The 254,203-nt window shown below is 41.2% G+C and overlaps 3 protein-coding genes across 30 annotated transcripts; all 3 read left to right on the forward strand.

The window, feature by feature from the left end:
* The first annotated feature begins 25,164 nt into the window (after positions 1 to 25,164).
* On the forward strand, positions 25,165 to 169,097 carry EPB41L3 (erythrocyte membrane protein band 4.1 like 3). Of its 26 annotated transcripts, none has more exons than XM_069004498.1 (26): positions 30,448 to 32,297; positions 102,511 to 102,734; positions 107,478 to 107,675; positions 127,201 to 127,305; positions 129,575 to 129,617; positions 132,323 to 132,398; positions 133,940 to 134,158; positions 134,474 to 134,561; positions 138,066 to 138,218; positions 140,275 to 140,372; positions 141,712 to 141,887; positions 143,975 to 144,195; positions 152,238 to 152,291; positions 154,166 to 154,201; positions 154,369 to 154,434; positions 154,910 to 155,101; positions 158,366 to 158,440; positions 158,855 to 158,956; positions 159,698 to 160,426; positions 160,946 to 161,068; positions 161,592 to 161,984; positions 163,024 to 163,155; positions 163,594 to 163,692; positions 164,788 to 164,868; positions 165,133 to 165,249; positions 166,485 to 169,097. In XM_069004498.1, exons 2-25 carry the CDS (start codon positions 102,522 to 102,524, stop codon positions 165,241 to 165,243), a joined length of 3,783 nt encoding a protein of 1,260 aa, XP_068860599.1. In that variant the 5' UTR covers positions 30,448 to 32,297; positions 102,511 to 102,521; the 3' UTR covers positions 165,244 to 165,249; positions 166,485 to 169,097. The 26 variants fall into 26 exon arrangements, with proteins under 26 accessions (XP_068860598.1, XP_068860596.1, XP_068860593.1 ...); XM_069004501.1 differs by having other exon boundaries at positions 144,029 to 144,195; XM_069004497.1 differs by lacking the exons at positions 30,448 to 32,297; positions 152,238 to 152,291; positions 154,166 to 154,201 and adding exons at positions 25,165 to 25,343; positions 147,639 to 148,205 and having other exon boundaries at positions 102,532 to 102,734.
* A 25,333-nt stretch (positions 169,098 to 194,430) lies between these two features.
* Positions 194,431 to 200,579, forward strand: ZBTB14 (zinc finger and BTB domain containing 14). The gene is made up of 3 exons (XM_069004515.1): positions 194,431 to 194,530; positions 196,769 to 196,838; positions 197,253 to 200,579. The coding sequence occupies exons 2-3, from the start codon at positions 196,836 to 196,838 to the stop codon at positions 198,594 to 198,596; spliced, it is 1,347 nt and encodes a 448-aa protein (XP_068860616.1). The 5' UTR covers positions 194,431 to 194,530; positions 196,769 to 196,835; the 3' UTR covers positions 198,597 to 200,579.
* Positions 197,344 to 230,265, forward strand: AKAIN1 (A-kinase anchor inhibitor 1). 3 transcript variants are annotated; one of them, XM_069004516.1, is made up of 3 exons: positions 202,562 to 203,101; positions 203,653 to 203,893; positions 226,964 to 230,265. In XM_069004516.1, the coding sequence occupies exons 2-3, from the start codon at positions 203,866 to 203,868 to the stop codon at positions 227,152 to 227,154; spliced, it is 219 nt and encodes a 72-aa protein (XP_068860617.1). In that variant the 5' UTR covers positions 202,562 to 203,101; positions 203,653 to 203,865; the 3' UTR covers positions 227,155 to 230,265. The 3 variants fall into 3 exon arrangements, with proteins under 3 accessions (XP_068860618.1, XP_068860617.1, XP_068860619.1); XM_069004517.1 differs by lacking the exons at positions 202,562 to 203,101; positions 203,653 to 203,893 and adding an exon at positions 197,344 to 197,401; XM_069004518.1 differs by lacking the exons at positions 202,562 to 203,101; positions 203,653 to 203,893 and adding an exon at positions 211,372 to 211,520.
* The last annotated feature ends 23,938 nt before the right edge of the window (positions 230,266 to 254,203 follow it).

A 254,203-nucleotide genomic window follows, 5' to 3' on the forward strand; every position in this document is an offset into this window, starting at 1 on the left:
TTGTGCTGAGCACATTGATGCTTTGAAGTGTCAAAAGCTGCTCAAGATATTTTAGCAATATATAAGCCCATTTCCTTTGACAGAAGATTCAAGACAAGGCTGTGGGAGAGCGAAATTTCTTCTGGAAGATTACATCCATTTCTATATTAAGTGGCAGAAAATCTTCCAGTCACTCTAGCCTTGGAAAATTTTTTGAAAAATTATTATCTCAGTTCTGAATCTGCTTATATCCTTCCCCTGACTGGGTGGCCGAAACTCAGGAATTGTCTCCATTGAAACAAATTGACTGTGGATGTAGATGAGGAAATCTCTGGGCTTGAAAGAGCATAGAAGAGTAACCAAAATGGGGAAGGCAGGGGAATGTGGTACAGCATGGAGAACTCCGTGCAGTTTAATCATTTTTCTGCATACGTTTGTTCTGTTCCCTGTAATAGCTTATTGTAATCTAAAATTCAGTTCATTATGAACGTATTTTTTTTCATTCTGTTAATTTGAGAGACTTTTACAATTAGAATTCTTAAACCAAACTCATTTAATGTTCAAAAAGACAGAATTGTGGCTAATTAAAGATAACAGCAAATCAACCACATACAACAATCACGTTCTGTACTGAGTACGATTACAACAGCCAATGTATTGAGCACAGTGAGATATATCCTCTGCTGCTGACGGGGAAATATGCTGTGTCTTCTCTGATATTGCAATTTCCCCCCCTTGTTCAGGTAGCATTTATCCATTTTTCAAAATGCTGTCATCCTGCAGATTAGTTGCAGGCAACAAGGCTTTTCATAGTCTGGCTCTAATTCCCCATTATGATACAGCACTGTGCCTTAGGCATTGCACTGCAAGCAATAGCGAAGATTTACTTTTTACCAGTCAGTGCTACACAGGCACCAGAGCCAATCCTTCTATCAACACTGCCTACTTAAACAGCTGTGGATGGTTCATCAACCCCCCCCATGCTAACAGAGAACAGCATACAGCTCTCATCATTACTTTTCTTCCCAGTTTTCTTTATCCTTCAGTTTTGTTTTCCTTACTGAAGATTGTAGCAGGCCACAGTGGAGCATATCTGGTTAATAGGCAAGGCATTAGACAAGTTATTTATTTAAGTTTGGAAACATATTAATAAATTTGAGAGGAGTTTTTAGGTACTGAAATAACTGATTAACATCCAAACTTGTGCATAGGTGGAGACACACCTTACCAGCATCAAACTAGATGTCAATTTAAACCTGGTAGCTGAACTCAAGCCCCCCTTCAAGAAAATCTTGGGATGTACAAACAGGTGCTCAAAAATAAAAAGCCTTTGATTCTGTTGTTATAATAATGATGACACTGATGGTGTGTGGACTAAACTTAGTCCAGTCAAGATTTCACCATCAACCTTAAAGCCTGAGCTTAATCTCACTTTATATAAATTAAGTGAGAATCTGGAGAGTCGGATAGAAGTAGTCAAGAGGGTCTATGTCTCAAGAGTGACTCTCATTTATGAGGTTATGGGTATAGACTTGAACTGGCATAACGTGAAGAGTCACACTAAAGCGGGAACTTTTGGAGAGTCAGTGACCTTCGTATTTCAGACCACTGCTACTTGCACAAAAATAAAATAATAGAACAAGGATACAGCAACTCTCTTGGAGGACTTAGTAATGTTTTAGGGTACTTTGGCTGCTGGCAGGTACTAACTAAGCTAGAATAGTAAACATAGCCTTCAAGCGCTCCTCTTTGTAGACAGTGTTTATCTGTCCCCCTAAACCAGTGCAAAAGCCAAAACTTTGCTGAAGACATATAAGGCTCCTGTGCAAAGAATAGGCCTGTTCTCTTCCAAGAACCAAAGCTACCTTAATTCTCACTTATGATGGACTTGTTCTGAAATTATGGGAGCATGAAAAAGAATTGCAAAATCCTCTTGCCTGTTTTGCTCACTTTCAGGGTTTCTTGAGCTGTCAGAAGAGACAGAAACTGATTGTTCATGACCCACTGTATTTAACAGCGCAGAATAATATTTGAAAACTGTTCAAGAATGAATGAATATAGTAAAAAAAAAAAAAAAAAGGTAATCATTAATTATATTTGGAATATATCACACATCTCCCAGACCAAGGCGCTTTTAATTAAAAATGAGTATACAGATTTCAGTTTTCCCTGTATGAAAAAGTCATACACTCTATTTTTATCTACAATTGTTCTTGGCAATCCGTGCCCATCTGTAAATACTCTGGATTTTGGCACAAAACCCTCCCGTAAATGACCTCATTAAAAACATAGCAGTATAGAATAAATTGGCAGAAAATTACTGCAGCTTCCAAAAGGCTTAATCTTTTAATATGCACAATTACTTTAGTAACTGGGGACCAAATGCAGATATAGGTGGAGGATCTCTGCTACTTATGGACATAGAAATACTAGTATTTAAGATTTGTTTGTGTCTAGATTTAGTCAGGTTTACACTGTCAATTGACTTCAAAAGAGTACTGCTAAGGCAGTTTTTTCCAAAATGAATAAAATCTGTGAGGGTAATTTGGGAAACTTGTTATTTTGTAGACATAGCCTTATTTTTGTAGCTATTTTTAATCATCAGAATATGTCTGGACGTTTCCAAATCTCACAGATTCAGAATTATGCACAACACCATTTGTATCAGAGGTTCCAGGTCACTTCTCTTTACAGAAAACAACAACAAAACCAGAGTTTATTTCCTTCACATTTCTCAGCATAAGAACTCAGAAATAGAAATGTTACTATAAATAACAAGGAAAAAAGTAGATTTTTACTAAAAGCTAAGGACTAATTTTTCCTTAGACTAGGACCCCTATCATTCCAGTATTTCTGGTCTTCTGTTGCTCAGATATTACATCTTCAGTGCAAACTGCTCAGAAATTATGATGGGACAGCATTTAAAATATTTCATGTCAAGTACTTTCTGATATTTTTATAGGTATAAAGGATTTTTTTTAAAGACCATAATAAAACCTTCATTTGGAAAATGTATGTTTACACCTTCAAACAGAAATGCCTATAATTCTGATTATGTGAAGCCATTTTTTTCTGCAATATTTATTCACCATTCTTGACAGTTGCTTTGGCATAATCTCCTTCAGCATTCCCATTACAGCCAATTATTTTAGTATGTCAGAGTAATACCTTGGAATCCCTTTGACATGGAGGTCTCTCTGGGTTTGGGGACTGTTCTTGCTGCAAGGAAATTATTTCATTAGGCAGGATGGACTAAGGGCTCAGTCCTGAAAACCCAATGTAGTCTTGCTGATGCTTGCCATGGCAATCCTGAGGAAAGCCCCACAGAGCCCAGCTGCTAAAGCAGGACCACCTGGTTTTCTGCCAGGGAGTGCATGGCTTCCTCCCCACTCCAGCTTGGTGCTCTGGGTTGCAGCCTGAAGCGGTTGGAGTTGACAGCCCATGTCCATGTGACTGCCTGCTTGCTCTGGCACCTTGTGGAGGGCAGCCTGGACACTTCCATTCTTGTTATCCAACATTCATTATATCACTTTGGGTAGCGCTGGTCTTGGCATGCACAAGTCCCTTGGTCTCAAAGTGTAGTGGGTCAACTTTGGCTGGCTGCTGGCCACCTACAAAGCCAGACTCTTCCTCTCCTTCCTCAACAGTGCAGGGGGGAATGGATTAGTGCAAGGTGTGATGAAGCCAGTGCAGCAGCAGGTTTCCCCTTCAGTTGCATTTCTTTAATTTTCCCCTCAGACTCCAATCACTCCTCTCACTTTATTAAAATTAAATCTGTTTAAAAATGTTCTTACTGTTAGTTCAGCTGAAAACTGAGCTGAGGCCTCAGAGCGCTTCAATGAAGTTCACTCACAGTCATTTATCTTTCTTCATTTTGTTTTTTTTAAGGGGCTGTTGAGTAATACATTCACCTTTCCTCCACACAGAGCAATAATCCTCCATCACTCAAGGCAAGAACTACCCCCATAGGTGTTCTTTCTCCATGCAGTATGGACACGCTTTGAAAGTTTTAAGTGTCAGTACTCTTCCAGAATGCCCACTGATGATCAGGAATGGCAAGATGAGATCTTCATGAGTGCCAGACAGAAAGAGACAGCATATACATTTGGTGTTTCTAAAAAGAGAGAATATGACTGCACCACTCTGGCTATCTGTCCTGTGATCATTTGCATGCCTTCCTACCCTCCTTGCCTCCCTCCCTTATCTCCCTGGTTTTCCTAGTCCATGAAACAGCTGAATGAGCAACAAGCTTTTAGGGCAGAAAAGGCAGGGAAGAAAGACAGAAGACTTGGAGGGTGGTGGGACTGATGCTACCCCTTCAGCATGTGACTGCCAAAACTAATGGCCCACACAGCATAGCCCCATCCCTTAAGACTTCTTGGGTGAAAAAAACAGTCTTTCTACCTTGGTGAAGGAGGGTTTACCTTCATCTTCAGCATTGGTGTTGCTAATCCATGCTGATGGGCAGAGGGAGCTTTGGCTTAGAGACTCATGGTAAAGCGTGAACATTACGGGTGCAGGACAACAGGTGAGGGCAGAGCAAGGGAGGTGTAGGCTGTCCCTATCCAAGCACATAGTTTTTAGTAAAAAACCATGCCTTGTTTGTGTATTGACTTTTTCATGGCATGTCCCAGGGGAGGTGGAGCCACAGCTGCTGTGCTGGGTGAGTGCCTGTCTGGACTGCATTTGCTCCACCACCTGTTGCAAGTGGCAAATCATACTGTCTATTGTAAAACCAATGACAGACTTTAATAGCAAGCAAATAACCAAGGGCATGGCTGCAGATCTGCTGGCTCTATTTTGACCAGCTGCAGCTCCATGAAGGGAATGCCCAGGGGAGAAGAGAGGACCTAAGCCCCTGGTAAGAGACTTTTCAATAAAAGCAGAAGAGAAAATTCACTGTCTGCTCATACAGATGAAGGATAAGGAAGTAAGTCAATAAATAAATATAATCGCCCTCCTTTAATTATTTTCTTCTAGCAAAGAGATATATCTGAACTCCTGTTTTAGTTCAGAGGATTGCAGTTTATTTCTAGACACTGAAATTTATACAGAAACCAACAGGTTTTCCTGTCTAAATAAAGTATGGGAGAAAAAGCTGTAAGCATACGGTAGCCTTAGAAATCTTATATGCATGTTGCAGTGAGGATGGGAGAAAAACAGCTACTCTTGCTGAACACGTCACTGAATAATCCACTCCGTTACCATGATAGCCACACTGCTACCTTGAAAGAAATCGTGCTTGTGTTAATGTGGCATGATGGATGAAAAAAATAACCTTGGACCCACAAGGAGCTGGAGAAAGAACTAATCAATCATGTTCTGTTTCATTCTTTCTAAACAACTATTGTTGCTGATAACAGGTGGGTAAATAGAATTTATTATCCCAGTGGAGGAAAGCTGAATTAGTTGCCTGATGATAAGCTTCCATACTGTGAGCAAATTGTCTGTTTGCAGACACTCCAAGCTTGAGGGAATGTGTATGGTCAGAGGTATTCTTTCTGGTGAAACAGTGCACTTGGGTTTAAAGGCTGTGCAGCTGGTGATCCTCGCCCAGCAGGGATTCACAGGCTGCATTTTGGGGCCTCCCTCGCTTACAAACTTGGCTTGGCAGCACCAGTGGTCTTTAGGTGGCCAGGCATTCCCTGTCCAGGGATCCAGGATAAGTCCTTACAAATGCAGGACTCAAACCTTTCTGAGCAAATCTAATGTTGTATACACTGGAAAAAAAACTTCTGCAAGTGCTATGTGTGGAATGAGTCCATCTGGCCCAGAGAAGCAGGGCTTGGGTGCTCATGTGACTGATTGAGTAACTGTGAGTGTGAATGTGGGCTGGGGGAGTCTGTCACTCAGCTCACACACTTGCCACTGGCCAGATCTGACAGAAGGTCCAAAGTTATGCAAACTTCCCGGCCTGAAATTTTCATGAAAATAAACAGTAATACAGGTCCAAAGGCCATCTTAGTGCTTCCTCCAAGGGAAAGGCTGCTATGTAATTTTACCCCTTATATACATATATAGCAGACAAAGTAAATAATGCCTGAGTTGCTCACTAAAAAATAATAAAAAAACACACAGAGAAGATGAGGTAGTTCACAAATTCATAAATCCCTGTAGGAAATGTCACTACAAGAATTTTATGAGTGATTAGTTACTCATCAAGTCATTCCTCCCTTCTGCTTTTCCTCAGATATTTCCCCTGTTAACCTACTACATCTCAATAAATACATTTAATTACTGTGGAGCAAAATAAAATGTCTGATACAGAAATGTTCTTTACAGGAGCAGCAAAAAATTTGAAGACTCACTGCCCTGTGTGTGGGATCAGGCAAGGGTCATGTGGATGAGATATAATATGATTACCTAATTAAACACTGTCTTACAGTACACACATGGAGAGTGTTCTGAGTCTCTGTTAATTCTGAATGCTTTTCTTAAATTTTGAGTACTTTGCTCTGAAGCACTTTTTTTTTTTTTTCCCCTTAATAAAAAGGCTCATTTGGAATTGTTCTGGAGGGCTTAATGATATCTTCAAAAACCAGGCACCCATCATTTGAACTTTAGCAATAGCATTGTTTATACCCACAAGTACAGCATAAATCTTGGCTTCCTGATCACTTTTGCTACTGGGACAGTAGAGGGTTGTGCTAGACTTCAAGGCAGCCATTTGGAAATGAGGGAAGGTGAGATTCACACATTGTTATTGGATTTCTTAGATATTGACTGCAGAAGGATGGAGGTGCTCTTGGGATCAGCCCAGCTTCCTGGAAGGCAGAATACCCCAGTGGCTACAGACTGTCTGCCTCCATGACTTCTCTCTTCAGTTTGCTCTTACCCATATTTGGCCTTTTATCTCTATCCATCTCTGCCCCACACCCCAGTGTCCCAACATTTATCCCATGTGCACTTAATCTGCCCTTCCAGCCTTATTCTAGCCCTCTTTTCCCACCAATGGATCCTCCCTCAGCCTTGACACTTCCTCAGTTGTACCTCTTTTCAGGCTCCTTCTTATCTTCAGTCCCAGGCAGGGGTTTTTGCCCCTTCAGCTGGCAGGAGCCCCCACACCAAGGTGATGGGCTCCCTGATGCCGGGGCTACGTCTTGAACACAGCCACACCGGGCTGTGGAGTAAGCTGGCTGCAGGCAGCATTTCAGAAGACAAGCTGCCTCCCCCAAAGCTGTGACAGGGACATCTAAACTGAAAATCATTCATTTGTCATGTGGGCCAAAAGAACAGTTAAAGGTCAAGCCAGTCCCCTGCCCATAAGGGAAAAAGGAGAGAATGATCATAACATTTCTTAGAATGAACAGGAAAGTAGATTCTTTCCTCATCCCATCCACCAAAGTTGTTCTGTTGCAAAAACTCTGGAGGGGGAAAAGTCAGCCAGCAGAAGATGTTTTTTTACGGGTATTGCTGCCCCACAGTTACTGAGCAAGGCAGCAGAACTGGCTGTCAGATGGAGACTGTCAGTCTGTGTCATGGTGGGCACAGCTCTCCATTCTGCCTGGTGCAGCAAACCTCTGGCAGCAAGGGGACAAATCTCTTGGAGAGGAGGTGATGGCAAGCATTTACTCTGCTTCTCCCACAATCTTTTTGCAAAGAAAATGTTCTCTCTTCAAATGTCCAGTGTACCTTCTAAGACACCTAGATAACCTCCCTTCCCTTGAAAGGGAGGAGTCATGGCCATATTTGCAGACCAGTATTTGCAGAGGTAATGCCTTGTGCGGCTATCTCACTAGAGGAGCTCCAAGCTTGGCTGGAAGCAAGCCTTTTGTGATTCCCATCCTCACAGAGCCACATAATAGAAGAGGACTGTGATCCAAAAGCTAAGCTTTCATTAATGCCAAAATAAAACTCATATATAAATAGAATGTGAACCAGGTCATTCTTGCCAATCCAAGTTTGTAGACAGTCTGAATAATAGCTCTGAGCAGTATATAAACTGTTCCCATTCTTCTCAATGTGGTGCTAACTAGGAAATCTAATTATCACAATTTAAATGTCAGCATCATTAAATATTTTGCTACTGAATACTCTAACAGAAACACCCAGCTAATATGCTCTTATTACATTCCCAAACACCTCCCATATTTTTGCTGTGTGCCAGATGTACCACCTGTCCTCTGTTCAGTCACCAAAACCTCCAGATTCCTCCCTAAATTTCTTACTACAAAGTAATTTAGCATTGTCAATCTGACAGCCTGGGATACATCTTGAAAAGCTTGGGAGAAGGTAAATAAGATTTGGTGCTGAAATGAAGAGCACAAGAAATACTTTGCATGCAGTAATGCTAATTTAATTGAATATAATACTGTTTTTAATATTTTTTTATATTCAGTTTGACACAGTAAGATGTTCATGATTTCATTCATCTGGATCTAATGGCATTTCAGACAGTTTCATTCCAGTTGGTTGAAGAGCTGGTAACAAAGATGTTGGCTAGAAAGATGAGGCAACACGTAAGGGTAAATATTTGTCAGAGGAATAGTTGTTGCTGGTTCCTCAGTACAAGCATTTTTCACTGGTTGTTGCATATGCTGTGCCAGAGGCCATATTGAGCAAATGGCTGTTAAAGAGCTGCAAATAAACCCTTGATTTATTTCACTATTCACCCAAAGCCTTTTTTTTTCTTTGTTCTGTTGAAGATAAAAACCTTGGTTTGAAACACTTGAATCAAAACAAAACAATTTTTGTTTGAAACAAAAATTGAACTTTCAGACTTACTCATGGCAGAATTATAGAATTGTTAAGGTTGGAAAAGACCTTAAAGACCCTTGAGCCCAACTGTTAACACAGCACTGCCAAGCCTACCTATAAACCCAAGTGCTACATCTATTTACACACCTTCTAAATACCTCCAGAGAGGTGACCACCACTTCCCTGGGCAGCTGTTCCAATGCCTGACAACTTTTTTTGTGAAGAAATTTTTCTAAACCTCCCCTGGCACAACTTGAGGCCATTTCTTCTCCTTTTGATTGGTATTTGGGAAAAGAGGCTGACCACCACCTCATTCCAACCTCCTTTCAGTTAGTTGTAGAGAAAAATAAGGTCTCTCCTGAGGCTCCTTTCCTCCAGGCTAAACACCCCAAGCTCCCTCAGCCACTCATAAGACTTGTGCTCCAGACCCTTCACCAGCTTTTCTCTGGACACACTCCAGCACCTCAATGTCCTTCTTGTAGTGAGGGGCCCAAACTGGGTATAGGACTCGAGGTGTGAACTTAGCAGTGCCAAGTACAGGGGGACAATCACTGCCCTGGTCCTGCTGGCCACAGTATTCCTGATCCAGGCCAGGATGCTATTTGCCCTCTTGGCCACCTGGGCAAAGCTGGCTCATATTTGCCTGCTGTCAGCCAGCACCCCCAGGTCCTTTTTCCCCAGGCAGCTTTCCAGCCACTCTGCCCCAGCCTGTAGCACTGCCTGGGGTTGTTGTGACCCAAGTCCAGGACCCAGCACTTGGTCTTGTTAGAAGGGCAGTGAAGATGGTGAAGGTGGGAGCACTCATCTTCATACATGGAAAGTCGGTTTCTCCAGGAGAATGTTGTAGGAAACAGTGCCAAAGGCTTTAAAAAACCCTAGGTAGACAATATCCGCAACCTTCTCATTAATTGAGCTGGATATCTTTTCATAAAAGGAGATTCGATTAGACAAGCAGGACCTGTGCTTCACAAACACATACAGTCTGGGCCTGATCCCCTGGTTGTCCTGCATGTGTCATGGTACTCAAGATGGTCTGCTCCATGAACTTCCATAGCACTCAGGTTGGGCTGACAGACTGACAGGCCCCTAGTAACAAGCCTGTAATGACCTAAAGTGTGTATGCTCAAAGTGTGGACAAAAATTATTATCATGAAGTGCACATTCTATGCATGAAAAAATTGAGAGATGAAAAGATGGATTGACATAAAAGTGCCGTAGCATGGCTCTGAGCTGCTGAAGGGCTGGATTCCCCTTCAAACCCTGTGGTCAGAAGTGCACAATTCTGGGCTTTCTGTCTGCTGCCATGCTCAAAGGGTGCCCATGCATGACAGCTCATGTGCCAAAGCAAGTCCTGTGGCTGGAGCAGGCTGAGATCCCACACAGCTCCTGAACGTGTCTGTAGTCAGTGTGGTTCCACTCATGACACAAGCTGACCTCTGTCCCACGCAGCTCTGATCCCAAATATAACATTGGTCAATAGGTGAGACAAATCCAGAAGCAGCAGCCAAGGCTGTCTGAGGAAAGCCACGGACACCTGACTTTGGCTGCTGGCAGAGGAATGTGTCCAAATAAAGAATTGCAACCTGAAGGATCTGTGAACAGAGCACCCATCCCCATGGGTCCTCCACTGATCACCACAGGTATCTTGCATTGCAAGCCATTACTTCTCTGAGTGGTTGCCATTGCTTCTCTGAGTGATGGCAATGCCCTTAAAATAAAAAAATATTTTCTAGAATTTATCTCTTGAAACCATGGGTTTCAGGTAAGACTATGAGCTAGAGCTGCAATCCTGATGAGAAAGGCTGTATCTGAATTGCTGATGGCAAAACATATTTAATGTGCATGACACTGGACTGCAGAGATGGCAGCAGTTGATGGCACTTCAGACTGATTCTCCGGTGTCTCTTGCATCAGTAGATGTATAAACATCTGCCCCAGGAACTGTGCAAATGGAGCGAACTGAACAACGCATTCTCCGAATGATAGCTTTCTTTCCAGATGTTCAGGTGAGACACAGGTTACAAAAAATGTGTCCCTGATGATGTCATCTTGGATAGGAAGACAAAAGAGAGCTTTTTATGTCAAGGCAGTAGTACTTACCACAGTCTGTCTGTCCTTTAGATAATATCAATGCTGTCAAAATCAAATTGAATACTTTGTAGTTTCAGATCAGGAAACACAAACGTTTTCTCAGAATAATCGCTGGGTGAGATTCAAATTGCAGTTCCCTTTAAAATGTAGACCACTACAGTCTGTGTAGTTGTTCCAAAGTTTTTCTAGCTGCCAATTTGCTTGAAATAGGGAAGGCACAGTTTGCATTGATATCCACTGTGGACTTAAAATAGATGCTAGTTGTGATTTTGGAAATAACTAATCAATGAGCACATTAGTACAGGGACTTTGTCTCCCATCAGTGTCATCCCTCCATATAACTGGCATTGTACTTCAAAAATTCCCTCATTTGGTACTCCAAAGAGGCCCTTTATTCACTCAGGCTGATCAGCTCAATACCTCCTTTCCTGAACCTGGTGTCTCAACCAAACAGTATAGTGTGGGCTACTGCTTGTTTTGGACTACCTCCAAGAGTTAATTGATAGTTCTTTGGATGCAGATTTGCCATTACTTTTGGAATGATACACCAATGGAAAAAAAAAAAAAGGATTGATAGCCAGTCCACAGAGACCAAAGATCTCTGGTGAGGAACTTCGTGAGGAACCATAAGAGAACAATTCTGATGGAAACAGTGTTGGATTTCTAACAGTATTTTGTTCTTGTTGTGTCTTTTCATCTCTTTCCAGTCTGCTGGTGCTCAGAGCGGAGAGTGTGTGGTCTCATTGCAGCCATCCAGAAGGATAGAATTAGCGGTCTGCTCCCTGACATGATTAAAGAAAACAGACTTGTAAAATAAATAAAAAAAGTTTAGTGGGATATGAGCATTGTCAGTGGGAATGAAAACCAACCCAAATTTTAAAGTACTATTTGAAAAACTACCCATTCATAGAGGAAAAATTTAGAAAAATAACCAGATATTCAGTAGTGGGTCAGATCTTAATCCTCTCTAGGCAAAAATAGTCTCCAGAGGTGAGTGGAATGTTAGCTCCCAGAGCAAGTCTGCGGCAGGATCTGGAGCTCATCTGTGAGTCTCACAGGATGGTGCTGGCTGGGAGTGCAGTATTTCCAAGCCGGCAGTGCTTTATTGTGTGCCATACTGCAAATACTTTTGCTGTTCTGATCTTACCAGACTGTGAACTATTTTCTTTCCTGCTCCTGGGGGATCTCACAAAGGAGAATTATAAACAAACAAACAAAACCCTTCTCTTTGTTCTCATGTCCTCTGACTCTTCAGAGGAGTTCTCCTGTGAAGAAGAGACCTGAACTGGAGCCGAATGGGCAAGCTGAGCTGAATAAATACATTTTGATGAGTTGGGATCTCAGAAGTCCTCAGTGGTAGAAAGTGCATTGATATAGATCCATCAAAGCATTTTAAAACTGTCCAAGGCTCTTAGTATTGGTGATATTTGACCTATAATGAAAGTAATTTACTTGGCATCATCACTTCCAGAAAGAAAACACGCTAATGGCTTATTATTTGATAAGTGATTTCAATGGAAACATTTCTCATTCTTGAATAAGGTTTTCATCCATAAAGAGAGTATCAAATCAATGGTAGAGGTCTTTGCTAAAGTGAAAAAGTATTTGGAGACTCTTTGAAAAGTCCTTCCCTTGACTCAGATAGTTTGCGTAAAGCAACGTGATGAGGTTTGCACTTTGGAAACTATTTTCACTGAAAACAGGAGAAAATTTTAAGCAAGGAAGTATCTTTTACCTGATACAGCTTTCACTCTAATAAATTATTTCTTCCTGCAAATGGTCTACTAATCAAAATAAAAAATGAATGTGCTTTTTCTTCTGCCCATGTATGCTATTGTAATTTTACTTTGTTCAGCTACTACAAAAGGGACTCTTTTTTTTCTCACTTGTCTTTCTTTCCATTTAAATAAATATATAAATAAAATATATAATACAAAATACATACTGGAAAAAAATTGCTTCTATGTAGAAATTAGTGGAATTAATATGGTTACTGCATTATTTATTTTGCAAGGAGCAAAAAATGCTGGCCAGGAAGTAGCTGAGTCATATTAAGCTCTGTCAGCCTGAAAGCTGGAGACACTCAGAGGTGATTGTAGGCAGCTCTAAAGCTACCCCAGGTAACTGCAGTGCAGAACTGGTTGAGGCAGACTTTAGTAAAAGGAAAAGCATATAATGTCTGGACATATGAGGGATTTCAATGGTTCTTTGTTAGTGTCTGAAGAAAATTTTTTCCCAAAAACCTCATGTTTGTGTTTACCAGCAGTACTGAAGTTCACTGGTGGAATTTTTTTTTTAAAACATGTTTCTCAAATAAGTATTGCAATTTATTAAAAGAAAGCCATTTTGAAAAAATGAACAGTAGCATTTGTAATAGCTAAGGAACAGAAACCTCTTCAGCACCTCAAAGTATTCACCTAAACTGCTACTAAAGAAAATTCAGAGGTATTTTTTTTATTTTATTAATTCACTTTTCTTTCTTAACAAATGCTATTTTCTTATCATTTTAACATGGTGGAATTAATCAAGACTAGTGAGAATGGACCTATTTCTATTCAGAAAAAAAAAAAAAGAACCAACCACAAGAGTCATTATCATCCTGGTAAGACTTACTCAGATGTGCTGTTTGCTTTATAACTAGAGAAGATAAAGTTTTCCATTTTTCTAGAAGCAGGCACTGTGCTTGGGAACATTCCTTATCTCTCTATGTCCAAAATACCAATGTGGAAATTGAGAAATGTCCCCTCCTATTCCACCCATATGGGAGATGATTTGCAGCCTGCAGGATGCATTTGGTTGTGCCAAGCAGTTCCCACTACGCTTAAATCCTGAAGGATTATTGTTCAAAGGAAACTGGAGATGTCCAAACCCATGTCTCACATCCTGGAGGTTTTAGAGTTTTCCACATGAATAATTATTTACTGGGACATAGTTTGGGCCTGGAGTACAGTGAGGGAAATTGCATTTGAGTCTGACAGCACAATATTCACCTCTCTCAAGTCTGAACTCGGCCATCAGTGGCTGTATCAGCTGCATCAGCCAGTCACCAACAGGAACAAAATTTGAAATACTTTAGGAGCAGTTGCTGATGGTTTCCTGCCTGGAAGCAAGATAAAACAGATTATACCTACAATTCTGAGGCACTCTTTTAATTCTGAAATGGTAATGTTTTCTAGACCAAAATACAGTTAAACTGAGGGACAGATAAAAATGGATAATAAATTATCCTGCTTTATTTTATTGTCTTTTGATAGCATTTTATAGAGCTATGTTTGTAGGACTGAGGTTATAAATCTACAGTTTTAATTATAGAATTCTGAAGTTAAGAATATTGAGTCTATGCTGTCAAATCTTTAATTTTGAGATGTTTCTCCCCTGTTAATAGATGGAATGATTTTGCCGAGGAACGCCATTGATTTTTTATCCTATTGCATTTCATTCATGACTATTTTCATTTTTCAGCAAAAAAACCATTTATGCAACAACAAAATTTGTTGGAGAGTGGAACTTCTACTTACATTTACTGCAACATCCTTCTTACTTCATGGTAAAGTTATTCCATAGAATCTGCTCTCTGTATAGTGACTTACTTTTAAAAGGATAATCAACAGAAAAATCATGCAATTCTGACACTGATGTAAAATGTTTTAATGCAAAATAACTGGGAAGTTTCTGTGTAAGACTTTGGAAAAGTTATCCTGTTTGTTGCAACAGTCTATAGTACTACAAATTCATCTTCATTGTGATGAAAAGCCGCTCAGCAGCACATGCTGCTTGAACTCTCTCTTAGTCTGTATCTTACATCACAGTAACCTTTGGTAGTCAATATACATTAGCCATTTTCCTTCTGTTTATTATAAATCTGAATTAAAATCTCAAATCCTGTTCCAATAACCTGCTTTATTAGCTTTATTGTAGGCATGAAATCTAGTCCATAATGTTCTAATAGAGGGGAGCACTTAGTGGTTACATATAAAAGTAATTTCATTCTTTTAGATGCTTAACTGAGCAAGGTGTTTGAGGACTAAAATTGTCCATAATATTATCAAAAGAATATAAAACATATTAAAAAAGCTTCATAAACAACATAAAAGTGCACATTTCTGTTATCAAGCTAAAAGGTCACGGAGTAAATGTGAACTGACAAGTTTGACTGTAATATTAACTTTGAAGGGACAATACATCTTCTGAAGTGGCAGTCACAGGCTTATCAGAGAAATGGTGACACAAAAACCACGTGACTGATCTTCTTCCCAAACTGCTGATCACACTTTCTAGTGGCTTTCTAGTTTCCTGAACAGGTGTCAGGCTCTGCTCTCTGCCAGGGCAGATTATGGGGCCTCCACTAAAATCAGTGCCACACACCCCTATAGACTACCCATGGCTCTGGCATATGGCGTGTATGACATGGGATGGCAGGTGTGCTTGCAAGCAGTTTGGGAAGATTTTTAGAATAGAAATCAATTTGTGAATAACAGACTGACAAAACGAGTCCTAACCGCTGCAAGCAAGACAGCCTGCTAGATTACATGTGTAAGGTATTGTGTAGTGGGACTGAGTGCCATAAATAATTCAAAGAAAAAGTTACAGCTTTCAGTAAAATAATACATATATGGAAATGTATATTCATTTTTACTCTTTAAGGATTTTATATATTCTCTAGTCTGCATATAAGTAACACTCAGAGCTCAGAAAACATATGACCCTTCCTGCATTGCCAATATCCCAGAATACAATCCTTCTGCTCTTTATATGCTCTTTTCAGTTGTCCCCTGGAGTGATGACCACAAGAAATAACCATTCAGTCTCACTCATAAACCGTACACTATTTACAGGTAGGTTTTGGTGGTGTGGTTAAAATTTTTTTTTACCCCTAGTCTCTACATTAATATCCATGCTAGAAATCATAATTAAAGCTAATTGCTCTCTTCTGTTGGGCCAAGACTCCAAAGTGGACAAGCTGTGTCCTTTCCTTATGGCTGCATTGCCTTTCCAGCAACAGTTGAAAGATTAGGCCCTCAGTTATGAAAAGCTATTTTCCTCAACTCATACGATTAAGAAAGATGCTATGGGTGTTAAACAATTACTGAACTTAGACTTATCCATTCTGCTGCTTTTGCTGTTGTGTGCACTTGATTTTAGTGTGTGGAGTTAATAAATTGCATAAAAGCAATTAAATATGTCAACATATTTGTAGTTATTGAGTCTAATTGATGCTAATCTGTATTCCTTAATGCATTACCTATTGTTTGCAGGATCTATTTCATCTTTCAGCTCATTTGAAGTCTTTTGTTTTTTAAGTAGGGCCCTTATCAATGTTAATAATCTTTTTTTTACTGTAGTAAGTAAGAAGTCTATCTGAGGTTCTATTTTAATCATTAGTTTTGATCCTTTTAGTTAAAATTGAAAATGAGATTAAAACCAGATTTCATGTTGATACTAACCCGCGACAAATGTTATCTCACTAAGGAATTACCATCTTCTTTCTTTCAGTCACTACTGTGAAAGGGCTGGACTGATTTTCTGGATTTTTTTATGATATATGTACCACTTGTCTTGTGAAAACTTTTGCAGCTGTCAGGAGGTTTAACTCTTCCTCACTAGAGTTTGAAATCTGTGGTCTAATGAGAGATAATAATATGGTTTGAAAAGACATGTAAGTTCATTAGACAGTCCTGCTTCAAGCATTTTTTATTTTTGAATATAACATGCCCTGCAGATTATGAATCTTAAGTACACGCAATGATTCTTTTGCAATCAATCCATAATCCGTGTTGCTAAATCCCATGCAATAATCTAAATGGTTGTAATAGTAACTGTCACAGTAACTGTAAGTGTCATTGAGGAATGACATAGCCTCAATATAAAGGCTGTCAGGAAGCACCTTTACAAATTTCTGATCCTCAGAATATTTTCAGTTCACTTGTCATAAAAGCCAAAGCTTTAAAAGAAAATAGTGAAAAGGCAGCTATACAAGCATGCTCTGCTTAACGTCTTCCTAGGCTTCTGGCAGCTCACATCAAAACAAACCCAGCCTTACCTCCAGCTGGACCTGGCTCTCCACATCCATCCTAGCCCACCTATGTCAGTAGATGCAGTGCCTATCTGGCTGGAGGCTGTCCTCTGGGGTCCTCCCAGTGGGAAATGCGGCCAGGGACTGTGAGAGGGAGAGCACAGGCTCTGCAGAGCAGGGCAAGCCCCACAAATCACAGCACCTGCTTTGGAACAAGTTCTGATTCCCAGCTATAGCAAAGTACAATTATAAGCCCCTACTACTGCACATTGTCAAGCAAAAAAAAAAGGAAGAAAGAAAAGCAAGCAAGAAAAAAAACCCTAAGAGAATCTGCAGCTTGCAAATGTTTGCAAGATTTCAGTCTCTAGGTTCATCCCAAACTCCTGAACCCTTCTACCTCTTCTCACCTCTCCCTATATGTCAAAGCTTACCTCGCACTTCCAAGAGCTGTGTACCCTTCCCAACTCAGCCCTTGACACAAACCAGGTGCACAAGAAGACAAAACTGGGAGAGCTGCCATGCTGTGCTTTGGGTATGAGTCCTTAGCATTGCAATGGGGTGGTAAGAGGCAGAGACCTATAGGGGATATGCCAAATAATGTTCCAAATAAGTGTTCATCTGTCTTTAACTATGAGGCACCTGTTCGTTCAGAGGATTAAGGCATATGGTTGTATCCCCTCGCATTGCTAGACTTCTTCTGTGAATGTTGGCACAGAAATGCAGGCTAGAATTTTCACCTTCAGATTGGAGCTATTTTTGTTGTATCAGTGAAAAAGCCCAAATTGCAAACAACCAGCTAAGAGTACAGAATCACAATTTCCACTGTCAAATTAAAAAAGGTTTATTCAGACATGAAAAAAGGCACTTTATGTGAGCTTCATGAACATATTCAGAAGAAAGGATAGATTTTCAACAAACTGAAAAGGAAAGCATTAAAAGCAAACGTAATGAAGCTTTGCTGCTCTGGTACTGTACAGCATCCTGAAGGGATTTTTCATGTCACTGGGGTAGAGAGCAGTGCTTCTCTTGAAGCATTTCCCTAGACAGCCTCAGGAAATCAAGCTGTGACACACATCTGGATAGCTCTGTACACGAATGGCATCGCATTTAGAGATGGAGTTGGCAAGGAAAAAACCGTAGTCCATGCACCATTACGCATTTCTGCAAATTCTCAGTTCCACAAGAACCATGAGTAGACCAAACATCTTTGTCAGCAAGTGAATCTTTTTTTCCATGCCACAGACCATCAGACATAAAACCTTACCTGGAGAACCATCTACAGGACAGCTGGGTAATATTTCAGCATTTTGAAAAAGATGTCAAATCACAAATCTTCAAAAAAACATAGAAGGAAATGTGAAACACTAGTAGCATGGCATGATCCACTGCCTGCACTAAAATAACAGGTGTGGAAGATTAATACATTTAGAGAAATCAGAACAGCTTAAAAATTCGTCAGACTGGAAGTATTTAAGCAGCTGAAAGGGTTATTCATCCAAATTAGATGTTGCTTTACTGTTTATCCCTAAAGGAAGAAAGGTTTCATAACTTTGTGGGAGAAGCTGTATTGCTCCAAGGCTGCAATACACATCTTTTTCAGCCTGTTTTGTGAGAGGAGTTCTAATTGACAGCGGGATGGAACTCTAGCCTGCTTTATGGAAGACTGATTTAAGTGCTGTAGGTTATATGGTGTTGCAGTTAGATAAGGCTGCTCCTTGCAGGAAGCCAAAGTTCACAGAGTTCTAGGGTTGCTTCGAGTCGACATTGTTTTTACAAGTTGGGTAAAATCTGTTTGTTAAAATACAAATATTTTTTCCACTGAAACATGGAAGGATGAGACAGTTAGAAGCTGTCTTCTTGTTTGTGAGATCCTTTTCTGGGCTTTTCAGAGTTGGAAAGAAAAGAAAGTAATTTGTTCTTGGCTACCTTGTTCTTGGCCACACACACACTCTGCCTGTCCGGTTGCTTACTTGGTTTGTGCTTCTTTCCACCCACAAGCTAATGCAAAGCTTCAACCAAATCAATGCTCCATTTCCTGGTTTTGCAACCAATTTCCAGTGAAATCCCTCTAGCCACATGGCTGAGCTTCCAATCCAGCCTTCCTATATTGTGTTGCACCTTGGGCGGTGGCTTGTCTTGTTTCAATTAGCATGAAATAAATGAGGCTTTAATTCCTCTTTCAGTTCATCTGAAAGAAAGATGATCAGCTTGCCCTTCCACTTCAGTGTGGTCTGGGATTGTCCAGACTTCACACTCGCAGGCAGCTGCCAGTCCTGTCCAAAAACACAATATGCCTCCTGCATATTCACGTCAACCAGACCAAGGACAGATGTTTCTCTGGTTTTACTGCACTTTTGGCCTGGACTGATGAGCCATTATAAGGCAGAATGGCCAATCTGCAATACTGCCATCTCCTTCGCTTTGACATAGCTTTCTGATTGAAAATCACCCAATTTGTTTTAATTTGAAACATGGGAGTGTACATGTTCCATCCCAAACTTTGAACAGAAATATTTTAATTTCAAACTAAAGAATATACGTACTTGGCATCACTAACTGGGAGATCCATGTGGATTTATTTAATTTTTCAGATTAACTCAAATAAATTTGATGGCAATGGATGAAAAAAATGCTCTTTATTTTACAAGCATAATATGGTTTTAATATGCTGGCATGTTGTTAATGATGCGTAACACATTTCCGTTCATCAAAGTCAGAAAATGGAATTGCAGTGGAGTAATTTGCTGTTTTCTCATTGAGAAATAGGAAGAGTGTGCTCTGTGCAGTATCTGAATTACTCACAGAATGGCTGAGGTTGGAAAGGACCTCTGGAGGTCACTTTGTCCAACCCCCCTGCTCAAGCAGGGACACCTACAGCAGATTGCCCAAGGCCACGTCCAGATGGCTTTTAAATATTTTCAAGAAGGGAGACTCCAAAACCTCTCTGGTCAACCTGTGCCAGTGTTTGACTGCCATCACTGTAAAAGGTGCGGGGTATTTTGGGTTCAGATGGAATTCTCTGTGATTTAATTTGTGCCAGCTGCCTCTTGTCCTGGCACTTAGAACCACTGAAGAGAGCCTGGCTGTCTCCTCTTTGTTCCTTCCCATCAGGTATTGGCATTGGCATGTAAGATGCCCTTTCTCTTCACCAGACTGAGCAGTCCCAGCTCTCTGGGACTCCCACCTCTCTCTCCTCCCACCTCAGAAACTCAGATGCCTTAATGATCTTTTGGGCCATAAGCTGGACCTCTGTGCAGTGTGTCTGTATCTTTTCTGTACTGGGGAGACCAGAGCTGGACCCAGCATGCCAGCTGCAGCCTCACCAGTGCTGAGCAGAGGTGCAGGATCACCTCCCTTGACCTGCTGGCAACATTCCTCCTAATGACGCCCAAGGTGCCACTGACCATCTTTGCAGCAAAGGCCAGCTGCTGCAATGGTCACATTGCTGGTGATCAGCTACTCATACATGAGAACCTCCAGGTCTTTCTCTGCAAAGCTGATTTCCAGCTGATCAACCTGCAGCCTGTACTGGGGCTTCAGGTTGATCCTCTCCAGTTGCAACACTTTGCAATTTCTTTTTTGAAGTACACGAGATTCTTACCTGCCCATTTCTCCAGCCTGTCAAGGTCCCTCTGCATGGCCACACAAACCTCTGGTGTATCTACCACTCCTCCAAATATTGTCTCATCTGCAAAACTGTATTCTGCCCTGTCATCCCAATCATTAGTGAAGAGGTTAAAAGGTACTGGACCCAACACTTGTGTACACTGCTAGGGACCTACTTCCATTGACCACAACACTCTGGACCTGGTCATTCAGACAGTTTTCAGTCCACCTCACTGTCCTTTTACCTAATCTGTACATCATCAGCTTATTTATGAGGGTCTTACATGAAAAAATGTCAAATACCTTTCTCACCTTGAAATATTTCAGGGTAAACAAGGTTCACTGCTCTCCCTTCATCCACTGAACAGGTCACCTCATAGCAGAAGCCTGTCAATCCACTTAAAATATCAAATAATGTATTTCTTGCTATTCTTTTTAGGGGTCAAGCTATGGAGCCTGAAATAGGAGCATTTCACATGACAAGATCATAATTCACAATAGTTTATTTGAAGTCTTTTCTGTACAATTTGATAGATATGCACAAGAAATTGTTATTATAATAAAATTAATTGAAATTACTCACTAAATAACAAGAAAATCAATAAACAAAAGCTCTGGAGACATAGAAATGGCTTTTTCATTTGCAATTTTTAAATAAAAAATGACATTTTCTTATCAACAGTGAAAAATTGCTCTCCTGACATGGGCAAAGAGTGATGCTAAAGTAAATTCCTTTCAGCAAATGAAAATATGGAGTGGGTTGAATTTAAAATTTTAAACAGCATGATGTGGACATGCAATTACAGTCATAGCTAGCTATAAATGACCAGTGAGATCATCTGGTCAAGTCCCCTGCCAATGTTAAATTGAATTTTGCATGCATTTTTTATTTTTTTCAGGCAGTTTGGGCACCTTCAGTAAATGTGATAAATACGTTTTAAAATGAAAGTTATTTTGTGGTGTCTCAGAAGTCTGGAGAGAAAAAAAGAGAGAGAGAGAGAGAAACAGAAGTATCACTTCAAACTACTCACTGTTGATACATCAGGTTAGTCTCATTTCAGCTTTACAAGAAAAAGCTGACAGCTTTAAAGGAGGCCTCACTGCACAAAGAAATCGATGGTAAAGTGCACATTGATTTCAATAAATCTCTTTTAGTCACCAAACTGTATATTAGCCAGGGAAGGGATGCTGCCTCTTTCTGTCTTTTTTGTCTTTAAACATCATGTACACTGATGATTGTATAAAAATAAAGCTGGGCATGGCTCTAATCTCAGGTAATAATGGTCTCCAATTTGAAAGCGATCCTCAGGGACTGGCAAATTATAACAAACACTGCCCTGGTCCCTCTAACAAATGCTGACCAGGCAGGGACAAAGCTGCTTCTGTGGTGTAGTTTCCTTTACTGGAAAAGGAGCACTTAAACAAGTGCTCTTGGATTTTGCTGTAAGCAGGTAAGTTGTCACACCAAGCTACTTTTCAGGAACATACTGCCGTGGCACAGCAGTGAAGATTGGTGCCATGGTGGAAGGTCTGCAGGATGCCCTTGGGGACAGAGGATGCCAAGAGCCAGTGCTGCCAGCTGATGTGCCAGCGATGGCAGGGACACAGAGCCCATTCAGAGACATCTCTCTGCAAAGAAAATACCATCTGCATGGTATATTACTGTAGTATTCATTGCCCCTTTTATGTGAACCTAAACTTAATTGTAAAGCTGTACCTCTGGCCTCACCCTCAGAGCATAGAGCTCAGGAAAATATTGGACTTCTCCTTCAGAGTATGAAGTGCAGTGACCGCCAGTCCCTCCTCTCCCACCTCTTGATCTCCTGGAAGTGTGTTAAAAAGCCGTGGCAGATGAAGCATTATTAATTGGGTTCATTTAAAGTAAGAAACCCACCACTGCCACACAAATAATACAGAGGGCCCGTGAAAGTTTGGATATATGAGGCCAGCCTACACTAGGAACTGCTGAAATGTGTGGAAATAATGCTGCGCTCTGGTGTAAATGGCTCTTTAGAGTGATGCTGCAAATAATTCCCTTCATTCATCACCCTGTGCTCACAGGCTGTGCTCTCCTGAGCCAGCCCCCTGGGACATGCTGCGTTCATACCACGGTCAGAGATGAACATCCTCTCTGTTGCAAGGTTTCAACTTTTTATCACCTATTACCACAAGTTGTCATGTCAGGTTACTGTAAATCAGATTAACATTCTTCTAATGCAGACTTTGCAGGGAATACTTGGCAGGGGAGCTTCAGAAATGGGTGCTTAGGATGGTAATTTTAGTAAGAAAAGACTCCCATACAATGTGCGAAAAGCATTAACCACAATATAAGCAAAAAAAAAAAAAGCCCTAGATCTGTTACATCCCATTAAGTAACAAATGTATGTAAGCCACCTCCTGAAATGTGGCTTTGGAAATAGGAGCAGAAAGCACCAGAGGAGGGTCAGTGTGATTTATTTCTGTTTTACCTGCCCCAGAACACCCTCATTTCCTGATGAACACAATGACTTGGCACAACTTGAAGCCCAGCAAGTCAGATTTCTCTCAGCAGACATCCTGATCACTCTGATAGATATTTTAGGAACTCGCCATTAGTTCCTTTAATTAATGCCTCCCCAACAGGGACTGGCGCAGCCTTTTCCCACATCAGCAGAACAAAATACCCTTCAGCCATTTTGTCCCAGGGCTGGGCGATCACTTACGAATTACCTGAAGCCAGTTCCCCCAAAGCCCCAGGTACCTGCTGCCACCCTGGCAAAGCACCAGCTTCCCCCAGGAGCCTTCCCAAACCTAGCACTCACTTTGTAGCACTTGTTCTACACACGTGGTTCCTTCCTAGAGCCCACCTCGGCCTTAGCAGAGGCAAGAAACCCCTCATACTATGGGATGCACTGTCAGTCCATCCTGCAATAACCAGTGGAAATCTGCGCGGCATGATCAAAGCCACTTTCCTGCTCACAGCCTCACTGCTTGCCTCGCAGCCCTGCTCCTGCTGGGAAGCCTGGCCTCACCGTTCCCAGCTGGAGCCGTGTCTCCGCTGACATCACTGGATTCCTGCTGATGCATCGGCCAGGGTCGTGTCCCAGCTCCCTCACCTCATCCTGTGCACCTCTTGCATATCAATTTGCAAAGCTGTAAAAGTCAATAACTGTACATAGATGCACAGCGAAAAAAAAATTAAATAAATAAAAATGCAGGCGCCCAGGAAATTTGCTTGCCACACAACTCCCTTCAATAGCAGGATGTTCTCACTGAGCCGACCTAAGCATAACTTATCGCAGAAAACTATCTCAGTGCTGAACAAAAATTTCCCCATTGGAACTTCAACCTTTGCCACTGGCAGCTGGCACACCGTGCCCCGCCTCCCAAGGAGCTCTCCCCCACGGGTATCCTTTGAACTCTTAAGACTACGTGTGATGGATCTCAGCAATTATTTGCACTGTGGGCAAACTTCAGGCAGAGGTGCCAGCAGGGGCTGCTGGCCGAACGCCAAGGGACGCCGCAGCCCTTCCTACCGCCGCCTGCACCGTGGCCTTTGGGACACAGCCCTCCCTGCCCTGTCGCTTGCCTCCGGGAAGGGAGACGGCCTTCCCTGCTGACGAGCAGAGGGATTTGCTGGGCACTGCGTAGCCAACAGGCTTTCTAAATGCAGCAATTCTGGCTGCCTCCCACGGGGGATAAGTCAGCCTCGGCGTGACTTACAGACCTTGGCAGGGTCAGGTATAATCTTGGTGTTAATGACTTAGGCATGACACCCAAAGCGCCTGGTCTGGGAACACTCTTCCCTTTGTCCTCCCTACCATTTTGCCCAACACAAGTCAGCTGTGAGTGGTTCTGGTTCTTCCCCGCTGTGCTTTGGTCCAGGAAATTCTCACTTCCCATCACCTCCAAATGTGTTTGAAAATTTCCCATCCTGAGACAGCTGTGTTCCCAGAAACTGCGACCTCACTTCCCCAGAATTTCAGAGTGGTTGCTCCCAAATCTAAGAGGGAATTTCCACTATCTGGAAACTGCTTTTTCAAACCCCCACCAGTGCAGCTGGATTCTTGTTTCTGTCCCACGCCTCCCAAATGCTGTCCTTCTATGTGTCTAGAGCGCACTTGTGAAGGGGGCTACCAATAATTTAGATAGAAAAACAAAACAACACGAAAAAAGCCCGAAATTGCTGCGGGCTGTTGAGGAAAGCAGACTGAAAAGATGAGGTGCTCAGGTTTTTTGCGGTCAGCGTTTCTCAGGAAGTGCTCGGGAAGCCCAATCGGCCCTATCCTCTAGCTGTTGCACAGAAGTTTGTGGTTTCCCTGGATCTGTCACGGAGTACTCACCCTGTGACATCCTGCCTGAGCTGCCGCTGCCTGCTCGGGGCATTACTGACCATGTTCAGATGGTTCGGACCGGGTAGCAGTGCCTGCATCAAAGCCTCTCAGCGCCTGCTAAGGCAACAGGCTCCTCGTAAGCCTAACAACACGAAACAATGGCATAAAGTAACCTCACAGACTCGCTTTTAGAATTTTCCTTTTTCCCCCAGAAAAGGAAAAAAACACCAAAAAAAGCCCCACAAACCAAGGGCCGTGGCGGCGTGGCAAGAGGAGCTGCTGCCTCGCACGGCTCCTCACCTGCCCCGGCCGCCAGCTCCGCGGGCAAGAGGGTCCCGGAGCTCGCTGCCCACCGCCGCCCCCGCGGGCGCTCCGGGCGGGCGGGCGGGCGGAGGCGGGGCGGCGGCGGCTCCAATGGGGAGGAGGGGGGCGGGCCGAGCCGTGCGGTGCCGAGCCGAGCTGTGCCGAGCCGAGCCGTGCCGGCTGCCGGAGTCTGACGGGCGCTGCAGGTGGGAGCCCGGCTCCGCGACGGCACGTAACTTCGCCGGGCCGGGGCTGTCCGCGCCAGCCTTTTTTGTGGAGAGAGGCAGGAGCCGCGTCCCTCCCGCGGCGGCGGCAGAGAGCACCTCCCGGGACAGGCTCAGGTGAGGAGCCCCCGCTCCCCTCGCTTCCCCGGCCGCCCTTGCTGCCGCCCTGGCCTGGCTCCGTTCAGCGGGGCCCGCGGGTCGCGATGCGCAGCGGGACCGCCGAGCTGTCCTTGGCTTGAGGTCAGCGGGGAGGGCCGAGGGGCGTGCGCTGGCCCCGCGGGGCGCGCTGCCGCTGCGCATCGCTCCGCGCCGCTGCGCGGGGAGGGAGGGCTGGGGCGGCAGGGCTGCGGCGCGGGGGCGTCTCTTCGCCTCTTTCCATTCCCCTCTCCGCGTTCTTCCTTTTGGCTGTACGGGCTGTCCCGTGACCCCACTCGTCCCCGCCGTGGGTCGTTTCGGGGGTCCCCGGGCAGGGTTTGCCCCCGCTCCGGTGTCGGGGCGGACTTGCTGCCCGCGGTGCGGCGCGGGATGCGCGGCGCCAGGCGGTGCGGTGCGGGAGTGCCGCAGGCGGGGTACGGCTCTTGCCGGACCCTGTCCCTCAGCTGCCCTTCCCGCCTTTCTGCCCTCCGCGGAACGCAGCATCTCTCGCGGAAGATCCGCCTGGGCGCTGGGACGCGGCGGCGCCCGCAAAGTTACGGGCGGTGCGCGGCGGGGGTGGGTTGCGGGGGCGCGGAGGGGCCGCGCTGCGCAAGCTGGAGCGCGGCCGGGGGAGCATCCGCTGGTAAGCCCAGCCGCTGCTGATGGGGCGCTGAAGCTCCTTTTTGGGGCTTGGGGCCAGTCCTGATGAAGCCGCAAGGTTTTGCGGGCGGCGGAGTCGGTGTGGCTTTAGCGTTAAAAATGTTTAATAGTGGAAATTAATGAGGTGTTCCCCACCTCCCCTCCCCCTTTTCTCTACCTTTTCGGATGTTTAAAAAAAACCCCGAACTGCTCAGCTGGCGACATTTACATTTCTGTAGTAACAGCAATTCATTAGAAAAGTGATAGTAGCAGGAAAATTAAAAGTAGTAGTAATGGAGCCCTGGGGGTGGTTGCAGATAGCGCCGAGGGACTGTAGCCCCCCCGCTCCCCGGCAGTGGACAGCGCCATGGGGGAGCCGGGGGCGTTTGGGAGCCTGTGGGAATGCGGGGGGCTGGGAGCGCAGGGTGCAATGCAGAACTGGAAGCGCCGAAACTCTGCATTTTGTGCATAGTTCAGTGCTGGGTGGCCATTTTTCTAATTTTTTTCTTGTCAGGCTGTTGGACCCCCAAAATGCTCATTTGGGACTTGAAAAAACATCCTGTCAGGCTCCCCAGCCCTTTTGCTAGGGCTGTTTCGATGCCAAATACTTGCATTTTTGTATTCCAAACGGGTGATCCTTCGCCAAGCTTTAAACCACGTTAAGATGCAGCTAACCATTTGTGAGGAGGATCTTTTTCTCCCCTTCTCTCTGGAGTTTGCATGTTTGTTCCTCTGTTATTTCCAGGGAAGGATTTAGTCCCTAGTATGATGGCTGAAATGGTGGCACGCAATTCAGTATGCTGCCAGATGCTTACCTTCTTTCAGAGTTTGGGATAGGCTCAGGCAGTATTAAAAGCTTGCTAAGAGGATACTGTTATATGGTTTCCTCCATTTTTGGGATCTGTTAGAAGCAGTCTAAAAATACTGGATCATCATTCCTCACACTTGTAACTACAACATTTTCAAAGAACTGTTCTTAGATATGCACTTTTATTCCCCCTCCCTTTTCTAACCGTGCAAGTTATCAGTCCTGGTACTGAGAGCTACTCTTGTATCCTTGTTCTTGTAACTTGAAGGCATCACTATTGATTCTGAATTGAGCAGTTTTTAACATCAAATCTTCATTATTACATAGGGTTGAGTATTTTAACTTGCTGAAGAGATACCCCCTAATGTTCCTAGAAGCACCCAATGTTTGCCAAGTGCCACAAACGTGTGCAGTTCCTGCAAATTTGTCCAGAAAATGGCCTTTTCTTTGGCTTCTTTTTCAACTGGGAAACAAATTATCACTACCTCAGTACTACTCCTGTCCTTCCTGCAGCAGCATTTATTTCAGCATATGAAGTTTCTTGAAGTCCCTTGCTCAAATATTGGTTGCACATTACTGCCCAGAACTAGCTTAGGAAGGCACTTTACTATCTCATGCAACCTTATCTGCTATTCCACAACTTCATAACAAACCCATTGGAACATGAAATGACCTTGGAAAGGTATCTTTCAATCTGACACGAAGCATTCTCTTAACGGGGAGCAGCACTGCTCCACGAAGAGCTGATGTTTTCAAATTGATGCTTCTAAACTGATTTTATTTATTTTTTTTAAGAGGGAAGGGAGAGGGGTGGAATATTGAATGGAAAGGAAAATATTTTTTTAAAAACAAACCCACTCAGCTGAAGTTGAAGCACCACTCAGATGAAGAAGGAGGTGTATTAAGAATGTACGTGTGATGGTGACACTTAAGTCTTGGGTGAAAACAAGTCTTTAATTTTAATCAAAGGAAAACAGCATTTCCTCTGCCAGTTCTGATTTGCTCATTCATAAGATCTTCAAAAGCCCAAATTATTAGTAGGGCTAACTGAAATCTGGTTGGGTGTGTTAAATGGAGAAAAGAAGTGGTGAAGTCTGAAGGAAGCTTTACATTTAGTTGCATTGTTCTTGACATCATAATGTGATGCTTCTATATGGAAAATATTCCAGGACCCTTTCAGTCCCCAAAATGCTGCTCCTCTGGAAAGGCTGCAGGAGCACTTGAGAATCAGCAGCAGTCAAAGGGGAGTCTTGCAGCTGTTGAGGGAATTAATTGAGGGGGTGCCTGGCCAGTAAGATAAATGGGATTTTGGCCCGGATGCTGGACTTGACACATCAGGCCTTGCAAAAGGGTGGTGACTGTTTTTGTGCCCATGGTGTCCTTACCTCTCCAGGAAGATGGTGCCTCCTGTAGAGCAGTGCTTGGGAGCTCAGGATATGAGTGCCACCTGCTGGGTGATGAGCCACTTTATATCAATTATACATCATTTATACGTATGCATGTTGCATTTGTGTTTATATACATATGCAATGTTTATGTATGTGTTTATTTGCATACAGGTGTACAGCTTTTCCACAGACATGTTCTCGGGTGAACCTGGGAAACCTTGCTAAGACCTGAAGTTTCTCACCTTCTGAAGACTTACCACAGCTTGTGTTTGGTGACACTCAAATAGCACTTGTGCTTTGTATTTCAGGGGTAAAGGGGAAATTTTGATGCTGCTGACATTTAATGCTGCCTTTGCTTTACTGAAGGCAAGTGGGAATTTTCAGCTGTGTAGCTCATGGCTCGTGGTGTGGTAAACTTTCACAAGCACCTCAATGGTCAGATAGCAGGCTGGTGAGGTAGACCTGAAATGGAGGCCCAACAAACCAAACTCAACTTTGTCATGTATCACTTACTTAAATGTAAAATCTTCATAGCACTACTGATTCAATATTTTTTTCATCTTAACCCATGTATGTCCGAAAGTTTTATGAGCATCCCATCAGGATATGAAATATCACTTCTCATTTAAATTAACTGAAGATCTATAGAACTTGCAGAATATTGCTGGACTTGGGTTTTTTTCCATTTTAAAGAATATGTTTCTCATATCCACTGTCTAACGTTCGCATAGAAGAGTAAAATTTAAAAGTTTGATTCTGACCTAGAATTGCTACTGGAGGTGACACAATAAATCCAAATCTGGCATCATTCCCAGCAATGGCTTTCCAATTTCCACCAGTGTCCATCTTTCCTAGCCTGCTGGGGCATTGGCTGGAATGCCGTTTAAACACCAGTTTGATTCAGCTGGATACAGAATGATATCAGTTGCAGCACCAAGGCTTGTAGTTGTTCTGCATACTGTCAGAATTAGGGAAATATGCGTACCCCTGGTTTTTGGGGCTTTGTTGGACAGCTAACCTCATTAAGGCTTTACTGCTTACTTATTTTGTGGTGTGCCAGATGAGTCTTTTACCCTGTCTGTGGGTTAGGAATGAGTCCAAGCTGAACTATAAAAGTTTTCAGGAAACTGTCAAATGCTTTCAGCTGGAAAACCTATATTGATGTACTCTTGTGATAAATGGATAAAATGCTTCACATGGTTTTGAAAGTGTATTCCACCACTTGAGATCTGTACTCTCAAGAGTGCATAACAGTCAGGAATGACTTGATGGAGCAAAAAGAAAGTAGTGTAATTGCAGAGTTCATCTTAAAGTGTGATTCTAGCAAAAAAAAAAGACTCCTGCCATATCAAGAGGGATTACAAGACAGGCTTTTGAGGAAGGGGACTCAATAATAATGCATAACTCAAGTTCACTGTCCCCTAAAACATTCACAGTTAATTTGATGCTTGACAAATTGTGATTTCAGTGTCTGGTGAAGAAGCAATTGACCCTAAAATTGCTGCCTGAAGCTGAACCAACGTTTTCAGTTTCATAACCAGCGTCATGCAAAAATAGTATGTGAAGAGGAACAGGGGAAATGCAGAATGTCCCTGTGGTCTTGCTCTTATGTATCTCTTCTCACCCTAACCCAAGAAACTGGCATGTAGTGTAGGCAGTGGATGCTGCTGCAATGCTCAAGGCAATTTACATCTCATTGGTTCATCCATCCCATTACGGCATATCGTGATATTTTCTTTTCCCCCACAAACCTTCTGAGCTGATGATGGAAAGCTGCCCTTATAACGTGTCAAACTTCAACAACCACCTCTTGTTTTCACTCAGAAATGTATCTGCAGTATTGTCAATGGACATGCTGCTCTCCTGTCCCCTCCCCATTCTAAATAAACCAGTTCAGCAGCTCTCCTTCGTGAATTCTGCCAGTTCTGAGTCATCCATACATTTTTGTTTTGTTCCTTCCTTGCGTTTTTGCACACCACGTTTCCCGCCATTCCCGCCTACTCAACATCTGCTTTCATGTGACCTCTCATATCCTGATAACATTGTTAAGCTTGCTCCATGCCACCATCAAAATCTCACTTTCAGTAATATGAAGTCCCATGTTCAGTCAGGTGACTCATTGGCCTTTGCAGACCTTGGGAGTACCTTGAAGTCATATCTGCTCCAGTAAAAATGTTCTCCCAGGCATCTCAGCTTCCCTGGCAGAGGTAAAAGACAGGTAATATCTTGAGGGCAATCTGTAACTACAGTCACACTGACAGTAATGGTGCATGGTTGCAGCTCTGGGGAAGGACTGGGGTCCACAAGACTGACAAGAGAAATCAGAAATGAAGGCAAATCTTTTGCAATCTCTTTTCCCTTTCCTCTCCAATATTCCTCACATGAAGGTACTGGAAAGGCTCCTACTGTAAAAACACTCCTACAAAAACAGCAACAAAAAAAATTGTTTTTTAGCAAACTGGTAAATATGTGAGCAGTCATCTTCCTTTTTCTGCAGCCTTTCGTGCTGTCTTATTAATGGGCCGTGAAGGCTGAGGAGGAGCTAACTCATGAGCCATTATCTGTTGGGTGGGGGGGGAGCTGCAAATTAGTTGCTTGTGACAGTTTAGTTTTCTTTTTTGACTCTAACAGATAAATTTGCCTTCATATGGCATGATTTCTGCAGGGATCAAGTAGGAACCACACCAGGGGCTGTGCTGGTGGCTCACTGCCCTCCTGAGTTGCCTTGAGATTTCTGGAGGCGAAAATGCTGCTCTGGCCTCGGGCCCCTTTGCTGTGACCCAGCAGAAGAGCACTGAGTTGTGAGGATGACTGTTCCTGAGAACAGTTGGTTTGGAGAATTTGGATGGTTGAAACACGTGAACTGAGAAGATATATCCCAATTTGTTGGAAGCGACTTTGCAATGGCCTCTGGCCTTTTGGCATCTTGTCAGCCTTGGCCTGGTGATCAATCTGATGGTCACGGAGCTGCTGGGAGATGATGACAGCATTTCCTTCACTGCCTCCTTTCCTTCCGTCACAGGCTTCAGCACTCTCCTCGCCTGCTTGTCTGTGCTCAGGACCTTGTGCACTTCCTGAACTTGCACATGCAATTGATTTCTCTAGTCAAAAGAACAGCATTTATCTGCCCTTACATACACACATGCAGTTTGTTTAGGTTTAACCCACAGCAATTGGCATTTTTTACCGATCTCTTTGAAGCCTTTCCTCTCCAAAGGAATAATAATGAAAAAACCCCAACCAAACAGAAGAGCAAAAAAAACCAAACCCAAATGCTAAATTGGTCGACTGTTTGGAACAGTTGCCAAAAGAAATCAATGCTGAGCCTGGGAAAGCTGTAAAATTCTTTCTTGGGTTTTTATTAGTAAGAGAGAAGTGACACACACTGGGTTTGGTCACTCAGACACTGTTCAAAGTCCAAATTGAAAAGAACAGTTATTTCAGCTTGGGTGTTCTTGACGGTTTGCAGATGTGTAACAGAGTGTAGATATTCAGCTGTGGGGCAGGCTGCAGGCCCCCTTAATTGCAAAGAATAAATTACCAATCCCCCATCCTTGACTGAGGATTCTGAAGCTGAGCAGTTGCTGTGGTGGCTTTGCCTTACTTCCTTGCCAAATGTTACCTCTCCTCTTCAAGGATTTTGAAATGTCAGCAGAATAAGAGAAAATAATATACCTTTTCCTGTATGTGATATTGCACACCTGTTACTGCCTGATGGGGGAGGTACAGTAGGTTTGTTTTTTCTTAAATATACATGTTCCCCCCTCACAAAATGTTCCTTATGAAGTCAGCCTTGACAGATCTTTATTAGACTGTAATTATTATTCTTTTATTAACATTGATATTGTGGGGTTTTTTATTTCTTTTTACAGTAAATTGGAGGGTGGGGGGGTTGTTTCTGTTCAGTCCATTTAATGAGTTACCTGAAACTTTTGGGGTTTTTTGCTTTTACAGAAAGCAGTAGTGTTGTGTTTTGAATTTCAAGAGTTTTTTTTTTTCTTCTTTTTCCCTTCATTCTCCTACTGATGGCTATGACTGTGCTGAAACCATGGACTTCGCAAACTGGATGAATGGCTGCCTCCTGGAATATGGATAATCTTGGTGAGTCTGCAAAATGAGTTTCACTTACTTGGGAGTAAGTGAAAGCTTACTTGGGAGAAAGAAGATGAATGTTATGTATTGGAAGTTGTGCTTGATGAAAGCTAAGGCCATGTTTGCAGTGTTGGTTTTGTCAAAGCAACAGGCAAAGCTTGCTGAATTTCAACTTATTTTTGATGGAGTGGTATTTTTTTTTCTTATTCTGTTTTATCACTGGCAAAGGTGAAGGAATTAACATGCACTGGATTAATTTGAAATACTGTCTTGTTATGAGATTGAGTGTTATTGCCTTTGTAATAATTTTAAAATTACTTTTCTGTAAGACATACTGTGAAGCAACAGCTTAGAACATTTTAATTTTTCTTTTCTGGCTTATTCAGTTGTTTCTGCAAATAGTTCAGACAGAAGATGATTAATTCATTGGATGGCTTTTTAGAAAAGCACTGTGTCATTCTCCTTACTGCTCCTAATACTGATGTTGCCTGTGGTGTGAACTTTTAAGAGATGATGTGTTGATGGTGTGTTTGCATTAAATATTGTGGAAGAATTTTCCATGAAAAGGTCTTCCATCCCAAGTAGTCTCTGGTGAGGTTTCTTTTTTTAAAAATAAAGCACAAAGCTTTGTCAGGGTCATACTCTTTCCTTGTGTGCAGGCACCTAACCTGCAGAATATTCATCTGGGGGTATCTGCTGTTGCTCCCTGAGGAGGAGGTTTTGGCATTTTGGGCTTTATTGTCAATAAAGGTGACTGGACAGCTGCAGGGAAAACATTTGCTTTGAATTTATCAACCTGGAGATCTGCTCCAGGAGCATGGTTGGAGGTGGTAGTATTTACCCAGTGTTGTCTGGAGGAGTACAAAAGCTGCCTCTGAGCACTGATGGGAGGTGGTTGGCAGCTTAGGAGCCTGGGATTTATCTCTGAGCTATTTAGACCTAGCAGGAGTGACTCGTTACTACTAATAGGTTTAATTAGGGAAAACAACTTGTTTCACCTCTCACTTGTGTGGTGACAACCTCGTTTATGCACAGCCTTAAGTTTCGAGGGACAAGACAAATGTGATTTGGGAGCGGGGTTGGCTGTCTGTCCTCTCCCAGAATGATGCGAGTTCCTGGTGTGGTGATGGCCCTATCCTGGGTAAGGTGTGGGAGTGAGCGTAGGGCTGGCACTGGCTACTTGCTGACAGATTGTGGCTGGGTTTAGCTGTACACACCCCTTCAGGGGGGAGGGGGGAAGGTTGACACTGGCTCTCTTTCCCTCTCCTCCTCCTTTTTCAGTCTCTTGAGTGTGCACAGTTTGTGTCACCTGCGTTCTTGCACTGGTGTAAAGAGCTGGAGACCAAAAGATGCACCTCAAACTTAGGAGTTTCTTATCAGGGACAGATTTAGAGAAAATTTGAGATAAAACCTGGTATTTTGCTTTCGAGCATTTCTGAAGTATTGTTGCTTAATCCTTTTTATTGATCCATAGCTTATGCCGGAAAGCTGTTGCTCAGGGCAATTTCCAGAGTCCTGGAGGATAATGGCATTAATCACATATCATATGACCTTTCAGGCAGCATGAACATGTGTTGCACTGCTGCATTTACCTCCTCTCTTAGTTCCAGTTTTGTCTCTTACTCCTCAGCTGCATGGCTTAGGAGAGCAGTTAAGAAGCCTTCTGCATGGCTGGTACTGGGTGATTTGGTGACTGAGTCGCAGTAAGGTCTGTAAGGTGACTGCTGCTGTGGATTGCTGTCCTTTGATGTGCTAAGGAGCCTTGAGGAGCCTGAAAGAGCAATAGCTTCTGGGCCCAGGAAGCAATGCATATTTACTGTGATGGACACGGGGCTCAAAACTCTTTGAGTCTGAAAACTAGCAGAGTGCATTCCTCATAGCTTTGCTCCAGCATGTATCTTGCTTTTTTGGCCTATTTTGTAATCTACATGAATAATTGGCTGTCATGTTGCACCTATATAAAGAGATGCTTCTTCGATATCTGGAAATGCAGTAATGAGTGCTGAAGTGCTGCCATCACCATGGCACATCAGGGAAAGTTTGATGTGATCACATGGGTGAGCATTTCCACCCAAGTTTTATTCTTAGATTTGTTTTTCACTTTCACTCTGATTTGGTTATATTTGAATTTTTGGCAAATGCTGTTAGCAAAGTTAAAATCTGAAACAGCAATCTAAATCACAGAGCAAAGTGTACTTTGCATAAACAGATAAATAGCAGAGCTGAAAGTATAAGGAGTGATTTCTTTTCACTAAAAGAGTGACATCATTCCAAGCTCATCTCAGTTGTGGAAGGCCAAGAGACAGTGGATACCAGTTGAAATGAGAGAAGTTCACACTGGTTACAAGGGTAAAATGTTTTCTGTCTGAGGACAGACAGCTGGATAGGGGCACAGGTTGCCTGGGGAGGCTGTGCAGTCTCCATCCTTGGGAGATTTCAGAACCTGACTGAACAAAGCCCTGAGCTGGATCTCACCGCTGGCCCTACTTGGAGCAGAAGCCTGGACCAGAGACCTCGTGGGGTCCCTCCTAGCTGAATTATCTTGTGATCCATTAAAAACCACTTGAATTTAGAGGGATTTTTATGCTGGGAAAAAGAGTAGAGCTGGAAGCATTAAGTGGCATGGTCATGGAGGGTGTTGTGGTAACAGCAAGCTGGTGGTGGCTGCTATAAGATGAAAAGGGATGTAGCATCTGGGCAGGCTCATTCTGGAGGGCTGTCTGTGAGTGTTCATTGCTTTTGGTTTTTAATTGAGCAAAGCAATTAAAACCTGACACTTGCTGCTTCTGAAGAAGCCGTATGCGGTTTGTTTTATGCCAACGGTAGCTGTATAACTTGTCTCTAAAATTTTGGAAATAATCAGTTGACTTTTGTTTATATTGGTTAACACACCACTTACCTTGTGTGAGGAGACTTCAGGAGAAGTAAATTCTTCATGCAGAATATTTCCAGTCTTTCAGGGGTTTTTTGTTTAGTGGGTTTTGGGGTTTTTTTTAGTGATTGATATGTGGCTGTTTGCAGTCTTTCAAAAATTGTGTGGGAGTGCAAATAGGAGGTGGATGAAAATCTGTGGGATGATCAGACTGCACGTGAGCCAGCTCCCCGAGGTGATGTAGGTGCTCATGGGTGGTTATGTGAACCTAAACAGTGCTTCTGTAGAAGGGGAGAAGAGAGTTAGGTACTGACACAACCTTTCAGGATGAAATAGGTGAATCTGTAAAGAGGAGTGTGGATATGTCAGAGGACCAAAGCACTGCTAATGTTTTACATAACCCTCCAAGTGTGTTTGTCTCTGTGCTTTCAGGAAGATGGCTTGCAACATTGGAGTTAGTCTGGCAAACACTTGAAAGTAAACAGAAAATGTACAAAATGCACTGTAAGTGGGATATGCTTTGTGAATGTGCAATTGAATGAACTTAAGTGTTTACCCAATCTCAGTTCTTCTGTTATATTTCTGGTTTTGGTTTTTTGCTTGAGTTTTGTTTCTCCTGGAAGGGCATTAGCTTAACATGCAGATTGACTTTCCTCCTTTGTGTTTGGAGGCAATACAGGTGAATATGGAAAGCAACAGTTAGTAGCTCCAAATGGGATTTAAAAAGTTTTTGCTTATTTTTGCACTTTTTTAACCACTATTCCATCTGCTTCCACCCACATACTTAGTGAGCTGTCATTCTTGTCAGTCGTGCCCCAGCTGCAATGGCGTGTGGTTTAGTGGGTGAGCTCCCAGCAAGGCCAGAGTTTTGTCCCTTCCATGTTCTGAGGCTGAAAGCCATCAGGATTATTGCTGTGAGAAACTGGAAGCTTTATATTTTAGGCTTAACTTTACCTTGTTTGTAGGTATGCTGCTCCATGTGTCTGCACAGTGTCTATTTTCAGAGTTACATTTGTGTAACTGTAGTGGCTTTGTGTCCACTTTCCCTCCAGCATCAGATACCACACTGGGTAATTTGCCTTTTCTTTTAATTTCTTTTATACATATGCAAAGCCTTTATATTTGTTCTTCTCTGTTTTTTTTTCACGTAGCTGGTTATTTTCAGCTGTTGCATGGATAATAGTGCTGATGAACAACTATTTATTCTGACACATAAAAGCACAGCCGTAAAGAAAATGAAGCAGGGAAAATTACAGTGGCAAAGGTTCCTAAATTATAGTTGTATAGGAAGACTGTGATAAGGAAGTAGTTAAACATTACTATTTAGTCAAACCTACAACTTTAGCTGGTATTTCGATTGTCTTCTCCTTTTGCTGACACTCAGTTTGTGTGGTTGGTGAGATACACTTCCTGCTAATAAAGTCCCTGTTTTATTGAACCAGAAGCTCGTGGAAGTACATGGGTGTGTTCTCCCAGATGGTTTTAGATCAAGTGTCAAACAATTGCTTATTATTTTCAGATTTCGTTGTAAAGGAAATGTTAGGTGCTTGCTATTAGGTGCTTACCCACTGTCAAAAAAAAAAAAATAAACAAAACCATGACACCAATCAATCTTCCCATCTGGGAGCAGATACATGTCCAGTTTAGATAGGCAAACATAATGTAATAGGACTGAACCAGCATATTCACAGACTGAAGTATTAATGTTTGAGCTGGCTGTGTGCTTGCTACAGCTGCAAAGCCCATTGCTTTTATGGCTGCAGTATGTTTGCTCACAAGCCCCAGCTCTGACAAACAGATGTGATCATCGTCCTGTGCGTGCTCTTTGTGGGGTTGAGCGGTCGCTTGTCAGTGTGATGGTGAGCACAGCCACGATCTCCTAGCAGCAGGTCTCACGTTTGAAGAGCTTTGCTTGGTTTGAGAGCATCCCAACAGTAATCTGCAAGACCCCAAAGACCAGCTTTCATCCATGAGGATGTGGGACAAAGAAAATGTGCTATGTGGGCCTTTCTCAGAAATAAGGAATGAGTAGGGCCCTTTAGGGAAAAAGAAAACTTCCACTGATCATCACAGACACTGTATTTTCCCTTCTGGGAATAGCCATTAGGATCTGTGTTGGTGGTAGGTAATAACTTCCCTTTGTCTCTCCTCCCAGCCAGTTCATAAAATGCCCTAAGGTAAGCTGGGTTGCTGTGGTTAATTTTGTTTGAACAGGATGGATCACTGTTTGTGAGCAAAAGGTATTTTTCAGTGGTAAAGATAACTGCCTTTGTGCTTATCTTAACCTTGATGAAGCTATTACCGTGGGTTTGTTAGAAAAAGAGTGAGGTGAAGGCAGTGGCCTGGACTGAGCAAAGGTTAAAGCAATCAGTGATAGCCTGGCTGTCAGCAGAATTGCATTGCTGGGGAGTGGGTCTGAGGCTTTGCACAACTTTATTGTCTGCTTGGCTTCCAGCTGTTCCTGCAAGCATGTCCTTTCACAAGCTAAGGAAGGGCCAAGGGTTGTCTGCCTGCAATTTCTGCCTGCCCTTTGCATTGGGAGACCAGTCCAGAGTGGGGCCAAAATACTGCAGAACTGGCAGTTGTTTGTGGTGGAGCCTGTGATAAATGGAGTTATCCAGGATCCGTGAGGCTGCTCAGTTTGGATCTTGGCAACTTGGTTCTATATTTTTCTTTTCCTTTCTCACCAGAATAGTTGTACTGAGGTTTGGTGTTGTTGCATTCCTATTTTTAACACCAAAGCTCACTTATCTCTAGTTGAGTGTGTGGTATGTTTCATTTGAGAGAGGCGGCATTTTAGCAAACGTCACAAATGAGCCTTCTTGCTAGAGCTGATTCGAACCGACTGAAAAAGGATTCTTCCTATTTAATTTCAATTTATGTGTGCAAAATTTTCATATAGTTGGAATCAGTACAGTTTGTTGTCAAAATGAAGAGATGTCAGACCTGGCCATAGTTCTCTCAACCCAGCGTTACGTTTGTCATATGGTATTACAAAAGTCCACGTGTGCCTAATTTATTTCAAGTATTGTGGGTGTTGTACACCAAACTAATATATCTGTAGAGAAATAAAAATTCCTTTGCAGTTGCCTGGTATTAAAGACTGTCCCTTTATGCAGTGATATAATTGATGGACAGTATATATTTTTGCATTAAGGACAGTCTTTGCAGCTGTTTGAGTCCTGTCATGTTTATGCATGACCAGATATTGCAATAGGCTGTAGGAGTTTGCTGCAAGGAGAGCTTTCATTTTTCAGTCTTGGGAAGTGGGCTCCATCTAGTGTTTAATTTAAAGATTAGACTCCAGTTCCTTTTCTTAAACGCCCTTGCAGTGTGGATAAAGGACACAGAAGAGGAGTTGTGATAGGCACTGCTTTCTCTTGTGCTTATCTAGAGTGAGACTTTTTCCAGTACAGTCAGTATGGGAGTGGCAACATGAAACACTGCATCTGTTTTACACGTGCACATGAAACTAAAATAATTATTTTATAAAATAGCACATGGATAAAAAGAAATTAAACCAGCATGGCAATGATGTGATCCTGGAATATTTTGTGGTTAGTTCCTATATATACTCTCACAGTGTTTGATGTGGCATGTTGGAAACCAGCCTGTTCGTCTATAAAATCAAAATTAGAAAACTAATTGTGGGGTTCTTTTAAGAAGTAATGAATTTTGAGATGTGTATTGAATATTAATATCCAGTCAAAGGACTATCTTCCAATACGTAATGCTTCTCTAAAAAAGCGTGTTATATTCCAGTGTTTATTTTTATTGTTTTCTCAATATTTCAGTTTTTGTAATATTTAACCCTCTGTCAGATGCTACTTAATTATTTTTTTTATTAAAAAGGGTATCACATTCTGAACTATTTTTAACTTGAATGGAAAAGTATTTGATAGTTAATCTATCATGTCTCCAGTGCCCTGATAATAAGTGTTCTGAAACAGAGACAAGAAGCACCAATAAGAATTTTTTGGGGTTTTTTTTGAAACTGGAGCAGTTTGAGAAAGTTTTTAAATACTTAAGACTGAACACAGATTTACTTTCTACACTCCATACTGAAGAAGCAGGAACTCAGAATATTTAGTCAAGCGGGCACAACAGCAAACCTGCAGAGAGGAAAACCTGAAAACCTGAGCTGTCTGAGGACTGTTTCGTTATTACTACAATGGGGTTTTGTCTGGCTGTGATTTTTCCCTCTCCTTAAAGGGACATTTGAGGCCACTTAAACAGGCTTTTACCCTGAGCAGTGTGGCACTTTGCAGCACTTTGAGACTGATGAGGAAAGAGGCAGGTGGGGTGGGCATCATGGCTGGGCTGAGTGTGACTGCATGCCTGAGCCACCAGCCCCTCCCTCGCTGCCTGCATGGGAGTGTTGCAGACCTTTGCCATTACTCAAAGACACAGTGGGGTTGTGAGTGTTGCCCTCACGTTGCTTACACTGAGGGCTGCAGAGCTGCCTGCCCTTGCAAGGTGGAGGAGGTCCCCCACACAAATCCCCAGACAGCTCTCGGCTTATTTTCTGCCAGTTGCCAGAGAAGTGTGGAGCAGAGGCTGGGATCCACGCCTGAGTCATTGGCAAAGAGCCTGTTGTTGTTTCATCTGTAAAATATTTGGGGTCTGGGCTTTCCAGTTGACACTTGGGAGCTGAGTGCAGACAAAGTTAATGGGAAACATCTGGTGCCAGGAGGGAGGGGCGAGATGGTACCTTGGCCATGTGAAAATGGGGAGCTGTTGTGGTGGGGTGCTGGGCTGGCCATGTGTCTGCAGTGTTGGGGAAAGGACCAGGAGCAATGGCTGAAGAGGACAGCCATGGAAATGGGATATGGGTGATGAAACCCCCCTGAGTGTGGGGCTCCACTGCCAAGCCCTGGAGCCTCCCAGTGCTGGGTTGTGCTGATTTCACTTGGCTAAGGAAGGCAGCCAGCAGTTGTGTGGGGGGGCTTAAGTGTGTATACATACACACACTTTCTTGACAGCTCATAACTTCTCGTTGTTGCTTTTGTTGCCTTTTATTTTCTTCAGATTTTGAGATGCTGGTGTACTTGATAACCTCTAAACTTCCCATGTAGGTGTAAACTTGGTCTCTCAACCCCACAAGGGATGATGGCATTGGAGTAGACACCTGGATTTCTTTTACTATTAAATGCTGTTTTCTATAGGAAAAGAAAAAAACAAACCAACATTTCTTTATCTTTTGAATTAAAAAAAAATTAAAATACCACATTGTTAAATCCAGTTTCCTTTTCCATGTTACTTAATTTCACACTTCTAGAGTGGACAATGAAAGCAAACATGTTTGTATCACTTGAGGCTTCTGGGTCTTACAGTGATCCAGTAGATCACTACATATTTTATGTGTTTTGTGTTTAGTAGTTACCTATGTAGAAGCTGTGGCTACACTTCAATTTCTAAACAAAAGTTGGAAATATCTCTGTTTCCCTTAAATCATTTTGTCACTATAAAATAATGAAATTTGGACCAAATCTAAACTACTGCTGTACCATTAAAATGTATTTTTAAAATTGCAGACCAAAAGGGCAAGCAGTATTTTTTTTTTTGGGTCTGTCATCAACTCAAACATTGCACCACACACAAATGCCCTTTGCATGATAACCAACACCTCATTTTGAGCTGAGGCTAAAATTGACCACGAAGGTCCTACAGGTGGCTTTTGTTGTCAGCCTCCAGGTAACAGGATGGGACACTTCACTCACTGTTGCTTTGAATCTGTGAGAGGTGAGCTGTGAACCTATGCTTGTCATGCCCAACACTGCTGGGATTACAGTGGTGGTGTCTCATGGCCAAGGGAGATGGTTTGCTGCTGACAGGAGGGACAAGGTCCCAGAATAGTTGTCCTTGTCCCCCAACATGGCCTCATGGCACAGCTGCACCAGTACTTTCTGGCTGGGTCCAAGATAGTATATGGTGAAGCTCTATAGAGGAGGGAAAAACTTCAGAAAGGCTGGATTTAAGTCATGGTGCTGAACAGCAGGCAACGTGGTGGTGGCACCAGGGGGAGCTTGTAAGTACTGTGTTGCTGCATCTACCAGGTCCCTCTGCTGAGCATAGAAGAGACTGAAGGAGCAGAGCAAATGCCTGATAGTCCCTCTGCATTCCAGTGTGGCAAAATTGAGGATATTCTAGAAGAGAGGTGCTTTGCTGTACTTCGGAGAGCTGTTGCAGTGCTTGTGATAGGAATTGAAAAGGAAAGCAAAGTCTTGAGAACATGAGGTAGGAAAGGTTGTTCTGGTACAAGAAAATTGGATTTGGAGCTTCCTGATCATTCCTGATGCACTATTACAGAAGTAAAGTGCTAAAATAGAGATGGAGTGGAAAAGAGCAGAAATAATTCATGGTTTGACGTGGTGCAGGTCATGAAGATGATGTAATTATTCCTAACCTATTTAACCTGAAGGAAAAAGAAAGCTATAAATAAAAGGGCTGGGAGGAGGAGGAGGAAGCATTTGTCTATCTAGAAGACTTAGCTATTTTAGACTTGGTATCTCCAAGTAAAATTAAGGTATAAAATGCTTGATCATCTACCTGCTCTCTTTTAAGACAGAGGTAGCAAATACGCAGTGCACTGTGGAAGTAAATACTAAGGGCAGATACTTGGCATCAGCTGGTGTGTTGGGTAGTGTATTTTGAGAGAGAGAGAATACACTAATACATTAATTAACTAGATTAAGTGTGCTAAGATCCTTAGTTTAGATCAGACGTATTTTTAAGGTGTGTAGATGTGGCACTTAGGGATGTGGTTTAGCAGTGGCTTTGGCTGCAGTAGGTTCACAATTGGACTCTGTGGTCTTGGAGGCCTTTTCCAACATAAACCATTCTGCAGTCAGCGTTTCAGACCGTGGTGTGATCAGGTCCTGGCTGTTAATGTTCCTCAGCATGGTGGGCATAGCACCTGTGTCACAGTAGAAGTGTGGTCACCTCTCTCACACTTTTGTCCCTTTTTCCCACACAAACTTGAGCTGGACCCAGCTAGCATTTGCAGTTTTGCATTGGTTTTGGTTACCTGACTTGAACTCCTTTCTTGCTCTGCTGGGGATTGATGTCTTTGGTAGCTGCACAACCTCTTGGGTCTGTGCCATGGTAGCATGTGACATCAGAAATTTATAAGCCAGAAATGTGCTGCTAAAAGGACGTTCATTTAAACTGGAGGAAGAGAAATGGGGACGACAACTTTACTGTCCTGAGATTGAGAGGATTGGTTTCATGACCTAAACCATTGCTTTTATCATTAAATTTTCTTTTTAGTTTGGGAAGAGATGCTATCATCCTCCTTCATAATGTGCCCATAAGAAATAATAACAAACATCATTGTATTGTAGCTCTGTTCTCACAAGTTTGATGTTGTGATTGTATTTCGTTTCTTCTGTGCTGATAAAGACATAAATGGTTTCTGAAGGAAAGCTTGCTCTAATTTGCAGACATGAAATTGTACAAATTTGCCTGTTATTGCTGACATAATTTCTTCTTTGTTTGACCTCATTCACCTGGCATTAAATTCATATTACTGTATCTCAGTTTAAAAATTACTACAGCTAATAGGGAAAACCTTTGCTTTAAGTGTTTTGTTGGCTTGATCTAATCTATGTCCTTAATGTCAACTGTGGGACTGGATCCAGCTCTTCAGTGCTGGCAACTGCCTTTTAACGTCATTTATTTATTATGGGGAAAACAATTTAAAAGCTTAGTTATTAAAGCCACTTTTTATAGGGGAAAGTAATGAAATTGCCGGGTCTGAAGGCAGAAGTTACACAACTTAGTATATAGTCTTAAACAGCATTATTAAAACCAAATACACACCATTAAAATAATTCGAAGTTTATTTTGTTGTAAAACCCGGAGCAGAGTGCCTTCTGAAATGATACTTTGTAGTGCAATGGCCAAAAGTTGCTGCTCTGCCCGCCGTGCAGTTTGCAGGTTACACGTAATCCAGGTTTTATTAGTTTGCTATGCCAGACTGCCTGCCCTTGCATTAAGTCCCCTCTGCTTGAAGCCCAAGCATGTTTGCAGCTATTCTCTTTACAAAAGTAGGCACAAGGTTAATCAGAGTTATTTGGGAGCTGATTGCTGTGTAAATAGCAATATAAAACTAGACTGAACTGGAATATGCAATAGCATTTGTAATGGTTTTTTCCTTCTTCTCAAATTTCTGCTCTGCTCTGAAGTTATAAGGGTGCAACACATATCTGAAAGTTTTTGATCCTAGGAAAACTGAGCTGTGATCTAAATTTGTCAGTTAAAACATACATGTCCTTGCATACCAAAAAAAAAATTATAATTTTTTTTTTCTCAGGATGCACAATACAATGTTGAATTCATGAAGGTTTGTTTCTCTGGATAATTTTGGTTAAGGGAAAAGTAGACAATTAGTCAACTGGCGTATAAAAGACAGTGTTGAATTAATGTTCTAAAAGGAGAAGAAGAGTTTCATTAATTCCAGAGATGATTTTACTTTTTGTTTGATTTAATTGCTTTCTCGCATTGATTTTCATTAGCATGCAAATATGTCTTCCTTGCTGTGCTGAATGTTGAAAAAGATAAAATAAAACAAAATACAAAGAGAAGCGATGAAGACAAATCTTTTTCTTCCAATGGAAAATGTAAATGTTATCAGTACTAGGAGAAATAATAAAAAAAAAGTATGCTTCTCAGAAAAATGCAATAATCAGAATTTTGAATATTTCAAGAACAATTTTGTCATTCTGTCAAAATAGCTCAATCAGAGCAGGAAAAATGCAGTATTGATAAATGGTGATGCCACCAAGTGAGTTATTTCAGGTGGTATTGTGACCAAAGTGTATTTATAGAGCTCCCACGAGCTAATCAATACTAGACTGTGCAGGAGTGGTAACTTTCCTGGTTGGGCTTATTTTATCTGCTTACCTTATTTTAATAGAAAATAAACAATCACTTCTAGGATATTTGGAAATGAGAATTTGACACCTGTTATGAAATACACTGCTATTTCTCTTTTCTGGATGAAGGTGGGGGGGAAAAAAAAGCTTAAGAAAACTTTGATTGATTTAGAGCTTCTGATAGTGATCTGAAAAAAAAGGCTTCTTGTGTGAGGGAATCACTTCATTTCTTCCTGACTTGTATTGAGTCCTAATATCTGTCATTTTATTGTTGAGAGAAAATAGTCCTTTAGTTTTTCTACAAAGGAAATGTTCCTTGGAAAATCTGTGGCTGCACTACCTCTCAGATCAGCCTGTTTGATGACTTCATGCATATGTTGTAGTAGGAATTTGATGTATTTGCATATAAAATTTAGTGTTGCTGATGTTACACCGGTGCTACTCTGTATATTATTAAAATGGCTTGCTGCAAAATTTCCAGCTTAAAATAAGAAAAAATGGGAAAAACCCTGTTGCTTGAAGCCTGATGGCAAGAAGGTAGGTGAGAGAAGGGTGTGTGCATTATGAGAGGTTGCAGTCTGAAGGTAAATCAGAAGGTGCAGAGGCCAGCACAGAATTAAATTAGGCAGTGTTCATGCACATACTCCACATTTGCTTAAGATGTGGTATGTGGGTGGTCTCAATGTCAAAAGGCCCTCTTACATACTTGAGTTTAAGTGAATTTATGATTGTTGGATAATTAGGAAGAAATCCTTTACTGTGAAAATGTTGAGGCACTGGAACAGGCTGCCCAGAGAAGTTGTGGATGCCCCATCCCTGGAAGTGTTCAAGGCCAGGTTGGATAAAGTTTTGAGCAACCTAGTCTAGTGGAAGGTGTCCCTGCCCATGGCAGGGAGGGTTGGAACTGGGTGATCTTTAAAGGTCCCTTCCAACCCAAACCATTCTATGATTCTCTGATTATGTCCCAAACTGTCTTGGAAAAATATTGCTTCTAATAAATTCTTACTGCTTGAAATAGGAAAGAAAAATTTTAAACCCCCATTCTACTATTAGAAAAAGGAAATAAATGAGACAGAATCTGAGAGCTCTTTTATTGACAAATGCAGTCTCTCTTCCTGAAGTGCACCTGTAACTCTTTGGTGGGGTTTCCCCGTGAAGTCCTGCTCTGGTTCTGCCTGACCTGTTGTTTTGTTACAGCACTCAGATGCACTTTTCCCTCCCCACTGCATACGCATGTCGCCTTCGAATCTTCCCCTTGTTTCATGATTAAGTGCTCCTGGCCTCCTGACTGCTGTTCTGCTTGGTGCCTCCCCACTGTGTCCAGCTCTTGCTGTCCTTCCATGCCCTCCTGTCCTGCCTGCAGGAAGCCCAGGTGCCCCTCACGAAGCTCTCCTGGCTCTGGCAGGGCTCTGCCCATTGTCTCAGCCCTGTGCCACTTGGATCCCACCTCACTGCTGACTTCATCCCATTGTACCACCCCTTTGCTGGCCCTGGGCAGCTGCATGGGGTGCTGTGCTGCCGAGGCTGGTAACTGTCTTTGCACAGACTCAAAAGTGGCTGGATGGTTTCCCATTCTTCCCTTGTATCCCACTTTTCCTAATTTAAATGCTATGTTCGCGTAAACCAGCTCTTTTCGTTTCCTGCCTGCTCTGGTTTTTGTTGCTCTCCTAAAGTTGAGACAGAAGGCTGAAGACCCACTGGAACTTTCTGATTGGGATCAGAATGGAAACACAGGGCCCAGAACCCCAGGAGCAGCATTGGAACGCTTGTTTCTGTTTGGATCCCTTACCGGTACAAATCTTTTAAACTGCATTAAAGTTTTAAAAAATGAGCTTCCCTTTAAAAGCTTTGCATTTTCTTATGGTTATAGGCTGAGAACTGATTTGGAAGTGTCCCAGAAATGGAGTCATTTGGCTTGGTGTTGCTATCTAGAGTGGTCACCAAAGACAGCTTTTGCTTTTTAACCTCTACAAAATGTTCCCTGCCCGTAATGAATGTCTGATGCCAACCTTAGATATGTACACAGTGTCTCATGGGGAGAAGAAAAAATCATTGCAATAAAGTTAACATTTTAGCTACTGATGTGTACTTTCCAAATGTTCATATTTACTGGAATAAATTTTAATTATTTCATTTTGATGAAGTTAGATTTGTTCTTATGTCAGGCACAAATGAATCAGTAGTTTTCTGGCTCATCACATTTATTCTGTAAATATTTTTTAAAATTATTTCAAATTCTCTGAACTTTTGAATATGAATACACTGAATTCCAGTAGCTTAACTATTTTTATTTTCATTTTGCACATAAAACATGTTAGATAAAAGTTCCTTTCATCCATGATGGGGTACTATGTTTTGAACTAAGAATTGTGTTTTGGCCAGCAACATAAAGATCTACTGTGTATTGAATAAATATATCACAACTGCTGGTGAAAACATCCTCCACTTGCACTTACCCTTGATATGCTGCTGCTTGTTCCTATGCTAGTTCTGGAGATTTTTCTTCTAACCATGGTTAAATGGCAGCCTGGAGATAGCCCAGGTTTTGTTGTCACCGAGCAGAATAATGCTAAAGTGCTGCAGAATGTGTGTGGCAGATAGTGCACAAAAACTTTGACTCTTCAGGATAAATTAATTCTCTTCTCCTCTGGTTTTAGCTTGGAGCTCTGCCGGTCCAGAGCATCCTTCTCTTGACTCTTTCCTGCCATCACCATCTCATGTTCATGGGTTCCTTTTCTGCCCCTCTCTGCAGTACTTCAGCTTTCACTTGGACGTTTCTTCCAGGTTGACAGTTGATAAAATACAGAGTAGCCCTCTTATCTTCTATGTTTTAGTCTTCTTTTTACCTATTAAACAATTTCTCCTGCCTGCTGTCTTTCTCTAGGTTCTCCTTTTCCCCTGGTTCCTGTACAAAATGTAGCCAGAGAAGGACTTTTATTAGCTGTCAAGTTTTCAGACCAGTACCTCAAATTCATGAATGGCTCTTGGGAGCTTTTTATCTTTCTTAAAGTTGCCTTTTGTGGTGATGCTAAGAGAAAAGCAGTGACTGCTAATTATGGGCTTGCTGGGCATCCATGGGCTTCTGCCTGCCCTGCTGTGTCCCAGGAACCGGCTCTGGCTCCTATGCCTCAGTTACAATCTCTGCCTTGAAGCAGCATTTGGGAGGGATGCAACTTCTGTTCCTTCCTACAGTGACATACCTCCTCCTGATAATGAAAGTAATATACCATTAACAGACTCATGTAAAGGAGAGAAAAGCCTTTTGTAGTTATTAATCAAATCCAAACATCCTTACTTCCAACAGCAGGAGGTTGGGCTTTTATACTGAGAGATCTATTATCCTTTCTTTTATAAGGCAGAGAGAGATCTTTTCTGCACAGACTTGGCAGCTTCTTCCATATGCTTTCCCCATCTGGGATGGGCTTCTTCTTTGAGTCCAGTGATGATGATTACTATTACTTTAACATAATTATTTATTTTTGCTAGAGCTTTGTGAGAGGTAAATTTCTCTCCCTTTGTGGTAGGTTGTACTTGGTATGGAGCTGAGAGGCATCCTGTCTCTTTTTGTGAGCCTCTCAGAAGGTAACAGTTCAACACAACCCATTGGTCGGAGCAGCAGCAGTCGATGGAAAAACACTATAGTAGCACACATCATTAAAAACAAAACCTAAAATCCAACAACCAAAAAGTCCCCCCAAACTTACTCCTGGTGTTCCCAGTATCCCATCCTCAGAGATCCATAGGATCCAGGGTGATGTTTGTGGCCTCTTCCCCAGCAGAGAAATTGTCTCTCTTAATGACAATTGTCTGGGAGGACCATTGGAAGAGATTCCCCCTAGTTAACTATCTTCCTTCAGCATCTTCTCAGCCTTTTTCTGAGCTGAATATGGAATCAAAAGCATCTGTTCAAGTATTTTTAAAAAATATTATATGTGAGATGCTACTTTTGCCAAATAAACTGCATTATGCCTGTTGAAGCCATTTTTTTGGGTTGTTTGGTTTTTTTCTTCCCTTTAACTTTCATACTGTGTACTAGAATTAAGTAACTTCTGTTGAGATGGTTTGGAAGTTTCCATGTAAGACTAAATCTGTGTATACTAAATAATCAGCTTTAATAGGAATAGTTCTTCATTATACTATTTCACAAATAGTGCCTTTAGATTCATATGCTTGAAAATTATTAATAAACAATAAGTCATAAAATAAAAATAAGTAATTTTCTGATGTATCGATTTGTTCACTTACAAGGAGTTTCTGTAAGTCCATGTTTAAATGTGTTTTCCTGTGTAGCCTACATTGTAGCAAGATATGTATTAACATATACCAAGAGGAAATGTAAACAAACATCAGTTCATAGAGTAAAAGTTCACTGATATTTTAATTTTTAAAGTGTTCCTTCTTTCCGTTTTTTAGAAGCTTATATAAGTCAATGCATGGCAGAGAGATCAGGGTATCTTATTGCCTCCTGAATCCTCCCCCCTGCCCCAAATTTATAAAACACATGCACAGAGTTCACCAGACAATTTGGTAATTACATTAGCAGAGGTGCTGCTCAGGTTTCTGCATTGCATTTGGCAGTGTCAGCCGTGGTGGCTGCAGAGGAGAGGGTGAATAGGGTGGCTGGTGGTCAGTGGCCCTGGCTATCATTGCTAAGGGATGGAGGGAGGAATGCTTTAGGAATGCCAAGTGAGTCCCAGTCGTTGGTGGCTTTGCAGGGGAAGGAAGCTGCTTTTATTCAACTCTGCAAACACTGCAGAGAGTCGTCAAAGTCTCTGAAGCTCAGTAAGTTGTTCTAAAACTATTTAGCTCTTGAGTGTGAATATTTTGTATAAATATAGCTGTTCAGATGAAAGAAAAAAAAAAAAAAAAGGCAGTGATCTGTGTGCATTTTGTTCCTGAATTAGGTTTCCCACGATTAAGGGTTTTGTTCTCTTTCCTCATTTAGAAGTATTCTCCCACCCTTGTTGCAAGTGTAAATTGCTCTCCTGTAATGAAATCAATGGACCTTCACCGATTTACAGTAGTAGAGAATAATTTGGCTCATTATGCATCTGATGAGATATGATCTGTGGTTATCTTTGCATGGACAGATAGTAAAACATGAAGGACTAATAAAAAATGTCATATTCTCCAATACTGTGCTCTGGCTGTGTATACTTGGATATATTATTACAGACAAGTGGAGGAAAAGTATCCATGGGTCAACCCAGATGGAGACTTTTCTCTACTTCCTACTTCTGTTGTGAAATTCTGTTTTGTCAGTCAGCGTGGATAGAGGCTCTGGTTTAATCTTGGGTTCAGCATATATCCTGGCAAAGTGCAACTGCTCTTTACATGGGCGTAACTGGAGGGTTTGATTGGGTGTTTTTGTCTAATGGAAGCAGAAGTTTCTTATAGTGGTACCAGGATGATGTTAAGGGTGGTTGTTTTGAGTCACAACCAGGATTTAAAATCAAATCACCTCAAAATTGGTTGTTCCTGTAATTTGGCTGAGTAAGTAATCCATCACCCTTTGACAGCCAGCTGGCTACAGGAAGGGCTCTCACATTCCTGCAGATTTGGTGCAGATCCTCAAAAACCTTTACCCCTGTGACAGCTCTGGTGAGGGGTTTTTGCTGCCTAGCACTCTTGACCCTTTGGGAAAAAGTTAAACATGCTTTCTTAATTTTACTTTTTCTTAAAAGAAGGTGTGTTGCAATGGTATCTTCTGTGATGTTGATACATGTTCCATCCCTGGTGATGGGAATTTTGAAAAGGGAAGTGAGAGTGTAAGATAAAATTGATTGTGAAATGTGAGGAATGTACTTTAAAAGCACTGATGCACTAATGTGAATTGTGTGCAGGTCTCTTTCTGTAGTTTGTTTTAAGAGGTAAATAATTTTTATTTCTCAAGTTCTGCATGTCTCAAATTCACAATGTAGGAATGTGAATATTGCTGAAAACCTACTATTAAGACTTCTATTGAAGAGTAAACTTGAAAGAGCTCTGCTGCTGGCCAGCTGGTTACTGCATGTTTTTTCCCAAGTACTTTGTAAAAATATTTGGTTTTTTATATGCAAGTGTTTTCTCCCCTCTATATAATGCTCTAATGACTTAGATGATGAACTGATTTATTCACATCTTGCATGTAGCCTTTTCTGGACTGACTTTTTGCCCTATACAATACACATGGTGTTTTTACTAGAGACACTGAGAGGAATGGGCATAAAATATCTAAAGGGATCACCTTGAGCTTATAACCTTCATCCTTGTAGTGTAAAAATTCAGAGTGCTTTGAGTTTTTCACAATGTGGGTGCCACTGGTGAATAGGGTTGGGTTATCTCTGTTTTTAGTAGTGGCAGAGCTCTTTACTAGGTTAGGTTTAGGTTTGGTTTGGGGTTTTTTGGGAGGGGGGGAAAGGGTGGGCTGTGGTTTTGTTTTCAGTGGAGAGCGCTATCATGCTTATAATGCTAGAACATTTTACACACTTTGTGGATTAGGAGGCACTCAGGGAAACAAAGATGACTTTGGTGAGGTGAAATAGTTCTCCAGCCTCCTGGGCAATTTAACCCTGGTCAGGAAGCTTGGGTTAAATTTCTAGGCTATGCATCTTTAAAATTAGTCCTCTTCTCAGTTAGTGCTGATGACCAGACGGGAGTGTTTTGGTTGCTCAATGAGGCCTCTCTGCTGTGAATCAGAGACATTCTCTGGTGGCAGGAACCATGGATGGAATCCCTGTAAGGGCATGGCAGTCTGTGGGGCTGCACGCTCTGGATGCTCCGTTTTGTTTATCCAGCAGCTGCTCTGAGATGAGGCGTGGCAGCGCTGGGGTCTGTGCACAGAGCAGATGCCCTGGCTGTGGTGGGGGGATACTGTATGGACCTCCTGTGCTCCAAATCCAGCAGTGACGTCTCTGTAAACCACAAACGTTAACTTCCTTAAATGTACTGTATTTTCCTTGATTTCATTGCTTCATCTGATGGGGGATGCAAAAGATTCCTCTTGTCTGCTGTCTCTGAAACCTTCCTCTGGTGCTCAGTCATGATACTTGACAAAGTACAGCCCCTGTGTCCTCAGCATTGTGCTCCAGTAGTGCCCAAGCACAGCAATGATAGCAGTCTGAAGCAGGAAGGATTTGGGGTGCAGAAGGGATTTTGTGTGGCATGTTCTCTGAGTGGTGTTCACAGGGATGGAGCTTCAGTACCTTCTCTGATGCCATGTATGATTGCAGCATAAAAGAACTCTTGGATAAGGTTCCCTAAGCATGGTGCTTTTGAAACTTGAGCCTGTCTCTTTGAATTATTCTCTGAAGCTACCCAAAAGCTAATGCAAATCTTTTTAATCTTCGGTAATAAGCAATGTAATCCAAAATATCACATGTTAATTTGGTGGCTGCATTTCTTCTTGTTCCTGAAAACTTCCCAAGCCAAGGCTGTGCTCTGAGCATGGTCTTGAAGTTCACCAGCCAGTTTTGGTACCTGCAACTTTAAACTGTCATGGGGCTTATCTTCTCAAGTACAGCAGAAAACAAAACTGGATGATATATGAGAATATGCAGAATAGTATTAGGAAGTGAATAAACCATGTCAAAAATTTTTAATAACTTTTGTAGGACCATGGTCCTTATGATGCCTAAAGCTGTTATTTTCAAAATCTTTTACGAGAATCTGGTTTTTTTGTATTTTATTTTACATGTCTATCATTTCATGCTGTTTAAGATTTCACAAGTGAATATGCTCTGCTTCTGTGGAAAAAGTTAATAAGCTCCAGATGTGATTTCATTCTCTCCAGAGGTAAATTTAAACCTAGTAATTCCTTACAGGCTTTGAATCAGTCATTCTTCTTTTCCTTAATACCTAGCTGATGAATTACAAAAGTAATTCAAACTTTGTTTTCCAGTTCTTTTCCTTTTCTGCTGGCAGCTGGCAATTCTTTTGCTGTGGTGCATATCAAATCACAGCTCACTGAGGCTCCTCACAAACGGGAGTGCAAAGCTCTCACACTGCCATGCTCCTGGGGGTTTACACCTTTGGGTTGAGAATGTGAAGTCATTGAAAACTGTTGATCTGAGAAGCCTTAGAAAATTTTGATTTTGCTGTTTTAAAAAAAAATGGATTCCCACCACCCCTACGTAGAAAGTCATTACTCTATTGCTGCTCTTTATGGCATTTGCACAACCTTTCAGAATAATTTACTTTAGAAAATTGAGCAGTGAAAGAGTCTTGACAAAATCAGATTGAGGGCTCAAATAACAAAGGCTACAATTGTAATGTTCCTACAGCTAATGAAATGTAATTTAAAAAGTCAGTTCAATAATTTGCCTCTAAACTCCAGAGTAAAGTTTCATTCAGTGACTGTCATATTTAAGATACCCCAAGCCTTGCAGATAAAGCAAAGACCATGCTCATAGCCCATTTGCACTGCGAGCTACACTGCCGCTGTGGAGCCCTGCCAGCTTGGGATGGATGAGAAACTGTCTCCCTACAGAGAGCATCAGATCTGTGGTTTTTGCTTCTAGTTTTTGACCCTGACATCCAATCCAGTAACCACAAGTGAAGCTGAACTGCTAGCAAACAGCAACCTTTTTTTCTTTTTATTTTTGTTCCACAGTAGAAACATGTGTCAAGTACAAACAGTGAAGTTCATACGCTGTTGTATTAGCCCTCCTCACACCATTCTAGCAGAGGGTGACATATCAAATGCAATCACACCAAAACCCCATAGGAAAGTAGCAGAGGGTGCTTTAATAATCTGGGAAGGGGCAGAGGACAATGAGGAAGCAAAGCTGGCCAGAGCAGGGACACTGTTAAAGTATTTTGTCGGACAAGGAGCACAACTGCAATGCCCTTGGTGTGGGAGGTGATTACATCCCGGCTGAGATCACCATCAACTGTTTGGTGTGGGCCCACATGCTAGACCTTGGGAGAAGCCAGTCACATCACGTACTGGATCAATTAAATACTGTAGGAATTTAGCATCCTACACTCAGTGCATTTCTTCAGTTGCAGTGGATGGATAGGATGGATGGATTTACCTTCCATGAACTTTATACTTGAGAAACAATTGTGGGCAAAGTGTAATTGAACAAGAATCTCAGAGGGATGAATCAGCTAAACCTATTCAATTTTCCAGCTTCCTGCTTTTTCTTCAACTTTTGTGTCTATTATTAATTTGATTCTTTCAGAGACAGACATTTTAATTGATTAAGTAGACCCTGGAGATGGATAATACATTGCCAACGTTTTTAACAATATGTTCCTTAAAAAAATCATCCATCAGCTTCATGCTCTTCTCAGAGAGGGGAGAAAGAAACCTGTCAATTCTACATCCTTCAGCTTGTTCCCCAAAAGATCCATCATTTCTTCTTGCTGCACATCTGGTTTAGTACTTCCTAGCTTGCATTGATTTTTTGTGTGCCTTCAGATGAGGGGAGTTAATATTCCCAGAAGTCATGATGGAAGAAACATACCCTGTTCCTTCTATGGGAAGTGGTTTGGGGGACCTTTTCTGATGAAGTCTCTGTGAACAGTTTGCCCTGCATTAAGGGGGCTGCCTTTGAGAGCAGTGAGTACTGAGGGGTTCCCTGACTGAGCAGGAGTGTCTCAATCCTAGGCTTGGACATGAGCTGTTAAGAGGTGTGCTAGGATCCAGGTCTGGATGGGCAGTCCTGCCAGGTGACTTTATGCTCCAAAGACCTTTCCCTTGGTGAGTAGAAGTGATTCTCATTCACTGTTACAGTGCCATGCAAAAGACTGAAGTTTTTAGGACTTAGGGAGAACCACAGAAAACTGCAGTAGTGGACCAAGAGCAAAGAAACCTGCAGGGAACTGCACCTAGGAGGGAATAAGCACAGGCTGGGGGACAGCAGCCTCAGTAACAGGACTGCAGGAAATGACCTGCATGTCCTTTTGGTGGACAAGCTGAACATAAGTCAGCAGTGAAGGGCAACGACAGAATCACAGACCATAAAATCATGTAGGTTGGAAAAGACCCTTTAGATTATTAAGTCCAGCCATAAACATAACACTGCCAAGTCCTCCGCTAAAACATGTCCATGGCTAAAAAAGAGCACAGGTGGCATGACAAGAGAAGCCCCCCCTAGTCAGCAATAGACAGGTTGTGTCTGGAATCCTGTACCCAGTTTTGGGTCCTGCTCCTATGGAAGAAAGTCTTTCCATTTTAGACTGAAGGTTATCAAGATAGCAAGGAGGCTGAAGGATGGAATGAAGGATCAAGAGAGGTGGGAATTGTGACTTTATGTATCCCAGAGAAGAAATTCATTGAAGGGGAATCTTATGAATGGTTTATAAATAATGCCTCATCCTGAAAGTGTATGGCAGCAGAAGGATTTCTTCTTAGGTGTAAATAAACAAATTTCATGGTAAAGATGATCAAATATCAGCACAGGTTGCCCCCAGAGAGTATTCAGAGTCTTCATCCTTGAAGATATTCAGAACCTGACAGAACAAATGCTTGAGAAGTCTGATCTAACTTTGAAGTTGACCTTGCTTTCAGTAAGGAGGTAGGACTTGATGATTTTGAGGCCTCTTCCAGTCTTCATTATTCAATGATTCAATTAAAATCCTATGCTTTATGAACTCTTTTGATTTTTATCAGACTGCTAGTCAGGTGTTTCTCATGGAAAGTGTTTTTCAACCCATAATTACTCCTGATTTGAAACACTTCAGCTAACTCTTTTATCTGAAAAGAGTGTATGCCTCACCTGCAGGGGAAGAGAAGGGGTTCGGTTTTTTTTCCCCAAGCCAAAATTATCTTAACCTTCTTTTCAGGAACGAAAGGATTATATATTATTTTACCTGTATTAGGGTTTTTTTCTGTTCTTTCTCAGAAGTTCTGTTTTTCTTGTGCCTTCAGGCAAAGCCTGTTGGCTTGGCAGGATGCATGGCTTTTTGGCAAGGCCGTACTGAATGAAGTAATGCACAAAAAGTTTATGTTCAATGAGGATTTGAACAAGTTGGTAAGACTAGGGCTGGATGGAAGGGAAGCCTCAGAGTAGAGAGTGTGATGAAGATCAGAAAGTGGGGGAAAAGAAGGAAGCAGGACAGAAACAAGTCAGAGGAAGGGATGAAAGAGTGATATCTTTGTTTTGTCCTAGGTAGGACTTGTTCAGTGGTGTGCTCAGAAGCTGGCCAGCCTCCTGTTTATATTTTGCAGAAGGGCTGTGATAAATAGGGCAAGGCAATGCAGGTGATGAAGTAGCAGGCTGGACTGGACTGATCTATTCAGTCCTATCCATTACCCCTGAGTTCCCTAGTGAGGCTATGTCACCTATCTGAATTTTCCTTTTTCTGGGGTTTGAGCTGTGATTTGAGAATCTCAGTACAAAAAGGATGAGCTGCAGCTGAAAAGTATTGGGATTCTGCTAGAAGATACCACATGATGTAAGCGCTCTTGCGTGGGTGGCACAAGTTGGGCATCCCAAGTTGATGGATGCTTTTGACATTAATGTGTGTGGCTCAGTCCCCCGTGTAGAAAATGAGGCTGGAAAGATGGCGATTATCAGTATTGATGGCTCTTCTTGCAGTGCTCGTTTATCAGTGTTAAGCACCACAGGAAAGCGAGGAAATGGATAACTCTGTCTTCATGACTCAATTCCTTAAATACTGCTTACCTTTTGCACTGGATAAGGCAGCAGTTCCTTCCTGGCCAAAATAAAAAGAAGAAAGAGGAAGGTTGGACATAGCGCATCAGTAGAAGGAAATTTAATTCTGGCATTTCTAAGTATTGACTTCTATAATGTTAATGTATTCTGGTGGGTAATTTTACCTATAAAATTGTGTTCCTATTAGTTTTGTCAATTTTTTTGTTGTAAGCATTGGCCCTAATGATTCTCCTGAAGCTTCTCAGTCTGCTTGCATTACTCAGCATTACTGATGTAAAAGGAGAAGTCCAGCTTGTCCTGTCCAGTTCACTCAAAGAAAAGGTAAAATTGTCTTTTAGAGGCTGAGTGGACTGTTCTGCTGCACGGGTTTCCAACAGTTCTTTAACCTCACTGAAAGTGAATACATATTTCTTCTGAATTTTGGCTCCTGCTTGTGATACTGTTGGAGCCTTTATTTTTAGAGTTGCTATCTTTTCTCCTGCTGCCATATCTGTCTGCTGAGTGTTGCACTCCTGCCAAGTTACACTTGCTCTAGACACAACATAAACATAATTACATGTAAGAAATGTGAAATCACTATGAAAAGGGGGTTTAGTTTCAAAATAATTTCACTTTAGTACCGTTTCTAGTCTCAATCCTGGCTGTCTAAAGCAAGGGTTACCTATTGTTGATGTGTAAAGGGTATAGTGTGCTTTAACTCTTTTCGCTGCCTGGAGTTCTGAGATGTTTCAAGAGAAGAATTAATAATGGGTCTTTATGTGTATTAATGGAAAAAAAAATTGTTGTTTTTGTACTGACATCTGAGAGGGATCACTAAAGCTGTGAAATAAACTGTGTCTGTAGGGGAAGAAAAAAAGAAATATCGGAGAAAAAGATTTTATCTTTCTTTAAAAAAAGGTGGTCCTAGTAGTAGATGGTCAGGAAAGGTTTTATTCATTGTCCCCTGAGGTCTGTCTTCATCCCAAGTTCATTAGTTTTCTGATTATTAAGGCTATCATGTAAACCACAAGGAAAATTTGGGCATGTTTTGAGAAAATAAAATATTTGTGATTGAGGACTCATTACTTTGATGCTAAGAAAAGAAAAAAAGGAAAAAAAAAACCCAGCAAAACGAAAACCACAAACAACTTTGTTTGACTTGCCTTAGTTGAGAAAACGCCTCTTTTTAGTTAACTCTGAAGAATAAAACTTTGAGGTTAAGTAACATACATTACTTAAACATTGCCTTGATTAATTTTTTTTTTTTTTTAACTTGTGGCAGACTCACAGAAACAGAACTGAATTGGTAATTTGGATGAGTCCTGGTATCTGATCCAGTGCTGGTACAGAAGGATGTAGCTGCACATCACAGCTATTATAGCAACAGAGACCCATTGGAAACAAATTTTTGTTAGGATCTAATGTAGCTGTTACACAAACACATATGCAGCTGGTTTTAAAATTAAAACAAAAGTTCATCGAGAGACACGGAAGCAGTTGAATATAAAATGTTGATTTTATTCCTGTTTCTCTTGTGTGTGATGTAGGACTGTCTGATATCTGGTGAGACTTAAAAGGGGTTTGAGTCTCCCTTATCTAGATAGCTTTCTGCAACTGGGAAATAGAAGTGGTACCACAAGGAATGATGAATGGAAGGAATTGCATTAAGTAATTGCAAAGTAAGGCACAGATGAGCCCTAGTCCAGAAGACTAGGCTCTTGGGGAGGCTGCACAGTTCATGGGTGAAGTTCTTCTTTAGGATGCATTAGACTGAAATGAGCTCTAGAGAAGAGGCCCCAAACTACTCTGATCCTGAGTTGTGAGTGCAAGAAAATGTTATACTACCCTTGACCACATGTGGAGCAGTGCCTTTCAATGATTTAAAGCAAGGAGGGAAAAAAAAGGATTCCGTGGCTATTTCAGGTGAATCTGTGAATAGTGGCAATGTTTCTGCTGGCCTGAATAACTTTCAGGCTCATTTCTGAAGCTCCTGGCAGAGTTGCCCTGGAGCTGTGAGGTCTGCGCCCCACTCTTCCCCTCCTCTTGACTCAGAGGCTGGTGGCAGCTCATGCCCTGCCTCTGCTCAGCCTGACATTGTGCAGAAAGGATGCTCTGTGTGCCTTCTCTCTGTAGTGGGGGACAAAAAATAAGCTTGGGAAAGAGGGATGTTCCAGACCATGTGTTTTAGAAGTTCTCCTCTGCAGGGAAGGATTGGTGTGTCTGGATTGGTGAAAACCTGGCTCTTCTGTGTCTGCTTGCTGCATGCCAAGATAAGATATAGTTGTGAAACAGACATAAAAACATTCTTCATTGTTAGAGAAAAGCATGGGTATGAAAGTGGGAAAGACAGGGTTGTGATGTGGGTTGGTCATGCTCTTGTAGCACCCATTTAAATTCCCATTTATATTTTCCTAATACGCTCATCTCCTTTTTGCCTCAGAGCTATTTTAATTGAATTTGCTTGTTCTGCCTGCCATTTAGCTGTGAGCTGCCCTGACTAAAACCAGTTCCAACGCAATAACAAACCAAGCTGTTTCGCTCAATTTCCGGCATTAAAAGCAGCTGACCTTCGTGCGCTGCAGGAGGAGTGGCGGGGTCTAGCGGGTCTGATGCTGAGAGATGCACTCAGAATCAACTGTGCACATAGCTTGGATGAGAAATTACTTGTAATTGCACTAACTGTCCATATTAAACACAGTTGCTGTCTTTCTGTGTGCGAATGCGTGTGTGTCATTTTCAAATATTGCCTGCATTTGAATTGAATTATCAAATGGGCTGTAATATTAGGCTAGAATTCTTTTGGGATGAGTGTGTATCTTGTAATAATTAGTTCATTACTAAGCATAATATAGCTGTTTCTCTTGAATGTACTTTTTTCATTTATTTAGAAAAAAGGTGTTTTAAAAAATTCTCCAACAAATACAGCATTGCTACTCTTGGATAAAGCACAAAGTAATTGAGTCAGAACTGTACAGCTATTAAAAGTGTCTTTGTCTAATTTATAGCACAGAGCAGTCAGACAATGCACTGTTTCTCTCTGACACTGTTTCTGTTGGTTTTGTTGGACTTGGCCACCAGGAATATCAGACTGCACAGGGCAGGGACATCCTTGCATCACTAAACTGATGAGTTTTCCCATCCTTTTCAATGGTGAGGACTTCACCCACCGAACTGTTGAGATTAGACCTCTTTGTTGCAGGGAGGAGTATCATGTTTGCTTATGCAAAGCTACTGTGGCAGATAGTATGGGTACAACACAGTTGGTTTTTTTTTTTCCACCTGTGCTGTACTTACGGGACTCCTGATAGTCTGTTTCAGGCTCTTGTTGAGTGTGTGATAAGGTTTTCAAACAGAGGTTTAGAAAGTCTCTGTTGTTTCTCAGTGGCTTGGTTGGAAAAGAATGTGTTGAGATAAAGCCTGTCCGTAACCTACGTGCAAACAAGCAGAGAGGTGGCTTATTTGTGTGGTTTGTAATGCTGCTTTAATTCTTGGTTTTATTAACAACTCAGCTCTGCTCAGGCAGAGAAGCAGTCTTGTGAAATCTGATATAATTATTGGCTGCTGCCAGAGAGCAGAATATGCATTAGGAAATGGTATGGAGGAAGCAGGGCTGCTTCTGTCTGACCCCTCCTTTCCTCTCACCAGCGTGCTCAGAGTCAGTGCAGCTTTCAAATCAGATTTGAAACCTGTTTGTTTAAGCACAGTGCTTGCTCTGATTCTGGTCTTGAAAATCATAGAATCATTAAGATTAGAAAACACCTCTAAGAACATCAAGTCCAACCAATAACCCAGCTCTGCCAGATCCACCACTAAACCATGCCTATTATACCCACATCTATGTGTCTTTTAACACTTACAGGGATGGGGATTCCACAACTTCACTGTTCCACAACTCCCTGTTTGAATGCTTGTCAACCTTTTCAGTGAAGAAATTTTTCCTAATATCCTTCTATTGCTTAGACTACCTTGAGGATAGCACTTCATAAAATCACTTACTTGAAAACATAATAGGTTTTAGAACAGGTCAATGCATTCTCAGCGTAATAATGACCACTTGTGCAAAATGTCTTAATTTTTTTTTTCTCATTCTTGTGGCCTTGATTAGTTTGATTTTCTTCTAAGCTAGAAAGTAAACTTTATCGTAGTACAATGAAGACTACAAAAAGTAAAGAAAATTACAGTCTATAGAGGTATAAGAAGCCTGCATAAGAGCAGGTCCAAATATTGTCTGTCCACTAAGCAGTCTGAGATATACAATGCTATTATTAACTAAAAATGTTTAAATTTTTTTTGGTTGTGATTTAAGAAATGTCACATGACTCAGCATGATTCATACCACCTCCCCTTTCCACGTTTAATTTTGTCATTTGAGTAGCTGTTACAACACTCAGTTTCCCTTCTACAAGTTATTTTACTGCTCTTTGGAACAATAAGGCTTAAGCAAAACAAAGATATACAGATCTGTGTGGGAGGAAAAAGAGGGAAATGAAACTCTCAGAAAGACCTGGTATTATTTATTTTCCCGAAGATATCTGTATAAAGTGAACCTGGTGTAGGAACAAGTATAGGAACACTGGCACTTTGTGAAAGAAATATACAATACAGTTGAAAATTACATTACTGCTACATTGCAATGCTTTCAAAATGCTTTCTCTGGTAAAAATTTCAGGCTGGTTTTAGTCTGCTCCACTTGTTAGTATTTTCATCTCATCTATTCTACAGAATACATCTCGGGTCAGATGCATTGTTGGTCCTTCATAACAAACCAGGTTGATCACATCCCAGTACTTAAAATGTAGTCTTCCTACGATGTGATGCTGGTATCCTCTGGAGTCATGCTCAGGTGTGTATTTGCTCAGGGACCCAGGGCACCAGCTGTGTTGTTCACCTCTCCAGCCCCCTTGCTCTTGAGCGCGGTGGTTGCGGAGATGAGTTCCCACGACAGGTCTCTGGAAGGTGGAGGGGCTCCCTGGGCTGGTGCAAGTTCAGCATTGGTTACAAGTAGCTGTTGTTTCTGTCTCTCCGCTTCAAATGTGACATCTTTGTGCACAGTTGTTCCCCATATGTAAAGCTCTCAAATATTTGTGAGTGCCAGAGTATTGCTATAACTGCTTTCTGTGGGTTAAGTAAATTGTTCCCAAAATATTCCTTATCCTTTAACTTAGTAAGTCTTACACTGCTGTAGACATTTCAAAAATTTCTTTCTTTTTCTTTTGTAAGTAAGCAAAAATAACTGAACTTTTCCTTACACAATGCAAGCGTTTTATAGATTTCAGGCACTAAAAGAGGTAACAAGAAGTGGTTAAGAGCAGTTGCTATACTCCTGGTACAGAAGCTGAGGTATTAAAGACTTCAAAGATACAAAAGTAAGATGTAACATGCTACATTATCTCATCATAATAGCTCAGTTTGCATGTACATAATGCATTGTAACTGCTGTTTTATGGTGAGTTTTTCAGATGCTGTAATTGCCTGGTGAACGTTGCTTTGCTACGTTCATTGACTGATGAATTCTATACAAACTTTAGACACGTCACATAGTGGGATATCTGGGAAGTTGAAACGTGAAAATTTTATTTGGTTAGCCTAAATAAAATTGCTAAATAATAGAGAACATAATTTTAGCTTTAGAGAGGCTTTGAAGAGGGTAAGTGAGTAAAATACCCACATTGATGATGCAGCCTTCTCAAGAGACCTTATGATTCATGCGCATTTCAAGATCACAGTCAATTACAGAAAAACAAAATTCTGCTTTGCTTTACTTTGAAAATTCATCATTGGGGAGTTTAGCTTCAGAAGTTCTTACTTTAATCATCATAGTGGACATATGACAGAGTATTTGATTTCATGGTCATTGTGGAGTATAGAAAATTTATTTCTCTCAAAGGCTAGACCTTTTGTCGTGTTATTCCAAGAATCATTCATTAAAAGTTAGGGTTTAAAATTATTATTATTGTTGTTGTTATTATCATTATTATTTGCTGCTCATTAAAAGTAGGGGAAAGGAAAACAAACTGAAAACCTGCCAGTGAGGAATATACTGATGACATGAGAGCACTTTCTTTTTGAAGACCATTTCAGAGTACTACACAAAAATGATCTTGCTCTCTGTAGGGGTTTGACACTCTTGCACCCCAAGAAATGAGTCACCACAATTGTGGTGGATACTCAAGGCTGAGTTCTGCAAGAATAAGTCACTCTATCTCCTGCCTTTTTGCTTGAGTGGAACATGAGAACATGAGCTCGTGTTTCATCATTCATCTGTATAATCACTTTCAGGTTCCTTCAAAGAGTGGCAGAATCCCGCACAAAGGAAAATAAAGCAAGACTTCGTAGTGCCTAATGCAAAGCAGACGGTGGCTGGCGCAGGGAAAGACATGGAGCCTCTGCACCACAAGACACTGCTACAGCATCTTTAATGCTAAGCATTCAAATCCATGCTGTGCAGTGGCATGAGAAATACAGAGTGGTGGTGGTGTAGCCATGGTGGTCTAGGATGGATAGTCTCAAGAGGCAATGCTTGCCTCTCTCTGAGGGACATGTTCTGTTTTGGCGTGAGCTCAGCCCTGTGTGGCCCTAGCAGGCAGGTATCCTGTTGGATTAATCGCAGCGTATGTTGTGATAGACGATCAGCATGAGCAGTGCTGCCTGTCAGCATGCACACAGCCAGGGCATATGCTCCTGCCTGCCTTGCAGAAATATCCAGAGGGGTATTCAGAGTGCTGAGCTCGGTGGGGTAAGGATGGAGTGTAGACGACGAGGAGCAGTAATAAAACCTTATGAATACAACCTTGCCCATACTTCATTTTCATCTTTTCAATTTTTCTCCCCAAAATGTGGAAGGAAGATAGGAGAGCAACTCATTGAAGTCATCTGAAAGCTGTTTTATGAGTTCATTTATCTGGCTTGCTTGTGTTTCTTTGTAACTTCTTTCTTCTGCCAAAAATAACTCTTAGACTATAGATTAGCTGCTGTACAAATAGCAGTAAAATGGCCCAAAACTCCAGGAATGGACTCAATAAAAAAGTCAGAATTGGAGGGGTTTGGGACATTTTATTTCAAAATAATTAAATTATAGAATTTTCTTGCAAAGGCAACAACTGTGCTCTGCCTATCGTGCAAATGTAATGCTTTGTATCAACGCCACTGTGTTTTTCCTTTGAGAAAATATTTCTGCGTTTCATTATTTCTTACCTTGTGTGTCTTGTCAGGAGAAAACAATGTCTTAAGCTGAAAATACTCCTTTTCCAGCCTTACTGCCCTTGTCTGGTACCTCAAGCGTCAGCAAGATCCGGTTACTTTGGTTGAGAAAGGGTTGTTCATGGTGCATGTTAACAGGCGCAATGGTAATTGCAAATTTGTCCTAAGCAGATGGGCCAAGATACCAAAGCATAGAGTGATGCAATCCATCACCATGATCTCATCAGAGCAGAGCAGGCAAACTGGGAAACTGAGGACCAACCCTGTTGGTAAGCCCTGATACTATTAACATGATTTTATCTTGCAACAGAGATTCCAGTCCCACTTTTTCTGTTTGTTACTTTGTTTTGCGAGAGGCGCTACATTAAAACCCTGAAAAGCGCGGGTGCTTGGCTGCTCTGATTGGTGTGTTAAAGGGGGCCTTGGAAATAATTTGACTGAAGTTTGAGCAAAATGAGTTCAAATGTGGAGGAGAGTGTAGCCTGGATCTCTCTGCTTCACAGGCTCTTTGTAAATACATTATTTTAATTATATATTTGAAACCACTGACAGGTGCTTGACTTTAACTGTCACCAGTGGTGCTGTGTCAGCCCCCAGGTACACTGAACGGATGTTTACTTATTCATGGATTTTGGTAAGGAATGGAAAGACAGTCTGTGCTTTGTGTGTTTTTGCCCAAGAAATAGGTTTTTCAACCTGAATATTTGTTTAGATTTTGGTTTCAACCTTAGAAACTTCAGCACACAAATTATTTCCTCTCTTTTTTTTATGGAGATGATGACAGGAGTTACTGCATTTGTTTTTCTATGGAGAAACAAATTTCTACGGAGAACAAATTGTGCACCCAAAAATTTTCTGGGAAAGCAGCAGAGCATCTCTTCTTCTAAATGCGGGATCCTTATGTAAGCTTGTGCATTCCTATCAGCCTATTTTTCTGAGTTAGTTTTTTAAAGCAGGAGAGCTGGCCTGATGCTTAAGGCATCGAGGATGTTGCTTGGCAACTTTGGGTCGTGCATGCGTTTCTGTGGGAGCAGCTGGACAGATGTTTGCACACAGGCTGACTGGGAGCAGCGCCTGGTGGTGACCAAGTAAACCCAGTCCTAAAATTGTTTCAAGAGATGTGTGATAAATTAAACATTTGCACTGTGAGAGGCTGTTCATGATACTCATTGTTTGGAAAGTGTAAAAAGCTTTTCAAAAGGTGAGAGGCTGAGATGCCTTTCTTGGGTATTTTTCAGTGCCTAGGGGACAGATACATACCATTTGTCATTTGGGTGAGTGAAATTTGTTTAGTTTAAAGCTGTGAGTTGAAGATGATGGTTTGTTTTGGTGTTGCTTTCCCCCCCCCCCCCCCCCAACTGTAACAGTGTTATTTTCATGTTATTAAGAGGATTTACCCTTCAGAGATCCCAAGGCAGATATCCCAGAGCTGTTTTGCAGGTCTGTGTCCAGTTAGCAATCAGATGCATTTCAGTTAGAAAGAAAACAGTTAAGTGTGAGCCTCTGCTGCTTTTTATCCTGATATACAATTTGCTGGGTGCACACGAGGCATCTAACTTTAAGGTATGCCACTGTATTTGCCAAGGGAAAAACACAGAAAACCTGGATTGGTAAGTAACCTCTGATTTTTCCCTGTGAGTGCTGATAGTGAGAGTGAGTTGCAGGAGGAGTAAGCTGTTGAAGCAGAAGGAAGGGATGAATGTCTCTTCACTACCTTCGTTTTTACTGGCAGTGTCCCATGAAGTGAATGTGAGACTTAAACTGTAATCTGAATCAGATCATGTTTTAATGCATTTTGAAAGCGTCTCAGCAGCTATAAACGTCAGGTGGAGGAGCTCCTGGCTGTGTGCAGAGGCTGTTTGCTGGAGGTGGACCAGTCCCTGTGAGCCCCACTCAGGTGGGGGCTGAAGGTTAGAGGTGTAATTTTGTCCAGTTGCTCACATAAATAAAGACTGATGCTCAACATCACCATCACAAGCTGGCATAGCCCCCAAAAGAGGCAGTGGTGTGATATTGCTGTCATTCTCACTGCTCATGTCACACCACACCACCCACTCCTCAGTCTTGTATTGATGAGATCTCACAGGAATCGTAGCAAGGACTCAATCACATTTATTGTGTCTCCTTCATTTTCGGTTCTGACTTGAAAGGGTTTGCCTGCTTCTTCCCACGGCCTTAATAAATATTTGTAGTGACTTAGTGAAAGGGGCAGGAGCAGGATGGAGGTAGGAGGGAGCAGCTGGGAAATTGTGAGATTGATGGAGACTTTTCTCCTGTTGGTATTGCAGATGTCTAACTGACTGGGAAAATGTGGCAAACTGGGCCAGGGACAGGCTGCGAGGAACAAGGGTGACATCTGGCTTGGTGGGCTCGGAGCCATTGGGCACAGCCCCAGGTCCTTGTTTTGTGAAGAGCAGCCACTTCTGCTGTAAAGTTTTGTGCAAGGAAAGATGTAAGAGCAAGATGAGACAGCGTGCTGGGAGCAACTATGCACTTTTCTAACTAGAGACAGAGAAATTACAGTGCATAAGTTGGGGTTTTGCTTTCTTGTTTTCTTCAAGAAGTATATTTGATAGACTAAAAACACCAGCCCTTCCCCTTTCTGTGAGTTTACTTATTGTTGTCCAATCTGTGTTTTTCTACTCTTCTGTCACTCTGAGAGAATAAAAATGGAGAGGGATAGTTTGACAGGAAAGATAGTCAGCAAACCTAAAATTCTTGTTTAGACATGCCAGGTCAGAAATTTTTTAATTGTAAGGAAGCCTTGAGCCTAAAGTAATCCTTCAACCATTGAAGAAAGCAACCTGGGACATCTCAGCATATAAGACAATACAGATAAAGGATAAATGTGTTCAGTTTTGAGCAGGCCTTCTTATCTTTTCCCAATACCATTTTAGTAGGATGATAAGCATAAACATTCATTGTACTTTAAACAAGAACCTACTACTGCTTCCCTTAATTGGTATTAACCTTCATTAAGATGAGAGTTGAACTGTGTTGGGTGCTATGCAAACATTCATTAAAGTGCCTTTCCTCCCTGGTAAATCTTGCAGCTAACGAAGACAAATGATATAAAAGCAGTTGGGGGCTATGCCTATTAACCTGGCCACTGAGAGTCATTTTATTAGATGTGTCATGAGGAAGAGGCATCTTAAAATGGGATTTGTTGAAGGCAGTTATGATTCAGCATGGCATTTCTATTTCTGATAGTAGTCCATAAATATGTGCATTGATTCTTCTTTGACTCAGTGAGACTCTAGCTTATGCTTAAGGTAAACTTCACCTTTAATCCTTCTCTAAATTAGATGAAAAGACATAGAAGAGCTAAAAATAGTATTATAACTGGAATGCAAGCCTGGGTTTAATAGTATGGAAAAGAATAAAATTCTCCAGTAAAGGAGAATAGTCTGTGTTGACCTCCATAGAGATGGTTGCCATCTGGGAAGCTTGTGGTCCTAGAGTTGCTAATAGAAAATGAGAGTTTTCCTTGCCTCCCTTATTGTTAGGCTGTTCAGGAACCTTACTGAAATGAAAATGAATTAATACTAACTGCATATTGCATTGTCGGTTTCCTGTAGTCAGTGTATATTAAATCAGGGTACCATTAAACCTTATTAATGACTATGAATAAACAAAATAAATCAAAAATTAAAACCTTAACTGAGATGAAAAGCTTCAGTTTATTATTTTCTCTGAAAGCTAACTCTTGTATCTTTTGGACATGGCCTCAGGTACATCCCAAAGCATCATGTATCCATAAAACGTAGCTACCTTGGCTCATAATGGGGGCTGGAGAACTGCAGCAGGAGGTAATCCTTGATAATCCAGTTAATGCTCTCAGTCAGAAAGTAGCCACAGATATGAAAGTGGCAAAGGGCAGCGCTGAATTAATTGCAGTAAATCTTCTATAGGCAGGATTTCAGTAGCAAAGCACTGGGGACAAATTTACTTATTGTTCCTTCAGTAGTCTTAAAATGGAGTGGATTTGGCAGTGACTGGCAGAGTGAGAGTTACTTCAGACAACAGACCAAATAAATCTCTACACTGAGGTCAGTAGACCAGTGTCAAAAATGAAGCTGACCTGCTGTATCACTGAGTTCTCCAAAAGGATATCTCACCTAAAGGTTTACTACTTACATATTTAAAGGCAATGGTAATATTGGCCAATTAGTGGGCATTATGTTTGTAGTGAGTGAAGACAGAAATAGAATATTTGGCTTGATTTCTAAATCTTACCTTCATCTGTTCACAGTGATCATTCTTAATTATGAGAATTTTGTTTCATTGCCATGCAGAAAGTTAAGCTGCATGAGTCATGGACAGAATGGTTTGCTTTTAATAAATGGAAGTGGATGCGGTAATAATAATAAAAAAAAAGAAAAAAAAGTCCGTTCGACTCCAAACCCATCTGCCCGTCTAGACAGATAGTGCCAAGCTCCTGTCTGCTAAGAAGTATCTTCTTAATAATGCTGTACTAATGCTAGTACTTTTATAGTATTTGCCATTTTTCAAAGTGCTGTGCCCAGCTAATTCATCGTTGGCTGGACTTGAGAGAGCCTTTTGCTGAGTTTGATAGCATTTTTGTGTCTTGGTTTTCTGTTATGTGCTGTTTTGAATGCCATGTCCAATCAATTACGGAATCACAAGAATGTTTTAGGCATCGGTTCCCAGAGCTGGGCAATAATCCTTGTCCCTGTTCTTCCAGGGTTGCCTATTCATCTTTTCCTGGCAGAGACCATGTGTCTCCCCATTCCTCTCCCCTATAAAAAAGTACTTGTAGTGGCCAAATGCTTTGCACAGGCCTGTTTTCTTTATGACTGTTTTCCTCTGACTGGAACCCCATGGGGAAGGGGTGTGTGGGGGGGTGTGTGTGTGGAGGTGTGTGTGTGTGTTGACACCTTCTCCTTTGCCTCCTCTAATTTACCTGCTTCATGTCAGAGATTGTTTGCTATTATTCTTCCCTGGCTTTTTCTTCCTCTCTCTGAAGGGTTTTCCCCCTTTGAAGGGCTTTCCCAAGCAAGTTGCGTGTGTTCACCAAAGGGGAGAAACTGGAACAGCAAAAGGGGTGGATGGATAGAGAAGAGAATGGAAGGCAGAGCTTTCCACCTCGTTTACCCCCTTCCCCAGCTATGTGTCATTCTCCTGAGTGACTCTGACTCTTGCTCACACAGCTGGGTCCTGCCAAATCAATACAGAAAATGGAGAAAATACAGGGAAGGTATGTGGTACAAGGGGAAGGAAAGTACTTTGGAGGGAAGATGAAGAAATGCCTCTCATAAGGGCTGAGGAGGAATAGGTGGTTGGGAGGTCCCTGGCCAAGAGGTATGGTGCTAGTGAATGGAGGGGGAGAATGGGCCAAACTGGATATGCAAAGAGGAAAGGGGATGGGGTAGCAGGAGCAGGAGGGAAGAGGTGTTGTGCAGTCACTGAAGTGGAGAGGAGATGGTGTGTGGGTAGTGACACACAGGCAGCTCATGTGCAGCAGGGTGCAGAGGGTTCAAAGGCTGTGCATTCAGAGTGACTGCCAGTGTTTGGCATCCTGCATCCCACCCAAGCTGGTGCTGGTTTTAAATAAGCAAAATGTGGGAGTTAAAAACGCCTCCATGGCAGGCAGCAGGGGCTGCATGACTTGTTGCCAGCAGGGCCTTCTGTGGAGGTGAGAAGGGACTGCCTTGGGCTGCACCAAGCCTGATGTGTTGGGAGTTGAAATGAATGGAACTCAAATGGAACCATTAGCTTCTGACATCTATGTCTGAAGCACCACCTCCAGAAACAAATGAAAATAGTATAAGTAAAATTATTGTCCCATAGCAAGGCAGGAGATCAGTCTCCTGCTACCTGGACTTATCATCCGATGTCTTCCTTTTGTGTAAATGGACACTGAGTTAATTCCAGTAAAGTGTAGGGAGATTATTCAAATTTCCCACCTGTATAAGAAGAGTATGGATTCAGGCTTGCTATAATTTACTGAAACAACTTTTTTTTTTCAAAAAACAAATAATATTAAAAACTGCTGATTCATGGAAACCTAAACTTCCTTGGAGCTTCCTTCTGACAAAAGTCATGACAAATTGGGCACTAACCCACTTTGAAACTAGAAATTAACATTTGAAAATGAAAAAATCCCAAAACCCGTGAGTGTTGAGAGTTCTGAAACTTAGGCTCACATTGGTAGCTCAGAGGTACCAGTCCCTTTAATCTGTTGTGAAGATTTCCTGTTTGTAGGAGCAGCCTGGTAATACCACTTAATGCTTTGAGGTTAAATCAATGAGCTGGAAGCCTTCTAGATCCTCAGATGAAAGATGTCATTATATATGCAGAATATCCACAAAAGGGATCACAGAGAATAGTGTAACTGTGGGGCAAATCTGCCTGCAGTACTGCTCAAGGACAGCATGGGTGGCTGGGGAGCACTTCTGTGATGTGTCTGCTTAAAAGTGATGTCAACACCTTCCTCTGTAATGGGCAGTGCAAGAGCTGCCAAAGGTCGAGCTGGTAAATTCTGCTTGTTTTTTCACAAATATTTCTTAAGTCTCCTAGCTTGTTTTTGAGACTCAATGTGATTGAGAGCAACTCAGTCTTTTCCTTACTTTCCTCCTATTTTGTTTTTTTTTCAAATCAAACCTTGTTAACTCTAATGTGTGTCTTAGCTGTCAAGTCCATTCTCTTGTGATTTGTGATGGCTTCCAGAGCTCCTGGTAGAAAAGAGTATACAAGTCTTGTTATTTCAACTGCGTGAGCAAAGGTATGCCCTCTCTTAGCTGATGGCATGCATTTTCCTTTTGAACTCTCTTTCCTTCTCAGGCACATTACGGTGTGCCAGTTCTGCTAAATGGCACTCTTGCATAGCAGGTGAAGAGGGCGGTGTGTGTCTGGCTACGATGCCACATGAAATACAGAACAGCACAGTTTTGCAGATCTGAGAAATGGTATGCTGCTGCCTACTGTCAAAACCTCTTTCTCTTTTTAAATCCCCCAGAGATGCTGCTAATTAAAGGAGCTATTCCCTGCCCCTCCCTCCCCCCTTGATTCATATCAGAGCCCTGAGTATAATTTGGATCTCGTAAGTTTTGGGAGTTCTCAAAATGCCCTGTCTAAAGAGAGAATAAGCCTCATTTATCCACTTCGCTGTACTAGGGTTGAAGGTGCAGCATGAGACCGTGTTGATCTGTCACTCTTCTGCAGCCAAGCCATCGCTGCCCTTCCTGTGGTCAATTCCTCCTCTGGAAAAGAGCAAGTTCAGCTGCTTCTGGTCCCCCAGAGAAGCAAATGAGCAGTGCCTCTGAGCACGGTGATGCAGCAGTCTCAAACCCAACAGCCACTCCTATGTGTGTAGAGTGGAGAAGTCAGTTTTGTGCTCTAAGAGAAGCTATGTATTTACCACATTGGAATGGTGTAAGTAGGATTAATCCCCTCCCAAACTGCTTTTGTATGCACTACAAATTTTTGATGCTTTCTGACATGTGGCATGTTGTGGTCCGTACTGGAGTGAAAACTTGAAAATTATCTTCAGTTTTACATTATCCCTTTTGGACCAGGAGCTGATGTGTGACAGGACCTATATATATATTTTTTTTTTTCATGTTTTGGCCATGTTGTTGAGGGAAATATGGTTTGTATTTTAAGAACATGTAGTTTGTCAGTGAAAATTAAATTTGAAAAGGCTGGTACCTTCTCTCCCCCCCATCAAAACCCCCACGTGTAATTCAAAGCCAGACCTTGCCAGCTCTCAGCTTGCTGCTTTTAAGTTGACGGGGAGCTTCTCCATCGCGGGGGTTTGCCTGCAACTGCAGCAGCTAAACTCGACTCTTTAAATAGATGGATTCATTTAACTGAGCCAAAAAACTGCCGGATCCCTCCGGACACAGGTGGGGATCCCTGTGCTGGGCGGAGGTGGAGGGGGGCTTCCTACCGTGCCCGGGGAGCAGCCCTCGGTGGCCCAGGGAGGAGGGCAGGCGGGAGGGCTGCCTCCGCAAACCTGCCGGCATCCAGCTTTTGCCGCTCTCCCCGGCGTGCGCTTTTTATTTTTTTTTTTCCCTTTTTTTTTTTTTTTTTTTTTTTTTTCCCCTTTCCTTTTTCCCTCCCTCTCTCCGGAGCAGCCTCGGCAGCCCTGATTTGCTGGGGAGCGGCGGAGGCTCGCTCTGGGCAGAGCCGGGCTGCGCTGCCTCTGCTGACGCGTGGCCGCCGCCGCGCCGGGAGCAGCCCCGCGCCCGCCACCGCCGCCCCCGCCGCTCCGCGCCGCCGCCGAGGAACCTCCGCGCCGCTCCGGCCCCGCTGCTGCGGTGCCCTCCCGCAGCGGGGAGCTGAGGGTATGCCCGGGGGGGCGGGGGCAGATTGCATCTCCCCCCTTTTGTAATATATACGTGTTTATTTATATATATGTGCGTGTATATATAGACACATATGTATAAATATGTGTGTATATATATTTACATCATTCTTAGGAGCCATTTTTAAGTAGGGGGGGCGGCGTGTGCGTGCGGCCAGGCTGCCTGGGGGGGCCGGGGCAGGCAGCGAGCGGTGTCCCCCGCAGAGCGGGGAGGGCGGCGGGGGCTCTGCGGGGACACACACACACACACAGGCTCGGCTGCTCCCGCCGCAGCTCTGCCGGGGGCCGGAGGGTGGGAGGGGGACTGCAATTTTAATTTTTTTAGGACGATACGCATTTCTGTGGGAAACTTCTGTAGGCGGCAGAGGCGCGGCGGAGGGGGGCGGGGGAGGCGTGTGTCGTGGTAGGGCGCACCCCGAGCCCCCCTAGGGCCGTGCCACCCCCAGTGCCCGGTGTCCCGCTCACCTGGGGGACACAACACCTGGGCGGTGCAGGGGCCCGGCCGGGGCTGCGCTACTCGCCATGGGGGGGGGGGGGTTACCCCCTACCCCCCCGCCCCGGGCCGTGGCTTCTGCAATGCGGTGGGTGTGGTTATGCACGGAGCACATCGCAGCCCCGGACCGCTGCAGTGGCAGCACCGCGCCGGCCCCCTCCTGGCCGGCAGCGAGGGGCCCCGCCGGGCCGGGCAGCCCCGCTCCGCTCCGCCCCGCGCTGGAGGGATCGCGCGTCTCTGCCTGCCTGACCCGGCGCGGGCTCCCAGGTGCTCGGGAGCGCGGCCCGGACGCTGGAACCCCTCACTCTCCCCCATCCCCACTCCTGGCCCCGCGGAGCGCGGCGTGGAAGTGTCGGTGCTCGGCCAGGTCTGTGGGGAAAGGGGAACAGAGAAGCCGCGGGTGCGACCAGCGTGCGGGCTGAGCGGGTCCGTCGGTGCGCCCGCATCCTGGGTGCGGTCCCTCGCCCTTGGGCTGCCAGAGAGGGACCGGGGCGGGTGGGTGGAATAGGATTTTGTCTTTTTCGGTTGCCCCATTTTTCGTTCAAAGGCGAAACTTCATCACATATACCGAGAAGCTTAAAAACTCTCACTCCTGTGGTGATCGCAATAGCAAAGCATCCCTGTCTGGCCTTGCTCTGTCTTGATTTAATTTCTCTTGGGGCTGTGCTGGAAGGGGAAGGTGCTAGGTCAAGGCAGTTGTTACTCTCACCACAGTTCTGCAGCGTGTGCTCCTGTTTGAGGCAGAGATGGAAAATATTTCCTCCACTGAACATGCACATTGCTTCGAAGTTGAAGGGAAACTACTTACAACGTTTGAGGTCTTTTCTGTCAACATGATTGCAAGTCAGAGGCCCACTTGCCAAAAAAAAAGCAAAAAAAGCTCTGGGTTAGGTGTGTCCCATGTGCATCCGTCCTTTTACAGCCTGGTGAGCTGAGGGATACCTTCTTGTTTTACTTTTAGCAGTTGTCAGCAATTGTCTCTGTCCATAGAAAGCTTTGTAAAAAGGTTTGTATAGAGAAAGCAACTATAACTAAATCCCATAAAAAATAAGAATTATAAGCAAGCTTCATAAGGCTTTGACCAGTAAAGGTCAGATGTGACTGAATGTATGTTTTTTCTCTAAATCTATGGAGAAGAGTCCTTTCATAGAGTATTAAAAGGTCAAGATCATCATGCTGCATCACTGATGTTGTTAAATTCACTGGTCTTGCTGCACCTCTGAGTGTGTACATGCATAGTCGGGTATAGGCAAATACTGCTATGCTGGTCTCCTTGGGTTGGAAAGTTTCAGCTCTAGTGTGAGGATGAGATCTGCATGGCAATCAGGGGAGGAGAAGAGAGCCTGAGAGCACCGCATTGGGGTAAGAGCTGCTGGAAGTTTATTCCTTACAGCACTGCATGAACAGGAAGGCTCCTTGAGCTGCTGGCATGCTGCAGACCTGCTTGCTGCAGCAGAGAACACGAAACACATGGGGAAACGTTTAAAATACACTGGTTCTATTTAATCAGACCAGTTCAGCCCCGGCATCTCCCCACACTAATTGCCTGCAGTCGCATCCCTCTGTTAATGGTGCAGCTGATGGCCTTTTCTCCCCAAAGGCTGCCCCGTATGACGAGGAGCTGGTCGGATGCGCATCAGGAGGTCATCCCATGGGAGCCCCGCTGCTGCGGTGGGCAGGTTTAGCCTTGGGGAGGAGCAGCGGGGGAGGGGGGGCACAGGGTGTGGCACCCATCCCCAGCCTCCCCCTGCGCCTCAGCCTTGGCGGCTCCTCACTGGGTAGGGCTGTGTCTGACTGCTGGAGAGCTGCACCAAAACTGGAGAGGGCTGGTTTGGGTTGGGGTTTTGTTCTCTCTTCTGGGAAGGAGCAAGTGAAGGTGAAGCTACAACTTATGTAATTTTTCATTTAATCAGGGTGAAATCTGTTCTTGTCTGTAGTGGAAACCTGCTGAATATTTAGTCTTTGATGAGAAAGAATTGCTATTCAGAGATTTTTCTTTGAAATCCGGGGAGGGGTAGGTGATAGTAGATTTGTCCCACGGCAACTCGGTCGTACCTATGTTTGTTATATTTGTTGTTTGATGCATGGTTGTGAGTTCCATGGGGGTTGTGCATAGTTGTTTTCTTAAAATATGTAAAATGTCACTTCTTTGTGTTTCAGGCAGGATCTTGAGTTAACAGAAAGTTCTTGAAATGTGTTAAATGTGTTATTCACGGTGGGTGACATTCAGACTTGTTTCATGGAAATCTCATGTACCAGTAAATGACTGCTTGTTGTCTGAGGGAAAACGTCAAACCATTTATAAGTGGTTATAAAAGACTTCTTGTCTCTCATGAGATGAAGCATCAGCTTTATTTCTTGAGCTACGGCATTTTCAACACAGAAGTGTGAAACTGTGTGACTTTGTCACATCAAAATACATCCTCGGGTGAGGATCTGTGTGTGTTCAGTGCATGTTCAATATATGTTGGGCTTTGGAAACGAAGGGTTGGTCCATGCAGGGAGGGCTGTTGTGGGTGTGCAGGACTGTGGTTTTTTTGATGTGTATAGCATGACCCTAGGATTTGTGGTTTAGCATCCTATTTATCACATTTTTACTGGAAATATTTTATGACTGCAGTGTTTGAATGTTCAAAGTGTTTTGTTCGAACGAAATTTCTCTCTAATCGAGTATAAATGCATGCATATAACTGAAAAATATGATTGCTGTCAACTAAGCTGAAAATTAGGCTAAGTGTTTATTCTGGAGGATCATGATGGATTGTTTTTATTTGGTACAAAAGTTGTAGACTATAAGAGTGTTACCCAGAACTAGACTTAAATAAGCATCACTAAGCAGTTTGAGTCAGCAGCATAAAGGAAGTCTTCAAAAGAGGTGAACCACTGGGAGAATCATAGATTAGCTGGCTTTTATAGTGTGTTTCTCTACATTTTCAATCTCCAGTGTTAGCCATTTATAATGGCTGGGGAATGGTCCAAGTCTAAATGAGTATGTGGACACATAACACTTGCTCTCTCAATAGCTGGCTAGAAACACCCAAAGAGAAAGGCTTGTTTTCTTTGGGAAGAGCTCCATTTCTTAAAGTGCACAGCCCAGGTAGTAGAGAAGAGGAGCATAAGCACTTCTCTTGGCTTTGGTAAGAGAACCTACAGACCCTTTGCTCCCTCCCCCGCCATTCTCAATTCTTGTCACCATCACCATCAGTGCAGATGAAGCTTGGGAGGATTGCTGAGGACTGAGCACCTCTGGAAAAGCAGAAATGGGTCAGTATTTGGGACAACTGAGTTAATCTGAGACAGTGTGCTGTATAGACAGCAAAATCAGTATGTCCTGCACCTTTCCTGAGTAATTTATATAATGCAATTTGAGTAATTGTCAGCTTTTTGTCTCTGGAGGAAAATGAAATCTTTAAATTTACTTGGCCTTTGTATCAGCGGAGATGGCTGTTCTTGAATAAAGTGGATAAAAGCAAAAAGGAAATTATAATCTATAAAATAGTGAATCTGTTTGTATCCTATGGGATGCAGTACATGAAAGGGTATTACATAATTGAAAATTTAAAATGTACACAGAAATTTAAAAAAAAAAACTGGAGGGGGCGAGCTTTTGTACATAGACCTCTTCAATTTTTACCCTTTCGTTTTTAGATCTTGGAAATACTTTGTGTGCCACAGACAGAGAATCCTTTTCAGTGGCTTCATTATCTATCAAAACTGATCTGGTGGCAAGCTGAGAAACAAAAGAAGTACTGAAATCTGCATGAGGATCACCCACCAGGTGTTTGATCCCACTGAGAAAAGTCTTTCAGTTTAGAGGGTTAAAGAAGAATGTGGAAACTGGGGACTTGGAACATGTGTTGGGGATAAAGGGTTAGAATAAATGGAAAGCATATGTGAATATAAAAAAGTATTTTCAGGAGGGGGAAGGGAATGTGAAGAGAAAAAAGCAGGATACAGTTTTGGATACCTACTCGTGTGTGTATTTGTATGTAACATGTTTATTAGCGAATGGGACAGGAGGAAGCAGTCACAGCATTGCTGTGTTAGGTGTGACTTGGGAGAAGAAAGCTCCTGTGTGCAATAGAGAATGGTTGATGATTTTAGTTTTGGGCTATGTTAAAATTGTAACTACCAAGGTGTTGCATGTGCCCATTGCCTGGCTTTTACTGCAGCCTTTTTCCTAAAACAGGGGTTGGGTTTCCCAGATGGGCTGCAAGTAGCAAGTGAGGGAATAATTTGAGGTGGCAACAGCTGACCCTGCTGGGCTTTTGTTTGGAGCCCTGTTGATGAACGGTGGGATGTTCATGGGAGAGAGGTAGGGAAAACACCTGTCCCTTGCCCCTGTCAGACCAGGGCAAGCTGCACACTTATTCCTGTGGGTTTGTTCTGCTCTGTAGTTGTGTCCTGTTCTTCCAGTCAGGCTCTTGCCTATCACTCCCCCTGCATGTCCCCTTTCCCTGGCTGCACTCACTGGCTGGGTTCCCCTTCCTTTGGGATCCTTGGTGGAATCCCTGCTGAAACCGGATCCTCCGGCACTGTCCATTCTTCCCATTGCCCAAGAAAGTGGCCAAGTACCTGCCCTGCTTCTCCTCCTCCTCATTTGGGATTATTCCTTCATATTCCTCACCCTCAGAGCTTCATCCCTTGCAGTGGCTCAGTCACAGTACTCTCAACCTCCCTGGAGGTGGTGAGTAAATCCTGGGAGACAGCCATGATCTGGGGTTCACCTGCAGCCCCTTTCCCTGGTGGCAGGGGGTGACACCGCTCATGGCAGCCAGGAAAGCTGACACTGCTGGTAACGATGGAGCAGCAGGACTCCCTGGTGGTGGAGGTTAACTTGTTTGGTCCTTATGAATCTGAGGGTAATTACATGTAACACCTCCAGTTTCCTAGGACATACTGGCTGCAAATAAAATGGTGTTTAATAAGCCAGCAAATGTAAACAGGCTGTGAAGAACAGAAGAAGAAAGAAAAAAACAACCCACCTCTTCCAGACCTAGGAAACATATGTTTATACTAACTGAGAGACCTGTTCTTGCACCCTGACTCACATCGGGGAGTATCTTAATCTGCCTGTCTTCCCACAGAAATCGGTAAGCCTGGCTGTGAAGCAAGGCTCAGTTTGCTTTAGAGGGACGTATCAAAATCTGACCCAACCAAATCATAGCTTAGGTCAGGAAGCTGTAATCTTTCTAAGGACCTTGGAAATGATTGCTTCACCAGGTACACTGTATTTATCGCTGTTTTCTTTCAATTAAATTACTGATGTTGCAGAGCAACTCTTGGGGCAGACAGAGCTTAGCCCTTCTGCTCCCAGCACGGTGTGATCATTGAAGGTGCCCCACAGATGCACTGGAATCCATACATGGACATATGCATGTATACAAAGAGAAACATCACTGCTTGCCTGTGAGAATTATTTGTAGCAAGAAATCTGGTACCTCTAGTTTGTTCCTAGTTTGCATATCAGTAAATTGGAGGCCAAGGTAAAGATAAAGGTAAAGACAGTGGGTGATGTATAAAACTGTGTGCTCAGGAAAGCAGGGTCTTTTAGTCTGGCCAGATCGGCTTGATAGTCCAGGCACTGGTTGCACAGAGCCCTTTGTATGGGGCATCTGTCACCGGCACTGCCGTGGGAGGTTGGGGAATGATGGGCAGCTGCCTTTTTGGAGGTCAGCATGTCACTTTGTCTTGAAGCAGGCATAAAACACCGGTCTCACTTGCACCTGAGGGGCTGGCCCAAGGCACAGTGGCTTCTTGTAAGCAAATTTCTTAATTGATCATTTTGTAACGATCGCACAGTTTGCTGACACCACCAAGCGGTTCCGTGTGGCTGCCGTGCTGGAAGGAAGGGATGGCATTCAGGGGGACCTTGACAGGCTTGAGAGGTGGGCCCATGTGAACCTTGTGAGGTTCAACAAGGTCAGGTGCAAGGTCCTGCACATGGGTCAGGACAATCCCAAGCTCAAATACAGTCTGTGAGATGGCTTGAGAGCAGCTCTGAGGAGAAAGACTTGGGGGTGTTTGTGGAAGAGAAGCTCAACGTGACTCGGCAAGGCATGTTCACAGCCCAGAAAGCCAGCAGCATCCTGGGATCCATCAAAAGCAATGTGGCCAGCAGGCTGAGGGATGTGGTTCTCTTTACTCCGCTCTCATGAGACCTCATCTGAGATACTGCTTCCAGATGTGTGTCCCCAGCACAGGAAAGGTTGGAGCAGGTACAGAGGAGGGCCACAAATGTGCTGGAGCACCTGTGAAGACAGGCTGAGAGAGTTGGAATTGTTCAGCCTGGACAAGAGAAGGCTCTGGGGAGACCACAGTGGGACATGTCAGTTAAAGGGGGCTTACAGAAAAGACAGAGCAACTTGATAGGACAAGGTGGGGATAGCCAGGTTGTCCAGAGAAGTTGTGGATGCCCCATTCCTGAAAGTCGTAGAATCGTAAAATACACTGAGTCGGAAGGGGCCCATCAAAGATCATAAAGTCCACCTCCTGGCCCTGTGCAGAACACATGTGCCTGAAAGCATTGTCAAAGGCCAGGTGTTCAAGGCCAGGTTGGATGGGGCTCTAAGCAGCCTGGTCTAGTGGAAGGTGTCCCTGTCCATGGCAGGGATTTTGGAACTAGATGAGTTTTAAGGTCCCTTCCAACCCAAACTCTTCTAGAATGGCAGTACATGGCTACTTTAACCATCTCACCGCGTCTCACTATGCAAGTGCTGTAAAATCTCAAGAACAGCCCTGGAAGGAGGAGTACAGCTGTAGGGTTGAAAGGTGAAGTGAGAGGACAAGGGGTTTTTTTAACCTTGGAATTTGTCTTTTCCATTTCTTCTGTCTTTCCCATTTAGATCATTCCAGAAGACTAAGGTTTTGGTCAATTATATGTGCTTAAGGAGAAACACTGTAATGTAGTTTCCACTGTACTGAAGCATTATTCTTGTACAGCTGGAGCTGGCAGCCTTTCATTCCCTTACCACCTCCTTTTTTCTCCTAAAAATAGCAGCACACTACAGCAGTATTACAGGAGAGGCAGAAGAACGTTTCCTGAGCAACAATTTTTGCCGGATAGTGGCTGAGGTAGCATCAAGAGCAGATTTGGGGGGAGTTGGAGGAAGATATAAATAGAAACAGAACAAAATGGGACAGAGGCAAAATTGGTACGGAGAGGATGAGGCTGGTCAGTGAAAAGCCTGTGGGTGGTGACGTTCACTGAGCTGTGTACCAGCCTGCCTGGGGAATTGGGAGGAACCTCGGCACTTGAATCATTTAGGAGTTGTCGAGACAGAGCACTCGGCAGCGCTGTGTGGGTAACAAACTCACGGTGCAGATAGGAGGCATGGGTGACATGACCTAATTTTCATCTCTGATTTCTATGATTTATTAAAGAGTTTTGTAGACTTTCTCTTAGCAGACTTAGAGCTGGAATTTGAGGCATGGCAATTAGGAGGATCCTTTAATACTGTGCCAGCACGCTGTTGGGGTTTCATCAGTTACTTGCAGGGGTAGCGTGCTAAGTGCAGCAAACAGAGGTTGGGGGCAGGCTCTGTTCCAGTTTAGATCTGGTATTGACACTAGTTTGCTTTCTGTGTTCAGTCCTGCCCTCAGTGCCACTACTCATATTTGTGGATTATAATAATCTATTTATGGGCTATAGTAGATATTTTGGAAAAAAATTTAAAAAATAACCACCACCCACAGCTGCTTCTCATGCCACCCTATTTAATGACATTCTCAAGAAACAGATAATAGCTGATTTGTCTCACTTTATCCTGATCTTGGGAATCCCTCCATCCCTGGGTTGGAGAAGCAGAGCCAGCAGACAGTGCTTCTGCCCTCCCTGGTTTTCCAAGATAGGGAGAAGAGACAGCACCCCACCTTGTTCATCAATATATTTAAATATATTCAGCCAGGCTTTCTGTCTGCATAAACAGTGTACCGACTTTTATTTGCACATAACTAAATATGCCACACAATTATTGTGATGGTGAAATGCTGATGTAACTAAATTACTAGAAAGCTAACTAAACTAAACTTACTTGAACAGCTGACCTTACTCTCTAAGTGTTGGTGTTAAGGTTGTTATTTCTGATCTGGTTCCCGTTCACCGCAGTTCTTGTGAAGCCCAACCACATGGAATTTCACACTTAAGGTTTGAAAGTGTTCTGTCCTCATCTGCTACTTCTGTGACTTAGATTTCTTGACTTATTCTTCATTGTGTGAACCCAAAACTGTTTTTCTTATACTTGCATCATATATAAACTATGAATATTTTTCTGTGTAGCTTCTCTGTCAACATGATAATGCAGGGCAGCAAAGCCAGTCATTTTCTCAGCCCTAGGGGACAGTGATTGAATTAAGGATGCAGACCTGAAGAATAAAAAAAGTAACTTCTTTTAAATTTTTTACCAACTTCTCATTGCTGTGCTGTACAAACAGACATAAAATGTCTCTTGCCAGTGTAGGGCAAACTGCATGGTTGTGGGGCTACCCATGGAGGCAAGATGGTTACACTGACCAGGATTCCAGCAGCTTCTGTAACAGGAATGTCTGTGTTGAAACAAACTCTTTACCTGGCTTTGGACTCCCTTGCTCTTCAGCTCCAATTTTGTTTTTATCTACCTGCTGTGCAGACATGATCACTGTATTTTCCCCATCCCTTGTTGTCCTGAATCACCTTGCCTCACCCCAGTAGGTTTGGTTATTGCAATTTATTTTCCTGTTTCGCTGTGTCCTGCATTTTCCATCATCTGAAGCACCCCTTTCTAAGTCTAGCCAGTGTTTCTTCTATATGAAAGCAAAATAGCTGGTATGAAAAAAAGATGCCCCCCATGACCTTCTGATCCTGTGATGTTGCTTTAAAGAACACCATCAGTGTAGTTATGCCTCCTTCTTTTAGCCAGTCTGTGGAAATCGATACAAGTTTTTGATACCTCCACAGGTTTGGAAGAAATCTTGCTGTGCTTTTTTTTTCCTAAGTAAAAAAGTGCTGGCATGCACCAGAAGATGCAGCAACAAAGCATCATGTTATAAATTTTCTGATTGCATAAGAAGATACCCATCACTCTCTGGCTTCCAAGCAGTTCTAAAGGGATAAAACAGATATGTTAATTACATACTGCGTTATGTACTTCACTGAACATGCTTTGCTACCTTTCTTTTAAGGCACACCAAGGTTATCATTGTTCCTAACCTACAGAACTGTGAGTGTGCTTCCTTGATAGTGTCCTCTGCTCCTGGAATGTTGTTGTAAGAAGAAAAAGCTTTGCAGGACTGGATTTGGCAAACAGATCAAGGTCTCAGCCAAGGAAATACATTGTCTGTTCATTCTCTAAACAAAACTAGCATAGCTGAAAGCATGTGTTTTGTATCTGGTTTCCACTGGCTTTATTTTGATTTTGTAAAGTAGATGTGATATGCAATTATTTCTGCAAACGTGACGTTGTTTAAAAAACACTAGTTAAATATTTCTTAATTAAATGTTGGCTGCTGAGCCTGAAAGAAACTGTCCACAAATTCAGAAGGGATAGCACAAACATTAACAAGAGTCTGAATAAGAGTTTGCATAATGAATGGAATTATTTCCTACTTAAAAACATACTGGAGATGTGGGCTGAGCAGAATTCACTCTTTGACTAAAGAGTGTGGACTAAAGAAAAGGAGAGCGCTGACTATACCATGGAAAAGTGTGGGACATTCAATGAGACCTTTTCCTCTTCCCATTTGGTTTTTCAAAATCTCATGTTTAAGCCCAACATCCTTACATTTCCTGGCAAGGAATCCTGCTTTCTGGTGGCATTTAGTCTTCATTTTAAGACCTTGGATAGCCCACTCTTAACCCGCTATTCTGAACTTGTGATGTATGGAAACCCCATTTTAATTAACTCTGTGGAAATTTTTAGGACTTTATTTCTTTCTCAACTCTGGTTAGCTACGCAATGAGGAAACTATTGATCATTAATACTAGGGAGGTACAAAATTAGGACATAAGGGTAATATATAACATTGCTTAAGATAACAGTTCTGTAAAATGCATGGTATCTTCCAGAACTGCAGTGACAAGGCATGATGACAAATGCATTCCATGAGAAGAAGGCAATTCCTTGAAAACTTAGTGTGAGCTTGGAGTATTTCACTGACTCACCGAATAAGCTGGACTGGAAGGGACTTTCAAGGATCATCAAGTCCAACTCCTGGCCCTGCACAGGACACCCCAATAATCACACCATGTGCCTGAGAGTATTGTCCAGACACTCCTTGAACTCTGCCAGGCTTAATGCTGTGACCACTTCCCTGGTGAGCCTGTTCCAGTGCCCAACCACCCTTTGGGTGAGCCCTTTTCTAATATCTAACCTAAACCTCCCCTGACACAACTACAGGGCATTCCATCAGGTCCTACCACTGGCAAATGACGTAATGACTGGCAATAGGTAAAGTTTGCATTCAATTTCAAGTAAGAACCTTCTCAGACTCCTTAGTCCTCCCTGTCTGAGCCACAAGTAGAGAACACACAGCTCTTTCCAAGTGCAGATAAAGCCCTCAGCTTTGTTTCTGTCACCTTCCTTGCAGACTGCGGCATTTCTTATCAGTGGGCATGCCCAGGGTCCTCCGCTGCTTTGGAAAACAAAAGGTAGGAGGTAGCAGTGGGGACAAGGATGAGATCCTGGGCCCTCCTGGCTGCTGTGCCTGCAAGGAGCAGGACTTCACCTCATGGTGCTGCAAGACGTGGCTTCTGCTTCTCAGGGATGTTCTGTAGTAGTTCCTGCAGCTGGTGACTGACTGACTGACTGCTCTGCTTGGTCTTTTGTCACAGGCGCCGCCAAGATGAATAATTCAGTTTGTCAGGTGAAAATTTAAATTGCATCAGTCACACCTCTTCTAGAGTTATCCTGTGATTAAAAATGACAAATGGGTTTCAATGAAACACTGTTTTCATGTTCTCCTAACCTCTCAACACATACGTATTTGAAGCTTAAGAGCGTCACATGCACTCTTCAAAATTCATTTTTAAAATTATATGTTTAATGTAAGGAGGAAGAAAAGTTTCACCTATAGTTTAGAGAGAATTGATAGTGTATTCATTTTCACTTAAAATATTGACCTTTCTTGCCTTCCTGCTAGGACCAAGCCGTAGCTGTTTGGGCTTTGAATTTTTGAACCTCTCTGGCATGATCTCTTGGCTGAGAAGTGATGCTTTTAGACTTGACAAAACCTGAATGATTAATCCAGTAGCCTACCAAAATAGCCTTACTGTAGCTGATAAATCCTGTGCAGTTATTGAAATTCATTAAAACCTTAATGTTGAATTGTTAACCTCAACCAGTAGCATAACATGGTAAACCAATGCATTCCTTTCCTGAAGGCGCCCCCACTTTGTTTAAATGGCAGGTAACTTCCAGCAAGGCTTCGGCCTCCATCCCCTATGGAACCAGCCTGCAGTTCCAGAAACATGAAGGCTGCATCTTAGCACTCAATTTTTCCCTGCCATGCGAGGCAAAAGGCGAAACCAAAAAAAAAAAAAACATGCTGTGACTCCTGAACACGTTGAGGGAGACACGGAGGTGGCTGATCCCGAACATTTCTGAGTCTTCCTCAGCAGGCTACCGGCTGTGGGCTGTCAGGATTGCCAGCTGGCACTTGCCAGTCGTACTATGAATGGAGCCTGCTTGCTGTTTTCAGTGATAGTGCTTCAGCACTCAAGCAGATGTTGCTCTACTCTATAACAGTATTTGGAGATACAGGCTCCTGAGTGCCTTTGGTGTGTAGAGTTGCAGAACTCTAGGATTGAGGATGATGTACATGTCTTTCCAGCCTTCAGGTCTGGGTTGGGGGAACTTTGTAGGCTCAGCAGATGTCCCAGAGATTTGGGGCTCACAAAAGTAACAGGATTTTGTGGCTGTTTGCTGGGGTCTTGTAATGGATCTGAAGGGCTTGTGGATGATGAATCTTCTGAACCTCACACTGTCTCTCCACTGGGTGTTACACTGCCTCCACCTGCTTTGCTCAGCTTCTTCAGGGTCTTGTTATGTCATGTTACCAAAAAATACAGCATTTTCTTCAGACATCTTCTCCCTTTTTCAACTGTGTAGCCAGTAATTTTCGTATAAAATACCAAGTTCTCTTGATCACTGCAAGAATAGTACGAGATGGAAATGTTGTCAACCAGCTCTGCTGTTTAAGTAATCTTTTACATTAATGTGAAAAACTCATTTTCAAGATTGAAATGCTAACCCAAATTTACTGCTTCAATCTCAAGTAAGATATTAGGCCTTTCATTATTTTTATTCAGTCTCCTGTTCAAACTTTGGGCTTGAATCAAACAGCTTTGTTTGTGCTGTTGGTTATACAGCTCGTTCTAGTATATTTTCTGTACAAAATGTGTAAACACATGCAGTGTTTATGCATCAGTTTTCAAGCTCTTTGCATTCCAGCTATTGGCACTGTAAAAATGCATTAGTTTAATTGTTAATATAATACTACTTGGCCATTTAATTTCCCTGGTAAAAGACAGTTTGTAAGTGAATGGAAGGTTTTAGCCTAAAACCTGTAGGGGTAAGAGGCTTTGGTTCTAGTCCATGGTCTTGGAAATTGGAAGAAGAGCTTTTTAAGGACTACTTAGAAATAAATGATGGATATTGGTGCCATCTCTGAGTGTGGCAGCTGGAAAGTTTAATTATAGGCTGGGAAGTCAGTTAGGGATTAAGGAAAGTGTTAGCAGAAGGGGTGAATGTTAATGACAGCTGTTTGCTGTAGGATTCAGTGAGTCAAAGTACATATAGAACATAAGCGTAGGGACAAACACATGCTGGCTTTGAACATTCAAAAACTCCAGGCCTTTGTCCCTTGGCACGTGACCCCAGTTTGTGGGAATTCATTTTAACATCTCACACATGTGAAGGGGGAAAAAATTCCTTCTTTAGTTTCAGAGTCCTCAGCACAGGCGAGCTTGTGTTTGCTGTTGGAAAACAGCACCTAGGCCAGGGATAAATATAAACTGGGAGAGAAGCATGCACCCATGTCCTCCTTAGGAGACTGGCATTGGCCTGAGACAAGGAGATCCATACAAAGAAATGTTTGGGCTGAGGCCCTGACATCCACATGCCTTGCACTGGCTTTGCTCTGGTCCCAAAAAGCACACTGCTTGTGCCTGCAAAGACCTGTGAACTAAAACAAGTTAGAAAACCCATGGCATGGAGTGTAGGGTGTGTAGGCATGTTGCACTTTGTGTTACAGACGCACACCAGCAGTCTGAAAGAAACTTCAAATCCTTTTGCCTCTGAAAGTGATGCATTGGGAAATAGTTCTGCATCTGTTCAGGGTACCCATAAATCCTGTTGTACAGGTCAGGCACCACTGCTGAGGTTAGTAACAGTGCAAAGGGCAAGGATGGTCACAGCCACACAGTGTTAGGGCTGAATCAGTCATTTCCCTTTCTGTCATTTTCCTAGGTGCTCAGTTTAGTTTTTTTCATTCAAGTACATTCAGTCTGTTCTCAAAATAGCAAAATAGCATTTTTTTCTTCTTCTATGGCACAGGTTCTTCACTATATAATTTTGTTAGAATGAAGAGGAGTTGGAAGGGATGTGTGCCAGACTTAAGCTTGCTAGGTGCATACATGACTTAACAAGTCTGCTTTCTAACAAAAAACTGCTTTCTGCAGTAACCAGATGTCAGTCATCGTCTGAGAGGACAGAGAATGATAACATAAGCCGTCTATTGAAAAAACAAAACAAAAAAAAGAGACCAAAGAAATCCCCCCAAAACCCAAGAAACAAACCCCCAAATGCAACCAAAAAAACCCAACCAGCCCACAAAACCCAAACCAAAAATCCAGCCTTTTTGTTATGAAGAGTGTTTGAAACAGATGTGCAATCATGTCTTGTTTGTGTTTCTATTCTAAGAGAAGTTTGGATTTATCCCTCTTGTATGGAAGTTTTAAAATTGCCTTTCATTCAGCTGCAGTAGTAGACCTGCTGTACCTTACAGACATGTATGGTATGGCCAGAGTATTAGAGGAATAAACTCAGAGAGTCATCTTCTCTATCAAAATTAAACTAATGTGAACATGTACATTATTTATAATACATTTCGTAGATTCAGATCTTACATGATCTTCGTTGACAATTAAAACTTGCATTGCCCAAAAATGTATTTAGTTTAATAAGTTGCAAAACTGTCTCCTATGAGATTTCTGGGTGTTACAACACTGAGGTTGTTGCAAAAAGCTAATAATTCAGCCTTTCTGCACTTAATTCCATGTGACCAACCATAATGAATGTATGGCTGTGGTGTATACAGTGGTACAGTCAACTGCTTGAAAAGTAACCGAATGATCTTCATAAAACATTGGTAGCTTTTGGATGCTTGCCAGTTTTGGTTACAGCTGGACTCAGGTGGTCAAGTGAAGTGGCTTGTTATCTGCTGATGGTATTTTCTGTCCATGGCTTGAGTGGGTGCTGGGTGGGTGCAGTGGCACGTAGGGGCTGTAGGCTCCCTCTCTGGCCCAGCTACTTCCCACTCACTAGGAGGGAGAAAGGTATTTACACCTCTTGTTCTTGGAGAGCTTATAGTCCATGGGAAGCTGTCTGGCGTTGGACAGAAAGCACTTCGTGTGGTATTTAAAATGCTGGACAAGAATTCACAGCAGGCATTTCCTGTCATCTAAAGTGTGAGCGAAGGAAGAGGAAAAAGAAAAAAACCCTAATAAAATGCATCTCGCTTTAGGGATGGGGAAGCTGCATACTTGAACCTGTGTCACTTAAGGTTGTGTCAGTGCAGGTCAAGCAATGTGCTGAACTGCAGATGAAATAATAAGAAATAAAAAGAATTCTCATCTCTTTGAAGGCAGCACACTTTTACAGGACTGTTAAAGATTATCAATGGGGTGAAACAGGGAAGAACATTGAATGTGTGTGTTTTGGAAGTTGTGCCCTTGATTGTGTGCTTGTGTGTGAGCAAGAGAAGAAATCTCTAACTTGCTCAGTCTGCAGGCTGCTGTGGCTTTCGAGGTGGTTTCAATTTTGTTGTTTTTTTTTTTTTCTCCAGTTAATTCTTCTCCCCTCCTCCCCCTGCCCCTCCCTTCCCCCCTCGGAAAACGCTTTTAATTACAGCTGTAATTCTGAGGCTTAGATGCAGTTCTGGGCACACATGACCCTGCCATGTTCCTGGTCTTATTTAGTCCTAATGGATTAGACAAAAAAGAAAATATCAGCACCCCACCCTGAAATATTACAAGCTGCTTTTCTTCTTAAGAACTCCTAAATATCTGAGTCCACACTTGCATCCACTTAAGCCAGCTTGAACTAGCTTCTCTGCAAGTTTTCAGTTGTCTGAATGCCAGCCATTGTCTACCACTTCGTTGGAATGAAGCAGTATCCTATGTTGGCCCTCTCTTGGCTTCATGTCCCCATGGCACATTTACTGTCTGTACCAAAGGTGGGAAGAGAGGGTCTCCTCGGTGGTGTAATGTAGGCTGGGGTTTTGTTCTCTCCTGAGAAACCCGTATCAAAATTGTTCTTAAAATACATGTTAAAGGAATCAGTTTCAATCTCTCTTTTGATTTTTCCATTTTTTCTTAGGTGAGGCAGAGCATGTAGTTCATTTTGTGAGCATATTACGATGCCCAGATTATCCTGAAATTGCAGTCTTTCCTCACCATTTAACTTTTGGTTCAGGCAAACATTTGCCAGCATACTGAGAGGAACCTGACACTTCTGTTGCAAATAACTTTTCCCCAAAAGCACTGCTTGTGTTGGAACAGTTTGGGCTCTGGCTTGCAGCCATGGGTTCACCTAAGCATGTTACACGAAGTGACAGGTAGACAGAGGTAATACATATTTTAATGTGCTTGACTCAGCTAGAGACCATAAAATGAGGTAGACTAGACTTTCCTTTCCTAGCAGATGTGAGCTTGCTCTCAATTTATTAATAAGTTACAACACTGCCAGCAATGCCACTCAGGTCACCTAAATGGCCCTGTGGCTCTTGAAAGTGGACAAGAATGTTGAGTTCCTGCCTTCTTTGGAAGATATTCTAAGCTCCTGTGAAACCATTACAGCAAACATGCTGGGGGTCAGCCTGACCAAATTTCTAATGGTCCCAAGACCTGTCAAGGAACTGGAGTGTGTATGTCAGCAGTGAATGGAAGCTGTAGGTGAAGTTGGAAATGTTTCCAATTGAAACTCACTAATATTTTAATAAATAAGAATGTCATGGCATGAATGTACTTTGGATACAGGGAGCTGCAGTTGTTCTAACATAAATCATGTGCACTCTTGTCACTGAAACTAGATCTATAATGGTAATAAATGCTTTAATATTTTGAATTATACCCAACAAAAGAGAAGGGACTTTGTAAGTATAAATTTAAGAAAAAAAAATCAAATAATATCTAGTTAGTAAGTGGTTTTTTTCCTCACTTTTTGTTGAACATAGTGTATCTAAAACAGTTTTTATCCACTAGGGAGATCCTTAGGCAGGAGTGTGGAGAAAACAATGTGGGATTATGAATGGATCAAAGGTTAAAACTAAGTTGATAATTGTCATAATATGATGAAAATATTAAAATCTTTTCTAGCTGGAGGTATGAAGAGAGGTCTGGTTTCCAGACATAAAGCTGTCCTTGCAAGCTGTTCAGCATCAGTAAGCACAGTTAATCTTCAGCTGAAAGTAGGGTTTGGATGCTCTTGCTCTGGAAAGAGGTGAACTGATGGCAAAGAGAACAGAAGAGAGGAAAAAGAGCCTGAGAGAGGACTAAAAATAGAATTTGCCAGAAGAGGCAGAGGAGAGAGTGGTCTGAGGGGCAAACAGGAGCCATCTGCAGGCTTCAGAGCTGAGCTGTGCATCCACTGTCATCAGGGTGAGGAGAACTCAGCACATTTCAAGTAGGAAGAATTAGGTCAGACATTTGGGAAAATTTTCCTAAACAGCAAGGCTAGGTATTCAATGCAGTAAATGGCCTATAGGGAATATGTAAACATCAGCATTGTGGGATTTGAGTAACAGGTGACATAAATATGTGTCAGGTAGAGTTTAGACCAGCGGGACTGGGAAGGGGACCATGGAGTGTTGAAGTCAGTATGCAAGATGAGCTCCCTAATTAAGATCCAACATGTATCTGATGTGCTTGTTTTGTGGTGGTGAGAGAATGCTTTTGGCATGTTTGCATGTGTGTATCTCTCAAGAAAATGGGGTGGCTGCTGCTGTAGGGGTAATTAATGCCATTGTGGAGCTGGGGGAAGGGTTAGTTGGTTTCTTGCTTCTTTGCAAACCTTTAAAGCAATGATTTCTTGAGGGTAAAATTTCTGTGGCCCCAGCTGTAGTAAAACACATGCATATAGTGAAAGTGATAGGGAGCAGAATGGGTTGGAGCCCAGCTGCAGGGTAGCACTTCCCTGGAGCATTGATGACATTGAGGGAGGGGGTGGATTACCTCATTCATTTTGTAGTCCAGATTTAATGGCCCTGTGAATATTGGCATGGAGTTTTGTGTCCCCACAAAAAATAGACTGCAGAGTGAGCAGAAGAGGGGAAGGAGAGGTGAAGAGTGACTCTGTTGTTAATCTAGCATCAGACATAGCTCTGGAAGAAGCTTGTGGTTGTTGAGTCACCATTTATGAAGCTCTAGGGAGTAAATGTATTTCCTACACGTTTTTTAGCTCCTGAGAAGGCTGAATTGTGCACTAAGGTATCAAACTTGTTTGACGTGTTAAACTTTGAAATCATAAATGCCTTCTTGAGCAAATCTTTCCAGTAAGGAGTGAGACAGTTGCCCTGATGCCTTTTCCTGGTCTTAAAATCAAGAATCAAACACTGTTAGAAGGGAAAAAGGGATTTTACTTATTTTAAGGATCCTTGGGTGCACCATGTCCAGGTGGAATGTACCCCAATGCACACCGCAATGCCCACCCCCAAAAGATCTGGTATCACATTATAGGTTTTACTAATTAGCATATCTATCAAAGATTCCCCAAAGAGAAGCTCGAGTGAGAGCCCCCTCCCCAAGGAACCTTCCCCTGGATAGTTCTGTCTTGGTTTACAGAAAGTGTTCTGGAGAGGACCTTGGGGTCTGGGGCATTCTGATCCCTAACTATGAGGCTTCTAAGATGTTTAGTCTCCTAGCTTGACAAACAAGTCCAAGAATGTAGGCTAAAAAATCTGAAGAATACAAAAGCTATAAAAAGGTATATAAAAGGGGTATAAAAGAAAAGGCAAAAAATCATCATGGCATCAGCCCAGTTACCGTTTTTTTTTTCCCCACCCAAACTACCACATAATGTGGAATAGAAATAAGTTGAATTTTACATGCTGTGACCTGATGGGTACTGAAGAAAATGGATTGGCATAAAATAGTCATTAGGTACAATGCACAGCAGTCCTTTTTCACTTGCCCAGAGAGTCTTGCCTAGGGTCCTGCACAACATCAGGAAGAAAGATGGCAAAATCCACTGTTCATGGACTTGTTTCACTGATTTAGGCACTTACTGCTTTAGCACATACTACAAGTTTGAAATTCAACACAATTAATAGGGTCCGGTATCAAAATCTTTCACTTTGTTTCTGAATTGTAGCATTCTCCCTTAAATTAAGGTAGATTTTAGCGACAGAATTAGTGGTTTGTAGCCTTAAAAACACACCATCAAACATTTAGCAAAGGTGTGTTTAAAGAAAAGTATGTAGGGAAGGAAATAATTCAGATTGTAAAGTTATTCATTCCAGAGTTTGGGAAATGCAGCATCTAGCTTAATTACCTTCACTTCTCTCAAATTATCAACTTGATACAGAATACATTTTTTAATTAGCATTTTAAATGCTCAGTTTCTGTTGAGTAACCTAGATTTATGTGACTTACTTTTTTGAAAGCCTAGTGATTTAAAAGCTGCAAAGAGCTTTTTTTCCTCTTTCTGCTGCAAGAATTTGTCCATTCCCTCTTACTCCTTTTTCTTTTTTTTCTTTTGATTAAGCTGCATTACTGCAACTTTCTGCTTTCTTATTCTCCCTTCCTCCCCCATTTTTTTCTTCTGACCACTGTCTTATGGGGACACTTTAGGCCACCTGTCTGTCCCGATTGCCTCAACCCCTTCTGTCCTCTCTCTGAGCTGCTGTCGTTTCTATGTGTCTGAACTCCAAGGAGGTCATACACATTGCAGAGGAATTGCCATATCTGGTAACATCCATCTTCAGAGACAGCATAATCCAGTATAACACTGGGTCAGGAGTATATAATGTAATTACTGTGGAAGCTGTATGTAGAGCATTTCAGGCTTTAATAGGTAAAAAGGGTTAGAGCCTTTTTAAAGATAGCTATTTTCTTTGTCAGGCTGTATTGGATGCTGGTCTGCAAATCCTTGTAGTTTAGTGTAGCTGCACAGATGGTGAAAAATTTTGGCTTTACTGGGATGTTACGTGAAGACAACAAAAGCTTGGTCTTAGTTCATTATAGAGCTGATTATGCAAAGGACCCTCAGGACTTAACTAGTTTGCATTGGGAGGTGTGAATGAGCTTCCCGTGCTTTGGAAACATGTAACTAAAACAGTTCTAAAACATGTAATCAAAGTGTAACTGACTCTGGAAGAGAATCCCTCTTTCTGGCTGATTTTAAGTGAGATCACTCCACAGATGCCTGGATCCACCATAAATATTCTTGTTGTTTGTGTGTTTCCACTCTGACCAATTCGTTCCTAGAAGTCCCTACTCCCAGACCATCCTCAGATCTTGGTTTGCATCCAACACATGATTTTACAGCTGCTGTCTTTGAGGCGTTAGGGCTGACTGCTGGTATGTGCATTTGAGTTTCAGGGGGAAAATGTTGAACTGCGTTTTCAGAGGATGCTGGGAGAATGTTTTTGCAGTGACAGTGTAACCTGGAGCACACGTGTCATGGGCTAGCTGCCAACTGAACAGTATTTTTTTAATCTATAGCAGGTAATTAAAGCTCTGGGGAGGATGGGGATCCCAGAAGAGTTTAAGTATAAAAACCTCGCTGTCTGATGCCGTGGGTTGGGTTGTTTAGGCTCACAAGATTTTAATTTGTTTGAGGAGCCAGTGGTTTCCTGATGCAGTGCTCCAAACTGGAAAGTCTATTGCTTGATATTGCAGGATGTGTTTTATGTTCAAAATTGACATGAATGCTCAGGACATTAAAATCTAAATATGAAATGAATAATTCATTTCAGAAAAACAATAGCTATTATGACTAAAAACACTGTGATACCTCACCATCAAGTAGTCTTACAGCATCAGACCAATTTAGCACCTTCAAAAGTTGAAAAATGGGATGTAGAATTAGTGTTAGTATAGGAAGGAACAAAAGGAAAGGAGGAGTATGAAGTAGGAGCACTTTTGTCCCCAGGCCTCAGTACGATGGCTCTCCTCACACAGAGCTGCCTTTAGTTAACTAGGACCCAGCATGCATTCAGGGTGGTTCCTCTGGGTTCTTTTGCAGCCTGTGACTTCTTTCCTTTTGCATCTGCTTGAATGTTTGAAGTTTTCTCAATTTTTTTAATCCAGCGTTGAGGAACACCTGGAGCTCCCAGTGATGGAGAGCAAGCACTGCTCAGGGATGTTGTGGGGCAAGCCATTGCTCAAGCACCCTGCCTTGCATGACCCATGTCAGACATCTGCCTCCAAGAAGAAATGATTCATGACCCCCTTGAAAATTGCTTTTAAAATTCTCAGTTCTGGGGAGGTTTATGGAAAACCTGCTGAAGCTGAGCATGCTGCAGGGCAGCAGTGCCTGTGAGCCTGTGCCAGGGCTGGGAGCTGGGAGCAGGGTTTGCAGCTGCTATGCTGATCTGTGTCTTGCTGGGAAGGAGCAGTGGTAGACACTGGAAATGGCTGTGGCCAGCTGAAAGAGGCATTAGACAACTGGCTGCAAAATGTCTGTCTTCCTTTCTTCCCTCTCTGAACCACACTGGATTGGAAAAAAGGCCACAAAAATGTAAAAGTGAATTCCCTCCAAACCATAAAAATGGGGGGAAAATATCCAGTCACTGAAAAAAAACCCCAAACCTAAACAAAAAAATTACACTGCTACACTGCTTTTGCAAGTAATAAGCTGGAGAGGGTTTAATTTATCAGTGAGCAGTCCTTTGTGACTTTTTCAAGCATTCTTCAGTAAAATAAAAAACAAGTGGGTTTTTTTGCTGGATTCTAATTGATAAGAAAAATCAGAAAAGTTGAGTTGATATTTTAAATTGCAGTTCAAATTTTCTTTTATTTCATAGGCTCTTCCATCACCTGAGCTGGAATGATAAATGTCTGGTCAGAGGCAGTCAGAAGCCCTTGGAGGAGATGGGCTCAATGCTCTGATTTGTACCCTGTCCATCTGGTTCTCTTGTTTCTGTGAGGTTAGGCAGGTCACCGGCTTGGGAGCACTGGAGCACAGTCTATTTAGGTACTGCATGAAACAAAGAATATTGTTCACAGGTGTTACAGTATTTTGGCCTGAGGGTAGTGTGATAATGTAGCACACCTGCCATGTGTCAGCAACCCATGCAACTCTTTTTTTTTTTTAAAGTTTGAATTGATTCTATTTTCTGCTCAATATAAGAGAATATGAACTTTAATGATGTGGTGCCAGAAGCACACTCAGCTTCTGTGACATTAAATACAACTTTTAAATAGTGAATGGTGCACAGGGAGCCCCATGTGAACATTTGGCTCCAGAGCAATTTAGAAAGGTCAAAACCTCATGTAAATGTAACCCAAGTAATCAAAGCCACTTGTTTGCAGAAAATCAGCCTGTGCCATTGAGGGCTGTTTCTTGCCTTTTTAGTTTCTGAAAAAAAATATTTATCAATTGGTTGTAATCACACTACAGGAAGTTTTGCTGTGGGTTTTGTTTTTTGCCAATATTTTTTCAATGAAAGAGGGGTGAAGTTGGGTGTGTTTCTATGCAATTCTCTCATGACCAACATCTGTGGGATGTTGCTGTATTCTCCATTATGGGTTTCTTCATTTCCTTCTCCTCCTCCTCATCACATCTGCCTCCTCCCTGTAATTCCCTGTTGTTCTCACTATACAGATTTATTATTTGTGTATTATTTCTGCTTCCCCTTACCTTCCTGCAATGCAGTATTTGTGTATTTGTGAGCAGACAGTTTGCTGAAATCTGTTATAAGCAGTAGTTTATTGTGTTTCTCAGGAGTTCTGCTTTGATCTTTTGGGTTTTCTTTGTGGTGGTGCTTGAGGTTTTTTTTAATGAATGAAATAAGTGTTAGGTTCGGGTTAAATTGTGCATTTCTCTAGTTACACCCAGCACTCCCAGAAAGGTGTGTGCTTGCCAGGTTGTGTACATGGGCTCTTCCAGATAGGAGCCATCTGCAGGAACTGGTGTGAGTGGTGGGCAATAGCTGTAATCAATCTTCCTTTTGGAGCTGGTGGATGACTCCTGGCAGTGGGGGATGAGGGAGCAGAGCCAGCCCCCACTCTGGATACAGGGAAGGGTGCAGCAGCAACTGCACCCCATGCCTGGAGACCTGAACAGAGAGACTGGTAGAAAAATGCAGTTCCCTTCTTCCGCTGGTAAATCCATGTTTGCCCTGGGGAAAACTGCTTGGATCAGCAGGACAGAAAAAAATGAGCCAAAAGATGTTATGGTGGCCTGATTTTTCTTCTCTTGTTGAGAAATTAGGGTAGCCTTGGGGTGCTCTAGGTGTTACGGCCTCCAAAAGATGATCTGGTGTTTCCAGGGAACCCAGTCAGTCGGACTTTTCATAAACCTTGTGTGCAAGTAGGGCAGCAGAAATGGCAGTGATTCTGGGTTTTATTGCTGTGTGAAGCCTCCCATTCTGAGAGCAAAACAGGCCCAGGTGATTTCATTGACTCATAGAAATTAAAGGTAAACAGGAGACAAAAATGTCACCCTGTGCATTCAGGTGCTCTGAAACGGAAGCAAATACATGCATTTTGTGAATTTAGAGTTGCCAACCCAAGTGGAAGGGGTAGCAAAATAGACAAAATTTTAGTATCTTATGCTTTATAAAGTTGCTAACAGAGAATTTTGTTGCTGCTTTTTTAACAGTACGTGTCCCGTGATGACTCCACACAGCTATAGACAACCTCTTCTTGACTGTCATTATAGTTGATAAGCTGTCTACTCCAAATCCCACTTGATGCCAATCAAGTTCTTGCTCGACTGTTAGCAAATGCTTGATTACTTTCTGTCTGCAAGAAGCTTGAATGTATTGCAAGGCTCTTATCAGTCCCTCTTTCTATTCCCTTTCCCAAAGTTAACTAATCCAGCTCCTTAAATGTTTTTCCACTGGTCACATTTTCTAAAGCTGCTATTGTTCTTCCTACTCCCTTCTTGACACTCTTTAATGCATATTTTTCAAAAAAATATGGATCCCAAACGTAAATACAGCATGCTGTATACCTCTCCCTGGTGCTGCAGAAGGCAGAACAGCTCCAGCATTATGTCCCACAGAAATTTGTCAGACTCTCATGCTGCTTCATTCCTGCTGCTTAACCCATATCTTCCTCATCACTTTTCACTTCTGAGGTCCCCACCCCTGCTGCAATTATCCTTACAGGAATGTAGTCAGATTCAGCACATACATGGTTTTCTTTCAGACTGCTTTGCTCTTCTTTAAGTCAGGTGAGGATGCCAGTGGTGTGTCCCAGCCTCATTGGTGTGATACTGAGCATGGATCAGGCACTCTCCCATCTTCCACTGTTCCTCAAATGGCTGTGATTCCCTAAATCAGTAAGTTTTCACAGGTTCTCATCATGGTGCTGATAACTTTGTTGGCTAGGTAGGCTAGAGTTTGGGGTTTTTTTATTACTTGTACACCTTACCCCCCTGTCCTTTATTTTTTTTCTTGTGATAACATAAGCTATTTCTGTAGTTCAGTCATGAAAATAAGTCATGTGAGGCTGCTTTCAAAGCCTTTCTAAAGATAGGCTCTGTCATCTGTACTACTCTACTTCCTTTTTATCTGCTGGGACAAATGCCCTGTCAGAGAGAGTGAGAGAGACATTACTCTAGTTTGACATGACTTTTTGATACATTCATGTTGGCCATTTGTTGTGTTTTGTTCCTAATCTCATTATTTTTACAGGATTAGAAATCCTTTAGCATAGTGCTCCAGTAACTTAGATATTAGAAGTGCTCTGGCTTTTCTGTTCCAGCTTTTCCTTGTAAGACTGGGTGCTGTGTTTGGTCTATTCTTTTCTTTTAGACCTTACCTGGCATCTCTGGCATCTGCATAGCAGTGGTTAATGGCTTAAAAATTATTGATGGTGGTTTCCCAAGCACTGTAGGGACATTTCCAGTGGCTCCTGCTGACTTGAAACCACTTGGCTGACTGATGCGCTTTCTCTGTTCTTCCCTTACTCCATCCAACCTGCACTTGCACATCCTGTGTGTCAAGTGAAATATGCCCCCATTATCTAGTCCCACCTAGATGCTGGGAAATGAATTCAGCCTTTCTCATGTTTTGTAACAGGCCTGGTTTTCCTTCTAATGTATTTATAGACTCTCTGCTTATTATTTGCCACATCTCTTGGTTAATTCTAAGTCACTTTGCATCCTGGTCTTCATTTCTCCTTTTATGTTCATCCCTGAATCATGTGTCTCTGGTTCTGCTTTGGTGTACAATTCCTTTTTGATATATTCCTCCCCTTCCCAGGCCCTTTCAAAGCTTCTGACAGTTTCTGTCCCCAGGCTTGCTAGGTGAAGTTTCTCCAGAAACACTCCAGCTGCGTTTTCATTTTGTGGTGGTGCTGCCAAGGGATGTGTGTGTGCCTGGGATGAGGGAGCTTTGGGTCCTGACAGGTAACTCATGTCTGCAGTCCCCTTTTTGTCCCCTTTGAAAGGTGTGTTTGGTGGTTTTAAAGTGACTTCTCTGTCTCCTCCAGAGTACATTATGTTGCCTCTGGTATTCGTCTTCATCGAGAAACTTTAAAGAAATCTGTATCATCCACCTTCCTAAAAGGCCAAAAAAATATTTTAACTCATGCTATGTCTTGCAACACCTCCAAGCAGCTTTTTTTATTGTTGCTGATTGACACCTCCCTGCCCTCCCTGCAGTCTCCCTCCTGCATCTGTGCTTGGGCCCATGTCCTGTGCCACCACATCTGTTAAGTCATTTAACCTGGAGCACACTCTGCTGGCACGATGGCAGCTCATCTGGATGTTTAGCACCTTTCTCCACTGATTTTCCTCTTGTCTCTTCTTACTTTTTTGACCTTCTTTGCATGGTTTTTTTGTTTTTTAATGTGCTGACTCTAGCGGGTTTGTGCTTATACGTGTTCATTTAAGATGTGATGGTGAACTCTTAGCACAGCCAGTGTGTTTGTGCATTGAAGTATAAGGGTTGCACTTGCTGGGCGGGAGCCTCGTGGCCCTGTCACCCACCACTGCCCAAAGGAGGGCTGTTGCTTCCCCCTCCCCATCCTGGGGAGGTCCAGCCCTCCCAGCTGAGCCACCAGGCCCCCAAAGTCACACTGGTTCTGGCATGAGAAAGGTAACAGGAGCGTGAGGTTGGGAGGGGGCATCCAGTGGCCCTTTTTGGGGTCATTCCCACCCATATCCATTCAGGACACATCTCTGCAGTCACTTTGGCTTGTCAATATCCACTGAAGTAACTGTAATGCCAGGGAGGTGCCTCCACTGCGAGGATTCCAGCTGATGCTGGCCCTGGTGATGCGTCAAGAAAGAGCTGGTTTTAACTCTTGGGGACCCTATGCCAGGCGTTTGTGGCTTGGGTGCCTCCTGCTTGTCAGGGTGAAACTCATCCACATTAGAGGATCAACAGAAAATAATCATTTTCCTAAAAAGGAGCCAAACTGGAATGAAGTGAGCTGAGATTCAGGCAGTTTGATGAAAACAGTTTATATTTCAAGCTTAGAAGTCGGCGTTCTGGTGTGTATTCTTTTCTTGAAACATATATTGGCATTTCTGTCACTGCTCATTGCAGCAATATTGTTCTCCATATGCTCTTCTCATCAGCATCTCATCGTTATTGGATAAATATGTCTCTCATTATGCAGAACATTATTTTTGAAGTATGGAATCATTATTTTGTTACATAACTTCCAAATTTGGACCTTTGCAAAGATTTATAACAATCTTCAAGAATTACTGTAATTAAAGGAGAACTTTCCACAAAGAGAATTAATCAGATCAAAGAAGCATTTAAATGTAAATCATTAATCCATGCATTGCAGGAAATAGTTAGTGGATATGTATAGCTCATTTAATTATACTTGGTTCAATTTTGTTTTCTTATTACATCACAATTTATTCAGAATTAATTTGTGATTTCTTGTCTAATGTGACTTCTGTTTGCTTAATATAGCAGATATTTTCAGTAGCATGTATTTATATATAAATAAACATTTATTAATGACTGCAGCATTAATTAAACTGTGGGCTCTGCTGTTAATTAGCTGTGAATTTTGTTGCTCTGTGGATGCAACCCAGAAGGTTTGTGCTCTGAAAATGGGAGGTAGAGTGTCAAATAAGTTTTTGAATGTATGAATTTATACAGTAGATTGGCACTGTCACTTGCTGCAGGGGACCAGGTGACACAGAGGACAACATGGTTTGGGTTCCCTTATGGAGAAAAGGGAATTATGTGCTCTAAGTCTATAATGACCAATTGATAATGGGATTGGGAGTCTCCCAATCTGTGACAGATTGGTAGCTGAAGGGAACAAGATCTAGGTGTGGTGTAAGGTTTTAAGATGTAGGGGTTTTGTGAAAGTGGTTTGCAGGTTTTGTAATCCTTATGTAATGTCTTTGTGTAGTGTAAGGGTATGAAAAGATTTATTTTCTGTGATTTGGTCTAAAAAAAATTATTATAAAATGCCGTGTTGGTTTTTTGAAGTTGTGTTTTAATACTTTGACAGTATATTAATATTGATATTCCCTTACGTGTTCATCAGCATCACTAAGACACTGACCTTTTAAAATGTACATACATTTTTAACTTAAGTTTTTTTAAGTTTTTAGTAGTAGATTAAAATAAGCTAGTTTGGGGCTTCCCCTCCCCCCCAACCCCACCCCTCCCTTTAATCAAAAGACTTAATTTTCATTCTCATTTTCATTCTGCAAGCAGATGTACTTTTGCCTCAGACTATCCAGTATTAGCAGCATCTGTGTCAAGTTTGGACTCTGCTAATCTTTTGGAATCTTTGAATACTGGCTTGTAAGCCAAAGCGTAGCTATCCAAGAGCACATCTGGCTTGCACAGTATTACCTCATTTGTGTAAGGTAGTGCTCCCAGTTTCTCTTCATTGGTTGTTTTCTGTTTGTTGGAAAGGGGAATTTGATACAGAGGCTGTGCTGGCAACGGAAAAAGTTAAAGGAACTTGAGTGATTTCTTTCTTCCTGTACTGAAATTCACATTAGAAGTCATGGCTTTGGTACATAGCCAGTTATAGTAAATAAACTAATCAAATAAGAATAAGAAATTCTCAGCCAGCTGCATGTTTAATAAATGTTTAGGCACTACTAGCTATTCTGTCAGGTTTGCTTCAAGAAAACAGAGGTAGAGTAGTATTTATGTTGGTAAATTTCTTAAGATTACTGTTATTTCTTTCAATAAGTGAAATTTCCTCTTCCTAGGAGGATTGTTGTGCTACTTGTAACAAGGGAAGTGCTGTCAGAGTTCGTGCGGATAAGCAGCTGTTTGCTGAGGAAGGCACTGGTTTGCACTGAGAGAGGAGTGTTGTTTTCTGCCTTTGTAATTTAGGTCTTTTCAACCCGCACTAGATGGAAGGAGATAAATCTTAGCAACACTGTCATCTGAGGAGTTTGTAAGAAATTGGATTTGCAACGTGCTTGCTTTGCTTCCATTTACACCTGTAAGATAACAGTGTGAGAGGACTAGTATTTTGTTCTTGGTATTTGTTACTAAATGTGCTGCATGCATGGGGAAATAAAGACATTTGGAAATGTGCAACCTTGTGTTAATTAAATCCATCTGCTGTCTGACTAATGATGGTAATATTGTATCCAGGGAATCTCTTACACTGAAAGATTTGATAAAGCACACAAAATTTTCTAGTAAAGCACTCTTAAAGCCAGCAAGAACTCCTGGAACTAGAGAGAAAGCCAGTCCTAGTGAGTAACTCAGTACTGTAAGGCTACGCTTCATGCAGGAATGTCCCAGAAGAATATAAGAACCACATTTCTTGTTCCCTGAGATTCAAAATTATAGCTGACAGGAAAAGTTAAACTTGTTTACATCTCATGCTACATGAAGTTGTGGTTTAGGGGGCTAATTTAAATGGCTGTTTCCATGCTTGCAAACAGCCAGGATACAAATGTTCATTAGGAAAGAACCTACACAGGGTGCAAAAATGACTTTCAGAGTCGTGGTGATGGCAGCTGAAGGAAGACAGGCTTTTACTTAGGTATGAGTGGCAATCTGATCCTACAGAGAATAATAATACCTCTTTCTAAACAGCAAGTATGACAGTTACTTTTTATTTACACTGCTATAAGTAGTATCATGAGGGGGGAAAAAAGTACTACAACTTACTACATGCATTACTCCTTATACTGGTCATAGGTGCTCTTTGGTATTGTTTGAGCAATGATTTTTGTAGCTGTAAGTTAGGTTTTGGTAACTTCCTAATTCATAGTTTCTGGAAAAGAAAATTGATTACATAGTTCGAGTTTATTGAAATAATTATTTGATTAATTCGCATTTCATGTCTTCATACACTTGTACAAGACATGGTGGGGGGGAGGGGGAAACCTGAGACATTCTTGGCGACTTGGGTGCTTTTAAAGCAAGGCAAATATAATCAATGTCAGATGAAGAATAGTTTATTCCATGTTGATTTGACAGATGGGCAAAGCAAAACTGAGAGATTAACATTGTTGTGCAATTTAATGTTTAAAGCATACATAAAAGAATGGCTTAGGAGAATTGAACATGGAGGATGGGTCTGTGTGATCTACATTGAAGGAACTTGTTTAGGCTTCCTTCATAGCAAGTTGAAGTCACTCTAGTATGTGATTTATCTCAGCTTAAAGCAGGAATTTAAAATAGGTCAGATGAATCCCTCTCTGTTTTTCAGAAAAACGTCTGTTTTTTTGCTCCACATATAAAGTGACCATCTCAGATACAGACAGTTGAAGTTTGATTAAATGAACACCTTTCTGTCGCATTTTAAGACCCAAGTTAATTATTACTTTTTGTAGATGCTAAAGACAATTCGTTAAAAAACACATTTCAAAAGATATTTTTTATACAGTTGTGCCAGTTTGAGTGTAGAAATTTACGATGTGTTTCTAAACAAGTGTGTCACATGTTAGTACCTTGAAAATGTGGCCTGAAGCATAATTCTGCCATGTGTGCTTTCTAGTTCTGCTTCTGTCTCGTGCTATTTTGGCTGGCAGGAGGTGGGAACATGCACCCCCATCCTCACATGCAGTGCAGGAGCTGAGCACAGGCTGAGTGCTGTGACTTGCTTTGCTCTGCAGAGACATGTATTCACTGGAGAGCTTAGCCTTGAAAGCGCAGAATACACGAGTGAGTTTGAAAATAGTAATTGGCCTCATTTAAAACATTTTATGTCAAGCAATTTAGCTTATCAAACATTTAAGTGGAAAAAAAAAAAAGGAAAGAAAGGTTTGTACTTTTCTTATGTTCTATAATAAACTTGCTTCTACTAGTAAACAGTGTAGTGTATGCTAGGAGTTCATAGTGACTTCCTAGCAGATGAATTAGCAGATGTATGTTTTGTGGAATCACCTATAATTACACAGTAGCCATGGTTACCAGGTTAAAGAAATCATGTCCTGATGACTAACAGAAATAGATTGCAGCAGACTAGTTTGCCTTCAAGTTGCTTAGTAGCAAAATATTCAAGAATAAGTTTGTGAGGTCTGAGAACATATGAGTAACAAACATAAAAAGCACACTCCCTTTGCTGAACTGATGCAGAGTCTGCTTTTTCAAATCCTTGTTTTGATACAAAATCACAGTATTTTTTTTAAAGTTGGGGTTTGCTTGTATTTAGTTTGAGAATTGGGTGCCAGCCACATATTTGCAACAAAATTATTTAATTGAACTAGTTAAAACTTTGAATTAATATTGCTAATATTTTCATTTTGATTTAGTACTGGACCAACACAGACTTTTCACATTTAAAGAAAGTTGTATTCCCTTCATTTTAAATCTAACACTTAGAATGACTTAATGGAAATCTTTATGTTTTCTTTTGGATGCTCTAGCACTTAGAAAGAAATGACAGAAGTGCAGATGAATTCAAGTGGGAAGGAAAGAACTGGGTTTAAGGGCAATTGTATGTTTGTGCTGTTGTTGGTGGACCCATTTCAGATGTTTCTTGTATGTATAGAATCATAGAATCATTTTGGTTGGAAAAGACCTCTAACATCATCTAGTTCAACCATTAATATATTGCTTAAAAGCATCAAAAGTACTTGAGTACAGTTCCAAAAGGGAGTGCAGGTGTTGAGGAGCTCAAGCCCTGTTGACTTCAAAGTAAAGAACAAAAGATTTAATGTTCCAAGTTTCCACATGGTTTAGAAACCCAAACTCCACTGGTTTTTGTTAGATTTAAGGCCCCGTGTGTTACTCTCCTTTTATGAATTATGAACTATGTAATCTGTATTTAACTTGAACATAAGTCCTACAACTGTGTATTACTATGTAGAAAAAGATTTTTTGGCAACGTGTTTTTTGAGAGTATGGATGCATTTAGACCTGGTCTTTTGCATGAGGGAAGCTTTCCTAGGGATCCTGGTTGGGACAGTGTGATAGATACGTAAGTTTTAAAGTCTGAGGATATTAAGACTAAAACTTTCTGATCTTTCTTCATTTTATATGCCTAGCTTAAAAATTCCCAGCTATGAGATTGTACTCAGTAGGTCTGCTCACCCTCTTTTACAGAATAATCAACCATGACTACAGAATCGGGATCAGACTCTGAGTCCAAGGATAAAGAGCAGGATCAGGAGGAGAGCCCTGCTCAGGAAGGGGCGGCGGAGACCCAGCCCCAGGACCAGCAGCAGCAGCCGCAGCAGCCACAGCAGCAGCCGAGTGAAGAGCATCAAACCGCGCTCGAGCAGTTCTCGGCTGTGGCAGCGCACAGCACGCCAGTGAGGAAGGAGCAGGTAAGGGAGCCCAAGCACACACGCTGGCTGCATGCCACTGGCTGCCTACCCACCTACTGCTCCTGGGAAATAACGAGCCTGGCACGTTAGGAGTGGAGATTCATATTTGGATATGCATGGAAGGGTGTTCGATGGGATGCTGTAGATCTAGGCTGGTTGGTCTTTCGTGTTTAAAGAAAAGTAGTTCTTGTGCAGAATGTTTTTACATTCATGGTAGGTATTTCTGCCCCCAGTGCTTAAACAGGAGGGCAGTCTCATTAACTAAGCAGGAAACATCTTCGACCTTGCGTTTGCATTAGACAGCAAACAGTGTCAGTTTTTATGAAGCTGAAAATGTTTTCAGAGTTCATTTCTTTTGACACCTGCTGAACACTGATTTCATGCTTGCTTGTCTGATGTGTGAGCCGTGAAGAATCTGTGGTCCCTTAAGTTTCTTGTGGTTCTGAAATGACTGCCTTATAATTACTTGAGCTATTCATGTAATAGGTTTCAGAAGAGCTATTGCATGCTTTTCCATTTAGTTCATTGTTGCACTTATTAAATTTGCGGAAGCTGCTTTCTTCTTTCCGTTAATAATTTCCAGTCAATAGGATTAACAGGAATTGTTCTTCATGGGTAAGTGACACACAATTAATGAGGTACCTGCAAATCACCTCCCTTAGCTCTGTGAGGTTATGACCCTCATCTGATCACATTTACCTTTGGAGAGTGGAATAAGCCAGTCTAGCTCCTCCTCTCCTCCATCATTTAATAAATTCTGCCTGTTTGAAGTGGGCTCCTGTTATTTTACCTGGTTGGGGTAGACAGTACTGGTGAAACAATTCTGATCTCTCAAACAGATCAGAAATTTCCTGTAATTAGTTTGGGGAAAAGAAGCAAGGCTGCTTGTCCAAAAGAGAAAAGGTGTTGAATGAACTGGTCATTAATTAAAAGGGTAATTCTATCAGTTTTAGGCATAAGTATTAGTATTTATAGAGATGTTTTCCCAGACATCTTCAGTAATCTTTCCACTTCAAGTTTCTTTTCATGTTAAAAAAGTAAAACAAATAAACAGCAACAAAAAACCCCAAACCACAAAAGAAACCCAACCCCAAAATAACCACACACACAAAAAACCCCCCAGTTTAGACACCAAGCCTGTCCACATGTGTTTAGAGGTGTGAGGTGCTCTCATGTGCTGCATGATCCCTTTCTTTCCCAGAGATCACCGGTGAGCTGGTTTCTGTGGAAGGCAGGATAGAAGAACTGGGTTAGTGAAAGGGATCCGTGACACCTTCCTGCCAAGATTGCCAGGCTGAATCCAAACGTCTGTGCTGTAAGCAGACTGCCAAATCCAGCTGCACCGATAGGCCCAGCGTATTTCATAGTGGCTTAAGTGGCTGTAGCTCAGGAAAGGAACATTAAATGGGCACTAAGAGACAAAGCTGTTTGCAACAGTGTCATTAAAAAGCCGAAAACCGAAGGAGCTCATTCTCTCTCTTGCTGCCTGTAATTGCAGTGAGGAAGTTGATTTTTGCTCTTGCTCATATGAGAGAACCTTGGGAAGGAAGATTTAAGTTACCAATCCATGACAGTGATTTTTCTTTGTCATCCTATGCACATAAAACCCCCCAACATTTTAATATAGGTGAAGAACTTGTTCATATTGAGATTAACAGGTATTGTAGAAATGAGTCCTTTCTATCAGGTGTAATAAGGCAACCTTACTTTCTGCCTGCCTTCCTGTCTCTTTGAAAAAGAGAGGGCGGCATCACACAAGGTTGGGCACCAATGTTTCTGAGAAACTACCATAAGTAGATGGGATTAATGTGTTTTACGATGTGGCTATATCACTTTGTATCACTTCAGTGAGAAGCTGAAAAGTATCCAAGATCATTATTGCTGAATCACATCACTCCAGAGGCTTCCTTTGAGAGGGGGCCCAGCTTCAGAAGGGCTTGAACGTACTCTGTCATACATGAGAGAGATTATGCTCAAAAAATGCAAACCCTGAAGCAACTTCTGCTGCATTAGAATTTAGTCCACGACACTTAGAAAATACAGCAAAAAGAGAGTACAGAAACTACAAAAAATACAGTGCAGAAATATCTTGGAGAAGAATTTAGGAGAAAATGAAGCTATGCTAGCAGAGAACAAAATAATTCACTCTGTACATGGGTCTTTCACTGGCCATTTGTTTTTACCTAGATTCCAGGATGTCAAGTTTCTTTAGGAAGGAGAGACTTAATACAGTCTGAAAGTACCTCAATGCCTGAACATATCAGCATAGTTTGGGGGAATCTTCTCTAATGGTTCTTGGCATGCTTTGTTCGCCAGACAAATGAGAGGAAAACCTTTTGTATGATTTTAACCTAGACACATTCCCCTGATCTTAATATGGATGGGAACCTTAACAAACAAAATAACCTCTGTAATATTTTTTAATGTTTATAAATAAGCAAACCTCTGCTGTAGTCTTAAGATACTGAGTGTCTTTATGAAGGAAAATAATGACTAGTCCCTTGAGATTCACAGAAATTGCTTGTAGGCTGAGTATGGTTCTAAGGTTTAAATGGATGATGGGTGTCCTTGTTGTGGATTTTTTTTCTCAAGCAGCTTTTCTGTTTTCTTGAAAGAGATTAGTTCCATGCTGGGGTATTTTGTTGGTTGTTTTTTGTTGAAGCAGAGTGCTCACTCTCACATGAGAAATGTAATGAGCCGCTGGGTAAGGCAGTGCATTTTTTTCCCGTTTTTTTACCCACATATGTGCACATGCACCTTTCCTGGCAGATTTCTTTTGACAAAACATATAGAAATCATCAGAGCCCCTCTGCCCACCAGCAGCAGTGCAGCTCTGCACAGAAGCCCAAGCAGGAGGCATCTTCAGTTTTATTTTCTCATTGCACGAGGCTGGACCACTTGCCAGCTGGCTGCAGATGTGGTAGAAGGGTAGCTGGCCTCCAGCCTTGCTGTGAGCCCAGGGGGGCTGCCCCTCCTCATCACAGCTGCTGTGAGTGTTAAATGCTCAGTGAACAGCTGATCCACTTACATACACTGTGCCTTCATCTCCTGCCAGTTTTCAAGGTATGCAAGGACCTTGACATCCAGGCACAGAGCTGGTGTCCAGCTGCTGGAAGGAGAAATTCCTCTTGTGCTGGAGCAAGGTAGGGGAAGAGATGGCTGGTGCTGGGCTGCTCCTGAGGAAGAACACTCATGGCCTGGAGGATGCAATAGATTTTGAAAGCAGCCTTTGTTTTTTTATCTTTTAAGCCCCACTTTCTTCCAGTTTCCCCATCCAGGGAAGCCCAGGAGGCCATTGCTGTGCCCTCCTTGCAGGGAAAGGAGGATTTTGGGGTCTTGCCTCACCTCTTAGTAATTTGCTGGGGCTTTGTTGGGAACTGACACTGTAGGTATCACAGCCAGCTCCAAATTGTCCTTCCCCCCATTCACTGGAAGGCAGAGGGGAAACTTAAAGCTTGTTTTTATGAAATCACTCAGGGACAGTACTCCGTGATTTAGTACACTGTTGTTTCAGGTTATATGATGCAACATTGTTCTGGTCTCAAAGCAGCTTAAAGCCTTTGGATGGATTTGCTTCATTTTCACAAAGGTTTATTATATACAATAAATGGAAACAGACTTGAAGGATTAATTTACAATATTTTTCCACTAATGCTTGTTGCTTATTACACTGAAATAATTCAGAGCCAGAGCAGGTTGGGTTTTTTTTGCCTTGTAGTGAGATAACAGAAAGATGTTTTTATTTCATTTAAGCTTTAGCTGAGGTATTACTGCACTCCTGTTGAGGTTTTGTTTGGAGTCTGTCAGGGATATAACTGATGAGAAGGGTAATGACTGCAGCACAGTGCTGTTGCTAGGAAGGGTGAAATGCTGTAGAACTGTTCTGGCTTTCATCTAGTGCTTTGGAGAGGACTGTGGGCTGTGCTGCATCACGGTAACTTCAAATGGCCTGACCCTCAGATAAACCCAAGTAAAAGCAGCCATGGTTGTTACTTCTTGCCCCTCCTCCCTGCCATACCTGCCTACTTCTCTCCATCTTGAGGGACTTACTGGGCATCAGCAGAGAGCAAAATTCATCCTCTCAACCTGTACTTATTGTCCATTTAGCCATCCAGCTGCACATTAAAGTTGTTTGGCCCCTCACTTCTGTCCTGTTTTCTTAACCCTTTGCTTGGGTTGTTGGGGAGTCTTTCTCCCTCCCAGGCAAGTCAGCATCCCCTTATGAATTCACACTGTTCAGGGGGGATCCATGACCTCATTCAGGGGCTGTTTCCTCACTGACAGCAAAATTAGTGCAAACCTGATGGTGTTTTTCTATTCTGTATGACACCATGGTAACATTGTATGATTTAACAGGTACGGGATTTCAAAGTAATATCAAGAAACTATAGGAGTATCTGTTCATCAACAATGTTTACTGATTACTCAGAATTTCCAAAACACAAAAAAAAAAAAATACAGGAAGTCCAAGTGGGATTTTGTACCTATGGAAAAAGTAAAGGTCTTAAAATATTTTCATGAATGCCCCTCCTTCGTGGGTATTCTGTACATTTTGGAGGGAGAAGGCAGGGCTGGGAGAAATATGGGAAATCTTTTCAGTAAAGACTCTGTCCTGCATCAGGGGTTTTCTTGTCCAAGCCACAAAAAAGGCTCACTTAAATGCTTGGGTGCAGCAAGCACAGTGAACTGCAGGGCATGATTGGTTTATCTTACTTCAAAAAGTATCTTTCTTTCTCTTTATAGGCCACAGAGAAAGAAGAGGAGTTTGCTGCTGTGAGTGCAAAACAGCTGGAATATCAGCAGCTGGAGGACGACAAGCTCTCTCAAAAATCTTCATCAAGCAAACTTTCCAAGTCTCCTCTAAAGATCGCCAAGAAACCAAAAAATATGCAATGCAAAGTGACGCTCCTGGATGGATCGGAATATGCGTGTGAAGTAGAGGTAAATGGCTTTTTTCATCCTTTTTTTCATCCTTTCGGGAGGTAAATGGTGAAAATTATATTTCTAATTTAAGAAAAAGGATGAATGGCCTGATATTTCACCACTGCCAAGCACAGAGATAGTTTCATTGTTTTCTCTGGAGGTTTTTGAAGATGGTGCACAGATTTTAGCTAGGTGAGGGATTCTGAGCACTCCCTGAAACAACCAGAGACTCTGGATTAATTTTCTGTTGGCATATGCCACATCAGAATGCAGAAAACAAAATATGGACAACAAAGCCCATAAACAAAGAAGGATTTTGATTCCACTGGGTTTTGAACTTCCTTGGTATTTTACTGAGTTGAGACTTCCATTGAGTCATTGTCCATACCGTAATTCTGACTATTGTGAGATTAGTGCGGGCATGAGAGACACTCTGGGTAAGTGGGGGAAATGTCAGGCACAAATAGCAGTGAGAATGGAGAGTTTTGTGTGCTTTTCCATGATGTCTGTGAATCATAACTGTCTGAATGTCACTGGTAGAAAGATGCTGTGATTTTTCTGTAAGAAAGCTTGGCTTCCCTGCTGGGATTCTGACAGGAGCCTACTTTTGGGACGGATGGTCTTTGCTCTCACTTAAAAGCCAGTCTGTACCTGTGGCCAGACCCATGCTATGAGGATGCCTTCAACTCCAGAAGGTCCCAGAAAAGCAAAAAGTAAGCACATTTAGCATCTCAGAGTAAGCATGAGAAAATTCAGCATCTCAGAGTGGACCCTTTCTCCATTCAGTGATTGTCATCAAGGTGATTTTTGGGCAGTGGTCCAGCCTGTCCTTATTACAGCTGGTGATGGGGTCTGAGGCTGTGACCCAGGAAGAGGTGACCCGTCCGGGGAGATGGTCCCGAAAGGGATCGCCTTCCCGAGGCCCGGTGTCTTCCCTCAGCTGCTGGCAGGAGGGCCCTTGCAGAGGTGATCAGCTCTTTAGTGATTGTCAGCTCGTGATTCCAGCTCAGCTCTGCAGGGCATCCTCCAGGCCAAGCCAGACCAGAGAGAGAGACGAGAAGGCCCGTGTGGCTGGTTCCACACAGAGGTGGCTTTATTGTTGGTCCCCTCCGGCGAAGGGAGAAGCCAGTGACAGATGCCCTCTCCCGAGGGGCCCAAGGGAGCTTGCCTTTATAGGGATACAGGGGATCAGTGGGGGACCAATGGGTTACAGAGGGTCTGGGACAGACCAGTGGGTTACAGAATGATCTGCGTAGTGTCTTACAAAGGATTGTGGGTCTGCCTTTCCTTGCCATGATCCAAGAAATGGTTGCCTTTCCAGGGAGTCCTGCTGGGTGATTGCGAAATCTCTTGTCTCAGCAGAGATCCCTCCAGGGCAAGGGCTGGGCATACCCCACATGTCCGTGTTTTAGGTCAGAAAGTCACGCACACAAGACAAGGCTGAGCCTGGCCAAGCAGTGGCTGCAGAGGAAGGATGTGTGTTGGAGGGCCTGGCTAGGCCAACCATCCTTTGGGTAACTGTGGGGTGCCATGGAGAAGAAAAGCCACCTGGGGAGAACAGGGGAGTATAAATGCAGAGCTTAAATAGTCTTCAGGCTTGAAAGGGAAATCTGCAGGAGCATGGAGAAGGAGAGAGGATGGAGAAAAGGAGTACCTGACTGGGAGCCAAATCATGGCATCTTTACAATCACGTAGCACTCAGCCCATTTGTCCTTCCGCTGCTCTCATTTTAAGTGCTTTGGAGAGTGGCAGGTGAGCAAAAACTGTATTGATTTTTATTCAACCCTGGCATTACAGTTTGGGTCAAATTTTGCCATGCCAGGAGTGAACTGTGAACAGAAGCCTGGTATTTTACTACTCTTATGGCAACTTAGCAGTCCATGTTGTTGAGTATCTTTTAATTTCACTGGTCAAGTCCCATGTTGTTTCCTTCAGTCTAGGACTAGCTCTCTGGACGCATCCTTTGTGACTATTAAATGGTCATTTCTTGACCTGTAGTCTCAGTTTTGTCACTCAGGGATAGTGTGGGAGCCATATAAGCTGGAGGAATGACTCATACTGGCTTTGATGGAAAGAGTCAACTCATTTCAGCTTTTGACACTTGCTTGTAAAACGTGAGTCACTTTTTGGAATACAATCAAGCGAATCTTACCAAATAAGATTTCTATGGAAATCTTGTCTAGCAGGCTGAGCTTTATCAGAATCTAAGATGAAGCATAAAGGGAGATTTGTTATGTTAGATGTCCACTTATGCAAAAAAATGCTGTGAATAATACTTTTTATAGGAAGTTTCACTCTTTCACTAAACTTGAGTTCTCTTGAAGTGTCAAAATGCTGGCATATGGAAGCCATCATGTTTTATTGCTTGTCAGATTTCTCTGCTTTGCAAGTTCTGAATAGCTCTTGAATAATGTCCAATATAAGTTTTGTATGCATTTTTTCTATTTACATTGCAGAAATATTTTCAAGTTGTATTGACTGTCATCAGTAATCATTTTATCTGCTTCTAAGATGATCAGGCTTCCCAGGCAGAATGTAATATTGATGAGAATAGAGCTCCTAAAAGGATGAATTTTCAAATGAAGAAGCTGTAAGGCTATGATGATGAGCAGACCGTGGGGTGCATTGAAACAAAGTTGGTTAGGAGGAACAAATATTTCAGGGAAGAAGTGCAGCTGGAGTGACGCATAAATTTACATACTTTAAACGGTGTGATTCAGACTTTGCATCCTTCCTAGGTGGTTGTATCAGTGTTTTTGTATGTATTGATGATACAGCTGCAGGTACCTCTCTGGCACAGCCCACTCCAGCCCATGGGAACTCTTGGTAGATCCCAAGGGAGTCCACCTCCTGTGTGTGTAAAGTTTAGCTACAGCAAAAGGGTGCTGAGTCCAGCCAAGAGAAATGATGTGACTTTCACTGTGCTTTTTCTCCCAAGGAGTAAAAAGTATTCACAAAGGGAATTACAAGGGCAGGGAAAATGAGGGTCTGTGTCAGGAGACATCTCAGGAAATCATGTAGGAGGCTGAAGGTGAAGTTCTACAGAAATTTTTGGGGAATAACAAAGTTCTGTGTTGGTTTCACAGAAACCCAGTGCTGCAGCATGAGAAACAATCTATCACATTTCAGAAGAATGCTATCATATTTTAAGGATCACATTCAAGTGAACTCACTATATCAATTTAAATGGTGGAAAATATAGATACATACATACATATATGTACACAAATATATATATTCATTCTTCTCTGTCAGCAGCACACAAAGTCATGCAGTTTTCACAGAATCACAGAATATTCTGAGTTGGAAGGGACCCACAAGGACCATTATGTCCAACTCTTAAGTGAATGGCCAATACAGGGATTGAACCCACCACCTTGGCCTTATTAACACTATGCTGTAAGCAAGTGAGCTAATCTCAGTTCTTTTAAATATATATATAAAATAGAAAGCATACTGAGGCACCCAGCATATTATGGAGGTCAGTAAATTCCCCAGTATTAATTCTTTAAAAGATAAGGGAGAGGGACAGACAACATGGCAATCAAATATTTAATATTTCCATTCCTTGTGTTCAACCCACATAACTGCATCTTTCAGAGTGGACACTGACCCAGCGTGGGATGTGACAGTTGTTAGATGTGAGTCAGAAATGTCATCCTGTGTTGTCAGCTCCTGTCTTTCGGGTCTGTGTGTATCATGCTTCTACCTACTGAAGGCTACAAAGCAATGTAATCTAGAAGGACCAGAAACTTAGAAACCTAATTTTGAGCTAGAACAATAGCTCTGTCAGTGAATCTTGATTTGGATGCAGGCCAGGTATTTATCTCTCCAGAATTTCATTCCCTAGTCTGGGAGTTGGGGATCATTATAGAATCCATCAGTTACTCTATAAAGTGCTTTGCAAGTGACAAATGCTTTTTATATATGTTAAATATTAATGTAATTTAAAGGAGCTTATTGCTCTCCAGTAGAGCGCAACCTGCAGCTTATCAATTATGTGTTCATCCCGTTAATGACCTGGCAGGCGACGTGGCACGTACTCACAGATTGAGACACTTCTGAGGCAAGTTTGGTTAATCCATTATGCCCTTGCTATCCTTTGTTTTAGAAGCCACTCTTTTGTATTCCATATTTAATGCTGAGCATCTTCACTGTCTTCTGCTATATCTTTCAGTCTCACATTCAGTGCTTTGCATTTGTGACACTGGGGCTTTTTCATGGTGTATGAGATGTATGAGGGAGAATGTAGTGGAGCTAACTTCAAAGCTGAGGTTAACAGGGGGTCATCTAATGTAGTCTCCATTCAGTGAAAGGATCTTAAGCAAATGCCAGGTAAAAGCTTTCCCTTGAGGCCCTGCAGTGTTACTGCCTGTGTGCTCTATCTGTCTGACCCAGAAAGTCTTTCATGCAGTAAGACATTACAAGCCAAAGCCAGGCTAAGTAGGTAACCCAACCTGTTCATTCATCCTCCTCCAAAACCATAAACCACCAGTGTTACCATCTGTACCCCCAATGCTGCTCTTGACCAGAAGCCTGCAGATGGTAGTGGCAGCCTTGTTTCAGAGGGGGGGTTTCCTTTCCCAGTTGGGATGGCCACCTAATGGATCTTCGCCTCTCCAGGGAAAGCTGTTGGCTTTTGGAGAAGAGGTATTTGTATACTGACATTGTCCCCAGTACTCTGCCAAGAAAAACAGCCTCAGGGCAGCTGCATGTTTCTCCCAGGTCATGAAGAATCTGGAGGCTTCTGAGGGGCCCTGGATCACAGGAGTCGATGCAGTCTGTTCAGAGGGATGCAGGGAAGTGGTTTCCACCTACATGTCTGCCCCTGCTGGCAGTGGCTCTCCTTGGGTTGTTCATTGTGCTTTCCCAGCCAGCATTAGGCTCAGAGATGTTGATTGTCGAAGCATCCAAGGCCAGGGCTGTGGCCAAAACTGCACTCCAAAGCGGTAGCTGAAGATTTCTCTTTTAAGCAAGCTAGACCTATGCTTTGCATTTGTTGGTTTGGAGAAACAAAGAGAAAGCAAGATCCAAGACTGAAAATTAATTTCAGATAACATCAAAAAAAGACAATGAGCACACTAGTTCAAGTTTTTCCTAAGATTTGAGAAAACAAGCAAAAATAACTTATTTCTGTGTTTCTTCAGCTTTAAGTAGGAGTTTTCAAATGCTATAGTACAATTATGTTTTTTCTAGGATTTATTTCTCCTCTTGTTCATCTCTGCCCCATCTCAATTTTCTGTTATCTAGAGCACTGCATTTTAATTAAAAGATGCAAGTGGAGCAAGCTGTCATGCTGTCCATTACACATAGCCTAATTTAAAGTGTCTTCCTAAAACAAGTTGGAATTTGTCTTTGTTTCTGCTCTAAACATATACATGCTGTTACTCACAACATGAGGTCAGAAAGCTATAACATAATCTGTCTAAATAAATGGTAAAATAATTAGATTTCATTTTGAAAGGCTCGGCTGCCTGAGCCCATTGGTAATTTATACTCTTTCATCATTCCTGTACCACTCAGACTTTCTTATCATGCAGGCCACCAGTTAATGAAAACAAATGTTTCCATGGCAGCCTGCCTGTGGCATCTCTGCAGCCCTACATCAAACAGAGCAGGACCCAGATAAGCTGCACAGCACATGGAGAAACAACATCTCACAAAGTATTACTGTTAACCCCACTTCTGGGTGAGTGGGGGTCAGCTGAGGTAGAAAGGGACTGGTTAAAACACACTGTGTAAGGATGTTTTGTAACCCCAATTTTCTCAGTCGTGCTGCCACTGGGACCTGGGCAGTGGTTGGGTGTCCCGTGCTGTAGTCACTGCTACGCCTTTGGAAATGAGCCTCTGGTGACTTCCTACCTGGGAAACCCACTTTCTCAATGGGTTTCCCTGCATCCTAGGGTGACATCAGAGTAGCATGCTTGAGTTGAAATAGCAAGAAGTTTTCTTTTCATACATTTGAAACCAGAATTTGTAACATGGACAGAAGCAGACTGGAGTGAACTGGTCTCTTTCTGCCCTAAACAAGTATGGGCTAATACTCCTTTTTGAAGACAAAATGGACATGAAATAAATGGGTTCTCTAATAGTTGAAGTATTGCATTTTGCATGACTTTCTCATTTTTGTGTTAAAGCATGAGAATATGAGGATGCTTTCTTAAAATATAAGTCATTGAAGATTGTCTTAGGACAGGCTTGAAGAAGAAATGAGAACAAGCAGAATTATTTCTGCACTGCCACCTCTGCTAGAAATGAAAGAGAGTGTCAGCTGCCTGTGCTGCTTTTCCTGACCTGCAAGATTCCATGTGGAGGAAAAATCCTCTTGTGTTTCTGTATGATAGTGGGGGAATGCATGGCCCCATGGTCCCCCTCCCCGCACTGCGTCCAAGCTGACTCTTCCCTGGGAGTTTCCATGTGTGGACCTGCAAGCCGTTTTTGCACAGGGAGTTTAATAACATCGAATTTCTCGTCCTTTTTGAGGTAGATCTTAAGGTCAGGAAGGAAACCTCTGTAATAAGATGCATTCTGCATTCTGGAGGATAGAGTTTCTGTTACCCCCTGCACATTTTAATTGTTTAATGAATTCCACACAGTCTCTTGCAAATGGCTTTACATGTGAAACTGATTACTGAATGCAAGAGGGACTTTTTTTAATAAGTCTTTTCCTTTTGACCTATTCACTGCTTACATTTCACTTAATTTAATATGAAGACCTTTGTTTTGGGTTTTGTTCCTTCCCCAGGATATGTTTCAGTAAAAGTGACTGGGTTGAGAGGCATCATTGCTGTTACACAGCATGTTTTCTGTCCCAGACCCTCTAATTAGGGCTGACTTGGATTAGCCAGGGGATTCACTTAAGATCTATGTTACCTGACACATGTCAGTTGGAGTCTGAGTATTGCCTGAATATGTTTCAGCTGAATAAAGTTAATATACAGTTCTTCTGACTTGCTTTTTTCTAATACCATAGGCTTCTTTCTATGAGTTAAAATACTTGTCAATTCAAGCAGCACAATGATCTGGAAATCAGCACCAATGTTATCCAGCACATAATAATCAACTGTGAGGCTGAGCAGAGAAAGAGTTTTTTTTCTTTAGTTTGGTAATTGAAACAAAACTAAAAATGTTTGGGCCCCCTTTTAGTGATGATGATTATTATTATTATTTCACTGAAGCTAAAGAAATCTAAATCGAAACAAGTCAGGTTGAGCTAAGCCTTTTGAAAATGTCACAAGGCTGAGGGAGCAGGGCTGGAGCATTTCTGCCTTACCAGGGGAGGCTCAGGTCCCTCACAGCTTCTCGTGGCTGGGAGCTTCTGGGCTGTGTGGTATTCAGGGAGAAGGTCTCTTACAACCTTGGTAGGGAGACGCCTAAATGATTAGACAGATATTTTCTCCAGTTAATATGAAAGTATTTTAGAGATGGAATGAGGAACCAAGAATTAAAACAAAGTGAGTCCTTTAGATGTTGTACCGAGTGAACAGCAGGTTGGACCTTCAATTACACCTGGCACAGCACAGGACATGGTGACAAATGACAGAAGCTTAAAACACACACACACACACACAAAAAAAGGAAACTAAAAATAAAAATTTGTAGACTTTCTCTCCACATCTATATTTTCTACATCTAGTCCTCTTTATCTGTTGCCTTTTGTTAATAGTTTCTGAAAATGGTCTGTGCAGTGAAATGTTGAGTTTATCAGACAAAAATAATAATTTTGATACCTTGGGGCTGCCAGCCATAACATTGAAAACTATTGTGAGGAGTCCACCTACCTTGAAAAATACTTTCAGCTGTTCTGAAACTACATAATTTTGGGAATAAATGGTTAGCTGAAAACTTACTACTGAAATATTGCCTCCGGTTCCCTCCCCTTGGGGCACCAGTTGGACACAAGCCAGGCAACAGGAGCTTGTTCTTCATCTGGCAAAGTTTTTAAAAAACTGGGTTTGGTCATGCACACTCAAACTGAGGTACTGCATGGTTCATTGGTGGTTAATCTGTTTGCAAGAGCCCAGGAGAGGATGATCTTCCACCTGGCTTTTGCCCCAGATAGATAGTCTTTTGGCTCCAGGAGTCCTGTCCTTGTCACATTCTTGCTGATGGCTTCACCAGGATGAGACTGTGTCAGTCCCCTCATGTTTGTCTTCTCCAGGCTTATTGCTTGTGGTGGTCTTTGCCCCAGAGAGCTTCCAGCTTCTTACTGGAGTGCCTAGTGCAGGCAGCACCCAACCTCTGCATGTATTTTTTAAGGACTGCTGGTATATAAATCACAAAGAGTGGATGAAAGGCTTTGCCTTTTCCCTTTTCCAAATGGACACTCAGATTTTAAAGCCTTCTGCTGTTTCTGGACAAGCTATACATTTCCCCCCTCTACCCCATGCCCAGCCAACACAGAAGTTGCTGATTTTCATGTCACTGCCCAGTCACACTCCTGCCAAGCCTCCCTGTATTTTGTCATGTCTCCTGCCCTGTTTCTGTAGTGCCTGCTGCTTGTTCCAGACCCAACTGAGCTGTCTTAAATTCATCATCAACTCTGTTGCTAGTTGCTCCAATTTATAGGTGCTGTCCCTATGTTAACACTAAGACTTGCCATTTCCAGACCCAAACTAAGTAAATCTTCACTTTATTATCATCCTCTAAATATGTTAGCTTGCCATATAAAACCTTAGTGCCTCATATGGGTGATTTTTTTTTTTCCAGCTGAGCCCCATGCAGCGCTGGGCTGCTTTTATGTTTTCTTATCCTTGTCTGTTGATACAGTGAACAAAATATCATAGAAAGGACTGGGTGGTGAAATATCTGCTTGCAAAGCAAAGTGTTGATAGGCAGCAAGGTCTGTCTCTCATGATTTATCTCACTCTGGCAGAAATGCTTTTGATCTGAAGTGGATAAAGCTTGGACGTAGCTTGAGAACAGGCTGTTAGTTTTCTTGACATTCCCAGTATTGATGGTGTAATACCATCTAAGGTACCCCAAATCTAAAAGCCTGATCATCCTGCTCCCTCTCCTGCCTCAAGAGCATCTCTCTGTGCAGTGTATGGGTTTTTTTTCACTCCAGGCTGGCAATGTAGGTCAGAGAGAGCTCTGTGGCTTTTAAATTCATATGGCAAGATTACTCTGTAAATCGGACTATGTTGACAGTAGAGCTTTTTTCAGCTGAAAATAAACAAAATGTTTATGGTTGCTTTTTGTTGATGTATGCCAGGGACTATTTATATTACAGGTAGTGATTGGTTCCCCTTGCTGTGTTGGTACTAGGCTTGTGCACAGTTAGTTAGCATGTGAGATGAGGAGAGATGAGTGTTTGCTGAGTTTGTCCAAGTATAGGTAGAATAAAGAAAATATTTATAGCTGTCACTGGAAAGCTTCAGCTGCTGTGCTGAATCCCAGGAGACCTGCCTGAATTACTGCAGAGTGTCTTGCAGGAGACAGTAGGGCAATCAGGAGGCATTAAGCCAATGGATCAGCTGCACGTCTAGCTAAAATCCAAGCCCAAACAATCTGTGCTCTCAAGAAAGCTGAGTGAGGGGGGGTTACTTTCTCTGTTGAAAAGCCTTCAGAAATGGAATATGGTTTATTATTTTGTCATGATTTAGCAAATGTGTGAAGCTAATGAATGTGCTGGGAACAGAACTTCTAATTGAGAAATTGTGTCTACTGGTTTTGTATTCATTTATTGGACAGTAGTTAGCAGACCTCAGTTTATACAGCATGCATTCTGCTGATGCACTTGGGATGCATTTGATAATCATCACATTTGACAGGTATTTCTGTAGCCATTGTGCACGTGCAGACATGGCTCTCACACTTCCACATATAAAAACATGCTTCAGTGTTTATTTTTTCTCAAGTGCCCTCAGCACGGTTGCATTCCCATGAGCAGAGTGCTCACTATTTTCCCAAGGATGCAAACTGTGCAGAGCACCCATCGGTATGCTTAGAGCTTGTGTGGTGCCGGTGCTGCTGTGATCTCTGCTGCTGTTGTTGAAGGCAAAAACCCTAATTTGGTTTGATGCCAGAATCGGGACTAGGTCACCAATCTTCTTACTGGGATTTAGCAGTTCTCTGGGTTTTTTAGATTAGTGCTGGCTGTTTAGGATTGAAAGCTCAAACAGCTTTAAAGAAGGTTGCCCCTGATAAAAACTATGTCATCTTATACAATGTTATTGACATTTTCTGCAGGTGTGTAGCAGGCAGTGTTGTGTATTTATCTGTTTATCTAAATGCTTGGTTAGCACTTGACAGAAAAGGTTATTTTCAGGAATAGTAATACATTTCAATATGGTATATTACAATAAATATCAATAAGAGGCTGAATTATAGTATTACTGTAATGGGGGAAAAAAGAAAGCGATCAGTCATCATCATCATCACTGTGTGTTAAAATACCTTCTCATCTACTCTAAGTTTCCTTATGTGGCATTCATTTATATGTGCAGAGCAGTATAAGATAGTGTTCTAAGTTAAAAGGCAGAGATAGATATGCAAAATATTACTGCAGGTTTTATTTCAAACTATTAGTTTCTGTAGCTTCATAATGGAAAAAAAAGTCTTTTTAATATAGCTTTTATACAGCAAAATCTTTCTGAAATTGCCTAATTCTTAGTTCTCCCCACTTCTGGCTAAATATTTTATTCAGTATATAGTATCTGGAATTTTGACTTGGGACATTTCCAAATACGGTTTACCACTGAAGTGTGGAAAACTTTTGAGAACCAAAAAATGAATGTATTTTGCTTTGAACGTTTTCTTTTGTTTGAGTGTGTCTTTTTTCCTTCTGCATCCTGAAAGGCTGGCAGAAATGTCTTGTTCAATATCTCCTACGCATGCTGGCAAACTGCTTACAAACTGGATGAGAGCATTCTGTCCATCCTAGGGATACATTTATGAACATTTATTATTAATGATTCTATTTTGAACATTTATGTCTCCTCCTCATCCAGGGGAGGGCGACAAAGATTCTCAGAGGGCTGGAGCACCTCTTCTGTAAAGACAGAGAGAGAGTTGGGGTTGTTCAGCCTGGAAAAGGTTCCAGAGAAACTTTACTGTGGCCTTCCAATAGTTAAAAGGGGCTTACAGAAAAGAAGGAAAGAGACTTTTTACACAGGCAGATAGTGATAGGACAAAGGGGAACTGTTTAAACTAAAAGAGGGAGTATTTAGATTGGATGTTACAAGGAAATTCTTTACTATGAGGATGCTTAGGACATTGATTGCCCTGAGTAGTTGTGGATGCCCCATCGCTGGAATTGTTCAAGGCCAGGTTGGAGGGGACTTTGAGCAACTTGGTCTAGTGGAAGGTGTCCCTGCACATGGCCAGGGAGTTGGAAGTAGAAGATCCTTAAGGTCCCTTCCAACCCGAACCATTGGTTTATAATACTTTGCATATGCAGATTTTTTCTGTAAGAAACAAAATATTTTGAATAAAAGGACAAGATGAGTGAATTTCTTTTATTTTTAAGCTTTTCTCTGTTGGCCTGTGTGGGAGAAGGGAGTAGGGCATTTGTTGTTTGCTTTGTCACTGTGTAACTTACCTCTGTCTCTGGTGTTCAGTGTTGCATTGCTAACTTCAGCAAAGGTTTTGTTCCCTAGCAGAAATGACTTGAAAATGTTTTGTGGAATGCCTAGAACATCACTCTCAACACACTGAACTTGCAGATGCATTAACTGTTGTTGGTGCTTCTGGAACTGCCAGTGCCATTTTCAGGAAGCAGGGGCAGGGGATTTGGAGGCCTCAATTCCGGTGGTTAAGTCATGTTATTCTCACAGCTGTTTTTATCTTACACATTATACATGTGAGGTTTACTTCAGTAAACCAGAGGAACACTTGATGATTTTTCTGCCAGTTAAGACTCCAGGAGAGATTCTCTATCCTGTTTTTCTTTCTGGATTCTCCTCACTTAGCTTCCTGATGGGGACTTCGGTTGAGAAATTAGAGATTTGAAGAAATTCAGGGGGCTTTTTCTCTTCTGTCACCTTTCTGCTTCATCTTCTTTTCCCTGTGGAGAGAAACTGTGGAGAAGTATAAACAGTGAAAAAGTAAATCCTTTGAAAATGCAAATTACAAATGTGTAGAAGTGAAATGAAGTTAAACTTCTTCAGAATGACTTTTTCCATTTAACTTCCTTGGAAAAAAAAATTGCTGTTTCTTTCTTTTGGCTTCGATCAAGACTTGTTCAAAAAACATGCTCTCCGTGTTTGGAAATTTTCTGGCCGAAAGTGCAATGATCAGCTTCTAGAATTTCTCAGTTCAGCTCTTTGTATCTTGAACAGCTCCAACTCTTTTTGGGAAAAACATGGGAAATGTCACAGTATGTTGATTATTATTTCATTCACAGATAAAAATGTGCTCCTTACCAGAATGACTGTGAGTTTAGAATCTCTGGTGGACTTTCTGTAGATGGAGAAGCAACTTGATGTGGCCACAAGCTTCTCTACATTTGGAACCACAATGAGCATCCACTTAGAAATTCACATCTGTTTGTATGCACATATTGTGTGCATTAAATTATATATATACTTGCCTATGCATATTGATTTATGACATATATATGATGTTCATATCCCCCCCCCCCCCCCGAAATGGGGTTCTCGATACAAAAGGGGTCTTGGAGGCTTGGTCACTTTAGCTTGCAAGTAGTGAGCATTTGCAGAAGTATTGGGTTTTTTTCTGGGATTTGGCATATTTTTTGTGTAAATGGGGTAGTTCATGAGGAAAGAATGAGAAATTGTGTTGTCAGAAGGCTGGAATTCAGCGACTCAGAGACTCAGCTGGGGGAATTTTGTGAAGAGAGTGCTCTCTGCGGTGAGTACAAAGTATTCCTGACAACCAGTTAATCATTTTTACTTGTTGCAAGAATAATTGCAGAAGCTGCAATGTGGGGTTGGAGAAACTTCCCCTTGTACATGCTACTTATGTGTTACCATATACATTTTAACTTTTGCAGGTGTTTTCTTTGTGTTTGCACAGAGGAGACTACCATGCAGCCCATGGGGAGTAGAAAATGAAAGTATCATCCAAATTAAATTGCAAACAGTAATTTAAATTGAAACAGTCAATGAAATAAAATCAGTGGTCTGGACGCAATTGGAATATTTTTCATCAAAAAAACATTGAAACATTGGAAATGAGAAAAAAAAAAAAGTTAGCTAATTCTTCCCCACCAGAAAGAGGAGGGGAAAAGGAAGAGGTTAGTACAGCCACATGCCAAAATACATTACAGCATGCAAGGCTAGAGCCAGCCCACACATTTACACAGTGCATTGTTGAGATCCATTGGAAAGTGCAAATGCCAATTAGGAATGTGAAGCAGATAACCTCAACATCAGTTTGAGTCCAATTATTCATACCAGGATTTCATGATAGTGATCTGTTTGTCCTTATTCCAGCGATCCTGCCTAATTAGAGTTATTACAGTAATTGTGTGGAGTTGGATGCCAGACTAGCGCTACTGTGACATTGCTCACTGGCAGCTTGGCAGCTTTTCCCAGGAAAGCAGCAAGGTTGTTTGCATATGTATTTGTGCAGAAAGTTACATGCAAACTCCTCCCATTTAAAATCCAGGTCCACAGCTGTGATACTTTTCCGTCTTGCTGTGCTCCTTGACTGGTCAGAGAGAGAAGTGAAGTTTCAGTTCATCAGGCTGTCCTGACCTTGTGGTTACTGTGCGATGGAGTCAATGGTTATTGGTGGCAAAAATGAATCCTGTTAAAGCTGTTTGGCTGTGGAACTCTGTTCTCACTTTGTGTTTTCCCTAGCACTGCAAGATTTGGTCTGAATGTGATCTCCTGTAATTGATTCCATGCTGCAGGCAGCCCTTGCTCAGCATTCTGCACCCACATGAGACTGCAGCATCGAATGCCAAAGTAGAACTGCCCCAAAGTGCATCGCTTTGGAGGCTGCAACAGTTTTCATTTCTAGGAAGCAGAGAGGGCTGTTTTCTGCTCTTCAGCTCCTTGTCCTCTTTCCCTCTCAGTGAGAGGAAGGTAATCTGCTAGTGAGCAAAACTAGAGCCTTAAGAATAGACTAACACTCTACCCTGTAATCAGACACTTAACCCCTTAGCACCTGGGGAGGTGCACAGGGATTTCATTATCCTGGCTGTGCTTGTTCAAAGGGACTGGAGAGGCCCCTGATGTGAGCAGGACAGTGGCCAGGGTGCAGTGAACAGGTGTGACCAGGCCAGACGTGGCATTGCCTGGCCAACATCTTGAAACCCTCTGAGAACAGAGGCTCCTCAGCTATGTTGAGCTACCAGTCCCAGAGTGGCATTGCCTCTCCAGGGAGAAATCTGTCAAACAGCGGGTTGGATTCTGTCTGAAAGAAGCCTGAGTACTGACAGGTCCTCAGCATGGATGGCTGTAGCTGGCATAGAGCTAGGAAAGATGGCTGGTCCTGTAGGTTGGAGGTTACCCAACAAGCAAAAGTGGGTCATTCAGGGTGAGGTGCATCAAAAGACATTCAGGCTGCGTTATCAGGTTGGGTGCCAAAATGACCTGCAGGAAGACTGCAAATTATTGTGTTTCAGGGACAGGCCAGGTTTGCCAAACGAGGAGCCACAGCAGCTTGAAGACCTTTTGGAGAGGTGGTGCCTCCTGGCATGGGGCAGCCAAGCCTTGCACAGAAATAAAATGTGTCCCTTGGAGGTGGCAGATCTGAATCCTGATAAATTTTCCTCTGGCACAACTGGCTTCCAGCCTGGGAAGCACCATCCAGTACATAACATTTGAAATCTTCCTGATCTTCCCTGTATTTTACTGACTCCCAAAGGAGTTTTCTGGAGTTTTACTAACACCTGTATGACAAGGAGGTTGGTGTCACATCTTTGTAATTAAGTTGTTGGTTGCTCATTTTCTATGTAATTTCCCTCATTGCTTATCACAGTACAATAACATATGTGTTTGGTGGCTTGGTTGCTGCAATACAGGGTTTTTATTGCTCAAGGGTCCCAATGGGCAAAAAGGTGAACAAAAGTCAGTGATGTTCCCTGGCTGCACAGAAGATGTTCCCTGGCAGCACAGAAGGCCAGTGCCATCCTGGGCAATGTTTACTAGCAGGTTGAGGGAGGTCTTCCTTCCCCTTTACTCAGTCTTGAAGTACTGAGTCTGATCCTGGGGTCCCCAGTACAAGGGAAACATAAACATACTGGACAGGGTCCAGCAAAGGGCCACAGATATGATGAAGGCCCTGGAGCATATCTTTTATGAGGAAAGGCTGGGAGCTGGAACTGTCCAGCCTGGAGAAGAGAAGGCTCAGGGGGATCTTAGCAGTGTGTACCTGATGGGAGGAGTAAAGAAGACAGAGCCAGAATGTGCTCAGTGGTACACATTTGTCAGAACAAGAGACAAGGGGCAAAATGTGAAAGACAAGAATTTCCATATAAACAGAAAAAAAAAAAATTACTATGAGGGTGGCCTACACAGGCTGTGGAATGGAGATATCCAAAACCCAAATGAGCATGATCCTGACCAATCCACTTTATGGTATGTCTGGAGAAGGGATAATGGACTAGGCAATCTCCAAAGGTACCCTCCAGCCTCAGCCAATCAGTGGTTCTATGATTACCATACATATTTTGTGGATGAAGTGATAACAAAGGCTTGCATTTTTTTCACTTTAATAATGTTTGCTTATTGTAAATACTTTACAGCTTATGAGTTTAATCATAATAAAGGAAAACTTTCTTAGTATTGTTCCTCATTAATACCAAACATTGTACCCAAATGTTTGCCAATGAGAATAATTGACTTGATAATAATCTTGTTATCCAGGCAAAGCTAAGATGGAAGTACTTTAATTTTTGAGCTCCTCACTCTGTGTTCGCACAATCTTGGTCTGGTGATCTTGTAAGGCGATGGGGATGTGATGGAGGAATATGGGCTGAAGAAGATGATGTGAAAAGGTTTGAGCATGGTGGAGAAGCCAATTAGGGGACAAGAGAGCCTTTTGTGACCTTCAGCCTCGCAAGGAGGGAGAAACTCAGCTTCAAAATTGAGGAGAAGCTGGTGAGAAGAGAGGCTGCTTATCCCTTCCATTGTGTGTGAGAATTTCTGGCAGGCACAGGCTTGCCAAGTTTGCTGCTGCCGGCTCCTTTCACCGGGAACTTCACCAGGAGGCTGTTTATTCCCATTCCAGCTTCAAGAGAGAGCCCTGGCCTTTATAGAGCTGCGGGGATGAGGCTGTGAAAAAAATGTAACGTTTTTGCTCCCAGACCTTTGTGTTCATTTATACTGTTTAATCTGTGTGTTGTATTCCTTCTGTTTACTTGATTTCCCAGAGCTTAAGCAAAGCGTCTTTTTCACATCTGCGCATTTCATTTAATCCCATTCGTGCCTGAAAAATGTCTAAGAATATTTCTAGTGGATAATCTTGCCATATTTACCTTTCAGAATTTTTTTTTCACTTACAAAGTCAGTATTTTATAGCACAAAGTCGTCTTCTTTTTTTTTTTTTTTTTTTAAATCCACATTTTTTGGACTGCTGAGAATTGATTAGCCTTTTTGCCATTAACTTGTGATCCACAGTAACCAACAGACTGTCAATCTTTCATCATCTTAGACTTGTCACTCCAAAATAATGGAAAGCAAAGGTTTAGGATGGATTGAGGAGATGTATGAATTTGTAAGTTGACCTTTCTCTCCTCCTCCCATTCTCTCCCTGCCAAAGCAATGATATCCTTGCCTTTCATGGCATGGTTATTTGGGCATGCAGTAAAATAAAAACAATTAACAAGGGCAAAAGAGGTCTGTTCAATTGCTTTAATTATATATTTCTAGCTGAACCTCTTAATTTACCATGAATTTATGCAGTAGCTTCCCTTCACTGTGTTTCTGTGCAATGATGCTCTAGAAACAGTGTGCCTGCTCCCACCACATGGGTACAAAGTGGCACTGCTGCCTATATGCAGGTGCACAAGGATTTCTCTTGGCCTTGCATTAGGAAAACAGCTCCATTGCCAGGCAGCCACAGCTCCCCAGATGACCAGAGTCCTCTAAATCCTTCTCCAGGTCATCTCTGACCTGGCAACAGGGATTCAGGAGCAGTGGTGAGGCTGCAACGTGAGACTCATCTGTTTGGACACTAATGGGTGTTTCTGTGAGAAGTGGTCCTGGTAAGGCTTCCCCTCAACCACCACCAGTTCTTACCTTGTCATGGTGAAGAGAAGACCCTGGCCAGGAAGGGCTGTCAGTTACATGTCGTATTTCTCATGTCCTCTTGCACCACCAGCAAGGGTTTTCCCATATCCTGATGCAGCAGGAATTTTGTGGAAAATGACTAAGTACGACTTGGGAATCTTCATAGAGGAGGAAGAGGAGGTTACACTGCCATGAAAGTTGTTCCAGATTGCCATAGATACTCTCACTTACCTGCAGTGTATAGCCAATCATGAAAGACTGAGAACTGGGAGTTTTCTGGGCATTTGGTTTTTATTGCAGCACAGTCCTGCACAACTGTTTCCTGTAATTCCCTGTTAAAACAGCATACCTCTATTTCTCAAAACAGACATCTGTGTAGCTACATGGATTGGCCACATAAAACAGCTCCTGTGTTGGCCTTAAGTGACTCTTAAAATTAAGAGAGCCCCGAAGTGCCACAAATACATGCAAATGGTGCACTGGTGCAGACAGAGAGTTCTTCAAAGCTGGTGCCCTCTATGCTTGTTTTTCTCCATTCAGTATAACTACTTAGTTTGTTAACAAGTAGAAGAGCAAGAAATTTGGCAAAATGCAGCATTGCTTGCTTATAGCAGAAATGCAACTATTTTGGCTTGTAGTTTTTGAGTTGGTTCCTCTCCACACACTAGTATTAAGATCTTCTTTATCTGCCTCTTCCTCTACAGGGAACACCAAGTATAAAACCACCAACCTCTTGTTACCTACTTTAAAGTTTGGAGCGTGAAGAATTGACTAAACACTTGTTTGACATTATAAAGGAGCTGGGGCATATTTATGCTCCCTACTTACAGGGTGGAAAGCATGTGACACGCCGAACAAGGCCCTAGAGCTGTTTGCTCAAATAATGCTGGAAGGCCCAGTGAATGAAGTTACAGGAATACACTTGTAATGCACTTCTGGGCCTGGGTTTTTTTCCTCAGCTGGAGAACATTTTTTAGGCCACGCTTCAGCTTCTCCATTGATAAAAATGTAAAGGATGTTTTCCAGTGTCCTTTCCAATAAACCATTCGAATGCCAGTAAAAAAACCAAATTTAACATAAATTAGATTATGCTGCACAACTCCTTCCATCATCTCTTGTGATGTTTCCACTGGGTGTTAGGGAGCAACCCTCAGTTCTTTCTTTTTTTTCTCTTGGCTTGCTTATGACTTCTAAAATAGTTTGAGGCCAGCGTTGGGCTCCATGGGTTTGTTGGCATAGCTGTGTCAGCTTGGATTGTGAACTGCCCTCTCCCAGCCAAAGCTGCTGGGCTGGCAGCACAGTCCGGGCACAGCTCGGTCAGCAGAGGCATGTAAATTTGGAGGCAGCATTCTCTCCTCTTTTGTGTCAACTGCCTGCACTGCCTTTGAAGCAAGTAGTGTATTTCCAGTCTGCTTCTAGTCATGTGTATGCTAAAGATAAAGAAAATGCTGTGCTGACATCAGCTAAAATATTTATGTATGCGTGTGGTCAGAATAAAGCAGGGAGGTGTTTTCCTTTAGCTGAGCTGCACGTAGGGAAGCAGGCAGTGAGGAAACACAGTGATGAATATGGCCCAAATAATTTTGAACTGTTTATTATAGTTAAGGCATATCAAAGTCGGCATGTGTAGGTTATAAAGAGAATGTTTCTGTCTGTTTGGTTTTTTGGAGATTTTTTTCTCAATTTCACATACAATGCTGAGAACCAGGATGACCTGAATTTTCTGTCCAGTATGATACGTACCACAAAGCTTCTGCTAACGCTGTTGACAGTGAGACATCTTCTCATCTGACAGTAAAGAAGATGGAACACTGGAAAGCTGTTTTTCTACCCAGCTGCATTCCCAGTCAGATACTAGGCTCTTTCTGTGATTTCCGTAAATGGCGTAATCACATTTTTCTGTGTATTAGACAAAAATGGGTCCTGGAATCAGTCCACACTTTACTGAAGCAAAAAGTATGTCTATGTGTGGTTTTTCCTCCAATGGATTGCCCCTCCCAGTCACAACTCTGATAATCCAAGACCAGGAATATTTTGTATTGCTGCTTGTTGCTACTTGCACACAAAGAATTGCTGTGGTTTGCAGAGGTATGACCTCATCATGCTCTTGAAGTTGTAGTTTCTGAAAAACAAAAGAGATTTTCTTATTGGAAGTTGTAACATGACATGTATGACTTATTTTTAACTCTGCAAGAAGACGAGGTTTTAGGAAAAGAGGATTTGCCCCATTCAGCAGATTCTTATGAAGCTCCAGGTCAATAGATTGGAAAGATGGATGCATTGAACTGAATCATTTTGATGTTACTGGTTTGACAGAAAAGGCATTATTTTAATGCTTATATTACTTTATTTTATAAACTTAAGGATCTTTTTGTTTGTTTTCTGTTCATTTCCCACAGAAACGTTCCAGAGGTCAAGTGCTATTCGACAAAGTGTGTGAGCATCTGAACCTTTTGGAAAAGGACTACTTTGGGCTAACATACAGAGACACAGAAAACCAAAAGGTAATCCACAAAATTACAGGTGGCCTTTGGCATGTGAACATCAGAACTCCCTGAGACACTCCCCAGACAGCTGCAAACAATCCAGAAGCTGGTTTTCTCTTCCTTGCCAAGTTCCATAGACATAGTTTGAGCTATTGTTTTTTGTGACTCTACTTCTCAAGAGCATCTCCTGTGTTTCCCTGGGTTCACTCTCTTTTGGCTATTTATGACATGAAGGATATCAGTCATAGAGCAGGTGCTCTTTCTAGTATGATTTATTCCTTTACTGTCATAGAGGAAAGTCAGATTTACACTCATAGATACACTGCAAAATATATAATACTAAAATATGGCTTAATAGCAGTGGTTGAAACATAGATAGGCAGGAGATGATTGACTGCTCCTGCTAACTGCTAAGATAAGGGAAGGCTCTAAGCCTTGACTTTATCTTAGCATTATTGTTGATTTGACTAAAGACATTAGTCTTCAGAAGCAGTTGGTAGCAATAGTGAATCACATTCTGCTGTCCTGTGTCCCAGCTTCAGTATGAAATAAGCTGTGTATTACAAATGTCAAAGGTGATCTAAGGTGCAGGTGATATGTACATATATTGTCTGGGACATGGTACAGTGAAAGAGAGACTATCAAAGGATAATTTAAAATATGTTGTTTTACTTTTGGCATTTTAAGATAAATATTTTGACAGAAACCAGTTCAAAACTTCTTAGCAATATGCGCAATAGCTCAGCAGAGCTCACCAGGTGAAGATATTTTGTGCTTTGCATGGCCTGAAAGGTCTTCCCTGATGGAGCTGGAGCTATTACTACTTTTTTAGCTGTTTATGTCTTGTGGGAACCACAGTTGTGTTTTCTAGTCTTCCTTTTGTTTCAAATATATATGATATGAAAAAAATCAGTCTTTTTGTTTCTTTTTTCCCTTTTCTTTACAGACTTCTTTGTTTCTGATTCAGAAAATCCCTTAAGCAGATACTTGGTCCATGCCAGTGCAAAATAATGCTTTAGCATATGCTTAGTTTTGAATTTTGATAAAAGTTAGGCAGAAATCTAAGTGCATTTCCAGATAGGTATGCTTTCCAACGGGAAAGAGAAGCATGGATTCATTATTAACATGGGGTTTGGAAGCACTAAACATTTATAGGTCACCAGTTACTTTACAGAGCCAAACAGTTAAAAAAACCTGCCTGCCACTGCTTTTATTGATCAATAATATGCATATTTTTAATGTCAAAGTACTTAGCAATTCACCTCCATCCTCTGATGCATAACTTCCAGCCAGACAACATATGTGTGTACATCCCATGCCATCTTTGTAAACAGAAATCCTAATGCATCTTTAATTTCTTGGTGCATAGTGTGCTTTTGTGCTTAGCAATAGCTGGAGTTCTTCTGGCTCTTGTTTTGCACCATAGAGCAGGTTTGGACAGCTGCAAACTGGTTGTTTTTGTTGGGGAGGGATTGTTGTGTTCTGCTTGTTTGATATTTCTGTAGTGTTTTATTGTCTCTCTGATACATTTGTTTATCTTCCTTTGGAGAAAATGGAACTTTCCTGGGGAAAGCGAACTTTTTGTTCTGGGCTGTGACGCATTTTAAATATTAATTTGATTCTCTTAGAGGTCAAGACAGCAGAGACACTGAGACCCCAAGCTGCTGTCTGCCTCCTCCAGAGGAATTTCGTCTGCTCCTTGGCATCCATGGAGTACTAACACATCACTGGGATAATTCCCCACCTCCTCAGCAGGGGTTTTGTCTTGCATAGTCACTGGGCTCTGCATGGTGTGGATGAGGGCAGAGGTGCTGTGGTTCTGCCTCTGGTTTTCCCCAGAGAGCCCCTTGTGCCCATGCTGCATTGCAAACAGGGTAGTGTCCTACTCTGCACTTGCTTATCCTCTAGCAAGTCTTTTCAGGCTTTCCAGGATCAGAAAAAAAAAATCAATCTAAAAAAATCTCTTTGTAGCAAGCTTGTAGAAATTTAGTTTTCCCAGGAGATACCGTGGAAAAAGATTTCTGTGGATTCATTTTACCAATTCCTATTTTTCATTCTTTTACTTCAAATCATTCAGGCCCTCAAAGTCTGTGAGGGCTATTAAAAATCCTGCTTCTACCCAGGGCCACATCTTGAAAATTAGTGTCAGCCCTGCCTACTGCTGCTCCAAGGAGAAAGGGGTGGCAGAGCTTCACATGTTCTAACTTTGACTCATAGCACTGTTTTAAAAATAATGTTTATTGTGTTTTCTAATTCAAATTGAAAAAAGGAAACATTTTCTTTGCAGAATTGGTTGGACCCTGCCAAGGAAATCAAGAAGCAGATCCGAAGTAAGTTTGTTATTGTTGCCCCCTTCTACATGTCTCCCCATGGGGACAAAGCCAATTTCACAGACATCTTTTGTATCCTGTCCCAAGTCTTTAGCAAAGGAATTATCTACATCTTTTAAATATTTTATGCCTTGGTGATGGTGAGGCATTACTGATGCTCGTAACACATGAACTTGCATTGCTGAAAACAACTTGACATTTGCAGAGATGTGAAATCCCGAAGTTTGACATTAAGCAATGTAACCTTAGGGACTAGGCCACATATATGAATTATTTCTTGCATTACTGATATTTTTATCATATCCAGAAACACTGCTCATGCCCCATACTGAATTAACTGGTACAAAGATAGTACTTTATCTAAAATATCTTTCCTTTCTGCATTTCAGAAGCTTGATGTTTGCTCCTAATATGGCCATTCAGTCAATTTTCTGATTCACATGAATCTTTTAAAAAGCTCAATTGTTATAACTAGGCATCTGCTACATTAGAAATTCAAAAACCCCTCAAAGGAAAGCCTTGTTGAGACTGCTGGGCTCAAAATTTGACTTGCTTTTTTTTTACTTCCCCTCACTTTTAAAAATTTACAAAATTTTTATGTGTATGACTTCTGTGGGCAGAAAAGCCTCAGTTACTTTTTCTTTGTACATTTTTTAAATGACTCCTTCTAGCACTTGTGCTTTCAAAAACAAAAGTATCTGGTAATTCACATTTGTTGGGTCAGGCCTGGCAAATAAATCCCTTCCCTCTCCAAAATTCAAAGGGCTAATTTACCCTGGCAGGAAAATTTCCCCACTTACTGTGAGCAATCTCCCCTTTCCTCCAGTATTATTTTCATTAGAAGTAAGTGATCTGCAATACAAAGTAATGAACATTTGCCTTTTTTAAATCTCATGAAGGGATGGATCTGAAGAGAAAGGTGCTTTAGACCATGATGAGTCAGGTTACACAGATGATCAATGCAAGTAAAGCAGCTCAGCTCCCCACCACGTATTTGAAATGCATTTAATATGTACCCAAGTCATGAAATAGACAATGAAAGGTTGTGACAGCGGGATATTAACCAGGGCAGAAGAGTCTCATCCTGGACTTGAGGCAGTGGACAGTTGTATTTGCAGAAAATGACAGTAATAATTTGCTTTCTCTGTACAGTTCATCCCAGAAGTTTGGAACAGGCCAACAGTGGAAAAGCAGTGCTGTTACCCATAATGCTTTCCAAAACATACATATAGTCCTGCTGAACGCTGCTGGGATTTCATCCCAGTGGTTGAGAAAGGCCTTTGGTTCACACCCCGTTAGTTGTAACCCACTAACTTGCACAATGTTAGGTTTCATTCCAACCCCTGTAAATATTAAGTGAAGACTGCTTACTCCTCTACCTTAACCATTTGTGCAATTATGATGGGCTTTATAATAGGTTTGGTTTATTTTATATGCGCCAAGGAATAGGTTTATGGGCCTCTGTCCATCTGTTAAGGGACCAGGTGTCACCCCCTGGCTGCTCTCCCACCTTGGGGCTGGTCTACTCCCTGGTGGGACCATACCCCATCCTCACTGCCAGCCAAAACTTCCTTTCACCATCTTTTATGGCCCAAGAAAATGGAAAATATTGTAAAATCAGGGACTCCCAAAGTCTTGCCAAGAGCTGAAGTCCTGATGGTGAACGTCAAAAGTCTTCTTGCACATTCAGAGAATCATTTAATTGTTTGGATTGGATGGGACCTTAAAGATCACCTAGTTTCAACCCCTGCCGTAGGCAGGGACACTTCCCACTAAACCAGGTTGCTCAAAGCTCCATCCAACATGGCCTTGAACATTTGAGCCTGTTTTCTCAGATGTGTGGATGGCCAAAGTGGATGGTGCTTTGCATGGGATGGAATTTCCTTGTTGCTTGTAAGAACAGTGTGGTTTGGGGTTTTGTTATTGCTTTTCATTTGCATTCAAGTCATGTGCTAGTGTAACCAGCCTTTTTTTTTTTGTTTTCAAAATAGCTTCTATATTTACATGCCACGTTCAACTCTTTTTCAAAATCTTGATATTATTTCTTTACAACATTTGGAGCTAACACTCCAGAAATAATTTTGCCAACTCTGGTGATACAAACCAGTATCCATCCTGTGGGTCAACTAAATTTAGTGAAATAATTAAATAAGAGTTCCCCAGTGCTATGTATTTTTTCAGTCATACTCTCTGTGTTTGTCCTTGCAGTTTTGTCTGCACAGTAATTTATGTCTGCTGAAGAAAGGACCTATGTGCTGAGGCAGCACTCTGAGAGGATTCTGTGAGCTGATTTGGGCAGCTAGGCCTCGGCACATCACCCTGCTCCAGAGCCCATTTGTATTCTGGCTTGTGGTGTTTCCAGCACCTCTGTGTTTTGGGTTATTGGTTTTTAAAGCTTGTACAGACTGTGTGGTGCTTTCTTTCAATAAACCTTGTTCTCAGACTGAGGGGTTTTTTTAGTATTAGTAATAAATTACTGCTCTTTCAGTGTCCTCACTTCAGTAGAAATCCTACTAAATAAGAAAAAAGCTGTAAAACCTGATCTAATACAGTATCTTCAGTATGACATGTGGGAAAAATATTTAAAAACCTGTTCTTATTAATTGCTTGTCTGGGATATTTTTAAGTCTGCTGGTGATTGAATAACATGAGCATCTCTGTTTGCACTTGCAGTGTAGTTTCAGTCAATTTGTGTTCTTTTCCAGGTGGTGCTTGGCAGTTTGCATTTAATGTGAAATTCTACCCTCCAGACCCTGCCCAGCTATCTGAAGACATTACCAGGTGTTTTAAACATTAAATACCTTTTTATAAGTGGCTTTAAAGCTGCTCCTGGTAGCACTTACACTCTAATTATCCAAGAAAAGAAACATGTTATATTCTCATTGTCTTTCTTTTTCATATGAGCTTATGGAAAATATGCAATGCTTTGACAGAAAAGGCAGTGTGAACAGTGTCTATCCTCTGTGTTTTGAAGTATTTTGTATAGTTTAACCCTAAACCTCTAAGCTTTTTCAATATGCATATTCCTTAGAGTTGATTTTGATTTTCCCAAAAATGCATGATGCCCATTTTTGCCAGTGGTAACAAGTTATTACTGTAAATAAAATCGTAACTATGAGAGGAAAGAAGTGAAATAATGTGGTTTCATGACCATACTGAATCCAAAACAGAGCAAGCACTGAACCAGCTACTTAGGAAAAAATGAACTCTTTCCCAGCTGAAACCAGGACAGATGAGAATAAGCATGCAGGCAAATTTTGTATATCATTTAACAAAGTAAGCAATCAATGTGCATGGAATAGACAATATGGTGGTAATGAATAGCTGCTCCCTGCTCTCAAAGTCACTTAGCTCTCCACTCTACACCTCTGCTCTCTGGTTTTGTATTCAGATTGCAACCACAACAAAAAAAAAAGCAAAGCCTCACCTGATTTCCTCCTTGGAAGGAGGCACAAAATCTTTGAGCCATGATGAGTTTTTGTGCCATCAGCAAACTGTTCCTCAGCTTGTTGCAACATTTTGCGACCTTTGAATATTTTTAACCTTCAGTGCTTTATGGACTACTTGTTGCTTTTAAGGTAGCACGAAGCCTTTGGCCTAGATCAGGGTCCCTGTGGTAGGTACTGTGCAGAAAGACAGTGTGCCAAAAGTTCACACTTGAGCAGAGGACTTCCAAAGGAAAGGATTGCTTTATTCCTCTTCTGACTCTTAAATTTCCCCTGGGAACTCTGCCTTTTCCGCCAAACCAATGCTCTTCACTTTTTTTTCTGTTTTCATCTATCTGGTGAAACCTTTCACTGCATATCTCTGTGGTTTTAACAGCATTTACTGTTTAAATATATTTTTGAGAAAGCACAAAAGGTTGCTAAAGAGACAGCTTACGTTTTTTGAATGACGTGGAGTTCAGCTATTCTTAAATGAACAGTATATGAGGTTTTAAATTATTTTTTTGTCCTTAAAGAATTATCCAGTAATTTTATGTCTTAGTGATTTATGATAGAAATCTAGTGTGCTTAATGGGTATTTCTTCATCTAGGTCATTAAACAAAGTAATAACCTATTTTATTAAGAGATCTCCATGGTGCTGTGTAAAGATAAATTAGGTGTTCCTACTGATAAATTAGGCAAGAGCTTGGCGTTTTGGGGTTTTTTGGTTGTTTTTACAAAATTGTTATTGTCCTTGTAAATGGCAGAAAAGCTCTGGGCTTGGCTGTCTGCAAATTCCTAATGGAACCAAGGCCTCTTTCCAGTGCTCGGGCGGCCCATCTTTGGGGGCAGCAGTGGAGGAGCCCTGTCTGAGCTGCTTTGGTGCTCCCTTGCAGGTACTACCTCTGCTTGCAGCTGAGAGATGACATTGTTTCGGGTCGGCTGCCCTGCTCGTTCGTCACGCTGGCCCTGCTGGGCTCCTACACCGTGCAGTCAGAGCTCGGCGACTACGACCCCGATGAGTACGGCAGCGACTACATCAGCGAGTTCCGCTTTGCGCCAAACCACACTAAAGAGCTGGAGGACAAAGTGATCGAGCTGCACAAGAGCCACAGGTAAGCAGAGGGAAGCAGTGTGAGCTCTAGCCTGCTTCAGGTACCGTCCTGGTGCATCAGGAGAAGTTAAATTCTGCAGTGGTGTACTCAATATTCTTCTGGCAAGACTCCTCTCTGTGTGTCTTTGGATAGAGAAGAGCTTTGTAGCATGAGCGGTAACAGGGTCTGCACTAGAGCTGTGGCTCTGGTAGGGACCCAGCTACCCAAGGGGTATGGCTGTAGTTCTGACAGGCTGAAAATGTTTTCCAGCTGCTGGATTTTCTTTTGGATTCTGTTTTCTTAATATTTATGCTAGAACTGGTTGCTTTTCCACAGGGGAATGACACCTGCAGAAGCTGAGATGCATTTCCTGGAGAATGCCAAAAAACTATCAATGTATGGAGTAGATCTCCATCATGCCAAGGTATGTACTTTGGTTTTTTCACTGGCCGTATTTCCCCCCGGCATAGTACTTGAATCTGCATGAACTCCCTGATTTATTTTTTCTTGTGTTTTTGAGACAGGAATTTTGTGGGATGAATCTTGTGTCATTATGAGGAAAGGTGACTCACGGGATAAGCATAAATATATCTTGTAACCATAACATAATTTAGCCTATAGATTCAAAGATGTTGCACATAAACTTTCATGTTGATTAAACAATGCTATCTGGAAGGAAAATATTGAATGGATGGAGAGATGAGGAAGGATTTCAGAAACTGTCCAGAGCCTGGTCAATTGTCATTTAATTCAGCTACATTTTCTGGTTTAATAAGGCCAACTATGCTATCTTAACTGGATAGGAGATCATTTCTATGCTGCAAAGGACTTTCAAGCAATTATTTAGGTGTGCTGGAAACCTAATCAGATTGATAGTAATGGGGAGACAGCAGCTTGTCTCTTTCCTGAAGTGTGGTTGTTGCGGTTGACAGGGAGGGCAGTAATTCTCCTGGAAACATTCTCGATGATCAAGTAGTTTCTCTAATCATCAGCAGCCTAAGTTATGAATAAAACATGGTCATTCTTACTGAGGCTTGGGAGAGCCACCTATTAGCCTTGTGTTGGGTGTCTGATTTTTCATTTTAGGGGGTTTTTTTCCAAATAAATAATTACTATTGTTTTCTTAACTCTTCAGAGTAAGACTAATGGATTTTAACATTTTTGAGGTTAGCAAGCATCCTTGGCAAATGAATATTGAACCAAGGAATTCTGCCCTGTGGAGAGAACTGTGTTTTCTGTAAAGGTCAAATTATTGTGAGCCTGTTTTTGTGCTGCAGCTTTCAAGCTACATCCTTTCAAGAACTGAGATAAATTTGCAGCTTGGATCTTGAAAGAGCCTGCAACTGTATCCCTGGGGCATTTCATAGGAGCTGTGCATGTGTGTTACAGAATTCAAGGCAGTCTTTTGTGTTCTGTTAATTGCCTTCACTGGAAATGAAGAATCTGTGTACAGCTCAATGGGCAACATCTACTAGGAGGGATGCCACTGCCTTCCCTGTATCCTGGAGATACATACAAAGTCTTGAGGCACATTTGGAGCAGAGAGAAATGGATTGGCAAATGTCACTCAATAGCTTTTTTTCTGATGCAAAGAAATCCACAAACCAGCAACCAAGTGGATTACTGTTTTAAATAAGTTACAGGCTTTGTTACTGAAGATTTTACATAACATAGCATTAAGGGCTAAGAATTTTTTTCAGAACATTGGGGAAAAGCTGTGAGGTTTAAGATGGGATATTATAAGATAACCATTTTATTTATTCTTTCCTAAAAAAGTATTAGTATCCTGGTTTGCTCTACTTTTTTTCATATGGAAAGACTCAGAGCAAGAGAACTTGGTAGAAAAGTTAATCTCTCTCCAAACTGATGCTCTTAATTTTAAAAGGCTGTGGTGGTAACCATGTTGTGTTTGTTTGTGGGTTAAGAAACCCGACAGTCATCTTGAAAACTGAGCTGAAGGTGGGAAAAGTAGACTCTGCGTGAGAAGTCATGTTTAGTTTTAATTAGGTCTGCCAGTGAGATTTGATGGTGTCAGACTAGGGAACAAGTGTCTCTGTGCATCCCTTTTGGAAGTCGTGCCGTGGCAAATGTCTCTATGTAAATGTCAATTCATTAAGGCTGTGCCAATATCTTGGGTGTTGGACACATCTTTGACTCACCAGCTCCCATTAAAAGTAGTTCCCAGTTATCCAATGCAAGACTGTGATGAAAAATGTGTTCAAATAGACAGATTTGTCCTCTGGGCTGTCACCATTCTGAGGAAGCCCCTCCCATCCATATGCAGAGCTAAAGGGATGTGCCTCGTTCATTACAGCTAACAGGTTTCTATCCCATATAACCACTTGGCTCCTGAACAAAGCCAAATTCTTTTACTCAGATTTCATTTTACACTAGTAGAATCACATTGGAAAACAATCTCTGACACCAGCAAGTAACAGAAGTCTTGAATAAACCTAGATCTGCGGCGAAGGTGGAGATGAGGGGAGAAGGCATTTCTCAACAAGTTTTTGAGAAAATGTATCAAAAAAAAGGATGGCACCTGCAGAAATGTGCCATGAGCACACTTGCATTTCAGGCATTCACCAGGCAGTGTGATTACTGCAATGAGACTTTGTTTTTCAGAATGTATTCACTGTATTTAGACATTGCTCTTTGCTTAGGAAAGTGAAACTGAAGTATACTGAAAAAAATTAGCTTTATCTTTTCTGTAGTGCCTGATGGTGATACCACACAAGAGCTGTATTTAGAAAAAGTATCTTTAAGTGATGATACCATCATTGTTGGAACATATGTCCTCTGTTGGTGTGTTTTCTAACACTGGAGTGACTTTGTGGTACTATTTCTATGTTGTGATTTTAAAACTTTTTTTCGTTTCAAGCTGTGCTGTAGCTGTTTCATCGTGACTGACCATGCATACCATTGCATTGGTCTTGAAATGTAATCAGTTTTTCAACAGGAGCCTAAAAGATGGCCAGCTGAGAAAACCAGAGGAAAATGATGGATTCATTTCATAATTATCATAGGGTGACATCTTCCTAGCTTCTGCTATCAGATTTTTGTGACCTTAGTTTATTTAAAAACAATTTGTGAAGGACTCAGTACTTTAAAGTGGACTCTTTTTTCTCTATCAGTACTAGTACTTAGCTAAATGAACACAACAGTGATAGAAGATAATGAAAATTGGTTTTAGACTATGCGAAGACTTCTACAGGAAAGACAAATCTGTATTTCTTAAAAAAATACATATTTATGTGTACGTTCTGATAAGATTGCAGACAAATGTTTTGTTGTGCTAATGTGTCTGAGCTACAGCCTCCTGTCAAACATAGGCTATAGCACAGGCACAGTCTCACACTTTTGAAAAAGAATCTTTTCTGGTCCAAATGCCCAACTTTATGCCCACTGGGCATTTCAAAGTGAAAAAAAGCAAAGACACAAGAGCATGAAAGAAGCTAGCAAACGTACTAAAGCCAAGATGAGCAAACTATAGAAGAAAAATCTGTCTAAGGATTCACAAGGCTTAGTCATGGAGATGAGTGATACCAGGAGAAATAAATTTGTATGCTGTCATACTTACTTTCAATCTGGTATTTATGCTAATAAACCTTTTTTATTATGCTAATAAAACTTTGCCATATGATTGATACAATTCTTTTAACGACGTCTAAAATTTCCCTTCTCCTTTTGGAGTCTTTGTAAAACATAAGGAAACATTGGAAACCCTCAGTTTCCTTCACCCTGCCCAACCTTACTATTATTTGCATGAATGCATTCAGTGAGTAGGGTAGTGCTCAGAAATCAGGTCACTACAGCTGATGCATTAAAAAGATGTAGCTCAGATGGAAACACAGGATACAGGAATCTGTAGTACTGTAGGATGCAAGGATAGAAATACTCAACAAAATGCATTGCTTGCTATTCTTGCCAGGATTCTGAAGGAGTGGAAATCATGCTAGGAGTCTGTGCAAGTGGACTCTTAATATATCGAGACAGACTCAGAATAAATAGATTTGCCTGGCCAAAGGTTTTGAAAATTTCCTACAAGAGGAACAACTTCTACATCAAAATCCGACCAGGGGAGGTAAGGGCATCCTGATTCTCTTAAGTGGATGAGCCTCTTGAAGAAACATGAGTTTTTACTGATTTGTTGACTTGTTTTCTCTTATAAGCTTTTAACATTCCTCTCCATTTATATTTCCTAATTTATGCTGATTTTCATATGAAAGGTTAGGTATATACTTTCTTTAAAATACAAGTAAAAAACTTCTTTGGTATTTTTCTGTTTATATCCATGAACTACTATAAGGAATAAGTATGGCTATCTGCACATAAAAAGCTCATCCATGTTATGAATATTTTGGGCATTTAAGAACAATATTGCTTATTCATGGAGAGCTTGTTATCCTCCCTCATGTTGCATATTAAATTGGCATTTAGCTCACCCACTGAGAGATGTAGACAGGCCATACCAAACTTTATAAACATACCAGACCAGTATATTCACAGCATTTTGGGTAGCTTCACACATTAGCCCCCCCAAGCCCACAGGAGCTCCTGTTCTGGCTCTGGAGAAGGGGATGTGAAACCTCGTACAGTGAGTGCCCTCTCGTGGCTCAGCCGGATGCGAAGGAAATACCGACCTCATGGGCTGAGCATGCGCTCATGCAGAAATCATGGATATCATGGAATGGTTTGGGTTGGAAGGGACCTTAATGATCATCTAGTTCCAACCCCTCTGCCATAGGCAGGGACACCATCCACTAGACCAGGTTGTTAAAAGCTCCATCCAGCCTGGCCTGTAAGGTGATAACTCTTAAGAAAAACCTCAGGAGGAATTCAGGATCATCACAGGCAAAGGAGGATTTCCATTTTAAATGATGGTACAATAATTGGTCTGTAATAGATGAAAACCCCATATCCATTTAGAGTGTGTAGCAGGACAAAAATCACTTAGATGAGGACTGGCATTTGTCCCCTGATGCAGCCAGTGTCTCTGGGACTGACTTCATAAATGACCTGGGGCACTTGCTGGGGCCCCCCACCACCGAGCCTGAGCCTTTTTTAGAGTCCTAAACTAAAGTCCACAAACCTACATCTCCTGCCTCTCAGCAGACACAGTTTTAGTAACCAAATTTCCAGTCTTGAGTTTGATTTTAAAAACCCAAACAAATAGTCACTGGCATTCCCAATGCCTGCACTGAAGCTCTCCACCACTGCTTCCCTGTTGGGCTCTGCTGGTCTTGGCACACAGCATCCTGTGACCAGGCCATAGTTCTGTGTGTAAAATAATCAATGCAGCCTCTGTCCAAATTACGTTTGATGATAATGTGATTCACTATCCCACATGTCATCTTTATTATTTTGTTGTTTCCTGCCTTATTTCTCTGCCAGCTTCCATAGGGATCCAGACTTCCTTACAAGTGCCCTTCTGCCTACCTTTCCCCCATCACAACAACTCTATTTTATCTTCTCAGCTATCTGCATGTAGCCATCAACATGTTACAGCAGATACAGCTGGCACAGCTTCTGCATCAGAAATGGGTAAATTTGCAGCACAATCTAAAAAGGTCTCTTTGTATCTCCAGACAACTCTTTTCAATTACCTGTCTTGCCCCATCCTCCTCAGATGAATTAGCTCTAACCACTGTGATTTACTAACAGTAGCACTTTTACTGTAAATCTCCTTAATCTAAGGCTGTGTGAGACCAAATCAGTCCCTGAGGACTATGTTCACTTCCAGCTATTACCAGGCTTCCCACTGTAGTTTAAACTGGTGAAATTTCTTCAACAGGGTTAAAACATTTGAATGAAGTTTTCTCAGAATTCTCCCAAGTCTTAACTGGTCTCTTTGTTACTGTAGGGTATAAGACATCACTGTCACCATAAGAAATCTTTTGCTCATAAACAGTGTTTCCCCCCAGAAATGATCCTCAAAGGTTGCTGTAGATTATCACTCACAGCTTCCTTCCCAGAATTCTTTCTGTAGAATATGTATTTATGTGGTTATATACCTGAGCATATACATGCACCCTTGCAATGAGATGATACAGATGGAGGAAATGAAGATGAACCTGTGTACACTGTCTAAAAATAGATGCACAGCATCAAAAACATACTTATTCTTTTTTCCTACCTAGTTTGAGCAGTTTGAAAGCACTATTGGGTTTAAGTTGCCAAATCATCGTGCTGCAAAGCGCTTATGGAAGGTGTGTGTTGAACACCATACATTTTTCAGGTATGTGGATTTCTTTTCCTAAAGGTGTGATGTAAAAAGATCAATTCTGTCAGCAGAGACAAAACCCTTCAAATCAAATTGTCTTTTTGATCATGAGGTACCTCTGAGCAGATAAGATATTGCTTCTTCAAAATTTGAGATGTTGCACCCAAATTATTCATACTATTTCATATAGATACTGCTTAAAATCACCATATGGTCCTAATTAATCATTTTGCTTTATCTGTGCCATGATATTATCAGCTGCTATAATTAAAGAGATGAAGGACTCTGCTGCACCTACTGCATATAAGCTTGCATAGGGAGAACAACTTATATGGAAGATTGCCGGGGGATGTGAAAAAGAGTTTAAAAAAAAAGGATATTTTATTTAATTATGTATGAAAGTACAGACAGTAGTAGGTGGTGTATTTTTTACTCACACAGAATACCCAACCCATAGCTGTAATTTTTGGATTACTAAGGAGTTTTGCACCTTTTTTTTTTTTTTTTTTGACTTCTAAGAAGAACTGAGAAAACTTTGGGATAGTGAAATAAATGCTGTAATTAGTTTGTGCTAAGAGAGTAACTAAAAAGACATGCGACAAGGGAAACCCAAAAGGGTGAGATTTTCAACAGTTTTTAAGGGTGTCCAGTGCTTAAAAACCCCCTCTGGGGTATGTTTGGGAATACTGAAGAATTCCTCTCCTTTCTTAAAACTGTTGGTTCAGGCTGTCTGCACATTCATATGAAGTGCAGTCTTACCAGCAAAAGATCTAAAGAGAAACAGAGTGTGCATTTTTGGGGTATTTTCTGATTTTTAATGACAAATCAATGTCTGAGGCCTAGACTCCATAGCAGGAGAATGGCTTTTTCAGCCAGCTACCATGTCCAAAACACAGAGGGTGGGAGAGCTCTAACCTGAAAAATGTCTACACCCCTGTGAATGAATACTGCCTGGCATTCACTGGCAATCAGTTCTGGCCCTGTCTTCAGCATAACATCACCATGTTAAAATTGAAGAGATACATCTGCATTTCAGCCCAGTCGGGACCTCTGATACAGGGAACACCTTATTTTTTGTTTTGGTGGTCAGAAAATAGTAAATATGGTTTTCAAGCATGAAGGAGCTGAGTGATTCCTGCCCGTTTGGAAGAACTCAGATCTACAAATGCTTTAGCTAAGTGGTTTTGTCATGCTGTATGAGGGGCATCCTTTGACTCCCTTTTAGCCACAGACCGGTGAGGCACAGGTGACCATGGAGAGTGATACCCAGCAGTCGTCTTCTCTCCTCTTGCAGAAACAGTAGACTGATTTTGGAGGAGGGGGAATAACAGGTGCACTGCTTGGTGTGTTTTAGGCTCCTGCTGCCAGAAGCACCTCCAAAGAAGTTCCTCACGCTGGGCTCCAAGTTTCGCTACAGCGGCCGGACGCAGGCCCAGACGAGAAGAGCCAGTGCCCTCATAGACCGTCCTGCACCTTACTTTGAGCGCTCTTCCAGTAAACGTTACACCATGTCTCGCAGCCTAGATGGGGGTAAGGGCCTCTCAATTGACTTTGTCCAAAGTTACCATCACGGTGATCACTGCTTTAGATTAGGTATAAACCTCATCATCTCATCTCCTTGAGATTCGGCTGAGTGGAGGCTGTGAGTACCTGCACGTTCACTGCAGGGGTAGAGGAGGATGTAGAGAAATTCCATGCTAAATGTACTGATGTGGTCCTTACTAAGTGTTTGCCTGGAGGATGTCCTTTGGAGACCACTCTTCACAGAGCCTCTGTCTTGGCCCTGTTCCTGCTTTGGGGAAGGATGGGATGGACCTGCCTGCCAAGGAAGTCAGGTTTCAACACTTTTTCAGGGTTTGCATGAGTGACTGTTTGGGTTTTGGTTGAATCTGGGTTCTTTCTCCTGTGTAGGTTTTTCACTTGAGTTTATTACGATCCAGAAATTAATTATTTCCCTTGAGTAATAACACTTGATACCAATTACCTCACACCCTGGTCTGATGAGAACTAAGAGACTTTTTCATATGTTACTTTTGAAGGTATGAAATGGAGAGTAACATACATAGGTTAATAGTACATCCTTCCTCTCTTTATCCTTGGTTCATGGAGGTCATGGTTCTGCTGCTGGCTTTAGTTAAATCAGTGTGTAATTCAGAGTATCAGCTACTTCCATCAGCTATTACTGATGTCAGCTGTTGAGTAAAAAGAGGTTATAGTTTTGTAGTTTATTTTTGTAGAAAAAAAAAGACTGAAACTAAACTCAGATTCATTAGAGATTAAACAAAAAGGTGAATTCTCTTGCAGAATATCACAAATTGCAATGAGTATAGTTGGTGGTGGGGACAGGGAGAAGCTTTGATTTAAAAGTACAAATGACAAGCCTTTTTCTCTCCCTCTAAAGGTGCTGCTTGTCATTAATTATTTTGGAATCTTCTAATTCTGATGTGCTTCTTGCTCGTTACCAAGCAACTGGTGACCTGATTGCTGTGCATGTGTTTCAAAGCAGAAATTATCCTTCTGCATTATTTTTTTTGTAACATCTAAACAGGATGTGTCCCTCCACTCCCTTTGCTTTCTCCTGCTTCCTAAACTTAGTCCCAAGAGACAAGATACCTGAAACGCTTTACCCAGCATTTGTTAGACCCTGCAAGGTTTTTGTGATGTTAATTTGCCTAACTGTAAATGGGGGGAAGAGGTTTTTTTAGGCAAGGCTTATGATCTCTTCACTAGTGTTACTATAATGCAGATGTGTCTGTAACATTCTGCATTGTGCTTACATTGTGACCCAGGCTCTGTCATTTGTTACAGATGTGAGTGAGTTTATAAATTTGAATAATCCTATTGGTTTAGAAATTAGTTACCCAATAGTCAAGAGTAGGAGCTGGGCATATGTTAAAGTTTTGATTACATTCTATCTCTAAAGGTACTATTTCTTTCAAAATAATTTTTATATATTTAAATTTGGTGAATTATTGAGCACTTGCATCCTAAAATATTCTGGTTGGGTCCACTGAACTGAATGTCATCACTTTGCAGAATTTTTTAGCATAATGAGCTCACCTAACTGGCAGACTTTAGTACTCAATAATACAAGGATTACATTTCTTTTTTCTCAGGTATTATGCCTGTGTTATATCAATATTGTCATTTTCTGTAATACAGCACATTACTAAATCTGCATTTGATCTGCACTTTTATATTCTGACAGATTTAAAAAAAAACATCTCTTCCACCCCCATGGCTGATGTCATAGCTGGTTCTCCTTATGTTTCCTGCCTGATAACTGTGGCAACGCATCGCTTTTTTTTGTCTGGTGTTTTACTACAGTAGTAATTTTAATGGCTTGCTAGCATTTAACAACTGTGTAATGCACACATTAGCTACAGTAATGTGTGTATACACATCCAGAATGTATGTGTATGCATATAAAAGCTATGAGCTTTATTTCAAGTAAACAGTTTATTTAATGTATGCACATGCTTCTGGTTTCCTGAAACGTGACATAGTTGTGTTTTCAGCATTATCTCAAATGTTTTTCTAAACCAGCTTTTTTAATTTTATGCAGCTTCTCAGCAAAAGCTCTTTCAGATTTTCCCTCTTTAAATATTTGCTTTTAGCATCAGTGAATGAAAACCATGAAATGTACATGAAGGATTCTGTGTCTGCTGCAGAGGTTGGTACTGGCCAGTACGCCACAACAAAGGGCATCTCTCAGACCAACTTGATAACCACTGTGACTCCAGAGAAAAAGACAGAAGAGGAGAAAGATGATGAAGAGGGCAAAAAGAAGAGAGCAGAGGAAGTCACCCCGATTTCAGCAATACGCCATGACACCAAGGTAGAATTTTCAGGTTTTTGTATGAAACAGAGATGCCTGGAGAGTGCTTGGAGAAACACAAAATTTTTAGGGAGGGAGGGGAAAGAGGAAATAAAACTAGTTCTGTGAAAGGAAATACAGTATGTATATATATGTGTCTTGAATCAGTGTTTTTGTAGTCCTTTCAGTTTTTGTATGATGTTGTAAAAGTTAGTTCCTGCCTTGGACTGTTTTTTGAAATATGTTTAAGAGTCAGAATGGTGTTTTTCACACAGCATTCAACAGCTCTTTAGGAAATGCCCAGAAGTAGCCTGGCGGTGCGTGTTTGTTCTTCTGGTTTTCGGTCATGTTTTGACTTTTGAATGGCCATCCTGGTTTTTTATTTTGACAAGGCAACAAAACAGTTCTGTATTCTTAGATGTAGCTCTGTGCTTTAAACTATTGTATTTTCCTCTTATACTTCTCATAACACCATTTCCTTGCATGAATTTCAGTGGGCATTTTTTCTCTATTGACTTCTGGATATTAATCTGCTGTTATAAGCAATTTTTTTTCTGGCTTACAAAAGCATTTGCTTCACTTGTGTGAAGTTTGAGTTGAAGAAAGCAGTTTTTATTGATGGCTCTCTTCTCAATTATTAAATTTGAGTCATCCCTTGTCATCTTCAATCCCACCACTGCCACACACACATGGTTGTGCATATCTACTGAGATATTAATACAGGGTAAACCAAACAGGGGGACGGAGAAAATAGTGAATAGAGATTGACAGTGAAGAGAAATATGACAGAATAACATTCAAAAAGTGTACTGTGGAATGCACTTGCTAAACAAGTAATGTTTACCCTCATCTTTTAGAAAGAAAACCTTTACACCCTCAGAACTGTCAAGTATGCTAATGTTAGAACCTGAACTTCTAGCTTTATCACACAAGGCCACGATGAGCTACATAGCAAAAGGATCAGGTCCTCGAAAAGAGTTGCAGTTAAGGTGCTGAAAACCAGAAACAAATTTAGTTACCAAAGGTTTTCTTTTGAAAGTGTGTGCTGTAATTGTAGCATTTAACAAAATTTAACTGGGGTCTTCTTGAAACGCCATTAGTTTCTGCATGGAGAAAGACTGATGAAAATCAAATATGTAGAAAACACCCAATAGAAGCTAGTTCTGTTCCAAGTGTTTGTTAATTTAAGTCAATGGAGGGATCAGTTGCATTTTGAGGATCATCTATCTATTCCTTATATATGGCTAAAAATACTCAAAAGATACTTTAGGACACTGTTTTGATGGAACTTAAAAATGCACAAAAGATTGATTTTTACGCCCACTCAAGAGATGAGTTCTGTTTTAACCAGTCATAAGTAGAGCTTCAGTTCTGTAATCCTGTACATATCTCAGTCCTGCTTCCACATGGACCTGCTAACAGATTTGTCTTTCATCATAAAGAGAATAGGCTCTCAAGAAATGTAAGACAAGCTTGAAATCAAATCCCTTTTTAAGGGCATATAAATGTTTTAGGTATGTTTTCAGCTTTTCCATTAAGACATTTTGCCTTTTTTTATCCATGTGCATTTAAGTACCAGAAGTTATTCTAAATATTAACACTGTAAATATGTCAGTAAGTGAATAGTCTGTATTAGAAAAGAACACATTTACTTTGGATTTTTTCTCTTTACAATATAAAGAGAAGTTGTGTGTGTTTAGCTGACATAAAAACCTGTGAGTCCATCAGCATTAAATTTTGACTTGAGCTTGCTGCATTAAACCCATAAAGACGTTTGTAAGCAGTTTGAGCTAGGCTTGGTTTTGATTGCTCAGTTTGGGAATACAGATTCCTTGAACTGATAGATTGTTAGAGAAGAGAGAAAGGGAAATATTAAGAGGAAGGAAAGGAGTTCTTCCATGTAATTACTTGGCTTACGCCCCATTCCTACCATTAATATACCTGGTAAAGTTCGGGCTTAGTAGCAACGTGTGTCTGAAACTTGGATCTGCTTTTTGCCTCCAGTTCAACACCAGCTTGAACTGGAGGCAAATGCTGTTTTGGCTTTAAAATCATTTTGCTTTTGGGAGCCTGGAGTGAAAGTGAAATGGCTCTTATAGTTCCTTGGGGAGATGCACTATGGGTAGAGCAGCTCAGGCACTTAGGGTTTGGTCATGGATCCAGTGGGCCACTTCAGCTAACTGCGCCTAGTGGACTTTGGCCAAAACATCTCTGATGCATCAGCAATGTGGCAGATATGCATTTTGGTGATGACAGTGGTTTTTGTCCTTCTAAAGAGCAGTGGTGGCTGCTTGCAGGGAGCATGTGAAATATGAATGACTCTGCTGAATCACCTCCCTCCTCCTACCAATTTTTTGTCCTCAAATGACGTGAAAGGCCAGTTGAATACTGTACAAGTGGCATATCAAAGCAAATCCTGCTTGTTGGTAGCCAGTATTCCTGGCATTGTGGTAAAACTTGTAGCAAAAGCATTGGGGGCATTTTTTCCTCTTCACTATGGGTAAAGGGTCACATTTTCATTATGAGGAGATGTTGCTTTGTGGGGCATGACCTCTCTCTGGCCAGCCCCCTTCAGATCCCCAGTGAGAGATAATGGGGCCTGCTGAGCCACAAGACTCAGCTCCCTTCCCTTTCTTGTACGGCCGAAGAGGTGGGAGCGTGGAGGGGCTGGCAGGGTGCATGGGTGGGAGGGCTGAGCCCCCAGCACTGCCTGCTCGGGCTCACAGCAGGCAGAGGTGAGGGCAAGGCTGTGGGGATGCCCAGCAGAGGCCAGTGGTGGGAGCCATGCTGAGGAACTGGCTGCTGGGGTAGCTCTCAAGCTGATTTTTTCCATCAGTAGCAGCTGATGAATGGATTTATGGTCCCCTCACCAAACCAGAATGTATTTTAGTTTGGTTTAGGACCTAGATTTTGTTTTAATACTGCAATGGAGGAATTTAAAGTCCTTAGAGTTGTAATTATTGCTGCTTAGATTGTCCAAGGCATAGATGTGAAGCATCTGGTCCCCACTGGGTCTACTCCTGACTACAAGAATGCAGTCACAAGTAGTGCTGGTATTAGAAATATGTTCCCTTCTTTCTTTGTTGCTCTCCATGTACTTCATGTTTGAAAACTCTTTATGCTCGGAAGCCAGTCTTGCAGTAAGTGGAAATTGGCAGAACCTGAAACTCCCCATGTGGCCATGGAGGCTTTTATGTGAATCTGTGCTGCAGAGGACTAGACAAATGCTGAATCAAGAAGTTGCCTTTTGTAAGGTGGAAGTGTGATTCACTGATACCTATGGTGTGCAGCATGGGAACATGCACTGTTTAATTCAGTGGAAAGCTGTGGTGTTAAAATACTGTTTATAATTTGATATATATAATATATATTATTTATCATCACGGAAGAAAATTAACTAATTACAGTTTTCTTTTTGTCCTTTTGCTTTTGCGCCTTGTTTGCTGCTCTTTCTCTGTCACCAGCCATCTTTGCTTGGCACTGACTCCCACCACTCCTCACCATCCTCTCAGCCTGGCCCCCATGTATCTTCAGCAAAGCTTCGCAGGAGATGCAAGGAGAGCACTCGGACAAAGTCCTTAGGCTGTGAGGCCCCCAAAGAGAGCGCTGCAAAGCACAGCGAGTCGGAGCCAGACTCTGACAGAAAGGGGCGAGTTTGCTCCGCCGAGCAAGACATGGCTTTTGGCTACAAGCAAAAAGCTGGAAAGGGCGGAACACTGTTTTCCTTCTCCTTGCAACTTCCAGAGTCATTTCCTTCCCTCCTGGATGACGATGGCTACCTGTCGCTCCCTAACCTCTCCGAAACCAACCTCCTGCCTGCCAGTGTGCAGCACTACCTCCCCATCCGCTCCCCCTCCCTCGTGCCTTGCTTCCTCTTCATTTTTTTCTTTCTGCTCTCTGCCTCTTTCTCAGTGCCATATGCCCTCACTCTCTCCTTTCCTCTGGCTATGTGCCTCTGCTACCTGGAGCCCAAGGCGGCCTCCTTGAGTGCCTCACTTGCCAATGACCTGAGTGACAGTTCAGAGGAAGAGGTGTGTACCTCGGCATCGAACACACTCTTTTTCGTGTTCAGTGCTTCAGTCCTAACCAGTGTTAGATTGCTGCAATAGTGGTCCTACTTTCAGAGCCTCATTTCTGTCTGTGCTGATTTGTTAGAAGGTTTTTTTTTTTTGGTTTGGGGGTTGTTGTTTTTTGGTTGTTTTTTTTTTTCTCTTCTTTTTTATTTTTTCCTCATGCCGGGAGTATAGCTTGGAGCCCAGGGTTAGGCACAACACTGTGTGGAAGTGGCTTGACTTGAACTGTGTCAGCTGGTGCAAAGTGACTTGCACTGAATAATAAGACCTCTTTGTTTTCTCTATCAGTTTATACTAGGGTCAGAATAGTTATCTAAACAGTGGATAGTAAGTATAATTTTCTGCATAATTACTGAAGCATGGGAATACATGCATATGTATCTACATTTATTTATATAACTAGCTACCCAACAATAATGAGCAGCCTCACCAACTTCATTATGCTCAAAGTCCAGATGTACTCAGCTTTTTGCAAAAGGCTATCAGCTGTAGCTGAACCCCAAAAAAGGCTTTCTGGTCCAGCGAAACCTGGATCTCAATTTTCAGCCTTGATCCCATCTCTGCTGCAGATTAAATTGTTTTTCCACGGTTAAATCCAGTGTATCAGTGAGGGGTCAGGTTGGGACAGCTGTTCTGCAGCTGTTGCGGGAGCATGCCATGTGGGCTGTCTTGACATTTGCAGTGTTAGATTAGCACAGCCAAAACTGATGCCTCAAGCCACCAGGGTCATCACGAGCAGATGAACCAGCTGCAGTAGGAGTCTGCAATGGTTCTGGGTATTGTGGATGTGATGGTATATCCAGAAGTAGGAGAGGAATCTGCTTAAGTAACAGAGTAACTGGCATCTCAGTTACTTATGGAGCTGGAGCCTGATTATTCTTTGTTGAAAGAATAAAATTAGGAGTTCAGGTTTTCCTTGATTTTCTATTTTTCTCTTCAACTTCAAATACAAAAGTACAGTTTTGCTTTGTATGTGAAGAAAAAAAACCAATCAGATAATTGTAGACCAGCTGGCCATGTAAAAAGCCACCTTGGCCACTTGTCGATACCATTGCAGTAGTTCTCTTCAATAAACCAGCCTGAACATCTAAACATTTGTGTCATCTGCTGCTGTTGGTTTTGTAAGACTTGGTGCAGGATTTCATTTCCTTTTTGTGGAAAGCCAAAAGCCACATCAATTTGTCTTGTAAAAACATTGTCTTTAGATGCTTTTGGCTCTATGATGCCTAACAACTAAAAAATAATGTGCAGTTTCTGATAAAAGGCATCCAAAATGTTGCTGTCTCATTTCTTGTCCTCGTTTTGAGACTGCATTTAGGTCTCAATTTGCATTAGCTCTACACTTGGATTAATCTAATAGCAATAACAGCATTAATATAGTGCCAGCTCCAGAGGCAATAATGAGGCAGTGTTTATGTAATACATTAGTCTGTTCCTCTTTTAGAAATGAGCACTTCTTTTTGTTAGTGAAGTTAGGAAGTATTGAGCATAAAAACATCTAAAATAGGCATTTTAGTATCGGTTTTTTATGAGGGTGATTACTCTGGCAGTGCCTCCTGGCAGACAACAGACTTGTGCCTAATCCATGGGGTATTTCTTGTTCAGAATATTGCATGAAAGTGAATATGTTTTAAACTCGGGCATGTCTGCATTACATTGGCAAAACAAATCACAGCAATTACGATCGCAAGGCAGGGGAGGTGCAGCCGCAGCACATCAGAAGAAGCTGCCTTCTGTCCTGCTCCAGCCCTCACCCACCTGCCAGCCCCACCTCAGCTGCACCACAGCCTGTCTTGGAGCTGAGCCTGGCCTTTCTTACTCTTCACTCCACAGGAGACCTGCCTTGCTCAGCCTTAATTCACCATTCCCTGCTCTGTGATAACTCCAGATCTTTATTTCAAGTAACTCAGTAATGCTGATTTTGACTCCATGGCTGTTGATTGGCTTATTAGCAGATATGTATGTTGCAATAAAGCAAGTTTTAGGCTTTATTTAGGATTTCATTCCACTTACGGCAAAAGAAATAGGAACCCTTTTTTCCCCTCCCCAATTCACAAAAGACTGCACACAGAGATGGAGAAGACTACGGCCAGGAACCTGAACCAATGTCATACATTGCTGAGCTTGTTCTCCCTTGAGCTATGCATCTGGAGTCAGTCCGTGCAGTCAGAGTCTCACCCCTTAGAATGCATTGGCTTCTGTGTTTGTACCTTAGGAGCTAATTTTCTATTGACTTCAAGTTCTTAAATGAACCCTATGTGCCAGACTTGTGTTACAGTGCCTTGACACAATTTTTAAATTAATTTAAAATGCCTAGATTCATTAATTTCTCTTTGTTGCTTTTTTTTGTAAATAGGAGTGACATTTTTTTTCTTTTGCCATACCTTTACAATTGCCTATAGTGTTATAAAAATATGGGATCCTTTGCTAATAAAGAAACAATTTTCTAGCACTTTAGTGAAAGCCATTGGACCAGCCTAGTAGACTGCTTTGACATTACACTTTCATTTAAAAATCAATGCAGTCTGTCCCATGAGTGGTCATTGCTTGAAAAATTCCATGTAACTCACATTCTTGCACTTAGCAAGTAGTGCAAAATGCTTGTTTATTCTTCTGCCTGTCATACAAACAGTACAAACCCTTCAAAGGAAGGGATGAATAGAAAACAAAGCAAGGAAAAAAAAATCAAAACATTCTAGTTGTCAGAAAGTGACAGAAGATTGGAGGAAATTCAAAGCTAGGACTGATACTCCATCTACCAGTAAATTGTTTTTTTGTTCATGTTCGTACTGATGTGATTGGAGGATGAAATGTGTTGTCCTGGCTTTAAATTGCCTGCCTGGGTTACTTTAGATTATCTAAGGACCACAGAAAACCAGTAATGAAAACCAGAGCTTTCACTGCTATGGAAACAACTTGGATGTGCCAGTCTGAGGCAGTAGGGTGCACTTTACTTACTAGTTTTCCATATGCTTGCCTGACATCAGAGTAGTCTGTTGATCTCTCATCTCAGCCTGTACTCCACTCCACTCTCTATTAATCTTGACACTTGCGTTGTCCACTAAAATGTTCTTCATGGTGTCAAGCAAAGCAGGGATAGATCAGTCTGTGCAATGCTGTGCTTTGTTTCATTTTTATCACCCATACCTAGTAAGTGTTCTGGGGGGTGGAGCAGTTACTTTTGTTTTTCTCCTGCTTTCATCCATATTCTTAAATGGAATGAGAAGTATTTTTTTCTTCTTTTAATGGCAGTTTTCTTTCTTTTTACTATAATTATCAATTATCAGCTGCTCTTTATTGGAACTGAGTGGGATCTGAACCTTACCATTACTCCACAGACAGACAGTAGATGGGCTGGGGGTACAGTTATTTGAACTCCTTGGTAATGCAGACAGCCTCATGGTGTATAAATGTGGAGACAAGAACAACTTCTGTAAAAATGAGGGGCTGAAAGTCAGATGACTGTTAAAGTAGCTTTTTTTGTTGTTATTGGGTTTTTTTAATTATCTTTTTCCCCTCCAGATAAAAAATTTCACCACCACTTGATATTGGCTAGAACAAAAATTTGTTTAATAATTTTCTGTAAAAAATCATTATGGGAGGAGAAGTTTGTTTAGAAAACATTAGCCACTTTTTTTCTCCCCTTTTTTTTTTTTTTAAAGCTACCTGGCTTTCTTAAAGAAAAAAAAAATCTGATCTTCAAATAACACTTTTCCAGTAATGTTTTGTTTGGCTTATAAATTTGTTCCAGTAAAGCCATATACTGTGTACAGTACGCCTCGAGTCTTCCTCTGAGTCTGTTCTGTTTACTAATATAGCATTTTTATTTTGCTTCTTTGACATGTGCGTTGTTTGAAAAGCAATGCTAATGCAGTTCACAGGGATGTTGACTTTAACAGTTCCCCGTGTGAGCCGCGTGTACTGATGAGCTGGGTTTATTCTTTATTCCTGCCTTCCTCTCGGGACCCGGGTACTTGTCTAACCCAATAGACTGACAGTGAGCAGACGGATACTGCGGCTGATGGTGAGACCACTGCCACCGAGGTTTGTACAGTCGCCGGCACCCAGCTATGGCAGGGGAGAGCGTTCTGCCTCGTCTCTTCCCGAGCCTGGGCCTCGGGGCTAAACCGCATGTCTGCTACGGCAGCTCAGGATCCCTCCCTGCGCGCGTGTGCATGTGCGTGCCTGCAAGGGGGAGAGCTTTGCTAGGAGAGTTGAGTTTCCAGTGCTCCCCAGGGGTTCCTCTTGTTTCTGAGTTTGGTTTGGAAGCTGCAAGGCCTCTGCGGTGTGCGGTTAGTGGGGCAGTGGCGGTGTCACCCACGCCAGTGCTGCCCACCAGCAGGGTCGTGCTGGCCACATGGTGCCCTGGGGGTTTTTTGCTTGCTTGTTTGCTCTTATACTCTGCAGCCTGAGTGGGAGAGTGGGGAAAAGACAATAAAAAGCAGTTTTTGAATTTACTGAATATCAGTATTCTCACATTTTAAATGTGTAAGGTTTTTCTTTAATGTAATTTCACACGGCATCTTCACATGTTGCCATCAGTAGTCCAGGTATTCTTTTAAGAGGAAAAATGTAAAATGTTTATATTTTCCTTGACTGAGAAGCCTCATATCCACAACCTAGTACATAGACTGTGCAGGCAAATTCAACCCTATGTGGCTTCACTGAAGTGCATATAATGCTTTCATAATTAATATGGTTGCAGCCGAAAACATGAGCTGAATTTCATCTGACATCTGCTAGAAGACAGAGTCTTACCACAAACACTACTTTAGGTTTTCAGAAGGATCTCATTAATGTTTGAGACTGTTAAAATTATCATCAAGGAAAAATTTTCTGTATGACATGTCAGGACAGTTCAGCCTTGGCTGTATATAGAATAAATTTGAACTGAGTTGTAATCAACAGATTTTCCCATGAGTCATTTGTCCAATTAGGACTATTTGAAAAATTAACAATAAAATAGTAGCATGGGCATTGAAAGAATTCAAATGGTGCAACAACATAAAGTCTGTTGAGATGAGTCAGGAGTACAAAATGCTTTGGAGTGCTTCTTCCACTCCATAGCCTCGGGCCTTCAGCCCTTCAGAAAGTAAAACATAATCATAAAATTGTGACATTTCAAATGTTCAGTTTATTACTCAAAAATGCGTGTTAATATCCCTAGCTGCCCTCTTTATTTAGAGGAGAAGATACAGCACATCTCAGTTTTCCTTACAGATACTGATTTTACAAATGTGTGGTGTATTTGCCACCTGAAAATCGCACCCTGGGAAACAGGGCTGCTGGGGCAGTCCTTATGGCATTGCTTTTGAAAATGTGCATTGAAGTGGACGGGATGTGTGTGCCATTCCAGCTGATAGGTCCTGAAAGGATAATACAGGCTATATATGAAATAAAATTGCAGAAATACAGAAAGGGACTAAGGTTAGGGAAATAGCATTTTAAGCAAATAAAATGTGCTTCCTTCTGTAGAAATTGTTGCAGGTTGTTCGCCCATAGTGAGTTTATGCAAAGCTTTGCTTGTGGCCCAGATTATGTCATATGTGTAAACTCTGGGATTACAGAATTCCGTAGAATTTTCTGTTGCTCTTTGGTCCTAGACTAGCCGTGACCTTGGTGAGAAGGTGCAACTGCTGCTCCATAAATAGAGATCTATGAATGTGGAGCATAGCAATATCTATAAAAGGAAGATGTTTAATACCCCTTTGTTAACAAAAAACAAATTTGAGAAGAGGAGGTTTGCTCTGCGTTAGGAAAACCGTGCAAAGCCAGTGTGTCTACTCCTTCTCCTTAAACCCTTAATGAAGAGAAAATGGGATTTCTACCTAGTGTGTGTACCTCTCACCAATGTTCATAAAGCCTTCATTCATTCAAGTGGGTAAGGTTTTGTTTTCCAATCTTTCTCATGCTGGCAGTCGGATCAAGAGGAGGACGGAGATCTAAAGGCACAGGTACAGAAACAAAAGGTCTAGATGTTGCTCAGGTGTCAATGTTGGAGGTGTTCGCCTCTTCCAGCATGTTACTGTCAGTTCTCTGTGAAGAAATGTGTAGAAACAGCATTTTGTATCCTTTCAATACTGTGTCCCTTACCTTTCCCTTTCTTTTTCACTTCTTTCAGAATAGTCTGATTAAGCGAATACAGGGTGAAAATGTGTATGTCAAACATAGTAATCTTATGTTAGAGGTTGGTATTGGTATATACCAGTGCATGTACGTACATGTGTGTTAGTTTTAGTGGTAAACTGTGGATCTGCACTATGATGCATGAACTGTGTACTCCCACCTGCTAATAGATTATTTTTTCTCTCAGATTATGATGACTCCTCTAACTCGTACTATAAATATCGATATATGCGTGTGCGTATATGTGTGTGCCTCCACGCGCATATGTATGTTTGTTTGGAGCCTCTTTATCAGGTGCAAATTAGAGCCATATGGATAAGCTCTTTAAGAGTGTACTTAGACTCACTTGTACGAGATATGCTATGCTGTTCTCTTTCAAAATGCCACATTTTCACAGAGTGTTGTGTTAGTGCTGTGCTCCCCGGCTCCCTGAGCTGTTACTTCCCTCTATACTAACCAAGTTGTGTGTTTTGGCTCTGAAGTTTGGTTGGCTTAGGATGTATCACAAACTGCTCTATTCTTTTAAAACTGTCCAGGATCTAGATAAAACCCAGGAAGATCTGATGAAACATCAGACCAATATAAGCGAGTTGAAACGCACCTTCTTGGAAACCTCCACAGAAACGACTGTGTCTAATGAGTGGGAGAAGAGGCTTTCCACATCTCCCGTTCGGCTTGCAGCAAGGCAGGAGGATGCTCCTATGATTGAACCACTAGTGCCTGAAGAGGTCAGCGTGAGCTGAAAGGCTTCATTATGTATTTGTCTCTTCATTTTTACTTATAGCAGCTCTCACTAGATTAGAGGCCGTAGTTAGAGGCCATTCCCTGCTTGCAGGCACTCCCTTTTCTCAGGACTCAGGCTCTAGCAGCAAAGATGGGAGGAAGAACAGATACCATTAATATATACATATACAAATATATATGTATTTAGCGAATGAAATTCACTGGAAGCCGTGTGGCAGAACTGGGTCTCTTTGAGGGTGCAAAATACAGGCGTTGTTACAGGTTCGGTGAGCTTGAGGAAGTCCAGCCATGCGTGAAAGAAACCATGAAAGTGATGGAGAGAAAATTTAAACAGTGGTGACTGGGTTGGGAGCAGCGGTGTAGTGAGACAGGTGGGGGCTGTGGTGCCAAGCTTGAAAAGAAAATACAGAATAAAGGGCAGAACTCAGTCTCTGAAGACAGGGAAGAAATAATGATGATAATTAAACCTTCTTGGCCAGTTCCATAAGGGAACTGATGGTTGCTTCAGTCTGCTGGATACCATCATTGAAGACCCAATGCCAGTTGCTAAGTGTCTGTGTTTTCATGCAGTGTGCATGTGTGAAAAAATCTTGCTCACTCTGCAGTCTTGAAGTGCTTGTAAGAAACTTGCTGATTTAAAAGCTGGTGTTTACTTGATTTGTAGATAGATAAAGACATATAGGGGTAGCAAGGCAACATTTGTATTGCAATAAAATACATAGTGCAGTGTCTTGGCTTAAGTCCAGTGGAGCAAAAAGAAATAAGCTTGTGTGGTCTGCCTGAAAGTTAATTTTTTTTATTCTATTATGAATGGTTTCTGTCTCACAGGAATTATCTTTATGGGTACCTCTTGCTTTTAGCATTAAAGACCAATAAATGGTCATGAGATTTGTTTATCTGCGCACAGCACTGATGTAATGTTGTAAGGAACTCAGTGAAATTGTCTGGAAAGTGTAAATTGAAAGAATGTTCTGCTTTCTCACCATAGAGACTGGTGTTGCAGACCCACAACTCTGGGGAAGGGAATCCCTGGAGGTGTGCAGGTAGCAAGTGTCAGCTTCTCCTCATAGGGAAAGGGATATTGCCAAGGAAAGGGCCCTGACCTCCTCCTCTCCCACATCATACCCAATGCTGATGCGGGCATCAGACGTGTGTTAGTGTGGCATTCAAGCTGGATTAAAATACCTAAAAAAGCAGACTCAGTGCTCAAAGCTTCCCTTTTGAGGGGAGCACAGAGGAGTTTTAGTGTTGCTCCTACTGCCTTGTTCAGGAATCATAACAGACCCTACGAACAGGTTAGTTTGGTTGTAGTTGAAAACAGAGGTTTATCCTTCTGAAAAGTAAAATTGTCAGTACAATGAACAGGATACATTTATCATAATAAAGATGTAAGGAACAGTTGGAAAGGGTGGCTAGCTGAGCCTGAATCAGAGGATTGCAGGGAAAGCAAATTTAGCACCACCCTGTTTGTTTAATATTTTTATTACTTTAGGAGTTTAATAAATTTGAAGCACACAAAGTAGTGTAGCAAAGTATTACACAGTTATGTAGGCTTCACCCTGAGGAAACACATCAGAATTTAACCATTCATTTGGAAAGGAAAAGGGCAAGAATTATTCTTATCTGTTATCTCTCCTCTTGCTACTAGAAGATGACTTGCTCCAAAGCGATGTCCAGTTACTTAAATGCATGTATGTCTTACAGGCATCTAAGTAATCTACATCTGTTTCACAGAACCTCATCCAAGCGAAGGTATTTCTGTGGAAAATTGAGAGCAGACTTGAGCTATCAGAGCCTAACTCTGAGGTGACTTTGACTGTAGATAACACCTGGCCATCCTTTTGATTGCAATAAGTGGGATAGTTTCAGTTCACATGTCCTGATGAGAGGGGAGTTTTTCAGGAAAAAATTGAAGCTATCCATAGGTCAAAATCAGCACCTTGATGTCTACTAAGAAATGCAGAGGCAGTCAGAATAGTGTAGTGCCTTCTGCTAGTCAGAGAAGTTCTACATTTCGCTTAGCATATCCACTTTAAAAACATGTTCAGTGCTGTTACCTGTAGCTCGTTCTTACAATAAAACAAGAACAGAAGAGAAAAGATGTCGTTTCAAAATGTGGTCTTCGAGCACGTGGCACCTGAGTGTGTTTGGTCAGTGTGACTTTAAGCCTGTCTAGTCACCACTTGGTTTCTTAGAACAAATGGGGAAATACGTTGGGTTTCCTTAGTGATGAAAAACATGCTTTTAAACATCTTCCATGATGGTGGCCAGATAGCTGCAGAACATGAAAGCCATCATATTGACAAACTCCTTGATAGTGTTTAATCTGACCTGGATTGGATCAAACCAACACTGTAGGAATAAAGGAGTTATGCATCTCATCACAGTCAGGGAGCTGAGCCATTTATCCTTTTCTCTTTCTAGTATCCTATCTTTCTTTAAACTTCTACCTTTCCTCTTGAGTACATCATGCCAGTCAGAGGACTTCCATTGGCATATCTATTGAGTACAGTAGCTATTGAAGTCACTAGAAAGGGTTTGGCAGGAAACCCATTTTGCTCTGCAGGGGCTTACTTTCTTTGGCCAAATGACAACAGTGGCCAGCCCAGAAGGTGGGCTCAAAAGGCCAGGGAAATTGAGTCTTACCAACATTAAAAATTTTCCCAGTTGTCCAAGTTAGAGAGATACTATTCTCACACCACTGGGAAAGCACTGACGGGATAAAAGTGAGGAGATTTTGGTGTCACACTACAGGACAATAGGAAAAGTGCTCCTAAGACTTCTAATACCAGCAGGGAAAAAGGGAGAGCTGAAATCTTAGCTGGGCATACCTTCTTCCTGCTTCAGCAGAGAGGGCTGCAGACTCAGGAGAGAGCCTTGTCCAGAGTGAAGGTGGAGGGGCGTGTTCTGGGCTATTGGTGGAAGCTGTGTAAGCTGGCATCAGTCCCAGTTAAATGAATAATATGAAACAAAACACAGTGCATCCACACCTGGGTGATACTCAGTGGGTTTTGTGCTACACTTGTGCATAGCATTCGTATACTCATGTCTGCTTTGCATTCACCATAGGGAGACACTGATTTCACTTCTTACTGGAAACCTCTATGCTGTGAAATGTTTCTCTTTAGTTCTGTTTCCTAATTTTCCATGCGATTAATAATTTGTAGAGAAATATGATGAGCTACTGTAAAGTATAGTAGACTTTATACCCTCCTTTTACTAAAAATCATTTATTCCCCTGACATTAGACCAAAGAAGAAACAGAAAAATCAGAAAAAATCATATTTTTGCAGAAGGGAGGTACTACATTCCTTGAAATGCAGGTAAAAACAAACAATACTTCATTGAAATGCAGTCAGAAAGTATGGCAATGATTTATTATTTTATTATCTTTTTTCCTTTCCAAGCCTCCCTTTTTACATTTTTTTTATTATTATTATTTCATAAGTTTCAGACAGAGATACTATCTGGGGACCAAATTCTGAGGAATGGGTCCTCTCCAGAGCTTATGGCTTCCTAATGGAGACTGATTTCTCGGCTAGTTAGAAATCTATTTGCACGGTGCTGTTTGGATGTTGTTTGCAGTTTGCATGCATTTCCAGCATAAACCTCACTGAGAATGGTTACGGTGAATGGGGCACTTCTGTCACAAGAATGAGTTTCCTTTATATTGTCAAGTGAATTTAGATTATGCTGAGTGATGGTGAACTTTATATTTTTATTGGTTTTTCTATTAGCCAAGTGTGATAGAGAAGAAGCTGCAGGAAGGAGAATCTGCTGGCACTTTGGTTGCTTCTCATCAAATCATTATCCAGAAAAGTATCCCATCATCCCTAGAGGTTATTTTTAATTCATTTGATTTTAAACTACATCATTTGCTTAGTTAAATACAGAAGTTATGGTCCTAAAGTCAAATAACTGGATGCTGATTGCATAGTCGAAGCAAAATCACATAGCACATTTTGCATGAGGGGGAAAAAAGATGCTACAATTAAGTTCCATTCAGAGTTTTTAGTAGTATGCTTAGTTTATACAGTTTGCTGTGTTGTGCTTCTCCATTTAAACAACCCCAGAAGGGGTTGATGTTATTCTAAGGAAAACAAAAAGCTACGTACAAATGCATAGTATTCTAAAATATCATTAACAACTTGTTTGTAACAACTGGGGTACAGTTGAATGGGCTTATTTGCCCTATTTTTGTAATTTGTTTTTGACTGTAGCTTTGTGAACCACTGCAGTATGTGATTTTTAATGGCAGGTTGATTCCAATCATCGTTTTAAATTATGTGCTGACACGCTATCTCGCTTCAAACAAATACGGAAATAGTATGGCAAAAGTAATATTTTTGGGTCCACATTAGATGGACCTCTGAAGAGAGAGAATATGCAAAGAAATCATATTTTGCCTAAGGTGATTCTGTTTATTTGCTTGATAACTGCTGTAAGAGGTGCAATGCCAAAAGTTATTATATGCTTTCAGAAGCAGCAGCATGATTTCTTAAAAGTCTTCAAACTTTAGTGCTCCTGAAGTACAGATAAACCTTAGATATTCTAATTTAGCTTTTATATCTCAAATATAGGGCACTGAGGATTGGGTTATTATAGACAAAATACCCTCTGAGGTAGTTGATGGTGAATCGGAAAAAAATCTGGCATACAAAGTAGTGACTGTGAGCAGTAAAACTGCATTTCCACCTGAGATATTAAAATCCAGTACCATTCTAATGCAGAGCTTTGAGGACTTGGAAAGTGAAATACAATCCAATGAGGAGAATAAGCAGAAAATGTTCACCCTAGGAAAGTCTTATGATACCGTATCTGGGAAAATTGTAACCATGACAAGTAAAGCTAAAGAGGGCGAGAAACCAGTACAGCCTTCAGTAGAAACTTTGCAAAAAATGGAAAGGGAAGTGCAAGAATCTGTGAAAATCGTTCCAATAGTGGCCAAGTATGAAATCCTCAAGCCTGTCACTGATGACAAAGCCAGGCGGGGATCCGACGTGCAGAGCCCGAGAAGAAAGCTGTCTGACTCTCTGACACCCATAAAGGAAGCAGAATCTCAGTTGCAAAGCCCTGAAGAGAAGAGTTTGAAAAAGACACTAAGGATGGACCAGGATTTGCAGTTACTCAGTACACTGGAAAGCTTACAGCTTGGCAAAGCAGAAAAGCATCTTGGCGGAGAAGCTGTAAAAGCAGGGGCGTTTGCCCGGACAGATAAGAGCCTGTCTGAGTGGAGATATTCCAGAGAACAGCCATTTACCATTGCTACTGCTCACTATGTTACTGAGTCGTCTGCATCAAAAGTGGTGGTAACAAGTGGCTTTGACTTCATGCCACAATTTAAAGATAAAAGCATGACTTTTTCTAGGCAATCCCCTCACACCACCCTACCTTTTGGTTCTCTTGCTGCCTGGCTTTATGTTGACAGCAGCCAACCCAGCTTGTTTTTTTTCTCTCATACTTTGAATCCGTCTCACAGTCTGAAGCAGACATTATATAAGGCTTTCAACCTTTCTGGTTTATGTACTGAAATTTAGTATTGCTGCTGTGGCTTGTTAATAAAAGGGAAAAAAATTAAAAAAAGGTTTGCTTGAACCAGCAAAAATGCCAATGCTAACAACTACGCTTTTTAACTATTGCTTACTACAGCCATTATGAATTCGCTCTGATTTATTTTCCCATTCTTTTCCTGTTTCCAACCTCTCTGTGCCCCTGCAACCTTCTCTCCTTTTCCTCCGTCTCTGCCTCTGATTTTGGCAATTAATATGTCTGTGCATATGGGTCTGCCTTTCTTCTGTGTATGACTCTACATTTCTTTGTCTGTTTAGACTAAACAGTCCACCAGTGAAAAAACCTTGGATGGTTCAGATATCTTCACTTTAATAGAGTCTGCCAGAAAACCGACTGAGTTCATAGGAGGGGTTACTTCTACTTCCCATAGCTGGGCTCAGGTGGCTGCTTGATTCCCTCCATCGATGTCATAACCACACAACAATTACTTTCGCTTTTCTATTATTTCGTGGTTTTTTGCACAATTTGGAACTGTATAACTAATGCATGTATTCATGTGCGTTTTCCTTTGTTACAATGGACCACAACAGAAACTTCCCCAAAAAGAAAAAAAAACAAAACAAAAACCAACAAGCGGGTTTTCTCTCATTTCATTTTATTTTGGTCATTTTGCGGGGTACTGTATTTTGCCTTTGTAAAACTCACACAAAATACCGAAGAAGAAATTTCTCTTCATTGAAATTTCTCTTCACTTTTAAAAATTTTGATTCTTGCTTTGTTTTCCATTTCTACTGTACTGCTAACATCCTGAGAACAAAAATCCATGCAATGTGGGAGAAATAACTTGGCAAAATACAATGCCCATTTTTTAAAATTTATGTTCACAGTACATTAAGCTGGGGAGCTACTGCAAGTAGTGTTGTCTGCTTCTGATGCTGAGAGTTTTTTCCTCTTTCCCTGCAGAGAATAGACACAACGACGTCTCAGGAGATAACTTCCAGTGACATGAAGCAAGCAGTTCAGCCGGATCAGGATACAGTGCAGAAGGTTGTACAGGAGACTGTAGTTGTCAAGGAGAGACATGGGATGGAGGTGCATGCAGGCGGGGATCCTGCTAAAGTGGCCGGACTTGCACTGGATGCCCAGGCTGAGGCAGCGTCGGCGGTGGCTGCCGGCATGAAAGGGAAGGAGGGCTCTGCTGGGACTGAGGGGGCGAAGGAGGAAAAAAGGGAGGAGGCTGGGAAAGCCCATACCAAACAGGAAGGAGTCGCTGCCTCTGCTTCGTGTGAGCAGGCGGAGGAGCACAGAACAACAGTCCAACTTTCAGAGTCTTTGGAAAGAAAACCTCATTTTGAGGTAACTTGTTGTTAAATTGGTCATGTCTGTGCTGAATTGTGAATGTAAGCAATAGTGGGCTAAGTTAATTCCTGTCATGAAAAGTAAAGTGTGCCCAACTTGTATGATTGCATTTTTACAGCAGGCAGTTTTTGTCTCCTCTTATTTCCTCCTTGTATGTCATCTGCAAGGCTTGCTGCTGGTTTCCATCATTAGCAAAATGCCATGCATTTTTACTTGAAACTGCTTTTCATGCTACAGAGAAATACCAAATTTCATGGCATTTTATGCAACAGATAACAGGATCAGCTGGCATTCTGTTTGGGAAAGTCCATCGAGGTTGGCAAAGTTCACATGTCCTCAAAGACAGGAGATTGTCTTTTCCATGCTTTGTGTGATTATAAATAAGTGTACTGTGTCTTAAACAGATCAGGTTCCTTATCTTAGCCCCATTAGAAAAATTTCAAGAGCTGTTTTGTGAGGGTTTTTTTCCCTCAGAAAGAGCTGAACAGACAACTAAGCCTGGGCAGAATTCATTCTCTTGGCATGTTAAGAAAATGTAGAATCACAGATTCTTAGAACATATGAGGCTGGAAGGGCCCTCTGGAGTTCATCTGCTCCAATCTGCTGATCAGGCAAGGACATCCAGAGTGAGTTGCTGCCCAGGACCATGTCCAGAGAGCTTCTTCTGAATATCTTCAAGGAAGGATACTCCAAAATCTCTCTGGGCAACCTATGCCAGTGTTCAGTCACTTTCACAGTGAAAAAGTGTTTCCTGATGCTCAGAGGAAACCTCCTGTTTTTCAAGTTGTGACCATTTTCCTTGTAGTGTTTAGAGCATTTTGGACTTTGTTTTCGTAAAATCCAGGGAAGTGCTAAATGTTGCCAGCATTACATACATGAATGTACCACTGTAATGAAGAGAATTTTCTCCTTTTTTTTTTTCTTAAATGCAGAGCACTTTTTAGTTGTTCTTTCTTTTCCTCAAGAAAAAAGAAATGTTCTGAGAAATCCATAAGCTTTGCTAAATGTTCCAATTCCTTCTCTTTTGTTCACGCAGTCGCCAGTTGTGAAGACTGAGACTATCAGTTTCAGCAGTATTCCCGCTGGTGGGGAAACCCTTGAAATTTCAACAAAGGAAGTGCCAGTAGTCCATACAGAAACAAAAACCATTACATATGAGTCTTCTCAGGTAAGAAATTCTGCAAAAGACATGGTCTAATTTAATGTGCCCTTAAGGAACCCATTTCTCCACCCATCTTTAAGTGTATGCTTTAGTGTAAGCTTTTCTAAGTTGTTCAAGTATTAAATATTAGCATGAGGAGGATGTATATAAGAATAACTTACCTGAGGATGCCTCTCATGTCCTGGTGTAGGGCCTTTTGAGTACATTGATGAAACTGCAGATTTAGAAGCACCGGCTTCTCATCTGTGCTTCCAGAGGCAAAGGAGAGCCTCGAGATGCACAGAGAAATACTGACTCATGGTCACCTAACAGCAGTTACCCCCTACCATAAGATACTCAATTCATAAAGAACTGTAGAAATAGGGATGTTTAACAGTCCAGTTCTTGCCTCCCTGTGCTCAGGAGCATTTTTTTCAGTGACTGGTTTTCTCTTCTCGTTTCTAGGTGGATGGCAGTGCTGACTCTGAACCAGGTGTATTGATGAGTGCACAAACGATCACATCGGAAACCACCAGCACTACAACTACTACACATATCACCAAAGTGAGTCCTCAGAAAACAGGGAGCTCTTTTTTTCACCAGGGTGTATGCTATCTTAACTTCAGTTCTATGATATATTTCAAAATGGGGACACATTCTGATACTCTCTTGACAAAATCTTGTAAATTTACCATAAATACGTGTCCTTATTCACCTGTTCTTGGCTATGCTGAGTTGATTAACGCATCATCCAGCGACTTGACAAGAGTGTCCTAAACCTTTAGGGTATGTCTAGGCAAGCACAAAACCTTGCTGTACAAAGACACTTGATTTAGCTGCAAATACTACCTGGAACAGGAAAGAGTATAACCACATTGGCATCATATGGTCAGTCTGGAAGGAATAATTTGTCTGAACATGAGGCTCCATTGACATGACTGTGCCTTTCAGCCCTGAGATATTAGCCCTGCACAGTGTTGAAAGCACATAGTAAATCTGTATCATGTCGCCATAACAGGACATTCAGTCAGCTCAGACACCTTGGCTGTGTTTCTGGGTGGTACCCTGAGGAACTTGCCCACAGACGGACCAAAATCTCATATCTGCACAGACAAATGGTGTCGTGTGTTCCAGGTTTCAAGGTAGCATTTAAATAACAGTTCCTCCCTAAGCAGAAGCTCTCTTAGTGCTGTGACAGCTCTCCTACCAATATTCACTGAGAACAGGATTTCATCTTTCTGCAGTGAAGTTCACCCATTAGTAGATGAGCTATACAAAGGCCACACCACCCTGTATGCCATTCTGAAGCAAGCAGTTGGACTTAACTGTGTCTGAATATGGGCTGTCTGTATTCCCATTCTGTTCTTCATGGGACAAATTCTCCATTTTTGGCGTACAAACATCTCTCTTGATCACGTGCAGATTAACTGGAATCATAAAATTACCTGTGTTGGAAGGACCTCTTGAGGTCATTAGTCCATTCAGAGCACTCAGGCGAACTCCAGACCTGCTCACTTGCCGTCCAGGGTTGTCCCCTCTGTGTGAGCTGTTTGAGCCATTTCAGTCCAGTCATGAGAGGGTTCCTGCACTGATCATTCTGGGGATGAGTAGCAGCACTCTAAAGTAAGTTACTGACATGCTTTTGTCCCTCCCGTCTAGACTGTGAAAGGAGGCATCTCAGAGACAAGAATTGAAAAACGAATAGTCATCACAGGAGATGCAGATATTGATCATGATCAGGTAAAATCTACAAACTGCTAAAAAGGCTACCCTGAAGACTGCCAAAGAGAACACTTCTAAACACTGCTTTGAGATATTATTCATACTGGCATGCCTTAAATTAAGCTGGAATAGTAGTTAAATCAGTGATGGTATATTTCATATTTTAATCATTTTCCTCATTTGTAAATTGTGTAATATGTCATGAATCTCTCCACCTTGCTACTGATCATGCATGTTCCACCTCCTTTTTGTTTTTGCCCTTCTGTGGTTTCCTTGGGATAGGCGCTGGCTCAGGCAATTAAAGAAGCCAAAGAGCAGCACCCTGACATGTCAGTGACCAAAGTAGTGGTACATAAAGAGACAGAAATCACACCAGAAGATGGGGAGGATTGACCACAGGTAAGAGGACCAGATGATTTTCATAGGCATTTACTGGGCTGGCATGTTGCAGATGTTGTTTTCCTACCATATTTCACCTTTAACTCTTCACTTTCTCTCACTGGCATTTTCAAGTTGCTGGTTATCAGTTCCGATATTTGAAAGTAAACTGCATTTGGCTCTAGACATCTGTCTTCAATAAACAGTGCCAACTGGAGAAAGATAAACTGCTCATTTGCTTTCCTTGGCTCTCTGAAAAGTCCTCATTGTCCATGCTTTGTTATAGTCTTATTTTCTACTTCTGAAGTCATAAAATAATCTGTTGTCTGCTTTTATGTCATTTAAGAACAAAAATAATTTGTTCTTAAAGGTGTGCATTTTGGCTTAAAAATGTCAAGGGAAAAACCTACAGCTGCTTTTTAAATGTCCTGTGCAGATATGTTACAAGTTCTGCTTTAATTCCCAACTCGTAAAGGTATGGTCCAACTTGCTTTTAAACGCAGTGAATTAGTTTGTCGGTATTTGGGTGTCTTGGCTTTCCTGTATTCGAAAGAACATTTTATGTTTTAAAGCAGCATTGTTTATCAGGACGAGATGATAATGCAGCTTTTCTTGCGTCAAGCTTTTTCTCAGTAAAGGCATGCTCTCCAATAGTGGCTGGCTTAACAGACATCTTAATATTCCTGTATTTATTCTGTGTGCAGAAACATGTCATGCATACTAACCTGCTATGCAAAAGCTCTTAATGCCAGCACCATTGCACAAATTGCTTTGAATGCTGTATGCAGAAGGGGAAGAAAAAGCTGCTTGTCAGATTTGTTGAATCGATAGCAGCATTTTATTCTTAAAACAATATGTATTCCCTAGCACTTGGTGTAAGTAACAGAGTATAATGCACAGCACCTTTTGAAGCTCTTTGGCTCTCCTGCTTTTGGATATACAGATCCTAAAGAGAACTGAATTTCAGTGTCAGTTATTTATTTGGAAGATGGAACCAGTCACTAAGGAGTGAGTAGCTGTGATTCCTGTGGTATTCTGCTAATTGTTTCAGAGACAGCTCAATGTGCCTTGCTTAAAAGTCTGTTGATGTCACTAATTTCTTCTGTTGGCGTCAGTGGACTTTGGATTTGGTCCAAGTTGCTTATACTGGGATGATGCCATTTTCAAATAGCTTTTTTTATATGAACAAAGTGAGAAAATCTCTTTTGCAAGAGAGTAGTTGCTTTGAATAATTAACTCAGTTCTCTTTTCTGCAGGAATAACCTAGAATGCATATGAATCCAGACATGCATACGAGTAGGAATACGAGAGCCTATACGGAGTCTCAGTTCCAACCTGACTGACTTGTATCTGTCTATGGAAAATTTCACTACAGAAGAATTGATCTTGACCGTTAATAAAGAAACTGGCAGAGATACCTTCCCATAGAAAGCAATCTGAATCAGCAGCAGTTAAACAATATTGCATGAAGCAACAATAAAATTACAGAAAAGCAGCATTTTTAATTTTCTTAAAATGTCTAAGTTTTCAGCTTTACCTGCACGTTCATAAACAATATAAACAGTGATCTCATGTAACACATAAACAGTTCATGCCTTTCACAGTTTCTGAAAGTATAAACAAATTAAAATTTGTTAGGTGGCCAGCCTTTTGTTTACGGATATTGTAAATGAAGATTACCCCCAAAATGCTAGAAGCTGTATAGGTACTGTGTATAATGTTTTACCACACATTAGATGTGCCAATAACACAGTTTATTCAGTAAACAACTTGAATCTTACATTTGTTTCATCTGGTTTTATTACTGCCCGATAAACGATGATGAATCTTTACTCTTATCAAAACATTTAAATGCTTACAAAGTGTGCTTTGTATACCTGACTGAATACCTTATGAGGTAGTAATGATTTTAGTATATTAACTTTAATGATTTTTGTCAGCATTGTTCAGAGTCAGCTTCCAGTCACTCTTCACAGATCCTAACCTTGTAAATTATATGTAGTTATTTTCGAGAAAAAGAAAAAAATCTGTATTTTACTTAGTTTGCAGCTTTAGAAAATTATTAATCTGAAATAACCGTGATGGTTTTCTATTGATTTCCCTTTTGTTCTCAGAGGAAAACAAAAAAAATCTGGTTTGAGAATCTGGTCAGCATTTACTATCTAGTTCTGAGTCAAGCCTTAACCTGTACAGAACGTCCACTGAAAACTCGTTAGCGTCCAGCTCTAATACCCACGGAAGGGATAGCGTCCATTACACTGTCAGCTGCATCACAGCACCTGGTGAATGTATGTTTCTGCATAGTGAAATAAAAGTGGTAAATGCATCCGAAATTGTATTGTTCTGTGTCTAAAAGCACCTAGTGGTTTTTAATATTCAAAACATCAAAATGTTATGTTTGTAAGACGCCACAGGTTTTACTCATGTGCACAGTAGATGTGTTTTGTCTTCAGCGGCTGACACTGCACTGTGCAGACAGTGGGAGTTAGCAGAGAATCCAAAGGGATGACGATGTTCACCTTTGGGCATATGATGTTTGCAAAGGAAAAGGACTGTTTGGTCCCTTCTGTTTTCTCTGGTTGTGTAACATTTCACTGAAGCTAAATGAAGAATTTTGTCGTTGCTTAGAAAGTAAAGGCCAGTAGCGCTTGATCCAGATCCACTCTCTTTTTTGTATTTTTGCTCTGAAACATGGATAAAATTCTCTTTAAAACAGTATTAATTATTGGTTCCTTTTTTTTTTTTTTTTTTTTTTTTTCTCTCCTTTGCCACGTCTCACTGACACTCCCCTGGTAGTTTGAGAAAAATTTGTAACAATTAGTTCACCCTTCAATCTGTATTTCCTTGCAGGATTGAAAGACAATGGGTACAAGCAGACTTTTCAGGACATAAAGGGCCAAATTTGCCCTTCATTGTTTACACGGGGCTCCCTCCCACTGAAGTGAATGGATTTGCCTTCAGTGGCGAGCAGGATTTGACCCGGTGACTTGTTGATAAATGTTTATTTTCATAATTTAGAAAGAAAAATAGTATATATAGAGAGAATAACCTGTAGATAATAATTAAAAGTAATATCCCAAGGCTTTTAAAGCTTTGCCCTTAGTCTCCAAAACGTCCTCTTTCCACCAGCCATTCTTCATGCCTTTAAATCCAGAGTGCTAACAATGTAACCCCTCCCTGCATCGCTGTCATTGTTACCTCTCGCCTAATGACCGACACAAAGCTGATGGTCTGTTGTGATCTTTGATGGCCCTCTCCTCCACCTGCTAGACCAAGACCGTCTCTGTTCTCATCCCCCTGAGTGACAGTGGGCTCAGCTCTCTGGTGCTGCTGGTGCCCAGCGGCAGCCAGGAGTGGAGGAGGTCCTCACCCTGTCTTGGCCGATGGCACACCAGGTCCTCGCTACTGCATCAGGAGTTTAAAAATAGACTCTGAAGCCATATTGATCCTCCCTCAGGTGCCCCTCATGTTGTCAGCTAAGAAACAGCATTGTATTACCTCAGAGAGACATGAGGCGATCGCACAGCCTTCTCTCCAGAGTTAGCATTATATTTTAGCATGGCTTGAGGAGATTGTACTCTGGTGATCCTGCACAGTATGTACGCTGTCTAAAGATATTGTATTGTAAGAAGTTAGTCTCCTTGGAAAGGACACTCACCACTAAGATACAGCCTAAGCGCATATAACCTATGAGGAGATGAGAGTGGACAGGCAAGGACATCTCAGTGCCGCTGTTGGTAGTAGACCCTTGTTCGGGGAACGGTTCCTGGAAGTGATAGCTTTGGTTTTTGTTAGAAACTGTTTCTTGGGTTGTCTGCCTAATGCTGTGCCACATGAAATAAAGAGCACCTGCCTGTTTCTACCAACCATCTTTTGTCTCTGTCTCTTCTCATTTATTGTTGGTCTTTGTCTGGATTCTTGACATAAACCAGCCTAGAAAACAAACCATTAGATAGTGTATTACTTGTGGGCAGCATTGCCAACACAGACACCAGCATGGGAGAAAGCCTTACTTGCTACAGCTGCAATCCCAGCTTCAATCCTGAGAAAACTGCCTGCTTTGCACCACTGTGGGAAGGGCTTTGCACACCGGGCAAGAATGGGCATAGCAAGTGATCACACCAGTCGTGACCATTACACATACAGAAAGAGTGAATACATCATGCTGACATTTTTTAAGACTGTTTGGAAGCCCTTAACATTTATCCCCCTTAAGTTTTTTAAGGCTGTCTCATCACAAATGGCAAGTAATGCTGTTTCTGTGCTCAAGCAATTATAAAAAAAATAATGAGCTGCTAAATCCATATACTAGATCAAAGCAAGGGTTTAAGAGCTTAGCCTTATTTCTTCCCAGAGCAGATTTAGGCAGCTGGTAAGATGATGTGCTTCATCTGTACAACAAATTGTATCTGCTAAGATGATAGTTCCTCATAAATAGTTCTTTATGGTATATAAATTGGACATTGAGTCCAGGCTTCAGTTTGGCAATCACACTGGCAAGTCTTGCTGCAGGTTTCTTGCCTTACACGAAAATAATTCTGTCAGTTAAGATCAGAAAGCCCATTTACAAGCTTCACCTTTACATCTTCCCTCTTCACAGGTAATAAGGATGAGATAAAGAAGTGCACTCCCCTATTTTATATTGGAACAATAATGGTTGAGATTCTGCAGAACTAGGAATCAAATCATTATTTTTAATAATGTTTCCTAGTTATTAAAAGTTTGTGACATGCCTGAGGCAATGCTGAGATCTCCTGCAGTCCTACATAGATCCCAAGTGGTGGTTTGAGGTACTACGGATGGACTATGGGTGGACAAGTGGATGGCTATGAGAAACACTAACTCCATTGTTTGTTATTTTTAAAGAAATAAAATTAAGCACTTTTTTTTAAATCTATAGATTCCAAAGGCTGTGTCAGTCCTACACTGCAAATAGTGGGTTGCTGTGTCTTTTGTCACTAATGTTATGTGACATCAGCAAAGAGTCTGTCCATGGCTGCTCCAGTCCCTCAGAGCAACACAAAATACCAGCCTTCCTAATAAAAACTCGGTCATACTTAAAAAGAATTATTACTTATGCATCTTTTATTTCCATCTCGAGGATTTACATATAAATAAACAGTGGGGCATATTGTTGTTAGTTTTTATAAAAAAATATTTTCCACGAGTTCCTCTATTCACTAACTGTAACCAGATTATTCCATTACCTTGGACTACTGTTAGCCCCTGTTCAGACTGTACATTACTCTGGTTTATGCCATTTGTTTCTACCTCCACCCTTTTTTCTGACTCCTGTTCCACATCAGTCCTGCTCCTCAGCTAGAACTAATGCTTCCTGTAAAGACTCCTGGAGCAGAATTTCAAAAATCCTTGTTTAAAGGGAAACATATATGAATCCTTGTTTAAAGGGAAACAAATATGCTCAAATTACACGAAAAAGTCAGTCAACTTTCTTCCATCATCTCATGTTCCCAAATTCAGCTATAACCTCCATAAATCAGTGACCTCACCCTTGCAGCTGAAATAACCATCACTCACTGTAAGTAGTATTAATGGCCTGTCTTTGAGCATGACTACAGTGACATAAAGGGGAAAAGAAAAATGAGAGTTCTGACACTGGAAATTGTTTTCATTTTTAAATACATTAGATTTTTGTCTCTACAGTCTACCAACTCTCTTCAGTACAAAACTTAAATTAAGGACCTTTGTTTCTTGGGTGGGGTGTGGGTTTTTTTGTCCAGAGTTTACTAGGAATTTCTTTTTTATTTTTTAGAAGTATCTTTGCTGTCTGCTGGGGTGAGGTGTACCATGACTCTTGACTTTTGTGCACAATCAAAGCTTGGGCAATGTCAACTAATAGGAACTGCAAAAGAGCAGATCCCAGAACATGAGCAGCTTTTGAGCTGCCTGAATTACTACCCAGAGGGTGTGTTTCCTCACAAGCTTTGCCTTTCAGGGCATGTGTAAAGTACTGGGCATGTGTTATTCGGGGGATAATCCTGGGTGGCTGTAGTGTAAAAGACACAAGATTAGAAGAAGCACATTAAAGGGCTCAGGGAAGGGTGTATCATAAATTGTACAACAGTGCAAAGAAAAAAAAAAAAGCAATATATCTGAGTATACAAAGCAAATAATTAAGAACTTTCAAAGCCTTTTCCAGTAGGAACAGTCTAGCTAATATGATGTTTCCTTAAATCAAGAGTGTTACTAGCCCAGATGTCCTTTCTCAGTGGATTTAGGAGGCTGTTTCTTAGACATGTTGGTTTTCTGGCCAAACAGTTGATAGATTTGGCATATGAAGGCTTCTAAAGGCATTTATATTCCTGAAGTCCAATGTCCAGTCAATACACAACTTAGATGTGAATCATGTTGTATAGTCACAGAGGTGGTGACAGTTTAACCACTCATCTTTTGACCTCCTAAATCCTAAATTACCAGACTAACACACACATTTCCACAGAACATTGTTTGTTCTAAAAGTATTTGGATGAAATCATCCTTGAATATACATTGAACAATGGATTTTTATTTTGGTTTTTTCTTTCCATTCAAAATGCCATGTGGTGATTGACATGCAACAAGATTTTTTTTCCTGCAATCAGATGAGATGTCAGTACAGGTACTTTTTGTACTATCATTCTATAAAAGGGAACACCATGAAAATACTGCAGTATGTGGCCTGATATCACAGAAATAAAGGACTGTCTTGAATACCTGTGTGATGTGGTTCTTGTGATGAGGAGACTTCTGCAGACTCGGGGAAAACAGTCTGTAATAGTTATCCCACCACTTCCCAGTTATTTTAAATTCTTTTTGTTCCTTCTGGCTTGCTTTCATATTTTGCAACTTAACCCATCTGTGTTTGATCTGTCAGGCTTCTCTCTGCATCTTCTCCTCTTCCAACTTTTCTCCCAGCTTTTGGGCAGACTGCATCTGCTGCTTTCTATTCATTTTGCTGTTACATCTTATCACACCTATCAACCTTCTTTAAAGTCTTGCTAATTCTCTGTCCTGCAGTCTTCCCCACTCATCCGTAACCACTTCAACTTCCACAATGATGGTACCTCCAACCCTTAAGTGCGTATTTCTTTGCTTTCATATCTCTCTACAAATTTCAGCCTTGGTTCATTTTTCTCTTCACTGGTGTCTTTCCCATGAGTGATTTTATCAAGCAGTACTCTCTGATATTTTTTCATAGCCACTTTGTCCCTCTTCAGCCTTCATCTGATCTCTTTCAGCATTTGCCCATTTTCTCTCTCATTGACACTTGGACCTTTCATCTTTTCTGGTCCATTAGCTTTGATGAGTTGTCATCTGCTTTCAGACCTTTGAAACCCCATCCCTACTTTCTCTGCCCCTCTTTCTGACCCATCACTGAAAAGCATGCATGATGGAAATGCTGTAGATAGTTTGCCTTCAGAACAATCAATATTCTTTCCTCTAACACTACACTCTCCTATTTAAATAAATACCCCCAAGCAGATAATCTATCTGCTGCCTGTTGCTTCTACTTCTTTCTGCAGGGGGTACTGCCCATACCTTCCAAGGAGAGCACAATTAAGATGCAGAATTAAAAAGCAGAATGACTATTACCAGCCTCTCTACTTCCTCTTCATTCTCAACTTGCCCTTTTCACAGACGTAGAGGTATTTTTTCTACTTCAACTCCTGACACCCTCAACACATCTTCACAATTGCATCCCAAGGGATTTTTCTCTTCACAATAGCTTCATTTCCTAAATTTTTAGTTCCTCTCATGGTAAAAATGTCTCCTCTGGTCCCCATCATGTCTCAATTTCACATCTAGGATCATGTTACCGGCATTATCTAGGGCTGCTCTGTCCCACTCTGGAGGCCAGCCTGTTTTCCCCCACAAGAGATAGCACAGCAGCTCTTCTCCAGGCTGTCTCAGGACCAGTACTTTTCTGTTATCCTCAATGACTTTCCCTCTCTGTAGACACATACCCCACTTTTCTATGTCAATCCTGTCCTCCTCTCTGTGCTCACTTAAGTCCTTCTGACTCTCTATCCCCTCTTTTAGCAAAGGCCCTACTTCTTTCACTCCACTTTTCTGTGGAAATCTTTGGAGCTCATGCTGTGCATCCAATATTCCTTTCCACTACCTTGCTGTGATCTTCCCCAGGAATGTAGATTCAGCCAGCTCATATTTCTGTCCAACTTATTGAAAGTAACATTAGCATTGCTTCTCTTCAAGCAATCTGTGTGTATTTACAGCTGCAGCACTGTTTAGTAGAAACAGCTCTGTCATTTGTGTTACCACATTAGGACTTCTGTGTGAAGGCAAAATGGAGACACTCCCAGGAAATGTGATATTTGTTAGTGCATGAGAATAAAGAGGTAACAGCACTGCTGTGTTGACACCTAAACTGTTCTGGAATAAACAGCCAGTTTTATTTCCACTGATAAAAATGCCCATGACCAAATGGGCATCTTCACTGTGGCCCAACATTGTAGTCTCTGAACTAGAGCTGGTTTCCACCTGATCTGCTCAGAGCAAGGGCTGAGGAATGAGACTGTCTCCTCCCATTCTAGTACACATGACCCTTACATAAACCTTAGGAATACAGTGAAATGTTCTGATCCATGTGAGGCAGGCTGCTGTGACAAAGGCTGAGCAAGTCAGGCATCAACTCACTGATTACGCACGTTGGCACATTTGTACTGAGATGGTGCATCGACAGTATTTATTCAGCCATGCTAAGCTCTCCTTCAGTGCATTTAGTGCTGCAGGAGGAGGATGACATAGCAGAAGAGAGGCAGGCAAAGCACAGGCTCTGCCATAGCCTTGTGGGTGACAGAAACCTTGGCTGGCACCCTGCATTTTCCATCTGTGTTGTCAAGTACATCAATCACCCCAGCAATTAAAGCTAATGGTTGTTGCGACAACAGTAGGCCCAGTTGGCTCCCTACCCAAATTTTATCATTATATGTCCTTGTTTTTCCAGAAATATATGTACAATGTGGGAAGCTGATTCCAGTTTCTCCAGTGAAGTATGTTAATCTCTTATTGACAATTAACCCCGTAGTGTCAAGAAAGCCACCTGGTGCTGTGGCAGGCCAAACCCCATTGCTCTAGTGATTTGGAACAAGTTTGTTTTCTTTTTTTTTTTTTTTTTGTCAAAGGAAAACTAATTTGGCCAAAACTAAAAATCTGCCTTTCACAGTGATGTGAAAAGATCCAACCAACAGCCTTAACAAAATTACACCAAAAGCATTAGTATTATTGATGTGTTATGGTGGCAAAATCAATTCCATCACTATGTATGATGGAACTTATTTTTGAGCCTTGGGAAGATGCTGTGACTGAAAGACAAGGTAGTTGGTAATAGTTCAGGATCAAGAAAGCTGCATTTTATGCCTAAGCCTCAGTAAAAAATCTTTGCTGTCATGTCAAACCCTGTGCTGTGTCTGCAGCACTCATTTTGTACTTTAAGGCAAAAACAATGGTGGCAGAGGGGAAGAAAAATCTTGTGGCTTCTTATAAGAGAACTACCATGTGGAAAAAAGAAAACCTCCTGGTATGTGTGAGTAAAATAAGGGAGTAGTATTGCAGCATATGGTGATACAGAACAACCAATAGCTATGTGGGTTTTGTGAAAATCTTGGGGTTTTTATTTAGGAAAATGAGGTAGGGCAGAGAGTGCTAATGCAGGACTTCTGTAGCAGGAACACAGCCTATTTGTCTAAGCAACACTTGGTAAAAAAGTAAATCAGACAAAATGTGCCGCAGGTGTAACAAAAAGTTCAGATATGCAAGGCAACATATCTCTTCTGTTAGCGTGTATCCTGTAAAATGTACTCTTAGTGTTCATTGCAGTCATAAATTACTAGCATTGCTGTCTCCAAAAATAGTGTAAAAATAGGAGTAAAAAATAGTGATGGACTAATATCCATCCACCTTCTGAAGCAGGCATGTTTCACCTTTACATGCTGTTATTTTAAAATCTTGATGAACAGAGATAAGAATAGAAATGGCCATCCCCATAATATTGCTAACTTCCAAAGCATGTCTTCAGTGTATATAATACTAAACTGTATCTTTAATCATGGCTTTAGATACCAACAGCTGTCTTGTTATTTGATGGTAATTTTAATGCACACCAGGGAGAAACTAGGGATTAAAGTCAATATCCAATGCCTGCACAGCTCCAGTTGCTGGTGAAGATACTGCTGATGGCTCATTCATGAGCAAAAATTTCAAGGGATTTCATTATGCAGTAATATTTGCATTTGTATTTTCCCCTTTATAAACAGGCATGAAACTAAAAATTGTGTGAACAAGCTTGAAGTATTTCAACACTAAACCAGTAATATCTCTGTACCTACATGAAATTATGCAAAGCAGCTATTGCTTAGACTCCCAAATTATCTGATTTCAGCTGTACATAATTTGATAATGATGTTCACCTTAAATTATCTGCTTGGTCAAAGAAGACTTGCGTGCTCAGCTACTCTGGCAAATAGATTTGTTATTAGTCAATTGGTAAAGCTTTTGTCGAAATTGATGCACGCTGTGTTGGCACCAGCAATTAAAACTCACCCACCTCTGGCATTTTTTTGCTGCTGGAGAGAGAAATAATGATATTTTGAGACAACAGTAATATCTAAGACCTGCTAATATAGATGTCTCTGCATCCATTTCTCTCCCAGAGGAAGAAAAAATAAAGGCAGCAGAATTTCTCTCTTGATTCTCTTGGGAGTATACTGATGGATAGAAGTGATAACCCTATGCAGGCTTTGCTTCTGACAGGGCAAGCCTTTGTCCTCAGAAGATGGGGTACTTGTGATCTGATGGTGTCTTTTGGACCTGATGTTGTCTTTTCCAGCTGGTTTTCAGCAGTCTCCTCACCAGCCTTTCCTGCCCAGCTACACTTTAACTAATGTAGAACTGCAATGGGAAGAAACTTGCCTCTCCTGGTTCTGATTCTGCTTTCTGTATCCCTCCCAGGTGTTCTGCAGTGTTTCTCACTGTTATGCACTATGGGCCCCTTGGCTCTCATCACCCACCATCATCCTTCTCCTAAAAAAGCTTTCAGCTTCGTCTAGGTTATTTCTCTCTGGGATGAAATCACAGCCACACTTCATGTTGAGCTTTACTGTCATCTTCCTGGTAAAAGAAGACAGTGACACAAGTCACAAGACCCAAAGAGCAGATCTTCCCCGTCTTTTGGATTCGACCTACAAATACAATATCCCTACTACCTTGATGACAGAAATTTCCAGAGGTATCCATATCCATGCAAGGTGGCAGGGAAACTTCCCTCTTGCCTACTTGCTTGTCAGCCAATCCCTGTGGCCTGTTCAGAGCCTGCTATGATGGCAGTCAGGGCTAGGACTCTCCACATTATAAACACCCATGTATTGGGTCCCAGTCCTTTTGTGGAAGCATTAATACTTCTGTTGGCAGAACAGAAGTGCATAAAATAGCTGCCTAAAGAGAAGTTGAAACCTATAAAATGTAACGCCCTCCTCTACTATTTTCTACTTTTATTTTTATCAAATGATAGGTTCAATATGTCTATACCCATTTATCAACAACTATTCCTTACAAATTCCTTACAAATTCCTAGTTCTCTATACCCTGCTGCTATGGCTGATGAGCAGAAGTTTGCAAATGCAGTTTGTGTTAGTATTATTGCCATCAGAAAACAATTGTCAGTCTGTATTCAATATATCCCATTGCAAATATTAAGGTATAATTAATCTCATGGCTGATGAAGAATAAGTTGAATATTTCCTTCAATATCCTTAATAGGAACTTCTTTTAGATGGAGCTCAGTCATTTGGTGCGCAGAAACAGACACCCCTCTCAAATTCGCGTGAAGGTCACTTCAACAGTGAGAAACATGTGCCCAGCTCCAGCACAGCAAAGGTGAAAAGAAGGTCAATGTCTTTCCTCAGACAGTTTTTATTTTTGCTTCACTGGTAAAGACGCCCATCCACTTCACAACAGCGATCTGCTGTCGTTCAGAGATAGATTCCTCCACATGTACATTTTGTATGTTATGCTGGTCATCAGCATGGCTTGTCAAGATCTTGCTTTTGCAGGTGATAGGACAACCTGAACATTAACAGCAATTCCTTGACTTCTTCTTGCTCTTTACATTTGAAATAAAATTATCAGGTAGTTCTCAGATCAGCCTTAGCAAATGACAGGAAAACCTATCATTTAGATTTGATATTATTTTCTGTATCATTGTTCCAATACAAGTACAAATGAATTAGGCATGGCAGTGGCAGTGGGAAGATACAGCTTCAAACATATGAGAGGATATCTCACTGGAGATGTTGTCTCTCCCAAGACATGGAAATGTGTAATGTGGGTATTAAAGAATTCATATTCCTTTCTAGAGCGCGTATTCCTTTCTACGGTGCCAGACAGGGAAAGAGTTGTGACAGACCTAGAAGGAAATAAAGCATCTGCTTGTATCACACAGGTAAACTAAATATTTGTCTCTAAAAAGAGATTTAATGTGGAAAAGAAGGTCTATACACCCCGAGGTCTAGGAGTTGAAATAACCCAAACAGATGGGTTTGAAGGATGTAACCCTAAAAGAAAGCTATAGCAAACAACAGATGTATAGCAGATTTACCAGGTTGTACTGAAAGCAGGAGAAGTAATTTGGAACTGAAAATTTACTATATGTTTGCACTCTGAGAACCAAACTTGTGAACAGTACTTGTTAGATATGTTACTTTTGTTATTAAAAGAGTTGGAGTCTGACTTGAAGCCAGATAAGAAAACAGAAAGGAATGCTGTTGAGGCAAGTTTTGTTCGGGTGGCAAACAGAATTCTGCAAGGTCTTCCCATTTCTAGATACAACCTTTTGAGGTTTAAGTAAACTTTATACAGAAGGTATACCTTCCACTGTTAGCATGGAACTGCAACTATCTCTTGAAGCCCGCTTGCCCTTTAAAAGCTTATGTCTCCAAATGTTTCAGGAAACTGTTTGTGTAGTATTTCTTTGAAGTATGATCTTGCCTCAGAATTTTACTTCAGAAGACCAATGTTACTTTAAACAGGATTTTTCCACCCAATATCTGGCAGTAGCCCAAAGCAAATCACTAGAAATACAATATCAGAGCAGCCTCATAATTACAGCAATGAAAACCAAGGCCTATGAACACCACAGATCTTTGCGGGCCTGAACTGGTGAGATTTATTTCACCATGTGAAGGTAATTCATGAGGCAAAAATGCTTTAACTTTGTTAATATTTTTTTCTTCCCTGTGAAACTGTAAATACACAATCTAGAAGCTCCTGACCACACCTCTATGTTTAAGCCAGTGTATTGAATACAAATGGTACATCTGGCATGATGTTTGCTGACTTATTTCACGCTGGCACACTGCAAAAAGAGAGGAAGGAATAACAATTAAGCTCATCATCAGTATAGTATATGGTTTGTTTTACTATACTACTTGAACGCCTAGTCATGGTTCAGGACTTCATTTTGCAAGATACACATGCAGAACAAGAATGTGGATTCTTCCACCAAACAGCTTACAGGCAATGCAAGAGAGGTCTGGGTGAAGACACCTAGGTGAATAGAAAGGGATGTGAGGGATAAAGGATCCCATTGCACATGGCTTGTCTACTATGAAGAGTTTTGAAAGGGGAATTTTTAGGCAGGACAACAGATATACTTTATTTGTGTTTATAGAGAATTTCCAGAAAAAACTCAATATAGTCCCACAATGATTGAGAGAAAACCTAAGGTAAACTAAGAGAAATTGTGATGCAGATTTTGATGGCTGGACTAGTGACAGGACATGATTGTGGGGGCCAATGAGGCAAGAAACTGAACTGTACCAAGGTGGAATGGAGACAGAGGTCACAGAGAGTTTTATTCAGGGAAGACACAAACTCAATAATCATCATTGTGAGGCATTTTTAAATAAGCTTATAAGGATGAGGAAATGGACGCTTACAGTCACCCATCAACGAGGTCACTGACATCTGAGCATGAGGGGCCTTGAGAAGAGGAGAAAGATATTCAATAGAGAGCAGTAAGTCAAAATTAAAGACAGTGCTCTAAAGGGTCCACATACCAGGTATCCAGGAGATAATGAGAGAAAGGTCAGGTGAGATCAAGTGCTGTGAAAGTCAGAGAGGGTTAGAGTATTTGAAAATAAGAAGACTGCAAAGTAAAAGCTGTCGCATCCTCTCTCTGGTCTTTCTGAACTAGTGATCTTATGAGACGGAAAAGGCACCCAAGTTTTACTTGAGTTACTGCTTACATGAAACTCCTGTGAGCAACATACTGTATGTTCAGGAAAAGAAAATTAATTAGCTGAGCTACTTCATAACCATGAATTAATTCATGGTTAAATTGCTCCTGCAAAACAAGCAAGCACAAAAGTTTTTAAAAGTGTGTTAGAGGACTGCAACAGAATATTGCTGAATCAAAGCAGCCTGCAATGCCTAAGGCTGTTATGACATATTTAGCCTCTGTATTGATAATACATAATCCTGTGGATCTTTAACTGTCACAGCAAAACATGCAAACATATATACTGTTAGCACTTAGTGTAGTAGGCTAATAGACAACATACCGATCCAAAGCTCTAACAGATGCTCTGACTTGTGTGGTGCATGAAATACTTAAATATTTTGATCAATAGCAGCCTCTTCTTGAGTATCACACGCAGTCTTGGGCACCACAATATGGAAAAGACATAAAGCTATCAGGGAGCATCCAAAGGAGGGGCATGAAACTGTTCATGCATGAAGGATCTGGAGGAGAAGCCTTATGAGGAGCAGCTGAAGTCGCTTGGTTTGTCCAGTCTGGAGAAGAGGAGACTGACAGGAGACCTCATTGCAGTCTACAACATCTCACAAGGGGAAGCAGAGGCACAGCTTCTTCACTGAAAAGGCGTTTGATCACTGGAATAGCTCCCCAGGGAAGTGGTCACAGCACCAAGCCTGGCAGAGTTCAAGAAGCATTTGGACAACGCTCTCAGGCACATGGTGTGATTTTTGGACTCAATGATGTCTGTGTGTCCCTTTCAAGTCAAGATATTCTGTGATTCTAATATTCTGTGATTAATTTACCAAGCTGTATGGTCTTAATCTAATAAATTTACTTTTTCTTTTTTTTTTAATATACAGCTACGCCTGACCTTTTCAAGCTAGATGGCTAACAAAGGCTATCTCAGGTTATTGTGAAACAAGATGTCAATTATATTAGCAGATGAGAAACCCTGAGAATTGTATAGCACTTATATTTGGTGATCTTAAAACAAACAAAATATTCCCGCTCTTTTTCTCTAAATTTGGCTTTGGACAGAGTTACAACACAGCTAAGTGCAGATTGTATGTGGTACAATATCTCCTGAGAAGCATTGGCATCCCAAGTGCCAAAGGCACCACATGGATTAAAAGTGAAATGATGGTTTGTGGAATCTTTTGTGGATGTCATATACCTAAATAGAGGGGCTTCTGCTGCTGAAGTGAATGACATCTATGTCAACATAAGAGGTGAAGTTTACAGCTGCTGTCATTTCACTCTCACTCCTGCTGTGTTTCAGTCTGTTTGAAAGACATTTCTGAAATCAGGGCTTGTACTGTTAAGGTACCAATTGTATGGCCTAAGAAACTTCAAGTACATGCTGGGATTGGTCTCACAGGTACTGAGGGGAGAAATTTGCAGAATGGTGTCATTATTTAAGTCAGAAGAAACAGCTACATTCTCTCATGTGGGTGTATTTGAAGCAAGAGTTATTCTAGCACTTTGATTTGCTTAAATGTGTATGGAAACCTACTTGTCATTTTAACAGCTGTGAAAGCATGGTATTGCATGCACCTAAGGCTGACAAAAAGAAATTGGCTTTACTTCTATTAATAACAATATACCTTATTAACACAAGTGAAAGTCTGGAAAATGCTGCAGTTAAAAAGTATCTCTAGCTTAAAATGTGCACAAATAACCCCAATTATCATTTCAGTGAGTGGCACCATGATGGACAGCGCTGACCAGCATGTGGAAAATTATGTTTTGACTATGATAAGCTCAGAGAATGAGAATCAATATGCAATAGCAGTGTACCACACACCTGCTTTATTTGCACATATGTCCCCCCAACAGGTAGGAACATCCACAATGGCTAATTGCATTTGATTTAAGGAGTGATGGTAATTGGGATGGAAAAGTCTATGAATGGACAGAATCTATTTTAAAGCACTCCATAGGCTTTCCATTGACTTCACCTGCATGGCACCTACTAGTAAAGGGTGATCCAGACTGGCAATATTACTTTCTGTTAATTGGCCTACTTGGCAGAGAGTAGGCAGAGCCATTATGTTAATATGATGAAAATTGTTCTCCTCTATCCTCTCCATCCCTTCCTCATTTGGTTTATGTTACATACAAATACTAGGACCAAGAAGAGGCTGTAAGAGTTGTTCCTGAACTGTGCACATCTATTATGGTATCTATGCAAGGTTTTTGAGAAATTGCTGTATCTTCATTGGTATCAAAGTTGGGTGATTGGTGACTTAGTTGGGAATTTCCTTCAGGGTTTTTCAAGAAGAAGTTATTTTAGCATGTGTTTCTCTTCCACATTTATGACACCACCTGACTGCTTTCATGTCAAAATAAAACATGAAGGAAGACTGCAAAAGATAGAAAGCAGAAAGCAATGCTTAGCCATCCACCTGGAATTCTGTGAATAAATTCAGATTGAACGGTAAATGCAGATTAGTTGACAATACATAAAATAATCAGAGTGTAATTTTTCAAATTCTGCTGCAAATGTACTCGAAGTGATTAATGTAACTCTACCTTATTTTAAAGTCATAGCACATTTCAAGCCAAAAGGCTTCTTGTACATCACAGGCTGTAGCTGTATCACTCACAGCTTTGGCTGAGATGTCAGTGGGCATTTAAGTCCGAAGTATGCATGAGGTAAAGCCGAATGAGTAATGTTTGGGATGAGCATAAGGCACGATTGTTATTAATCTCTTCATACTGAGACTGAGCAATGTTCACTTGCTCCAAGTAATTTGGCAGTCACAGCTGCTGTGGAAATATTTATATGTGCTCTGTGAGAAAGACTCTAGCAGTCTGTAGTTATAAAACATAAATTGTTCAAACCAGGCAAATGTAACTTCTACTTATTTCCATGGGACTAATAATTCACAAGCCTGTAATTTATTGCAAGCTATGTCTCCTGTATTTCCTGCAACTTGTACAGTACTGAAGCACAGCCCCTACTGTGGCTGCAAAGTCCATGTGCTGCTGAATTCATGTATCAGTTTGAAAAACACACACACACATACACGGCACTCAAGCCGATGAACGATTCTTGATCAAACAATCTGGTACGAATAGCCCATTTTGGCAGAAATTTTGACAATCCTGTGGCTGAACAATGAATGCTGTTCTCAGACCAGATCCGACCGTACATCATTGCACTAGGAGCAGTGGCACACCACAGCCAGTTATCATTCTAGCATGCAGTAGCTACATCCCATGGATTTTTTCTGATTTTCCAACCCCTTTTATACAAACTATTCAGACTGGAAAATCCATAGGTTTCCTGCCTCAGCCAGGAGGACTTATCAGTGCTATAACTTCTTGCTGCAGCAGGCAAACTGCAAATTAAATTGTTTGTCATACCTGTTGCACAATACTTTTTTTATGCAGTAGTCATTACACTTCTTATTTTGTTAACTGTGTTTACCCATGTTCCTAAGGACATACATTATCCCTGGGGATCTTGTACATTAGTTGAATGCATCTAAGCCATTATCTCAGAAGTCAAAGGCAGATTATTTTGCCATAGGTTAAGCATTACAAGCTACAGTGTATTGGGTTATTTTCATGCTTCTGCAATGGTAGCAAAGCCAACATACAGCTATTAGGGTGCCCTGAAACACCACTGAAGAGTGCTGTGTTTAAAGTCAATATAGAAACACAGGCAGATCTGAGCTTCAGAGAGCCACATTACTATGTTTTTTGACACTAAACTTCACAGGAAACTAGCTGAAAATAAAAGGAATTGGTGGAGTATGCTGTGGTAATACCAGACTTTTAAAGAAAACGAAACAAAGCCAATGACCACAACAAAAAAAAAAACCTAAACCACACCAAAAAACAACCAACCAAACACAACAACAACAACAACAAATCTCCAAACCCTAATCTCTTTGCTTGGAATATTCTATTCTGGCAATTCCTTGTCTGAATTGACACAAAGGATGCAGTCCTATAAAGGCAAAATGAATAAGTCTCCACAAAGAGGGGAGAACTTAAACTATTGTATATGTGATTGCTTGTGGGCACCTGTTGTATCTGTCACTATGGTCCACACTGACAGTGGAGGAAAGTGTTTTGTTGGCCACTAAATATTATTTGCTCATAGCTGCATATGTTTTTTTGCAGTCCAGCAAATACCGAGGACTCTTCCAAGCCTCTGGAAGATGCTGAGTAGCCAAGGAACAATAGAAGGAGGAGAAAAGGAAGAGCTGCTTAAGTTATGTTAAGTTAGTATTTCCTGCACATCATTGCTTTTATATACTTATCTTTAGATCTCTTAGCAATTTATAAAACTGTGGCAAGGCAACTTGTTGAAGACTGCACAACAGAAGATGCATCGATCATGGTTGAAATCTTTTTTTACCCCTTTTCCTTCTGGATATGTTTTTGACTTCAAAGCCAGAACCTTTAATTTGTATATATTCAGGAGATTATTTCAAGGGAAATGGCTGGTATATACAAAGTGATTGGCAACATTGTCCCTTAGCTGTCCTACCTACCGTTTTCATTTTATTTGACACTCATTTTTGATCTTATGTAAAGCTTTTTCAGGTATTTCTGAGATGATGAAAATCATTCTTATCTTCAGTTTATATACTTGCATATCAGTAAAGGTTTCTCTGTAGCCACCAAACCCCATAACCAACAGTTAACATCTCTTCATACTGAAGTATTGTGAGGTCCAAAAATAATAAGAGGATATCTTTTCTTTTGGGCAAACAATTAGCCACGTGATATAAAGATGAAGCTTATACTAAAAAGGAACAACATGGAAGGAGATCCAGACTAGCTGACAGGGGATTGCTTTTGTTTTAAACAGTACAATTAGTAGGATTTGGTATAATCATTGTCTTTATTCCACATTGTTCACATTGTGTAGCACATGATGATACAAGTAGCCTCAATACATTAAATAGAAGTAATAAATTAAACACTGCCTTTGCAAAATGCAGTCCTAAGAAAGCAGACAAGGCAGTAATAATACTTATACTGATTCTAATGCAGGATTTTCATTTCTCCAAACTCTCATTAAACAAAATGGAGAGCTGGGGTTTTTTTCATCTCCCAAGAAATGAGACTGATGATTTACAGTAATAGCTTTGGATTTATCAGAATAAAACTCCACTACATCTGAAGAGACCTGGGATGTGTTCAGTGCTATCTTTAATACAGCTTGACAGTGTCTCCCATGGAAATCAATGGGAGCCATTCTAGGTACTTTAGTGGATGTTGGATGTGATCTCTGAACACCATGGCATTTGAAAACAGCCTGAAAATAGAGGAACACACTAAAAAAACAAACAAACAAACAAAATGCAGGCTTATGTTTTTCTTTCATACTCTAACATAAAATTTTTAATGTTCTTGAGACTCCTATGAGACAAAGGCAGGCAACATGATCAATTAAAACTCCCTTTCCCCTCTCCCCTAAAAATGCACTTCTACTACTACTTTAATTTGGTAAATTTATTTCCTAGATTCTTTGTAAAGTACAGACCCTTAGAGAAGGATATTTTTCAATGGGTTTAAAAGACTATTTCATAGCTTTATGCATTTTTCACAATCCAAACTTTATATTTTTTTCTGTATATGAAGTGATGTGTTCAAAACTCAATGTTAGTCAGCAAGCCAGTTTTATCTATGCATTGCATTATAAATTATGGGTTCACATCTACTTCCCTAATGAGGGGCAATATTCCTACTGACTGTGAGGAGAATGAGCTCAAGAAAATTGCTGGGCAGCAATTTTTCCCAGATTCATTGTTTTCCTAACAGGCTTGTGGTAGTCTCAATATGTTTGTATGCATCTCAGGTAACACACACAAATACCAGAAAGAAAATTGTCCTTGCAAAAATCCATTGTATTCTGCAACTGGGCAGTGACCAATGTCCTGTATCTGCATTTATGAACAGAATATTGGTTCTTAATATGCAGGATCATGCCCTCTCCATAACTGGCTGCCTTTCAGAATAGGCATTTTGATGGCCTAATGGGGTATCCTCTCTCCTTGAAGACCATGTACTTTCATTAACTTGACATTGATTCAAAGTGCTTTTTATTCTGCCAGCTCTTTATAAAATTATTTGTTCATTGCACCCCTCGCTAAGGGCTGACCCACATAAAAGGGGTAGGAAAAGAATAGCCTGATTTCTAGAAATTTAGGATTAGAGCTTTGCTAATCTGAACGACTGAGCAGTTAAGACTGCATCCTATGTAAATACACAGAGGATCATAGTGAAGATTACTAAAGTAACCTAAATTCTTCCTTCTTTATCCTTGGAGTGCTTAACTTCAAAGCATTACTTTTCTTTTAATCTAGGCTTTTGGCAGTTGCAGTGTTTCACAGACTGGCAAGCCCAAAAGAACTACTACAACCATCTAATTTGACCTCCTATATAAAACAGGACGCAATGTGACTTGCTGCTGTTACTTTGAGCCAATTAACTAGCATGTGACTAAGCATAACTTTGAAAGCCATTCATTTTTTCACTTGAGGATTTTGAGAGATGAAGAATCCATTCGTTTTCTTGCTGGTTTATTCCAACAGTTAATCATTCCCTCTGTTCAAAAAAAAAGTATGATTCATTGCTTATCTGAATGGTTTCCTGGTCACAGCTTCCAGCTACAGGCAATTCAAGTCTTTGGACTAAAGATCCTTTTACTCACTCAGTATTTTCTCTCCATTAAGTGTCTTAGTCTCTGTAATCAAGTCATCCTAATGCATACTCGTTGAGGAAGCTAAATAACTTGTAGTTCTGAAGTCTCTCACTCTAAAACACTCCCTGCAGTCCACCAAATGGGAACCAGAACATGGGAACCAGAAATGTGCTGTGTTTAAGCAGGAAATGAGAGACATATCTGTCATGAGTCAAAACCAAAACCATGCAGACCTGCCTCAGCTTACCTAGATATATCTATATATCTAGATATCTATAGATATATAGATATCTATATCTGTTCATTTTCTTAGGAAAAAATTATGCAGCCTTCTTGGGACAGGTACAGACCTATTAGATATATGAGACTAATTCTATATTATGATATCTGTTACATTCTGCAAAACATTTAATACAGAAAAAAACATTGCACAACAACAAGGCCTGCTGCCACTGGTAGTAGAAGCAAAGCAGATGGCAAGGAGAACACTTTACCACCTGCCACTGTTCTAAACTCAGGATCCATTGTAGAAACACTGGTCCTTCACCCAAGAATGTTCAGGCCATCCTAAGCCAGGAGGACCCTGCTAGTGCTGCTGCCTTTACTAGATCTGTGTCAGTCCAGCCTTAGATTTCACTTTCCTACTGCTGCTTTATTTTCTGCATTGGAGGCTGCTAGACAAGATTCCACCTTCTGCAGTATTCCTACAACCATGTGGTAAAAAAATCAGTAAAAAGTGATATTTAAAACAGTCTTATTGCTACTACAAATGAGTCACATCTCAGAGTTGCTTGAAGGCAATGTGTAAGGCTTGTTCTTTGGAAAGGAAAAGGTTATAAGCAAGAGTAAGCACCAGAGGAACTTCAATTTCTCTTTCTGTTTGCTATTACTGTATGTATGCCTGCCATTAGAATGAAGCTAGTTTAAATAACTGACATTACAGACAAAATTATTCTTTTTCCTGGACAGCTATTGCCACCTTTAATAGAACAAAGAGACTGTCAGTTCAGAGAAGAGAAATGGATACCAAAGTTACTCTTTCTTTTTCTGCACTTTTAATGACTGGTAATGAAGGCTGTGTGTTTGTCCATGGAACTGAAAAGCCAGACCTTAGATCCTTAATGTTGTATGACATCAGGATAACTATTTTAGCTTTCTAGGCTGATTTATTCCCCTAAAATTAATCAAACACTTCTCCCATTATCTAAATACTTCTTACTCTTGAACAGGTTACAATTAGTTATATTTAACTGTTTCAACAGTGCACAGAGGGTATTTTTGCTTCTAGCCAGAGTACAGTTCAGCTCAAATGATTTTCTGTGGTTATGGTGGGATTGGGGTTTTGTGGGTGATATGTTATTCCAGTGATCTTTAATGACTTAGCTGTTAGATGAGATAATTTCTGAATTCTACTTTCATTATCATAAAATTGTTTCCATGCTTTCTGTAAATATTCAGATTCAATAGTGAGATTGAAAATGCAGGTGTTAACAGTCTAAAATCTTTCTGATCTCCTTGGAGGAAGGGGCTGATGAAGGCTTGAAATCTACAAACTGAAATAGTCAGTAGAAGTGCTTCCCATTCTAAAATTCACACTTTTAAAATGTAAAAGTCTGTGGTCATAGCAAAAGTGCAGTAAACTCGATAAGCTTCACATAAGATGTCACACATAAAGCCACACAGCTTGTTCATTGTAATGAAACTTTCCACCTCTCCTTAAGGATATGAATGCCAAAATGTGCTCAACTGCTTGGGAAAATATCAGCAGATAAGTGACTCCAAAGAACTAGTGAAACAAGCAGCTCTACCACCTAGAAGCAGACAAGCTGTCTTCTAAGGGGAGCCTGTTTCCTCTCTACTGATGGCAGTCTGTGTGAGGTTTGTGAAGGCAGGAATACTGGTCATTCAGTGATGTGGAACTATCAGATATTGCTTTTATATTTTTTTACAGACCATTGACTAACAAATACAGCAATGGGGAATTAAATGAGTTGTTCTTGCTGGAAACAATAAACATCTAACTGTTTTAAAAAACAGTGAGGTTGACAAAGAATAAGGTTGGAGGGGACTGAAGGCTGTAGCTGTGAGACGACTGATTTTTCAATTATAGTCTATCCATAATTATGAGGAACAGTTTCCAATATTCAAACACAAGATAAAGGCTTGGCTTTTTTACAAAATAAATACATCACAGTAAACAGTACTTGTTTGCATTTGGCAAGCTTGGCTCCTTTCAGAAAATGCAGACTATGCCATGTCCAAATGATTCTATCATTAGGAAAAATGTCTTCACTAAAAGGGCCATCAAGTATTGGAACAAGCTGCCCAGGGAAGTGGTTGAATCATCATCCTGGAGGGATTTAAAAGACATGTAGGTGTGGCACCTAGAGACAGGGTTTAGTGGTGGACTTGGCTGTGATGGCTTAAGAATTGGACTCAGCAATCTTAGAGGTCTCTTCCACCCTAAACAATTCTATGATAAAAATTCACATGTGAATAAACATCATTTTCACATAACCATGATGAGATCCATGATATCTTGGTAACTACAACTCCAGCTCAAAAAAGAGTTAAATTGTTCTGCTCTGCCCATTCTCGCGCCAGCGAATAACTCATCCAAAAAAATTTGTCTGCCCTACTTCCACAAACAAACTGGACAGCATGTAAATAATTCACAGAATGGCAGTCTCTCCTATTAACTGCATACTGACAGACTCTGCCAGGAAAATGAAACATGGCTGAAGCTAAAACCACTGTATAGGGCCAGGTCATATATGTAGTCTGTAAATCAAAAATGCATCTGACCTGTGCATGAGAAATTTGTTCTTTTTTGATAGATGAGGAAGCTGTTATACTCTTGTGGACATACTGTTTCTTAGCAGTATGTTATACTCTTAGCAGGTCTGCAGTACAAGCAGGAATCAAGCACAGATACAGCTCTCACCTAGTGAGCATTAACTAATTCACCTAAAAGCCTTCTATTCCTCGTATATATTACACCCTTAAAGGTCAAGAAATATCTAGGTTAAGAATGAATGTGTAATTTTAGACTTTTGTCCATTTGATACTATCTTTACCTAGGATGAAGGATCAAGATATATATACTCCTCCTTCTTTCTCCTCTGGGACCTCTGACATCTGTTCAGTGCTTTCTTTCCATTGGGTGATGTAAATGACAGTAGACATTGCTACTCCCTAAAGTCTCTACCTGTAGGATTTCTTAGCTTCAGCACCAGAATACAGGATCACAGCTGAATCAGGAGTAAGACAGTGACACAAAAGTAAAGAAACACAGAGAGAACCATGGGGAAGGAAGAGAAAGTTAAGTTTCCTGATATGCTTTTGGCACTGGGCATTGGAAAGTGAAAGTGACATTCATCCTTCTTCACTCGCTGTCTATATGGTTCCAATAAATAAGGGTGTCAACAAAGTCAAGAATTGGGCCTAGAATAAGGTAAATGACAATGAAAGACAAAGAGAAAGAAAAAAAAGGAAAAATAGGAGGATGAGTGAAATATAGGGGAGAAATAGATAAAAATAGTAAAGAAATAAAGTCTAAACCCCAAAGCATGAAAAAATATATACCCCATAAAAGGGGTAGGGGGGATAGGGATGGGACATGGAAACAGAGAGAATATTAACAGGGATAATAGTAGGGTGTGTGTAATTATGCAAGTTACAGCTAGACTTGACTAGACTATGGGATGCCTTGTGCATGCAGAGTATGAACTGCCACGTTCACATGGCCACATCTTTTTACTGACCACAATTCTTGATGCTTCTGTGTCTCCATGCATTACTATACCTGACTGTAGACAAACAGAATTAATTGGTAAGAAAAGTATATAATTAAAATTAAAATTCTACTTAGAATACAACAGTATTAAGTAAGGTTTTACACATCAGGTTCTCTAAAGAGCACTCGTGTCCCTTCAGGCATAGGTGCAAACTGCGAACTCCAAGTGTTGCTCAGTTATTCGGAGGGTGGCATGGCCTCTCACCATCCGTTTGTACAGCTTAGCCAGGGGCTGTGCCACCAACCTCCATCATCCATGCTCCACTCCTCCCCAGTTGTCTCTACTATTTCCTCTTTTGTGGGGATACTTGAAAATACAGGCGCGAGTAAGTGATGCGAAAACATGACTAACTCACACGCAAATTTCTGCCAGGAAATTTGCCAGGTTGCTATGGGAAACACACATTGCAAGGAGCATCTGCTCCCTGACTTTCCTCCTCTGTCCTAGCACATTCACTTACACTCTCAGGAGGATTCACTGTCCTTGCTGACACATGGGAATATGCTAACAGGGTCCAGGATTCCCTTTCACAAATACTGGATTGTTTGTATCTTCACCTTGTTTTGTGCACTCGGCCTGACAAGAAAGCTGACCCATGAAAAGTAAACGTGGAAAATCCGTGTCCTTGTATGATGACCAATTCTGCCAGGCTGAGATACAATTTCAATGCATGAAAACTGGCCATAATAATATCACATTGCTTTTATCGTCATTTGGAACTCAGACAGACTTTATAAACCTAACCATTTCAAACATGCAGGAATCCACTGACACTTAATACACATTTTACACCAGTCACCACTTAGAAAGCGTTAGATGCAAAGCTTCAGTCTTCCCTGCATGCCATCTCCCATGCCTCATGCCACAAAGTGGCACTTGTCATTTTTCACTCCTGTTACACAATTTTCTAAACAAAACAAGCACGTCCTGCAAAAGACTCTTTTTCCTTTCAGATATCCCTGCAATCCAAACAGTCTGGAAACAGCCTGTTGGTTCAACATATCCACAGCATCTACAGTCTAGTTCATCAGAAAGGAAAACAGCAAAACTGCTTCAAAGCCTAAATGTTAATCTGTGCTAGCTGGGTACAAGCTACTTTAATAAGAAAAGTGTTTCAGTCAGATACATGATTCAAACACTTTCTGCAGAAGGGTATTTTCTAATAAATTGAAAAAATACTTGGTTTTGGCAACAGACATGACAACATATATTAGCCCACAGACATGCTAGTAGAGATGCAAGGGTTTTTATTCTTATGCTTCACCTTCAATAATACATATTTTCAATCCCAGGCCTTTTCATCCAGAATTTCTGTGACATTTGCCTTTTGTCTCTTATTTCCAAAACCTAGTGCAACATTCATATGTAATGAAAAATATGACATACTGTATTGTGTTTGTGTGGCAACGTTTTGGTAGTGAGGGGGAAAACAGAGGTGGCTTCTGTGAGAAGGACTAGAAGCTTCCCGTGTCTGAAACAGCCAATACCAGAAAAATCCGAGACAGCCCCACTGCTGGCCAATGCTGAGCCCATCATTGATGGTGCCAGCACCTCTGGAATAACATGGTTAAGGGGGGGCAAAAACTGCAACAGAGAGAGAGGAGGGAGAATACATGAAAGAAGCATCTGTGCATACACCAACGTACGTGAAGAAGGAGGGGAACGAGGTGCTCGGCACTGGAGCTGAGATTTCCCTGTAGCTCTTGGAGAAGACCATGGTGAGGCAGTCAGTTGCTCTGCAGCTCATGGAGATCAATGGTGCAGCAGATATTCACCTGCAGCCCACGGAGAACCCCCAACTGGAGCAGGTAGAAGCCCACATGAAGCTGTGACCCTGTGGGAAACCTACACTGGAGCAGGCTTTTGACAGCTGTGGAGTTATGGAGAGAGGAGTCCACACTGGAGCAGGTTTGCTGACAGGACTTGTGACCCTGGACTGGAGCTGTCTGTACTTGAAGGACTGTGTCCCATGGGAAGGGTCCCATGCTGGAGCAGTTTGTGAAGAACTGCAGCCCATGGGAAGCACTCATTTTGAAGAAGTTTATGGAGGGATCCCATGCTGGTGAACAGGGAAAGAGTTTTGAGGAGTGCTCTCCCTGAGAAGGAAGGAGCAGCAGAAACAATGTACGATGAACTGACCCCAGCCCCCATTCCCCCGGCAGGGAGAAGGAGGGAGAGAGAATTTGGGAGCAAAGTTAAGCCTGGGAAGAAGGGAGAGGTGGAGGAAAGGTGTTTTAAGCTTCAGCTTTTATTTCTCATTACCCTACTCTGATTTGACTGATAACAAATTAAAATAATTTCCTCAGCTTAAGACTGTTTTGCCCATAACAGTAATTGGTGAGTGATCTCTCCCTGCCCTTATATGTCAAAACATGTGCCTTTCAATATACTTTCTCTCCCCTACCCAGCTGACCCTGACTTTGGTGGGCACCAGGCATCCAGTCAGGGTCAACTCACCACACACAGTTAGACAGTAACAATGATTTTTTTTTTTTTAGTTCTTCCAAATTCATAGTTGCCTAGTCAAGATATTGAACATATGCTTCCCCTAAATTAGTATCTCAGTGGGAGCTACTAACGATAAAATTTGAAACACTCAGAAACCCACATTCAGCAGTAGCCTGAGATACAGAAAAGCAGAGAGAAAATGGATAGGCATACCTTTTGTAAGGTACCATACTTTTTTTCCCACTACTAGTTTAATTCTGATTACTGACATTACAGCAGAACCTGGCCCTAAAAGTGCTCTGTCAGGTACTGTACAGATAGAGCAGGAGAGAGAGTGTTAACAAAATGAAGAGGTGTCATTTGCTGGTCAGTGTGGTAAAGCAGCAGCTACGTGTTTCTCAGGAGCAATAAGGTTATTGCACGAGTGTTTGGGACACTGTTAAAGAGAGAAATAGCACGTTGTGAAATTGTAAAAGGGAAGCTCCTTCCACACTGGAGAGAGTTCTTGTACAGGATTCAGAAATACTTCAAAGACCTCATACAATCAATAGAATGGTTTGGGCTGGAAGGCACCTTAAAGATCTACTTCCAACCCCCCTGCCATGGGCAGGGACACCTTCCACTAGACCAGGTTGTTCAGAGCCCCATCCAACCTGGCCTTGAACACTTCCAGGGATGGGGCATCCACAACTTCTCTTGGCAAGCCGTTCCAGTACCGCACCACCCACACAGTGAAGAATGTCTTCTGTGTATGCAACCCAAATTCCCCCTTTCAGGTTGAACGAAACACTCATTGTCCTATTTAAGTCAGTTAATTCTGCCTTCTGAATGCAAATCACTGATGTTACTACAAAAACAAACCTGGAAGTTTTGACTGCCCAGGCAAAATAGGCACTTAATTTCATTATATCTAATGGGGGTGGGGGGAGGGGTGAGGGGGAGTAGGGGGGTTGGAAAAAAAAATTAATTAAAAAAACAGCAACACAAAATGATACAGCTGGACCAAAATTCACTACATATGTCAGTGCACTACACAGAAACCTCTCAGAAAAGGCTCAGGAAGGGGAAGGAGTTTTCAACCCCATTGCAAAAGTCAATCAAATCAGGAGATGACTCCACTAGTCCAGTGACTTCTTTAATTCGCTGTACTTTCCAACACGAGTACTTACCGAGATTTTTCTTTTTCCAAGCAGACCTCCTGCATTTTACACTAGCAGAAACACTGTAAAGTTTTATTTATGTACAAATTATTGCAGTGAAAGCTGTGCCATCAGGGTAGCATCTCATGAGATGCTTTTTGGAAAGAAAACCGGAGGTGGGAGATAAACAGCGCAATAAAAGCTTTTATTCCTTCCTAGCGATCATTTTAAAATTCAGCCTCCCGAGTGTTTGCAAAGAGAGGGCAGGCGGGTTTGGGTGGGCAGAGCTGTTCCGCTCTCGCCGGCAGGCAGGGCTCACAGAGCGGAGCAGCGGGATCGCTCCCGCACCGCCACCGCCGCCCCTCCGCGGAGACGCGCGGGCGCGCCCCCGAGCGCCGCCCAACGGCCGCGCCGCTCCCGGCTCGGGGCCGAGCCCGCGCCGCGCTCGCGGCCGTGCGCCGCCTGGCGGGGGGAGGCCGTGCCCGCGCCCGGGGCTCGCACACGCGGCGGGCGCAGGCGCGGCCGGGCGGGGCGGGTGCCCGCGGCGCGGCGGGAGCGGCTGTGGTCCGCGCGCCCCCGCGGCCTGAGCCGCCCGAGGGGGGCGACGCGCGGAGGAAGGGCAATGGGGGCCGGCGCGCCGCGGGCCCCGCTCCCCCCTCACCGCCTCCCCAGCCTCCTCCTCCTCCGCGCTCCCCGGGCACAGGCGCGCCCTCTGCTCGCACCGCGCATGCACGCACCCCCCCGCCCCCCCCGAGTGCGCGCGCGCGCGCACTGGAGTGCTCGTGCAGGAGGCGGCGGTGACGGCCGGAGAGACGCGCGCAGGGCCCCCCCCCCCAAAGCCCCCTCCCCAAATTCCCCCCCATTCCCTCCCTCCCTCCGTCCCTTCCCCCCGTCCCCCTCCCGCGCGGCGGCAGTGGCAGCGGCAGCCCCCCCGCGCTCCCCCGGGAAGCGCGGCTCCGCGCGCGCGGGCGGGCGGCAGGTAAGCGCGAGCCCTTTCCCCCTTCCTCCCCCCACCCCTCCCGCGCCGCGGCCCGGCCGCCGTTGCGCTGCCCGCGCGCGCGCTCTCCCTCGCACGCCCCCTCCCTCCCTCCTCCTCCTCCTCCTCCTCCTCCTCCTCCTCCTCCCTCTCCTCCCTCTCCTCCCTCTCCTCCCTCTCCCTCTGCCATCCCTCCCCCGCTCGCCGCCGCCGTTACAGCCCCGGCAGCGCGCGCTGGGTGAGATGGCGCTGCCGCGGGCGCGCCCGCCGCCAGCAGCCCCGGCGCCGCCGCGCGCCTGCCTCCCGCGGGCGAGGGGAGGGCCAGCGGGAGGGGGAGGAGGAGGAGGAGGAAGAGGATGTCCAGTGGCGGATGCGCACGCTGGGGCGCGCGGGTCCCGCGCGGCGGCGGTGGCCGCCGCAACAAAGGGGCGCGCGGCCGCGTCCAGGCGGCGGGAGCCGCGCGAGAACCGTTGGAGCGGGGGAGGGAGAGAGGGAGGCACGGACGGACGGACGGACGGACGGAAGGAGGGAGCGGGCCGCCGTCCCCGCGCAGCCCCGTGAGGCGGCGGGGCGGGAGCGCCGGGCTCGCTCCGGAGAGCGGCCGCCTGGCGCTCGCGGGCGCCCCCGACGCCGGGCCGGGAGCGCGGGCGGCGCGGCAGGGGCCGGGCTGGTCCCCGCCGGGAACCCGCCCGTGCCGCGCCCGCGGGTGCGTGGAGCGGGCGTGCGCCTCCGCGGTCACGGGCACGGCCGCCGCGAGAGCCGGCGTGGGGAGGCACCGAGCGCGTCCCGAGCAGTCACAGCCCCGCACACACCTCCCCGCCGCCCTGCGGGGGTAGCGGCCGTGTAAAAAGTGCGTGGAGGAATGAATCAGAATTGCCCAGCGGAATAAGTAACCAGAGCTCTCTTAAATCAGAGCTGGAAATGCTGTGGGCAAGTGCCCGCTCTGCCCCATTCGCAAAGGACTAACGTTGTTCTTTGGCAGTCACACACCCCTGTGTACTCTGCAGCCCTGTTTTCAGCCAATTACTTCTATAATTATTTCGCTCTTAGGGTCGACAGAATTGCAGCAGAATTGCATACTGTTTAACAGGACGGTGCAGTTGCTGCTAGATTATTAGCAGTGACATCTTGCTGCTTGCTTAAAAAGAAAGCATTTTTCCCATCTTGGAAAAGATTCTAAAAAGATCCCGTTGAAATAGTTGTGTGACCTACCATCTTCAATGCTCGACTGATACATTTTCCTGGGCCAGCAGACCCAGACAGCCCAGAAATAGATACGATATTGCTTTCTCGTTTTGTTTCCTTTTGTATATTTCAAATATTTACAGACCTACTATCTGGATATCTTAAAATTCGATTATTTAGAACTAAGAAAATAATTTTGGCAGTCCTTTTTTTACCTTTTTAAAAATTTTTTTTTTAATTTTTCTGTGTAGCCAGGGACACTTTAGCGGAGATGCCAGACCTGCAGAGGTATTTGTAGGGAGCCAGGTGTTCCCATACCGTGTGAAACACACAGCACCAAGAGTGGTAGTTGCAAACCTGTCATCATACCTGTCATCTGCTTCTGTTTCATATATGGTTACGGATAAACTGGAATTTAGTTAGGGAAGAAATTCCCAGCAGATCTGTGCCAGGTGGCACAGGATTTGTTCCAAACCACATAATTTAAATTTCCCTCCTCTCCGCGGTGTGTTTCCCTCTTCTGCACAATGAGATGTCTGTTGGGACTGAATAACTGGAATTGTGTGTGTTGCATTATCCTGTTTTCTGGTATCTCCATAGTTTGGAAATCTGGTACACTTGTCTCTTTCCCTGGTCCTGGATGAGCACCCCCCCCCGTCCCTGGTCTGCTGTCCTTTGAGATGCTAGGTCTGCTTGCCAGACCCTCTGCTAGGCTTGCTCAGCTCTCTGGTTCAGCAGAAGACTGATCACCTTGATAGGTTGGTTACTGCGTTAACTATGATGGTTCCTGGGGAGGCTTTTCAGATCTTTAGATTTAGTGCAAAGTTAAGTAGCAGGAAAGTGGAACCTGCGAAGTGCAGTAGCCAGAGAAAAGCAAACACACATGGTTTATGCAGTTGTCTGTAGTATCACTGAAAAAATAACTGGGTATTTTAAGGGTGTATTTTATCTTACTTCAAATAATTGAAAATGCTGTGGTTTAACACCCAAATTTAGAAGAATTTTTGGAATTGATTTTACAATTTCTTAAGATGTTATTATCTTCCTGTCTTTCAGGCTGAAGGTGGCCAATTCTGAGGATTAATTTAATAATTATTTGCTCAGAAAACTTCCTGCATTGTTCATGGTAAGGCTTATATTTGATAGTTCAAATTTAGTTTGTTGTGCTGACACGTTTACAGTATTTCTTACACATTTTTTAGTGTTAACATTTCCTTTAGCTATAGTAATGACTTATGACTTGGATCATACATTTACTGAGAATTGCAGTTTCACAGAGAAACTTTTCAATTTTGTATAACTGAATCAATAAAGATTTGAATAATTGTAAAGTATATAACCTAGGGAAAGACCTTTATGCATTCACAATTTTAAAGTCAGTTTGAGAGTAATGCTTTTAGAGTCTAAAAGGCTTTTTATGGTCATTTTATGCAAAAAAAAAAAATTGTTTGTTTGTTTTAATTATGTAAATTACTTCATCTGTTGGGATTTTGTGGCTTAGACTGCTTTATAATTACAGAACTTTTCTGTTAATTTACAGGAGTTTTTCATCAGTATGTCTGAAACCATTAAATATAATGACGACGATCACAAAACTGTGTTCCTGAAAACATTGAATGAACAACGTTTGGAAGGAGAATTTTGTGACATCGCTATTGTGGTTGAAGATGTTAAGTTCAGAGCCCATAGGTGCGTGCTTGCTGCCTGCAGTACCTACTTCAAAAAGCTTTTCAAAAAACTTGAAGTTGATAGTTCATCAGTAATAGAAATAGATTTTCTTCGTTCTGATATTTTTGAGGAAGTTCTCAATTACATGTATACTGCAAAGATTTCTGTTAAAAAAGAGGATGTAAACCTGATGATGTCTTCAGGCCAGATCCTCGGTATTCGGTTTCTTGATAAACTCTGCTCTCAAAAACGTGATGTATCTAGTCCTGAAGAAAACACACAGTCCAAGAGCAAGTACTGTCTAAAAATGAACCGTTCTATGGGGGAACCCAATGACACCCAAGATGATGAGGTGGAAGAGATTGGAGATCATGATGACAGTCCATCAGATGTGACAGTGGAAGGCACTCCCCCAAGTCAGGAAGATGGTAAGTCACCAACCACTACCTTGAGAGTGCAAGAGGCAATTCTGAAAGAGTTGGGAAGTGAAGAAGTTCGAAAAGTAAACTGCTATGGCCAAGAAGTAGAGCCCATGGAAACAACGGAATCTAAAGACTTAGGATCTCAGACTCCTCAGGCACTCACATTTAATGATGGCATAAGTGAAGTGAAAGATGAACAGACACCAGGCTGGACCACAGCAGCTGGGGATATGAAGTTTGAGTACTTGCTTTATGGTCACAGGGAACACATTGTATGTCAGGCTTGTGGCAAGACCTTTTCTGATGAAGCACGTTTGAGAAAGCATGAAAAACTACACACTGCAGACAGACCATTTGTTTGTGAAATGTGTACAAAGGGCTTTACCACGCAAGCTCATTTGAAAGAACACTTGAAAATACACACAGGTTACAAGCCTTACAGTTGCGAGGTGTGTGGGAAGTCTTTTATTCGTGCACCAGATCTAAAAAAGCATGAAAGAGTTCACAGTAATGAGAGGCCATTTGCATGCCACATGTGCGATAAAGCTTTCAAGCACAAGTCCCACCTCAAAGACCATGAAAGAAGGCACCGAGGAGAGAAACCTTTTGTCTGCAGTTCCTGCACTAAAGCATTTGCTAAGGCATCTGACCTAAAAAGGCATGAGAACAATATGCACAGTGAAAGAAAGCAAGTTACAGCAGCCAATTCCATCCAGAGTGAAACAGAACAGTTGCAGGCAGCAGCCATGGCTGCTGAAGCAGAGCAGCAATTAGAAACTATAGCCTGTAGTTAAAACTAAAGCAGGAACTTTATCAGAAATAATATAAGAAAGGAAACGGAACAAAATCTATTGTTGGTATACATTTAGACTGATAATCTTTTCAAGAAAGCATATTTTTAGAGGATTTGAATGTTACATAGGAATACATAGCATTGCTTGGTTAGGTATTTTAAAACATTTCAGAGATGGGTATTCTTAGAATGTGAAACAGTTTTGTTGTCATTAGCAGTATAATGCACTAATAACTGCTTTAATTTGAGAATGTGATCAAGTTCTCTACAAAACAGGGATCATCACTGGCTGATACTTTGCTTCATCCAGTATGGAATACTGAATACAATGTAAACATTGCAATCAGTGAGAATCAGTGAGTTATGTTTGAAAACGCTGAGATCTCAAAAATCACAAACATGGAAAGAAAGGATTTGGTTTTCATAATTCTGAGGTGTTCTACCTACAATTTTTTTGAGAAGCAGACATTGATTTCCTAAGCTTTTTAATTCCTCCTTTTTTGACCTAATGTAGGTGGTACAACAGAGTGTAAAGGAGGATGGTGATCAAAATGAAATTGCTTCTTATTCCATTACCTCAGATATCCTCTTATTTTTATAAAGGTGGCAAGTTTTGATTAAATACTTACGTTCTTGAAAAAACTTCATTATTCACAGTGATTCTGGTTGGCAAAGTAGAAGTGTCATGGCATTCACCAGTCCCTTCTGTGGGCAAAAAAGTCTGCCTCATTTGTTTTTTTGTTCACTTTTATTCAGGGCCCCAGAGATGGGACCGGGCCACAAAGGGAAAAGGGCGCAGCATGGAGGAGACGTGCTCCTTACTCAAACCCAGTAGAAATCAGTAAAACCTAATACAGCCTGAGACTGTTTTTTATTATGCAGCTTTCAGGTCACCTAACCTAGCACAATGAAGGCAGAGGAGTAGCTGCATCAGCAGGTGACCAGGTGTCACTGCCAGACTCCCAAAGCTGCAGCCACGGGTGTCACATACCTGCCGGCAGGGCTCAGCTGGGATTTGTGTCATGGTCATACCAGCTCATAGGCCCTGTTCAGGTTTAAAAGCTTCCACCTTCTGACACACCACCTCTTGTCAAGAGGTAGACTTCAGTGAGTGAGTTCTGTCATAATTGATCCTGAGTGAGTGTTCACTATTAGTCGGTTGCTTAGTGTATTTTTTTTAAGACCAGCTGGGGTACATGCTGATTACTTAATAGTTAACTCACAGAGTCAACAAAATAAGTGGTCTTTGGATTGCAGTCTGCCACAAATAGTCATCAAGAGAAGACACAATAATAGTGGCAATGTAATCCAAAGCTATATTGAGCCTTTATTTTGAATTTGTAAATACTACAACTGTTGTGAAAACTTCATTTGAAGTTGGAATGGGCAAAAAAACACACTCTTGGGCACATGGTTGGTAACATTGGTCACTTGCGATACCTATAGCATATCAAAGTGTTAGAACAGTTTCTGGTAAGTTACTGTGTGGTAGATCACATCTTGCTTTTCTAAATAGAAATTTAAAATAGTGTTTTTGGAACTGTTACATGGAACTTCGATTATTGAGGGGTTTTTATTTGGTTGAGGTTTTTTTACAGCTTCATTTTATTCATGTATTCATCAGGTTAAGCAGTTATCTTAAAATGCCAGTAATTGTTTGAACGCTGGTCTGTAAATAAAACATGACCTTAATATTTTAGAAAATGTAAACTTTGGACCTTTACCAATATATTTTTTTAAAATGTTGCTTCATTTTACATTCAGTAATATTAGTTTGTAAACAAACTATACATTTTGTACCTGTGCAACATCAGAGGATGTGTATTCATTGCATTTTATTGGTTCTCTTGAGGAACATGAAAAATGACCATTGTTAAAATGTTTTACTGTATATGATCATAGATATAAAGATAGTAGGTCCAAAATAGGATCTACTGGTTTTTTTTCTAAATATATTAGTCTTGCTATGTTTTCTTATCTGAAATTGTGTGCACTTCTTCCTAGGTAAATTGGGGTTGGTAAGACTGTACAAAACAGATCTGTTGTGAAAAGGGTTCAGAACTGTAAAACGTGAAGAAAGTAAATATTCTCAAGGTCTGCTATGAAGAGTGCAAGAAGCCACGAGCTTAAATTAGAGCAGTAAACAATTATGTTAGGAAAAAAAACCCAAACGTTTAAAGGACTTAATAATGAATTACTAAAACAGAATGCCTGGGGAGGTACTGCAATCTCCACTAGTGGTGACATTCAAGAATGGGTTAGACAAACATCTATTAGGAGTGGTTTAAATATGTTTAATTCTGCTTTGAAGTTGAGGGATAAGCTAAATAACCTCTCAAGAAGAGCCTCATTGTTTTGTTGGTTTTTTTTTTTTTTTTGAAAGTAATAAATTAAGATGGAGCTCACTGGGACAGTGGACGCTTGAGTGGAAAGACAGAACTCAGGTGTTACAGTTAAAGAAAATTGCCCCTGACTTTTTAGCACAAGTAGTCAGGCTGTGAATCTGAAATTGTTATAGAAAGGCAGGCTTGCATGAGAAGACTTACAGCTGAAAGTGTGATAACGTTCTGTGTTACATCAGAGTAAACTCTGCTATTGTTACAGCTTATAGCTGTAAAAGTTACAAGTGCGGAGGCATGGAGGTGTCCTTAGCTGTATACATGTCCTTGTTAATGTGTTCTAAACAAATCTGTGTATTCTGAAGGAATGTTAGCCTATATATTGTGGGGGTGTGTCTGTGAAGTTCAGGTAAATCTGTCTGCATCCTACAACACAGCTGCTCCCATCTCTCTCCTGTCTGTGCCAAAAGACACTGTGTACAAAAGCAGGTGTGAGTCAGCTCCAAGCCAATGAGGTTTTCCAGGATGATAAACTGTAAGCTGTGAGCTCTGTTGATTGAGGAACGGGGAAGTTTTAAGTTTTGCTTTGACAAGGATGGCAACTTCTTTTAGAGTTTGAGACAGTGGGTGAGATTCTGTCCAATTAATGGAAATTTTGCTGTTGGCTCTGTTGGGGCCAGACTAATCTAACATTCCTTAGCAGGTTTTTTTGTTTGGATTTTTTTAAGAGAAAAAGGAGCAAAAATAACACAATAAACTGTGCTTAATTTCTCATCCTAATTGTGTTAGCCATGGGTATGCTGCTGATTATTTGGCACAACTCAGTTTGGAAACGAAAAGTTCGGCAAAGAATACCTTTCAGCTATTCTCCACTCCCCAACCCTTCTTTTACACACTATTCTTACCAATATTTTAAAAAATATTAGAAAATGAAGCAACTCACAATTGAGTCAGTACTTGTGGTTTTATTTTTCTGCTTTGATCTTTTAGAAAGGTTTAGACCTGGTGATTAGAGTTTTAAAGGTTGTTTTATGAAAAGGAATTCCTCATGCTTGCTTCAGTAGCAAAAGTTGGAGGTCAGCTTCTATTTGTTCCTGTAAGCTACAGAATACTAAATACTCCTCAAAATCTTGCCGTTTAGGTAGCCAAACTGGAGTTCTTTTGAGGATCTGGCCTCAGCTTTCTAATACAGAGATTACTTTCATAATTCCATTATGTAAGGATACTTTAATAGAGTTGTGTGAAATACAGAATAAAATATCAGATAGTATCAGAAAGTCTACCCTAAGGCTGGAGTATATTTTTAGGGGCATATTATCTTTTATTAAGACAGACATTTCTAGTGTTATAGAGGAGACAAAGCATTTATAAAAGAGACTACTATAAAAGAGACTATATCTACTTCTCGGAACAGATGCCTTTTCTGAATGTAAACATTTACAGATAGGTACAGAACAGGATAATTCTGCCTGGAAGGTACAGACAGATCTAAGGAATTGTCATCTTTTTCAGTTAGTCCTTAGATCACAGTAGTGTGCCCAGTCAGCCAGAAATGTGCACATTTCATTAAAAATTCCATTACAGCAGTTGGTCTGTCATTTGTCTTCATATAGATCTAAAACAATTATAGTAACATTCTTACTCATTTCAGAACAGATGGAGGATTTCCATTAATAGATTTGTTAAATATGTGCCATAAGAGTTGAGACACCTATTCTCAGGAAGTATTTTTAAATGTAGTGGAAGAAATCTGAAATAACAGAATAGCTAAAAATAGTGATTTAGGCAGTATTGATATGTTCTCCAGTGTTTTTCTCTCCACTATCCTTCCATATTATTTTTATTTACGTGCCCTGCTCATTTAGATATTTATAGAACTCTGCAATTTGGTGAACTTCAGTGGTTCCAATATGAACAGCAATGCAACTCTTTAAAATAGAAACATTTTTGAATCTGGTTAATACATATTTTTGAATTTACTGGTATTTTTACTATTTGGTAGCTAAGCATCTAATTTTTTATAGGTAAACCTGAAAAACTTGTGGACCATATGAATAAAGATGTACTACATCTGACTTGTTTGGTATATGGGTATCAAAATCCATGGCCAAAGCAGAACTTCTGGATACCTGTATCTCAGATTCCTTCCATGATTTTTTTTTTTTTGGTGAGTCTATAGTTTGAGAGCACGAGTTTGTAAAATGAGTGGTACTAACAAGAAATTCCAATTCTTACTTAATCAAAATTCCAAATGTATTTTCTTTTTGATAGTACTGAGCCATTTTAAAGAAGTATAAAAGACAGTAACAACATGCTATATATTAGGCAATGGATAGATTTAAAGTTGTATTTTCATTCAGAAGTAGAATAAATTAATAGATATGGTACATTGAATATAGATCATCTTTATGAAATCATTAAAACATGAGAGCTCTTTTTGGGTTTTTCCACCAAAGCATGGACGTTTTTCTTATGTTTAGAAAAATGCGTTTTCTGATGTAAACCCATTCTGTTAAAAACAATCACCAAAACCACCCAAACCTTACAGTGCTTACACTTGCAGTTTTCTGATCTCCTCCCAATGGCCTATTTATACATTTAAATAATCTGTATATGCAAGCAACTTAGAGTATTTTTGTCCTTTAAAATATTCTAAAGATCAAGCTTCCCTGCATCTAAGTTTTCATTCTTCACTAATAAAAATCCTTTTTCTTTCAGGGCAGAGGGTACCACAAGCAATGCTTACAGGAACAAAGCACTGTAGTGGCATTGCAAATTGTTCAGACAGGAGAATGGAGTATAGTGGAGCTCTACTAACTCCACTGGTGGGGCTTCCACTAGGGTCAGTGGAAGAGCAGCCTCAGTATAGAGCAGCTTAAGGCATTGTGGAGCTGCCTCCTGAGACAGCAGCTTTGTGCTGTGACTGCCATAATGAAACGGCAAATTGTTGCTAAAAGAGGTAATCTCATTTTCTCCTTTCCTTTCTTGCTGTTACCTTTTGCACCTGTTTCCTCCATCTTGTTTGCCTCAGATTTAGTGGTTTTTTGTGGCTTTAGAATAAGCCAGTGGAGTGATCTTACATAAGAAAGCAATTCAGTGCTTAAGTGAGTTGGTTTTAAATTGACCTACCTTGTCAAACCAATTCATTAAGTTTGATCCAAAGTAAGTGGCAGGAGCACATTGCTGGAGTTAGGAGAAGGAATGGAGCAGGACTTGCCCAACGTTGGCACTGAATTAAATACAAGGGGATGAAGCACAGCACAGGTTGCACAGTGCTTGTGAGAAGCAGCCAGGCAACAGAAGGGATCAGACATCATCAGACATCATCAGACATCATTTTTGCAACATCCACTGCTGGTAGACTTGTGGGATTGTGAAGAGAGTAATCTGTGTGTGTCATTTCTTCTTTTTCAGGAGAATGGAAATCTGATGGTTGAAGTTGTGGGGGCTTTTTTTTCCTCTTTTTTTTGTTGTTTAAATTAATCTGATCCTGTTTGCCTCTTATCTAACAGTTCTACACAGCCTTGAATGGTGGCAAATTGCTCAAGTTAAGGAGAAAAGAGTTCTTAATAAAAGACAATAGGTGTTTAATTCATTGAAGGACAAAACTGGAATCCCAAAGGGATAAAAAATTTTTTTTTTTTCAACAAGTTAATTTTTACAAGTATTAGAAGTAAACAATATTCACTTCATAGTTATTTGCATCTATTTTTGATCTGTTTTAGATTGCTTGCTGGGTGAAAAAAAAATCACTCTTTTTAGTCAATGCAAATAATATAACTCCAAAGTTTAGGGATAGATTCTGTATTTCATTAAGTGAAGTCAGCTAGACTGGTTTTATCATAATTTATTTTTCTGCCTTTTAAGTTTAGGGTTCTGTGGAAAACCTAAAGTTTTCAAATGAGTGATTTTGACTTATTTCCATGTATAAATATGAATCCCTATAAAGGCCTGAATATAAAAATTGTAGGTTTTCTTACATTTCCACTTGATACTTGACATTAATGAGTTTTAAATGTAATTCTTGAGTTGTGTAGCTGAGGCTTCAGAAGGCATTCCTTGTAAAGAGTTGCCTTCTTTCAGTGTAAAGTTGTTCCCTAGAAATGAGTTTTGTTCTCTGATGTTTCTCATGGTTTTCTGGTTTTAACATGAATTTTTTTCCCATTTGAAGTAACAGCATTTGAATGTTTTCTTTTTACATGGTGCATGTTTTTATATTACAGCTATTACTGATTTTGAAATTTTACTAATTCATCCAAATTCTCCAGTAAGAGTTATAACAACCACGGCCACTATATTCTTGCTCCTAAATTATAAAACAGAACTTACGCCACGATTTGGAAATATAAACTTCGTAATGGTGGTGTAAGATTTCAATCTTTAACTTCTCAGCACTGTACAAGAAATCTTATACCCCTGAAAAGCAGTGAGATCTCTTTGACTGCTTGTATTGGAAAGAGTTGATTTTTAAAAACATGTGTATATGTGTGTTCTATTTGTATTTCTCGATTGCTTTATCTTAGATCAAATAAGGGAAAAAAGTTCAACTGTCCATTTGGAAAGTAGGAAGGAGCAGCTCTACCCTTTTGTATTTCAGAGGAGTTAAAGGTCAGAACATAACTGGGCTTGGTTATTAGACCAACAGTTATCTACAACTCTACATACAGTAACAATTAAAACTTACAGTTTATAAAGAGCCTGACAGGTTTGCTTATGCTATAGTTTTGGAATTCAGGCTGCACAAAAAGCCAAACCCTGAAATACTTGAGAAATTCTTGTTTTAAAATGTGATTGCTGCCATCATAAACAGAGGTATGTTAGACTCATTTTTTTTTTAATTGAAGTGAACAATTACCCATTTTAAGAATGTTAGTCAATGTTTTTAATAGAAGTGTAGGTTTCATTTTCCACTTCAATAATTACCTTTTATCCGGTTATGTGACTTTCTTGTAGATCTCCCATTGTTTCAAGGACAGATTAAATAGAGTCAGGCAGGAGCTCTGATTTGAAGTCATAAATTCTACTGGTGTAGGATTGTCCTCTTCTAGATACTTTCCAGATGGACATGGATTATGATCTGAGAATCTTACTAACCTAATTTAAAGTTTTTAAACTCTACCATTTTAAATCCTTTCTTTCGTATCAAAATTGATGTTTTCAAACTTAATTTAAAATTCATATCTCTATCTTATTTCTCCATGTTTCTTTTTTAGCCATGCATGATGAAATCCCCATTCTTTTTACTTTATAGGACAAGTTAGAAAGCTGCATTGTGTATTTACCATTTGTATTTCATATTGCTGTAATTCAGTATAATTTCCCATTCTCAGTACTTGAACAATCTAAGCTATTTAGTAGCACATTCAAATTATGACTTTGGTATTTACCTTTTATGAGCCTTTTTTCTTTTCTTTGAGTGTTAAATTAAGCATGTGGTTTAATATTTAGGTTTACTTCTATAAAAATATATAACTGGTTGATTGAGGACTCTAATAGTATCTCTAATAGTATTTTTTTGCAAGTTTGGAAATATCTTCATTTGTTCTAAAGCTGACTTTTCTTCTCCTTAGGTCATTGGCTAGCTGTTCTGCCGTGGATCATAAATGCTTCTTTCTTTTTAAGTTCCTTAAAAACTTGAGCAAATGTCTAGTTTTATGATTTGTGTGGCAAGTTACACACACCAATAAGCTGTGGTATGATCAGAGTCTTAAAACAGTTTTTATAGAAAAGAGAAAGACACATTAAAAAATATTCATTTTTAGTGTAATGAATGTTGTGCTGATAGGAATAGAAAAGATTTGAAGATGAGAATTTCACTTGAAGGAGACTCCCAACCCATCCTATGCATTTTCAGTATGGTGCAGAATGGTATGGCCTGGTCCTTGTCAGGAGACAATGGTCATGTGTGAGGTTCTTTAAAACCTCTGCCTGTGTTTCACAGTGTCTCGGCTAGATCCAGAGTCATTAGCCAAGGACTTGACTGGACTGAATTCCTTGTTGTATAAAAGAATTCCTGTGTGATGGAAAGTCTCTAAGTTTTGGACGGTGACTCATCTGTCTTGGTGAAGGGACTGACAACCAGCAGAAGTGTGGCAGGTAGGAGCAGTGATTACTTTGGCTCCACTGCACAGTTGTATATGTAGTAATGCTTTAGGTGAGTCATTGAATCTTTTATTTAAACCTCCTGAATTTATCTAGGTCTTGTTGATTGGCTTTTGTTTTGGGTTCAGCTTCTCTAATTTTGACTCTGATCTATAACAGAAAGATAGCAATTTACTTTTTATGAGACTGTTGGAAGATAATCAGTAGTGGGTGCAAGGCATTCAGATGTTGTGAGGGTGGTGATATAATCAGCTAGAAATATTTCCTAGATGGAAGTAGCTCTTTTGGGATATCTTTACAAGCTCTGAGAAGTCCTGGGGTGGATGCATCTTTGTGATAAAGAACCCCAACAAACAAAAAAACACCCCAAAACTGTACAGTTTTTTCTCCTAGACTCTGTTTAAAATTTATTCATATTTGTAAATCTCTCCCCTGGTCTACTATGTAGTTTATCAGATTAATTAAGAAAAATGAGTAGACCAATGAATTAAAATACTAGTGGCCACACTTGTCTTTAATGGTATTCACTTTTTCCTGTCTTGGGAAATATTGCATGTTCTTGCTTCTGGCTTTCAAGGTGTCTTGTCTTTGGCTTCCAGAAATCTGTGCACTGCTATTCTTTTGAAGTACTCATGGAAAGGTAACTGGCTTTTAATTTAATTTTTTTTTTCCAGGAGAATGGCACTTGTGTCCATTTTTATTTTTCTTTTCTACCCTCTCTGTTTTTTCTCTCCATCTGTCTGTTAGAGATATATTAATCAGAGAGGTATTAAATGTTAGATTTCTAAATCTAGGATCCTGACTATTATGATCCCTTCTGTACAGATTGCAAATTGACATTTCAAATATTCATCTAATGTTTAGGTATTTCTTGCTGACACTCAGTCATAATTTCCACTAAACAGCTTCCCTGCAGTTTCAGATGTAATATATTGCATCTTGGCTAGTAAAGTCTTCTAATGTTAAGCTTAACCATAAAATTACAGTGACTGTAATCACTTTTTGAGACCATTATGATCATAGCCAATTTAGCAAAAGACATCAAATAGTTCAAGCAGTTTCCTAATCATATTAATTTTCCCTCCCAAAAAGCTAGATTCGATTATTAATGTGTAAGTGTGGGAAGAAATAAAGAAAAAAAGCTCAGAGATAATTAGTTCTCAAAGTTGGGAAAAAAAAACCCCAACATTTTACAAAATATGATACTAGCATTTGATGTAAAATGCATGAAATCTTGATTATATCTTTATATTAATTTTATTATAAAATGTGTTCATTTATGTTTAGGTGATTAGTTCTGAATGATTCTTTCAGAAGAGAGTTTACAATGTTACCTGTACGTTCTTGTTAACAAAACATTGAAACCTTGCACATCATCAGGTGGAAGGGGCTCCTTCATGAATACATATTTACAAGGCTTCTGAACCTATGTGACCAAATAATTGTTCGCAGCTCCATTAGAATAAAGGGCTTACTTCAGATCTAAACCCAGAGAATTACGAATAGCATGGATGATTTAAGGTGACATCAGTCAACATGATTTTTGTAAGTGTCTAAAAATGCTAGCTATCTGTTAAAAATGTCTTAAAGTTTTTAACAAAGTACTTTATAAGTAAGTCAAGACTTCTTCAAAAAGGTCTTTGAAGATACAAACCAAAGAATTTTTACGTCCCCTGATGTCATCTGGAAGTCAGTAATTCCTCACTTAAGCATTAAGAATTTAAATGATACACAAGGCAGAGACTGTATAATTACTGATAAAAATATATATACAGATGTTTTTGTAAATGTTTTCATGCTTCCTATTTCATGCAAGTTGATAGAATATCTTTATTGTATTTTAATGCTATAACCTTCTTTTTACCAATGTGCTTCATTCTCAAGGGGTGTTTTTTGTATAAGTGGGCATAGCTAGTGTTGTTTTCCACTTATCTGAAGTTAAATGAAAAAAAAATTAGTAATGCATTCTTTGTTTTGAGGTTGTACTGCATTAACTGCACTTTTTTGGGGGAGGTGACAGTTCACTATAGACCTCTGTCCTGTGCAGTTATTTCAGTGGTTTTTTGGATGCATTTGAACTTGTGACCCAATCCAAAATTCAAAAATTAATTTTATGACAAAAAGAAGCTCAGAAAGCTTTTTGATAACATTTTTTCTTCTAGCAGAAAACATTACTTGCTGTTAGCTTTTAATTTGAGCAAGAAAACAGAAAGCTCTAGAATAAAGTGTGACTGGTTTGAGTTATTTATCAGATTAAATACAGATAGCAGTTAAAGAAAGATGTTCATTAACATTATTGTTAATGAACTGTATTCTTTCACCAAAATGGTGTAGGTTCTGTTACCAAGTTGCTTATACCCACCTAGAATTTTACAGGTTACTTACAGACTTTCATATCACTGAATCATATTTATTGTTTTGAAAATCTTTTGACAAGCTGCTCCACCATCTCAAAACACAATCCGTTAGAAACATCCATATAATTTTTTTGAGAATGTATGTAATAGAAATACATCCAATAGATTTTTTTTATTATTTGAGAAGTGCTTTAATACCTGTTTTCATGGTGGGTAACTCTCCATCAAACATACCAATCAAGCACTAAGGGCCACATAACATATCATAAAAATACCAGTGTAGGTTTTCTTACAGTCTTTCCAAATTATGGATCAGTCCTGATTTTCTAAAGATTATGGGGTATCTTCCACGTTTCTTGTAAGAATGCTCAATATTGCTGACTGCATTCTTTTCTGCATTTTATGTGGGATACTTTTACTAGAAATGCTTATAATTGAGTTCTTAGGTACCCTGTTAGTTCCCATAGTTAAGGTGAAGGAGAATAATGATAGGTGAGGAAAGGTTAGAATAGAAATTTTTGAAGTCACATTCTTAAAGGGAACACCATTCCTGAGCAACCAGAGTTATGTTGGTTAATTCAGTTGCCATGTGAGAGAAATGAAACTGAATCCCTGAAATGTAAGATAGAAGAGGGAAACAAATGGCGATAAAGAAGCTGAAATTGCTAAGGGGAATAAAAGGAATATCCAGAAACTGGATAGTAGAAATGGTAAATGAAGATAAATCTAGAAGGCATTCCCAAGGAGAAATGATGTTACACACTATTAAAAAAAATAAAAAAACTGCCACCAGATGATTAGTTTGACTTTGACAGTGGTGCCCCTCTTGAGTTCTTGCTGAAATATGTAAGCAATATTATTTAAGGAGGTCAGTGCTTTTCTCTACCTGTACTTTAAGAATAAGGCCTTATTTTGAGAATTCAAGCATCCCAGGTTAATTGGATAATTCTCTGTTTGGGAAATGCTTGATTATGAAAAAATGAAATAAGCTTGTGAGAATATCCTAGGTTATGAAAATGTGCCTGGAAAATGTATTGCATATTGCAAACATTTATGCAATTTTTTTAAAAATGTACTTTCTATAATTTGCACTGATAATGTTTTTCAAAATCCCTCTTGCAAGTTCGGTTTAAAGAGGACAGTTAGTTTTTGTAAATCTTGTCCCATCTGGCTGTGTGTTTCTCACTTCTGCTGTAGAAGTTCAGGGCCCAGAGGAAATCTGAGTATGGGTTCTACAAACAAAAATAAATTAAATCTGAAACATAAAAGATGGTAGGAAATTTTAAGTAGTCTTCCACTGTTGGCCTTCACTGTCTTTATTTTATTAGTATTCATTATTTTCTTTACTGTTTTACCTTGATGTCATCTTTTGTGTGCCAAAACATTTATGTTGCCTCTTAAAGTGCTGGGTACAGCTGGGTTAATGGGCCTGTGAAATCAGAGTGTAAATTCCTCAGAATTTGAGCTTTTGGAAGTGAAAATACTGTGACAAAGTACGGTGTCACTGGACCCTATTACCAGGGCTGTCAGCTTGCAGTGAAAGCAGTGCACCCCAAAATGTCAGGCAGCGGGACTGTTGTCTAGAGATAATTAGGAGCAATTAGCCAGTCTCCTTGCTGGGCAGATCGCTGTTGCCTTTCTCCTTTTTGCCCTTCCCCCTGCTACCACTGCAGGGCAAGGAGTTATGGCATTGGTGGTTCCCTGGGAGAGAGAGAGAGAGGGAGAGAGAGAGAGAGAGAGACTCTGTGTGTGTCCGTGCGGGCGCCCCGGCCCCCTCCCCGCCCCGCCGCATTGTGGAGGGAGGGACCGCGGCCGCCTCCGCCGCCGTGCGGGGCCGGGCGCTGCCCGTGGTGCTGAGCCCGGCGGGACGGGCGCTGCCCGAGGTGCTGAGCCCGGCGGGACGGGCGCTGTCCGAGGTGCTGAGCTCCGCGGGCTGGGAGCTGTCCGAGGTGCTGAGCCCGGCGGGCTGGGAGCTGTCCGAGGTGCTGAGCCCCGCGGGCTGGGAGCTGTCCGAGGTGCTGAGCCCCGCGGGCTGGGAGCTGTCCGAGGTGCTGATCCCTGCAGGACCAGGAACTCTCCGAGGTGCTGAGCCGTGCCGCCCGGGCGGCACCATGGTGTTCGCTCCAGGTAAGGGCAGCTGCATCCCGATCCCGGCCGAGTAGCCCAGCAGGAAGGCCCCGGCCGTGCCGGAGAGCTGCTGCGGGGAGGGGGTGATGATTGAGCCGGTGCTGCCAGCAGGCAGAGGCAAGTAGCTTCAAAGAAGGTGGTTTAGTTTGTGATTTCTTTAGCTGTGGATCCAGAGGTTATGAGGGTCACCCCTGTGGTTCTCATCAGGGACAGGAGCCTCCTATACAAGTGTGCAGGGGGCTGTGCTTGTCAGACCACACAAAAGGGTCACAAAAGGGGATGTGGCCTTGCAGTGACTGGAGAGTGAGTCTCCCTCTGCACCCACACCCATGGCTGCCAATAAGACCATCCCTGAAACTCATGGAGATAATTTACAAATTTCAATTCCTCTTTTCTCCCCACCCAAAACAAAATAAATATTTGAGTGGAAGAGAACAGAAAGTTTATTCAGTCCAGTTTTTACTGGAACAAAATTGAAGATGACAACAGTTCGTGTCTAAAGTGAGATCTCACTGTATAAGGGTGCAGAATCTCTAGTTCATGGTATACTTTTGTGCTAACCCATAGAAGAAGCGAAACTACAGCAAATCTGTATTGGATTTGGTACATTCTGCTTGGAAATAGGCAGCTGGTTGATCAGAAAGGGATGAGAGGGATGGAAGGCCCAGTAGCTGCAGGGTGTAAATGTAAGTCATGCTTAGTATCTTCTGTGGGGAAATGACTTGAAAATAACTTCGTTAAAGATGTATAACTTTCAGTAAAATAGTGGGTCAATAGAAAAGGGAAAGTAAATGCTGGAACTTGACAATGAATAACTATCAATACCTTTGTTTTGCAAAGCTTACAGAGGTTTTGTCTTTGAAATTTATATCCAATCTCTGAAAGGGTAAGAATCCAAAAGCTTTACACTTTTGTATTAAAAAAACAAATCTTGGGACTAACTTTGTTAACTCAATAGAGTCTAATTTTTTTTTTTAAAAAAAAAGGTATCTCTTTTCAACAATCTCATTAAGTTTGTCTGTTTAACTGCCTGGTTGCTCTCTAATTTAGTACATTCACATACATTGTGTTGTGAAATTGGGACCAAGTTATTTATCTTAATAGAACAAGCCACTGCTTTTTGTAATACACCTTTCAGTATTAGTGGCTCTTTTCTGAACTCCTTTTCTCTGTCACACTGTCACCATTAGCTGTACAAGTTTTTGAAATGCTCTGTGGGACTGGAATACTGTGGGAAGAGATTACCTCTAAAATAATGAAAACATGCATGTTTTTTCTTCAAAGGCTGACAAAGAACAACCCCCAAAGCTCATTAATAACTGCATGAATTGCTCTTTTCACAACTCTAATCCATAGATGGAAAAAAAATTCTCTGTCCAAAACTGTTTTATATAGTCATTCTTCAGTTTTCCTATACTCAAAGAAAAGCCCATGGCTTCCTTGCAAATGTTGCCATAAAATACATAGGGCAACTAAATGGGAAATTGTAAAAGAAATGATAGAACAATCTATTATATTCAGACAGAGCAAGCCTGAGTAGATTCCTGGGTCTTTTATTGTTTCTCTTCCCTGCAAATCAGCCCTGCCCTGGCATTGTCTCTTCTCCAGATATTAAAAAAAGTAATAATAAAATAGGAGATTTATGCATCTTTAGAATCTTCATAGTACTTAAGGCCATATGAGGTAAGGATACTGTAAGTTTACTGAGAAAATGAGTTTCATTTCTTCAATCAACTTTCTGATTTTATCTCACTGTGATGAATGACCTCATTTTCTGTTCCATTTATTTGTTGGGGTGTAAGGGGAGAGGAAGTAAAAGATTTATCTAACTGTAAATGGTTAGGGTCAGAATGATAAACTTCCAGGATGGGGTGGAAAAAAAAAACAAAACAACAATCAAGAGGAAAATCTCTTCCAGAAGCAAAAAGTATGGAAGTCATTTATCTGACAACAAAGATAAGATTTTGCAGATGAATAAGGTGATGGTCTTTTTCTTAAGGTCTTGGATATGTTATTTCAGAACTCTGAAATAATGGGGTATGTTCATAAGCTGTTAAGTAGAAGCAGCTTATCAAGTTAAATAGACTTTTAAAAAGGTGAAGCCTACTGACTATTTACTGAGTAGATACTTTTCTGTTAATCTTCAGCTCCCTAAAACTTATATCTACTATGTTGAAAAAACAACACAACAAAGCAGCACAAAAACAAACAACCCCAAAAGAAGCCTGGATATTACTGAGATAGATCAAAATTATTTTAAATTGTCCAGTATTCCATGACAAAATTGGACTTCCTGTCTCGTTTCAGACAGTGTACTGCTATTTGTAGGTATGCAAAAAAGTATTCTTCATTTATTCATATTCTTCCTTCCCACTTAAAATTAACATTGAGACTGTTCCAGAACAGAGAAAGGAACTGAGAAGAGTATGTTTTTTCCTTGCTTGGTTTAATTTGACTGGGCCTTCATTGTACTGTCTTGTGCTGATTGATTAATGATATGCTTATGTATAGCAAGTGCAGTCCAAACTCCATAAGGTATCTGGGCATTCATTTTTTCCTGGAAAATTCACACATGTTGTGCTGCCCTTACAGTGGGGGATGATACATGAAATTCACACAAGCTACGTGTTGCAAGGTTTAGCTTCTTTACTTTTCCTGTATTTAACTGCTTTAGGCAGTTTGAGAAGTAGACAAAAATGTGTTATTTTACATTGCATGTAAGGATGGATGTACGTATGAGACTGCACTAGAGAAGCATGAAATTTCAGGATTAGATCAAAAAGCAGAGAGAAGTCATCATTTTTGAATTGGTAGATCTTCTTATGAAGTTTTCCTTAAATTTTCTGTAGAAGATAGTGTATTCCAGAATTTTAAAAAATGTCAATGCTAAATTAGCCTGTAAAATACTGATAACTACAAATAATTCCACAGATTAAATATGTGCCACTGTGAGGCAGGAAATGAAGAGGTATTAAAACATTTATATGTTCTAACACATTAGTAAAAATTAGAGAATGCAGTGAGCTTTCTTCTGATAGCATGTCATTAGTTTACAAAAGTGTGATCACTTCCAATATCAGCATTTACCAGATTGAAGAGTAACTTTAAATGTTACTAATCAAGCTACTTCTTTGCAGACTTCCACTTACTTTTCCAAAAATTACCTTTGGGCATATTCCATGCTAATTTCCAACCCTAAAATGTTTTTCTAGTGCAAGATAAAAATAATACTCTTTGCTTACGATCTGTCTGAACAAACACAATACAAAGGTGTTTCTCATGCTTGAAGAACTTTTTCTGATGTTTTTTTCCATGAATCACTCGAACACTTATGTCTTAGGCCTTTGCCCTTACATGTATGTACTGGTATAACACAGCCATGGCCTGCATTTTTAAAATTAGCTTGGGAATAAAGATAGAAACCTATGTCTGAGCTACCTAAATGGTTTTCTAAGCAAATCTGACTTGACTATCATTTCAGTGATTATTTTAGTATATTTTGAGAATTTTACACTACTATTACTCTATAAAACTGTAAATAAAATAACCAAATTATAGAGTCTCATCATTGCAGGCAATCATTGTTTCATCCAGTACAAAGCTGTGTTTGAATAGGTTTGTGCTTTTTTTTTTTTTTTTTTTTTTCATAGTTTATTTTAGAAAGGAATCAGTTTTGAACTGAATACCTCAAGAAAGATTGGAATATTTACATTGACAGCTTGTTTTGGGTCAAACACTCCCTTTCTTTAAGCTTGTGTCTGCTTTGAATTCTTTGCTTTCATCTTTCAGGTGAATCTTGTTATTTGTCAGTGTAATTTGAAGAATTCCTTTTACCTGACAGTTTCTCCATAACTAGAAACTCAGATGTTTTACTCAACACCCTGTAGTCCTAAAAGAAGGAGGAGGATATAGAATTAATTTTTGTATCAATATTTTTGTGTTAAAAAATGTGCGAACACAAAGATAGACATTAGAGAAGTCAGAATATTCACTGCTTGGTGCCTTTTTCGTGCAACAGTAACACCAATAGCTTTTCAACGAGGTTTTCAGCAGCACAGCTGTTCTTAACATCTTTAAGCTGGGAGCAGCATAGCAGACTTGTATAATGACACTGAAGATCAGAAGCGCATCCTGTACCAAACATTTTAGGAATCTCATTACGCTGCAATTGAAAACATAGCAGCTGCATACTGAAACAGATGTGCTTACTGGTCTGAATAGTCCTGATCTTCTCCAGTGGAAAAGCTGGGATAGCAACAACCTGTTGTGCTGCAGAACATGAAGATGTGAAATTTCTTGACAGAATTTTAATTTTTTTTTATTATAGCGTTACAGGTACTATTGCAGATCGCTGTCCACAATGCCCAGGTCAAGACAGTATGGAAGGGCCTGTTCATGAATGCAAAAATTGCTACCAATAACTTTACTTCTTTGGAGGTAACCTGTTGTGGGATATCTCCAGTGTTTGTGCCAGCTGTGGTACTCTGGCACTCAGTTATGAAATGTCTTTCATCCATGAAAACAAGGCAGGACACAGTCCTTGTTGTCCTTATTAACTGCTGTGCTACATTCTGCTAAAGCTCTGTGTTCTGCAGTCCTCCCCAGAAATCCCTAATCCATGATGTAAAAGTATATGCGTGTAGGATTCTTATTTGATAGCTTAGTGTTGACAAAGTCCATGTAAAGGACATAATTTGAAAGTGAAAAACAAAACTATTTGCCAGCCTCATGCAGTCTGATATAATGGAGGTTTTGTCCAGTATTTGTTATGGCTGGTAGTGAGTATGGAGGCCAGTTGCCACCCAAAAGTGTCTGAATGCATTTATAGCTCTCAACAATAGTTCAAAGTGTTTGCCACCTGGTAGGAAGAAATCATATGGAAGGAAATTCCTTATTCTTTTTTTGCTGAGGTAAAATATTTCTTGTGCTGACCTCTTCCCAGTGACACATTGATCTTTCCCCTGCTGTGAAAATCCACTAGCACATCTCATTAGCGAGGTGAAAGAAATTTAGTTCATAGATATTCAGAAATGTGATGAAATTAGCAAGCTTAAGAAAATAATCAACAGTCCTAGGTGGAAACTTTCTTTAAAGTAAGAATCAACATAGAATTACAAAATGGCCCAGAATTTATTTTTTCAAATTATTTTTAACAGAACTGAAGGCTTGAATAAGTGTGGCTGGCACCTTTCACTTCCATGTCACTGGATTGAATCTGATTCAGGTTAGGTGTGAGAAGAATTCTGTTATCACAGGAGCTCTGTATGGCCTATATTGAAGGAGTGGTTCATAGTTGGGGCATAGTGGTAATAAGTGATACAATCCTTATTAGCATCCTTACTGGAACTGTTTATTAAGCAGGAAAGTCAATGGTGAGTATAGAAAAGGAATGAGTTACACTTACATCCAGGGTTTGTCCCTCTGAGTTGTTGTTTTTGTAGGTGGATTGTTCTCTTGTACTTGTTATAGACATAAATAATATCATTCCACTCTTATAAGTTTTATTATGCTAGTTGAAAGAATGCCCTTACTGTAAAATACAGTGAAAGGTAGATTTATTTCTATTCCTCCAATCTTGTCTATTAAAGATTTTGTTAAGGACATAATACATTGTATTACGTTACGAATACTAGGTTAAGTAAAAATTATTTACAAGCAAATAATTTGTAATTTATTTATAAATAAATATTTTGAAAATTTTTGACTACTAGTTGCCCATATGTATTGTGTTTTTTACTTAATAATTTGAAAGATTCTATAGAGCTTTAGTGGATGTCAATCAGAGCAGAGTCTTTACTGATGTTAACAGAAACGAAAAGCTGACCTGGATAGCCATAAAATGCTTCAGGTTCCTATAGAATGCCTATCCAGGGAAGTCAGGGCAGGTGAGCTCTGTGTTGCTGTTGTTTGCCCTTCCAAATCCTGTAGTTGTGTTGCCAGAAGATGCTGGCTTCCTTCTTCAAGAGAGTTTGAAATTTTTTGCTTGAAGAAGTAAATTGAGCCATATTCTACTCAGGTATTTCTCTAACGGTGAGGCAGATGTAATCTCCTGTGAATTACTTGCATTTGCTTCACTTTGTAGTACGTGTATTTGATAGAATAACCCTGTCATTCTATCATTTTCTGTCTTTGGGCAGTGAATCCACTCACGATTTATCAGTACAGTGGTTGCATATCCATTACTGCTTCTGTTAAGTACTTGCAGATTGATGTTGCATTTTGTCTTGAAGTAAGTTTTCTTAATAGAGCGGAAAATATTTCTCTAGGAAGACAGAGAATCAGTTCCAAGAGTGGAAAACAGCATGTGATGGCATCCTGTTGTAAAGAGAGATTCTGTCAAGATTACAGCTATGAAATAAAAAAACCACAAAACCAAAAAAGGGTTTTCCTCTTTCAAGGTGCCTTTTAGGTTTATATAATGTTTGATTTACTTTCTATCATGATTTTGTGTATACCTGTGCATGTGTATATGCCCGAGGGAATAGCCTGAAGTTGTGTCAGGGGAGGTTTAGGCTGGATATTAGGAAAAGGTTCTTCACCCAGGGGGTGGACACGGCACTGGAACAGGCACCCCAGGGAAGTGGTCATGGTAGCAAGCCTGACAGAGTTCAAAATTATTTGGACAACACTCTCAGGCACATGGTGTGACTCTTGGGGATTGTCATGAGCAGGGCACGAGTTGGGCCCAATGGTCCTGATGGATCCCCTCCAACTCAGCATATTCTGTGATTCTGAGGTTCTACACACTTAAATGTCTATGTTCATGATCTCAGCCTCAGTTGCTAAAGCTGTATTTACAGCTTTCATACTCTGCTCACATTCTAAAATAAGCAGGGAATTTTTTTCTGTACTTCTGTGCATGTGCAAATTTAGGGCTTTTTGTGGGGGTGTTTTTTTGCTGGGGGTTTTTGTTGTGGGGTTTGGGGTTTATTTTAGAGCTAGAGGAGGGTTCTGCTTCACCTGAAATTTGGGCAGACAATTTCTGACTGAATAATCTGGTATAAATTGCAACATATCTAAAATGTAGCAGGATGTTTTCACTGGTTTGCTGGCTTTTTACAGGTTATGTAAGCTCTTCCTTATTTTCTATGCTTAAAAAAGAAAATCAGGTTCAGGTATTGTAAATTTTAATTAACGCACATAGTTAACAATTAAAGTACGTTGTTCTTTAAGAGCAAAAACCCCCAAAACTGCAGAAATATAAACACAGCAGCTAGCAAAATAAACCTCCACTGAAAACTTGCCCTTCACTTATGCTATACAGTGGTGGATACTGAAATTCTTCTAACACAAAAGTTTCAATGGGGAGCTTTTTGATACAGATTCAGAAGACCTATATAAATGTTATCTAGATTTCTGTGCTTAATGTTTTCTTTTTGGATAGGAATCTCTGAGCACCTGAACTGTAGAAAATAGAAGGCAGAGGGGGTCAGATGATGAGTGGTGTCCCTCAGGGCCTCGTCTTGGGACTGGTGCTCTTTGATACCTTCACCAGTGACACAGACAGTGGGATCAGGTGCACCCTCAGCAAGTTTGCACATGACACAAAGTTGGGCGGTGCAGTTGGCACAGCAGAAAAATGGGATGCTGTCCAGAGGGACCTGGACAAACTTTAGAACCTCATGAAGTTCAGCAAGTCCAAGTGCAAAGCACTGCACGTGGGTTGAGGCAATCCCAGACATGAGCACAGGCTGGGAGAAGAACTCATTGAAAGCAGCCCTGATGAGAAGGACTTGGGGCTACTGGCAGATGGAAAACTGGATGTGAGCCAGCAATGTGCACTTACAGCCCAGACAGCCAACCATATCCTGGGCTACATCAAAAGCAGTGTGGCCAGTGGGTCAAGGGAGGTAGTTCCCCCACTCGACTCTGGTGAGATCCCACCTGGAGTACTGCATCCAGCCCTGGCATCCTCAACACAAGAAGGACATGGACCTATTAGAGTGGGTTCAAAGGAGGGAAAAAAAGATGATCAGAGGGCTGGAGCACCTCTCCAGTGAAGGCAGTTTGAGAGAGCTGGGGTTGTTCAGCCTGGAGAAGGGAAGACTTTCAGGAGACCTTCAGGGAGCTTTCCAATGCATGAAAAGGGCTTATAATAAACAGGGAGAGTGACTTTTTACATGGGCAGATAGTGATAAAACAAGGGGGAGTGGTTTTAAATGAAAAGAGGGAAGATTTAGATTAGATGTTAGGAAGAAATTCTTCTCTGTGAGGATGGTGAAGTACTGGAACAGGTTGCCCAGAGAAGTTCTGGATGCCCCATGGCAGGGGGTTTGGAATTAGATGATCATTAAGCACCCTTCCAACCCAAACCAATCTATGATTCTATGATGTGGGTAACCTGTATTTGCGCCATTGGACCTCTCCTGCCTTGGAAGAATCACAGCTTTTGATGTAGAGAGGTTTTTTATTTTAGTGTTTGAAATGTGTTCTCGAAAAGAAGTAGGAAAGTTGTGCAGATGAAGAGAATATAAATTTTTCATTAACTTTGAAGCAGCTGGTCCCAGATGCTCTTTAGGGAATATCTTATTTTTAATACACTGAACTCCAGTCAAAGACTTAAAAACCTTGCTAAATTAATCTTAGTTTACAGTACTAAACCCAGAAATATTCCTTTTGGGACCAAAATCTGAGTATCAAATTTATGGCTTTGGGTGTGGCAGAAGTGTCAGTGACTAATATTTTGAACTACATTCAGTCTTCAAAGCTGAAAAGACACAGTCCTTAAGGAGCGAATTTATTGCTATATGTGAAAATACCTAGAAAATATATAGATTGAAGTGTATAATCTGGTTTTAGTTAATATTATTGAACTTACTAAAATGTTGAAAAATGCTTAAGAATAGATAGGTCTCAGCAATCTCCAAATGTGAAAAAAAGCTAATTTTCACTGGCATGTTTCAAATAATATGAAATAACTTGCTGGAGTCTTTAAAGAGATAGCTTTATATAGCAAAAAAATCCCAAAGAAAATTCCAGATATTCCTATCTCTTAAGAAAGAGTAAAAACTCCGTAGGAAAAAAGTTACAAAACCTGAGCTGAGATATAGCCAATGTCTGGATAAAAATGTACAATGAAGTACTATTCTGGAGATATTAGTATGTCCTTTGAGACAGCTTATCTGGATTTCTGCTATTCTCTTTTGTTCTTATATTCCTCCCCCATTTGTATTCCAAGCAGAGTTACTCCAGCTTCATTCTTAAAATTTATTTCAACGACCAAAGTAGTCTGTGCTGGACCCCTTCATGATACAGTTCCTCTTCCATGCTGGTTGAACAGCAGGAATAGGGAATGAGGTTAAGGCAGAAAATAAAATTGAACTGAACCTTAATTTTTTAGTGAAAGTCAATGTTGCAATCCCCTGCACAGCAGGTTAGGGAATTGCAAAAAACACAGGATCCTACATTAAAGTACTTTTGGATTTCTAATATGTTCAATGTCCTCCCTTCTTCCTCAAGGAATTGGGGTAAGTGAGTATTGCCTCCTGATGGCTGACAGCTATTAGCCAGGACCTCACCGGGCTCCATTTTAGAGCATGGGAAATGGTACTGGGCAGAATTAACTCAAATGCAGTTAAGAATGCTTTTTTTTTTGTTTTTTTTTAAAGATTAAATTTGCAACTTCATTGTAGGACCTTTTCATGAGGTCTCTGAGCTGTCATCATTACTGACATTGAGACAAATTGGGTCTCTAATCCTGTAAATAGCTTAATGACTCTCATGCATAACGTTGGTTTGTGCACATGTGTTGGAAAGCCTTCGGTCCTGGCTGATTGCCATGTTCATTCATTCTGGATGTAATTAACATGACTCATCAACATTTCCTGATTATGGATCTCTTCTTCAAATTAGGCTTCTTGTGCTGAAATCCCAGCAACAACCTCTGAAGCAAATCAAAGAAGGAGATTTTTTAACCACTTCAATTCACAGGTTACAAAATATTTACTGGAGGAGGCTCATCTGGAAGTTCCATGCTGTGTCCAACAAGATGGAGATGTGTCACTGCCTAATGCCAAAGGGAAGTTAGAGAGCTGAACTTGGTTTCTTGTAGAAGAATATCAATGTTGATGCAAATAATGTTACTGTTAATCGTTACAACATACACACATACATTATGTCATTACAAACTTGCCAGGTTCTGTAAGGTTTTTTAATATCTAGAGTTTATAAACAAAATTTAGGTAATAACATGCAACTTTTTCCCATATATTCCCATGTATCCACACTGGACCTTCTGATGAAGTCTAATCATCATGGTCTTGTCTACTTATACTTTCATTCCATTAAAAAATTTCATTATCACTGTCAGTTGGATTATAAACATTATAGTAATAATTTTCAACAGAATTGAAATAGAATTTCCAGAGATCAGTATTTTTGTTGCATTATTATCAATTTTTATTTTAAAAATAATTCTAATGTTGCAGTGCTGAAGAAAATAGTATAATCATTAATTGTTGCAATCCAAAACAATATATTGATAAAACAAATGGTAATTTTTTAGTTAGACTAAACTTGCATAATCTTATGTAAATATGAGGAAAAATATTTACTTCTTGGCTCTTTCAGCTTCAGAATTGTTGCATAAATTCAAATTGTAGCTAACAGGGGAATGTATTTTGGGTAATTCTAAGTTGATCAGAAGTTTGTTTAGGGGAATGGGATTCTTAGTTTTAGATATGGTTAAGCTCAAAGTGGTTTACACAACCTACAGGAAGAATAAATGTTACAGGCTTTGAGGAAAGGTGAATTAAAAGGTCTTTAACTCCCTCACTGTTTATTGACAGCATTAGTGGATCTGGGATAGACTTGCACCCTTGCAAGATCATGCCTGTGGTAGTTTAGCTTCATGATAGTATTCCAAACAAACCTGTGAAAAGGTACAGTAGAGAACTTAGCTGTGGATTCAAACAAATTACCCATTATAGAAGTGTTACTTATTAGGAGTGTTTATAAGGCGCAATAAATTTAACTTGTAGCAAGCTGAAAGAAAATAGCTGCAGGGTGTAACAACAGAAAGTGAAGGAGACTACTTTGATTGCAGGCTGGAGAGGAAGTGACTCAGGATACTCTGTAGAAAGTGAAATGTATAAATGAGAAAAGGCTCATGTGCAACCAGAAAGAAGTTCTTAAACTTTTTGATCTGCTAAATGCTTTTTCTCTGTAGCTATTTTTTTTTCCATGTATACATTTCTAGTATATTCCATAGTCTAGAAACATTTCAGAGGATGTAAAGTCTTCCACACAAGGTGTTATTGGACTTTAAATAGTATTAGTTCTATTAATTGAAATGAATACTTGGAATTTACTTGAAATATTTTTATTCTTTTTCCAAATTGCTACCATATTTTCCTTCATGGGGAGCATCAAGCAAGCCAATTTCAAGGCACTGATACATGGCACTAGTTTTAGGTGGAATGTGTAATTGATTCTTGCAGCTACTCCAAGATTTTGATATTTTTTTTGATATCTTGAACTGTACTTTGGATTGCAGAACCAGAACAGAGTTTGAAAGTTACTTTTCATCTGCTGAATTAGTTGGCATAAAATTTATAGAGAGAATTACAAGCTAATAAAAACATGCTGAAAAGACTTCATCATGTGTTAATGATTAAATTGCTGCCTTGCATTTAACATCATTTAGCCCAGATATTTCAGTTCTGTATTTCCAGAATTGGGGTTGTGGATATAAAGAGTGAACATCTAAAGATAGAGAACAAGTTAAGATTTTCTAAAATTAAGAGAAAAAAGTAGTCTTTAGACAAGGATAACTAATAGGCAGCACGTGTTTCTAATGTTGTTCAAGTTTTTCCCAGAAATTACTTCAAGTGACCTATTTGTCATAGAATTTTAACTTAACTAGTTATACTTCAAATCTTAACAAATGATAGATAAAAATTAATTGTATTTTATTGCCCTAGTAAGTCTTATTTTGATTAGCTAAACACCAAATACTTAGCAAACACCAAATACTTAGTGTCTTTTTTTTCACCTGATTGAAAAGATGCAGTTCTTAAAGTCCCAGATTAATTCTATAGGCACTCAAACTTCTGTCTGGATGTCCACAGCAGTCTGTATTTCAGCAAGGTGAACATGGATATATGTATATATGTTCCAGCCCAGCCCCTTTGGGATTCTTGCATGAGTAATCTCTGCTTTCCTTAGTCAATCCCTTTCTTCTTCCTCAGAGTAGGTCCTCCATATCAATAAATAAATGAGCTTCTCAGAAAAGAACTAGCTGACTGCTTTCATTGAAATGAATAATTGGAAGAAGAGGATGTAGTGAGGATGCTTTTTGGGAGATTGCTGTTTACTCATTCAGGAAGTGGAAAACTTGTGATTTATCTCAGCCTAACTAGATAAAATCACAGGAATGCAGAGGTTTTGTGGTTGGAAGGGACCTCTGGAAGTTATCTTGTGCAACTCCTGATCAGTCAGGGTCATCTAGAACCATTTGCCTAGGATCATGCCCTGTTGGGTATAGATACCGTACACCCAGAGGAGCTGGATATTCGTGTTTGACTGCTTGACATCTCTGGAAGTCCAGCTCCTGCAAATAATGGTCCCAATACGGGCTCATACCTGGGTCAAACACAGTGTCAGATATCACCCTCCAAAATAACTATTATTTTCACTTCCTTTCTAATTTAGATGGTCCACATAAGCTGCCAATGGTCTGATTGGTCATATCACTCCAGGCCAACAGCTTTGACTTTCTCTGTGTCTAAAGCCAATTAGCTGTTTTTATCTGGGTTGCTATCATCCTAACTATTTTATTATTTACTATTTATAAATCAAGTTTAATTGAGCTGCCTTATTTCCTTTCTGTGCATACCTAAACCCTCAGAGGCCGGGCAGAAGTAGTCCAGAGGTTTTGGGTTCTCTGTTCTTTGTTATCTCAGCAAATAAAAGAATCATCTAATGAGTTAGAGATGAGCTGACGTAATCTACATCTCACTTATCTGTGTGGTGCTCTCAGACAGGTTTTGCTCCTAAATAAACAACTGAAAAACCCAGGGAGAAATGCATTGGAAAACTCATTTTTTTCAACTGAGTGTTGCTATGGTTGACCTTTCTAAAGTAAACACATTTAAACATTGGATTTTGTAGATTAATTGGCAAGGACTAAATAAATAATGAAGCATCCCTCAGGAGAGTGAGTAATTTTCAACAGCAATGTACTTAATGACTATGTTTTCAGTGATAAATTCTGGGGGGTTGTGGCTTAGGGGACTGACAAATTTTTCACATTTCATATAACATCATTGTCTATTCCAACATACTCATTTGTTTTTAGAATTTCATGTTTATCTATGCTTTTGTTAATACATATCTTCTGAACATCAGCTGTATTGACTGATCTTTTTCAGCCAAACGAGAAGACTAACTCATTGTGTGATAAAATGTGACTTCATATTTGAGTAGTAAAGAATTATCTGTACTGTATCTGTTAACACTTAATTCTATCTGAAAAAAACACTGTTTCAAGTGCTGAGGAGTGGAAAAAAACTGAATCAGGGAAGCTGACTGTGCCAACAATTCAAGCGATTCTTTTCAGTTAGCTTTTCCAGTTAAAACATGTTTTCTACGTTTTCACAGGTGTTAGCCTCTTACTTGTAGACAGACTTTGCCACCTCAGTACAGTTACAGGGTTTTAAAAAAAATTATTCATTTTCAATAGAATTAAATCCAATTTCTACTTCGCTTTTAGCCAGAATATATATAATATGAACAAAAATCCCTCCAGTTTTCTTTTAAATCTTTTTATATATTGGAAAGCCACAATAAGGAGCCTTGTCTTCTCCAGGCTGAACAACCCCAGCTCTCTCAGCCTGTCTTCACAGGAGAGTTTTGTGAGCCTCTGATCATCTTGGTGGTGGTCCTCCTCTGGACATGCTCCAACAGGTCCATGTCTTTACAGTGGTGAGAACCCCAGACCCGGACACGGTACTCCAGAATCTCACAGGAGCAGAGAACAGGGGTAGAATCACCTCCCTTTCCTCCTGGCCATGCTGTTTTTGTAAAGACTAGCATACAACTGGCTTTCTGCATCACAAGCCATCTCATTTCCACCTTTTTGTCTACCAGTATCCCCGAGTACTTCTCCAAAAATCTGTTTGTGACAAATTCACCCAGTCTGCATTGACATCAGGCAATGCCTTGACCCAGGTGCAGGAACTTGTCTCTTCCCTCAAGCATATGGTATCTTAATAGCATATTCCCTAAGGAAACAAGTGATTCTCTTCTCTTTTTGTTTCCATCTCAAGTTTCCTTGAGAAAAATTCTGAAAGAACAGTGGGAATTTATCACAGTTCCAGGTATGGACCTCTCATAAAGGCACCTGACCTTTAATTCACTCTGATTTCTCTCAGGACACAATTCTTAAGATATGTCATTGAAACAGGCAGTAAACTACAAATCCTATTTAATGAAATAATTGAGCGTAGCAGTCAATTAAGAAAAAACTGAGATGAGTATCTTTAAAACCTTTAAAATCAAATCTAGTGATGTCAATAAGCACCTAGGCTAAGCATTTCAATAAGCAACTAATTTCCTATATGCCAATAGGTATACATCAGAATTATTTTTTTTAAAACAGTATCAGCTTTGACCATTATGAAGCATTCTTTATTGTCCAAATTGCCACTTCTGTTAGGAGCCAAAATACTTCCAAAGAGAAACCCTCTGACATAAACTACTCTTCTTCATTACCAGATGTCTGTAGTCACACTACATTACTTCACTGTTCTCCAGATTTTAACACTCTAGCAAAACAAGGAAGTTTCACATAAAAATACATATTTGTCAGGTTGCCACAGAAAATATTCTCTGTTTTACCTACCAGAATCTGAAAGTTTCTTAATATTTTGCAAATATTTTTGAAAATCTATTTAAGGGTTAATGAACTGCACTAAATAAAACTTTGTACCTTGAAGTCAATCGGAATTTGATGAATGAGGGCTTTCAATCTGAAGTAAAATTTAAAAAAATGTTAATGAAGCAGTGTTTTTTTCTGTATGGTGGTGAGGGAGTACATGTCAGCCTTGCAAAATAAAGTCCAATTCCCTATCCAGAAGCACAGCTCAAGTAAAAACGGATGTGATTCACAGCTGGATGAGAAAACCTTCCTTTCTTGTCTTACTGCAAAATGCATCTGTGCTTGTTTCAGCTGTGAAGTCACAGCTGTCCCCAGAGCTGGGGGGTAGGTAATCGAGCTGTATGACTCAAAGTCTCCCCCTTCATTCAGTCCTCTGGCACTGAGCAGGCAGAGGCACTTTCCACCCTAATTCATCATCTTCAATATTGGCAGGTTTCCTATGTAATAAACTGTCCGCAGTCACTCTGTAATTTTGTTCCCCACCCTCCTCTTTTTCTGTCCTTCATGTTTTCACGGCGTAGCCCCAAGTTCTTAGTTCCTTTTCTTTTTTGTTTGGCTCTGGCAGGTGAGAAGCCAGGGACGGAGCAAGATGAAGTTAAGCTGCAGATTGCCAGCAAGCAGATTGTGCAGACTGCTATCCTCCGAGCAGTGCAACAAGTTTCCCAGGAGAGCCAGCAAAAGGAGAAACGAACAAACACCAGTGCAAGCCTCCAACTAGAAAGAGGAAAACTAACCAAGAAGCACGAAAAGAAGTAAAGGAGCAGATAGGGGGTTTTCAACTCCAGTCTGCAGTGTTTTCAGCTTTCTCTTTAGTATCAGCTGTATTGCTAGTGCAATGCTACTGCTGTAAAGCAAACCAAAGTATTATCACACCTAGACATAGGGTAAAACTGCAATAGTCCTCAGCTGAAAAATATTAAGTGCATTAGATGAATGACTCCATATTTATGCAGTGCCTCTTAACAGAAACGATAACCACAGCTGTAAAAGTAGTTCCAAGCACAAGCTCTTATGATATGAGCTTACTCTCAAAAGCTTGTTGCCCGTGCACTTTCATGCTAAGTTCTCCATGCAACGTTTACGTCAGTTCAGCTGGACGGGCTCTTCTTTGTGTTATTGGGTTCACTGAAGCTGTCTTCGCTGAAGAAATTGTTTACTGTCAGGTGTAGCAGAATGCTTTCAGGCTCCCTTGGAGCACGGGTTTGTACTTTGCTTTGATTAGGCATGAACTATGTGAAATGGCAGTATAAAGTGGATTTGGTAAGTTCTGTGAACCAGTTTATTTTTTCATCTTGGGGAAAAAAAAAACCAATCCAGTAAGACTGCAGTGACTGTGATCTATGACTATGATCATATACCTATGATCTATGTATTTTTTTAAAAGAAGTTAAGTACTGAAGTTTTAGTCTACTTATTGAAATACTTCTATACTTCTGCATAAAAATCACTTGTGCCTAAACTATTCCTTTTGATTTTCTTGATATTGAAAGAAAAGGAACTGATGTGATGATAAGGAATTGGCCATCATTCCTTCAGTTTTGCAACTTTGCTGGGTCTTGATCTACAGAAAGAGAAAACTGAAGTGTCTTTAATAAAAGGAGGTTGAATATATTAATGTCTTTAAGGATGAAAATATACTGTATCTGAATTTTGTCATGGTAGGTGTTTCTCACCTGCTGGGTGTAAAGTGACTTTAGGTATTTGCAGTTCTTACATAGATTCACCTTAAATAGCACTGCGTGAAGCTGGTAATACAGAGCTTATCCTTTTAACTGCTCTATATAGCTGAAGAAATCCATGATGTTTCTGAAAATACAAATTAAATAAATGTACCCTTCACTTTTATGCTCCCTTTGTATAATGATGATTGCACTATTATACATCTGAAATGAATAACAGTATATTTAATTCTAGAAATGGCTTGCAGCTCTGCTTCAAATGAATTCCTGTAGTAATATGCCTGGAAATACAAAGAGGAAGAAGAATACCCTGTAAAACTTTCTTAATGGCTTTTCTGCTCAGCTAGATGATCCTCAAAGAGACTGTGGGTTAAATAATTGGCTATTACTTACTGTGTCCTGTTGCTTGTGTTAAACAATTTTGGGATTCCTTCTCCTGGACAGCGGCTTAGTCACGAATAACCACATACTATAATATTAAGTCTTTGTAATCTGCTTGCTTTCTTTTTTTTTTTTTCAATTTAACAACACCGACTCAGACAAGATAATGATTTAGCTCAATCTTCTTTCACTTAAAAATGCAAAGAAGAATTCAACATGATTAAAAGTGTTCCAAATCATCTAGTAATGAAAACTGACCTGGATTTCAAGTACACAGGTGGTTCACTTCTATAGACACTGGGTGAATTTTTCCAGTCAAGCAAACTTTGAAAGGTGAAAATAATTGGGTCTTGAGGCATGTATATGTTTGTTGTAATAGTAATTTTTTTACCATTACCTTTTTCATCAGTTCACCTTTGTCTGAGAGGTAACTCTTTTCTAAGCACTCTTTGCATCTTGGCTCTCTGAGAGCCTAAGAAAACTGATCATGAATAAAAGCTCAGTACTGAGGCTAATGAGCAGACAAGTCTGGTGGATGACCGAGAGCAAACCTGCTGGAGAGACTCTGTGGTGCAAAATGGTGTTTGCCATGGACTCACCTAGAATGCTGCAGGAAGGAGAGATACAAAACATTTCCACTTCTTTGAAATTATTTTGCTTTTTAAAATGCTTTTTATCCCCAGACATTTGAAATACGTTCGGGTTTGGGGTTTTTGGTTTTGGTTGGGGTTTTCTTTCTGTTTTTTTTTGTTCCTGACAATTATGTTAATAATCTTCATGTCATTTTAAAACTGTTCGTATGCCTTTTTTTTTTAATTAATCATTTTGGAGAAAGAAGAATTTCAAAAACCAGTGAATCTGGGCTTTTGCCACTGCTTCATATGAGCCAATTCCACTCCTCCTCCCACTATGCACTTTTACAGTATCCCTTTACTGTCCCTTTGCTAGTGCCCTAGTCCTATTAGGCACACTATTACTCTACTTAATAGTCGTTTAATAGTAGTTTAATAGTCATGTCCATCATTGTCAGAATACCAATGCCATCAGAAGTCTAATTTCTTGGAAAATCAAAAATGGTAGGAAGCCTTGGCTTGTTATGTGCTTACTAAATGATGAAAGCGGGTATTTTTTGGTATCTACACTGATAGATTATATTTTATGGAGAAGACACAGACTACAGAAATTGTAACAGATGTGGTGCAGGTCTTACTACAAACAAAAAAGAACTCCTAAAGAAACTCTGAGTTCCCTACATGTCTCTGGTTTCTGTTGTCAGAAGAGGGGAGGTAATTTCTGGATCCACTAGACAATCTCATGAAGCAAAATGTGCTCATGAGGTTTGTAGTAATGAATGCGTTATTCAGCACAAAAAAAAAAAATTCTTATCTTAGAAAAAAAAGATAATCAAAAAAGCATCTATAAGTATTTAAAACAAACTCACCACTTATTAGCAGTTATAGTGGTAAGTAAAAGTTTGTACTAATATATGAAATTAGATTTATCACAACTCCGGAAGAGCAGAAGAATCATGTGTCTGTGGTTATCCTTCACTATGCTTGCTATGTTGTCATTCAGGTTGATTATAACTACTTTATAACCATATTGCACTCTTCTTTGTAAGGTAAATAAAGCAGCAATGGCTAAATGGAGATTCACATGGCCACAGCAGGATGTTGTAACAGATTACTAAATGTCACTGTATATCAAGTTTTTGGTTCTGTGTGGTTACACTGGAAATCCCTGCTCTAAAATAAATAAAACCAACAACTGTGACTTGGAAACAGCCATATTAATTTTATTGTTTCAGAAAAATAAAAGCATTCTGTGATAATATTATATTTATGAGTTGGAGATTCTTGGATATTTATTCAATAGCAAACAAACACCTAAAAGTCTTATTGTCTCTACTCTAGTAATGTATGGTACTTTTTTTCTGTTGACATGTTTTAAGCATCTCAGATTGTAGTATGTCTACAATGGTAAGTATGTAAAATTGCTGTGTAACTATTCTCAATATGATTACCATGAAATATGCTGCAGTTGTTCTTTAAATGTGTGCCAATGTCAAATACACAGGTTAATGTGTCCTAACTGAAGGCTTTTCTAAAAAAAGTTTAATTTCAATTAGCGGAAAATATACGAGGAAGTAAAATTAATTCATGAAAGTATATGGGATTCACCCATTCTCTTGGTTATCCACTCAGGTCTGAGAAGAAATTAAATTAATGAAAACCTGAGTCTTGACATAACCTAATTTTTCTCAATGGTTCCCTGCAACACAGGGATCAAGTTGTCAAAAGAGTTTGTGTGAGTGAGGGGCAGAACCTGAGCTACTGGTAAATGTCTTCACTCCTTCAGTAAGGAGTGAGCAGCAGTACTGATGGAGCCTGCTTTCTGATGAATGGCGTTTCTCTTCATTAGGTTTTGGTGCCTCATGGTAAGGTCTGGCAGAAATCTTTTCCCTGTTTTGGGTTTTCTAGAACCAAGGGGGTCTCTGAGGCCTAATAGGTTTTTAGTTTGTGGTGTATCCTGCCATTCAACAGAAGCAGAAGTAAGGTCTCTATTCTCTGCTTCCAGGACTTCATTCAGAACACTAGGTGGACATGCATGAAGTTTTGTTTTTAAAGATCATCTTCCCTGGATTTAGTCAACATGCCCAGCGATTTCTTTAATCCCTAAGACTGAATGGATGAGCACACATATTATCTGTGTGCTCAGGGAACACCAAGAAATAGATACATATTTTAAATTCATTTGCTTCTAAGCTGTTCTTGTCTGCCAGGCAGATTTTCTTTGTTTAATTAACATAAGCAGCTTTTCTTTTCTCATCATTTTTCCTCCAGTGATTTGCTACTTGCATTTTGTTGTATGAGCTTGCTAGATTTGACACTAAAACAACAATAGTTCCCATTATAATTTGGGTTTGGTTAGAAGCCCTGTGGTGTTACATGTTCCATTTTGGTGTGGTTTTGTCTTTTCTTTCACTAAAAGTGAGTAACAACAAATGATGTTCTAAGGAGAAGGAAGTTTGTGTGGGGGTTGTAGTTGTGTTGGCATTTTTGTGGCTTGTTTTTTTTTCCCCCCTCAGTTGCCTCTAGCAGAAGGTCACATGGGGCAAATCATCGTGAATCACATGCACTGTGACAGTATCTCGATGTAGAACTTGTACAGAAAGAGAGAAAATTAACTCTTACATAAGCTGGAAACTGAACCCAGCTATTCTAAGCTGATTCTAAAATGTTAGAGTAAGACACTCCTGATAGCTTTAAGGAAAATATTCCATGTGTGCTTTGAGAGTTGAATCCCATTTAGAAACACCAGCTAGTGAAGACTGTAATTGCTTGCTTTGTGATATGAGGTGGAAAATGAGCACTACTGTATTGTTCTGAAGACTTAAACGCTACCTCCTTGTGTCTGTGGAGGATTTTGAATTGTGTCTTTTGGCAAGGTGACCCATTTGCTTCTGCCCTAAGGAGTGAATAGCTGCTCTTCTGTGTGCACATGCATCCTAGAAGGTTTAGCTCCTGTCTCCCGTTGCTATAGTAGATGCCCTTCCCCTGTATTTGCTTAGTAAACATAATCCCTACTAATGCTGTTCCCCCTCATTTCTTTCCCATGAAGCAGCTCATTCTAAAAATCCTCAGCTACAAGATGAACTATAGAAGCCATCTACTTCTAGAAAAGGGAGAGTGAATATAATAAATCTTCTTTGCCTCATTGGTGGGATATTGACCCTTTCCCAAGCTCCCTGTATGTGTTTATTTCCAAGGAGGACAACTCTGTCAGCCATTGCTTCCTTGCTATCTCTTGCTAAGGCTTTACCCATAAAGCAGTGATCTTCAGTGTTTCCTTCCAAGGCAAAACTGCTCCAGGAACACAGTTTGCCCTGACTTGTCACAGTTTATTAGGCCCAGATGACTTCAGGTGATGACATACATGATTTGGGTTTTTACCCACTATAGAACAAGAGCAGAATTTCAGGTCTACTATCTGCATTGCTGAGGATCTAATTGTTTTCTTGGTACTCTGCCAGCTGAAGAAGTTTATATATATGCATGAAGCAAAACAAGTAAAACTTGTTAGATCTTGTAATTCCTCCCATTGTATTTCCCAGCATTACAGATAGTTTTATACAATCACTTTGTTTTACTGAGCATTACACTTGCTAAATCTATAGGCAGGAACAGGGAGTCTTGTTGTGCTCCTCTATTTTGATCACTGAAACCTGCAGGGAGTGTCAGAGCTGCACTGTTTGGGCCAATGACCCCCACATTGTGGCTCTTCTCTTGACCTCATATTTCTTTATTTTCATGTATTCACTTCCAGAAATCAGTCAAATCAGGAGACCCACAAAACAGGCATATCTGAGATACCAGAGGTGCAAGAACCCACTGCGTCCCTGCATAATTCTCAATTTTATAGTTTTTCATGGTCAAGAAACAGCTGAACATGGCACTTACTAACATGGACTAGTCGACAAGGTAGTGAGCAGTCAAAGACTGAACTCAGTAATCTCAAAGGTCTTTTCCAACCTAAAGGACTCTGTGATCCTGGGAAATAAACCCTGATCATACTTCCTTCTGGTAACTAGCTGAAGGAGCACAAGATTCAAATTCTTCATTTTTCCTCAGCACCTGAGACACTGGGATGCCACCAAGTTTCCATTCAGGAGGAATACAAACTCCTCCTTCTATTGGCTCAAGGTGGCTTCAAAGATCAGTGCCTGAATCAGGTGACCACTTACCTGTCGCAGTGCTCAGAGGAGCTGAATGTATGAGAAAACAACATATCTCAATCCAGGCTCTGAGGAATGAAACTTTGCAGGAGACACTGGGCTTTCACATGATCAGGATAGGAGTACTCCTCCACAAGACAGAGAAGCTAAACAAGACCCTCCTTCTGTGTGACTGTGTTGGTCTTTGGTTTGGCTTTGTGTAATTCAAAAAAGAAAAAATTAAGACCTTGAGTGCCCCACGTTCACTACCTCACTACCACGCAGGGAAGCAAACACAGTACTCTAGCAAACAAGTTGGAAATTCAAGGCCACTCTTCAGGGTAACTTACCTCAGAAAAAAGCATTTTCTTCAAGGGCAAAGTGGTAACTTGACCACTGCTTCAGTGACTTGACTTGTGCATTCAGCTTTTTTCCCTCTTCCTTATAATGCAAGGAAATACTGAATTATGCAAAGTAAAGTTACTTTTTTTGTTGTTTGTGGTTTTTTTGGTTTTTGTTTTGTTTTTTATTTTTTTTGTTTGGTTATTTTGGGGGTTTTCCCTACTTTTTATTTTCTTTAGTTAGGCTGTAATTTTGTCTCTCAAGGTCGCTTTTTTATCTTGTTCTGAAAAAAATGCTTGAAAAAAAAGGATTGGGTTTGTCCTGTGGTCTCTGTTTTAATGTTCCAGTATATTTGAGGCAACCTGTTTTTCCTTGATTTAGACAAAACTCTCTGGGTTTATTGCATCTTTCATTCTTTAACAATTTTCCCTGTACCTGTGTTGTGTGTAGAAGTAGGGTCCTAGAAACTACTGCCACATTAGAATTCTGAAGCTGTGAAAACTGCTATAATATCATATTTACTATAACATTACTTCCTTGAAAAATCCCTTACTCTTGGAAATCAGATTATACAACTCCATCTGCCCTGGTAAGAATTAGGTTAACATCTATTTTGCCTGCTGGCAGGCTAGAAGACTTTTCCTTCCTTTCTTTCTTTTTTTTCCCCCCCTTTCAAATAACTACATCTGAGGCTATTGACATGATTATTTGGAAAGCTAAACATCCAACTAGGAAGCATGGTGAGAGACTGAGGGTTAGGATCCTAGCTGAGGTGAGGGGGCTGCATACAAAGCTGACAACATATAACTCCAGGATCTACGTGCCCTGCGACTTGGAGGTACAATAATAAAAGCCCATAACAGGTTATGATGTCCGGATACTACAGCTTTCAGAGTACAGATGGTGATGCTGTCAGGAAATATCAGCCCTTGCTCTCTAAACGTCTGTCACATTTCATTAGGGCACCCAGATGACTCTTTCCTCCACTGCTGAGGCTTGACAACAGATAACAAATGAGTTTTGCTGGTAATTGCCCCGTTCCTTATTATTTCTTGATCACTTCATTTCACCCAAGCATCCATATCTACAGAGGCAAAAAATACTTCCACATAGAAATTTTCATGTTGTTGGTGACAACAAATGTGTTATCACTCAGGGAGATGCCAAATGCTCTGCAAAAGGCCAAAAGAAACCTGTTTTCCTCTCAGTGCTCCTTTCTAGAGGAAAAATACATCAACCTAAGGCTTCAGTGTACATTTGCAGATACCTGCAGGAGACAGACAACTCCTCTTTGTTTTGTGACTGTTGCTTTGGGTATTAGACTATACTGTGTCTCTCTTGTTGTCATTTGGCCTTTACCTTGGGCTGAGACTCCGGCAGTGCAGTCACACGGAGAACAACAGGGTTATAAAGGGACATGATGAAGCCATGGTTCTGCCCTAGCTGCACCAGAGCAGAGCTAAAAACTCTGTTTCCTCCCCAGTCTTTCTGACATGAAGTAATGAAGCAACAGGGTTGGGGGACCCTGGCCTCCTCTGTTACATTACCTTCCCTATCAAAATATAGGACACCACCAGACCACACTGAAAGGCACAGGAAAAAAGGCCCTAAGTGGGCACTGAAGACCCTTTAAACATCAGCACAAACTCTGAGGGGACACTAGATCTACAGGAGTGCTCTGAGGAGGCAATTTTCCTACAGATTCATCCTACAAATCCTTACTCCTTTATAACATAAATCATGCTATGTTTTGGGGTAAATGAAACAGCAGTCTCTTTTGGGAAAACAAATTACCTACCAACAGAAACTTGCCCAGACGAGAAAAGATCCTCACTGCTCAGTCTTTCTTGCCTGCTTTATGTGTGCTTTATGCACAAAAAGGAATCCCAAATACAGTAATTTTGCTGTGAACACTCTGATAGGTCAAATCACATCGCCCTATTAATTTTTTAGGGTCAGGTTTAATGCATGACAACAGAAAGCTTGTGATATTATGTGACATGAAACCCCCAACTAAATGTATGTCTCAGACTGTCAGAATTGTTTTCATAGTCAACTCCATCCCAAAAGTCTTGCACACCACTCCTCATTGATCGTGGTTTGCTGACTAGTTATTTGTGGGAGAGAGAGATAGGTTGGTGCCAGTCTGCCTTTTTTAAAAAAGTCTTTCTTTTGCTGTTAAGGGGAAACCATTAACTTATCTGGAAACAAAGAAAACTTGTTCTGGCTTCAGCTGAAAGAAATCAAGGGGTGAGAGAGCAGCTGCACTTTTGTGTTCACAGCTGATACATGGATAGATTCAGAAGCCGTTAGTAACTTCAAAACACAAAGATTTCTAAGGGTGTTTTCTGGAACATGTCAGAGCAGGAGTAGCTGATAAATATTCAGTAGGCTTTACTTTTGGCAGGCAACTTTCCTGGTACTATAAATGAACTTCTTAAGATTTTACTCTCTATCACCCGTAGTGGTCCTAAAATCTCATATGAGCAGCTTCTTGGTTTTACGTATATTCTCAAATGAACCTCCTAGGGATAAATCAATGATAGGGAACATTTTTTTTTCCTAGCAAATGGGGTAAGGCATTTTATAAGTCATCTCTTTTCCCATACTAGCTCTACCTGTCTCTCTGCAAAAAGGCAGCCTGCCAAGTTAGCCATTATGCATCGCTCAGGGCAAATCAAGAAGAAAAGCTGAAGGCTCCAGCCGAGGTTTAGAAATTGTTAGTGCGTATGTTTTAATTGCATTAAAGGTGCATGATGTTCCGGTAAGAAAAACACCTGGAGGGGCACTGGCTCTAGCTCATTCCCATTTTAAAGTCTGCAGTCTACCTGTTTTTAAAATTATTGTTATTGTTTTAGAAGAGTCATGCAAATAAATCAATAATTTGAATGAGCTATAGAATATTTTTCCAAGGAGCTGAGAAAATATTAGTCATGTTTGCCTTTATTTCTGAACCCAGTTGCAGTTAATGAACCCAAGCTCTTAAAAATCCTGGCAGGATTCTCACCATCTTGAAAGAAGCCTAGATTTTACCCAATTAGACTTCCAACACTGGCTTCAAAGCTGCAACTGCTGCTTTCATGTTGTACAAATTGCAGTCCATATCTTGGCAACAAACCATATGCAAGAATGCACAATGAGCTCAGCTGAACCCGAGTTACCCATCTATGTGATCATCTGGGGTCAGTGGTGAAGTTTTCTTTGCCTGACTTCCAAAGAAAGTGAGGTTTACATGCTCACATTAGCTGTCAGGACTTGTGCCTCCTGAAATCTTTTGTATCTGTTGGCCCGTGCAATGAAACCTGACAGAAGGGTCTTGGGATGTGACACCCCTTCCTGCTTGGAGATGAGGCATCCAGGGAAAAATAGTGGGGAAGGCTTGATTTTGAGGGATGCTTTAAGGAAAAAACTGTTCTCCCAAGCATGCATGAACTACACATTCCACATATAACTCAGTTACTCTAGGGCTTATTTGTAACAGGTCTTACTTTATTTTGAGACATTTCATCTAGGCATCTAGGCTTTTGGAGATTGCAGTGGTTTTTTTAAGGTTTTGAATTCTTTACAAAAATTACAGGAGCCCTCTTTATTTGAGATCTAGACAACAATATTTGCTATCTAAGCAAATATTTACAAAAGGCAAACACTCTCTCCATAGGTACTTTCACAAAGGAGAGGAAAAATCAAAATTCACACATTTTACAAAAAGGAGAGAACAAACCGTTTCTAAAACATGGCAATTTGTTCACTCCATGCAATATTCTTCATATAAACATGGTGTTCCCCACTTTTATCAGGTTTCAATAATGCTTAAAACTTTGTAAGACACACACAAAAATCAGAAACAGTATCTGGAATCAAACTTGTTTAGCACCAAGACACACAATCGAATTACGCTTCCTTCTTTTCTTCTCCGTTGCAATTAGGAGTTTTAGCCAAAAGATGTATCTACAACCAAATAATTTGTTATTTAGTCTTTGTTGAAGCTTACTCTTCAAAGAATGCATTACATTATGAGCTGCAGCAAATACAGGCTCTGATTGCTCTTAACATGCAGAGTAACTTCTCATACTGTAAAAGAAATGGTAGTATTATTTATTTATTCACTGGAGACTACTCTTGATCCTTTTAATGTATAAAATACAAATTGCAGCTATACATTTTTTACCTGATGCACACACAGAAATCTCAGGAACAGAGACAACTTGTTAAGATCCTTTAGCTACAAATGCAAAAGTAACCACTCAAAGATATGCTTCAGGATTTCTGAACACTTAAGCAAAGTACCACTTGCAGTCTGAAACAGTTGGAAAATGATTGAAAATTCAAATGATGACACCATATTTTCCCATGAAAATTCTGTCCTTCCTTATTAGTCACTGGTGTTGTATTTGCCAAAGTTAAATTACTGTAGTCATTCTCTAAATTTGTAAATATTCCCAACTCTTATGAATATTTTAATAACTCCTAGGAATATTTTATATTTCTGTGAATTGTGTCATCAGAGGAAAATATGCTTTTGCTAAAGAAGTTTTTACAAGGAGATGCCAGCAACATATGAAGCAGGGTTTTTAACAGCCTACATAGCCCTGTTTTTTGTGGATGCTAGAAGTAAAGGCTATTTCATCAGTGTTTGCAGCCAAGCAGTCCAAAAAAAGGTCAGTATCTCAGAGGGATTTTTGGCAAAGGTTTTCAATTTCATTTTCAATTTCGTTTTCCTTTTAAACATTGTTTTAACCTCAAAAGCACTTTCTTTCCCTTGTCACTTCCATCACAGAGCCCTGCAGCTTCCTGAGGCATGCAGGCAGCTCTGCACTCTGCCATGCCATGCTGTGCCACATCACAGAACCCCCTTGAGATGTCTCATGCATTTTTGCATGACTGGTGGCTCTGCATGGGATTTTTAGGGAGCTCTTGTGGCGGTGCCACTCTATACACAGCTGCTCCTCTCCTCAGAATGGTTTAGAAACCTTCCTAGCAATCTTTCAGACTCTTTTTAAATTTTATTTTTTTGATTCTGTGATGAATTAATGTTGTTGTGTACATTTCACTGTGAAGGTGACCAGGCACTGGAACAGGTTGCCCTGAGAGATCGTGAAGTCACCATCCCAGGGGATATTCAAAAGCCATCTGGACACACTCCTGGGCAACTGGCTCACCACAGACTCTTCCCCCATGCATGAGCCTGGGGAGGACCAGCCACCTCCTCTCCCTGCCCAAGGAAAGCAAAGGCCAGCTCATGGCCCAAGGAGATGCCCATGAGAGAGAGCCAGGAGACCTCTCATGGCTGGTGATGGCAGATAAGAGTACATGTAAGCCCCAATTTTAGCATAAGCACCCATCTGCAAGGAATCAGTCAGACACAGCCAGTGATTCTCCACTGTGCAATTTCAATTATAAGTAGCTGTTTGTCTTTTTTAAGTAGATGATGTCACAAGTCAGTTACTGCAGTTGTTCATGTTTAGTGCTCTTATTCAAAATCAGGTTGTCTGCCACAACAGGTCTGTATTATTCCCCTTAGAGCAGAACCCTTTTAAATCAATCAATTATAGAAAGAATATTTTCCTGTGCCCTGTACCAAAGGAAATGTATTCTAACTCAATGCAAACAGGATAAAACTATTAAAAAGAGATTTCCTAGTCCAGACAAGGCTCTTGGGTTTCATTCAGTCTTACATTACAGTATTTTATGCTGAAATATAAACTTTATTTCAGGAAATTAGTAAATTCACAATGACAGAGTCCAGAAAAAGGACTGAATAAGGAGTGGAACTCATTTTGGTGTGTGTCCTCCTTAGCTGTACTGACTAAACTGTTTCATTTGCTAAAGCTGTGTTTGTAGTCCAAAAAGGCAGCTGCCAAGTGAAACACAGCATTGCATGATGCCCTGGGAAATGACTGATGGGGCACTGTCTTGTGATGCTCAGTGTTTATCCACAGTCAAAAATTGTACTCCTAGGGAGACTCCCATCCAGAGGGGACAAGAGATCCATGGGAAGTGCAGAGGGGAGAAGATGAGAGCAGAAGGGCTAGGCTCAGCCAAAAACTGCCCCAATTTTAGCATAAGCTATCCCTCCCAGGTCACCTCCAGAATGTGGAATGGAAACAGTCCTGTAGATGTGCACCACCAACAGCCCAAAAATTAGATAAAAGAATTGCAGAGCCAGGGCAGCCTTTCCCACAGCATCAAGCACTCTGCCTTTGAAAAGGAATGGACACAAACAAAAGAAGTGCTGTGGAGGGCTGGTGTTGAAAAGCTGCTATTACAAGGACTGAAATAAAGTTTTCAATTATTTAAATTTAAATTATTTCTAGGTAGGAAGGATTGAACGTTATTCAGTGCAATTTTTATCAAAATATAGAAAAAATTTGTTATTAAAATGCACAGTTTATGCTGAATGCATTTAATAAAAAAAGTGACTCAGCTTTCTGGAAGAAAAGTCTTTATACAAATCACAGCTATTCCCTGCAGAGGAAAAAACCCTTGAACAGACAGCAGTTCCAAGACAGAACTAAAGCTCTATGAAATGGGTAAACCCTCTTAAACACTGGGGTTTTTTTGGCCACCAAGAACTGAGCCACGTGGGAAGTCTTCAAAAGAATTTGCCTAGCATGAGTATTAGGAGGTAGTAGAGAACGGGAATCTTTTCATAGTGATTTTTTTTTCAAACTTAACACAAGCTAATTGTAGAAGTAACAATTCTGAGATTGAGTTACAGAGTTAATAAAAATATTTTTGAGATATTAGTTGGTAAAGATGTAAAAATCAAAATAGTCATGCTCTCAACTGTAAAGTTACTAAACAAAATTTAAAAATTCACATTCAGTGAGTGGGCTGAAAATAATCAGAACTAAATCAAAGAGTGGTCCAGCATCTTGTGGATGCATTTGTGTGAATCATACAATGTGCTTAATTTCACAATGGTATAGGCTCCACTGTAAAATACATAGGTTGTGTTAACGGAACTCATACTAACACTAAAGTGGAAGAAAGTCATCTGTGTGATAATATAACCTATTTGTCCTGCTGGTTATAGTTTTCTCTGTATTGGTCCCTCCCTCACTACAGGATGATTTATCTCAATTTCCCTGTCATCCTCTTAATGAAGTTAGCCAAGATCCCCAGTATTAAATTACAGAGAGCACACAGGCTGACGATTTGGAGGTCTAAGTTCTTTAAGCCGCCTGTTCCTTCTTGGGGCAAACCTTTTTATTAAAGATTTATTTTGTCTGGCCTTTGAAACTAGTGAATTACCATCAATTTGAAAGTTTTTCTAAGCTTATTCCCTGATAAAAGAGGGGAAGTGGAATCAAACTCTGCTGCTGCAGAACTGTTTCTTGTGATATCGGTATCAGGCAACCTTTAAAGAAATTAGATTGTAGTCAGGTTTCAGACACAGTGTCCCGGCTTGAGACAAATTCAGACACACAGCCATATTATATATAATTGGTTTTCAATGTGACTGTAGTCTGGTTTATTTTAGAGTTGTTCAAAATGGCGCAATTAGTGCCCATTAGAGCAAGCTGCACCTGGGGTTGGAGGGAGAATATTCCCCTGGAACAGGGAATGACAGCATCTGGTTTGGTTGGCCCACTTGGCTGATGCAGCTTTAACCAAGCTCCTGCTCTTCAGCCTTGATTGCCCTCACAGGCTTGGCATTTTCTGCTCCTGGGATGAAAAGAGACCTACAAACATGGATGCAAGACCACTGCTTCTACCCCAAGCACTTTTTTGATCTGACAACTCAGTTGTCACTGGAGCTCATGGGTCATTTTCAGTGGCCCTCTGTTCAGTGTTTTTCAGGCCAAATAGTAAAAATTAACTATTTTGTCAACATTTAAATTATTTTTAACACTGTCTCATAGGATCACAGAATGGTTTGAGTTGGAAAGGACCTTTAAAGGTAATTTAGTACAAGCCTCCTGCCATTGACAGGGACACCTTCCACTAGACCAGGTTGCTCAAAGCCCCATCCAGCCTTGTCCTTTAACAATCCCTGGGATGGGGCATTCACAGCTTCTCTGGGCAACCTGTTCCAGTGCCTCACCACCCTCACAGTGAAGACTTTCTTCCAAATATCTATCTAGATCTAGTCTATTTCAGTTTAAAGGCATTCACCCTTGTCCTATCACTACATGCCCTTATCAAAGGTCCCTTTCCAGCTCTTTTGCAGGTCCTTTCAGGCACTAGAAGGTGTTCTAAGGCCTTCCAAGGTCTTCCTAGATCCGTCTCTTTGCCAAGATGAACAGCTCTAGTTCTCTCAGCCTGTCTTCATAGGAGAGGTGCTCCAGCCCTCTGATCACCTTCATGGCCCTCCTCTGGACTCACTCCACCAGTTCCATGTCTTTCCTGTGCCAGGGATGCCAAAGCTGGATTCAGCACTCTGGGTGGGGTCTTGGAAGGGTGGAGCAGAGGTGCAGAATCACCTAGGTCAATCTGCTGGAAACATTTCTTTTGATGTTGCTCAGGATATGGTTGGGTTTCTGGGCTGTGAATGTACATTACTGGCTCATGTTAAGCTTCTCACCAACCAGTGAGGCAATAGTGGAGGTTTTGAAAGGTGTATAGCTTCTCTGAGCACAACACACACATTAATTGTTCATTAATTAGATCCCTAAATTCACCTGTGTTAAGAACACCTTTTTCTGATCTATGCTTATGAGAAATTTGGGGTTTTCCCTGCTTACTCTATGTGTTTTTACAGTGTAGTCTGGGGTCTTGCAAACTAAACATTTTAGATCAGCTTATGTGAAAATTAGATTAAAAATTTGACTGTCTAACAAGAACAGGAAGCTTTCCTGTGATTCTTTGAGTACCTTTCCTACCATCATTCCTGAGGCTATCTTTTTGTTCCAGAGCACTTCAACCACTCTCCCAGATTAAGGCACTTCTAACAGCTATTGTCTCTGATTCCTGTGGAGTATCCAGCCGAGAAGAGACAGCAGTGGTGTGAATTGTCTCATGCCTCTTTGACAGCTGCAGTTCAGCCTCCTACATCTTTATCCCATCTTTGCCAGACTGCTCCAACAGCCCCAGGATGTTCTACATGCCCTTGGTTGCACCTCTGGGATGTGTAATTATCTCTTCTAGAAAACTTAGCATGGGCTGCAAAGCTGGAAGAGGGGCTTTTTAACAGAAATCAGCAACAGGTAGGAATCCTGATCACTAGCCATGGGTTCCTTTATTTTACACAGGAAAAAAAAAAGAAATAAGCCAACATCAACAGAATTATGTGGTGGGTACCCCTCAACCCTTCAGGAATATCCTTCACTTTTGTTCATCTACTGTTTTTTTCACATATCAGAAACAAGTTGGAGCCTTGTTAGAATAGAAAGCCAATGAGGAAAACAGATTTTCAGTGGTGTTTGGTGCATCTTTTCATCACCTGACTAAGAGAGAAGGCGCTTGCAAGTTCCCTCAAAATAATATGAAATAATTTTGATGTTTAAGAACTATTTTAAATCACTTCTTAGGTTGACTGCTCTGGAGGTGAAATAACACATTTGACATTTAGGGATACTGATGGCAATTACTGTGCTCAGTTACTGAAACTGAGAAGGTACTTGCTTTATTGACAAAGGACTAACAGCTTTATTAATATTCATTCCAAGTCAGAGGCAAGTATCCTTTTGGTAAGTAGCTCAATAGTACCCATCACAATCTATAATAACAAACTGTTGATCATACATGACACTCCCTGATGTAGAACTAAGGATTTATAGCACAGAGAATACATGAGGATATTAAAGTCTTGCACAGTGATCTGAGGAGGAGGAGACAGAGGATACTTACTCAAATGTTAATTAAGAATTTTCCACATCAACATACCTTGTCTACTTCTTGCCACTGCATATTGGAATACCACAGTGAGGCCATGATGATTTTTTTGCCTTTTCCTTTATACCCCTTTTATACCTTTTTACAACTTCTGTATTCTCAGTGCTTTTCCCCTACATTCTTGGACTTGTTTGTCAAGCTGAGAGACTAAACATTTTAGAAGCCTTGGAGTTAGGGATCAGAATGCCCCAGACCCCAAGGTCCTCTCCAGAACACGTTCTGTAAACTGAGATAGAACCATCCAGGGGAAGGCTCCTTGGGGAGGGGGGTTCGTTTGAGCCTCTCATTGGGGAATTTTTGATAGATATGCTAATTAGTAAGAGCTATAATGTGATACGAGATCTTTTGGGTGCATTGTGGTGTGCATTTCAGTGCATTCGACCTGGACATGTGCACCTAAGGATCCTTAAAATAAATACCAAGGTAAAATCCCTTTTTCCCTTCTAACTGTGTTTGACTCTTGATTTTAAGACCAGGAAAGGAATCAACAGGATACTTCAAATCACCATTTTAATTTCGTCTATTTAGCACAATTCTGAGTGTTTTTTAATGTCTTCTGTGGATAAAAGATCATAAATCTTCCAGCTGAAAATGCTTTCCAAACAGAACATTAAAATATTTTGATTATTTTGACACCACTGGGCTAACTCTTTTAAATCCTTTTTTTCTAATTCTGATATACGACATACACAGAGGATGAGGGAAAGAGAGGGGGTTTTCTTCTTCCTCTTGGAAACACAAGCAGATGGATTGCTGAAAGCTTGTGGGAAGAGGGGAAAGGGCTTTCCATGATAAGGATGGAGGAGACCACCCTGCAGTTAGTGAGAGTCCCGTACTCAAGTGAGGGGTACATATCATCTGAGGGGTACATATCATCTGAGGGGTACATACCATGACAGGAAAGGCTTGGCCTCAGGCAAAAAGTTGGCAGGACTGTGGTCAATAAGCAGATTGATATACTTGCACTATTTCTAGCAGAAGCTGAGTCCTTTCAGAAATGGCAAGAGAGACGTTTGAGCGGTGTCATAGGTTAGCAAGGATAGTCCCGGAAGGGATATCCTTGCTAAGGGGTGCTTAGTTTCCTCTGGGACCTGATAGAACCTATCAGCTGGCCAGTTTGAATATGGACAATTCTTTAAGCCACTTAAAGTTGTGACCGCCTCTGTGATCCACACTTAAGAATAGACAAACTCCCCCCCAAGCTCTCTCTCGTTTCCGGCGCTGGGACAGGTGGCTGCAGGCCCCGTGCAGGGGCTAGCAGGCCCGGCCAGGCCCTGCTTGGGCCAGGCCGGGCCGGGCCACGGCCATCCTGGAGCCATGGGCCTGTTCCAGCCATGGAACCCCCCCTACTGCCTTGCCGTGGGCAGCCAGAGCGGCTTGGCTCCCCCCCCCCCCACTGCAGTAAGAGAAATTCAACATTCCAGCTGCAAAGCTGCAAGGCTGAGGTGAGATTAACCCTTTTATTGCTGTGAAGAGCTGAAAACCTGAGGGAAGAGAGAGAGAGAGAGAGGAAATGCTTAAAGCTGAAATTCCATTGTGAAGCTATGATATATCAGAGTATCCCGTTGTAATTTCATGAAGATCTGGGGGGTGGAGTGTTCAACTCGTAAGCAATAGGCAGATGCTGACACAGCTGTAATTTGATGAGAAGTTTGGACAGGGAGAGATGAACCAGATGAACCAGATGAGGACTTTTGCTCCAAACGGGAAAGGAGAAAACCTCAGTTCCTAGAGATGCTCCCAGAGATAGTCCTAACGATGAAGATGAGGAAGACCCTTTGCTCCCAGGGAAGGAGAAGGGCCTCTGTTTTTTTTTGTTTCTGAATGGCTCAACCTTAAAATTGTACCCCGAAAACCTTCAAGAGTGGACCCTCGAGAGCAGTTGCGGGAAAAGCTGCAAGTCGGGGGAAGGGACTCACATGTGAGCAGAGAGACTCCTCTTCCTAAATGGACTGAACAATATTTGGAAGTGGGCGGCTGTCTCGGTGTGATACTGTTTTCATAGCACGAGCAAGAAGAGACTTCTCTTTCTAAATGGACTGAACAAGGTTATTATGGAAGTGGTAAACTGACTGAACATCTTAAGGGTTGTCTTTACATTGTCAGTGGGAGAAGGGAGGAAGGTGGGGGGAGGAGGAGAATTCTGAAGGTGGTATATTTTTTTTTTTTTTTCCTTCTTTTAGGTCTGTTAATAAACTTCTTTATATTCTTTCAAGTTTGGTGCCTGCTTTGCATTTCTCCTAATTCTTATCTCACAGAAGATAAACAGTACTGAGTAGTTCAGACCAAACCACTACAAGCGGTCATTTCATTTACATAGTGGATTTTGTACAGCAGGAACCTGCATTTCTGGGACTTTTACAGGGTGCCAACGAAGTCACTGCATTACCGTGAAAAGTAAAATAGCATCCTCTAAAATGCGGGCCAGCAGAAGGACCTCTCAGAAGTTATCTAGGGGAAAAGTTCTGGAGCAAGGACCTATTGTAAAGCTAGAATGTAAAAGTTGTTCTGAAAGCATAACGCTAATGAGAGCTGGATTCAGAGCTGGAGTCGTATGGCTGATGTATCAAAAAAAAAAAAAAAAAAGCTGTTTTGCTTAATAATGGCATCTGGACAAATCTCTCCCTTAAGCGGATTCTCCAGTGCCTAGCAAAGTAGGGGCTCCCACTGCAGACTCCCCCTGAATGGTCTGTGCAGACAGCTGTTTTCAGAGACTTTGCAAGAGCCTAGTTTCTCTGTTTGCTAGACCTTTGTTAAACCTAAATGAAATCAGACAGCAAAATTCACCTCATTTCTGCTGCTCTGAAAGCTCTTTAGATGTGTATTTAGAAAAGCCTTAATTTGAACATTTCTTTTAATGGAACCCGATAATGATGTTTCCTGGTAATAAAATTTCTTCATCTCTCTTATGAGTCTGCTAGTGCTTTCATTTTTCATTTGCATTTTGAAAGCCTGTATTTTGTCTAACTTGTGACATTTTAATGTGGTCTGAGAATCACAAAATTTTGGCCTTGCATATTAGGAAATCAGGGCCTTGGAGAATGGCAAATCAAACACTTAGAATCAGTCAACAGTTTTGAAATCTTGACTTATGCTCATATAAAAATTAAATTAAAAAAATGAGGAAAATCATGAAGCTTGTGAGGAAGTAAAAATATCTATGAGTAAGAGTGGTAGGATTTAGACTGCAAGTAGTTGCATCAGGCACACCACCTATGTAGATTTTTGAAGGCTCTACATCACAGTCTAAGCATGGACAGGCTCCAGCTGAGTTTTTTTTTGAGATAATATTTGCCTACAGAATCTCCAAGAGAAAGGTCTGTTTCTGGGTGCTTGATTATCCAGACCAGTGTCTACTAAACACTTCCAACCTTAGGCTATATTACATAGTAGGGATGGAGAGGAGTTCTGTTTCCAGCTCAGCTGTTTAAAAAAAATGGTACAGGACAATGTCCAATTCCTGATTGTTTCAGGTATCTCTCGCCCCCACAGAGCATGGGTAAATATTAGTGTACTAGTTTGAAAACAAACCAGTGGGAGGCACCAAGTCAGAATAACAATTTAATGGGGAAATTTAAAAAAAAGGCAGAAAACACTGGTTCAAACTGACAGAGTCAGGATACAACCTGACACCCTGTTAGTCAGGGTGGCAGTAGCAGTCTGATAAGATGGTGGCTGCAGTCCTCCTGAAGTGATGGATGTGGTTCTGTTGAAGAGTGATCCTGTAGAAAGGGGTCTGCTCTTCCTCAGAAAGTCCAGTGGTGGCTGTGTAGCTCTTGTCCTCTGGAAATCCAATGGAAAGAGTGCATGTGGTGTTCAGAATCTCAGATTATATCCATGATGGGATGCTTGGTTCCTCCCTCTGGGTGGAGCATCTCACAATGGGGTAATGAGTCATGAGGCCAAGTGTTGATTAGGCTCGTTAACAGAAGATAGTCTGGAGGGAGTTATCTCTGAGTCATGCAGCAGGACAATGATGGGCCATTAACAGCAAGATAGTCTGGGGGAGGGGGCAAGGAAACACTGCCCCACCTGATTTCCACAGCTCATGAGGATGGTAATAGAATACACTGCAACCCAGGACAATTACTCATGAAAAAAGATTAGGGTACAGTTAAATATTAACAACCATCTGTACTCTATTGCTTTTAGGCCAAAACAGCAAGAGCACAGTTTTATTCCTTGGCCTCAAGGATGAAGGACAATGATTGTTGAAACTCTTTATATATGGTAAATGTGGGGAATCCTAAATCACAGATTCATGAGAAGGTTTAGGTTAAAAAGTATGAAATGTTATGCAAAGCCTGTCTGGAGGGTCAGGGCAGAGCAAGTGGGCAGCGTAATGCTCAGCAGCATAAACCCATGGCTGTATCTTTGGTGTCCCAGACCCTGCAGGCTTGTGATGGCATGAGTGCCTCAGACAGAAATACAGGGTAGAGCTTGTAGTGCATTGCTCAGCACAGGGGAAATAATGTGTGCTACCAATGCTTCTCTGAGCTCTTTAGCAATGTATCACCAAGTTACCTTTGGAGAAGGCTGCAGGCTGGTATGTCGGGTCAAGTAATTCTGCAATGCCATCTTAAGGTGATGATTTACTTCTGAATACGGAGCTGCAAGAGGCAGGGGCAGGGATTGTGTTGTTTCATGCCCCTCGCCCCATGCCAGGCTACTGGTCACATTGCACTCACGTTGTTGGCCAGACAGTCACAAGGCTTAAAATGATGGCCCAGGGGAAAGAACCACAGCAGCTTGGCTCATAGAGAGGCACATTTCTTTAACTAAGCAGCTCAAAAAACAGCCTCAGGTGACTCTCTGGTGACTACTATCACTAAATTATGAAGGAAAGTAAGGAATTTATGTTCTTTTTGTCCCAGTGAACTATTAACCTTATTCATGTAACTGGTCGTCACTAAATGCTGGGAATACTTAAGGGCTGCCTTGGAAAAAAAAGTTCAAGTGTCCAATAACTTTTTGCTTTGAACTGATGTCATTTGGAATCAGAGCAGAGAGAACAAAATGAAAAGGGTAGGGTTCTTTTTACAGCCAGAAATATGGCATTTTAATTTAAATTAGGTGAAGAATTGAGATGCTTGGAGAGATGGAGGAATAAAGGGTAAGAAAGGACAGGGAGAAAAGAGCTGTCAGGCCTAATGTGTAGAGAAATAGTTATACCTGAAATACTGTGTAGTTATTAAAAATGCATTGCCCCATAATGCTGCCAGTAGGACTTGGCATTATCTGCTCCTTATCTTTTGTGCTAAAATAGTGAAAGCTGATCATATTTTTCTTAAAGTATGATATGGTTGAAAAAGGTCCAGTAAAAATGAATTTGATTAACCCTTTGAGGAATAATGCGGCACCAGGCACTGGTGGCCTCCTCCAGAGAACAGAGACAGGCTTTGGGGGACTATGACAGAGAAATTCCAGTGAAATCTTGACCAGAACTGCAAAAGAAATCTGTGACTTGGGTTATTTTTCCATAGAACAGCACAATGGCAGCTTTCTTTTTTTTTCCCGGAGGGAAATTGCTGTGCCCCTGAGAAGGAGAAAAGAACATCTCTCTAAGTAACTTCAGTCAAATCCTGCAGCAAATAAATTTGCAAGCAGTGACGTGTGACATGACGTTTTCACACAGTATTTAATTAGAAACTAAATTTATGATCTAGCTGTTACACAGAAATAACATCCTAATTCATTTAAAAGCTTAATTGAAAGTCACTTCAAAGGATTCCAGCATTCCTTTTTCAAAATATTTTAAGGGACTGTGTCATTAGCCATTTAAAAAAATGTTTTAAGTCTTTTTTCATAATCCCATGTGTCCCAAGACTGATTGTAGTTTTACTACTAAATCATTAAGGACAGAAATGAATCTCTGGGATAAAAATTCCCCTTAAGGTTTTATGGGTTACTGATTATATACATACCAAGACCATCCTACTACGTGTTTAAAAGAAAGAATAAATCTTTGCTGATCTCTCTACAGCAAGCTAGCAAGCCAGCAAGCCTATTTAACTTTCCTTAAGGAGAGGTCTATTGTGTAAGCAAGGCTGGCACTGGCTATTTAATGGTTCATAAGCATAAAGCTGGGCCAGCTCACTTTCCTTTGAAACTCAGTTTTGGTGTTTGGACCTTTTTGCTTTGCTTTGCCCTTCCTCGTTGAGGTGTCAGACACCTCAGCTGTTCTCTGTGGGCATTTTTGGGCACCCCAGCTGAGAAGGGTCATTGCTGTGGCTGTCTGAGAGCTCTTGAAAGGACTGATGTTTTCAACACTCTTTCTGGGAAATAACTCTCCAAGACTCGCTTAGCTGTAGGGTTTTGGACTCAGTCTGGGAAAGGGCAGCACTGAATAATTCAGGCCCCATGAACTTTAACAGGCACAGACAATGAGCAACACCTCCCAGAAGCAGCAGAACAAAGCAATAGGAAGGGGACTGACAGTTAGGAATAGTTTAGTTTGAAGGGACCGTCTGGAAATCATATAGTATTTGTATGAAAAAGAGGTTGCAGGATGATGCTCCTTCTATGGCTGCTCTGGCATTGAAATCCTCACAGTCTTCTGCTGAAAAGTTATTTCCACAGTGACCCTGAGAAGCATTTCAGAAATCTTTCTTTTCAGAGAAAGGGTTGTGGCCAAGTGGCTTTAAGGAGTCATGTTTCATAAAGGTGTTGAAAAAACATAGTGAACTTACACAGGAAACTGACAGAGAATCTGTCAAAATATATCAACAGTAGTATACATTTTAATTCCTGATCCTTTTTTTTTTTTTTTTTTTTTTTTTGTTTCTCTTGAAATGCCTATCAAAGTGTAGGAAAGCCAGAAGAAATTCACAGAGAAGCCCACTGAGCTCTGTGCAGCTGGGTCTGCCCATGTTTGCTGCCACCCAGCTCTGCTGACAGAAGCATCCCACCAAACTGTTTCCCAGTCTGGTGGATCTTCCCCTAACTCAGAAAAAGATCTTTTGTAGCCACTTTGGAGTCTGCACTAGAAAAGCAAGAACAACTTGCTTAGGGAGAAAGTAGCTATTTTGCACACTTCATTGATATTCACAGATTGATGTGCTGGAGCATGTCCAGAAAACGGCAGTGGAGCTGGTGAAGGGTCTGGAGCCACAAGTGTTACGAGTGCAGCTGAGGGAGTTGGGTTGTTTACCCTCAAGAAAAGGAGCCTCAGAGGGGACCTTATCACTCTCTATATCTACCTGAAAGGAGGGTGTAGTGAGCAGGGTGTGTGTCAGTCTCTTCTCAGTAACAAGTGTTGGGATGACAGGAAATGGCCTCAAGTTGTGCCAAGGGATGTTTAGATTGGATATTAGGAAAAAATTCTTCACAAAAAGGGGTTGTTGAGCACAGAAACAAGCTGCCCGAGGAAGGGGTAGAGTCACCATCCCTGGAGGTATTTAAAAGACGCGTAGGTGTGGCACTTGGGGACATGATTTAGTGATGGACTTGGCAGTACTGGGCTGAATAGTTGGAATTGATGATCTTAAAGGTCTTTTCCAGTCTAAATTATTCCACAATTTATGTTAATGCACTGAGGTAAAAGTCACATGAAGCACTGCAGACCAACAAATTGCTTTAAAAACACTGAGTGATGAAGTGGATTTCAACTTTCCAACACAAAACTTTTGTGTCATGTACCCCTTCCCTATTTTTGGAAGAAGAAAATTTTGACTTTACTTGACAACATGCCAATGCAGCATAAACCCAGAACCAGTCCCCAGACAAGCATTTCTCTGCAGAAATGATTGTGCTTGCATCCCTCCGGTGGTAAATATGAGAGACCCAGCCCAAGGGGGAAGGAGAGAAGACAAACAGCCTAATAAAGTACTCATCCTGAATAATTCATTTGATTAAAAATGGAAAGCAATGTATGCATTTAATAAATGGTGTTTGTATTAATTATGCGGAGGGAAATGAACAGCTTCTGCAGAGTCTCCCTGAAGCTGTTGGTCAGTGCTGAAGCAACGCAGGAGTGATGCCAAGGCAATGCCAAGGCAGTGCTGGGGTTGTGCTGGGATAGTGCCGGGCCACTGCTGGGTGATGCCAGGGCAGTTCAGGCTTGGTACCAGCTGATGCTGGGCAATGCTGGGCAATGCTGCAGTGATGCAGGGCAGTGCCAGAGTGGTGACAGGGCAGTGCCAGGTGCCACCAAGTCAGTGCCAGGGCAATGACCAGCAGTGCCAGGTGCTGACGAGTTGGTGCCAGGCTGATGCCCACGGGCACCAGGTGGTGTCAAGCGCTGCTGGGCATTGCAGTGGTGTTGGGCAATGCCAGGGCAAAGCCAGGCAATGCAGAGAGGGCCAGAGTGGTGTCAGGGCGGTGTCAGAGAAATGCCAGCACGGTGCCAGGGAGATGCTGGTTTTGTGCCAGGGCAATGCCAGGTCTGTGCCAGGGCAATGCCAGGGTGATGCTGGGCAGTTCCAGGGAGATGCCGGGAGTGCCAGGGCGATGCCGAGAGTGCCAGGGCAATGCCAGTTCTGTGCCAGGGCGGTGCCGGGCAGTTCCAGGGCGATGCCGAGAGTGCCAGGGCGATGCCAGTTCTGTGCCAGGGCGGTGCCGGGCAGTTCCAGGGCGATGACGAGAGCGCCAAGGCAATGCCAGTTCTGTGCCAGGGCAGTGCCGGGCAGTTCCAGGGCGATGACGAGAGCGCCAGGGCAATGCCAGTTCTGTGCCAGGGCGGTGCCGGGCAGTTCCAGGGTGGCTCCGGGAGCGCCAGGGCAATGCCAGGTCTGTGCCAGGGCGGTGCCGGCGGTGCCGTCCCGGTGGCTGGAGCCGCGGAGGCGGCCGGCGGTGCGATAGTGCCACCTGGCGCCGCGCTGCCGCCACCGCAGGTGCGGTGTCTCCGCGCCCGCCCGCGGAGGCAGCGCCGCTCCCCGGCCGGGCCGGGGCTGAGCGAGGGGCGCACGGCGCTGCCAGCGGCGCCTCTGCCAAACGACGGTAACGGAGAAGGGAGTCACAGAAAGCCCGGCAGCTCTTGTGCTGTCAGTGAGATCAGAAATAATTATTTTTAGTCGTAAAAAACTAGTTCAATAAAAATGTGCGGCTCATCAGCAAAACTTACTGTGCTTTCAAGCTTTGTTTTTCTGTTTCTTTGAAAACTTAATCTTCGCTGTACCAAACACTCAATTTTTCCCCCCCTTCCAAACAGTTATCCTTTTAAGTGCTGTGCTTGTTTTGGTGTAAGCAGCCCAGCTACCCAGCAGGAAAAAGTTTTTTGTTTTGCATAGCTGCATGTTTGTTTCATTTGGGCTTTGGTTTTTTGTTTTTGGTGGGGTTTTTTTTCTGTTTGTTTGGGTTTTTCGTTTGTTTGTTTTTGTTGTGGTATTTTTCTTGGTTTGGTTTTGGTTTTTGATTTATTGTTTTTTAGCTCTATGAAATTAATTTCTGTCCAAAAATCAGACCTGCAGGGGTGGAGAAACATAGCGTGCTACTGTAGTGAGGCTGCTTTCCTTCAAGAGCTGCTGATGCTTCAGAGCTGTTGGCCTCTGTGTGCCTCCTTGTTTTGAGAAGATGCTTGAATGAAGTGACTCACAGACCTGTGGATGCTCACTGCAGCATCTGCATTTTTTGAAAGAGCAAATGCAGTTTGTGGCATGTCCTTCATTTTTCCCGTTATCACCTTTGTCCACGTGGAATTTATATTCATTATATGCTCTGGGCAGAGCCAAGGCTTTTAAAATTTGCTCTCTACATTTTCAATTTTCTAAATTTGCTAGAGCATTTTACTTCCCAGTCTGTTGAGCCTTATTTTCCAAGGCAGCCTGTTGTGAGGCATCTTTATCCAGATCATGCCTAAAGATATGGGAGCTTCTCCTCCATGCAGAGTGCCCTTTATCCACCTGTCATGCTTCTCCCACCTTGGCTGACCTTGGCCACTGGATTTGAGGACCACGTCATCCACATAGTCACCTTTGCTGATGCTCCTACACATTACTAGTGGAAAGGTGGATTTTGAGACAGGAGTGTATTATGCAGAGCAAGGATTAAGCCTTATGAACTACTACAGATGCCAGCATGGAAAACTGCAAACTCACAAGACCCCTGTCTCACCCTGTAGTGCATCTGGTTACTGTAATTGTTGGGGGTGTTGTGAAGCTCTCAGGAGGAGAACGCGCAGATGGAGGAGGCGGGATAAGGAAGTAGGTGCATATTAGCTTGAAGAAAATATCAAAAAATTGAGGCTTCTTTTCAGCAGTCATTTGTCTACAAGGACCAAGAAAACAAGTCAGGTGTGTCTCCACTCCAAGCTCATTTCTAACAACTCCAGGTGAGAGATGGAAGAGCAGCAGAGGAAAGAAAAAGAGTTATATCCAGATGAATTCAGACATGGGGCAGAATTGCAACCTTGAGATCGCAGCATGGACAGACCCCCAACAACATGGAATAGGGGCTAAGGGAGAGGATGACAAGCCAGGCAATATTCATAGTGAAGACTATCTGTTGTTTGATGAAGACAATGCCACTGTGGAAGGTAATGATCTCCTGTTCACACAGGTCCAGCTGGAAATGACATTGTCCTCAGAAAGCTGCCTGTTCTGTAAAACCCAGCTCATGGGCAAGCCCAGAGAACCCAAGTCCACCAGGGAGGTGCTCAACATTGCCATGTGTTCACAGGACTGATGTGAATTTCCTCAGGACCCTGAAGGCATCAGACCAGTTTATTTCTAAGGAAAATTTAAATTTGGGACAGAAGTGCAGTAGTAATGTTCAGCCAGAGGCTGTGGGACATGGTCACTTGGAGCTGTGTCCGTCGCCTCCTCCTCCCAGGCACTGAGCAATACCTGACACAACCTTTGCCCTGAGACTGGGGAATGCCAGTGTCCAGAAAGTCTTGTCCCTGGGTGCCCTCTAA

This window comes from Aphelocoma coerulescens, chromosome 2, assembly GCF_041296385.1.
Source record: "Aphelocoma coerulescens isolate FSJ_1873_10779 chromosome 2, UR_Acoe_1.0, whole genome shotgun sequence".
NCBI lineage: Eukaryota > Metazoa > Chordata > Aves > Passeriformes > Corvidae > Aphelocoma > Aphelocoma coerulescens.

Bases quoted from the DNA above. Each gene is read 5' to 3' on its own strand.
- EPB41L3 (XM_069004486.1), top strand. From the start codon at position 102,522: ATGACTACAGAATCGGGATCAGACTCTGAGTCCAAGGATAAAGAGCAG. The intron at 102,735-107,477 runs GTAAGGGAGCCC...TTCTCTTTATAG, and splicing joins CGCCAGTGAGGAAGGAGCAG to GCCACAGAGAAAGAAGAGGA. The intron at 129,618-132,322 runs GTAAGTTTGTTA...GTTCTTTTCCAG, and splicing joins AATCAAGAAGCAGATCCGAA to GTGGTGCTTGGCAGTTTGCA.
- AKAIN1 (XM_069004516.1), top strand. From the start codon at position 203,866: ATGAAACGGCAAATTGTTGCTAAAAGAG. The intron at 203,894-226,963 runs GTAATCTCATTT...TGGCTCTGGCAG, and splicing joins GCAAATTGTTGCTAAAAGAG to GTGAGAAGCCAGGGACGGAG.